The 288358-nt window shown below is 29.3% G+C and overlaps 7 protein-coding genes and 3 long non-coding RNA genes across 18 annotated transcripts; 6 read left to right on the top strand and 4 right to left on the bottom strand.

The window, feature by feature from the left end:
- Positions 1-13572: 13572 nt before the first annotated feature.
- Positions 13573-19885, top strand: LOC107455578 (uncharacterized). Of its 2 annotated transcripts, XM_087154347.1 has the most exons (3): positions 13573-14288; positions 17193-18348; positions 19514-19885. In XM_087154347.1, exons 1-2 carry the CDS (start codon positions 13733-13735, stop codon positions 18320-18322), a joined length of 1686 nt encoding a protein of 561 aa, XP_087010473.1. In that variant the 5' UTR covers positions 13573-13732; the 3' UTR covers positions 18323-18348; positions 19514-19885. The 2 variants fall into 2 exon arrangements, with proteins under 2 accessions (XP_087010473.1, XP_087010472.1); XM_087154346.1 differs by lacking the exon at positions 19514-19885 and having other exon boundaries at positions 13592-14288; positions 17193-18426.
- A 7010-nt stretch (positions 19886-26895) lies between these two features.
- LOC107455588 (uncharacterized) lies at positions 26896-37354 on the bottom strand. The gene is made up of 3 exons (XM_016073216.4): positions 37299-37354; positions 33269-33356; positions 26896-30112 (listed from the first exon to the last, which is right to left on the bottom strand). The coding sequence occupies exons 2-3, from the start codon at positions 33351-33353 to the stop codon at positions 27465-27467; spliced, it is 2733 nt and encodes a 910-aa protein (XP_015928702.2). The 5' UTR covers positions 33354-33356; positions 37299-37354; the 3' UTR covers positions 26896-27464.
- Positions 37355-50679: 13325 nt separating this feature from the next.
- LOC107455545 (uncharacterized) lies at positions 50680-58037 on the top strand. Its single transcript, XM_043050580.3, has 3 exons — positions 50680-50758; positions 54091-54159; positions 56367-58037. Exons 2-3 carry the CDS (start codon positions 54096-54098, stop codon positions 57854-57856), a joined length of 1554 nt encoding a protein of 517 aa, XP_042906514.2. The 5' UTR covers positions 50680-50758; positions 54091-54095; the 3' UTR covers positions 57857-58037.
- Positions 58038-65034: 6997 nt separating this feature from the next.
- Positions 65035-190529, bottom strand: LOC107452560 (protein-lysine N-trimethyltransferase SMYD5). 3 transcript variants are annotated; one of them, XM_043050579.3, is made up of 12 exons: positions 190307-190529; positions 175975-176223; positions 142715-142836; positions 136496-136565; positions 129213-129311; positions 126356-126418; positions 125079-125149; positions 123197-123303; positions 113017-113073; positions 110851-110945; positions 66664-66734; positions 65035-65217 (listed from the first exon to the last, which is right to left on the bottom strand). In XM_043050579.3, exons 1-12 carry the CDS (start codon positions 190355-190357, stop codon positions 65127-65129), a joined length of 1146 nt encoding a protein of 381 aa, XP_042906513.2. In that variant the 5' UTR covers positions 190358-190529; the 3' UTR covers positions 65035-65126. The 3 variants fall into 3 exon arrangements, with proteins under 3 accessions (XP_042906513.2, XP_087010921.1, XP_015924538.1); XM_087154795.1 differs by lacking the exons at positions 65035-65217; positions 66664-66734 and adding an exon at positions 66753-68549; XM_016069052.5 differs by lacking the exons at positions 65035-65217; positions 66664-66734 and adding an exon at positions 105487-110492.
- LOC122270994 (uncharacterized) lies at positions 69645-94850 on the bottom strand. 2 transcript variants are annotated; one of them, XR_015430350.1, is made up of 4 exons: positions 86957-94850; positions 85403-85459; positions 84653-84725; positions 69645-69759 (listed from the first exon to the last, which is right to left on the bottom strand). It is a non-coding gene; the product is annotated as an uncharacterized LOC122270994 (long non-coding RNA). The 2 variants fall into 2 exon arrangements; XR_015430351.1 differs by lacking the exon at positions 69645-69759 and adding an exon at positions 83111-83223.
- LOC147801180 (uncharacterized) lies at positions 113297-115706 on the top strand. The gene is made up of 2 exons (XM_087155090.1): positions 113297-115585; positions 115695-115706. The coding sequence occupies exons 1-2, from the start codon at positions 114548-114550 to the stop codon at positions 115704-115706; spliced, it is 1050 nt and encodes a 349-aa protein (XP_087011216.1). The 5' UTR covers positions 113297-114547.
- Positions 152980-158349, top strand: LOC122270995 (uncharacterized). Its single transcript, XR_006226095.3, has 4 exons — positions 152980-153045; positions 154238-154310; positions 155417-155506; positions 158228-158349. It is a non-coding gene; the product is annotated as an uncharacterized LOC122270995 (long non-coding RNA).
- A 129-nt stretch (positions 190530-190658) lies between the features above and the next one.
- Positions 190659-287233, top strand: Dus4 (Dihydrouridine synthase 4). Of its 5 annotated transcripts, XM_087154792.1 has the most exons (9): positions 190659-190676; positions 213712-213897; positions 213996-214093; positions 253226-253347; positions 269010-269085; positions 269206-269247; positions 282091-282231; positions 285394-285602; positions 286288-287233. In XM_087154792.1, the coding sequence occupies exons 3-9, from the start codon at positions 214002-214004 to the stop codon at positions 286536-286538; spliced, it is 933 nt and encodes a 310-aa protein (XP_087010918.1). In that variant the 5' UTR covers positions 190659-190676; positions 213712-213897; positions 213996-214001; the 3' UTR covers positions 286539-287233. The 5 variants fall into 5 exon arrangements, with proteins under 5 accessions (XP_087010918.1, XP_087010919.1, XP_087010917.1 ...); XM_087154793.1 differs by lacking the exon at positions 190659-190676 and having other exon boundaries at positions 213604-213717; XM_087154791.1 differs by lacking the exon at positions 190659-190676 and having other exon boundaries at positions 213674-213897.
- Positions 190795-194450, top strand: LOC147801179 (uncharacterized). The gene is made up of 3 exons (XR_015430349.1): positions 190795-191078; positions 191359-191564; positions 193620-194450. It is a non-coding gene; the product is annotated as an uncharacterized LOC147801179 (long non-coding RNA).
- On the bottom strand, positions 215479-229547 carry LOC107452559 (BEN domain-containing protein 5-like). The gene is made up of 8 exons (XM_087154745.1): positions 229431-229547; positions 227145-227415; positions 226683-226828; positions 225685-225790; positions 218816-219061; positions 217728-217765; positions 216508-216766; positions 215479-215615 (listed from the first exon to the last, which is right to left on the bottom strand). The coding sequence occupies exons 1-8, from the start codon at positions 229545-229547 to the stop codon at positions 215479-215481; spliced, it is 1320 nt and encodes a 439-aa protein (XP_087010871.1).
- Positions 287234-288358: the final 1125 nt, after the last annotated feature.

Raw genomic sequence — 288358 nt, 5'->3', positions numbered from 1 at the left:
TTAAATAAATCTTAATTTAATAATTTTATTTGTAAGTTTTAAATTTAAATTTGAATGACAAAACATGCTCATCGCCCCCTACCGCCCAAAACATACCCAACGCCCCCCTACTACCGAAAACAAGTTCACCGCCCCTCAGCATACTTCCAACGCCCCCGTTGAGAACCAATACACTAAATAATTACACATCCAAACCAATTTTTATTATCAGTGTCTTTTCGTTAAACTTAACCTCCTAACTCGAGCTTTAAATAATGGCAGAAATGCAATTTTTACTTACGTAGCCTAGAAAAAAGTTAACTTACAAGTGTGATAAAAAAATTTCTAAATAAATTTTAATTTTTTAAATTTGTTTTTTATTTTTTAATTATCTTTAATTATTGCATAAAAATTATCAATTTTAATTTTTGGCATTTTTGTTGCTTATTGTAGAGCATTTTTATAGTGCGTTTCTTCATATTTTGACCATGAAGCAAAACCCACTAGATTTAATTAAGAATATTTATATGCCATAAAACTGTCTAAAAGGATACTTGAATTAAATTTCTTATTTCTTTAAAATTTTTCTTTGTAATTAAGAACTCCGACCATCGAGGATAATTCCAATTCTAGACGATCGCTATAAAAAAAATATACAACAGAAAAAAAAAAAATTAAAATATTACTTTTTAAGGGATAAATATTGTCTTTTTAAGGGATGTTGTTGTACGAAATATCGGATGCAGGGCCTCAGAAGGTAAAGGGAGGTATCAACAACGTGTGTCCCATGAGCCACTAGTGCATTATCTCATTCAATTTAAAACGATAGTTCAACATGAAAATGAAAAAGGCCGTGTGAAGGCAGAACAAATTCATAACTTTCAATGAGATTATTCAATCAGTTTATAAAAAGATTGTTAAAATATATCGAAATTACAAAATATTAACGGACTAATTAAATCATAGAACACAAAATCGAAAACTTGTACATTTTTTAAGACTGGCACTAAACTAATACGGCCACGGAAGATGCCGAAAGTGTTGCTCATTAACCGTTACCCGATTGACACCCCGAGTTACGAAGGCGAATTACCCACACCTATTTATAGGGTGGCCACATTCACACGACAGATCACAAACAGAGAGAGGAGACATCCATGCCGCGAGCAGACCATTGACTTCGCAGTCGAGCAAACCATGACAGCTCGGAAACCCAGTGATGTTTCGAATCCCAGTGATGGCTAGTTGATATGAAATCCGCATCCGGGTCACACCGACCACCGTACTAACGAAAAATATCCTCAGTGGTAGACAGGAGACCCATTGCCGTCAGGCTAACCGGGGGAGGTTTTAGTGGCTTTCCTCTCCAATTGGTCTTCCTCCAAGGCAAATATTTCCCAATACTTGATCCAGGAGCTCCCTTGTCTTCTGAATTGGGTTTAAAATTACGAGGCTACGGAGTGGAACATTGGTAGTCGTCAACCCAAAATTGGGTTTGCTGTTCAACGATGGTTATTAAATGAACCTTTATAAAGACTATTTTCAATAATCTTTATCTACCCTGGCCTGCCGAAAGCTAATTGTCTTAAAAAATCTGGCTGATTAAGCTATGAATGATATATTTTCTAATTATCCTAAAGGAATATGTGTTCAGTGCAATAAACTCAAAATGTTTAGGCCTAGTTGGAAAATATTTGGGATAGATAGGGGAGAGTGGGGTCAATTGTAACAGGGTACGATTGTAACAGAGCAAAAATTTCGAGTGTCGGGTTCTAGATTTGATTCCTAGGTGGCGCACAAGGTGTATTTAATAAATCTACATGTACACACCTGCTGACAACCATTTTTATGTACTTTTGAAAGAGTTACATCACAAAAGATATTTTCACGCTACATAAGTTCTTTTTTTGGTATTAGAATATTATATTGTAACAAAGTAATTTTATTTAAACAAATGAAAATTATTAACCGAATATGTAAGTGAACACCTTAATTAACATTTCGATAAAAAAAAATTAGTTTTGTTATTTAACTAGCATTGTTTTTAACAAATGAAGCTGAAATGGCGTCATGGGGACGTTTGTAACAATAAGTAAAGGGGCGATTGTAACAGCTGAAAATAAATAATCTTATGTTTACAAACCATTACTTAACTCTTTAAGAACCACCAATAGTTTCCTATATCATTAATATTATGTTGCATGTGCATTATTTTATTTGTTCCCTTTCACAGCATAAATTAAAATTTTTAACCCCTTAAAGTTAAAAGTTTAACCCTTTAGGTCTCTGCTCATAATTATTTTTACTATTTTTCCTCCTAAAATATCACTGCTATTTTGATCAATAAAAAAATATATCACAACTATGATAATATGTATAATTGACTATGTTTTAGTTGAATTTATGAACTGTTACAATTGACCCCGTAAGTGGGGACAATTGTAACAACTGCACGACTGTCAAAAATTGTTAATAACTAATATAATAACATTTAAAATAGGGTATATATTTATTTTCTAGTAGAGGATAGTCTACTTTATTCGTCTGTCAATTAATACTAATAATATATTGGATTTTTTGTTAGTTAAAAATAGTTAAGTAAAAAATGTTACAATTGACCCCACTCTCCCCTACTAATACACTTTTTATTATTCGACGCTAATCGACTTTCTATATTATTATCAAGCATAACAAAATGATGATGGCTGTTTGCAAAGTGTCACGCGTTATCTATGTCGACAATTAGCCTATGGCATAGATAACACATGTAAACTTTTCGTTGAATTTTATGAGTTCATTTTGAGAAAATTTCTTTGCGCGATCTAAAATGTTTTTATTTCTTTTTCAGTCAAGATGTCTGAGAAAAAACGGAAAGATTCAAGCAAATGTGCGTGTTTCAAATGCAATATGAGCTTTGTTTCCATCAAAACTCTCTATTACCATATATCCTCAAAGCATGCTGAACGTTATTATGTGTGTCCACTCTGTCAACATACTTTCATCCACAGTTGGAGCGTTAATCGCCATATAACAAAAGTGCATAAGAAAACGAAAGAAGAAAGTTCTAAGTTAAAAATAAACATCACTTCCTCGTCAAAAGAAACTAAAAAAATGCAAATAAAATGGCAGTTTTCAGACTATAAAATACTAAAATGTTTGTACTGTGACAAAGATTTTTCAACTGTTGGTAATCTTCGTCGTCATACAGCTCGACATTTAGGCTTAATGCGTTTTTTATGTACTTTGTGTAATTACAGAACTTTTCATCGCTCTGAATGTGAACAGCATATTAAGAGAACTCATCCTAATAAGGATTTTAAAAAATATGTTACAAACATACCAGAAGACAATTTTTGTCATATTTAAAAAATAAAATGTATTTTATTGCTCATTGTTATGTTTTTTTTTTGTTGGTAAATATGCATGCTGATTCTGAATTCATTAATATTATTAGATGGGGATGTAGAATTATAAGCATAATTCATCGTAAGAATTTGAGAATTGCATGGCAACCCATGTCTGGAAATGTTAGTACAACTATGGCAACAACTGGCTGTTCATTTTAATTTGAAACGGTACTTTTATTTTTCAGCTTAATTTTATATTCTGAAGTAATTATTATCGATAAGTGCTAATAATGCTATAAGTATTTCTATTATGACTAGTAAATAAAATCTATATTTCATTTTCTAGTATTTGCTGTCGAATTAGACGCAGGAATGCTGACTAGTCGCAATTTATTAATTTATGGGTCAACTTGGTGAGTTGACAAGATAATCTCCACATCGCCAAATTATTACGATAAAATAGTTATTTCTTGGACTATTTGAATCCAATTTTTGACAATAATTACTAGAAAAAAAATTAAGATAAATTAGATAAATAAAAGTACCTTTTTAAATGTGCATGAACAGGCTGTGAGAGGGAAGTGACTCTAGCGGCTTACAGTGACAATTTCAGTCATGGGTTGCTATGTAATTCTGTATTCTTACAATGTTCCCTATCTCCTATCTAAGGTAATCGTTGTTCAGAATCATCATGTGTTTGTTATTGGTTAAATATATTAACCATTGCGTTTATAATCCCTTCTCTTTAGTACTTTTTTTAACTCACTAACATCGAGTAGAAAAAGAACTTTTCAAATTCTACAGACCTTAATATACAATTCGAATAAGCTTAGCTTACAGTTGCAGTTTGATAAGGCCATCAATGAAGCTTACAGTTTGATAAGACAGTTTCAATTTTTATCAAAAATTTAAAACATAAAATTTGTCTTTGTTTTTTTCAAATTAATAAAAACATGCTTTTCTTTCTTCAAAATTAGTATTTGAAACTTGTATATTTAAATTGCATGTATTAATAACGAAAATAACTTTAAAGGTATAATTAAACTATTGTTAAGCTATTATTTTCACTGCACAGTTTCATTTTTTAAAAAAGTAATTTGAAATTTTTGTGTGGCAAATTTTTACCATATAATAAGCCAAATACTGTTTGAGCTCTACAAAATTAATATATATGCACAAATCACATAAAATATGTTTTCTTTAAGTTAGAAAAAAATCATGTTTGAACATTTCTTCTACTTTTATATGGACACTTTTCAATAAGTGGGAACAAAAACGTAAACTAAAGCTAATTTTGAATTCTACTGAAACCTGTGTTCTATTTACTAAATATTCACCACTTATACCATATCTATTTACATTAAAAAAATTACACGCAAAATAATAGCTTTTTCTAAAAAATTTTTATCGAAATCAAATAATATGAAACAACAAATTTATGGAAAAACTATTGACGTTTCAATCGTTTCGTGATTTGGACTGTTTTCTATTTTTTTGTTTAAGAAAATGGTATTTTTTTGCTAAAAGATTTCATAAAAACAAAAGAAAATACTTAAAATTATTTTAAGGATAAATAAATTAGTTTAAAAAGTACTTACTTAATCTATTTTCTGGCGTTGCTTCGATAGTTACGTTAGGACATGCATCAAAACACTCGAATAATTTTCTGAAAATCAACTACACAGTAAAATACAGCATATGTAGTGCTCTTGTAAAGTACTCTGGTATAGTTCGTTCACCAGAAGTTGAGACTTGGCTCCACCTCCTGGGACGCAGAGTTCATTTCAGCGTGGGAGTTAGAAGAGAAACATCTCCGTTGTTAAAATTACGACAACCCTTAATTTGCGCCAAACACAAAAAGTGAATTCTTTTTCAGTCATTACTTTGCTTTATCATCTGCTATTATACCTTTTGTTACACTAGCTAATTAAATATAGTTTAAATTTAAAAACTGTTGTTCTCCCAGCGAAATGGCTCATAAAGAACAAACTATTCACTCAAAAGAAAGAAATATCATAAGAAATGGTGCAAAATATAATCAAATTTATGAAATATTTATTGTTAAAAAAATGCACATAAAGTTTGCGAAATAAATATTTTTGCCAAACGATCGCCAAATAGCAACATTGTTCAAGTTTGCTCACAACCTTCTCCCAAAAATAGCGAAATAGTATCGTCGCATACCACGTGATGAAGGCGGAGCCAAGTGCCAACTCCTGGTGAACGAGCTATACTTAACTTTTCCTAAAGTTTAAGGAAACGCTTTCTCATATGGTTAAATCCTCTGTTTTAACATCTTTCTCTTTTTTTTAAAAAATATCTAAGTGCTCTTTTTTTTGGATCGACAATTTATGCTTAACAAGAAATATAATCCTGGTGGCAAGCGTATAAGCTTGGCAAGCTTTTCAGTTGTAGTTTTGTTTCAAGATTTCGAATGTCTTTCTCAAGAGTTAGTTTATATTTTCTGGACTCTATAATGTGGCCAAGATAGGGCGACCGAGAAATTTTTGGAATTTAATGCCAATCCAAGTTTTTTCCACGGATGTAGTGGGGCCAGAACTCACCGGTACGACGTTCTGAGACTTTAAATCGTTTTCTTAAGAATGCTTGTCGAAAATGAAGTGAAAACAGAATATACATTAAGGATCGTAAAAAGTATTTAAGCGAGGAAAAACACTTAAAAACTTATTGAATTTTAACGAATCATTATTCGGGATTTAGAACAAACATTTCAGTTTTATTATTAGGAATTTTAAATGCGCTTTTAATAAACGCTGTTCAACTCTTTCTCTTCCTATATAGTGATTCATAGACTTTCGATTGCATTTGGAAATCCTCCCAGTTTATATTTTACTTTGAGACCCAAAATATGTTACTTAATTGTGTACAGGAATTCTAAAAGTACATGTTAAGGGTAGTCATTACCGAGCATCGTGAGCATCTGGTTTTGTGGAAATTTGTAAATTTATAATCCAGTTATAGATTTAATTGCTTTCTAGAGTTATCCTCAGTATTTGATAGAAAGCTAACAAGATTTAAACTTAAATTTATCTTTCGTCTGCTTCCATCGATTCCCGGTAAGATGCATTTTGGGAAAGAGTTTTTATCACTACAATACTGTCTTTTTCCAATTTGGCAAACGCTTTCTCTAGCTGTTGTTAGGAGATTGGAAAATCAAGAGAAAACACTGCATTATCAACGAGTTATGCCCTAGAAAATGTTTTCAATTTATTTAAGGCGTTATTCATTACTCATTGACAAAAAAGCGTTATTCATTATCTTAAAAATCTTTAAGTCGATTAAATCAGTAAGGCTTGAGTTTGAATCGGTATTGAACCTAAACCCAGATAGAAAAATAAGGTTTATTTTCAGCCGGAAAAAACCTTTCAATATAAACCTAAAAAGGTTTGTTTTGCGGTTTGCGTGTAAACCTTCCAACCTTAAAACGAGATATGTGACAATCTGCTCTATTCTACGCAGATTACCCTAATCCAAAACCTTGGAAAGCAATCTTCTATATAAGAACCTTAAATCGAGGTTGACATAGGGTTTTGAAGCGTGAAAAAATCCTTTAATAAAGCTAGTCTCAAGGTGAAAATAATGTTAAATCTAATTAATTAGATGGTTTCCCAAAGCCTTTTATGCTCAGCTAAAATCCACCTTGTCATGAAATTTTAATGGACAATGCAATTTGATCCTATTGCTAGTGTGACGTCAGCTTAAACGTCATTATGGACCTAAGTGACAATTCTTTTTAAAAGAGCAAAATAATTTTTAATCCTTTTAGGATTTTTGCTTTATTTGAAAAAAGGCTTTTAGTACAAACATTTTCGAGACAATAAAAAGAAAATTGCTTACTGGAAAAGCTTTTTGAATGATGTGTACTCTCTTCATGGGGATTAGCCATTTCAATTCTAGCAATGAGTGAAATGTGAACAAAAACGTTGAAGAGATAATGCCACCGAAGAACATGAATGAATGGCAGCAATTTTGTCCAAAAAAGACGAAACAAAATGGCACAGGTTTAATATGGGGTAAGACCCTTTTTTATTGCAATGCAAGTCTCACTAAAGAAGTTTATGAGGTTATTTAAAGGATATCTCAGTCTATTAATCTGAGAGAGGGTGTGGGTTTGCTGATGCTCGACCTTGAGCACCCCAGATATGATTCATAGTATTTAAGTCTAAAGAACCATCCTCCGGATATCTTTGGTTTTAAGGTAGTCATTGACAAACCTAGTCTTGGTGTTTTAAGAGTTGAATGTTGCGTGAGCACTTTTTGCAGATAATATGGGCTAATTTCGAAAACTTTATAAAGACAACAAAAAAGCATTCAGCTTATTTTTTAACCTTATATTTTACAAAAGTTTTTGTGAGAAATTTTTTTTTTTTTTACAAAATAAAGTACATGGATTATTAACACTAGATTGCCCAAGATTGTCATTTACACTAGATTGTCATTTTGACTGCTTTTCAACTGTTTTTTCATTTGCAAAAAATGTACAAATAATAATTCATAAATTATTTCTTTTTCAAATGAAGTAAATTTTTTTATTGTTAATATTTATTAATCACTTGTTATGTAACTGTAAATAATATAAAAATATTAAAAATTAATTAAACAAATTTCTTTACACATTAGTTATTCTTTCACAATGCATTCATTTTGACTGCTTTTGGGCGATGTAGGTATATACTAAGTTCCAGTCTTTTAGTGTTAAAAATATGCAGATAGTTAAAGAGTTATTAAAAGTGGGCTAAATACTTTTAGATTTTTTTCTATAATTTTAAGAAAACAAAGCAAAAAAACCTTCAGAAAATTGTTCGATTACTTTCAGAAAAGAATTTTCCTCATTGTAACACACAACAGATCGATGTATCATCAACAATTCAATGCAAGAGCAAATAATGAACCTAAAAATAAAATGAGAGCAGCACTTTTAATATTTTACATTTTGTTTGTTCGATAAAAAAAAATTTTATTAAAAAAAGAAGCTAATTGTTTGGAAAGAAAATTGTACGGTGCTTAAAATACAGGATGTTTCAAAAATTTTCTTAAAAAAAGATTGTTGGGAAATGCACTGTGCATTTGGATTGCTGATTTTGTGCGTCGAAGAACGTTTTGGTGGAGAACGGGAGTGACAGCAGATGGCGATTGATTTTTGGCGATTGCGATAAAAGCCAACAATTATTTCTAATAATTAATACAATTTAATTATAATTTCATTTAATAAATTCTTACAGACCTAATTAAAAATAAATGAATATTAGTTCCATTTCTAATTTGAACAATTTGCTAGTTTTAAAATTAATTTTTAAGAATGCAGTCATGTCTCGATATTGACATAATTGCTGAAAGTAATAAGTAAACCTAATCACGAGATGAGAAAACGAGTTTGCTTTGCATTGTCTTGGTGATTTAGATTGTTCCCTATCAGCAATTAATCTAACAAACTCTATGAAGATCTGTGGTCAGGTGGACCTTAGGAATTTTACTTCACACAGTTTGTGTCATATGTTGAAATAAATTTTTAAAAACTCATTTTCTATTAATTTTAATTATTTTCTTAAATTTAAATATTCCTCATAAAGGGTTTTTGTTTTCATAAATAGTTCAAACTGTGGCAATTATTGGGTAGGTACTTTATTTACGTCTAACTAGAGCCGCGGTGTCGTAGTTGTTTCATCCTCGGGTCCAGGTTTTCATTTTCCCTCCCCATCGACTCATAATAGCCTCTTATGATTCTACTGCTTAGCTCGTAAACTAGCTTGGCGCGATTATCGCCTCTTTTACACCAAATGTTTATTACCGATGAAGCTTATAGAGTAAAATATATAGCGAGGAATAGCGTGACGCTCTTCCTCATATTTGGGAGGTGCGCTTGTAACCTTTTCAGTAATTTCTTGGGGGGGGGGGAAAGATTACAAGATCATGTACTTTGTTTGAGACTGAAAGGGGAACTAACAGTATTATGCTTTCAACAATCAAGAAGTTAGAGACATGCTTCTTTAAATTTTATTTTTAAAAATAATACTCTTTAAAAATAAAAGCTCGTTTTTTAATAGGAATTTCTTGTTTTTAATAACATAAGCATTCTTATTTATGGAATTTTTAATTTTAATAACATTATTTTTAAGTTTCAGAATATTCTTATTTTCAAAAATCTAAATTTTTTAAAACTATTATTTATTTTATTATTGGTTGAAGGAAATTATTATATTTTTTTTAAATATTGCTTTTTTATTTAAAGAAGATCAAATTTTTATTATTTTTTATAAAAAAATTCTCATTTTGTTGAATATTATTTATTTTTAAAAAATATTCTTTGTTTTAAAAATATTTAATTGTTTTTTAAAAACGTTATTTCTATTTAAAAACATTATTTTCTATATTTAAATTTTTCGTAAAAGAATTTTTTCATTTTAAAATATAATTTATTTTTTAAAACTATTACTTGTTTGGAAATTATAATTACATGGTACATTTATCAGTAAAAATTTTTATTTTTTAAATCTTATTTTACTCTTCCTGTTAGCGATTTTTCAAGTAAATTTTATTCAAGCATTTATTATAGATTACCTCTTTTAATATTAATTAATATTTTATATTAATATTTTTGAAATATTAATATATATATATCTTAATATTTTTAAAAACTAATATCTTTATTTATATCGAAACATAGCTAAATTAAGTTACTAAATTTAAAAAAAATTGTGGTTAAATATTTAAACTTTTAATCAAATTAGACTTCGAGTTTTCTACACATGGGATGTCAAAAACTGTGCCGTGAATACCTCTTGATCTAAGGGTTATAAAAACATGGTTAAAATTGAAAATATTTTTCAAATTAAGTTAGTATCGTATAATAGTTATGATTGCGTGACTTGTTTCAGTAAGTTTTCAGAAAAGTAACTTTTTCAAACCTAGTTTTAATGCTTAAACCTAAAATTAGAAAAATGATCTTTACTTTTATACAATAGTCTGTAAAAAAAGTTTTTTTTTTTTAAAAAAAAGAGAGGGGAAAAGAAACTAGAGCCGCGGTGCTTTTGGTGAAGGTTTGGGAAACATCCCTGAGGATGATTTGAAGACATGTCATCAAAATATGTGAAGCCACTTCTTCAATTTAGACATATATCTGAAGGGGAAGGAAGTTTTATCCAGATCTTTGTACCCATGGTACTGCCCAGCTACCGACCACAAGACTTTCGATACTACAGATTTTACGAACACGTTCTCGGAAGTTCCTAGTGGAGTCGAGGATCAAATCCCGGCCCCTCCAGATACCGTAGTCCGATTCTATAACTTATGGGCTACCATGGCCCTTCCAATCATTGAGAAAGTTTAAAAGATGTCTCAAATCGGTTTGTATGCATGTTAAATCCATTCTTGAGTTCTAAGTTCAGAATCACAAGTTTTTGATTTTACAATCGAACGTTTACATGCTTTTCGCTTCTTAACTAATGCTCTTTCAGTAACTTCGATGTACGAACTTACAACCTTTTGTGTTATGGTCTAGTATTCAATAATAATTTGGTGAACTTCGTCTAACGTTAGAGTTCTACGATTGTGTGTTTAAAATGATTCAGTGACTTTGGCGCAAGAACTTATGGCATTTTCTAAAATATTTATAGTATCTGGGTTACACCGGCCACCTTGTTAAATTGTTCTATAACCCACTACTGCAGTCTTCGGTGCTCACTTGATCCGTTTTCATGAAGTCGCTATTTCATGACTATACGTTTACACTGGTCGATACGAGTTTCACATCCGGCTTTCACCGACCACAGTGCTGGCGTAAAATATCCTCAGTGCTGGACGAATCCTGGATCAGACTCCCTTTGCAGTTAGGCTAACCATGAAAGGTTTTCGTGAATTTCCTCCTTATGTAACGCAAATGCGGGTAAGTTCCATCAAAAAGTCCTCCATGAAGGCAAATTTCTCCCAATACTTAATCCAGGAGTTTTGTTATCTTCTGGATTGGATTCAAAATTACAAGGGCACGAACATTAGTGGTCGTAAACCCAAAAAATTGGGTTGGCTGCTCAACGATTTTTATAAAATAAAGTATACATTTACACTGTCTATGGAGTATTGTTTTTAGTGCTTTCTTATCTATATAAACTCGCGACTTTGCATTGATTTCATGCATGGATTAAGAAATATGTGCATCACGCTGTTGTAGTTGTTGTAGTTCAGTTACGATAGATCCATAGACATTATACTTCCACCAAACACTATGAAGCATGTAGGTAGGGGGAACCCCAACCTATCCTTAAGTTGGAGATTTTTTCTTTAACTTAAAAAGATCCACTCCTGGTATTGAAAATATCAATCTGCTTATGTATTTGTAATAATAAATAAAAGAAAGTAAACTCCATATTCATTTCCTCCAAACACTATGAAGCATGTAGGTAGGGGGAACCCCAAATTATCCTTAAGCTGGAGATTTTTTTCTTTAACTTAAAAAGGTCCACTCTTGGTACTGAAAATATCAATCTGCTTATGTATTTGCAATAATAAATAAAAGAAACTCCGTATTCATTATGTATATCTTTATAGATTCATATGTTAATATATATGCCTGTGAGCTCAAATAGCCTCGTCTAAATTTTATAAACACTAATAACACGATGCAAAACAACAAAAATTACAGAAAGGTATCGCCAAGAAATTATGAAAAAATATTTGCAGGGTTACGATGAGAATCGGTTTTTCTGCATTCCCTTTTCAGCAAAAAGCAATAGTCGTTGTTCATGGATGTCTAATTTCAAAATAATATTGGCAGTATTCAAAATACAGAGAGGTCGTAAGTTTGATTAGCGGTGGAATCTAGGATGCATTTTCTTTTTCCTTCTGTAACTTGTTGATCCTGTTCTTAGCTTTGACAAACACTTTCAGACATGCTTGCGTATTGATGTATAAATGTGATATTAGGGGCATTAATGTGTTATTTCTTTATGTATTCATTCACACACACATTAAATTGAATGCTTAACGGAAGGAAAGGCTTACAAATCCCGGCTAATTTGATCAACAAATAGTATAAATTAGTGAAAGACAGATCAAAGACACAACTAGGGTTACAGTGGGATTCGAACCCACTAACTACGAAGCTCCATAGAGTCAGAAAAATGTTAATAAATTTATTAATGTTGTTGTTGTTGTAGTTCATTTACGTCGCACTAGAGCTGCATAATGGGCTATTGGCGACGGTGTGGGAAACATCCCTGAGGATGATCCGAAGACATGCCATCACAATTTTAATCCTCTGCTTCGGTAGCCCGACGACCTACACGCGAAGTCGAGCACTTTACGGTAGAACAGTTTATTGAGAACCAATGCTGTACACTCTCGTTCCCTACGCAAACTGAACCACGTTGTCACCCACCCTCATACCGACCGCAGTCAGTGATGCTTGACCTCAATGATCTGCTGGGAACCATGTCTAAACGATCAGCCCGCTGCTGGACATAAATTTATCTATGTATTTTGTTGGTACATATATATATATATATATGCAGAATCAATTGCATAAGTACGGCATATAGTTTTTGTCCAGTAGAAAAACAGCACGAGGATAAATTCAAGGTAATGGCGGGATTTGAACCCTCTACCACCTCGCACCAAAGTATTTGTTGGACGATAACTGTCGGCTAGGGAATGGCCCCTAGTACTAAACTGCTATCTTTTCAAAGAAAAACTTGTCCCGCAGTGGATTGATCGTTAAGACACGGTTCCCAGCAGATCACCGAAGTCAAGCATCACTGGCTACGTTCAGTGTGCGGGTGGATGACCACTTGGATCAGCCTGCGTAGGAACCGAGGGTGTGCGGTATTGGTCCTCGTTAAACTGTTATACCGTAAAGTGCTCGACTTCACGTGCAGGTCGTCGGGCTACCGAAGTGGGGGTGCCATCCCCTCTGCAGAGGATCAAAATTGCGATGGCATGTCTTCGGATCATCCTCAGGGATGTTTTCCAGACCGTTGCCAAGAGCCCATTGTGCAGCTCTAGTGCGACGTAAATGAACAACAACAGCAACAACAAATCAAAGAAAAACTTTGGAGCCTCCATGGACGAGCGGCATCACTCGCCAAATGCTGTGCAAAGCGTGGAGGTAGTGGATTCGAATCCCACTCTGGAAGTATCTTCGTGCTGTCCTTCTTATTATGCTATCTGTCCTTCTATTTGACAAAGGTTTATAAGCCTAAATTGAGAGCACAAGCCTGCAAATGTAAGTAATTCCAATAAACCTAATAGATAAAAAAAAATTGTCGCCTCTTCTGTCCTTCTAACTAGTTTAACATATGGGAACATTAAGCAATACTGCACGTAGTTTTGTCAACGTAGACTTAGTTCAGTTTCGTTTAAATTTGCTTCAAAAAATTGAAATGATTTAAAGCTTTATGAAACTAACTTTTAAGATGAAAGTAAAATTAAGTATATTTGTAGCGTTTGCTTTTATAATTGCTTTGATTATTCATGAGGACCATGCGGGTGTTGTTTTAAAAAAATTTAAACCAAGTCGGACTTTATCAACGGAAACAAAACCTAAAGTAGATTCAACTAAAAAAGCTTCAAACCATCAAATAATGGATAAAGATCAGAAGAAAACCACGACAGAAGCAAATAGGGAGGTATCATCTATTAAAAATTCTACTAGTTTTAACAATGAAACAGTTGTGACATTGGAAACTATTAGTAAAGATAAACTCTTGAAGTCATCTGTTATTTATGAGATAACAGAAAACACAGTTTTAAATTCGAACACGTCTAAATCATCAAGGAGCTTGTCAGTCGAAAATGGTGTCAACAGAAATAACTCAAACTGTTCAAAATCTTTGCTTTCTTCAAGCGAAAAAGACCAGAATTGTTCAACTACACATTTCGCTTCAATTTCAAATATTTCTGCAGAGATAAATAAAACCAAAGAAAATTCAAATTCTGATACTCTTGTTTCCTGTAAGTATTTTAATAACATTTTAAATATTATTTGCCAATAATTTGAATTTAAATCAATAGCAGAGATTGCCAAAAACTCTGTACCAAAATTAACTAAAATCTGCTTTTTTTTTTTTTTAAGTATCACATTTGAATTTTTACTTGCTTCAACAATATTTCAATTTGAACTATTATCTCTTTAATTTTATTAAGTCCAGAAATCCACGGCTATGCATAACTTATTCCAACTGATAAAAATATTTAAAAATAAAAGTTTCGTCTGACTCTAGAACTAGTTGGCACTATAACTTTCTATCTCAGTAACAATTTGGAAATATGTGATTTTATTGGTACCGTTGTGAAAGGTTTTTAAAAACTTCTAACTTCCTGTGTAAAAAATAATACATTTCTAGAATACAATATTATTAGCACAACATTAAAATCATGAATCTATAAATAGCCGAAGTGGCAGATTCATGTTTTCTGCCAGCTATACGTAAACTTTATGTACAGTGCGCAAACTAAAAAAAAACGGACCACCCTTATAACTGCTGATCTAATGATCGGATCGTTCAAGAACTCAATTTCAATGGTTCAAGGGGGTGACCTGAAATATATTAATTAGTGCAGGCGATGTTTCAAATTACAAAATCAGACACAAAAACGTACTTTCTCTGAATAAACATATCTTTTTTTTTTCAGATTTCTGACTCCCAAAATATAGGGGCAGCCGCAATCTGGGAAAAACTGGTCAGGATCCAAAGTTTGGACCCTTTAATGTTAATTTTACTTATTTTGCCATATCTCAAATTTGTAAGCGAATTGAAAATTTTTTGCATGCAATTATGAAATTCGTTCATAATTCCATGCAAAATATAACTTTCAGTAAAATTATTTTTCATTATTATATTTGCCTAACAGTCTAAAACATTTTAAATTATAAGGTATACAATTTTTCGCATATTTTTTTTATAAAGAATACAATTTCAAATGGCAAAATACGAAATATGAGCGAAATCGGTCGAATAGTTTCTGAGAAATCAAATTTTGAAAAAGTCTTACTTTTAAAATTCAATTTTTGAGGAACTATTCGATCGAATTTGTTCAAATTTTGCACTTCGCCTTGTAAAAATACATTCCTTAAAATTATGTAAAAAATTGTATGAAATTCAAAATTTTTTGACTATTAATAAAATAAGTAATAAAATGAAGTTATGAAAAATAGTAAATACTCACAAAAATCTGCTTTTGCATGGAATTATCTTTAGCTTAATGAAATTTATAATTGTATGAAGAAAAAAAAAGTTTTTTAATTGACTTAAAAAATTTTCCGAGATATGGTGAAATACAACTAAGACTAAAATATAAGAGTCTAAACAATTTTCGTTTTAGGTGAGGCAAAAATGAAATTGATTCCTCCTTTTCTCAGTCCACTTGAAAAATGTGATTTTGAAAAAATTTCTTTAGTTCTGTGGTGGTAAATTTTGCTTGTAGGAATTAATAAAGGATTAAAACTTTGCTTCCTCCAAAGAAAAGCAACAATTAAAATATTCAAGCTAAGTGAAAAATATTCGAAATTTTGATTGCAAATTTTGTTTCTCTTGAACGAAATCGAGTTAGTAAAATGAAACTAAAAGAAAATTTTTTCAATTGTTTGGGCGCTTCAGGATGAGGAAAATAAAAATACAATTATCTTAAATAGCTATAGTTCCAAACATAAAAAAACTGCCAAAGATAACGTAATTTTTTTATTTTATTAAAGGTCAGAGAAATTTTAAATTGTAATGTATACAAATTAATACCATTTTAAGTATGTAATTTAAATGAACGAAATTTGAGGGAAAGGAGTTGAATAGTTTCTAAGTCATACAATTTCAAATCTAAGCATCTTTATTGTGCAGTGAGCAAAAAAATAAACGGACCACCCTGAATAACTCTTGATCTAATAATCGGATCTTCTCATACTAGGACTTAATATTTCGAGGAAGTGACCTCAAATGTGCTAATCAGTAAGTGCACACGATAGTTTAAGTTACCAAATCAGCCATATCATAGAGAGAAAGTACTTCTCTTAATAAACATACCTTTTTTTTCGAGGGATTCAGATTTGACCCCTGAAATATAGAGAGTAGCCTCAATTTTGGAAATATGGTCCTATTGTTTGCGTCAGGAGAGTGGACCAAAGTTTGACCCTCTAATGTTAATTTTACTTTAAGGTTTTAATTTAATTGAAAAAAATGTGTACAAAATTATAAAATTCGTTCATCCAAAGATAATTCCTTGCAAAATATTACTTATAATAATTATAAATTTTTATTATTTTATTATATAATAGTCGAAAAGTTTCAGATTGTAAGGTATTAAATTTTCAATACCCTTTCAAAGAATGTAATTATATAGGGCAAAATACAAAATTTGAGTGAAATCGGTCAAATAGTTCCTGAAAAATCGAATTTTAAAAATATGACTTTTTCGAAATTCAATTTCTCAAACTATTAGACTGATATCGCATTAAGTGGTTCAACATTAAAAGTAAAATTAACATTAAGGGATTCAAACTTGGGACCCCTCCTAACCAAACTATATGGATCATATTTCCCACACTGCGGCTACCCCCTATATTTTAGGGATCAGAAATTCAAATCTGCAGAATTTTTTTATTTATTCAGAGGTGGACACTTTATTTACGTCGCACTAGAGCTGCACAATAGGTTATTGGCTATGGCAACTATATATTTTTTTCTTCCTATCCAATATGTATTTCTTCAGATATTTGACCATTCTAAGATTTTTAAGATACCTTGTCCAGGTTTCAAGTATTTTGAAGCTAGAATTCTGTTGCTTAACAGCTTGGAATCTCATGATAAGTTACAAATTTTTAAGACATTGTGCTTCAATTTAATAAATTTAAACTTTCGTTTTCAGATGAGAAATTTTCAAGTGATTCTGCTGTGTCACAGAAAGAAAAAGGTCAACTTGAAACAGTTTCCGATAATCATCCGGCAGAATTGCCTAGAAAAGAAATTAAAATAAATATAGCATTGAAACAGCCGTCAAAGAATAACATTCAATCTCTTAATGCCTCTCAACCAACTGTTTCTGGTCATCTAAGCAACGCTAACTTACGAGACTTAGAAATTATCTCCAAAGATAGCTCTGCTATTCAATTAGTTACTGAATCGGAAACATTACAAAAAGAGGGTGATAATTCAGACTCTGAAAATATATTAATAAACGAAACTCTTAAGGTTCATAAATCTATTTCGGATGGGTTGGAGTTTTCGGCACATTCTGAAGTCACTAAAAATGATAGTTCTATCATGAAAATAAGTAATGAATCTGAACTATTACAAGAGAAGGATGATAGTTCTGACTCAGAAAATACGTTAGCAAACAAAACTCTTCTTAATCAAACTGGCCATGAATCTACTGCTTCTGTTGGTTTAGGTTTTTTGGCACATTCTGAAGTTTCAAGAAATGATAGTTCTGTTACGCAATTAGTTAATGAACCCAAAACATTGCAAAAAGATGATAATTCTGTTACGCAAATAGTTAATGAATCTGAAACATTGCAAAAAGATGATAGTTCTATATCTGAAAATGTATCAACAAACGAAACTCAAACTGGTCTTGAATCTATTGTTTCAGCTGGTTTAGATTTTTTGGCACAATCTGAAGTTGCAAAAAATGCCGCTGTAGCTATGGAAATTTTCAATCTTTCTGATTCTTCTCTAACAGATCACATAATTGATGACAGTGTGATCGATTTAGTGCTGTCAGCACAGAATAAGTTAGACGCAGAAACAGCATCCAGTGAGATAGAAGATATTAAAAATGATTTGATCCCCAACAATGAAATAAATGAATCTCATGTCAACACTGATGAAACAGAAAGTGATATAAATTTGCTTCCAATCGACAAAAAAAAGTGTCCCACTCCAGGAATCTGTGTTTTTTGGTTCATGGCTCGAAACGCCTGTACTAATGATGGCGAATGCTTGGGTTCGAAAATTTGTTGTAGAGTTAGGTGTTCCAAAAAGTGTATAGATGTTTAGAATACCTCTGTTTTGACTAAAAATGTGTAAGTTTAAAATTTTTAAATGTTATTTTTTGTGCATACGCTTTTTAAATGGAATTTAAATAAAGTTTATAGATTTCATTAATGTAATTTTTTCATAACTGATAGATCTTAAAAGATATGTTGCGCTTTCCATCTTATTTCTAATCACTAAAGAGTGTATAAAAAGATTCAATGCACTAAAATTCTATTGAAGTTAATTTGTTTAGTGCAACGTTTGAGAATCCTAAGTTTAACTCAATGCTTTAAAAATTGTTGTCTGACAGACTTGTCGAGATAGGAGTTTCAAAGATCTGAACAAAAATGTGCCTCAAGTGCTTTAGGATTATTTTCAACTGAAATATAAATTATGATCCATTTTATGAGCACTTTTCAGTTCAATACAAATTAGCTATTAGAGCACTAGTGTATTGCTGGTATGCGTTAGGGCCATCATTTCATGCGCACGATCTTTATAAGATATATCTTAACATACTTGCTGATAAAGTGCAGAGAACTAAATTAAAGATATTTCACCCTGAATAACTTTTGTTCTAATGACGGGATTTTTGCAGTGAAATAAACCTTTAATGGTTCAAAGGTTAAATTAAATATGATAATTTGTGCTGGTGATAATTTAAGATACGTAATCTGACACAAGAACTTACATTCTATTTCTAGTAATTGGATTTTCACGTGAAAAGTTCTAATCTTTATGGGAGATGTAAACTTTAGATATGCTAATTAGTAACTATTAAGTTTCAAATTCAGACACACAAAAATGTTTTCTCTCTGAATAAAGATACTGTTAATTTTTTCTGGCGGGTTCGGATTTTAGACCTTCAAAATATTGGCGTAACCACTAAATATGGTTTCAAGGGTTTAGTCAGGACGGTGATTGAAAGTTTGGACTTTTAATCTTTGTTTTTTCCCTCTTATTTTGCCATTTGGCATTTTTATTATGAGAATCGTGTGAGAAGTCTGCTCATAATTATGAAATTAGTTTACCCAAGGATTATTCAATGTAAGAAGCAATTTTAATAATTTTTTGTTTGCTTTTCTTACTGTAAATTGCTACTTATTTATCAAATTAATGAGAAATACTTTTAACAATAATAAATAATACCAAACTGTTATACTGTAAAGGATTGCTTTGAGGAAAATAATGAAGAGTTTGCTTTTATTTCAGCAATATTTAAATTTCATTGAATATTTGCGGGATAAAATTCCGTCATCAAGATTCAGTCAATCCTCTTTTTGAGCATGGTTTGAGATGCTACGAAAATGTGAAGAGAACCCAAAGACAGTGGCTAGACAAGATATTGAGGTCATAATAAAATTCCACTCTGTACATATGCGATAAATCCGATGATTTTGCATAAACAGCACTAAATTTAGCAAATGTGAGAATTTGGCTGATATGTGATAAATAGTAATTTTTTCAAATGTGATATTTTTACCACATTAAATTAGACTTTAAAAAATTTGTTTATTGACTTTTCTTTCAAATTTTGTATTCTATATTTGTTTATAACTTTTGAATAAACTCTTGTTGAAGAAACTTTTTTCAAACTGTCAAAGCGCAGTTTCCATTTTTTTTTCTTTTTTTGCTGAAACAGTTTTTTTTAAAGTAGACGTTGTTTCACTATAAGACATGGAAGGAGCTTCGTGCAACAACGTGCTAGCTACCAAATAAAACTGTCACGAAAAATTTCACCATAAGCAGGCACTCTTTCCATCTAGGTTGGCTCCACTCACTACAATGCCAAAGGTCCCCTAACGTGTTTAGTTAGTTTGTAACTAATTTCAAAGTGATGTGAACTAACAGTAAGTAATCAATCTTTAAACCAGGGCACAGCTCAAAATGCATATTTACGAAAATCGATCCAGATTAATGGGAAAACTCTTTTCTTCGTCTTAAACAAAAATTCGTGTTAAGCATTTTCGCCTTAAAAATGTTAAGATAAATACGTTTTCGCCTTAAAGATATGAAATATTATTTATTTTTCATTTTTTTTATCTATAACTCTACTTTCAATCTGTTTCGTATTCCTCATTTCTATCTGGTGAATCTTGAGTATGAGTGCCTATTCTTCAGCCCTCGAAGTATGTCTACGTTTTTCACTGTCTAATTTTTGAAGTAAATTAAGTTTTTAATTTTTCAAGTAATTATGAAAGTATTTATAAATTCCGTGAAAAGACGTTTGTTAGTCTCAAATTTTTTTTTATTTTTTAGATCTAAGTTTCATTTTAAAATTTTATGAAACGATTTTTATTCCGTTGTTTCATTCGAGCTTAGTTTCCCTTAGGAAAATTCGCCATAGGTTTGCCATAAAAAATGCCATAGGATATTCCTATGGGGTTTTGCCTATGGTAAAACTTTGCCATATACGTATGGCAAAATTTTGCCTTACATGCATGGCAAAATTTTGCCATAGGCAAAACCCCATAGGAATATCCTATGGCATTTTTTTATATGGCATATTTTTGCCATACATGTATGGCAAAATTTTGCCATACGTGTATCGCAAAATTTTACCATAGGCAAAACCCCATAGGAATATCCTATGGCATTTTTTTATATGGCAAATTTTTGCCATAAAACTAAGATGTGCCACATCTTATGAAGAAGCATTTTTCCAGGGGCTATGGTACACCTTTGCCATACAGCTATAGCAACATTTCTCGTTGATATTTTACCATACATCAAAAAATAATTACAAGAATCTTTCGCAATGGATGTTAAAAATGCAAAACTTAAAAATTGTAGAATAAATATATACACAGAAAGCTTTTTTTTAAAATTTCCTTGATAAGCTTCCCCTGTTTCACTTGCAGAATCCTTTCTGAATGCTGTTCTTATTCAAATAAATTTTAAACAGTAAATACGAACCGTTAGAAAATGGGTCCGGTGGTCGGAACGAGTGGGGAAAATATTGGTTATGTTGATTAGGAACAATATATATTGAGTACAATCAACCAATATTTGTTAAAGCTGTAAAAAACAAGAAAATAGAAAGTGGATCTGGAGGTCGGAGTGAGTATAAAAAACGTTAATTTAATTGATTGGTATCATAATTAGTTGGATAAGCGTCAGATATTAGAGGAACCTAAAAGAAAGCGAAGTAAAATAATGGTTCGATGGTCGGAGCGAGTACGAAAATTTTTTAAATTTTGATATGTGATACTAAGCAAACTCAGAAAATTTATGTTGTTGTATTAAGCACAGTTAGAAAAGAGAACGCAATATAGAAACATTGGTAAATACAAATCATGTTTAAGACATGATTAAAATTGGAAAAATTAATAATTGCTATTGACAAATTGACACTTGGTCAGGGATAGTAAATAAAAATTAATTGGATATAGGAAATCGCTATGACGAAAAAGTTGTACACTTAAGGAAAGATTAAATTGTTAAAAGCATTTTTGGTAACAGCTGCAGATGATATGGCCAGGGACTGTCCCATTGATGATATTGAAGCAAAATAATTGTCAACCAGTAATCCAGCAAATCTAGTTAAGTGATGACCCTAAGCTATGTATAAATATGAAACAGAACATTGTACCAGTATATGTGGATACTTTAGAAATATTAGTTGTAAGATAGTAAAACGCAGAGACATGATAAAGAACAATTTAATAGCAAGCAAAAATTAAACACAAAATAAAAATATAAAGCTCTAACATGTGTAAGATAATGTAAAAATGCATTGCAGGAAGCTAAGTGGAATTAAAATAAAAAACTAATGAGAATGTAAATACTGACTTTGATATTGATATATGAGATACCGATAATAAAAGTTCCAGACAGCCGGAAATTAAAAACTTAATAAATTCAGATAGATAATCGCATAGGCGTTTGCAATAAAATGTTTTTGACCAAGAATGAGATCGAAAAAATATTAAAATAAATAGCCTAAGTTAGCGAAAGATTCCACATGTAGTGGATGACACGTTAATATGGTGGTCTGATACTCTAAGCCTAAATCAATGGAACATCGGATTTCAAACACTCAAAAGTGGAAAAATTGGCCACCCGGAGGCCGGAAAAGACTCACCAGGAATGCCTTGTGGGATTACATGGTGAATTTAATTAACTTCGGGGTGAAAAAATGGATATTTCTTTCTTTTCGAAGATGTTTTTGAGGACTCCATAGGAGATGTTGTTTCGTTGGTGGGGATCTATATCAGCTTTTCCTTATGGTATACTGCCATACAAATCTTTATGGTTACCATTAGCCTATGGTATACTGCCATACAAATTTCTATGTTTGCCATAGGCCAATGGTACGTGCCATTAAAATCCTTATGGTTACCATTGGCCTATGGTATACAGCCATACAAATCTTTATGGTAACCATTGGCCTATGGTATACTGCCATACTAATTTTTATGGTTGCCATAGGAGAATAGTGACGTGCCATATAAATGCCATACAGGCCTCTATGGTTACCATTGGCCTATGGTACATTGCCATACAAATTTCTATGGTAGCCATAGGCTTATGGGGTTGTGCCATACAAATTTCTTTGGTAACCATAGGAGTATGGTATCTTGCCATACGAATTTCTATGGTAGCCATAGGCTTATGGGGCTGTGCCATACAAATCTCTATGGTAGCCATAGGCGTATGGTATCTTGCCATACAAATTTCTATGGTAGCCATAGGTTGCCATAGATTACCATAGGCTTCTCTATGGCAAATTTTCCTAAGGGTTGTAGCAGCATATCTTACTTAGACTTTATTTCTGAAATTTTTTTCTCAAAATTTACTAAAACAGTGAAGCGGGAGGTGGTGAACGAAAAAGTCTGTTATGTTATTGATTTTTTTCATATATGTTTCGTCTTCTCATACTTTATACAGGTGCTGGACAAAATAATGGAAACACATCTATGTTAATACATTTCTTTCTGTTTCTCAAGAAATACTTGAAGAATCCATTTGTAACTTCACTAGCGTTTACATCATGCGATTTCTCATGCATATTAATGAAGTTTAAAGCTCTTAGAAATTTGAGGGACCAACAATAAATTACAAGCAGAAAATAGTGCTTTTAGATATTCTAAGTCTCTAAGCTAAAACATGTAGCAATGAATTTGTAACTAGCAAAAATTATTTCGGTTATTACATGCAATTATGGAGCAAAATTTCGTTATCTTAGCTTAAATATTTATGGAGATAAGCACATTTTTATACGGAAAAAAAACTAATTTTTTTCTTAGGTTTTTTGCTGATATTCAATTAAACAATATTTACGGATCAATTTAAAAAAATTACAATGAAATATATAAGTAATTAGAATAGATTTTTCATATTGCGCATTCGCCAAAAAAATTTACCATTTTTTATCATAATTTTGTAGTGAATCGTATTTGGCACCTAATGAAAAAAGTCCGATTTGAATATCTAAAAAATTTAAAGAGTTCCAATAAATTTTCTAAATAGTTTTTGCACTTTTTAGAAGAAAGCTAAAAATGATACAAATTCTTCTACAAATATTATTTTGTATCACAAGACAAAATAAAATAATAAATTATAATACCTTACAATAAGCGCTCATACGCCTAAATATGATTGTATCAGGAAAAAAAGCAAGCGAAAAAGCATATACTTTTCTGTGGGATGATCCCCAACAGTGCCGGTTCATTGTTAATAAATCTTGCTTAATAGTGCAAAATAAAATTTGTAAAAAATCCCTTGTTATTTGAGCTTTCTTTTAAAAAGCGCGAAAACTACTTAGAAAATTGCTTTGAACTTTTTAAATTATTCAAATCGGACTTTTTTTATTAGTTGCCAAATACGATTCACTACATAATTAAGAAAAAAATTAGTTTTCATCACGCATGCGCAGTACAAAAGAATTACTTTAATTACTCCTATCTTGGACAGTTTTATAAAGATGTCCATATCTACACAAATATATAAGCTAGGCTTGCATAACTTTGTGAAATCATTGCATATAATAACCAAAATAATTGTTACAAGTTACAAATTTATAACTCCTTTCTTTCATAGGGTGCTCAAAAACACTTTTTACCGTTTGTAATTTATTGTCGATTCCTCAAACCTCTAAAAGCTTTAAACTTCTTTGGTATGCATGTATACAGAAATCGTGTGATCTAAACATTTCTAAAGTTATAAAATGATTCTTTAAGTATTTCTTGAGAAATATGAAAGTATAGAAGTGTTTCCATTATTTTGTCCACCCCCTGTACACGGTTGTCACATTGGTCGAACTTAATTTTCCTTCTTAGGAACATAACCTTCGGGATAATGGAGAAATATAATTATTTTATTTTTAAAAAGGAGAAACGTTGTTAACACAAATTGTAAAATATTTTATCTCCGAAAGCTATCGTCTTCAATAAACAGTCAATACTATAAGACCTTTTTTGTGGACATCAGACTGGAATGGTAAAAAAAGGGACGACAGCAAAGGAATGTCAAACTTACAGGGGATGCCTAAGTAGACGTGTTAATTTTTACGTGTGAGTAAGATGAATGAGATGTTTATAAGTATAAAACCAGTGTTTTGATATAAGAAAATGTTAGAACAGCAAATTGAAATTTATGGAAAAGTTTCAATGGATTGTTAATGGTTGCAGATGATATTATGTAATGCGCAATAATTTTTTTAAACTTTTGCACACTGGTTGAAATTTTTTAATTATCAATGAAGAGTTGAGTCGAACGATATACAAAGTTACCCTCTGAAAAGGCTCAAATTTTGTTTTTTCCAGATTCGCGCTGGTTGCAATCCGCTGTGATTTAATCATTTAACTTAATACCACCTTTAAAAAAGGCGCTTTTTAAAGGGCTTCCAGCTATTACTATACTTTCTGAAGCCCTGAAAAACTCCCTCATAGGTTACGAGTTTTCCAAAATCTTCCGATCCATCCAAAGGAGCATTAGAGGAGATCTTAAAATAAGATCTTTATTAGGAGAGAAGCTTTAATTTAACACTTTGTGCTTTTATTTTGTACTCAAAGAAAGAGCAGGCATATAATAGTATAGAGTTAAAACTTATAAAGCAACTTAGTCCACAGATCGTGGGTCATGTTTTACTTAAAACATGTCGAACGCAAATAGTTTTGGGGGACTGTCCTTCACCGTCGCTACGTGCTCTCACCTAGATTAATGCGTAGGGTTCAAAAATTGCTTAAAATTAAATATTAAATATAGAATTTTTAAAGTTGCAATGTAGTGAAAGAATATAGGTTTTTTCTCCACTTATTAGAGGAAAACCACAAGTCCTCCCTTGTATCATACAGTAACGGTTATTTATTAAATTACATAATACAACTTTGCACATTCCTTCTGATTATAATTAATAAAAAAATTATTAATGTAAACAAAGTATAAATTTTTTTTATTTGTAAAGAAAATTACATGGGTTATATTATTCTTTCTGATACGTTGTAAGGTAAATTGGTGAGGCTACTCAGTCTACGTGTTTGAAAAACACTGTTTTTGCAAAGGTAATTTTAAATTTTGGAATTAGTATGATCTATTTGTACGTTGGATACAAAATGTGTTTTCCTTTATTTCTGACATGCTTCGGGCCTAGTTTGATGCTTACATGTAAAAACAAAAGAAATTAAAATTTCCCAAATTTAAATTTAAATTATAATAATATTGATATTGGCAAGCGAGAGAACTTTTGGGAAGATAACTTCGGTCTTTTGTCCCGCAGTGGACAGATCGTTAAGACACTGTTCCCAGCAGATCACCGAAGTCAAGCATCACTGGCAGCAGTCAGTGTGCGGTTGGGTGACCACTTGGATCAGTCTGCGTAGGGACCGAGAGTGTGCGGTATTGGTCTTCGTTAAACTGTTCTACCGTAAAGTGCTCGACTTCGCGTGTAGGTCGTCGGGCTACCGAAGCAGAGGATTAAATTGTGATGGCATGTCTTCGGATCATCCTCAGGGATGTTTCCCAGACCGTCGCCAATAGCCCATTGTGCAGCTCTAGTGCGACGTAAATGAACTACGACAACGACTTCGGTCTTTCGTTATTTTCTATTTTTATTGTTCCTCTGTGTTATTGTTTGCATTCCCTGCCATTGGAAATAAAATTTAAAAAAATTAAAATCATGAAAATAAAATAAAATTCTTTTTAAAATTTCCCAGGGGTATTGCTCCTTAATTTTAAACTGCATTTTTTTAAATTAATAACAGGGCACGTTTTGAAAGGGGGTGGGGGACAATAATATTAATTGCAGCTAATTTTTATTTCTATTGATAATTATGTCATATGCATTAAATGTTCATTAAATAAGTAAGCAATTTTCTATTTAAGAAAGTTAAAAGCATAATAACTTTTCTTTTTGAATTTAAGGACATCATATTTTCTTCAAAAAATAACTTCTTCAAAAATTAATCCTAATTTTCATGTGTAACAAAATGGCTTCCTGTTCCAAAAATATTCTATAAAGTAAGAAATTAATTTAAATGTAAAAAAATTTATTTTGATAAGTTAAAAGTACTTACTCTATTTTCTGTAAAACTAATAACGCTGTTTTGATAACTGCATGCATCAATATATTAAATAACGTTTACAAAAAAATCTTTCACACAATAAAATATAATTTATTTAGTGCTGCCATTTGTTAAGGATATTATGAAATGATCAAACAATTAAAAATTTGTTCACTCATTTTAAAACATCTAAACTCTATTTATTGACTTATTTTGTGTTACATCGGCACAGTTAGCGTCATGACAGTCCAAAATTGGATCTTTGGATTAGAAAAAAAAAATTTCAAAATTTTTTGACATAAATTGTTGAAAAAATAAATTTAAAAACAATCGATGTAAATTCTTCTCACTAAAATGAATTATAAAGTTGTTATATTTTCTTGCCTCACTACATATCACCTAAATATTCTTATAAATAAATGAGCTGTAAAGTAAGAAACTATAATGTGACATGAGTAATCTTCTAATGAGGAGGAACTAGACAGTTAATATTTTCTTGTCGGTTCATCGATTAAATAAACAAGATTCTATTTGTTTCTTATTGCTTATTATTAAATAACAGACAATTATTTTTTAAAGTAAAAATGAGGTTTAAAGTTTATTTCAAAAATAATAAATATAGGACAAATACACATTTCTCTGATTCAAAACCTTTTTTGCTATCTAATTAACAAAGCATGCGCAGGAATAAATACTCCAGGAATTTCCGATTCTGTCATATTTCCCGAAATGTTTTTAGGTTTGTCAAATGATGGAAAATCAGGTTGATTAGGTAAACCAGGTATGCCAGGTATAGTCGGGTTATATCTCTCTGTGTTAGAAGAACTTTTAAGGGGCCTTAAGTCTCTCTTTCGAGGAATTGATGGTACACTAGGAATTGCTGGCCACGTTGGAAATTCGTCTGCACTTGGCATAGTTGGATTTTGTAACATCCCGCCTCCTGTTACATAACCGTTCATATCACTGGGAAAGGTGAACAATTCTCCGAATCCTGGAAACATAGTTGGAAATGTTATGCCAGTAGAAGGTTTAGGCGAGGGCTTATTTTCCTCTACACCAAGCAATCGACGGCCCCTTGACACTGAAGGCATGCTTGGTATGTTAGGCAGTTCTTTATTACCACCGTTAGGCATCGTTGGCATCCCTTCCATGTTCGGCATTGTTGGAATTCCTTCCATATTTGACCTTGTTGGCATACCTTCCATGTTTGGCATTGTAGGCATTCCTCCCATATCTGGCATTGTTGGCATTCCTTCCATATTTGGCCCTGTAGGCATACCTTCCATGTTTGGCATGGTTGGCATTCCTTCCATATTTGTGAACATATCATTCATTCCAGAAATGTTTGGATATGACGGATTCGATGGAATAGTTGGAATGTTAGGAATATTTGGCATCCCTCCTGTAGGAAGGCCTTCCATGCCACTAGGCAGGGTTGGAACTCCACCCATTCCTGGAAAAATGGGAGGATATGTAATACCTGCGGATGGCTTGGACGTGGATTGATTTTCTTCTATACTAAGTATTCGACGGCCCCTTGAAACTGAAGGCATGCTTGGAATTCCATTATTACCACCGCTGGGCATTGTTGGGATACCATTTACATTAGACATGTTACCCATACTTGGAAAAGTGGGCACTCCATTCATATTTGACATGTTACCAGCGCTGGGCATGGAGGGCATCCCTTCCATGTTTGGCATTGTTGGCATACCTTCCATGTTTGGCATTGTTGGCATTCCTTCCATATTTGGCATTGTTGGCATTCCTCCTATATTTGTGAACATATCATTCATTCCAGAAATATTAGGATATGATGGATTCGATGAAATAGTTGGCATGTTAGGAATATTTGGCATCCCTCCTGTAGGAAGGCCTTCCATGCCACTTGGTATGGTTGGAATTCCACCCATTCCTGGAAAAATGGGAGGATATGTAATACCAGCGGATGGTTTGGACGTAGATTGATTTTCTTCGACACTAAGTAATCGACGGCTCCTTGAAACTGAAGGCATGCTTGGCATTCCATTATTGCCACCGCTGGGCATTGTTGGGAAACCATTTACATTAGACATATTACCCATACTTGGAAAAGTGGGCACTCCATTCATATTTGACATGTTACCAGCGCTTGGCATTGTGGGCATCCCTTCCATGTTTGGCATTGTTGGCATTCCACCCATATTTGGTATTGTTGGCATCCCTTCCATGTTTTTCATTGTTGGCACTCCTTCCATGTTTTGCATTGTTGGAATACCGTTTACGTTAGACATATTACCCATACTGGGAAAAGTGGGCATGCCATTCATATTTGACATGTTACCAGCACTGGGCATAGTGGGCATCCCTTCCATGTTTGGCATTGTTGGCATACCTTCCACGTTTGGCATTGTTGGCACTCCTTCCATATTTGGCATTGTTGGCATTCCTCCCATATTTGTGAACATTCCAGAAATATTTGGATATGATGGATTCGATGAAATAGTTGGCATGTTAGGAATGTTTGGCATCCCTCCAGTAGGAAGGCCTTCATTGCCATTTGACATGGTTGGAATTCCACCCATTCCTGGAAAAATGGGAGGATATGTAATACCAGAGGATGGTTTGGACGTAGATTGATTTTCTTCGACACTAAGTAATCGACGGCCCCTTGAAACTGAAGGCATGCTTGGAATTCCATTATTGTCACCGCTGGGCATTGTCGGGAAACCATTTACATTAGACATATTACCCATACTTGGAAAAGTGGGCACTCCATTCATATTTGACATGTTACCAGCGCTTGGCATTGTGGGCATCCCTTCCATGTTTGGCATTGTTGGCATTCCACCCATATTTGGTATTGTTGGCATCCCTTCCATGTTTTGCATTGTTGGCATTCCTTCCATGTTTGGCATTGTTGGAATACCGTTTACGTTGGACATATTACCCATACTGGGAAAAGTGGGCATTCCATTTATATTTGACATGTTACTAGCACTGGGCATAGTGGGCATCCCTTCCATGCTTGGCATTGTTGGCATTCCTCCCATATTTGTGAACATATCATTCATTCCAGAAATATTTGGATATGACGGATTTGAGGAAATAGTTGGCATGTTAGGAATATTTGGCATCCCTCCAGTAGGAAGACCTTCCATGCCAGTAGGCAAGGTAATCCCACCCATTCCTGGAAAAAAGGGAGGATATGTCCTTCCAGCGGATGGTTTGGAAGTAGATTGATTTTCTTCTGCGCTGAGTAATCGACGACTCTTTGAAAAGGATCCCACGTCTCGAAATTCTTGCTTTCCAGACTCAATATTTGTTCCTAAAAATAAAATTAATTATGAAAGATATTTTTCGAAATTGTGTAAATATATAACAATAATGCTGAATGTTGTTCATTTAAATTGTTAATAATGGTGTGTTAAATAATGTTGTTTCTTTAAGTGGAAATAAAAACCCGAAAAAATATATATTAACATGGGAAGGCTTCTTGATAACTAAAATTCAAGCACAACCGTAAAGAATTTTCTTCATGTCCTCTTGGGAAACCAGAGTAGCTCAAATAAAATCGTGATTCTCTTCCAATGAGAGGACCCAGGCTTGATTCCCAGTGATAGCTTGTCTAAACGAATTTCTCTACAGACTCGTTCCGACCTCAGTGTTAATGAAAATAGTAAAATATCCTCAATGGTAAAAGAATAATGGGTTAAAATATCCTTTCCGTCGGGCTCGCAGTAAAAGGTTTTCGTAGTTTACCTCTCCTTAAAGCAAATGTGGACTCTAAATTACTTTGCTATGGAGTTATACATTGTTAATCGGAAATCTGAATTTTTTTTTTTTTTTTTTTTTTTTTTTTTTTTTTTTTTTTTTTTTTTTTTTGCATAATGGTCGTGCTCTCTCGTGCAATTGAAAAAACATCGTGCTTCATGATAAATTTCAAGAAAGAAGGTTTGAAAACTATTTTTCTTCTCTTGCTATCAACCCTAAGAATTTTTTTTCAGAAAACTGACAAAAAAAAAATAAACACTTTTTGTAACACGCAGCTTAATATACGATAAAGCCAAATAATAACAAAAATATCGATTTTAAATTTCTTGCTGCTTACGTTAATTTTTCTATTGAACGGCTGATAAAAAAATCTTACAAGAGAAAAAATTCTTTTAAACTACTGCACTGTATATTAAAGATATTTCTGATAATATATATACATATATAGAATATCTACTTTAATAATATATATGTTCTATTTTATATGAATAATTTACTTAAATAATTAATTAGCATTTAATTCTAAAAATAAATATTATTTAATGTAAAAAAATGCTCAAAGGTTCGATACCTTTTATACAGTGTTATTTGATAATATAGGATATCTGTATGAAATACCTGCAAATAATATATGTCTATATATTTTATAAAATATCTGTTACTGCATTTGAGGCTAGTGTATTTTGTTTCATGACCAAAATCTGAAGAAATACATTATAAAAAGATCCACTAATTTGCTGAAAATTGTTTGAATTAAAATTTGCTATTTTGTAATGTAATAGTTAAAAATAACTAAAAAAGTTAAATTTAGCTAGTTTAAAAGTTAAGTTAAGTTTAATTAATTGATCTCTTTAATTATTAATCTAATTTAATTAATTGATCTCTTTAATTAATTATTAATTTAATTAATCTCTTAATGCGTTTCTGAGTTCTGCATTTCTTCCATGCTACTTATTTCTAAGTAAAATTTGTATTTTCTTCCATTATTTAAAGCTCAGGACATTATAATCATTATAAAAATATTCTACGTTATGCAAAAAGTGATAAAAATCTAAATTTAAATTTTTTATGTGTTAATTTAAAAAAAAGTTAATTAATTTTCATTAATTTTTTATGTTAATTTATTTTCATTAAATTGGTGTTATTAATTTATTGTTCATTATGATTATTATTTTATTCATTTATTGTTATTATTTCATTAGTATTATTTTAATTATTTATTGTAATTTATTGTTATTTCAATTATTTTTTTTGTTTCTTAACACATTTAATAGTTTACTTTCACCTACGCTATATATTTCTAAGCATAAGTCACATTTTCTGCAATCATTTAAAGCTCGGGACTAAGAAGGTTAAATATATAGTAAGAATGAAAAGAAAAAGAAAAAAATTTCAACTGAAACAATTAAGGCAGTGACATACAGTAGGGGCTTAAAAATCAAGGAACGTAAGTAATTTTGACTTGTTGTAAATTAAGTTAAGTGATAATATATTAGAGCAAAAATCACAGAAGAACTTTTTTGCATTGCTATAGGCTTCATGTGATAATTCTTAACAATTGCGACACTGGAGACTGAGGCCATCATTAAGAGTTGAGACACTGGAGACTGGAGCCATCCTTAACAGTTGAGACACTGGAGACTAAAGCCATCCTTAACAGTTGAGACACTGGAGACTGAGTCCATCTATTATAGTCGAGACTGATACTTTCAGTGGTTCTGACTTAGCGCAATTCGTAGCAAAATAAACAGCTTTGGTCGCTTTCAATGTCGTCTTCATCTGATGGCCTGGAATCTGTTCTAATGCTTAATTTATTATTATTATTATAAATTTTGAGGGTATAATGACTGACACAATGGTTTTTGTATTGGTGTATTTCTTTAATTTTTTTTTTATCATCTGCTTTTTTTAAGCTGCTCTATTTTATTCAAAAATCAATAACTATGTTATTCTACATTATTTCTTGATATAATTATAACATTAAAACAGTTTCTTATAAATTAAACAAATCATTTTCGACACGTTTATAACATGTCATAAACAATTTAAGCCGGATAATAATATCATGCATTATCAGAATAAGTAAGACGGACTGTTTCATTTGAGAGTGTAGTTTAATAGAAAGGAGGAATTCAGGTTTTTTGAACCTGTTTTAATATTTTAAATAATACTCAACTAAACTAAATTTTCAGTCAATTATAAATTACACAGTTAACCGGTAGAATAAAAATTCCGAATAGAATTTTTCGAAAAAATTGACGTCAATAAATAAATATCCTAAGCTGTCTTTCATTCCTCTCCAGATATTATGACATCTGTAAAAAAAGCGAAATTACAGAGTCTTTGATGAATAATCTTAAGTTGAAAATTCCATATTGCAACTTCATTGTTTTTAATGTTATTGCGTATAAAATAAAAATTTCTAAGCAACCAAATAATATTTCTTAAAAATTTAAAAATTATACTAAAAGATCATGGCTTTTATTTCTTAAAACTTACTTTTGTAATCCTTAGTGAAAAAAAAATTGTACCAATGAGGAACGCAGACTTACCATTATGATCTTTACGGTTTGCATCATTCTTATAAAGGAAGTAGAAGACTTACCATTGTAATCTCTGATACTAACAGTGATGTAGAAATATGAGTACAAAGACTTACTTTTGCAATATCTAACATGCACGAATTGTAAATTAAGGATCACAAACTTACCATAGTAATTTGTATTGCAAACAACACTTGTAAAAATATTGAAAATCGCCGCAATCACAAAAGTATATTTTGATTTATACATCATATTCTGAAAAAAAAAAGAATTATTTATTGAAATGATCAATCTCTAATTTATTGTTTCAGTCTATAGTATAATGTCAAAATAACAAACACTGATAATAGCACTTGTAAAAGATAGTTAGAATCACAAAACCACACCCTGATACATTCATTATATTTTAAAGAGAATAAATGAAATTGAAATGGTAAACGACTATAATAGATTGATAATGAAGAACTTCATTAGCTTAAAAAATGTACCAATTTTTAAAAATAACTCATTATTTCCATTATTAATTATATTTTTCCGCTTCATTTTTTTGGCGTCAGATGATTTAAGTGTTTTAGTTAATATTTTTAGATAACAAATTATAATTTTGCCGTAATTATATTTATTAATTATGTTTATTTTCTTATTCAATGTCTTAAACTTCTCAAGATTTTTATATTAAAAACAATCACAAAAAACTATAACAAGTGTTTCTTTTAGAAAAAAAAATTAAGTTAAGAGAATATTTTAAGAAAAGAAGTTTGTTTTAGCCATTTTTCGATTAAAGGTATAACGAAATTTTCAAGTATAATGAAATTTTCAAGTGTAATAGGGAATGTAATGAATAGACAGCTATTTCATCTAACATTTTCAATGTTCTTTTATATAGATATGCAAAATTTTCGGTATCTACTTAAATTTTAATTTTTTTTTAAAAAGCAAGCATAGATTGCCTTCAAGTAGGCAATGACTAATTTATCTAGCTTTGTATTTTAATTTTATTCTTAAATTACGTTTAAATGGAAACACAACATTGGAGATGAGTGGGACACTTTAAAATGTTTTATTTGAACTCTTGCATCCATATTGTTAAGTGCTTTTTAGGGCAATTTACATTAAAAATGACAATATTACAAGTATAAACAGGTTAGTTTACAGAATCTAGAAACAAAATGAAATTTATGTTAATATAAGTGAGAGTTTTTTGTTTGCCATCAAAGTAGTAAAATTAAAATGAGACATGCTTCAAAAAATATTAATTTCTAAGTAATTGCCTAAAATTAGTTTTAAAACCTATTAGAACTAAATTTTGAAACTGGAGGACAATTTCATTTCCTTTTACGTCCATTCCAGTAAATTGAAATAGGCAAATGGCTTCAAAAAATGTGCGTAATTAATTAGTCTAAGAAGTATTTGACCTATGCAAAATAATAATAAAAATACACATTACAACAAAAAAAATAATAAAATTTACACTTTAATTGATATTTTAGGGACATTACTTAATCGTATATTCAAATGCTTTAAGAAGCTCGACATGCTTCGTAATCAACGCGCTCAAATAATTTTTTACAAATTTATCGTTAAAAATAAAAGAATACATTTATCAAAATCAGACAAGCTATTAATGAGAAAGATGATTGTGAAAACAAAACCTGTTTGATTTCTGAAGTAAGCTTAGAAGAGGAGAAAACTATTAGAAAATCCTTTCATTTTTATTGGGCAATAAACTGGTTTAAATGTTTATAATTCCACTTTACTCAACAGTGATTCATCATATTTTTTATTCATTTAATGTTAATTTGTCACTCAAAGTCTATGAACATTTCTGACAAGGATTTTGATATTAATTGTGATTTGACAGATTTCGATATCTCTTTTTCCCTCAATTACGTATTGATTTGTGACCCCCAATGCTCATTCATTATTGAATTTATTTTTTACAAGGATTCTAAACATATTGATTAAGACTAATCCTTACAGAACATTCTTTATATATTTTTATTAAGAATTTACAGTAAAGAAACTTCACAATGACTCACCTTTTAGTGTTGACAAGTATTGTTGAATCAAGCGTTTAATATCTCTTTTAGATAAATATTGAAACAGATTAGGAAGGAAAACAGCTTTACAGTGAAATTAAACAGTATCCAGGAGGTTTCTTCTCGATAAATATTGTAACGAATGTTATATATTAGGAATGAAAACAGCTTTACAGTGAAATTAAACAGTATCCAGGAGGTTTCTTTTCGATAAATATTGTAACAAATGTGATATATTAGGAATGAAAACAGCTTTACAGTGAAATTAAACAGTATCCAGGAGGTTTCTTTTAGATAAATATTGCAACGAATGTTATATATTAGGAATGAAAACAGCTTTACAGTGAAATTAAACAGTATCCAGGAGGTTTCTTTTCGATAAATATTGTAACGAATGTTATATATTAGGAATGAAAACAGCTTTACAGTGAAATTAAACAGTATCCAGGAGGTTTCTTTTAGATAAATATTGTAACGAATGTTATACATTAGGAATGAAAACAGCTTTACAGTGAAATTAAACAGTATCCAGGAGGTTTCTTTACAGATTTTCATTGAAAACAAATCCTTACTTCTTACACATTAGCATTAAAAACATAAAATATTCTTTAAACAATATAATACTATGTACTTATTAGTAGGGTAGTTAAGAGAAACTAATAAAAAATAAATTAGGAAATATTTTAGTAAGTGTTTGATTATTAATTTTTAAGCAACACTTCGATTGATTGAGATATTAATAAAGAATTAATTAGGAAATACTTAGATAAATGTTTGTTCATTAATTTTAACTCAATACATAGGAAATATTAATAAAAATTAATTAAGTGCTTGTCTATTAATTTAACACAATTCAAAGGATAAGTTAAGATTATTTAGAAAATAATTAAGTAAGTGTCTGTTTATTAATTTTTAATTTCCTGATCTAAAGAATTAGTTCTTTTTTCAAATGCGAATTATTCTATTTATTGTAAACAGGTTATTCAACTTGATGTTTTTTGAAACGAATTGTTTTTTAATATTACTCGTAAATCAGATTAGTTTTGTAAATTACATATAAACACAAATTATCTAGAGTGCCATTTTTGTGAAAGCTATTAGAGATAACATATTCGTACAATCCAGTCAAGTGAAGAACAAAATTAATTTTAAGGCAAATCTTATAAAAATGAGGTCTAAGATAAAGGACACCATAGCAAGGGAGATCATTGCAAATTCTCTTTCACCCTCATTATGCTATAGAAAATTTAAGAAAAACAAAAAGTGAGTTCAGGAAAACCTAGAGTAAGCCATGAAGTTTGAATTGGTAAAAAGAAAATATGAAAAAGCAGTCAAATTATTTACTGGAAGAGTTATTTACTCCACTGCTTAATCCTAAGTTATCATCGCTTCATTCTTTAAAAATTTCTTTTCAGTTCATGGCTTACTCTAAATTTGCTTCAACTCACTTTTTCTATACTTTAAATTAATTATGGAGGTGAAAGAGACGAAAGCCCTCTTAATCTAATAATTACTTCCCCATAGTCCCATATTTTTAAAAAAAATTTTGTAAAAAAAGTTAAAAATTTATATACGATGATCAAAGCACAGCAGCGAAAAATAGCTTATGTATTTAATTTTATGTGCTATTTTTTAATACTGCCATTTATGAGTGAATATGCAAAATTGAATGTTATAATTTGGTTTTAAAGAATGAAGGGTCAAAAATACTATCGCATCACTAGTAAGAAAGGTAAAATACAAGAATGAACGACAACATGATTGAGGAATAAAAATGAGAAATGCAGTTGCAATCATAAGAGTATTATTTTGGCATTTTCCATCCCTCCGTCATCAATTCACAAGATAGCAATTATACATTTTTTCATGCTTAAACTTTAATTGGCAATATGTTTTACGGATTCCTTTTTAATATAAATTTTAAAATGTTAAAAGTTAAGGGTGGTCATTACAGAGCACCCCGTAAACTAAAAATTGCTGTGCTCAATTTACATATATGCTTTTGGCATATAGATTTCAAAAATACTCCATCATTAAACTAAATATTGCTTGAATTCTCTAATATTTTACCAAAACTAGTTTTGTCATAGAAAATAAAAACAAAATGAAAGAAATTCAAATTTAAAAAATAAACCCAATATGAATTAAAATGACTTACTGAAGATGATTTAAGATGAAACTTGAATACTCCATCAAACAACTTACCTGATTTTATACTCTAAAAAATGGGACGTTTGTTATCATAAAATTTTATTTCTTAATTACTTCCGTAAACATGCCTTATCATCTTTATTTAATTTCCATTCTCTTGGAATTCTGTAATATAACACTCAAATAATTTATTTTCATTTAAAAACATCAAGCAAATAATAGGGTGGTATGGTACATGGGACTAATGTTCACAAACGGAATATTTTTATTACTTATCACTCAAAATTGTTCTGCAGATTTTAGTAGATTAACAAAACTGTGTTACATATGTAGCTGAATGATAACACGCTTAATTATTAAGTAGCAAATTAAAAAAGCAAAGTTTTTTATGGTTTAAAAGTAAATTATTAAATTCCTTTTAACTGCTACTTAATCGTTTTCATAAATGAATATGCTTATTACATATTTTAATAGTCACTTTTGATTTGCCTTTTTATTGCCATGATTGGTTATTTAAACCAATCATGAGTTTAGATGAACAAATTACTCCATGGGGCTTATGGGGATACATAGTTGTGGTCTATAGTTGTGACCTATTTATACGATACACATCTATACACAATTATGTGTCCCAGTATGACATGCATGATATCGATATGACATGACATGCATGATGGCAGTGACATATCAATATCAACAGGGCTCTCATCAATCTTAAGAAAATGTCACAGTAGAAGTAAATTAATGTTAGCAGGCATTTCTTTTTTTAAGACACTTACATGTATAGTTTCAAAAAGAAAAAATAATAACATCGAGTAGGGGATCACAAATGTATTGAAGATTCGAGGTTTGTCTCATTTTCGTTACCGATGTTGCAATTTTTAATTAAGACTCTTGCATGCATACCTTGACGCAATATTTATTTAAAGTTACTTGAATCAGAAGTTATCGGAAACTGTAGATTACTACAATATTTATCCCTATAATGTAGATATGATATATACTGGTGTCCTTTTCATATATTTTATTTCTGACTCTCCAATTACAAGCGAAAATATATTTTGGCATTTTTTAATTACAATAACAGTCTAATAGCTACTAAAAAATCTGTTAGATATTCGGAATTAGATTTGTACTAAAATATAAAATCCAAAAAAAAGTAGTTAAATTTTTTTTTCCATTTATATTCAAAAATTTATCACTAATTGATTTTGTAAATTAAAGAAGTTTCAATAATGAATAAATGTTTCTTTTGGATCTAAATAAATGCAAATAAGTGCAAAAATTATTGATTGGATGTTAGGAGGATTTCACCTTGACCGTATAAAAAGACACCGGTATTTCATGCTGTATTTCATAACCATAAATTATTAAAAATCATAAACAAAATATTTTTAATTTATTTTTACCTAAATTAATACAAAATAATGAGAAAATGGGAAAAATATGTTTAGTTAAAATTCTGCGTCAAAGGGTTACAGTTGCAGTGTAATAGCAAATGGATTAAACAGATCTAATTTAATTTTGCCAGCAATTGAAAATTTCCCCCCATGATTATCAGGTTTAATATATTAGTTTAAATTGTTTGCATGTTGTTGTTAAAATTATTGCAAATTTGCGAAAATAAAAATCTAATGGCGAAGTGTAGCATTTGCTACCCCACTTTAAATATTCTAGAAAAATCTCCCGTTAAAGTGAGAGAAGTTCGAATTTATGCAATTATCAAACAACAATTATTAAAATAAACATTGTTAAGATTATTACGCAAGGCTGCATGTTAAGATTAATTTTTTTTTCCATTTTAATTTTAATTGCTTTTTATTAGTAACAAAAGATTTAATAATTGATTAATTTCATGACTTGTATACATTGTCACTATACCGTGGGACTAGTATGAATGAAAATAACTTTTTTTTTAAAGTATTCATTCAAATCAGCTTATGTGTAATTCAAAAATGAATACAAACTTTCAAAATTTGTTTGAAAAAGAATACTAATATACGTTCAAATAATGATTAATAAGCTACTTTGTCAAATTTACAAAAAAATTTCACATTAGCTCCCCTTTCCACTATATAGTTAGGTCATTGTAAGTCAAATATTCCCTTACTTTCCCATTAATTACTCACGAACCTTGATCCTACCATGGGCTAAATGGTAATTTTAACATTAGCTGCCCTTTCCACTATATAGTTAGGTCATTGTAAATCAAATAATCCCTTATTATCCCATTAATTACTCTCGAGGCTTGATCCTACCATGGGCTAAATGGTAATTTTCACATCAGCTATCCTTTCCACTATATAGTTAGGCCATTGTAAGTCAAATAATCCCTTATTTTCCTATTAATTACTTGTGAGGCTTGACCCTACCAAGGGCTAAATGGTAAAAGATAAATAAGATAAGAAGTGTAGTTTTAGCATGGAAGCAAAATTCAACCGTTAGACAAAAATATAAAGAAACAAATACAAAGTGCGACTATTTATTTCCAGGGCTGATCTTGTAAATATTATTTGAATTAACTTTTGTTACTTTAGAATATTCTGATTTTCAAAATTATAGTTCTTATTATCGCACATTCAGCAAAAAAGAGGGGGAAAAAATACAAAACTAAAAATTAAATTTAACTGAATAAATGGTTCTTATGCCATGTACTAAGTTGTATGATAAAATTACTGAATTTTACCACAATTACCAAATTTTATTTCACGTAACAAAACCATATTTTATTGTTAGTTTTACTAAAATTAACAATTAAGTATTAATAATTTAACCTAGTTTTACTAAATTTTACAAAGCAGTTGTGTAAAAAATATCACATTTTTTGGTATTTCCATATAGGCAGAAACATAGTAAATTTTATAAAATTCCGGTAGTTTTGATTGTTTTTTTTTTACTGTGTACGTAGTTCTGTAACTATTCAAATATATGAGGATAGTGTTGTACCTAGAATCAATTTCACATTTTCTACAAAATGCAATGATTCAAATAATTTTGAAATCTTTGCAGAAAATGCAAGATTATTCCGAGATATCTTAACATGACTTTCATGTTTTTGTGGAGAATATCAGTTATTAAAAAACAAAAAAAAAGATTTAATATGCATTGAAAGTTTTGGCTTATTTGATGCACCATCTTTGAAAATTTCCACGGTTTGAGAAATACTAAATTGAAACTAGTTTTTTCGATAAAAATGACCTGAAAAATGTCGCGATTCTAGATACTTTATCACGTTCTTTATCATGCTGGTAATCCACACTAGGATCATAAATATTAGAACTTTTCTCGAAGATTTACGAATGATAAGAAAATAGGACGTTGTAACATTAAATTATGATTCAATCAACTTACATTATTATAAAACTAATTTTTAAAGGGCTCTTTTCTATTATAAAATACTAAATAAGTTTACAATTACTAATTGTAAGATGCAGAAATCGATTAAATCCACTTTTTGAAACAGCTTTGAATATAAATATCAAAACACTTGATTCAGTCATATGTTTTTATATTTATAATGAATTTCCTAAATAATAAGGACCCCTAAGCGAAAAAAAAATTGTATTAAAAGTCTTATTATGAAAGGCGGCGTTTATAAAAATAATGAAAATTATTTCATCACAAATCCACTGTTCTATTGAGATTTTGCGCAGTGATTGGTACAATAATGAGTGAGAATTCTTAAAATTCAAATCAAATGCACAGAACAAGATTATGTAATATATTTATGTTTTCTGAGACTTATTTTTGCAGAAATTCTGAAACATTCTTCCAAATTCTACCACACCCAACTGTATACTCAATTGTTCTCTATAGTTAATTTTAGATTAAAAATTTGCTTATTGCATAAACATTTTAATTTCTTCCTCGTAAAAAGTTTTTATGAATTAAGCAGTTTACTGCATAAATTGATTAAATTCATTAATGACAATTTGACAGTGACTAACGTTAACATTGATAAAATTTTTTGACATGTCTTTTAATTAATAAATAAAGGAAGAAAAATAATATCATCTCTTTCTTGAGTGCATATGATGCAAACAATGATTAGGTATCCAACTGAAACAAAACCGTGCCTGATTTTAGCTGTTATTATTAATAATTTTTCTGCAAAACTAATGTTGTGAAAAACATAACATTTTTGAAATCATGGTAGGTAACTTTATTTTAGTCAGTAGTATTTTGTATTGTCAGTAGTATTGATAAGTTTAGAGAATATATAATTTTATTAATGTCACAGTAAAGGTTGTATAATGTCACACAGTAATGGTTGTAAAAGCGTATCTGTATATTTTGAAACAAATTTTTTTGTTGTTGCCAAACTTGAACTTTTTAAAAGAAAACCTAGTGAAGACCAACGTAAAAAAAAAAAAAAATGTGAGTAATTGAATCATGACAATGATATAGTCGGACTTCTATTTAACGATCTTCCATTTTGTGAATTTCCCTATTCTGCGATTTTTTTTTTTTTTTTTTGAGGAACCAAGAACATTTTGGAAATTTCTTCGTAAAATAACTTCCAAATAGCGAAGAGAATTTTCTATTAACGAACTTTTCTTTGAGATCCACTTACCCTATTTCCCAAAATATTTTTCAGAACATTTCAAACTTGTTAACGCCTTTTATGGGAAAATCACCTTGAATTGATTTTCGCAGCCACTTAGCTTTTAGAGAAGGCAGTAAAATCCTTTTTTATCTGTATTTCATAAAGGAATCCATGCCGAAAATCAATTTGCGAGAAAGCATAACAGAAATTTCTAAAGCACGGAGCTGCGATGTTACAGATCGTACTATTCGTAACAGTTTTGCTCAAGTTGTATTCTTAGTCAGCGCGGAGAAATTAAAAAGTGTGGAGGATGCTTTAGAAAAACAAAAAAATGAGTTCAGCTAAGAGAGAACCATGAAATTAACGATGAGTAATGATTTTCTTTTTATTGATTTTGAGGCTGCAACCACAGAGACATTAACTGAATCGGATATTTCGGACAGAGGGAAGAATAAAAAGAATACAGCAATAAATTGTAATGAAGAAGATGAAGACAGACATGTTGAAGAAATCACCTTCATATATGATGAAATTTTTTTGAAATAATTTGATAGTAATTTACAAGATAAAGGTGTATCACTCGCTATTTTAATTATGTCTAGTGCTTATGAATTCAGAACCTGTTCATGTATTTCAAATGGTGATTTTCTATTTAACGAATTTTGTGTATAAGGAACTTCTTTATCGAGATTTAGCGACTTCGTTAAATAGATGTCCGACAGTATTTATTGTTATAGTTGAATATTTAAAATTGAAAAATATATCGATTTAGGGGATTAACTTTGTAATTTCTTCTTATTTGACACTTTAAATTCTTTGTATTTAAAACTTACTCGAATATTAAAAAATAAATGGAAAATGAGATTATTCCCGAAATAACATAATTTCGTCATCGCTTAGAAAGCATGCCCACGAATCCCAATAATACATTATGTTTGTTATTATTTTATAGACTTTATCAAAGTATTATATGGAAGTAATATACACTTTTTGCGAAACGTGGTTATAAATTAGAAAACAAAAGTGTAAATAAAGACTATTTTTTGATGATATCCCCCTCCTACGAAAACCATAGACCGAATTTACTTTAAAAAATGGTATCTCAAAATGGAACAAAAATGTGTCAATAAAATAGCTGAAAAGCAAATATAGTCGAAACCTCTATGTAATTAAAAATGAGTAAAATTACAACAACTCATTTTTAAGCAACTCAAAATAGGAGGGGGGAATGCGTGAGAGATATGTTCGTTTGCTGGGTTCGAACCTCGTAGTAGGATGCCACCATAGTTGTTCATCATAGTTCAGGCTTCATATAGTGTCGCCCAAATAACAAATCATCCAATTTTAATGTTACGAAAGGTTGCAATTTTAAAAATGTCGCCCTAGTACCTACATCTCAAAAACTTTCAAAGAAATGGGATGCGTTCCAAATTTTCCCTAACCGTGTACAACTATGGCGATCCTACTACGAATCTGGAGGTTCGAATTCTGCTGGAAGCCAGCCTCTTACACATATATTGCTCCCTCCACACCACTTATGAAACAAGGTCAAAAATGAGTATATGATGTTTCAGTTTTAAATATGTGGAGTTTTCAAATTCTGTTTCGGTGCTATTTTGACTCATTTTTGTTCATTTTAGAGAAACCCTTTTTTTACATTGGTTTAACAGTAAAAAAAAGCTGAATAAAATATTTTTTTGTGATTGTTGTCAGTCTTAAAAAAATAGAAAGAAATAGAACATATTATGATAGATAAAATTAAGGTGGAAATTATGCGAGAAAACTTTTCTAACAGTTTTAGAAGTTATCGGACCTTCAATAACTTCATTAGGCACAATGTGCAAGAAACCTGGTGGAGAGGTGCACATGCCTTTTCATTTTAAGAAATTATTGATTCAATTCTTTCAGTTAGACACTATACTATGCATTTTATTATACATATATTTTTTTAATCAAAAAACTTAATAAAGAGTACACAAAAAAGATATTCAAAATGTCTCTAGAATTTTCTATATTCTACAAAAAAGTATAATTCAAATCACATAAAATTTACTGCAACAACTGATTTAAAAATAAAAGAATATTAAACACCGATAATCTAACAGATTTTCTCCTAAAATATATGTTTCAAACAAATCAGGAAATATATTTCGATTTCACACCATACTATTAGATCTTTATACAATTTGCACTCTACGAAGCAAATTTAAATTAGTACTATACTAAAAAAAATTTGTAAAAAGTAGCTCTTAAATTTTTCTTTCACTGAAATGTTTTCATCCGAACTGTAACATTACACAATTTATAATGCATTTTATTTTTCCAAATCATATTATTTATTTATTTTATTACTATTTATTTTAATAAATTGCAATGTAAGCTTTTTATGTTTCGATAAATAAAAAGTAGCTTTATTACGGATTTAAAAAATGAAGCTACAAATAAAAATTCGGAAATTTCGAAAAATTATTTTATACGACGCGATTTTATCCTCTCTGTCTAACTTAAGATCTAAAATGTTAATGTTGTTTAAACAAATTTTTAAGAAAAGAATAATCTAGTCATTTTTTTAGGAATATGCATTTTTTGTGCATAAGATAAATGTTTTATGATTCTTAATCATAAACTTGGGAGATTTTGATGCGATTTTTAGGATATTTTCTTAGTATGTTGAAACAATTTACATTACATTATAATTTTTTTTAAATCTAAAATACAAATGAAAAAACCAATTTGACACATAATTTTACACTTTTTACCAAACATAACACATGATGCTTTATCTTAAGGCATAAATTACATAGAATTAGTTGTTACACATATGATAACTTTAAATCATTGCATTTTAACATTTCAAATCAAAAATGCTCAAATCTTGATAAATTTTGTCCCATTTTAAGATCTCTTGAGTACAGACACATCTCAACTAATGTGCAAAACTCATGATTTTTATTGATTTTGGTACAAAAATATTGGATTGCAATCCTTTACGAAAAAATCGAGGTATAAATGAGGTATGAACGAGGTATATTTTAAAGGTATAAAGGAGGTTGTTATTTAAATACGTTTTTTAGGTTGAAAAGGGTGCAAATAAATACCACAAATATACCTCCAGAGGTATATATGTTTCAACCTCAGGTATCTAATTTTATGCTTGTAGACGTATATATGTAGTTATCAACCTGTGGTGTGTCGTTTTCACTTCAGGTTGTTATAAATCAACCTCAGGTATCTAATTTTATGCTTATAGAGGTATATTCTTACCAACCTGTGGTGCGTCGTTTTACACTTCTGGTTGTTATAAATCAACCTCAGGTGTATTTTGTTCTACCTCAGGTGATTATTTTCAGCCTCAGGTATCTAATTTTATGCTTGTAGAGGTATATATTTTTCTACCTAAAGTGTGCCATTTTACACTTCTGGTTGTTATAAATCAACCTGAAGTGTATTTTCAACACTTGGAAAGGTTATTTTTTATTAACGTCATGTGTTCCATGTTCTACCTTAGGTTATTATTTCGTAACCTCAAGTATATATTTTTTGTATTTTTAGAAGTATTAATTTATCATTCAAGAGATGCGACATTTTACACTTCAGGCTTATGTAGCTCAACCTAAAGCTGTTTTTTTTTAGTACTTACGAAGGTGAGGTGTTATAAGGACCATCTAGTTTAGCTATAAAAAAAAGTTTCATGTGCATAATTCCTCTGTAATTTTAATAGATTGAATTGAATCATCTTAAAATAACACTTATACAAATTCTACAATTAGTAAAAATTATTTATGGGAACTCATATTTTTAGAAGATAGTTGTCTAAGGTGCTTGAATTTCTAAAGCCATAAAACTACAAATTTAAATAATTAGTCAGCTGAAATTCAAATTACTTTTATTTAAAACTAATATTTCATTTTTTTACAAACCAACAAAATTATTTTAAATACTGCTTCCGTCTACCTGTTGAAACTTGTAATTATTGGAACCTAGAAGACGAAAAAATGAATTAGTAAGAAAGTCATATTTACAATAATAGTGGCAGGTTTTAAAATATTAGAAATTTTTTTTATGATTTAAATTAACTGGATGAAATTAATTTTCTTTTTCAGATAAATAGTACTACTCTTCTGACATTTCTGTTCAATCCTCGTAGCTAAAAAGCATGACAGGTACCACAGCCACAAAATAAAATACGCAGAGAGTACTACCATTAACAACATTTACAGAAATTCAAATATATAATTCCAATCCTTTTATTCAATTTTAACGCTTTTTATTTTTCTATACATCTGGTATCATTATGGTACTTGTAAGTTTGATAATTAGATTTTCGTTCTTTTTTTCTTAGAAATCTTTAAACTCAATAAACCTAGTCTATATTTTTAAACTTTCTGTCATTTGACGCTGATTCTGAAAAGGACTTCAGTTATTCTCCATCACATCAGAGTTCCTTAAAAAATAGTTATTTTAATATTTTTAATCTACATAATCAAAAATCAACAATCGTTTAATAAATTAAAATTTTAAAGTTATGTGCCAATTTTTATTCTTTTTTTACACTCAATCGAATAGAACAAATTACAAGCTGATAAGGAGCATTTATTTTAAAGTTGTGAGTAATTTTATGTGAGGAAAATGTCTGAGAGAGAATGATTTGAAATAATACTTTTAAAATAAGTTGAGTACAATATCTCCTATATAACTTATAATACCGAGCAAAATAAAACTAATAGTTAGCTGTAACAAACATCTGTTTTATTATAAAAAATCATCCCATAGGATGAAATTTAAAAAAAATGTATATTACTTTCAACAATAAATGTTTATTATTTGCAATTGATTTTATTCCATTCAACCTTAAAATTGCATAAGAAACTATACTGACTTATTTCTAAAAAATTTAAGATTTCCGAAAGTCGCTAATTTTTGAAGTAGTGAACTATAAACAGCTGCATAAAAATGCTCATAACCTTGAAACAAATTGTCATATTAACTTGAAATCGGATTTAATTTAATTCTGCTCAGTATTCTAATAAGTAATAACAATCTACTTAGTAAATAACTAACGTGGGTAAATTGCGAAAAAATAACATGAAATGAAAATAGCAGTTTTATGATCAAACATGAAGAAGTGAGCTAGTACAGTTACTAGTTTTCAATTATCAAATATCTAACAAACTATTATTATCAACAATTACATAAATTCTGTAGTTTATTAGGTGAGATTTCTTTCTCTTTTTGGTATAAATTCAGAGCTATTTCCTAGGGGAAGGCTGTGCAGTAGCTTGCTAGTCACTTCTTCTTCGCTGCTGCACATGTGCTATTTACAGCCTCTAGGTCATCTCAGCAATATCAGGGAACTGTGGATAAGCAAGCTCTGTAAAAAAAAAAAAGAAAAAGAAAAAAAAATTTACTTTTACTGCTCCTTTACTAGTTTTTTCCTATTTTTAATAAAAAGATTTTGCTCCAGATGTTTTGCTGTTCTTAATTTTGCTTAATGTTTTAAAATACGTGCTGTATCCAGATTTTATACAAAGTTATGAAACATGTATTGCAATTTAAATTACTATTTTCTCTAAAAGGAGACTATTAAAAATGTTTTGTTAAGATTTTTAAAAAATACAAATATTTTATTTGAAAATAATTTAGATTATTTCATTTGCAATTTTAAATAAAATGGTGATATTAAAAAGGTTTACAACACAAAAATAAATTATTTTGGTTTGTAGGTTGCTCCGTAATCACCACCATTAATATATATATATATATATATATATATATATATATATATATATATATATATATATATATATATATATATATATATATATATATATATATATATATATATATATATATATATATATATATATATATATATATATATATATATATATATATATATATATATATACATATATTATTGGGTTGTTCGGAAAGTAATTTCGTTTTTTGGGGGGGAAATGAGAGACAATTTTCGTGTAATGAATAAATATTTTATTAAATTATTTATTGGTCATTCTGGTCCAACACCTTTCGCCATCTTTCTGGTAGTAGCATGATTCCACGCTCATAAAAGTTTTGGTCTTTGCTGGCAAAAAACTGATCTAGGTGATTTTTGACCTCTTCATTTGAAGTAAAGGTTTCGCAGTCCAAAAAATTTTGTAGTGACCGGAACAAATAATAATCGGAAGGTGCCAGATTTGGAGAATATGGTGGGTGTGGGAATGATATGGTGGCTTGAATGGGATATCCCATTCAAGCTGTAAAAGCTTTTAGCGAGTGACCAAACTTGTATGAGGTCTCGCATTATCTTGGTGGAACACTATACCTTTTCTTTTGATTAATTCTGGCCTTTTCTGTTCAAGAGCATCGTTCAGTTTGTCCAGCTAACGACAGTAGACTTCCGAATTAAGTGTTGTGTTATCCGGTAAAAAAAAAAAACTATTCCTTTAAAATCCCACCAACCAGACAGCATCACCTTTTTTTGATGGATATTGGCTTTCGAAATGCTTTGAGCCGGTTCATCTTTTCTGTTTCACGATTTCTTGAGTTTGACATTGTTATAGACAACCCATTTTTCGTCCCCAGTAATGATGCGCTCCAAAAATGGATCATTTTCATGACGTTTGAGAAGCGAATCACAGACGTCAACGCGACGACACAAATTTCTCTCCGTGAGAACATGGGGAACCCATATATCGAGCTTCGAGGTTAAACCCAGGCCTTTCAAGTTATCATAAACAGTTGAATTTAATAAATTTAACCTCTCACTGATCTCACGTGTTGTTATTCGCCGATTTGCATCAACTAATGCCTTTATCGTGTCTTTATCAGCTTTAGCGGGCCTTCCAGAAAGTGGTGCATCTTCGATTCTTCGACATCAAAATTGCCGGATCGAAATTTTGCAAATCAATTCTGGTACTGGCGTACTGTCAACACATCTTATTCATACACATCGGTAAATTTCTTTCTGGCATGAACAACGTTTTTACCTTTTCTATAGTAAAAAAGTGAAATATGACGAAAATTCTGTTTATTGCTTTCCATATTTAAAAGGGCACCACCCAAGAACTACAGCGTAGAATTAATTGAACTTTTTCACACACAAGCCTTGCTATATCAGCTCTCAAAAAATATAATGATAATGCTGCTTAAGTGTGAAGATGAGTACGAAAAAATACAATTAAATATTCTGTCGGAAAAACGAAATTACTTTCCGAACAACCCGATATATATATGTATTACAAAAAGAAATTGCATGCTAATCAGATTTAAAATGCAGTGTTATTATACATATTATCACTCATAAACAACAATATAAACTTTGAAACTGATATCCAAGCAAACGATAAGCATACAGCTATAGTAGAATTTCAAAGCAAAATTGCTATTTTAATTTTAAAAAATTTTCAATGATTTATTTATAAGAGAAATTATGAACATTTTACTCAATTAATCAGCTTGCATACTGCTACATTAAAACATATACATTTAAGAAAAATAAAAAGAATAGTTATATTTGAATAAATTACAAACAATAAAATATACTTTGCGTAACCTGCTGTAACGATTCACTAGTAGAGTTACCCTAAACAGCGATGAGAAATATTTCGATTGTTCTCGCTTATTGCTAAGCCTACACCAATAGCCTCTAAGAATATCCTCCAACTTAAATTATTTAAGATCAGGACGCGTTTTTAAAGCAAAAATTAAAAAATTTAAGTTCGAAAATTGAAGCATATTTGATTAAAAGTGGTAAAACTAAATTAATAAATGTCAAACACACTTACTGAATTGCGAATAAACTTTCAATTGTCAACACACACGCCATTTGCTGGCTCGTACGGAACTCTGGGAAGTGAGCTAGTTAATATGAAGTGTACTTTAAACAACTTAACATAAGTTTAGGTATAAATAAAATGACTTCATACACCTCAATAAATACCTCACTCTCTTTAGTAGAAAAAAGGTTTTTTTTTTAATACCTCGTAAATACCTCACTCTCGTTAGTTGAAATAAGGTTGATTTTTTTATTCCTCATAAATACCTCTTTTGTTACAAGTGTAAGAAAAGTGACAAGTGTAAGAAACTGGTATACCTTAGAAACTACCTCATCAGTGTGGTTGATATGAAGTGATTTTAAAACAACCTCAAAATAAGCTTAGGTATAAATAAAATGACTTCATATACCTTAATAAATACCTCACTCTCTTTAGTTGAAATAAGGTAAAAAATTTTATACCTAAAAAATACCTCTTTTGTTACAAGTATAAGAAAATCAACCTGGTATACCTTAAAAATCACCTTATCAGTCTGGTTGATTTAAAGTGAATTTTAAACAACCTCAAAACAAGCTGAATTGTATATAAAACAACCTCGTACACCTTAATTTCAACCTTTACGAGGTATAATTTTTACTGCTGATTTCTCAGCAACCTTAAATATACCGCAAAAAAACCTCGATACCTCAAAAATACCTCAAATCAACCTTAAATTTTTATAAGAGATGGTACTTTGCATAGCTGCAGAAGCTTATAAGTTGTTTCAAATTTTTACTATACTATATATCCGATTGTCTATATTATAAATATCCGATTTTAAAAATTCATTTTAAAAAATTCTCAAGTTTTAAAGGTAAGTGAACTCTTTTCAGTTCACATCCCTGATATTATATTAATCATCATAAATATTACATTAATTCCATAATATGTGTTAATAGCTGAAAAGCAGATGATAGTCTTCAAATATGTTTCTCAAATCTATGCTGGTAGCCGCCATTCTTTAACGGCTTCCTATTACCGAAATTAGATTTAGACCAAATTACAATTTAGTATAAATATGAGACCTTTCGCATTGGAATATCATCTCAAGGTATCAGCTCAGATTGGAATAACATCTGCTCAGATCGGAATATCCTGTACCAGGTAACTCTTTTCTGATTCAATTGCTTAGAACTCATTTGAGTGAGAATTATTTTATAAGCTTTCAAAAGAACAATTGATTTGTTTAGAACTATTTGCTTAAATATTTAGTACGTCCATAAACATTTTCTTTTTTTCCTCGTAGGTTCTTTCATGATTAAATTCAGTTTACATGTGTTAAAAAGAATTTATTTTACAAAACTGTTCATGTTAAACTTCTAGATTAATACGCAAAAAAATTTTAGATTATATTTTTGTATCAATAATAAGAGTTTAAAAAAAATACATAACTTAACAAATGTAATATCCCAATAATAAACTTAAACGTTTAGCAAACTTTATCATTTAATTTAACATAAAGTACTTTTTTTTAAAAAAATTTCTAATTATCTGCGATTTTTATTCTTTTAAAATTATCATTTACAGTTTACCATTTTTTATGCCCTTTAATCAAGCGTTGTGTCCCAATATTATTCTGGAAAGATATGGCACGTGATTAATTTAAAATAAATGCTAAGTAAACGTAATTTTTTTGAGGGTAGGTTTTTATGAAAACATACTTTACATTGATAGATTTTCCTTTGCATACTTTATCTTGTGTTTAAAATACGCTAAGAACTTCATGCGGTCCTTATTTCGCATTTTTTTGAAAAGAAGTATTTCCGGATTATCAGTTAGGAAACATTTGTAACTGAAACTTCTTTTAATGGTAGTCAAAAACTTTAAATCAAATTTATTAAACAGGAAAAAATATCACAGCATAAATTTGGCATATATATATAAACGCATTCATCAAATATTTTATTGAAACACGAAGTGCACTTACAAAGACATCGAATAGTATATAAAAAAACAACTGATAGTTTATTGCAGAAAAAGCATAAAAGTTGCCATGCAATTATACAAAAAAAAATTTCAAATATTGTTTAACAACGAAAAATTTTGTCATAAGCATTGTAAAGATAACAATGTTAGCTTTACTAGTTGAAACATTATTTCACTTACCGTTAACTTAACTCTAAACTGATAGGTACTCTTAACTACGGATACTCTTAACTACGATGTAATAAATTTTATATTATGATATATCGTCTGTTAGGCTTTCGGATATAGCGATATAACATATCTTCGAAAATTATCAACCAGAAATCTTTAAATCAATATCTATCCCATAAAAACTGGAAAAATAATAATTTTAGCATGAAAAATGTGTGGTCGATGTGACAAATAGTAAACGAGCTGTACGCTTTATGATGTTTAGAAATGCAAAAACTCTATTTGACCTTTTACATGCAATGTTCAAACCTGCTCTACATGCAATTAATTTTTTATTTATAATTCTTGGTTTGTTTTATTAATTTTTTCTTTCCTTTTTTATGTTTGGTCATGAAAATTTTCTGAGTTAGAAAATTACCTACAATTAATTAAGAAAAAGAATACAAAATATTTAAATCTATAATAACAGAACTTCCTTTGAAAGAAACGGGCAAAGCAGCTTTCATAAGAAAGAATAATTGAAGCAATAAAGAAAACAATGGAAATAAAAATACGGCTACCGAAACTGACTTCTTCAGGGGGTGGTACCAAAGGGCTGGTTCACTCCTTTGACGAAACTCTCGCCTCGCCAAACCTCCGATTTTCTCCAGTGACGTCACTGTGGACCGAAGCTCGCACTTTTACTTCAAGAACGAAGCCTTCGGTCTAACTTGCTCTAACTAATATTGGAGCATTCCTTTTTGTGACATATTCCAAGACATTTGTTGTTTTATAAAATGATTTTCCTCACTTTATTGCAGTGAATTTGCAAAAATTTAAAACTATTAATGAAATGCCAGTTTGCGCGATTGCAACTTGCAAAAATTCTGATAGAAACACAAAAGGAAAAAACATAATTTTCCACGTGTTCCCTAAAGTAAATGAGCAACTATGTAAAGAATGGATTCAACGAATTGCAAACGAAATGACACAGTTAATATAAAACAGCAATACGTTTATTCCATCAATAAGAACTTTTATAAAAATTCACCATCTAAATAGAAACCGCCTCGTTACTTCAAAAAGAAAAGCAGGCGAAAAAATTAAAAATGGATGAAGTCAAAGAAAATTAAAGCGTAAATAAAAAGTATAAATAAAATATATAGTATTTTGTTAAAATTTTCCTAATTTCATAACATATTTTTTAATGTAGTTATTCTAAATATTTATGTTTTTTTTTAAATTATATTCTCTTAAAATTAAATATCTATAAATAATAATATCTTAAATTTAAATATCTATAAGCAATTGCAAAATTTCAAATATCATTATGAACCTAAATTATTATTTTGTTTCAGTAATTAGCGCTTAAGGTTGATGTTTCTTAATGATTAAGTATGAACAAATTGCTATTAACGGAATATTTTAAAATCAGGATTCTAAATTTAACCCAAGTTATAGTTATCAAAGATTATGTAGATAAAAAAGTGTCGATAGATGTTTTTCTTAATAATTAAAGTTAAAACTGAACTTTTTAAAATAAAGTATTTATAGTGTCATTTTCGCCAACTGGTAAAATATTTTTATAAGTTTAAAATGGTATTTTTTTAATAAAATGGCCAAGAAAGTTTTTTTGAACTATGTTTATGAACGGAAAGAATGTGCTAATTATGTAATAACCAGAAAAAGTCTAACTTATTTTTAGAGAGATGCAAAGTTATCATAATAAGCGACACCATGAGGAGAGAAATCTGGGGCTCCGGAAGCCATAAAATCAAAACCGTTTCTATTGAGAGAGAGATGCCAAAAAATGCTCTCTCAGTACCCTGAAAGTTTTACAAAAGTCGGGGGAAAAAATACAAAAATGAGAATTTTGACAAACTTCATGGCTCAGTATTGCCCTCCCTTTCATTCTCATCTACGAATCTAATAGCAGCCACATAAGATAGCTACGCAATGCTAGTTCACTGCCTTAAACACTATGCCATAATGAGATGCGTATACAGACATTATTACAATACACGCTTTTAGTTTTAGAGAAATTATTTAAACCTACTTGTTCAAGTCTATAATTTATTTTAAAAAATATATTTTGTGCCAGGTTTAATGAAATTTCCATCCCTTGTAGTTCAGATTTCTAAGCGAAATAAACAAAAAGTGAGTATTTCTCTTTTACATAATAGTTCCCCCTAAGTGTTATATGAAAATAAAAGGTAAGTTTTATTTTAATTTAGTCGCTTCCAAACATTTACAATAAAGTTCCGAATTAGTAAGTAAAGCATTTTAATATGTATGTGTTTAAATAAATTAGCAAAAATATTTTTGCGAATTGGGTTGATAGATGCTAATTTTTTTTTCAGAAAAAATGAAGGAATCTTTATTTATATTAGTGTTGGGAATCAGCACAGTTCTGGCTGCGATATCAAAGGGTAAGGTTTTTTTCTCCTAATTGAAAAATAATTACATTTTTGTGAAACAAAATCAGTATTATTTGCAAAGTATATAAAGTTTGCCTTACAAAATTCACAGCATTTACGCAATTTCTTTATTTTTACACTACAAATGCTCCAAGAAAAGCACAAAATAACTACTAATTTTGAATACAAGAATTAAGTATGAATAATTTTGCAATTTTTAGAGGTTTTCTCGTTCAAAAGTTTCTTCAATTCGAGAGAATAGTCTTTTTTCACATAAATATGCATTAAGGAAAAAAAACACACACACATTTGCACCGTTTTGTTAAAACACTTTTTCACTACTTTCTTTTATGATGATTAATCCCAACAAAAAAACAACAAACGGCTTTTACATACGATTATCATTTCTTATTTTCTCAGCACCCTCGTCATGAGAGCAATGCATGCGTAAAATAAGATTTCGAAATGGAACTTTGATGCACAATGTTCCATGATCACCACCCTGAAAATATATGTTATCGGAATCCTTGTCAAAAATGAAGTAAAAGAAGTACTATTATTCAAGAGATGAAAAAAAAAATGTTAGCAAAATCTGACTAATCACTAGTGAAGAAAGCGGAGCGAAAACTAGCATGATTTCTTAATGAAACTAGAATGTGTTCCTAATAACTGGCTTTCAACTCCTATCTGTTTCTTCCTGCAATTAAGGAAGTTTTTAACCCTTCTTCGTAATAATTCCTTTGATTTTGATAGCGTTTTTGTTTTTTTATCGTTCAAACATTAATTTGAAAAGACGCACGAGCACGCTTTCTTAACGCATTTTTGGCAAGGATTCGAAAAATACATATGTAGGGTGATCATTACGAAACACACTGTCTAAGGTGCAAAAGATGTAACTCTTTCGTCCTATTTCAGCAATTAAATTTCATAGGATATTTTGTCAGACACAACAATGCAATTTGGTTTCGTCATCCCTGGATCGATATTTTTTTTTGTTACTATATCATACATATTTATGAATTTGAACCTTAAATATATATATAAAAATTACTCTAAAGTTCTTAAATTGTTCGTTTAGGTATATATTTTAATTAAGTTCTGCAGTTAACTTCTACTGTCTGCATTATTACTAATAAGAAATAAAGAAAAGGTCCCTCAAAAAATTCTTATACTTTTACCTAAATTTAGTGTAAAAAGTGACTGGAAATAAATAATAAAATGAGATTATTATTCATTTTTCATTAACTACAGCACGATTTATTATTGTTTTGTGCCAATTAATCATTAACGTTTTTTTTTTAATCTGAAAACTTCTAAAGTGCTATTAAATCTCCCCTTTTATCTCCATTTTATTTATTATCTCTACATTTATACTGCTTCAATCCCCCCCCAAAAAAAAAAAAAAATTATTGGAGAAAAAATTGGGATCAACTTACCTTCAAAGTGGTTTTACTGAATGAAACTAAGTTGTGTTTACGTTGCATAGAGGATAACAACAAGGCAAAGAAGAAAAATTCTCACTGTTAGCCTTACGAAAAAAGATTCTAACCCAATCGGATGGAAGTTATCATCCAAGTTAGTAAGAAATATACTTCTTAGAGTGAATGCTGTTTAAAGTGACTAAAAATTTAATTCTCCCATCTAACGCAGCTTCAACATTAATGTCAATCAGTTCATACTCTCAGCAAAATATTCTGAAATATTGATTTGTGCGACTATCATTACGTCTGATGGAATTAAATAAGAGAAATAAATCAAATGTGATAGATAAAGAAAAATACTAAGAATAAAGAACAATTTAAATTAAAAACAATGTAAATAAAAAACAATTGCAGGGGAAAAACCCGGCAATTTTAGTTATTCCTTAAAATTAGTTTTTAATTTATATAAAAAGTGCGAATCTATGAATTAATACTAATTCTTTAAAAAATGTCATCTATTTCTAGTGTGCCCAAAATATCATTTGAATGCTTTTAATCATGTTTTTTTTTTTCTCAACAATTTTTTAATGCTTTAAAATGTAATAAATATCGTTCTCGGTGGGAAAAGTTATTTCCTAGAAAAATGAAGGAATTAGAAACAAATGTCTGAAATTAAGTTAGATCTTATGATCTAGTTTTCCTTATCATTTTCTTCCTTAATAAAATTTAAGCATGCATATTGCACATGTTTACAAATTGTTTCGACAAAAATTATATAAATTTGCTTTCCATATATAGATGACAATCGAGAAAAGCGGCAAGGTATACCAGGCTTTCCAGAAATACCTGGAATGCCACAAATTCCGGGAATGCCAGAAATACCAGGAATGCCTCAAATCCCGGGAATGCCAGAATTACCAGGAATGCCTCAAATACCAGGTATGCCGGAATTTCCGGGAATGCCTCAAATACCAGGAATGCCTCAAATACCAGGAATGCCTCAAATACCAGGTTTGCCAGGAACTCCATCACAAAACAAGTCCGAAGGAGATAAACCACAAAAACGACAAATCCCTGGTTTTCCAGAAATTCCAGGAATGCCGCAGATTCCAGGAATGCCAGAGCTACCAGGAATGCCTCAAATTCCGGGAATGCCAGAATTACCAGGAATGCCAGAATTACCAGGAATGCCTCAAATTCCAGGAATGCCAGAACTCCCGGGAATGCCTCAAATACCAGGAATGCCTCAAATACCAGGAATGCCTCAAATACCAGGTTTGCCAGGAACTCCATCACAAAACAAGTCCGAAGGAGATAAACCACAAAAACGACAAATTCCTGGTTTTCCAGAAATTCCAGGAATGCCTCAAATCCCAGGAATGCCAGAGCTACCAGGAATGCCTCAAATCCCTGGAATGCCAGAATTACCAGGAATGCCTCAAATTCCAGGAATGCCAGAGCTCCCGGGAATGCCTCAAATCCCTGGAATGCCTCAAATACCAGGTTTGCCAGGAACTCCATCACAAAACAAGTCCGAAGGAGATAAACCACAAAAACGACAAATTCCTGGTTTTCCAGAAATTCCAGGAATGCCTCAAATCCCCGGAATGCCAGAGCTACCAGGAATGCCTCAAATCCCAGGAATGCCAGAATTACCAGGAATGCCAGAATTACCAGGAATGCCAGAGCTCCCGGGAATGCCTCAAATCCCTGGAATGCCTCAAATACCAGGAATGCCTCAAATACCAGGAATGCCTCAAATACCAGGTTTGCCAGGAACTCCATCACAAAACAAGTCCGAAGGAGATAAACCACAAAAACGACAAATTCCAGGATTTCCAGAAATTCCAGGAATGCCTCAAATCCCTGGAATGCCAGAACTACCGGGAATGCCCCAAATCCCAGGAATGCCAGAACTACCTGGAATGCCACAAATTCCAGGAATGCCAGAACTACCTGGGATGCCACAAATTCCAGGAATGCCACAAATCCCCGGATTTCCTGGAACTCCCTTTATATTCCATAAAAAATCAAGAAAAATGGAAAAACGACAAATTCCAGGATTTCCAGAAATTCCAGGTATGCCACAAATTCCCGGAATGCCAGAATTACCTGGAATGCCTCAAATTCCAGGAATGCCAGAATTACCCGGAATGCCTCAAATTCCAGGAATGCCAGAATTACCAGGAATGCCTCAAATTCCAGGAATGCCGGAATTACCGGGAATGCCTCAAGTTCCAGGAATGCCACAAATACCTGGTTTCCCCGGCTCTCCCAGTAAAGCGTGATATGTTTGCAAAACTGAGTGACTTTCCAAGCATTAGCAGCATGTTTTTTGTTCTTCTTTTAACTAAAAAATATTTCTCAGACAAATAAACATCTACAATTATAAACATATTTTAAATTAGATTCAACTTATAATTTAAAATTTCTTGATTTATTTCCAGTCTAGAAAATAAACATCTGTGTAAAAATAAAACTCATGGCTGTCAGTCATTGTGTCATAAATTTAATAAACATAAGCATTCTACAAAACTGTGCTTTTGTACAAATTTAATGAGCGTCATTTTTCCTTCGTTTAGTTGAATTTTTCTTCTGAAATTCGATCGATTCTTAACACATTTCCGGGAAAAACTTTTTCTCTTTTTTTCAAAATCTAAGTTTTCATGAAAAGCGACTTTTTTGAGCAAAAAAAAGTTTTTTTCTTCTTCTTCAACACGTTGCATCAATATTTTTTTCTTAACCCTATGATTCCGACAATATCGTTGTATTTGTGGCTTTCAATACGGGACTTTTCAGAAAGGCGTTTTTTAACTTGAACTCGCCCATAGTTAAGAGACAGGAAGAGGCAACTAAAGTCGTTCCCTTTAACTCTCAAAATCATTAGTTTGGGGAGAAGGAGCAACTTCAGACTTTTCAGGGAATCTTCAGAAAGGCGTTTTTTAATTTGAACTCGCCCATAGTTAAGAGACAGGAAGGGGCGACTAAAGTCGTTCCCTTTAACTCTCAAAATTATTAGTTTGGGGAGAAGGAGCAACAGGTGTTATCAAATTGCTGATTATCTCAAAACTGCATGTTTCCCAAGAAGGGAAGTTAAGCACTTTTGGCGAATAATAAACGAATTTTATTTTTTCCCTTCTTTTCAATGATATCGCAGAAGTGAAAATTCTCGTAAACTGTAATATTTCGGTTAAGCTTTAACATTAAAAAAATATTTCCATTGCCATAGTTTTGAAATCTTGTATTAGTAAATATTTTCATGACTTACAATTATTATTGATTTATCTTTTTTTAATTTTTTGTTCCGCATTACATTCTTTTTTTCAATCCCTCATTGCATCATTACTTCTCTTTAGTGAAGGAACTAATAACTTAAAAAGAACTAATGAAAGAATGAGTCTTTTTTGAAATATTGTTTTAGATCAAATATTACAAAATAGGAGTCAATATTTAAAAAAAAAAGGCTTTAAAGTGAAAATTTACCTTTGTTGCCGAGAATGATTCTTGTGATTGATTGTTGAATAATTTTTTTCTTGATAATTATTTGTTTCTTTTAATCCTTTTAAGGTTTCGAAGAAATATTGTGTGATTCAAATTTAAACATGTTTCACTCCTTTCAAATTTAAATTTTGGATCAAAAATACTCAAAATTTATGTTTACATTATACTTTTTGTGCCTTGAGTCAAGTATCTCAATGAGCAAATAAGATTATTTAGCATTATAAAAACAGCCTTTTTTCTAACATTGGTCATTATTTTGTGCTGCAATTTCTGTGCTACAAAGATTCAAATTCTATCCAAAGAATACATTTACGATTAAATAACTAGAAAAAAATTTCCAAAATAAAAGTTCATATGTTGGCTCGATTAAGAACAACGGGGACAAACTTTACAAAAACAAAACAACCAAAAAAGCGCAATGGAAAGCAAAACCAAAATGCCCTTCACAATGGGCTAAATAAAGACTTGTGCACACGTAATATATATATATATATATATATATATATATAATGTAAATTAGTAAAGCATCAATTAGCGTAATTATTTCAAACGGTACCATATGTTATAATCAGGTCGTGTAAATTTTACCCGGTGGCATTTTAGGTGATGAGCATAAGAAAACAGTCACTAAGATAGATTCTAGAAATTGTTGGAGGTAATTAATTGCTATATGAAATTTTCAATGGAAAAAAAACTTAAATCTTTCTACATAACAAATTTCCGTTGTTTTTGTATAGAATGTGTAATAATCATAGTAATATGTTCGCTAACACATAATGCGCTAGCTCATATTTTCACTAAAAATGCAGAAATATTTCTCTTTCTTTGATGCACAAAAGGGGGGGGGGGAGTTTAACTAGTTTAGTCATAAGTGTCAAGAGCTGTATTATGTTGTATATTATTACCCTTTCATGAACACAGCAGTACCCTTCTTGTAGAGGTTTTACAATATTGATTTACTTGTTGACAGCCTGTTTAAAAATAATGATTTCGGTGGAATACAATAATACGATACAGTAAATGCTTTCCTGTTATGGGGAATTTGTTACATTCTTCCATACGTGGACTTCGTCAAGCTTTTTCTTTCGCGCAATATTCTCTTGAAATACTTTCTACAAGAACTCAAGAATTGCAGATGATTTATTTTTAAATCTATTTACTAAATCAGTTTCAAATTCAGTAATACCTAGTTGTAAAAAATGTTTATTTTTACAAAAACAGGTAAAGTAAGATGGAACAAATAATTAACGAGTTTTGTTTTCAAAATATTTATTAAAAATTCTAAAATTGTTGAATTTATTCTTATGTTGGTTTTTCTTTGTCCTAAGGTATAAAATTTCATTAATTATAAAAAATATATATATATTTGTTTTTAAATATTACATTTACACCTAATAATATAAATAGTGAGGATAAATAATTAAGTAGAAACAGTTTATTTATCATAGTTTTCTGTTTTGATTTATTTCGTAATCGTTATAAATATTATGCTTTGACTGTGACAAAAAAGGTCCTATATTTATCTATCCATTTGTAACACCACTAATAGCTTACTTTATTGTCAGTTTTGGCGATTAGTGTAATTTGTTGTTAAAACCTATATTTCTAAAAAAAATATTTTAATCTATGTATTTAACTGTTGTTTTTACAATAAGAATTTAACTGTTTTCACAATTAGATATTTTTTCCAAATAAATTTAAAATAATAAGTAAATAAGTAATTAAAAAACAAAATGTATTAAATATATGTGTGACCTATGTTCTGATTTATTTTAAAAACTAATTTTAGAGATTATAAAATCTGCTAAGTTTATATTATGCTTATAATAAATTTTTGATGTAAATGTTCTGATTTGTTTTAAAAACTAATTTCAGAAATTATAAAATCTGCTAAGTTTATATTATACTTATAAAAAATTTTAAACTTTTTTCTTTTGATAGTACCGATGCAAATGAATATGCATTCAGTTTTTTAACAAAATAGAAATAATTCTAGAATAACATGGAAGTTAATGTTTCACTCTACGTGCAAAAATAGTAGTACTGTTGTAGCATAAATAGTACTATTATTGTTCTCGCAACAAAATATTTGTAGATCATGTCAAGAGATGCAATCATGTTTTTGTATACACTGAGTAGTAAAACTATTTATAATCGCGATAGTAGTTGATCATGAATTTGAATTCTCATTATGATTCCTGTGTATTCGGACAATTGATATATATTTCTCAAGAACTAAATAATTTTCATTGTGCATACAAAAGATGACAAATCAGGAATTCAAGCTGGAAGTAGGAAATTATCCAACTACTATTGCTATTTTTTGTTCTTTGGCAAAAAAAAGATTTTTTAAAATTTTTGTTGTTGTTTAGATTCGACAGTTTTAGAGCTAAAATAGCACAAAATATTGTAGTGAATGGAGCGTGCTTCAAACCATATGAGATTGCGTAGTAATCTTTTGGTAATAATGAACATTAGTGAGTATGAAGAGGAAATCCATGAGTGTATATAAGAAACTTCCATTCAGTGTATCGAGACATTTCATCTGTCCTAAATTTAATTTAATGATACTTATCCTTCTTTTTAAAAAAAGTGGCAGCAAAAATATAAGAAATATCATTATAGATATTATATATTAAACATTATATATAATATTTACTAAACTAACAACATTAAAAGATATCTACTAAAAGATAAAAAAAATATGCAAATAAACAATATCAAAGGATAGGATATCAATGAATTCTATCAATGAAGTGGAATCAACAGAGCTTAGTTAACATTTTATTCATAAACCTTCGTAACTACACCCTTTAGTGGCTATGAATGAATGTAAATTTTTCCAGTATCCGTTTTTCTTTTCTCTTTTTTTACCTATTTTTTAGTATCTTGTATTTCTTTCTGATTTTTTTACAATACTCCTTAATCTCTCTTCTAAGAATTATATTGAAATTTTTCTTTAATTAAAAATAACTATTCATTTATGTTCAAGCTGTATCATAACCATTCTATTTTTGAAATGAAAAATTATATGATCTTAGTAAAAAAATGATTCATCTGAGACTGATTTTTCTCAGTGTTGTATTACTCTTTTTCAAATCAATGATGGAAAAAAATTGCTTTGGATGTTTGATTTTTCTTTTTTCCTTCTGTGATTTAAAAGGTGTGCAATACTTCACAATGCAACTTTCATAAATATAATTCCCAGAGTAAAAAAGAAGAAAAAAAAGAACAAAAGTTGAAAAAAACCACTGTCTGGGGTAGCAAATGGTTAGTATAGATAGCCTGTGGTGAAACAAAGTCAAACAGCTTCTTAAAATATTTCTAAGCACAACAAATAGTGCCTAACCCTAATGTATTAATAATTTATCACAGCGTTCATTTGCAAACAATATCTTTTGAAGTTAGATTTTCTGTTTTTCCAACTCTGTATCATGAAAATTAGATATTCTTGAGTAATTCATATATTTATTATTTATTTTGGAAATAGAACACAGAATGCCTTAGATATAAAATGAATTCATTGATTTACACATTGTCAGTTACAACTAATAATAATATTTATCATTAAAAGCTAATAAAATATTTAAATTAATTGTTAGCACTTTGAATAACATTAAAATGGCTTGATCAATGAGAAGCTAACTTTGATTGCGAAAAGCACTGATAAGTATTATAATTGATTATTATAAAATGATAAAGTCTCTTCAAGTTTCAAAAATTTTGTTATTGTCTTTTTTTGTGAACTTTGAAAAAGAAACAGAAATAAAACTTACCTTATTTTCATTAGAATAAATTCTTAACTTTTGACTTATTTAATAAATATGTTAGGTAGGGTAGTTGTGAGATATTGTTGAGATGCATTTTGAGCGTATATTTTTTTCTGAGTTACTCTAAATAATATTTCGGCATAAATAATATTTTTTTAAAAAAAGAAGAGAATAGAAGTTACATTGTCAGTATGAAAAATTAATAAAAAGAATAAATACTAAGCACAATAAATCTCAAAACTAGAATTGTCCTTGGTAATAAAAAAACAATGCTATAACAAAATAATTTTATTATACGGTAATTGCAAATGTGATTTTTTTAAAGTGTTATTAACGTGACTGTATATGAAGAAAAAGATAAATATTTAAAGAAATGTACATTAAAAGTTGTTTCTTACTACCTAAAAAATTTTTAAGACTGACTGATGAAAATAAAACTGGTTTTTAAGCAAGATGTCTTAAAAAACTAAACTCAGTGGCACGACAGTTCACAGAGGGCCAAGGCCTACTGTGCCCATCTCAGTTTTCTTGACCTTGGGCTCTGGGGTGCAGGAGCAGATGTTCCGGTTGGTTGGTCAGTCGAATGCGGAACCCCCAGTGTTTAGTTCCCAAGCAGGTTTGGTACTCATTTATCGACCCACTGAAGGGATGAAAGGCTGAGTCAACCTTGTCCGGCCTGGGGATCAAACCCAGAACCAGTGGCACGGGAGTGCGAAGAGCTAGCTCTCAGTCACCGGGCGTTGTAAGATGTCTTAAGGTAATCTAAATTTTAAAATTTTTTGTAGACGTAGGAGTAATTGGAAATCTGACGATGCAATATGTAGCTAGTGAGGTGGGTGAAGCAGTACCTCCCACCCTAATTCCTTAATTTTCCTCAGGGTATCGTCATTCAGATCAGTAGAAACTTGAAATATTAATTTAGAAAAACAACCGAAATTTAATCATAATAATTATTATAATTTCAAATTTCAACCATATTTGAATTTAGAAAATCACTTTTGGCCTTCATGAATGTATAATGCACTTGCATGATTGTAAATATTTTTAGTAAAAACTATTTTATAATTACCCTAGTGAAATTCAAAAAATATACAATGTCAGACAAGTATCTCTTCTGGTATTTGACTGGTCATTTCAGAATAAATTTCAGAAAAAAATTCACTTTAATCATATAATGTCTTTGGCACCTCCAGATGAATATAAAAATGAGTAGAGAAAAATTAACTTTCTGGTGTTCCTACATAATCTGAAAGTTCTGAAAGTAATGCGCATTTTCAGGGAAAAATAGATTTATTCATCCTATGGGTACAAATGGTTAAAATTCTTCAAAATAGTTCCCTTGTGCATCAATACACTTGCGGAGACGATTCTGCCCCACCTGGAAGGCACTCTGGAACTCCTCGACAGGAATGCCTCTCAGGAACCTTGTAATATGAACTTGGATGTTCTCCACCGACTCCCAGTGCTTTCCCTTTAGCTCTCTTTTCAGTCGGGGGAACAAAAAAAAAAGTCACACGGCTATAGGGAGGCTGGGGCACCAAGGGGGCCTTACTTTGGATCAGGTAGTTTTTGCTCTTCCGTCAACACCTTCGGCATAAGCTTCGCACAGACCTTTCGTATTTGCAAATCCTTCGTCACAATCCTATGTACCGCACATTTTGACAAGTACAGGGTGTTAGCGATTGCCTGAATGCTTAACCGACGGTCTGACTTCAAAACTTCATGCACACGCTGGACGTTTTCATCGGTTCGAGCTGTTGTAGTGCGTTCAGAATGAGGCTCATCGGTGACCTTCTCCCGACCCTCTTTGAAGGCCTTGTGCCACATTCCACACTGAGATCTCGAAATGCATTTCACCTTAAAAGTTTTTTTAAACCTTGCGATGAGTTTTTGTAGCATTCTTTCCAAACCGCAAGCAAAACTGTATCCCGTACCGCTGTTCCAGCGAACACTCCATCACGGTGTGACTGGATCGAAAAAAGACTTTGCACAAAGACACGTCCTACCGCTCCTACTGATTGGAGCGATCAGAAACCAGGCGCGTTTGGAAGGACAAATCCCCCACCACATTTTTAGATCAATCTGAGTGCGCTGCGATCGATAGTCGCGTCGCAATAAAATCATGTGCATTACTTTCAGAACGCACCCTGTACAGACTGTATAAGTGAGCTTTTAATTAAAATATGACAAAAGAATAAAACAAAATTACTTTTATTGCTCTCAAACGATAGTCTACAAACTGTAATAACATTAGAATAAAAATTTGAAATATAATGAGAAGTTAGATTTATTGATCTCCATCACTTTCACTTGTAGTATCAGCATCTGAGATTTGGCTTTCACATTTCAAACAAGCACAAGTAAATAGATAATTCTCTCTGAAATAATTAATACAATGCATTAACACATGCACTAAAGGAAATATCTTTAAAAAATGTTAGAAGCCATACGAAATTTAATTGATGCAAAGTGTTTCCTAATAGCTTGATAAATGTATTCATTAATTTTGTGTATTCAAAGGTGGGATTTAAATTATTAGTCATTCTAAATTTTATAATTTCCTTCTTAATGGGCAATTCTTTTTCTTGGAGGATGAAATCAATAATTGTGATCTTTCCATTCATCAACCAAGTTGAATTTTTGTTTGTTTTTAAACAACAACAAAATTGTTATTATATCAATGAAATATTAAATCAACAAAAGAATTTATGGTTACAAAAGTCATTTTGATCTTAGGAACATTTTTATTTATAAGACTTAAATATCCAGATAATTTATTTCAAGATGTTAAATAGCAGACAGAACATAAAATCAATAAAAACAAGTTAAGTCTAATTTTTAATTTCTTTCTTCTTTTTTTCCCTAATTATTTCACCCTCTTCAAATCTGAATTATGTAATTTTGCATTTTAATCTTTATGTGAAATCAATATAATATTAATTTCCAAAACTGTATACATATGTGCATCTTTTTAAAAGTCTGTTTATATAAGTGAATAATATGGGCTATGTTATATTTAATCCAGAAATATTTTTATTCCCAAATTTAATTTTATTATTGGGGTATTATAGTAAGATTAGAATAATTTTTAAATAGGTATGATTATAATGAATTAATAACTGTAATTAATTAAAAATATGTATAGTGAAATTAATACTTTAATAAATAATATTTCATTATTAATATTCTTTCATTATAATTTATTATTAATTCATTAATAACAAATAAAAACAGCTCATTTATACCTTTTTTATATTTAGATAAATATGGATATTTTCTTTTTCTTACCTTGTCTTATTAAAGGTAAAATTACACTGTCATCCCATAATGTAAAAGAAAAATATTCTCGTGTATGTAAATGAATATATTGCTTAAAAGTGGTTCAAAGTTATCTCATAAAAGTGTTTTAAAAAGTATAACATGACACAATTAAAATGCAAATAGAAAGGAGTTGAAAATCTTGAATGGATTTGCCACTCTGCTGCTTTTTATTTTGACTTATGTTAGTTCTAAAGAAAAATTTCATAATTAAAAATCACAAAAAATAATAAATAAATAAAAGTAACTGGAATCAAAAAGACTTCAATTTAGAAGATAACAAATCTGCAATAAAAAAGAGACTCGATCTTATTTCAGATTTTGAAGTTACACCCGCCCTACTTTCAAGGGGTGAGGGTGGGGGTTCGAGTTTGGAAAGATTTAATGTAATTTTTGAAAATGTTTCACACGTGTATTCGTAGATTTTTAATAATCCTATGCACAAGATATTAGGGTATCCATACTTTTCAGATACTCTCTCTATATATTTATTTACAAAAATTTACCGTAATAGCTTGATACGACTATGTCTACTTCGGTTTCTGTGGCATTCATCAAGATAACAAACTATAATTTCCTGTAAAAAATAAAAATAAGATAATTAAATTTTTTGCAGAAATACAATATTTAGAAAAAAGGATTAACAGAGGCTATTTTTTTCTTTCAAATTTCGTTTTGAAATAAGATATTTCCTTCCTTTTTATAAAAAGTAAATAAATAAAAATAAACTTGTTTTAAATCACTACAATAATAAAAGAAAAGATATTCTTTACATTCACTGATTAAAAAGACAAATTACATAGTTTCAAGTTGACTTTTTTATCAGTGGTGTGGTTAGTAAATTGTTTATATATATAGCATAGCAATAGCATAAAAGATTTTAAAAGTTAAATTGATAAGAGAAATTTTAATTTTAAATTATCTTTACAAGTAAAAATCCTTAATATATTTAAAACATATTTTTGAAGTTCTGTGTTAACTCATGACATTGTCACTTTTAAATTTATAAGAGAAATTAAAGAAGGCAGTAATGTATACTGAAAAAAGTAATAACTACACATCAATATTAATATCTTAATTTGTTAATAGCAATTTAAGAATGGGTCATTATTTAATATTATTAAAATATTAATGTTAAACTTTTTGATAATATAAATGCAATATAATTGTTATTAATTATATGCAAAGATTTATACAAAATTATATTTTTCTAGTCGGAGAAGAAAAATTTAATTAAACAGTTTGAAACTATTCTGCAACACATAGTTTCATTATAATTGAAAAAATTTCGATTATAACATATTTCATGACTTATAAATTTTATATATATATATGTACAGTAAAACCTCCGCTAAACGGACATTCTTGGGACCGAAAAAATTGTCCGTTTATGAGAGTTGTCCGCCAACGGAAATGGTACCTTAATAACGAAGTTTAATACTGTAAATTGTATTTAGAATATTTTCGAAGATATAGAAATAATTAAATAATCTACAATAACTATCTACAAGGATATTTATTTAAACTTCAAGAAATATAAAAAAGTTTGATATAAATACATAATTCCAGATATAGCTACTGATAACTGAGTAGGAGCTTTCAGTCCTCAGTCGGTTTCAATTTTTAGGTTTACATCCCCTTACACCTACCTATCATTTGATGGGAAACGTGGTTAATACCTTCTTGAAAGTAAACCTCCCAGGATTCCCAGAAAAAAAAGCAATGTATACCTGTTAGCCATGAAGACATATGGAGTTGATTATTCACAATTGATCGGCTATAAAGTGTCTGAATTGATGTTTCATTTAAATGAACACATTAAAGATTATGCTTCTGTTCTCTTTTTTACCCCAGTAGTATTAAATACAGTCTTCAAATCGATAAGAAAATTAAAGAAATTATTAGTGGGAAGAAGCATTGAGAGCATTTAAGATGTCATTTCAACTTGAGGGGTCTCATAACCTGTGTGGTCCAGATGAAAAGATCAAAAGATGCCGCTGTCCAAATTATTTCAGGAGAGCATTATTATTTTGAAACAATGTTAGCTTTACTAGTTAAAATATTATTTCACTTACCGTTAACTTAACTATTAACTAGAATTGGGAGATGTAAGAAATTTTATATCATGATAAATCGTCTGTTAGATTTTGGGACATAGCGATATAACATACCCAACAAGCACACAAGTTTTGGGCTAGTAAAGGGACAATGTCGACTCACCAAAAGTGAAAAATTTCCGATACGGCAGGCTTTTCATTGCCGTATTGGTTCCGTTGATAAAGTGAAATCTGGCCCAAAATGAGGGCTAATGATGGCATTTCAAGCAAAACTTCTGGCAGTCGTTGAAGGACCGGAACTACTTTGCTGCCTTGGATTGCTTAGCCATTTTTGCCTGTGAAATACAGGAAAACTAATTTCATTTTACAGAAAAAAGAGAAAATTGCCATAAAGGCTTTTAGTGCTCCTTCATGATGTCTTTTTGCCTTTTTATCAAAGCTAAATACGCTCACTGGCACACACTGTTGCCTCGCTTGCCGTTAAACCACCTTAACTATAGGTTGATTAGAAAACGTCTATGCCGTCTTTGCCGCTATCGCACATTTATTTCAGGAGCTTAAGCGAATTTCTTTGCCTTATTTGCCGATATACTACCCTTAACTCACCTTACACTTGGTTCATTAGAAAACTTTAATGCCGCCCTTGCCGGTATCACATCTTTATTTTAGTTATCTCGGCGATTTTTTTTCACTAACTTGCCTTTATTAGAGCTCATTGTAGCTTTTAATTTCAAATGCTTTAACAAATTTACTGTATGTTGTTGATAACAATTTTTATTTAGAGAACATGTGTCATGAGCATTTGTGTTACTCTGCTGATATTAGCAATAGTAATTTCTTGTATTTTATCTACATATATTGTAATAAAACAATAACTATCATTTCATGCAAAAAAATTTATGATGATATAAAAAGCAAAATGATGGGTAAAAAGTTTAATTCATATTCAATTATCATCCAATGAATCTTCTTACGTAATAAAATAGATTTCTTTCATTTCATTTTAATCAATTATAAATGCAATAACTTAAAAGTAGAAGCATATAAAAACATTGTGTGTTTAATTGAGTGTTCACATTTTTTACACATTATGAAGTAAAATTAAATAAAATTTTTTATTCTAAGATAAAACATATTGCGACTTAATGTATAAGTTGTTTAAGTTATGAAAAAAATTGAAAATAATGCTTATATACATTAAACCTACAATTAGCTCTTCTTGGTAAAAACGAACCCACAACCCAGTCATTATTTTTCTATTCAATATTATTCATATTCAATAACAGATAAACAAGATGTATCATAAATATTTAAAAAAAAAAAAAAAAACTGGGTACATGAAAATAACACATCAATTTCTATAATTTTAAATAAATAAAGCAAGAATTTTAACAAGAATAAAATGCTTAAAATTTAAAATAAAACATGACTTTAAGAAAGAGTATTATTTTATTTCCGTAAAACAAATCAAAATACAAACAAATACATAAAAGCTGTACAATATCTTCTTCATAATCATCCAATTCCCGAATGAACCTAGTTTTCCTGCAAAAAATTAAGCAATTTATTTTACTATAGCTATATTAAATAATATGTACAGAAACAAAATATCTAATTAATTTCTGACTCATTTTAATTTTGGGTTAAGTTATACTATCAATTAATTCTAACTATTCAAAATACTTTCATTGATCCCAGAGAAATATTCCCAAAAAAATTCTATCCAATAATTATTAACAATTTATAGTTTTTCGTTTTTAAATATCCTACGTTATAGAATTTAATAAAGTTGCTCAAACCACCTGGATTTTTTATTTATTTATGTACTATCATGCATTGATTGTCACAAAAATAAATTTTATCTGATTGTAACAAAAGGTAATAATAGCACAAAATGAATATTCCAGTTTGCAATAAAACTAAGTATTAATTTTATAAAATTCCATAGTACTTTGTAATATCTATTGCAAATGTCTGAAATAGCGGATTTATTCGGATGGGAAAAATTGCAGCATCAAATATTAAAACAACTATGAATAATATCCTATGAATTAACGAAACTACCTGACTAAAACTTCTCTTTATAGTATTATGAAACAATTCATTAGTTTAAAAATAGAGAGAACTATGATTGACTTTAAAAAAGTTAAAAGTGGTGACCAAACTTCTTTACTTTAAACTTATCTCTTACAATCTATAAACTTTTAAAATGCTTCCATAAGTTAGAAAACTAACTGAAACGATACATATCACTTAGCGATGTTTATATATTGCATTTTGTAACTACAGATGAATCCATTTAATAATTGAACATACAAATGTATTTCAAATTAGAAAGAATACATTCTCACCAAAATAGTTTGTAGCTATTAATATGATATTTATTGTTAATATTTAAACAAAATTTAAAAATTTTCATGATTAAGAATTATGAATGAATTTTTTACTTTAAATTAATATGTGAAAATATTTCCAGCTTATATAAAATTAAATTATTTCATTAAAAGAAATTTTAACCTCAATGAAATAAACAAACTAAAGGTTTTTAAAAATGTATAAAAAACAATTTTAAGATAGTACTTTTAAAAATCTAAAAATATGTGATTTGTTTAAATTTCTATCAATTAAAAGAATATATGTTCCTTCAAAATTATACTCCGTTAAGTATTAATTACCTAAAGATGATATTATACAAATTTTCATAGAAGAAATTATTAAAATATGCAATAAAAAGGAATGATTTTCTAAATTTGTAATGAATTTACACAAAGGATTCCACTAACTAAAGAATATATTTTTATGCCATCAAGGTAGGTTGGTTTAAACTAAATGGTTTTTGAAAATATTTAATTTTTTTAATACATAAAAAGTTTTTATTTGAATAGAACCAGATGAAAAAAAAATAAAATTTTCTCATAAAATTTTTTTGTGAATGGGAAAGGTTAATGGGAATCGATTTTTTAAAAATAAATATATATGAATGATTTTTTAAATGTTAAATATCGTAACTTTTCTGCAAATATATCTATAAAAATAAATTTATGTGATGAAATGTTCTAAAAATGCTTAATATAACAAACAGTATCACCAAATTACTTTTCTAAAGATAAAATTACCCATGCAGCAGAGATAAGTATTAATTGCGGGGAAATAACGTTAAAATGCCACAAGGTTTAGAGCAAAAAAACGTTTCTTCAAAGCGTTTTACTTCCGTTTCAAGTGGTAGTTCAGAATTAGTTAAAAAAACGTTAATATTTGGGTTGTTTTTAACGTAAAAATTACGGATTTTTGCCTTTATTTTGACCAAGGTGAATTTTGTGACCAATTTTTCACTTGTTTTTAACCAAGCAGGTTTCCTTTTTAACGCATATTTTACGCTTTTTTCACCAACTATTTACGCTTATTTTTGGTTCAATAAATTCGTTTTTTAACCATGAATATTTACGTGTTTTTAACGCTTATTTTTATTAAAATAACGCACATTTAACGTTATTTTAACCAAAATACAAACGGATTTTATCCGTACTATTTACGTATTATTATCAATATTTTTAACGCTTATTTTGAGTTAGGTGAATTAATAAATTTTTCGCGTAAATTTAACTAAATTAATTTCAATTTTAACGTAATTTTAATTTTTTTTAACTAAGAAAAGAAGAAACCATTCCGTATTTTAATGTTTACGCTGCACTAATTACACTAAAAAATATAGCATTTATCTTTTATTTAAAAAAAAACTTTTAATTCTTATCAAACTAAAACTAAAATAACGCAAAACAACCGATATTAATGCTTTTTTTTTAAAAAATCCTAGAAAAAGCTTTTTGTTTTTAATCTCACACTTTTTGTAAATTTTTACAATTCAAATTATAACTCAATGAATATGGAATGCAAATCTTACTACCTCTTCACAGCAACATACTAGTTTATTTACTTTCATGTCTCTCAGGAATTTTTAAAATTTTTCATGCCTAAAAGTTTGTAATATAAAGAATTGGTAGGAGAAAAAATTACTCAATACTTACATGATTTTCCAAAACCCTATGGAAAAAATATTTTTTTTTTTTTAGTTCAAATTAATAATTAAGAAGTCTACTGCTCTCCTTAAATCCATGTTTCCAAATTGCTTGCCTGAAATTATCTACTCTTCTAGAATGCTTTTGGATTCATTATTTATTTTTTTTTTTTTCAAAATGCATATTTTTTAGTTTTTAGCTTGAAAAATTTAACTAAAATTTACTTTAACACACACACGAAGTAAAAAAAATATATATATTAACCAAATTTACCATTTGATTTGTTTACTTACAAAAATTACAATTTTTCTAAGTCGTATGTTTGTAAAATTACAATTTTTAATCCAGAAGAGCAGTTAACTTAATAATTTTAAATACAGAAAAAAACATTAAATCAAATTAGATTTATTAAGTTTTATTTATTTTACAACTATCATACAATATACAGATTTACAATTATAACACATCTGAAACATATCTATTCATAACTTCTTCCACCCCGCTGTTAGTATTACCTCTTCACTGCAATGTACCTGGAAAACAAATAACTATTTTAGCATATGAAAAAAAAATATGCTGGACAATAATATTAGAATGTTTCAACCAACAGTAGATTTCTAAAACGAAGCAATACTGACTAGATAAAATACAGAGTTAAATAAAATGTAAAAAAAAAAAAAATTAAAACTGTTTATTATTTTCATGGAATTTCTACTAAATATATATCGATTGAGTACATCCAAATATTTAGATATAAGAAAATCTATTTTACAAATTTTAGTCACATATTACACGACAAAATTACATACATATCCAGCACAAATCTGAATTAGAATAGTATTTCATAATTTTTTTTTATCCTAGCTCAATCTTACATTGAAGCCAGCAGTAAGTTATAAACAAAACATAAAATTATTTTTTGTGTGGCTCAGAGAACTCCTCCAGGCTTTTAGTCTGGTGTTGTCGGCTGCTATGGTAACAAGTAAGAGCACATTTCTAATGGTGGAACAATGGAGAAATAAAGGTGTCAATTGGTTTACCCCCGCTGATCTAAAATCAAGACAAAACTATTCACAAAACACCCCTATTTGAAATGACTTTTTCTCATAACCACAGTACTGGCCACGACATGCGCCTGTTGTCAGGTGAAGTTCTCCTAAAAGTTGCCCTATACTTACTGTTTATTTACTTATCATCAGAATTTTATTTTCCTCTCTCCTTTTTTTCTTGCTCCTTAGCTGCAATTTTCATTCCTGTTCCGAATATTTTGCAAGAACTTTGTAGTTCAGAAACACAATTCCATTTGTTTCAGTTACGTAATTTTTAATTTCTCATTTATTAAAACAGTAAAAATACTATGCCTTTTAACACGAACAGTATCTTTAATATACAAAAGGAGTAATTTTAACAAATTCAGTAATTTATTAAACTATATATTATTTAGTTCAAGTGAAGAATTACATTTTACAATTGCCTCTGTTAAAGCTTTTTTAAACAAAAAATGGTTAATTTGAAAGTTCTTTAATTTCTGGAAAATCACTGCTAAAACTTAACACTTTACTCCAAAATACATTAGAAAGCTGTTTGGAGATTTAGAAATTCATATCCACAATGGAATTCTTAGTAATGGTGGGGCATTAACTTCCAAGGTGGAAAAATAGGTTCTGTGTTCCTTGACCCTAGTGTGTTACTATCAGGTTGCTTGGGGGCAGTAAATACCTTATTTGTTTAAATCACTTTAAAAGGACTGGATAAAAAAAAAAACTTTACACACAAAACACAGTTTTTGGAGAAATATTTTAATAAATATTTCTTCAAAAAATGTGATAAAATGAAAGGAACACAATGGTGTTAGTTAATTGTAGCAACATGACAGAATGTTTGGAGTAATGCAGTATAGCAATTTTGGACTATAGAAACAATTCGGAGGAACAGCTTTAAACTGAAAATTGTTTAACAAAATAATAATTTTATTCTTGGAACTAATTAGAAATTATCGTTCTTAATGCTGCATATATTTATATGAGCAAAACAAAATTACCAACTTTCCACACCCTTGCAAAAAAATAAAAAAAAAATATTTTTTGAACAAGTATAGAGCAGATATATCAAAAAAAGTTTTAACTTATTTAAAGATGTGAAAGCAAATATATATTTTTTTGTCAAACTGTAATTCATATAGTTTGTAGTAGTGATAATTTCCATTGCATGAACTACTTAACTTACAAGATATATAAGTTTTCTGCAATATTAGACATTTAATGTAAATTTTACTTAATAGTTTTTGTTAAAATAAAAAGATTGAACATAAGTATGCTAAATGTATACAGTAAAATGCAAGAAAATATAATAAATTAATGAAAACTAGTCAGCCTAACTCTTTTAGAAAAAAGTAAGCATTTTTTGCAACCTTGACATACACAATGAATCCTGTTTTAAAACATTTTAATCATTAATACTTTAACACCAAATAATAAACACAAAAACATTCACTTGGTAAAAATAAGATATTTAGATAAAAGATGTTTTCAAACAGTATGAAATCAAAAAATTTTTCATTTAATGTAAGCATTATAATATAGTGCAGAAGTTATTGAAAAAAAAAACTTAATAAAAATAAAAGTGATAATATCATAGACAGATATATCATATAAATAGAAAATATCATAGGTATAGTCAAAGATATAAAATCATTGATTAAAGTTAACAATATTGAAAGTTCAATTTCTCATATGTGGAATTGTAGAAAACTGCAGATGTACACAAATAAATAAATAAATATAAACTTATATACAATTGGCTTTTTTTAAAATTAAAACAAGGATAATTTGAAATCTTGTGGCAGAATGTTTTTGAGCTATCTGCGACTAAACTCTCCAGCACTAATATCTAATACTAATTGCAAAATACATTTAATACAAACAAACACACATGTTGCTAATTTAAAATGGCTAATACGCTGTGTTAACAAAAAAAAAAAAAATAATATTGATTTTCTTAATTTAACGTGAAATATTTTTTTTTTATATTATGGGTGACACTCTCCTATTTTATTGGTGGGAAAACACACACTTTATTTGCTTCTTCGCATTTTGTAAATAATCATCATAATAAAAAAATATTAAATATCATGAAATCCATAGGAGTAATTGCCCCCCTCCCCCCCAAAATATGATGCAATTACGTAAATTGGACTGCTCAAAAGCGTGTTACACTTTGAAATTAGGTTGTAATAAATAATATCGTATAAAAAATATTAGATTTAAAAACTAAGGAGAAATCAACATCTATAACTTCCAAAAATTAGATAGAATTTCAAAAAAATAAATAGATAGCCTTAAAAAATAGATACTCAAATGCACGATTCGAGTTTTCCATATTGTTTAAATATATCAAGATGGTTAAGAACCAAATGAAAATCAATATCAATAACTGCCGAAAATATCATCGAAACGTTACGTCGATTTATGATACTATTGGTGAAAATTGAGCGTGCCAAAAACTGATTATCTAAATGCATGATTCAAATATTGCATGTTTAAATATTTCTGTAAAAAAGAAATGTAATATTTTCTTCTTTTCACGAGAAAAATCCATAGCTGCCAACCTCTAGTTATAAAAATGCAGATGATAGACAAGAAAAATGCAGAAGGTTCGCAACTGCCTACTAATAAATTTATTTTTTAAAAAATACTCCCCTTTTTTTTAAAACAAGGTAAAAAAAAATTTAAAAATTTTGACCAGCTACTTGAGGGTACTATATTCATTTATTAATTCTTGATTAAAGGGAAATATATAACATTTTAAGACTTATATTAAAATTAGTTTAATTACATTATAATAGTATGCACTATATATAAACTCAATGGAAATTATGGAGAAAGAATTACATCAAAAAAAATTTTTTTTGCGAAGATCCTTTAGTAGCACCTTTTGCTTTTACTAAAAATTCTTTCAAAACAATGTATTTCTTCTTTAGACTTAATTATTAAAAGTTTTTCGAGCAGACTGCTCATCAGACATTGATGAGCAGAATTGAGTCCTAGTTTTTTTACCACAGAAAACACCCTTTCGCATTCAGCATTGCTGTGGGGTATAGTCAATACAGTCTGACTTAAAGAAAATACTAGCTATCGGGCGACCAGGTAAAATGCAGAAGATCTTATCTTCGGAGAGTAAAAGCAGTAGCTAAAATAAGTAAATATGCGGATAGCTTCTGCAAAATTCAGAAGGGTTGGCAGCTATGAAAATCTCTCTGCAATAACTATGTAAAATTCTGCAACAATGTCGCCTTGTCGCTGCGATTCTGCCACGGAGATTTGAAGTACTGAGCAATTTTTATAAATCTTAATTCCCCGAGAATTTCCAATTGATGTTGTTTATTCCTTTTATAATTCATTTGAATGTTTGCCAAATGTTTGGTTTGAGTAGCCTCAGCCTTTAAGTGATCGCTGAAGAATTCATAAAAGCAAAATAGAAGTTTCAGAATTTGCTTAAACTTATCGAGGACTATGAATAAAAAGACTAATTTAATGCAGATAAAACACATATTTTTTAAGTGCTAGTGAAATAAAACATTGGAACAGCAAATATTGTAGAGGTAAAAACAGTAACAGTTTACCACTCTACTTGATACTAACGGTGAATCTTACACCAGAAACTTTAGTGCAAATGCTGATGATTGTGCATCAAATCATTATTTACATATATTTACAATATATGATAATTCATTTTAAGAGACAAGTTTTTGAGTACTTTTATTTGTTGTTATTGAAGCATGGGCAGCCTATGTAAACAATTTTTCATTACTATTTTTAATATCAGTAAAAGTTATTTGAAATAATTTTTAACAGTTGATTTGTTCATGTTAATAATTTCAAGAAATTTTTTTTACCCATTTTTAAGTACAAGAAAAAAGGAAACAATTCAAATACAGTTATTTCTTTAGACATACTTAATTCAGGAACCTTCAAATGAGACTTGATGGAGTTTCATACTCAAAGCCAGATCCTTTCCAAAGATCTTCCTCAGAAGTACATCAATAGATTATGAAAAAGAAAATTCATTCAGTTAATACGTTTAAAAACATAGAAATTATTCAAACATATTTTGTTTCGTTTATACGGGCACATTTATTATTCAGAACTAGAGAGGTAATAAGTAATGGTTTGGCAGAATGTTAGCTAAAAAAATGGTGAAATGCAGAATATATTTTTATAGCAATATTTTTTTTAAAAAAAATTCATTAATAAATATTTTTTACGAATAAATAAGTTTATTTATAATTGGAAATTACTCCATGCTTATCTATATTAGTGGAATGGGCTAAAGGGAAAACAAAAAATTAAACAAGAAATACTTATAAAAAAAAACTAGTTCTAAATAAAATAGAAAGAGAAAAAAAAATTATCATAATTGTTACAACAAAACTTCTATGCTAAGAATAATATTTTCTGCAAAGCAGTATCCATAAAGCAACATTAACTAAAATATAATCTATTAGAAATATGTTATTAAAATGCTGTGTTACTAACAAAAACAAAAGATTATATCCAAATGTAAAACAGAAAAATCTATTTTAATTCTCAAAATAAAATTTTAAACCTTTACATCTCAGCTTTCCAATTATCATATTTTCCAGATAAGAATAAAGTCAATAGAAACGTTCTTAATTACTGTGTCATACACTTAATAAAAACAAAATTTTTTAGAAATGTAAAAAGCTAGGTAAAAACCAAGACAAAAATTGTTTAAAAGAAAAATCTAGTGCAATTATTTTCCTTATTGTGTTAGCTGATAAATTTCAAAAACTGTTTAAAAAATAAGAAGAAAAATTTCCAGTAAATGTTTAACTGGGTGTTTTTTTTTTTTTTTTTTTAAAGATATCATGTTGCAAAATAAATAGTCAAAAGACTATTTTGTCCATGTGAGATTTTCTCTTGCAATAGCTTGTTAAGACGATACTTCTACGACATTTTGGCTGAAGAACCATCTGTTATAGACTCTTGTAAAATTTACACCAATCAAGCGTGTTTAACCCTCGGTTCTTTAAAAAGGTAAAGTTAAAAGAAACTGCCATGAATCACAACTGCTACTACTCAACTGTTTTAAAAATGCAACAACTAATAGTTTTTATACTTTATAAGACAATAGTAGGTAAGTAGATAAGACAGCTCAAATTAATAACAATATGACAGGACTGTTTCACACATAAAACTTGTCTCGTCTTATTTGCTAATAAAAATGCCATCTCGTACTGAGTAGGCAAAACAGAAAGAAAAATGCCCGTATCATGATCTGCCGGTGAATAATCACTATATCTTCTAAGCAACTTACATGCATCAACCAGGAGGAACTAAAAAAAATTAACGGACAGAGATCAACTTGAAGAGTATAACTCGTAGCTACATTTCGCACACCTTTACATATTCTTTTAAAAAGTTAGCAGTTGGCATAACTGCTCACAATACAGAAGTAACCCTAATAGGGAATTAAAAGTTTAATGAGTATTTCTATGTTGTTACCTATGGCTAAATATTCATAAACTTCCAGCGATCCACGAAAAATTAAATATCTCAGAATGGGAGTAACTCAAAGAATATAAGTCGTAGCAACCCTCATGAAAACTTCTACTACATACTTCTTTTTAAATTTTTGCAAAGTACAAAATCTTTTTTTTTTCTTTTTGCTTCAACATTTTTAGTTGGCACAAACTAGTTCAAATAGGGAAACATCCCCTTTTATTTGATTCATTAAATCAGGGGATAAATGAACAACGGCAGAATAATCAGCACGTGTTGGCAACTTCTGGTATCGGAGAAACTGAAAGAAAGAAAAAAAATCACAGAAAAGGACCAACTCGAAAGATATAACTTGTAACCATCTGGCAAACATTTATGCTTTTTTTTTTTTTTTTTTAATTTCAAGTTTACATCTATTTGGTAGCTTGGCTATTGTAGTAAGTGCGACAGATTAAGATACAGAAATATCCCCTAAAATTAGTGAAACAGAAAAATTTACATTATAAATCTAGCTAAAATTCTTTTCTACTCCGGAAAATTTGTTTATCATCACCTGTGGCAGAATAATCAACAAGTCTTGGTAACTTCCAGTGGCTATCATCACACTGAAAACAAAACATGGGTAGAAACTCAAAGGGTATATCTTGTAGCCACTACCCCCTGGCAAACCTCTACAGGTTTTCTTTTTTTAATGTATGCAAGTTTGAAATCCACAATAGTAGGTGCAAAAAATTACAGATGGAAAATATCCTCTCTACTCATATTTTGGTGTGTGAAGTCAACCATGATTAATAACATTTAAGTATTATCTTCAGAATAATGCTTATAATTGTTACTTTTTGTTAATTGTTATTTATTATAGCAACAAAATTTGCCAGGTGAATAAAATAATGCAGCATTAATTTAATAATTTTAATAATTAAAGCTTTAAAACGGAAATTTTCTTTACATAAGATCGCAACTAGTTTAACTTATTTCAGATTAATATTCCTTCATTAAGCTTAGGTGCCATCCGAATACTTTTAAAATATTCATGATTTTATTAAAAATATCTCAACTGCATAACAATCGTATATAAGGGTCTGTATTTCATCTCTTTACATTTTATGCTCAGCAAATGAGAATCAACAAATTCTCTTGCTCTTTTCCAAAATCGTTACGTTTTGTCATAGTTTGTTAAACTTCGCAAATGATAGGCTTAGAATATTTGTGTTTAGTTCAAGCAGAATTAACTACGATAATTATTTACTTTCTTTGATAGTGAAGCATTATAATGAATTAACATTCTAAATAGTAATAATTAAAGTAAGGAATAAAAGAGCTTACCATTGAATTCGGCATATGTGCAACAAATGTAAATAAGCGTCGTCTAGTGTAGGGGTAGCAGTCCTTGTGTAGAAATTGTGCCCACGGAAAAGGAGTGAAAAGTTGAAACTCAGTATCATTTAATGCATTTGTAAAACAAAAACTCAAATAACTGGAAGCAATGTGGAACATAACTTTTGAACCTATATTGTGAATCAATTTTTTTCTCATCTATTTTTGATTTTTCATCTTATTTTTCTTATTATTATTCTAATTAAACCTGGAATAAAATGCTACATTGTAGAATAACTTTCATATAATATTTTTAATACAGTTAAATAAAACTGTCCAGCATTTTTAAAAAATTATTACTATTTCACATTTTTAAAAAATTATTACTATTTGTTATGTAGTGTAATTTTCATTCCAGAGATATAATAGTATTTTATTTTAACTAGTATAATATTATTTGAATAGCTTGTACATAAAAAAAACCCCGATTTTAATGCTTTTTATAATTTTTATGAATTCATAAAAATTGCTGTTTTATGCTCTGGAAATGTAAAATTTTTATAACAATAATTTATTATTAAAAGAAAAACATGAATAAATATTATTAATTAAGATAACTGCTTCGGAAGACATACAAGATTATTTAAAATACGTGATTATTTATTTTAAAACTTTACACTTTTTTGCTTCTTCTAACCAGTAACTTCATTTCCAATCGAAGATTTGATAGTTAGAGGATCGTACTATAGTAATTTAACTAAATGAGACATTAACTATGTTATATTTTAAAACTGTAAAACTAACAATGTACATTGACTTTTTTGTGCATCAGATAGGCTGATCATTGAACCATAAATTGTAGGATTTCTATTTCATCTGAAATGAGAGTAAGAAAGATATTGTAGAATACATTCTACGTTAGGTCTTCCATCAAATCAAAAAGATTTAATCTAACTACATCCACCAATATAAAAGTTTTATCGAATAACATAATATGGGATCAACATGTACATTTATTTATCTCTGGTTAATTTTAATTATTATATCGTGATTACACGTTATTTCTGAAATTTCGTGCTTATTTTTTGTTTTTCTCGTCTGCGTGGGTAAAGATTTTGTATACATTAATTGGCATGCATAAATGCATGGTCTCATGATTTAGGTATCATTTTTAGTTGTTGGTGATGACCGTGTTAAAAATAATAGTTTGAAAAAACTCCTAAAATATTTATTACATAAAAAAATACACATTTAAATAAAAAGCACATTTTAAATCATGATTTCAATTGAATAAAAGAAAAAAAAGAGGTAATATAATGGATTTGAAAACTTTATTATAACAAAAAGGGTAAAAAAGGGCGTCGAGTTGTTAACATTCCCCGTGGATCAAGTTATTTTCATGTAATATATTAAAAATTTTACATTTAATTTTAGCTGGAAGGATCCATTTTCGTTGAACGTTCCGTTTCCCCTCTTCAGTGTTTTAGATTAAAAAAAAAAAGTAAATTTTTATGAATCTGTTTTTTCGCTTGCTGATATTTGCCTTCCTTTTAAAAGCAATGTATGTATATATTAAAAAGATTTTGTTGAAATTGTATTCCCAGATAACACAGTGCAAACAGATAATTTGTCAACGAACTAATGAAGGTAGGAGTTTTAGTTGCGTCACACTGAGCCATTTAGACTTAAATCTGAAGGGGTAGGAAATTTTCTCCAGATCCCTGTACATTTGGCACAGCAATGCGACCGACCACAGGCCTCTCGATTCCACAGATTTTAATAGCACATATATCGCATGTACTCGGTGGTGTCGAGGATCGAGCACCGCCCGCGTCAAGGACTAGAATGGCCCTTAAAACCCCTATTAAGTCGGAACTAAGTTTAAATGAAAAAATCTTGGTCAAAGAACATAGAAAAAAATTTTTCGCACTAATGCCAAAATGCAAAAAGACAAATATTTAAATCCTTTTTTTTTTTTTTTTTTAAAAAAAGGTGGGTTGTTTTTTTAGGGTCTATGTATTAGCATTGCAAAATGTAGGTCTCAACTACAATTTTTGAGGAACTTTCTCTTTCCCTAACTTAATTTTTTTTCTTTATATGATCTAAATAATTAAAAACAATTTATTTAACTGCATTAACTATTTGAAACCCTCCAAGCATTGTGTCCCTAAGTAAATTCCCTGTTATGTAACATTATTGCCTGATATGAAAAAAAAAAAAAAACAGGCTATTCAATGCAAGAAAGCCTAAAACTGACAGTTAGGAAAAAGAAACCGAACTAACGCTCAAACTATTTTTAAAAGTACTTTAATTTCACATACACAAAAACTCACTCATAAATAATATTTTGCGAAGAAATAAAGAATTATTACTTGCTCCGCTAAAAAAATAATTTTTCTGACATTACAACAAAACTTACAATTATTATTTATATTTTATGCTATTTTATATTATTTTTTATATTTTATAAATTTATATTATTTTTTACTATATATGATTTTCATAAATAATTTATTCATTGCAATTGAGATTTTATATTTAAATAATTTCTAGATTATAAAATTCAAGATTCAAAGCAAAATTCAATAAATTTGTAAAAATGTTGTTGCGTGTAAAAACGTTTTTTAATAACAACAAATATTTTAAAACTTCCTACACTAAATTTTATTACGAAAACTAATTATGAGAATTCCTTTTTATCTGTCTTTTGATACATATGCTTTTTTTCTCTTTCAGTAATGAACATATATACTACTTTAAGGAAACAAGATTGATACATTTTTCAAAATACTTTAATTTTATTTTTTTTTATTTATGAAGTTTTTGTAAGAAAAAAACATTAAATCATTATTTTAAAATAAAGTAAATGCTTCTTTCATAGCAATAAGAACATGGAATTTAAAAGTAGACAAATTTTTTTGTAATTATTATAATTATTTTTTAATACTCATATGGAGAGCGATAATTTCAATATAAAAAAATGAATTAATTTTTACATAATTAAAAAAATATATAGTTTTTTAATTTATGATCTTTGAATAAAAAAATTGCAAGATCCGGAAATCAACATTCCACCGAAGTTCCGAGTAGGACCGAACCTAGGACAACGTACCTTTGAGGCGAACGCTCTAACCACTACACCACGACTCTTGTACCTGACAAAGAAGATTTAAATTTAAATCATGTGTTTTTACGTTATTATGTTCGTTACATGACAAGTTGTAACAAATTTTTACTTTATTCAGTATTTTGGAAATTCTTTAATTTCACATCTTAGTTTAGTTTCATAAGAATTAAAACTCATAGTTTCCTTGTCAGTTATTGACAATGAGCAAACTCAATATTATCAACAAACAAATATTTATCTCCAGTTTAAATAAACAAAAATAATTATAAGTATTTAAAAATAGAATACAAATTGTAATAAAAATCTACACTGTTCAGTTTATTCAAATTTAAGAGAGACGTAAAATAATATCCTTCTTGGGCACTCACATCCTTTTTTAGAAACATTTTTACCATTGAATTTACGTTTATAATCCCAAAAAATTAACGTAAACATAACTATGCAACAAAGCATCACTTTTTCGTTAATAAAACGTTTTTAAAAATCGGTAAAAAAATGAGTAAAATGTACGCGTTAATATAACGTATTTCTAGTACTCATTTTTAACGAAATATTTAAAGGGAAAATTGATAGCGTTAAAATAACGTCATTTTAACGCATACGTTTTAACGAATGAAGAAACGGTGAAAATCATCACGTGAAATTGACGTAATTTTAACGTTAAGTCCAAAACCTTATACCGAACGAACATATTTTTAACGTTTATTTGCCCCTTCATGCTGCATGGGTAGTTAAATAATGTGATTATTGAACAAAATAAAAAAAAAGTCACAGCAACATTTTATCTTGCTAAAAAAACATGAGACTTGTTGCAATCAAAAGCAAAAGCATAAATAGAAATAAAGTTCTTGTCTAAAATTTATCAGTGTAAACTAATTTGCATTTTATTATGATTTTACTCATTTTTTTAAAATATTTTCAAAATAATATATATAATACATATATATTATAACAGAACATAGCACTTAATAACAACTATGTAATAATTTTTAAATTCACATTTGAATATTATGAAAAGAAATTTACTTTAAAATAACATATAAGCTATGATAAAATCAAATCATTTGACTAAAAAATTTCTTTCCCTCTAACAAGTAATTCTATAGGCCTAATTTTTAAAAAAACATAAAAAGCTAAAATTTTAGGAAAGTACTCTTGAAAATCAAAAACAGGTATTTTGATTTAAAAATTTTTAGATTAAAAAAAATATATATATTCCCTTCATTTCCTTATAAAAATTTTCCTTTAAAATTATAAACAATTATTTATTAATAATCTTAAAATATTATTTCAATGATACAAATTATTGTAGAAGAAATTATTAAAAATACAGTTCTACATATAGAATATAAAGTAAATTTTCTAATTTCGCTATGAATTTATAAAATGGATTCCACAAATTATAGAATATAAAATGGATGCTGCTGAGTTAAAATGTAGTTTTAACATGTTCGTACCTTCTTTTCTGTTGATGGCTATTCTAGTTCTTCCAACAGTTTTCATTCACACTCTCCAGTCAGAATTTCCAGACTTTTCATGAAAGGAAGAAAAATAATTAGAATATGAACATGGAAAAAACTGTTAAAAATCAACAAAATAAAGGCATTAAATTGAAAAAAAAATTGCTTTGAACTCATTTCTATACAATCTATCTAACAATAAGTTTAATGGTTACCAGCTATCTTGTACATGCACAAGGCTTATCGTAAATTATAATTAACTACTGAAGATCTTGCTTCTAAAATAATTACCATAGGCAAATATTATAAAATATAGTTCGGAATTGAAATGAGAAATTTAGATTAATTAATTTAGAATTAGATAAAATTAGATAAGTTATGATGAAATTAAATCATTTGACTAAAAAAATGTTTTCTCCCTAACAAATATAAATAATTCTAGTATGTTTAAAATTTTTAATATTAGTCTAGTATGTGTATAATATGTTTGTTAGTCTAGTGCGTGGTCAATTTTTAAAAAAGTCAAAAATAAACTAGCAAATTTTTTAGGAAAGTACTTTTGATAATCAAAAATAAGTATTCTGATTAAAAAATTTTAATGATTTAAAAAAATATTTTCTTTAAAATTATAAACAATTATTTACTAATAATCATAAAATATTTCGATAATACAAAGAATACCACAAGTTATAGAATATAAAATGGATGATGCCACTAAGTTAAAATGCAGTTTTAACATGTTCTTACCTTCTTTTCTTTTTCTGTTGATGGCTATTTTCAGTCTCTCCAGTCAGAATCTCCAGACTTTTCATGAAAGAAAAAAAATATTTAGAATATGACCATAGAAAAAACAGTTAAAAATCAACAAAGTAAAAACAATGAATTGAAAAAAAAAACTGCTTCTAACTATTTTCTATACAATATATCTGACAATAAGTTTGTTTACTATCTATCTTGTATATGCTCAATGCTTATCGTAAATTAGTATTAACTACTGATGATCTTGCTTTTAAAATAATTACACTAGGCAAATGCTATAAAATATAGTTCAGAATTGAAAGGGTTAATTTCTAGGACAAGTTTACATCTTAAGTAAAGAATAGAATTTTAAGTCTTAACTTATTATGCATCTTTTTCTAAAATGGGGTAACATGTGTGTTTAGATAAATGCTTCCTAATATGTATAATAAAATTACATTATCAAATCAATCAAATATTATAAATGACAATTATTAAGAAATTATAAGTTATAATTCTTTTATAACATGATGTAGTATTAAAGTGAAAAATTTTCTTTTTTAAATTTTGTTTTCTAATTCAAATTTAGAAAAAGAATAAGATATGAATAAAAAAAATCAGGCATAACAGACATAGAAGTCTATTCGAATTACAGATACTAAAATAGTCCAATATTACTTTTGTCCGGGTTACCCTTAATTTAAGAAATAAAATTCCTTGACTTTTCCATTATAATTTCAAAAAATATTTAGATTAATTTTTTGCACTACATAGTAATCATCAGAAATATATATACATACATTCAACAGTCAATTAAAGTTACTTTTTTTTACGGAAAATATATCAAGTATAATGCTATTTTAAAAATAAAATTTCAATGGGTGAAGGTTCAACAGGAAGAGATTTGAAATAAACAACCCTATAAATCTTAAGACAGAGAACGAAATAATATATTAAGAAAAAGATAAATAAGATTAGATAAATAGTAAAATTAGCACAAAAACTGGAAAAAAAATTTTTAAAGTAGTCAGTCATCAGATTTTATCTGTTATTAAGAAAATGTTATTATTTAATACAGAAAACTTAATCCCATGAAGAAAAAAAAATTATGCTGCAAATATCTCTATACGTAAAAAGAACTTTGAATGTATTTCCACAAAAAATAATCTTATATTAAATAATTTTAAAAAATGCAAATATGTTACAGTAGATTTCTTTCATGGGATAATAAAGTAGATGTTTATCTTAATTATTTTTAACTTCATTGGCTACCTAGTGCTAACGTGAATTTTGGAATGAATTATATTTCAGGTTTATTGTCTGTTTACCTAAAATCAAATTTCCTGACAATTTTGTACACAAAGATATGGGCCAATTTTTTTTTTACCATTCGTTATAAATGTACTTATTAGCTAGCAAACCAAAAAAAAAGGTTTTTCAAAAAAAAAAAAATTAAAAAATTTTTAAAAAATATATTTTTTTAACAGTAAAGTAATAATCTAATTTTATGAAAAATTTAATCTTAAATTTTGCTCTTAATATAAAGATTTGAGATGTTCTTACCTTTTATCTTGACCTTTCTTCCAAAAGATTTTTTCTTCCAGCATTTCCTTCCATGCAAAAAAATAAAATATAACATTAATAAAAAACAATTACAAAGCAACAAAAGCAAACTTAGAAATACTGTTTTCCCAGTTAATTGACTTTAAAAATGTTCGAAAAAATTTAGAAGTTAAAGCAAATGTGAGAAGATTTTTAGATTGTTAACCGTTTTTAATTTAAAAAACTCTAATCAGAAAATTACTAAAATTAAATTGTATGATAAATGAAAAATTATAAAATTTTAATACCATTTATTATTTTTTTAGTGGTCAGAAAAATATTTGAAGAAAACCTCTTAGGTCTGATCAGAAGTTTTATTTGAAACAGCAGGTGAAACGCGCCGTCAATACATAGTCCTGGTAAAAATGACTACCGATTTTTCTAATAAATTAAATATAGTAATTAAACTAAGTAAATTAATTTAAATAATTATTAAATTAATAACTTTTTAAAAAAATAAAGAAGCATTTGATTTAAATAGCTAAAAAATCATTTTTCTATAGTTAGGATTAATGGAACTTGCAATTCATTTTAAAACTAAAATGGTAACTTACATGCTAATCATACGAAGAAACATTCTTGCAGAATATAACTATTATGAAATATAATTGCTAAAAACTAAATAAAGATAATAAAAACAAACTACTAGTGAAAAGCTATTTAATGAATAAATAAAAGTGTACTGAAATATAACATGAGCTATAGAATAAAAGATTGTTACTTACTTGTCCTTGCAATAAAACAGAAATGAGACCCCTTTTGAAGTTGGGGACCATTTTCATCATTTATCCCCTTTTTTTCAAATTTCTTGGCGACCATTGATTCTTTTGGCCCGTGGCATAACTGCAATGACCACCTGGTTGAAAGAATATTTCTTAGAATGGGGAGGGGGGTTTAAAGTGCTAAGCGTTCGCTATCCCCTCTCTTTTTCCCTTAACTTGAGGGAATCGAAACAAGGTCACTTAAATGATTCTTTTTAAAAATGCGAGACAGTAAGATGTCTTCAAATTAAGATCAATATATATTTTAAAATTATTAAAAACAATTTCTGGTGTTATAAAGGAAAAATAAATTAAATAACCAAAACTTTTAGTTAACTGCCGACAATAAACGAACTCACGGAATTAAATAATTGCATTAAGTCAAAACTTATTTGTGTTCTTTTTTTAAGAATAACTTTTATACTTATACACTTGGAAATAATGCTTACATGAATGTTTTGATTTGCTGCGCAGAAAAATAAAATCCTTTTTCTCTATAAGATTAATATGTATTATTAATATATATTATTAACTCTTTCTGTTGAGGAATTGTTCCATACGAAAATTAAAAAAAGAAAACAGGGAGTGTCTGCCTCCCCCCGCTTCCGATCCCCTAACCACGTAATTGTTTCTCTTAAATCCTTGTTTTATTTTTCTTCCCTTAAAAAGCAATATTTTAAACTGAAACACAGAACATTTTGCTTTTAAAATGTACAAGTGTAGTACCACCTCAACTTGAAAATAATCATCAGCACTTTAAAGAAAATTTAATCTAAGGAATACAGATTGTGCATCACAACAATAAAACAAGAAAAATTGCAGAGAAATTATTTTATTTGCTGACGAGAATTTTAACAATTCAAACTGAGAACACTTTTTATCGTTAAGTTTATTTATTTTTAAAAATGTCAATATAACTGTTGATATTTATATCTTGCAATATGAAAATTCCTCTCTCTCTCTCTTTCGCTACTCTGAATGGAAAACTTATTCAGTTCAGTCTGAGTTTACAAAATTAAAAAATAAAGAACTCCTGACGAAAATATAAATTTTCTACAAAAATGAATAAACTGTCAGTATTTAAAATACAGTCGAATCCCGTTTTTGCAAAATTCGAAATTTCAAAGTAACTAATATTTTCCGAATCCCCAAATGTATTTCCATGTGAACAATGTATAAAAAATACCGGTATTACGAAATCAATTATCCGATTTAGCGAAGGCGAAAATGAACACCAGGTCTTATTTTCTTTGATGAACAAGTCACATTTCTTCAAAAATATTCTCAGAAATGAAATGTTTTATCACCCTTAAAATACTAATAAGTTTCAAATGTGAAAAACCTGTCAAAAAAAGAAGAATCACTGGAAAGAGACCACCCTGAGTTGACCCTTGCATTGATTCATTCATGTTTTAAGAAGTCAAAATACACATGCTTTAAAAGAGGGAATTCTATTCAATAGAAAGGGCTTGTCAAGAATGATAGATTAGAAGTGACCACCCTTAGCAGAACAATTCCTTCCTTGAATTACAACAGACTAAATAGGGGGGGAGAGCTGTTCTAAGAGCTCAAGGTGTAAAAGGGGTGTAAACAAGTTTCAGAAAATTACCAGAGTGGTGTGCAACTTCAATAGGAGAAGGTTAGTTAAATCGGTTTGTCTGCTTTCAACGTTTGCAAGCATTTTTTTTCCTTCTTAAGCATAATGAGTGGTCAAAAGCGTAAACAATTTTCCATTAAGGAAAAACTGGAAATTATTTCAGAAGTTGATCATGGGATAAAAAAAGCTGACGTTGCGACAAAGTATGGACTATACCCATCTACTTTTTTAAAAAATCGAACGAAGTTGGAACAGCAAGTGCAATCAGCATTGATCGGATTACATAGAAAAAAGATACGACTTTCAAATTTTCAAGATGTAGATGCAGCTGTTTTTACATGGTTCCAGGATATTCGCTCTCGAAACATTCCAATTTCCGGGCCCTTCATTCGTGAAAAGGCATTAGAATTTGCACGAACTTTTGGAAACGAAAATTTTCAAGCAAGTTTTGGTTGGTTGAATCGATTCAAGGAACGTTATGGTATTGTTGCAAAGCAAATTTGTGGTGAAGCTAACTCTGTTGATTTAAAAGCTGTGAATGACTGGAAATCAGAAAAAATATCGGATGCAATTAGGTCTTATGATCCTTCTGATGTTTTCAACGCAGACGAAGCGGGAATTTTTTTCCAGTTGTTACCAAACAAAACCTTGGCGTTTAAAAAGGATAAATGCATTGGAGGCAAAATTTCAAAACTGCGTTTAACTGCTTTGTTTTGCTGCAATATGTCAGGCACTGAAAAGAGAAAAGTTATGGTTATCGGCAAATCTGCCAAACCTAGGTGCCTAAAAAATGTAAATTCACTACCTTATGATTATAGATCTAGCCGCAAAGCGTAGATGACGACTGGAATATTTAATGAGTGGCTGGTTAAGTTTGATGAAGATATGAAATGCAGACGTGCCAGCCAACCTAGCAAAATTAACATTCAGGAGTTTCCCTAACAAGAATTCAGGAGATTTCAGGAGGGGTAAAAAAAGGTGCATGGTATGCAACATTTGGCACTTCTAAGGAATTTTAAGTAAAAAATTTATTAAATATAAGAATGCAAGAAATTTTACACACTAATAGAGCAATAATTGTTTAAAAATATTAAATGGAAATAAAATAATTAAACACAGATTTAGCAACACAAAACTATATTAGGTAGATACTCTTTAAATAAATACCATTTCCTTAATAAAACATTATTCAAAAACCCGACACTGTAATAAAAATACACAAAAACTTTTAAAAAATAAACAAATTGAATAAGTATTTTATTTTAAAAAACCAATTCAATACTAATGTCTGTACAATAAAGAACCAATTATCCGGGATGCTCGGGACCATCGCTATCCCGGATGTCTTAATTTCCCGGTTTCCTGGATCGACAAAAAAGTGTCGTTAATCGATGTTTTATCAAACCCAAATTACAAGGAAAAAATGTAAACACATTTTAAAGTAAGAGAAAAAAGAAAAGCACTCCTAAATCTAAAAAGGAAAAAAATTGTAGAAAAATAAAATTTAAAAGAATAAAAAAATTTGCAAGTTTAGACAAGAAAAACAAGTTTAAAAAATAATTACGATTCCTAAATCAACTAATAAACAAAACCAATGATTAAATAACGCAATATATTTCATGGGGGGGGCGAAAATAAAAGGAAAACCTATTAATCTAAATAAAAACAACACTTGAAAATTATCGAACCGAAACGATAGTTAAAAAACGGCACTAGCATAAATATTAAAACCTAGAACAAGGCAAGATCAACGGACTTTAAAAAAAAAAAAAAAAAAAAAACTAATGAAAAAATTTTGTAATACAAATAATTTTATTAAGTGCAAAATTTATCATGAAAAAGAAAAAAAAACTTAGTGGAATCAGAAAAACGAAACTGCAATCTGCTTCATAAAATAATTGTATGCTTAAATTAATAAACAATTCTCCTTTTTTTTTTTTTATAAAAACGCGATTTTTAATTAAAGCAGGTGTGATTCCACATCAAGAAAAACTTGCGAATGATACCGCACTTCCAAAGAATCAGAATTTATTCAAAAGAAAAACATTTTATTTTTATTAATCGATGTCAAATAGATAAATATATTTTTCTCTTTCATCTTCTGTTCACTGATATGCATGTGCAATGCATTTTCCCCACCCCCTCGTAAATCAAACTAGCAAACGAAATCATCATGCCACTCCTTTGAGTTTAACGACCTAAAAGAGAATAAAGATCTAAAATCTTCAAGGTCGCGAAAGAAATGACGTTTCTCTGGGTAAACGGGGAAAAAAATTCTTCCCTTCCTCACATTTTCCTCTACTCAACTTCAAGGATTAGTCCAGTTTCCGCTTTTTTTTTCATATCGTTTTAGTTCAAAATGGCGGGAGAACCGAGCAAATTTTTTTTCCGGATTATCTGGATACCAGATAAATGGTTCTCTACTGTATGCATGAAAAAAAGAGTTGCAGACTTAGCTCTCCGCAATTAAGTCTTGCTAAAGTCATTGGTACATGATTTGTTGAAATTGATCCATACTTCCGTTTCGACTTAAGACATCCTTGAATTTTTTTTTTTTTTAAATATACGAAGACTAAACGAATAATTGATATCACATTGCTAGTTTACGAGCTTGTTGCCAACCGTGGAAAAATACGCATTAAAAACTATAAAAACAGCAAGATACAATATCAATTCCAACTATCGAGAGTACGAGTTTCCCCACTCCTGAACGGACGTCACTCGATAACGACATGTGACGTCATTGCATTCAACTCCACACGAAAGAAGAGGAAGATTTCACCCGCCTCCAGTGTAAGGGGGCGGGTGAAATAGGAGTGTTTTTAGAGGTAACGTTGAAGAGGGGGGGAAATAAAGCATGTTCAGCTACGCTTCAGGCAGATGGTAGTTTGATAAGAGGGGATGGAATTCAAGCTGAAAGAAAAACTTACCTTCGTACTCGCGGAAAAATTAGGTAATTTTGAGTTTGGCCGTCGATCGCAGTAAAATTCGGGAGTTTTTCAAATCAATTCCGGAGGGCGGGAGAATAACTCAAAATTCGGGAGACTCCCGCAAAATGCGGGAGAGTTGGCACGTCTGGAAATGTAAGAAAAGAAAAATTCTGCTTCTTATTGATAATTGTTCACCCCACAATGAGCCACCAAAATTGGAATGTATTCACATCGAATACTTTCCTCCTAATTGTACGTCAATTTTACAACCTCTTGACCAGTGTATAATTAAAGTGGTAAAGGGAAAATATCGAACACAACTTCTGAGGCGTATGCTTGTGCAAATAGGAAACAAAGAAGCAATTACGAAACCAGATGTAAAGCAAGCAATGGATTGCTGGAGCATGGATATGATTGCTGGAGCATGGAAAGACATTAGCCAAAAAGTCATCTGTAATGGACGGAAGAAAGCAAATTTAATTTCGGCAATTGACAATGAAACAGTCAATGAAATTAATGATGTTATCATCGATTTTCAGCCTTTATGGGTACATGTGACAAAAGAAACATCAGTGCCAAACGAAGTCAGTCTTGACGATTTTCTGACTGCAGATGATGATGCTAGAACATGCGAAGCATCGACAGTGAATGATATTCTACATATGATTCAAGAAAACAAACAAAAATCACTTTTGGACAGCAGCGATGATGAAGAATGTCCAGAAGAAAACAATGTACCTACAGCTTCACAAGCCTTGGCCAATTTGGAAGCTGTAAAGAGATATTTATCGGCACAAAAAAACTTTTCAGATACTTTGTTTAAACATGTGCATAATTTGGAAAATTTTTTAATTTCTACTGGTTCTAAATCATTTGTTCAGAAAAAAATTACTGATTATGTATCTGCCTAATTAGTAAGTGTTAATAAATTCATTGCTTACATTAGTTTTGTGCGCTCTTTTAATATTACATTGATATTTTCCCAAATCTAGATTAAAAATATAATATCAAAACTGTAAATTGATTTTTCATACGAATAGTAATCCCAATGTAACGAAATAATATTTGTTAATGTTCAAAATTCGTAATACGGTATAACGAATTTTCATTATTGCGTAGAAATAGCTTCGGTCCCATGGAATTCGCTAAAACGGGATCCGACTGTATACTTGAAAAAAAATCACGAATGAACACTTAAATTTGCAATAACTTTCAAACAAATTAGAATTCAAAAGAAAATTCGTTTTAGGTTTACATATAAAAATGGCTTTTTCAGCTCATTATTTTCATTATTGCGTAGAAATAGCTTCGGTCCCATGGAATTCGCTAAAACGGGATCCGACTGTATACTTGAAAAAAAATCACAAATGAACACTTAAATTTGCAATAACTTTCAAACAAATTAGAATTCAAAAGAAAATTCGTTTTAGGTTTACATATAAAAATGGCTTTTTCAGCTCATCGAATTTTAACTGTTAATTACATTTAAGTGGACAATACGAAGAAAAAAATTGGGTAAAATTACAGAACTGTATAGTATTGACATTTCTGGTTAAAAAAAAATAATTTGATAAATTTTCTATTCAAATTGTAAGGGTTTACCAGAAATTCTGGTTTTCACAAATATTGTTCTTATTACCACACATTTAGTAAAAAATACAAAACTAAACAGTTAATTTTACTGAATAAAGGCTTATAAAAAGGAAATGCTCTTAGCTAACATGATTATTTACCATATTTTACCAAAATTTAACTAACATTATAAAATTTTATTTTATTGTTAACTTAAAACAGTACCAAAACACATTGGTAAAAATTATTGAGTTTTTTGGTGTTTCCATAGAGCAAGAATTATGGTAAACTTAGCAATATTTTGGTAGTTTCGATCATACTTTTTCTCAGCTTACAGATCATCCAAATATAGTATTTTTTCTTACAAGTAAAAGAATTAATAATACTCATTATCGAATGTTAAATTTTCTCTGTATTTTTTTCTCTATAAACCATAGTAATTTCAAATCTTGTTGTTTTTGCTCAGTAAAACAAAATTTCAATTCTGTAGAGGAATTTTTGTGTCCATCAGAGTGGCTCATACGATATTTTTTAACACCAAGTGTAAAAGTTAATAATTCTCTAACAAATTATCGATTAAACATTTGCTTTATTCCATCGTAATCCTTGCACATTTCTATACAGCCCTTTGTAATTTGATGTTTCTAAATCTTATAGTTTTTGCTCTACAAAACAAAATACAGATAATAAAACATAGATTGAAGTTGGCAATGGTGCATACGGTCTTAATTTAGACACCTAAAATAGAGGCGTTTTCCACGCCCTTAGGATTTTTTAATTTAGAGAGAAACATATGGTATTGCTACGTATTATTATTTATTTACTCAAAGAATTAAGGAGTTTTCCTCCCTAAACATTGCCCGTTTATAAATTTTTCTATATAAATTAAAAATTAAACAAAAACAGAGTACATTAATTATTTTTTCATTCTGAACATTTTTGCTAATTTAAAAAATGAAATACATTTAGAAGTTTCTGAGTTAACTCATAAAAATTAAGACACTAAAAAATTTAAATGCTTGAATTACAAACAATCTAACTTTTAATGCATTTGTGTCCAGATGAGAGAAGAATTGAATTTCACTAATTTATGAAGATGCAAAATAAGAAGATTTAACAATTTCATTACCGTTAATTTTTCTTTTATAGTTTTCTTTTTATACTTTAGCTTTCATCATTATTGCACGAACACGAAATATAGTTAATTAAGTAAGCTACAAATTTATTAGATCAGTTGTTAAAATAAAGGATGGTTAAAACTGATTTCTCGCCTTATAATGTTTTTTTTCCTACACCAACTGCTTATTATTATGATTTAAAACACATGAATGAGAATGAATTTGATTTATTGGAATAATTTACAAACTCTTGACAGTTCAGATACAAAGAGTTTAAAAATCCAAAAAAGTGCAAAAAATTATGCTTTGTTGTACCTATAAAGCATAAAAAGCGAGACTCCCTCCATTTTTAACAAGTTATATTACTAATCAAATAAGACCTTAAAATTAAATCAAAAAATGTTTTTTAAAAATTAGAGTTTATTTATGTATTTATTTTTTATTTACTTTTGTAATTTCCCACATCCGGTTGAAAGATTTTTGTTAGATACATTAGAAATAGAATTTTGATCTGTAAAAGATTTTTACCATGTATTCTCTTTCGCAATCTACGAAATATGAGAATTTTGCATTTTTCTGTTACATTTTTGCTTATTTATTTCAGAAAAAAAAAATAAACAGTTCAATGAAAAGCTTATTACAAACAATTGAAAACAAAATTGGTTTTATGAAAATGCCAAATAATAATAATCATCAGCAATGTAAGGAAAGAAATAAAAACTGAAATTGATGTTAGTGGAGATCGATTCAAAAAAAAAAGAAACAAAATGTTGGAAAAGTCTAAAGTTCCTCAAGAACTCTGACCCCCAACAGGGTGGGATGAGAAATGCATAACCAGACATCGCTAACTTTTCAATTAACCATACACTAACAAAGAGAGGAAAAGGATCTTTTTTTGAAACAGCTACATTTCATCACCTACTCATCCCCCTTAAAGCAAACTGTAACTTCTTAATTCTAAAATAAAGGTCTTTACTTCTTTTAGTAACAAATATTTAAATATCATGAAGGGCACACAAATACACTTACAAACTCCTTTTTATTCCTAAATTCTATTGCATAAAATTGACAATTAAAATTCTTGTGATTCTCTTTTTGATATTGACTTTACATTTAATATATGCAGTAAAAAATCGCTAGTTCTTAAAACGCACAAAAGTGTTTGCATTACAAGCTACTAATTTTAGCGCAATCAGTCATAATAATAATTCAAATTATTATAATTTTAACGAAAACTATTAAAAACAGCACTAATTCGAGGAATTAATTATTATGATGGGTCGCTCCTGGAAGAGCAATCCCCCTGTGTAAAGAAGGGACAGTGAGTAAACTTTGTTTCTGTTTTTACGAAAATAATATTTTCATTTAAGGTTTGTACAGTAGTGTAAAGATTAAAGTGTTAAAATTCTGAGTAGGAAACTTAATTCCTTTAATTTTCTATTAAGATATGTTTATTGGAGTGTTCAAAATTGATTATACGGGGAAATTTATTTGAGCTAAGTCAAATAAAGAATTAATATGTCAATAAGGCAAAAGAATTACTTAGCGTAAATTACTCAACGTAATGTTGAATTACAAGTTCTTCAAAATAAATATTCTACAAAAAATATATGCATCAAAACATTTTTATTTTTTTCTTACTAAATAAAGAGTAAATATTAAAGTTAACTTTGTCGTACTAGTTAAACTTCTTCATTCCAACTATAATTAAGAAATTTATTATATTTAACTGTAAATAAACTAAGAATATATTACTAGATATCAGATATTATTTATATAAAATTTCATTGAAAGGTTGATTTGAACTGTTTTCTAAAAACAGAATTAATCAACAAAAAAAAAATTATTAGAATAAAAAATTTAAAAAAAGTATGTGTTACTAAGAGAAAAAAAATATACTATACAATTACAGTTTTGTTGGTTAATAAGAAGATTAATGAAAGTTGAAGACGATTAAAACTACACTCTGGTGAAAAGAAAAAGAAAGAACTCAGTCTGTAAAACAATGAATTCCAAAAATTATCTTCTCTATTTTTTATTATATCATTTCGAGATGCTTTTTTATTACCGCTTATGTTATGTTTTTTTCATGACTCTTAGAATTCTTTACTTAAGATAATAGTTTTGAAGTTAATATAATCGATTAAGTTGGTCTAATTGAAAAGTGTGAACGTATGAAAACCTAGAATACAAGGGGAGATGAGAGGAGGAGATATGAGAGGGCTCCTTCCCCTCAATTGGTGACCCGGACGTGATATGAACACGCAACCTTCTGATCTGGAGTCAGAAGGTGGCGCCAGGCATGGTGCGTAGTCGCCAAAGGAATCAGCTTGATGATGTACATAGGATCGGCAACCTTGTATCCTTCCCCAGTATTTAAGAAGCTTCGAACTTTACTCTGTGCACACTCATACTTAATTTAACTTTTCTGTCTTTATCTTGTTATGTTTCAGTTAATAATAAATGTTGTTTGATTTTTGTCATAGTTGTCTTCAACTTAATATGAGAGGGTTCCTCCCTCTCAATTGGTGACCCTTGTGTTTATTATGTTTTTGAATACGCTATTATCCATTGTTTTACAATTTGGAATAACTACTTGAATTTCGTAATGTACAATTTCCTCTCTTATTTAGTCAACTGCTTTGCTTGCACTACTTAAAATTTAAACTTAATGTATAGTAATATCTTTTGTATTGTATAATGCTAGACAGAAATTTTTAAACATTATTGTAAGAGACTTTAACTAGTAGTCATTGAATTTGAATATACGGACTTTAAATGCTGTTGTATTTATTTCTTGGAATAATTTTTATAGTTCTGAAACATTCTTAGTTATGTAAATATTTATTTTTACTGCGAATATTTCCAGATATTCTCTAGTTTTTGGATTGTTCTAATATATATATATATAACTAGTTTAGTTTGTAAATTTTCATAAGTGAATCATTAACTAGTTGCTTAGTTGGTGCTACAATGACTGATAAAGATAAAACAGGAACTGAAATTCATAAAATTGGCGTTTGCTTACCTGGATTTTGGATTGATAATCCAAATCTATATTTTACGCAGATTGAGGCTAATTTTAAATTATCAGGGATTACTTCTGAATCTACTATGTATTGCTGCTTAATTTCAGTTCTTGATCAGCATATTATGCAAGTAATTGCAGACTTGGTTAGATACCCAAATTTGGAAAAGCCTTACACGGCCGTTAAGGATAGACTTATTGCAGAATTTTCCTTGTCCGAGAGTAAAAGAATTCAACTTCAGGACCTTGCACTGGGGGATTCTAAGCCGTCTGCCTTGTTGCGACATATGCGAGAATTGGCAGGATCTAATTTTTAAAATGAGGTTATTAAATCTATTTGGCTATCTCAATTACCCTCATCTATTCAGTCTATTTTAAGTGTTAGTACGGAATGTTTGCACATTTGATCAATTTTGGCCGATAAGGTTTCTGAGGTAACTAGTTTTTCTGCAACTTCAAGTTGTAAGTAGAGATTCATTTATAGAAAAAATAGCTCAAATATCTACGGATTTGGCAGAGTTGAAGAACGAAATAAAATCTATGCTTAGATATCGAAGTTTATCCCGTAGTGGTTTGCGTTCCAATTCAAATGTTTCGAAAAATTTCAAGTCTCGCACTTTGAAAGGTGAAGCAGAGAGCCAAACTGGCATAACGAAAATTTGTTGGTATCATAGGAAGTATGCCGAAAAAGCACACAAATGCATTGAGCCTTGCAATTTTAATTTAAACTGATGAGCTTTACTATTAGTGCGGTGGTGAATAGTAGTGAGAATTTAAAATTTAGCCACCGACTTTTTGTTACTGATCGCAAAACTAGGTTACTGTTCTTGGTCGATAGCGGATCTGATGTAAGCTTATTGCCTATAACATTTAAAGGTTGCAGGCCAACATCAAATTATGTGTTACATGCTGCTAACGGCACTGCTATTAAAACATTTGGTGTTAAACTTATGTCGAAAATCTGATTTTACATTTATAATTGCGAATGTTTCAAAACCAATTTTAGGCGCAGATTTCGGACGACATTTTGAATTGTTAATCGATCTTAAAAATAAAAAATTAATTGATACGAAAACGTCTTTCGCTCATCAAGGTAAAATCTTTCCTTCCTCAATCCAAAGTGTTAAAACAATTTTTGGCAATACTAAATATCATGACTTAATTCAGGAATTTTCTGAAATTACTAGAGTTAGGCCTAATTATCTCAAAATCAAGCACGATACAGTGCATTATATTAACACGATTGGTCCTTCGGTCACTTCAAAAGTTCGCAGATTGAATTCTGTTAAACTTCAAGCTGCCAAATCTGAATTTAATTTCATGCTGCAACACAGTATTTGTAGGCCATCCAAAAGTCCTTGGGCCAGTGCCCTACACATGGTTCCAAAAAGTAACTCTGATTGGCGACCTACCGGCGATTACAGAGCTTTAAATGCCTGTACTCGGCCTGATAAATATCCTTTACCAAATTTGCAGGATTTTTCTCAAAATTTGCTTGGTAAGAAAGTATTTAGCATTATAGACTTTGTTAAAGCATATAACCAAATCCCCGTAGCAGAAAAAGACATTGAGAAAACTGCAGTAATAGCACCTTTTGGGCTATTTGAATTTTTGTATCTGCCTTACGGGTTGTGTAATGCACCTCAAACCTTCCAACGCTTTATTAACTAAGTTTTATATGGTTTAGATTTTGTATTTGCATACATTGATGACATTCTCGTGGCAAGTGCAAACGAGACTGAACATTTGTATCACTTACATTTAATATTTGAACGTTTAAAACAGTATGGTTTAACTATTAATGCTTCTAAGTGTATTTTTGGATCTTTTGAAGTACCCATCCATGGACATTTAGTGAATGAGCATGGTGTTAAACCTTTACCACATAAAGTAGAGGCAATTGTTAATTATTCTAAACTCAAAACTCTAAAAGATTTACGCAGGTTTCTTGGGTGTTTAAATTTCTATAGGAGATTTATTCCCAAAGCGGCAGAATTGCATGCCCGTTAAACTCTTTACTTGGGGGTAGTAAAAAAGGCGATAGTAAAACTATTAACTGGACTGCAGAGTTAAAAAATTCGTTCGAAAAATGCAAAGAAAGTATCGTAAACATTACTCAGCTATCTCACCCGGCATCGGATTGCCATTGCCAGTTAGTGCTGTTTACGGACGCTAGTGACATTGCAGTAGCTGGCACTTTACATGAAAAAACTGCATCTGGTTATATACCTTTATCCTTTTTCTCCAAAAAGTTGAATAATGCCCGAGTTAAATATTCTGTGTATGACAAAGAACTTTTAACGATTTATTTGTCAATAATTCATTTTCGTTACATGTTGGAAGGAAGGGTATTTCATGTTATAACTTATCATAAACCTTTGACACACGCCTTTGCCCAAAGTTTTGAAAAGTGCTCTCCTAGACGTTTATGACAACTAGAATTTATATCACCGTTTACTTGTGACTTACGATATTTAGCAGGCACATAAAACTTAGTGGCAGACGCTTTGTCAAGGGTAGAAGAAATTGCTTTTCCTGACAAAATTGATTATGTGCCAGTTGCAGCTTAGCAGTTGACTGATGAGGAATTGCAGGTATATTTAAAAAATCCAGATGTTACTAATCTTAAATTTAAATTGCTCTCTTCTGCTGAGTTAGTCTATGGGCAAACATTGAGAGTTCCTTACTAACTCGGGAAATGACATCTCGCAGTCTGAATTGATTTCTCAGTTGCGTAAAGCATTTAGTGAGGTCAAGCCTGTAGCTTCTGTTTGGCATGACAAACGGGTCGTTTATGTGCCTAAAGATCTTCAGACTTGTATGCATGTGTTTGTGCGACATGGCGCCGTACGGAGACCATTACAACCTCCATATGATGGTTCATATTCAGTTCTTAAGAGAAAATCCAAAATTTATCTTTTACAGATCGCCACGAGGAAAAAGTGGATTTCCATTGACAGGTTGAAACCAGCGTACTTGCCAGTGGACGAGCCCCATACTTTAATCCACGGTGATTCTCCTGACCATTCTTCAACTACAACTTCCGAGTCTCCTTTGGCAGAAAAGGTACCGGACCCAAAGAAGTACGTTACTCCGTATGGAAGAAGAGTTCGTTTCAGAATCTGATGACTATGAAACTCCGGTGGGGAGTGACGTGGCGCCAGGCATTGTGCGTAGTTGCCAAAGGAATCAGCTGGATGACGTACACAGGATCGGCAACCTTGTATCTTTCCCCAGTAGTTAAGAAGCTTCGAACTTTACTCTGTGCACACTCATACTAAATTTAACTTTTCTGTTTTTATCTTGTTATGTTTCAGTTAGTAATAACTGTTGTTTGATTTTTGTCATAGTTGTCTTCAACTTAATATGAGAGGGTTCCTCCCCCTCAATAACATTACCACTGACCAATCCTAAAAATGTCCTTTTATATGAAGTTCGAAAAATGAACTGCATTGTTAAATTAACGTGAAACGAGCAAATATTAATAAATTTCCTTCTCTGTCAGAAAATTGAGAGGGTCACTGACGCCGCCACTGTTTTGGGGTTTTCAACTTAACGTTACATTTTGTCAAACACTGTAAGATTTAGAAACTTCAAATTACGAAGATATGTAGGAAATTGAATGGAGATTACAATGGAATAAAAAAATAATTCGATAGTTAATTCAAGATTTTTTTTACTCTTAAACTTGTTGGAAAAACTTGAACTTGTTCTTAAACTTGTCTCTATGGCCGCAAGAATTCAGCTGCTGAAGTTAAATTTGGTATGCTGAAAGAGCCAAATTTCTTTATAAACGTAACATAGTCTTTTTTTCCTTTTGGAAATTCTTATTTGTTTGAATGTTACTACAATTGAAAACGTTCTTTTTAATTTTTTCTTTAACTAATAAATATTTATCGATTGTTGTAGAAGAATTTATCATTTACGTGATTTTCAGAATATCCCTCTTGACTTAATATCAAAAATAAAGAAAAAAAGATTATATAAAAAAAGATTAGGTGCTGTCAAATATAAAACTTCGACATTTGAAAATATATGTAGAATATAGAGAAATAAGAATTGCTTTCAATATGATCCATTAACAAGAAAAAATTACTTCAAATTTATTCATTCTTCTTATTGTGTCACACATTCTGTCTTTCTAAATGTAATTTTTTTTAAGCACTGTTATTTATTATTCAAATCCAGCTATTCTTTTTATTTCGTTACAATTAACAAATTAATATAACGTACTGAAATAAAAGTATAATAATCGACTTTTCAGGGAAAACCTTTTTTTTTAAGAACAATGTGGAAGAACGGTTTGTGCCCACTGCCACTAGTTCTGAGAACAAAAAAACGAATTTGAGCACGGGCGTAAACTACTTTTTCCACAGAGCATCTTCAATGCCTAATAACTCGCAGCGAGGACTGTTTTTCATTTGTCAAAACTTAGTAATCCTTAAAAGGCAACTGCTGGCAATCCAATTGTAATTTTTATTTTTAAAAAAATGGAAGAAAACAATTCTTACTTGATCTTCACTGATGAATGAGAAGCAACTACAAGGATTGTTGAGCATAGCGAACAGGTAGCCTCCATGCAGGAAACAAGGATACATAAAAATATATTGTGTTGAACAACTACTATCTGTAAGCGTATGATGCATATTTAGAATAGTCTCTAAAAAGGGACTGTAGAAGTTGATCAATTGATAAAAATTAATCTGCTGCAGTCAAGGCATAAATTATCGATACTATCTAAAAAACATTTAATATATTTAAATATTTGTATGTCTGCGAACTATGGCGGGTTTTTGAATATTTTTTTTTAATTAACATTTAACTTTAACCGGATATCAATAAATTAATTCTAAAAGAACTGCACTCATTAAAAAGGAGGTATGAAAATGATTCATTGGATTCTTTTTGTACTATGAAAATTGCAATGTTATCGGTGGCATGAAATACTATTTCATTTTTCACCTGTTCATAGTTAAAAGAGCTCCACTAAGTTCCAATTACAAAATCATTCTATTTCGTCTAAATAGTTAAGCCTTTTCTAAAAGATTGATTTGCAAATTTACTGTAAATTTAAAACTATACCAACAGTTTAATTGGGCAAACAGATAAAATTTCGGTACTCTTACCGTTATTTTCATATTTCAGTGATTATTTCCTAAGATTTAAAACGAAGCACAATTTTAAAAGTTGTAAACCCAAAAACCTTTGTGAGAAAAAAAAATGTTTTTAATACATGTATAGGAAACATTTTTGAAAATGACCTTTGAAAATGATTAAATGTGTGTTTATTATTTTGTATTGCTATGTTTCTTTCATTTTTCTACAAGGGAACATTACTAAGGAACGAGTAATTCTTCACGAAATGTATTTTTATTTGAATATTATATCGACTTCGTAGAAGAAAAAATTAGTAACTTTTTTTAAATCATGTTGTAACTTTTGTATTTTTCCCAGCTTCAAATACGATGTTATCTTTAATAACATTCGAATTGAAGTATATGATGAATTTAAGTATAAAGAAAGATTTGAAACAGAGAAATTTAATGTTTAATTTTGTCTGATTTGTAATAAAAAGAATAGACTTTTAAAATAAAACTTTTTCAAATGAAGCAATTCTGGTTTCAAATAACTATTTTGTTCTTTAATTGGTTAAGGTAATATGCAGTAGCACATTTTTGTATTGATGACACATTTTATGCTAAAATAAATAGTGCAGACCCTTGCCACACATGAATGATAGATTTCTCTACTGCTGGACTATAGTGAACAGAAACTTTGGTTGGAGGGTTGTGTCTAGGGGGAGGGTATTGCCTACCAGATTGAAATAATGATACTCCCCACAGTGTTCTCGACTCATTCTCTGGACATACGCCGTACCGACTGTCATTCTGCGTAAATTGGCGTGATTCTAAAAAAATTAAAAATAAAGCAACCCTACAATAGTCTTCACTTTATATTTTCTGCCATCTATCAGAAGGACTCGAAAACACGTCTAAAATAAAAAATAAAGCAGCGCCCTCTATGTATTGCACTCAAAACAGTTTTTTTTTTCTTAATCTATATAAACTATTTTAAAAATAAATATAATGCTGCATGAAAAAAATATTTTTGTTATGCAAATATAAAATAAATATATTGAACATTTGGAAAGTATAATTTTTATTTTTATTCTGTATTATAAGTTTTAATATTTTGAAGATTAATTAATAAAAATATCCAAATGTATTTTTATAATCTAAAATCGTATTTTTAAGAATAAAATTTCTTAAACAATTATTACTTTCAAATATTTTAAAAGTTTAGAAATTTTTTTTTAAACTTTAGATTAGACATTTCTATAATCAATCGGAAAATTTAAACACAATGTTTTTAAAATTCTTAAAACCATTTAAACTATTTTGAATCCTGTTTTTAAGAAGTAAGTGATTAAACTAAGATATTACGTTTAAAATGAACATTAAAATAAGTAAGCAATTTATATAAATAAAAAGTTTACTATTTTAAATGGTATACATTCATTGTTACAAAATACTTAAATTGTAATAAAAGTTTGCAATTAATGTAATAAAAAAGCATATTTCATTAAAAATCGTTGCTCTAAATTCAAGATATTTATAATTTCAAGGAGGATTTAAGCAATTTACAATAATTTTTTTCCTTTTATTTTCTATAAATAATTTTATTTCTATGACTTTTGAACTTACCCATTCATTTTTGTTTTAAAGGTTTAAAAAAGGAATCATAGTCTGGAAAAAAATTTACGTTGATTTCATTCAGGGCTTACAGTAATACTTTTTAAGCGACCAAAACATAACCGATGGGAAAAGTTTACATATTACTTCTTTCTAAAATGACGAAATACAAACAATAACGGACCTTTAGCTTTTTACTGCTCTCATATAAAATTACTAATAGATTATTTTTTTTAACATTAATTATAAAAATGATAGATTTTTTGTGGAATCCTTTAATGTTAAAAATAAATGCATCCCTTATTCAATAAAAAAAAATAATAATAAGTCTTCAATAAAAAAAAAGTCTTCAATAAGTATTCAATTCAGTAAGTCTCTCTTTTTAAGTACATGTTTAATACAATAAATTTAACAGTATTTTATAATAAGCAATCGAAAAAAATAAAAACTTTTTTTCAATGAACAAAGGAATTGATCTAGCTATAAGTATTAATATTTATTCTTATTTTTATGGGAATATATATTAAATTTTTCTAGAAAGTAAGAATATATTATATTTCGTGAAAAATTATACTTCAGAAAATGATTTCAAAAAGAAAATAATGATATATATTTATTTAAAAATTGTAATAAAATTAAAATGATTATTTTTTAATAAAATTATTTTTTTTATAAATTTAATAGGTAAATTCCATAAAGTATAATTAAACTATAGTAAAAAAATAAAATTCTAATTTTTTAATATTGTATGAAAAAAATCACCAGTTTTCAAAAAATAATAAAAGTTGTTTTTTTACCTCTCAAAAAATATGGTTAATATTAATTTTATTCCTTTCTCTCCTGATTTTTTTCAAATTTTTGAGTCAAAAGCACATTTTCTACAAACTCTGCATTTATTCATTATTAATCTATAGTAACCTTACAATTAATTTACGGTATACAATGAAGGTCCTGTAACTAATTAAGTGTAAAAGGCCAAACTACCGTTTTATTTTTCGGGCTTGTATAGGTGAAGAGTTATTCCGCCTCTTCCTGAAATGCCTCAAAACAAACGATAAAGGACCCCATTGTACTTGCCTTTTGCCGTTATCCTACCTAGAATGCCAGCTTACGGCCTTACCTTTGCCGCAAGGTGTGTGTTTACTGGGTATATTCAAAAATAATCAATCAGAAATCTTTAAATGAATCAAAAATGAATAAATCTAAAACAAAACAAAGGGTTAATTATAAAACATGCTTCTATAGCATTGATTAATTTTTTCAATTAAAATAATAAAGATGGATTGACTTAAGACCAATGGCTTAAAGTAAAAACAAACACAAGCTTTATTTTAATTTCTGTTAAAAAATTTAAAATGACGATGATTTATTAAAAACTCCATTTTTTCTCTCTTCTTAAGAGTCTCAATTTTTTAAAAAAAATTCAAGGACTCTTCAATGACTTTCAAGGACCTAAAATCAAATTTTTCAAGGACCTATTCAGTATTATTGTTATATGCTAAAGTACATGTCAACCAGATTTAACAATTACATAGAAGCAGAAATCACAATGCTTATTTGACAACAACAAAAAAATTATTTATTACATTTATCCGCCGATAATACAAATGGTTGATAATTACATTGGTGTTCCAAATCCCTTAGAAAAATTCCAATTGACAAAAAAAAAAAAAAAAAAAACTCCAATTAACGTAGAATACTAGCCAACATTTAAAAACTAGCATCAGTGAAACTTTTCATGAAAAATTTAATAATGAAGTGAATTAGAATTAATGAAACTGATTGAATGTATAATGCATATTACACAGGTTGCGTAGCCAAATAATTTAACAAAAAATAAGCACCTTTTAAGCACTCAAAAATATTTTTAAGCACTTTAAAAAAATATCAAAATTAGGCAGGGTCGGAAAGATTTTGGCAATCGATGGTTTTATCTTGTTTTAACCGTCATGTCAAAAAAAAAAAAAAAAAACCTTTCGGCATTGTTTTTGACAATTGTCAAAAATCATGAAATTTTGAATTATTTAACGAATGGCGTTTTCAAACGCTACGGACTAACTATAAGCCGAAATAAATTGGGGAAATTATGAAAACGTTGAATAGAAAGAACAATGTTAACTGTGTCTTTTTGCATGATTCGAAGCGAAAATCAACATAGTAAAGGAAAAATCTCTTTTTGAAAAAGGGATAATTAAGCACTTTTTAAAAACACCCAATGAAAAAAGCACCTTAAAGGGCTTTTAAACAACGAAAATAAGCACTTTAAAGCACTTTTTAAAAACGCTACGCACCCTGTTACATTAAACAAGCATAGTAAATAATTGATAAAGCTTGTGTAATTGCATGGTTATTAAAATATAAATACTCATTTTTAATATGTTAGATCAAATTTTAGATTACAGGAAATGTAATAATTATAGAATCTATAATTATCTATAACATAGATAAATTATCAAAATATATGTTTCAATTTTAATATCAAATTTTCTATTTTGTTACTTCAGAATATCAGTAATGTATTTCGAACATAATAAAATTTATTGTAAAACAGCATTTCACAGATAACTAACTAAGACTTACCGAGCTTTATTTTCCTTAAAATAAATCCATAAAATGCGAAGCGTGATTTTCAAAATTTTGTGAATGCGTAATTTTTAAATTGCATTTATACGAATCTAGATATACTATATGTAAATCAAAATCATAAGAAAGTTGAAGTAAGTCTTGAAGATTGCATAAATCCCGTATTACAATGTGTGATTTGTAAATTTAAATTTAATTGCGGTGTATGTTTCTTAAACCGGAATCATATGAATAGCTAATGATACAAAACACACGAACTAACAAGACATAAACCACAATGTGAGATACATAAATCACTTTAATGTGAATTCTGTTGGATGATTAGCTAATTGTTTTCATGTGAATAGTGATCATTATGATGCAAATTGCAATTTGTGATTCAAAAGTTGCTTGATATAGAACAGCTATGTATGATTCTTAAATCATTTTGATGAGAATTGTGAGTGGTAATTCTTAAATCTCTCTTTTGTGAATCACAATGCGTGATTTGTAAATAACTAGAATGGGAATTGTGAGGCATGATTCTGAAATTACTTAAATACGTTATATGATTTAGAAATAACTTTAATTGATATCATGATGTGTGATTGATAAATCACTTAATGTGAATCATGATGTGTGATTGATAAATCACTTAATGTGAACCATGATGTGTGATTTATAAAATACCTTAATATGAATTCTGATGAGTAATTTGCAAATCACTTTAAAGTAATATTTGATATGTGATTCATTAATCACTTTCAGTTAAACCACAAGTCGTAGAACATTTTATCAGTTTAATGTGAATCACGATGTTTATTCATATTCAATGAAACCTTTAAACTACATTTTATTTATTAGCAGTAAAAATTTGATTAAAAATGGTAAAAAATTAATTATTCTTCGTGCATAAATTAAGAGAACAAATAGGATAACAATAACAACCTGTCCTAATAATAGAGTTAACACATCGAACATATTTTTAAATCAATTAAACACTATATATCATTAGAAAACTATGACTATAAAACCTAAAATTTGCTACAAATTTCAGCTTTCAAAACATCAGAGAGATGAACAATAATCTGGTCTGAAAAATCTAGGAGAGAAACGTTTTGCATCTTCTTTAACCCCTTTCCACTTCAAGCATTAAAAATTGCTTTAATCAGAATTTCTATAATTTTCCTTTGAATTTATTATTTTTTTACTACTTTTTTGGTAAGAAGTAGTATTTTAATTCCTAAAAGTTCGTAGTATTTTAATTCCTAAAAAATCAAGTACCTTTCAAGTACCCTATGGCAGAATTCAAGGATTTTTCAGGGCCCCGATTTTTTTCAACCAAATTCAAGGACTTTCAAGGTTTTTCAAGTACTGTGGAAAGCCTGATAACAGTAGGACTACTAAAAATAATTGACAAGAAAGGCTAAATCCCAACAGACAAAAAAAAAGTGATGAAATTATGCACAACAATCACTAAGTAGCAGAAGTCTCACCGAAAACAAGAATATTTGATTAAATTTTGAATATTAAAATTTGAATACAGTGTAACGTCCCTTTCCCGGAAGGGTCGATTTCCCGGACACTTTTTAACAATCAAAATAAACAAACATCTCTCCATTTTCCCCTTTCCTTTAAAAAAAAGGTCTTTTGACACATTTTCTCCTTTTCCAGCTTGCACTGAACCTCTGATTTATGTATCGAACCCATAAATCACCAGAAAGAGGAAGTGAAGATCTACCAAGACCATTGAGTGACGCTCCTCCCTTGGAATGTAGGAAAATGAGGGAGATTTGTTTTCAAAAGACTGCAACTGAGTCCCCTCCCCCCCCCCCTCCTTTCCCATGCAGGTGGCTAGTAAAAGAGGCATTTCCTGGAACCTTTTTATTGAAAGAAGAAATACTGTGGAAAAGGGTAAACGGGGCAACCGTTAAGGTGGAGGGGGAGTCAAAATGGAAAATTTGAATAGGTCTAAAAGGATACACGTCCTTGAGAAACAAAACATTCGTTCCTCCCCATACCATGTAATATTTAGGAGGCGGGGGAAAAAGGGGGTAACATTCTTTCTTTAGCAGATTCTTTCAGTCATAGAAGAAAAAATAAAGAGAACCCGATCAGCGTGCCCCGCCTTTATGCTTGATTGATAGCCAATGAATGGAGAGAAAACAATAATTTGTTACTTCCCCACTCTCAACTTAAATGATCTCCTCTTTACACTTATTTTCTTTCACAAATAAGGAGGAAATGAATTTTTCTCCTCCACCTACCCACCTTAATAAATGACGGGAATTTCCCTTTCTTGCTTGAATCATTCTAGTTAAAAATGGCGGATCATTATTTTCATATGTCAATTTTTTTTCGTTTTCTATATTTTAAGCAATAATATTTTTTTTCTAATATTTCATATTTTATTGATTAGATAGTCTAATACTAAAACATTATTCCCCTTAAAAATAATGTTTATTTATTTTTTGCTTCTTAGATTTAGATCATTTTAAGCTTTGTTCCAGAATGACATGAATTTCCCCTTCCTGCTTGAATCGTTCTAGTTCAAAATGGCGGATTAATATTTTCATAACTGTTAAATTTTTTTCGTTTTCCATATTTTTAGCAATAATATTTTTTTTCTAATATCTTATATTTGATTAAGTAGATATTCTAATGCTAAAACATTATTCCCCTTAAAAATAATGTTTATTTATTTTTTGCTTCTTAGATTCAGATCGTTTATTAAATCATTTTAAGCTCTGTTTACCTTGGGGGTCTATTATAAGGAAAAATCTATTATACGGACTTCTGGAAGTCCCACCGATTCCGGATACCCGACTTTACACTGTATTACTAATTTACAAGAAAAGTTAAAAACCAATTAAATAAACGCACAGCGATTGCAAAATAATGAAAGTTCCCCTGAAAAAAATCTTCAAACAAATGTGAAAACCCAAAGGAAAAAAAGGGTGCATAAATAAGCGATGCAGTACATTGCATATTTCAACGCTGATCCTCGCACGAAACCGCGACTTCTGGTTTAATTCGCTCTTGGTCATTCAGCATCATGAAACGAACATCATCTTCATAGCTAGACGAAATCAACATCCTTGAAGCTAGACAAAATCAAAATCATCTTCATCAGCATGGTAGCAGCGTTAGTGTAGGCAAGGATCCCTGCATGTCAAATCGTTATATTGCGAGGCTCGTCTTATATCGACAGCTTAAATCAGATTTCTGATGCATTGCCTGAAACAAAGGTCATTATATCAGCCTGCTGATATACGTGTTAAATCGATATTTCGTGATATATCGATTTCTTACCCAGTCCTACTCTCAACTTAAATTGAATAACATCCACTGAAAAATGGGCAAATTGTCCCATAGTAATACGCCAGAGAAACTTTAGATGCATTATGTTAGAAATATCTTCTTAGTTTAAGAAAAATCTTCTCAGAAATAAAAGCTTACAAATATTTTATAAGAATATATTTGCGTTACATCTGAATTTGTGGAAGAAGTTGAATTAATAAATGATCAAAGGGGGGGGTCATATAATGGCCCATTGCAAGAAGAAATTGATTATTCCTCAAAAATAAACACTTACTTCACCAGGTAAAATTTCTTTTATTGCTTCCATAACAAGAGTAAAATTGTTATAGGGAAAAGTAGCTTCAGCATTTGGCACACAGCTATGATTGCCTAAAACACAGTAATAGTATTAAAATCAAAACACAGTTGTCTCCCGGGCAACAGAGTTTCTTTAGTCAAACTGGAGTGCTATCCTAATTTGTTCACAACCCCATGAGAAACAGTTAGGAACTAATATTGTAAAACTTAGTCATAATCTAACAAATAGTTGTAAAAAAAATAGATAAAAATTATAATCAAAAATTTCTTTTGTTTAAATTTAAATTAAATGTTATATAATATTATATTTAAAAAAAGGATCGAATCCATATTCAGTTAAATCCTTTCAAAAAATAACTAGAATCCTCAGAAATTAGTTTTAAAAAAAAATAACTTTGATTTACATAATATTGATGAGAACAATAAAAATCTAAGAACAAATATATTTTTCATCTAGTAAAAGCAGGATTCTCCAACATTTTGTACTTTCTTTAAATAAACATACATTCTTGAGAAATTTCGATTCTTGAACCTCTAAAAATATGGTTTAGCTATAATCAGGAAATTATTATCCCAATACTTTAGCCAAGACTTACTTATCCCAAAACTTTTAAAGCTCTTTAAAGATAATTTTTCTCTATATATATTTCGACATATTTATAAAACCATTTAGATAAACCAAAACATTTTTGCACGCAATTGTAAAATTTATTTATTAAAAGATGTCTCTGCATAAAAAATGCTTGATAATTGATATTTTTTTTTGATTATTTCAGTTGATAAAATTTTTTTAATATAAAGACATAAATTTCCCCCCTAATTTTAAAGTAAATGATTTTGAATGAAAAAGTTCACAATTTAAAGAGTTAATTGAATAGTCTGTTGATAAATTTCCCATCCTATATTTTGTCTTTTAAAACTCCATGCTTTAAAGAATTTCATGCCTTTTTAAACAATATCAATTAAATTAAGTAATAAAAATATTAAAGTTGACACTCAATTAAACAATCCCCATTCTCCAAAGAGTGCACAAATAACAAAATATTTACGCATAGCAAAAAAATACTAATTCGGACAAAAAGTGCTATGCATTAATTAGAATTAGTAAACTAACAGAAAAATTTATAACACCAACTTGTTTTTTAATGTTGACATATATTAAAATACCGTTAAAAATAATCCTACAAAATGCATTTAAAGAGCTATAAGAAAATACCAAGAAAGTGAAATTAATATTAAAGGGCATAAATTTTTGAATCAAAGAATTACTTTCCTGAAACGAATGGGACCATAATTTCCAGATAGCAGCTAGCCCCTATATTTTAAGGGTCAAAATCCAAGTCTGTCAAGAAAAATGTATGTTTATTAAGAGAAAAAATAGTTTCGCAGATAGATTTGGAAAATAAAATAACTTCTGCATAAGTTAGTTAGCATATTTGAGGAAAGACCCTCAAACCATTATGATTGTATCGTAGTACATGAAAATCCAACCCATAGATTAAAAGTCATTAATTTTTTTCATTTTGTGCATTGTACTTAAATATATTTTTTCCTCCTAAATTTCCTGATTTCATATTTTCATAAAAATGTTCACATTTTAATAGTAACTAAAACTAGATTCTAGAGCATTTTTTGATAGATTTGAGAGTGATACCAGAAACCGGTAAATGCTAAAATATTAAACAGATATTACAATTTTTTTTAAAAATATTAAAAATCAAAATGATAAATGTCTGAAAAATTTGTCATAAAGACAATCACTTTGCTATATGAAAAACATGTTGAATGTTACTTCACACTGCGATAAAAAGTTTCGTTATAAAGTGGAATTTGCTGAAGGAAGACTTATGCTCTAGGTCTAATAAAGAAATATTCCTTTTCAAGCAGGAGTTCGCTTTTCGTTGATTGTGAAAAGTGAATGCTCATGGTGCTTTTAAAAAATTCAACAGCTCTAGAAGATTTAAATTTTGAATACAAAATTATAATTCTTATTTTTTTCAAATTCTGAAGAAATTGAAAGATAGCAGAGACATTAAGAACAGAAAAAAGACAGACAAGCAAGTAATATGAAATGATTACAAAATTTAATCTTTACTATCATAAATCAAAAAGTTAAAAAAATGTGACATAAAAAAAGACTTACATGCACTTTGTAAAGGATAAAGACCCGATCCTTCATTATTTAGGAATGGTCCAGTTTCTGAAAAAAGGAAATTAAATTATCAAAGAATAAGCAGTCAACCATTAAATGTATTCATAGGTATAATAAAGTGGGTAAACAAAATACGTTGGTACCCAGTTGAGCTTGATTAGCATCTTTACCATTTCCTTTCCTAGTACTCACCAGAACGATACCCATTTTTTCATCCCACATAGTCCCTTTGTTCTAAACTATGTTTCAAAAGTAAAGTAAAAATTTTGGTCTAAAAGTGTTATCAATTGTAATGGCATATTATGTAAATACGAAATATTTCCCATATAATTGAATATCAATATAGAAATAGGTTTAAAAAATACTGCATTGAAGTAAAAATATTTTGCAAAGAAATAGATAAAAAAGAAAGAACAAAACTGGCGTTTTTACAATTTTAAAGCATCCATTACAATTATTTAAAGAACCTGATCATGCTTTATCTGTTTACTGCCTGTTATAGTAGTTTCTCAAATACCTTGCAAGGCTCACACACAAAAAGAAAACATTAAGAACTGAACTAATTAATCTAGTACATGTCAACTATGTTTTTGCCAATTTAATTTTCCTAATAAAAATTCAGCATACAGGCAAAAGCAATGAATAAATAAAATAATTAAAAAAAATGGCAGAACACTCGTTAAAAAGGTTGTTTATTTAATATTTAAAATTTTGTATAAGGCATATTGAAATGAACAAATTAATTGAAAAAATAACAAATTGACATTTCTGCACACAAATCGTGTCTATCTGTATCACGGAACACTGTCATTAAGCAATTAGGATGTTTTAGCCAATCTCAACCACTTGTTTTCAGTTTATCAATGTAAAAAAGAATTTAAAACCACTTAAAACAATTTAAAAACATTATTAATAAACTGATAAAGCTATTCTTCGAAGAGCTATATTTTTTCTAAAGCTATAGTAAGAAAAACTGCTAAAGCTAAAATTTAAAACGAAATGTGTTGTGATGTCAACCAACGTCACCTTCCGTCATCACTACGAGTCAACGACGACAGCCTGTAGTTTCTGAATAGCGGCGCTGCCTTACCTTTCTAGAGAGTATATATACCCATTCCTAATAGATGTTCATCGCTAACCTTGTTACGTGCTGTAGCATGTTATTGTTATGTTATGTTTTATAGTTTTATTAAACTTATACCTTTGCTATCATGTGTCTTGATTGGATACCACCAAGAATATCTCACAACACAATACGTGGCGACGAGAAGGGATCGTATTCCACTGATCCTATTTCACGAAAATTGGAATTCGACCACACGGCATGACGAAATTCAACTGCAATTGGATTTTTTGTGAAGATGCAATTGGATATCAACTGGATTTCTGTGGAGAAGATTGCCCGCCATGAGTTGTTCAGGAGATTCAATACCGGTATTATTTAATACTTCCGGTAGGTGTTTTAAATGCGTTTTTCTATTTGCTATATTTTCGTCTGGCTTAAGTTAAATTTCATACTAAGATGGCGACGGTAGGCTCTATTCAGGAATTTGACACTTCAAAACCAAATTCATTCGAGTTATATGCTGATCAAATTACTTACTTCTTGGAGGCTAATTCTATCGAAGATGATAGTAAAAAGCGTGTGACTCTTTTAGCTGTTTGTGGAATTAAAACTTTGTCTATAATTCGGACTTTAGTTTCGCCTAAAGAAGTTACAGAATTTAAATTTCAAGAATTAATTAAACTTTTAAAAGAACATTTTTGTCCTAAATCTTCAGAAATATTTCGACGTTTCAAGTTTCATAAAAGATTTCAATCAAAGTTAGAATCTGTGAATGCTTACGTTACTGAGTTAAGAAAGCTGGCCGAAGATTGTAATTTCGGAGAAACTTTGTCAGAACGTTTACGAGATCAATTAGTCTGCGGTATTCGTGATGAAGAGATTCAAAGAAAATTGTTGGCTGAATCCAAATTAACTCTTGAAAATGCTATTTCTGTTGCAGTAGCATCTGAGGTTGCTGCTTCCCAATCAAAGCATATTCATACCCAAAATTCTTCTTATTCTGAGAATTCGGATGTAGTTGATTTTGTACGTGGTAGGAACAAAAGAAATAATGCGCGATTTAGTAAACAAAATTCTAATGTTTCAGGTAGTAGCAAATCGCAAATCCAAAATTCTAAAGTGTGTTTCGGTTGCGGAGGTAAACATGAACGTTCAACGTGCAAATTCAAAAATGCAATATGCCATTCTTGTGGTCTTAAGGGTCACATTGTAAAAGTTTGTCGGAAGAAAAATAAATTTGAAAAACAGCGTGCAAATGAAATTGAAGTTCAACCGGAATATTTGAATGTTTTAAGTTCTCAATCTCCGTTTAAGAAAAACGTTATTGTTGAGGTTGATAAGGAAAAATTAGAAATGGAAATTGATTCGGGTTCATATTATCCGATTATTTCTTTGCAAACGTTGAATAAAGTTTTCCGTTCTAAGAAACCCGCGATCGAAAAAACTTTAATTAAACTGCGCGACTTTTCTAAAAATGGGATTTCACTAGCTGGCGTATGTAAGGTTCAAGTTGTGCATAACCTTTTCAAATCTAAGTTAGAATTGTTAATTTCAAGTAATCCCTGTACGAATATTTTGGGGTATTCTTGGTTTGAACCTTTAGGAATTTCAATAACAGGAGTAAACGAAATTAGAACTGGAATTATCGAAAAAGTTCTTAAAAATTACGATGATATTTTTTATAACAAATTGGGTTCGTATACGGGTAATCCAGTATCGCTTCCTATAAATTCTGATATGGTGCCTGTTAGATGTAAAGCAAGAAGCGTGCCTTTGGCAATGAGGCCCAAAATTGAAGCGGCCCTAGCAAAACTTCAAAGTGATGGAGTAATTGAGGAAATTTCAAATCCAAAATGGTCAACACCGGTTGTTCCAGTGATTAAACCGTCAGGTGAAGTACGTTTGTGCGGTGATTATAAAATCACGTTAAACAAAGCAATGAACGCACATCCTTATCCAATTCCCGCGGTAAATCATCTTCTTTCTAATCTTAAAGGAGGAGGTTATTATGCTAAGATAGATTTGGCTCAAGCATATTTACAATTACCAGTTGATGATGCTTCCGCTGAAGCTCAGACTATCATCACGCATAAGGGTGCGTATAAGGTAAAAAGACTTCAATTCGGAATTAACGTAGCCCCAGGAATATTTCAAAATTTAATCGAAGATTTGTTTCGAAATTTAGAAGGGGTTGTTCCATATTTTGATGATGTACTCGTCAGAGGAAGTTCGGAAGAAGAGTTAGCCGCTCGTTTGGAACAAGTACTAGATCGTTTGAGAAAAGCGGGACTTAAAGCAAACGGGAACAAATGCTTATTTGGGGTAACGGAAGTAGATTTTTTGGGCTACCGTATCGATGCGAAGGGTATCCACCCCTCCAAAAGTAAAGTAGAAGCGATTCATGCTTTTCCGGTACCTAAAAATAAAGTTCAGTTACAAGCGTTTTTGGGTTTGATAAACTTTTATAATAGTTTTCTAAAAGGCAAAGCTACTAAAGCTGAAGTATTACATAGGCTTCTAGATAGGGATTCAGTGTGGAAATGGTCTAAAGTCCACGATGAAGCTTTTCGATATTTGAAAGAATTGTTAAGTTCCGAAGCGGTTTTGGTTCCGTTCGATGAAAAATTGCCGATAACTTTAGTTTGCGATGCATCTCCGTTTGGCGTAGGAGCTGTCTTAAGTCATGTTCTTGAAAATGGTTGCGAAGCACCAATAGCTTTCGCATCGCGTACGCTCACGTCGACAGAAAGAAATTACGCGCAAATCGACAAAGAGGCGTTGGCAATTGTGTTCGGTATAAAAAAATTTCATCATTTTGTTTATGGACATAAATTCACTCTTATAACTGATCATCAGCCTCTGCTAGGAATTTTTTCAAAAAATAAGCCTACTAAAGAAATTTTGTCTCCGCGTATGCTGAGATGGTCTTTAATACTTAATGCATATGAGTATACTCTAATTCATAGACCAGGGAAAAAGATTCAAAATGCAGATTCTTTAAGTAGACTCCCAAAAGAGACTGATAAATTTGAGGTTCCCGCTCCTTTAGAGGTATTGTTTACCGAGGACTTACAAGATCATCCGCTTCAGGCAGCAGAAATAGCAAAATCAACATTGCGTGATCCAATTTTGTCAAGAGTACTAAATTGGGTTTTGAGAGGATGGCCAAATGAAAAACCAGATAAAAAATTTCAGACTTTTTTTTCGAAACGTAACAAACTTTCAACCCATCGAAATTGCTTGTTATGGGGTAATAGAGTAGTTATTCCAGTGTGTGGAAAATCACGTGTTCTCCAGGCTCTACATCTGGGACACCCAGGGATCGAAAGAATGAAAGCTCTCGCACGTTCATACGTGAGGTGGCCAGGCATGGATCACAACATAGAAGTGCATGTTCAAAGATGCCAGGAATGTCAACAGACACGCCATGCCCCTCCTAAAGCTCCAGTGCATCCATGGGAGATTCCAGAGAAACCTTGGTCCCGTCTTCATATAGATTTTGCAGGTCCATTCCAGGGTCAAGAATTTCTCATCATAGTAGATGCTATGTCAAAGTGGATAGAAGTGCGTCATATGACTTCCACGTCTGCTTCTGCAACAGTCGACGTCCTACGAGAAATCTTTGCTACCCATGGGATACCTGAAGTCATCGTTTCCGATAACGGAGGTCAGTTTCGAGCATCGGAGTACCAGATTTTCTTAGAGAGGAATCTCGTCCGAAGGGTCATGATAGCACCAAGACGTCCGTCCGGAATTGGTCAGGCTGAAAGAACAGTCCAGACCGTCAAAGATGCCCTAAGACACATTGTGAAGGGAAATTGGAGGAAGAGGCTTGCCAAGTTCCTTCTTCAACAACATTGTATTCCCACCACCACAACAGGTGCTAGTCCTGCGGAACTGTTGATGGGGAGGAAGCTAAGAACCGTCTTAGATAGACTCCATCCAGATCTGACGGCTGAGAGGAAGTTGAGACAGGAGCAAGATGCGTATAGAAAAAATGGTAGTTCTCTTCCAAGATCGTTCAGTGCCGACGATCCAGTCTTTGTGAGAAACTATGGACAGGGTCCAAAGTGGTCTTCAGCAACGATAATTAAACCTACAGGTCCAGTTTCCTACCAGGCTGTGACTACAGAAGGCGAGGTAGTTAAACGTCATGTGGATCAAATGCGGAAACGTATTCCTGATCCGTTGACTGTTTCGTCCGACCCTAGTATATCATCTCCACCAGCAACGAGTGTTCCAGACTTCCAGAAACTTGAGGCCCAGACATACCATCGTCAGGCCAACCAGGTTCAAAGCCTTTGTTCTATCCTAGGGCAAAGGGGTGTTGTGATGTCAACCGACGTCACCTTCCGTCATCACTACGAGTCAACGACGACAGCCTGTAGTTTCTGAATAGCGGCGCTGCCTTACCTTTCCAGAGAGTATATATACCCATTCCTAATAGATGTTCATCGCTAACCTTGTTACGTGCTGTAAGCATGTTATTGTTATGCTATGTATTTATTGTTATGTTATGTTATTGTTTATTGTTATGCTATGTATTTATTAAACTTATACCTTTGTTATCATGTGTCTTGATTGGATACCACCAAGAATATCTCACAACACAACACTTGTTTTCAGTTTATCAATGTAAAAAAGAATTTAAAACCACTTAAAACAATTTAAAAACATTATTAATAAACTGATAAAGCTATTCTTCGAAGAGCTATATTTTTTCTAAAGCTATAGTAAGAAAAACTGCTAAAGCTAAAATTTAAAACGAAATGATATTCTTGTAACGGTATTTTTGAATTTCTAAAAACTGAGAAGTAATACATAATATAAATGTATTCTTAGGAGAGAAAAATATGGTAATTGTTCATAGTCCTTTAAAAATAATAAAAAGGTAGAGGAAACAACCAAAAACGGCTGCAACTAAAAGACAGAAAATATCTCCCATGCATAAAAATTATGCTAGATGAATGAAAATTGTAGCACACAATGCACTGTGTAATAAACTGATACACGAAACATAAAACAGAGGGTGCTATAGTTACATTAAAAAATATATTTAAATGTTTATTGAAAAAATGTATAATTTACCTACAAGAAATGCATAGTACACAATAACAGAAAGTGACATATTTTCTATTCTAATCCAATAATTTCAATTAAAATTTGAAAAAATGTTTCTTTTTAAATCAGATCATCAATATGAAGCTCGGAAATACTAAATCATGTTTATGGTTACAATTATTTTCTGCTCAATGCTTACAGTCAAGATGTTTGAAGCTATGCTATAAATCAATTCGGTTCAATTTTCTTCATGGAAGTGAAAATAATGTTTAATATTCAATACTATCAAGAAAAATAAACTAAAAAAAATTCGTTAAACATTCAACTGCACAAAAGCAAATAAAAAGTAAGTTATTTTTGCAAAATATTAAAATGATCATCAAGTATCCAATAAATACATAAAAATTAAATTTTAGTAATATGCAGAAAAAGCTGGGAAATTAAACTTATTAAGGTACTTAGGGTCTTTTTAACCAAACAGTAAGTAAAATTGCATAATCTATTTTTATAACAATTTATGAAGGTTAAGATGATTTCTTATTACACTTAATTTAATGAAAACTGCTATAATTAAAAATAAATGAAAGGTCAATTTTAGTATTATTAATTAAAAAAACATATAATAAACAAATTTGGAAAAGCATAAAGATGCATATTCCTTTTCAACCCACATAAATGAGCCCTAGTTTGAATAACAAATTTTTTGAGGGATTTTACAGTTCCATTTTAATTTTAAACAATAATAAATATTAATAAAAATATAATCTAACTATTATCTGAATTTCATTTTATAAGAAATATGAAAATGCAGAAATAGTACATTTCAAAATATTCCAAAATGATAAATGCCATGTTTCCTGATGCAAAGATCAACAAAGCAACACACAAATTTATAAAAATCCTTAAAATATATAACAAAACAGATTGAATCTTTGCCTCATCATTGAATTGGGTATGGTTCCTAAACTGGAATTCAAATACATAGTTGAATATGAAAAGAATAAAAAAAACAATGCCTACTTTTATGAAATGATTGGTTGGAAATAAACTTACGGTTGAAGTAAAACTATCTGAAAAATTTGGTTAACTACATAAGCGTAAGGCTTGTATATAACAGGAGTTGTTTTTCTATTTATTACAAGGCTTATTTTAGCTAAATTAGTCATAATTTCTTTATTATATTTCCTGAAATAAGAGAGGAAACTATGACTAACTGGGTTCTAAAATCAAAGTAAAACTAACGATTATTATTTTCTTTAACATTATATTTAAAATTCACAAATTCAAAGCTTGCCAATATTTTTTTCAAGTTTTATAGTCTGAGCGCTGTTTAACAGCATCTGTGAGATAACAAATAAACAATCTTGTGCTGTTAAGGATCTCTGTACTGATCAACATAAGTGAAACATTCATGCATATGCTTATACATGCTTACCTGTTTTTCGAAATTTTCTTAAGACTTAATCATAAAAAACTACTATCTTACAAAGAATGAAACTGAAATAACAGAAAAAAAACTTATAAGAATGAATATAAAAATAATAAGTAAAGCAATATGTGCAATAAAAAGACAAAGTGCATTTTACTAACACATTCAATAAGTGTTAGTAAAATTGTAATAGAAACATAAAATAATAAACTAAACACATATAAGAGCATGCATATAAAACTATTATCAATCATAAAGCAATGCAAAAGTAAGAATTAATTTACACTTTGCTAAATATAGTAGAACTTTTGACACATGCACATTGCAATAAATATTTATAAATTAAAAAAAATAATATAAAATATCCTTGAATACTGTCATTGAAATTAAAACTTCACAAGAAATAGAAGAATTGTTATGTGTTCTTTTCCAGTATATTTCTGCTTAGATTAATTCAGCTGAAAACAATATTTTTTATAACATTATTAAACTCTACTGACATAAAAAAAAAAGAAGAAATTACTGTATATCCTATAAGTTGGCTTCCTATTTTTTTGTATGTTGGGTGTGTATGTTTACTGCTAAAAAAATATGAAATTATAAAAGTAAAAAAATTATTAAGTCAATAAAATTTTCTTATGTCACATTGTTCTCACTGGATATGATGCGTTTGCCTTCAAATAAAGACGCCATAAGGCACCAAGTCAAATTTAGATGCATTATTAAATGCTTTAAGGTTGCCAGTTAATCAAGAGAAAAATACTTAAAAAAAAGAGGAAATATTCGCACTGCTCCAATAAACACCATGCGTCAAATGATACATAAAGGGTGGCAAAAATGTGGATTCAAATCTTATTGCAAAATCTTTTAAAAAGGGTGGAATCTTAAATTCACTAGTAGATGAAGCTGAAGGCAATTTTTTGTGGGACCCAGTAGATGAGGATGATGCTGAATATATTTGAGAATAAGATCTGTATGATGATACTGCTAACATTATTGAATCTAACAGAGATGATGTTCAGGAATTTTTAAATCTATAGCTTTAAGGTACGTTTTAAAATTTTTCATAGTGTAGTATTTTTTGACACACTCTTGAAAAATTATCTTAACTTTTTTTTTTCTTTCTGAATGTAATTTAAAGTATTGCTTCTAAAAAAACCTTTATATGTAAAGAAAATATGGCAAGAGACAATGCAAAATTAGTTGTATATAGCACAGTAAAAATAGTTTTTGAAATGTGCAAATTGATATAGAGTTATTTATATCTATCTCGATGTTCACAATGCATCAGTATTTCATGATCAACAAAACTCTGACCTTATTATTGTTGTATAAGCTGACCCTCAAATTTTCGTTAAGTTTCAGTGGTTTGAAAAGTAAACTTACACATCAGGATATACAATATAAATTATTTTACAACATACTTGCTTTCTGAAAGTCAAAAATTAAAACTTTTAAGTATTTATTTACAATTTCAAAGCAAACTGTCTAAACTAAACTGCTGAATTATAGCAAAATTTTATAATATGCGAATAAATCAACAAACAATTATTTTTAATCAACCTCTATTTTTATTTATAATTAGTTTCAAAAAACTTATAAATGCATCATGTTCCCCTTTTAATATTATTTTTTAATGATTATTACTTTCATACTAACTTAAAATTTGATAGAATTAAAAGGAATGATGTAATTCAATATCTTTTAATAAACATGACAAGAAAAAACTTAAGCATTAACTAAATTTTCACAAGTAAAATGTGTTTATAGAACATTAGCTTATGTTGTAATACAGCAGAGAAACAATTATCTAAAACATTCGGTAATTACTGCTAGCTGATTCCAAGAACCATCCAGATAGCTAATATTTCTGGTTTTTTGGTTTGCATCAGCCAAAAAATAAAAAATACCTGCATGTCTATCATAAGAAACATTGTGATGCTGTGATTTGTGACTATTCTGAAATATAAAAAAAAATTGAAATAATGAAAAAAATATTATTAACAATTAGTATTTTCTTTTATGTAAGATTTAAAAAAACAATTTTTTTCAATAAAATTAACTTAGAGGTATGAAATACATCTCAATTAAATAATTTTTATAAAAAGAAGTTTTATTATTTCATTTGTTATATTTAAGCAAAACTTCAGTTTTCAGATACTTTTTTGAATGAAGATCAGAATTTATGCTTTTAAAAAATTTATACTAAAAGCACATAAAATTAACAAAGTGCCATAATTGTTTACAATTTCTAAATAATTGGAAAAGAACTTTGAACTCCCATAATTATATTAAAGGGATATTTTTGCTACTTTGTAAAGTGTTTCAAAGGAAAATCAACAATATAATACAATATAAATGTTTCAAAAAGTAAAATTCTGAAATTTGAAAAAAGTATTTGAAATTAGTTATAAAAAAATTAAGCAAAACTACTAAAACTTATGGTTGGCTTGCATCAGTTTAGATCAAGTCATTTTTTTAGATATTTAATAATTCAGATATAAGACACAATGAGTTAAATATGTGAAAGCCCCAATTCATAAAAAAATATTTTAAACAAACCATTTATATAAATAATGATAGTGAAATTATAAAAAATAATAATTGTAAAATACCATTTTCTATTTTCTTATAAAGATCATGGATAAATGAATTTAATTTTTCTTTTTCATCTTGAGCTAAATCTAAAGCATCACAATTCTTCACCCATACACCAAATGCACTAAAATAAAGAATAAAATTGTAAATATACAACTTTAGAGAATACAGTACTAAATACTGAATCATTATTCAGAGGTGTAGCTAGAGGAAAGAAACTGGGCATCTTTTTCCAGATGCAACATCAAGAGAGATTGAATTACATATTCTCTATAAATTACAAAATAAAATGTTTTGCCTTCTTAAAGTACCAATGATATTTTCCTTAGTACACACTTTGAATAAAACTATTTAAAACTATCCTAATACTTAATGAAAATTAAAATAGAATTTTAATTATCTATTTTCATAATATTCATGTTATTTTTATTTTCATAAATATTGTATAGAAATTCAGCTGATACTATATTAATTCAGTTGATACTATATAATTAATTCAGTTGATACTATATTAAGTGGATATCACCGTATTTTAATTTAAAATAATAATTAAAAAAAACACAATAACAAGTAACACGATAAATAAATTTTTGCAAAAAAAAATATTTTTGATTAATCGAGTTTTAAAAATGAAGGCAAAACTTTTTTGAATTGTTAAATTAAGTTTAGAGATACAGTATAACCTGACAAGCTCACTATCTTTGTAACTTAACCACCTGTCTAAGTTGACCTCTATTATTAAGAACCAAATTAATTCTATACGGTAAAAGAGATTAAATTTTTGTTACCTGACCACCTGTCTATCTTGCATGTTAACACTAAAATAAGTTACATTTGTCTAGGGGGCTAATGAATACAATTCTAAACCATTCATAAGTGGACCAGACACAGAACTTTTTTAAAATATTTTCTAAACCATTATATTTAGTGTTAAAATTTCACTGAATTAGTCAAATAGCGAGTGAACCTAAAGACTGTCAGAAAGCAAACCTAAACCTCTATGTGAGTTCACCATACATTTAACTACAGAGGGATTTTGCAACAAACAGTTTATTAAAAATGATGAAATAAATTTTAAAATGCTGAAACAAGTACAGGTTCAGTATCAGTTTTCGAATAGATATATGTACTTCATTGATATTTTAAGAAATTATTTATAATAAATAACTAAAAGAGTATGCATATTTGCTTCTTTTTTAAATTTTATTTGAACTAATGAGTTTAATATGACGTTTAACAAATTGTAGTTCATTTTGTAATTAATCCTATTTCATAATATACATTGGGTATTTGTTAAATTAAAATTTTAAAGTCTGAAAATTCAATTACATTTATCCTAATTTTGATAGTGGTTCATAAACAGTGCATTATGCATTTGGCATAACAAAAAACACAAATCATATAGCATAAGGTTTAGGGGTCTTGGAGGCCATGTGGTGATAAATCATTTGCCATTCATACAACCAACAAACTGCTTATAAACCCCAGATGACAAATTACGCAGCAAGAACTTAGAGAAAGCATTTAGAAGCCAGTAACAGCGTGCAACTAAATTTAGTTACAAATAAATTTTTATCGCTAACGACATTCATAGAGTTGAAGTTTTTTTTCTAAATTAACAAAAGAATATAAAACTTTAAATTAAAAAAAAAATAAAGTTAAAAATAAATTTTGTGTTTATTTTAACAGCCTAAACATTTAATATAATAAACATAATGAAAGAAATTTTAATCAAGTTTTTTATTGAATGCATTGAATTAATTATAATTAAAATTGACAAAACGTAACTTCAACAAAATATAGTTAAGTTAAATTAAACATAAACTTTATCAGTGGGTGCTAGTTTTAAATCTAAACATTTTAAAACACAGAGGAATAATCAAAACATAAAAAGCATACCTAGTCCCTATACCTTGTCCATTGGTACCAACTAAAGCAATTAATGATCTAAAGCCATCAATGGTAAACCACTGAAAATATATATTAAATACGAAAGAATTGACATCAAATTTTAAATAAAATTTCAGACATTTAAAATCAGATTTATTCATAATGAAAAGGTTTAAAAAAACAAGACAAACTGCCACAAATATAAATCACAAAATCTTTATTTTAAAAACTATTTTCAATCAGTTAATAAAATTTCTTACCAAGTCTTTAAATAATGTGCAATTTTTAGTGGGTAGAGTATGTACAGTGTATAAAAAAAAAGTGAACATCCAAAATATCTTTTGATTTAATGAATGAAGAGTTAGGGCCAAATTTCAAAAATGATAACAAATTAGAGTTGATGATAGTTATGAAATCAGACAAAAGCAGACTTTCTTTGATTACACCTTTTTTTACTGAAAGATTTAGATTTTTGACCTTCAAAATGTGAAAGGCAGCCACAATCTAGAAAAAATGGTCTCTAAAAGTTATGTAGATGAGCATTCAAAAGTCTGGACCCTTAATATTAATTTTACTTTTTGTGTATTTCTCCATATCTTGAGAATTTTTATAAGATTCCAAAAATAATTCCGTAAAAAAAGTTTTTCATATTATTTATTACTGTCTTATGTAACAGTCAAAAAAATCTTTAGTTACAGGGTACAAAAATTTTAATATTTTAAAATGCCGAAAAACAAAATTTGAAAAAAAAATCAGTTGAATAGCTCTCAAACAATTTAAATTTAACATATACCACTTTTTAAAATGGGATAACTCAGAAACTAAACAATTGATTTTTCTCAAATTTTGTATTTTGTCATATAAAATTGCTTTTAAAATGATGCAAAAACCTTGTACCTCACAATTAATATTTTTTGACTATTATTAAATAAATAATTGAAATGTAATAAATAATTATTAAAAATTATTTTTAAATGAAATTAATATTTGGTTAAACAAATTCCATAACTGCCTGGAAATATTTTTCGACTTGCTAAAAAGTTCTCAAGACATGGCAAAATTCACTAAAAATGAAATTATCTAAGTGATAATAATAAGAGGTCGGAAATTTGACAGCTAGCCAGCTTAAGCTATTGGAACTATATTTTATGGATTGTGGCTACTCTTTATTTTTGTTCAATTGTAGTGGATTTGTAGTAACTTTCTAAACATTATCAAAGGTAAAATATGTAAGAGTAAATAAATATATATTTTTGTGCCAATGAGTTTTAATTAAAAAATTCGACCTGTAGTAAATCTTCATCTTGCAATCCTTTAATCATAAGTTGTCTCAAATGTTCAATCTGATTCTGTACAAAAAAAAAAAGATAGGTACATTTCAAGAAAGAAATGAAGTTGCTATCAGTGAGTTATTATTTCATGTTATGAGATAAAAATTTAATAAAAAATAAATATTTACCAGTTTAAAATAAATCATAGAAAATAGTAATAATATTATTAAAACATTATTTTAGATAAATCCATGAGGCAATTTCTGTTCAGGACCAAATCTAGGTAATAATGCTATTTATATAAATTTACACTACACATTTTGACGAATGCACATAAAGCACTACATATAAAGACAAATTCCACCAAGAAAGTTGAAAGTAATTTTCCCCAATTTAATCTCGAAAGAAAGAGTAAATAACAACCTATACAGGCTTTGGGTTGCTTTGTTGCTTGTGTCAGTGATGAAATACAGCTCAATGAACAGAAATGACATAGAAATCAATTAAAAAAAAATTACAAATATTTATAGAGTTACACATAAAATGTTATGAGTCAAATTCAAGATTCATCATGTATCTGGCAGAATTTTAATGGATGACAATATAAACAATGATGAAAAGTTTTTTGCTCAGTGTCAAGTCAAATAAAAATTTTAATGCCTAGACCAAGAAGAAAACGTTTATTGCCTGGGTGCAGATAAGATGGATAACCTTGATTTATAAGTACAGTACAGAACCCGTTATCCAGAATTCAGAAAACCGGAAAACCAAAAAAGCGGAACGAACTTCGATAAATTTTCCCGCCGTTTTTTTTCCTCATAAAATTTTAGGATTTTTCTTTCTTTTTTGAAAGATGTTTACTTTACAGTCATTTTGGAAATAATCATTAGTGTATTACTTCCTCGTTTTTTCTTATTTTTAAGATTATTACCAAATATTTTTTTAGATGGGTTTAACAATAAAAAAAACGGCTTTTTGTAGCGATTCAGAAAACTGGAAAAATCAGTTATCCGGAATGGATATGGTCCCGATCGTTCCGGATAATCGGTTCCCTACTGTAGTAACATTTTTCAATATTGACAGTTGAACTTGTTTATTGTGAGACATGATTTAAGAAGATCCTGGGTAAAAAGAAAATACTTTTTAAAAAATAGTGGGTTTAACGTTACTCAACAACTGCTAAGCCAAAACATAACCTCATAATTTTTATTTTGTTAAGCTATTTTGGGTGGATAGAGCATTTAAAATATTTGCATCTGTGAATGACAATTTTCAGCTCCCTCACTGCATGAAATATTTTATAAAAATTAACATTCCAGAAACCTGAACAGAGATTTCCTTTCAGGCATTTTATGTTAAGATTAACTTACTTGCTATTATTAAATTGTTTACGGCAATGTTTCGTACTTGTAAACTGAAGAATTTCTGGTAATAAAATTTGAAATAGAAAGATTTGGATAAGATGTGGATCAAGATACTTTGTTTTCAAAAAGAGTAATAATTTTTTGTTTGTCCTTATGAAACTTACATGTAATTTAAATAATAGATTTTTAACTTTTTCAGTTTACTCTAACAAGCGAACAAGTTTAATGCAGCCTTTACTAAATCATTAATTTTTGTCAGCATTTTGTTTCTTCCTTAATTTGAAAGCTGTAATGTGTATACTCTTTCTACCTAATTTTTAACAAGGATTTCAAAAATATATATTAAATTGGTCACAATGAAATATTCTGCATACACTTTATATTGAGTTCTAAAACTATGCTTATTGTTATTTCGTAGCTAAAAAGTATTTCAAACAATTATTCAATAAATTTATTAATTAATACAGCAAATTTCATAAAAAATCAAAACCTCCATAAAATTGCAAAAACTCTTTTTTAATTTTGCACAAATCAACAGTACACTATTTAGGAAAATTTAATAGTATTTTTTAGAAAAAGCTGATTCACATTTCTACTGAACTGAAAAATACAGGAATAAAATTATCCATTGCTCTTTCTCAAAAAGGGGTGTTTTTTGTTTGTTGGCTCAATAAGCTTTATTTTCATCCAATTGGGTTCCTCCACCCTCAAGATAGCCGAAGGGACATTTAAATATCTAACATTAAATGAAAGTCTATATAAGATTAAAGATATTTTTTACGAGCATAAGAGATTTTAATATTCAGAGGTTAGGTTCAAAATGACATAGCTACTGAGATATTCATAGTGGAAAATCCACAAGGCTGTACAATGCTTGTCATAAAACAAAATCTCTATCCCACTACTGATATATTTAAGGGTTTGTACTAATTCAATGTCCATTGTATACAAATTATATTAAAAAAACTAAGAAATAAACCTTGTTAGTTAAAATATTTTCATTCAATAATTGGTCATTTTATTAAAAATATTTTCAAAAAATTCAACACTTAACAGAAATTATATTAAAACTGCTATTAAAGTTTTAAGTAAATTAGACAAAAATGAATAACTTATAAAAGTACAATAAAAAGAAACTGCCTTAGGGAAATCAATCAATCTTATATCAATCACACATGTGGAAAGTTTCTCATAATTTGTTTTTTAAATATATTTAAAAGAAATTACAATTGCTCAAAAATATTAAAATAAATAAGACATATTTTTATAACTTAGAGCTATAAAATAAAATAAAAATGATGCATAAATAAATTAATAAAAATTTTCGCTATTTAAAAAAAATAAATTATAAACACTTTGCTAAAGTACTTTCATAGAAATATATTTCTTCACGTTTTTAAGGGCAGACCAATTAAATAATCCAGGCAAATACACCAAAATGATTAAAAAAAACAAAACAGATTGGTTTTCTAGAATTCAGCATTAAATGCTTATTCTTTAGAACATACCTGAAAATGACGTCCAAGAAGCTTATGAGCAATATCACCATTACGAGTTTTATGACAGAACTGAGAAAATAAATGTGCAGCCCCAGCTTTATCTTTTGCCTAGAAATATAAATACTTCATAAAATAAATTATGTAAATTAGATATACGTACATATAAGAACAATCTTTTGCATACGGTTAGATAGATTAATCTGTCCACTTTATTAATATTTCTATAACAGTAGCTTTAATTGAACATTTAGGTTCCCTCCTTCCCAATTAAACAAGCTCAACCACTAAAAATTTTTCAGTTTTTTAAAATATATCTGGAAATTTTTTTTTCTTCTTGAGAATGGTTAGAATATTATTTTTGAATTTATAACAAATTAAAAAGTACAAGAAGTACTCATATCAAGATGTCTGTTAATTGTGAGAGGAATTGCGAACCAATCACTGGCTATTCTTTATTATTAATGATATCAACAATGATTAATGACTATGATGACAACCATGACCATGATTGATGATTTACTGTTGAAAGAAAAAAAAATTATTCAGATTTTGTCCAAATATATGCTTATGTATACACGGTTTCAAAGGTGGGCAGAAAGCATGTTCCTTTTTGGATAAAATAGGAAGGATATATATATAGAGAGAGAGTTCAAAATCAACAGTGGTCCATTGGCCTAAAATTTGACTCGGACCAAAGTGATTATTAATGGTCCATTAGATCAAAAATCTATGTAAAAGGATGGTATGCAGTATTTTTGGTTTTTAGTTTTGGTCTGTGTTATATATATGGGTCATTCTCACAAAAACTCATTTTTCAGTTCATAAAATCCCAAAAAAGTAAAGTGAATAAAAAACTCTGAAACTTTTTATATGAATAGAAATATGTAATGGCATTATAAAGAAAATATATATCCCTTAAATTACACTTAATATTTAAATAAATAAATTAATTTCACAATTTAAAAAGTGAGGGAATGACACTAATAGTGTGGGAATGATATTTTATTTTAATACATGTTTTTTTCTAAGTTTTCTCTACTTCTACCTCAAGTTTGAATATGATAATATACTAAGTATATCTAATATTTATTATAATTTAGTTTTATACATTTAATAGTTTTTACAGGTTTAAAAAATAAAATTGGCTGACACGATTGTCACATGGAATGGGTGGTAGAATTCTTCTTTTGATGTCTGTTTTTGTGTATTTATGTATGTCTTTTAGATAGGGCCATTTGTATTTTCCTCCATTTGTGGGAACCATTACATCAATTGTTAAATTTTTTGAATGTAAGATCTTTACTTCTCCAGGGTATAAAATTTTTTCATACTCAACTAGCACCCGATCTCCCATTTTGGTCTTTAATAAAAGGTCTCCAAGGAGTACTTGGAACTACTTAAATTTCCGAATTAGTCCTTAGAAACTCCTTCGGTTATTGTGTTGCATAGATGAACGTACTAAGTCAGCTGATGAATTTGCTGTCCAAGCAGGGGAATGAAATGATATGACTCAGCAGTCAAAATCTAATAGTTTAAGAAAAACTTTCAAAGAAAAAAAATTGAATTGCAAGAGTTAGAAGAAAAAAATAACAGCAAATAATTTTAATTTTACATGTTACAAGCAAATTTAATTAATGATTTACTGTTTTTTTCTCTTTGCATAAAATGCCTTAGATTTTATGTATTCAAATTTAAAAATATAAGATTGGTAGGTTTTTATGTTAATCTTTAACATCTGTACTATGTACTTTAACAAGATTTATTAAAATATTTGAAGCTGGAAAACATATTTATGTGTGAAAGTGATAACTTATTTTTCTTAATGAAGCTTGACGAAGTCAAAATTTATTTCAAAAGGGCTAGAAAAAAATATCTTATGCAAAATATACATTTTTGAAAGATCTGTATAGTTACAGCTTTTTGATTTAAAAAAAAAACTGCCTGGTTATCTTTTACGAAAAGTTTTTAAATTTTGGACTCCTTGGATTTCTTCTTCTGATCTCTGTTTGAACCCTGCCTATTTTGTAAGTTCCCAAATTATAATGTTCTCACAAAATTGATGCATCACATGCAAAACACGAAAGAGAGCGAAAATTCAATATGTTATTCCTTGAACTGTATGCAACTTGATGAACTTTCATAGTGCCAGTGAATGGTTATATTTCTCCCTCAATTAATTCATCACATTTTCTTTTGTCTTCATTTGTAACTTCAAATAAAGTTACTGAGCAATTTTCTTTTAATACAGAAACAAGTGTTTCGTAATTATGCACATCTTTTCCTTCTGTCACTCTCCGATCTGCTGTTCTTTTCATAACAGCTCCAATTCCGTCGGGAGCTCCTTTTCCATGTCCGGATTCATTATAGTTCCAAGTAAAGTTTAGAATACCAGGAGTAAGCTGTTTTAAGTGTTGGGATATCAGATGAAACATTTTTCTGTTTCTATATTGGGCTGATGGCCCATCACTTAGCATATGAACATGTTTTACTTCACTTGTACTCAAAATCCACTTAAAAATTGGTTTGAGATGAGCCCATATTGCTGTTGCATCATGTCGAAGTGAGGGACTTATTGTAGCAAAAGAGTTGGAAACTACTTTATTGCCTTCTTTTTTGTAATTAACTCCTGTATGTATAATTAATTACCTGTTGCCTACCACTTCCAAAATGCACTGACTGAATCTCTTCACTATATTTGCAACTATAATTTTCGCTAAAATCAATGTGTACTAGTATTGAATCTGTTGATAATTGTTTTTTCAGTTCATTCATAGTTTTATACTGATGAACTATATTTGTAATATGGACCATATATTTCGGTAAGTTGCCCTCTAGCTCATTAATTAAATTGGATGTACTAACTTTATATTCTATCTTAATTGGTTTATTAGAAATCTTTTCTTGATTTTTAACAATACATCTATTTTTTTCTAATACCCACTTTTTGTACTTGATTACTACCTTATCATTAAACTCTTTATAAAATGGCATTTTATCATTACAATTAGGACATTTTCTGAACAAACAATTTTCACAGCTGGAATCACAAGTTATTGCTTTTATTAAACACGCTGATGATTTATATTCAGTAATATTAATCTCATAAAGTTTTGAGATAATCATTTCCATATTAGCATGTACTATACATTTACATGTATCTCTATCGTTAATTGTTGGTTGCTTTACCCAAAATGGACGCATTCGACAAAAAGTAGGATAACTGATTCGACGATTTGGGTTTTCACTTAAATATTTTTTATGTAGATTTCTTAGTATATCAAGAAGCACTCTCTTTTGCTTCTTTATCTTTTTTCTTGTGATGCATTCCTTTTTACCTGAACACAATCTGGATACATCATCAGATTAAAAAAAAGCAACAAAGCTTTCTGAGGTTTCATAAGATATGTAATTTTTATTAAATTTTGATTTTACCGATTCTTTATGTTTTCTATATTTCAGAAATCGCTTTGAAAAGCACAATGCTCTGTACTTTTTCAGAATTTCTCCACTTAAAAGTTTATGAAATAACTTTTTTTCTCTGTGAGTCTTTGCTAAAGTTTTAAAATTAGTTCCTACTTGCAAACATAGTGCTTCACTAAAAACCTACTGCTGGTGATACTCTTTCCTTGCCCAGATGTTTATTTACGCGACTTCTTGGTGTCATTCTGTTTTGGTCTTGATTCTTAATTCTATATAATTGCTTTTTGTAACGTTCAGCTCGAGTTTTTTCAACAGATACTTCATGTTCAAGTTTATTTATCTGTTTTTTCAAATTTGCTCTATTTCTTGCACGTAACTTTATAAATCTAACTTTTCTTGAACTTAGATTATTATGCTCAGAAATTCTTAATGTGTTTTGTTCACTGGAAGGTCCCGGAACATTGTTATTCAATGAAGGCACATTCACATTTATACTGGATTCTGTTAGAGCTTGTTTTCTCAATCTGTAGTTACAGGAGTTTTTCTTCCATTGTTTCCTTTTCACCCTTAAATTAGGACTAGTCATTTGGGAGGCAGATTTCACTTGTCCTTTTCCCCTTTTTTTCAGGTATTTAATTCGTTCTTTCTGTTTTAAAATTAAAGAGGAATCTGGATTTGACTTCATTCGTTCTCTTCTTTTTCGATCATATTTTTTTTTCTTTAAACGAGCTTCTTCTTTAGTCTTTCCCATAGTTAAGCTATCTGGAAAATAGATTCTAATATTTCTTAGATTTTTCTTAAAACAGGCATTCTTATTTATTAAAATGCCTAAACTAATTAATTCAAGATCATAATTATATTATAACTGCTGTCTTGTTTCATACTATGCAGAATTCACAAATAAATTTAAATTTGGCATTTAAATAAAGTTCATCAAATTATAAAATTAATATTGTAAGTAATAATGTATTGTAAGTAATAATGTATTGAAAGAAATATTTTATTGTAAGTAATAATGTATTGTAAGAAATATTGTATTGTAAGCTATAACATATAATTTGAATAGAAATTAATCAGGTTAATTAATTTTTTCATTCAAAAATATTTTTAGGAATATGACTTCAGGTAATATTATATTTTAAATAAAGTTAAATTAGACTTAATACAATATATTCCGTAATTTTTAATTCTATTTTTATTGAAAAATGAAAAACCAAGAGCAAACAAAAAAAATTAACAATATACTCATCCTGAATCATTCCCTCACTTTAGCATCATTCCCTCACTTTATACATTAGTGATAGAATGAAAAATTTAATAAAATTTAAAAATTCCAGTTAGGCCTAATTGCTTTCTGAAATCAATCACATACAGTTATATTCATACAAGAAAGCAAAATATAATTATCAACTTTCTCGATGAAGTTGTATTCTATTTTATTTTAAAAAACGACATGAGGGAATGACAAATGTAAAATTTTTTACCTGGTTTGATTCATTCAAATTTATTCCACAGCAAAGTTTCTTTAAGTTGAAGATGGAAACATACTGCAATTTTGTTCTATGATGCCAGTTATTAACTGCTAAAGTTTTTATTAAAATATTTTAATTCTAAGAAGATTGCAGACGATTAAAACATTGTTGTGAGGGAATGATGCGAAACGCTAGAGACAAAGTTTAAAATAGTGCTGTGGTAATATTTTTATCAGAAATTGAATTTAAAATTTATTTTCTGAATTCTATATTTCACTATTCTGAAATAAAAAACACAAATTTGTAAATTTATTTTTTTATTTTAGAAACAATTTTCTTCTTCATTTAAATCAACAGTGGGGACAAGTGAGGGAATGACATATTGGTATATTTTAATTACCTAAAATAAATAAAAAATAAAAATTGATAATTTTATTCTTATTCTTTAGTTAGCCTGTATTCTGAAAGACACTTTCCCTGAATTTTTTTTGGTCATAAGTTGTAAAACAAACATAAAATATACTGGGGACATGAAAATGACTGTTTTTGTGAGAATGACCCATATATATATGGGCGAATCTCAGGAATCATTAACCTATATGTCTTCAAACTTTTCTTATAAATATATAACATAATAAGAGAAAATTAATTCGAATAAAATTACAGGAATAACTATGCATTACTAACTTTAAGATATGTACAGTTTTGATCGCGAGTAACTTGCTTTTGGCTTTCATTTCTTACTTCAATGACAACTTTTCATGAGTGTCGCTTAGAGTGTTTAACATACTTTTTATTTTTATTTTTCAATATGTATTCTGTTAAAACTGAAAATCACTAAAAACATAATTTAGTAGCTCAGCTATACTATCATATTTTCTTGAATGATATTTTTTGTGAATATTGACGTTTGCAAACACTTAAAGTTTGTCTCCAAATTTTGGCACGTCAAACCGTAACCAGCGAAAATTGAAAAAAAAAGGTATACAATCCAATTCTGCGAGTTTTATGTTAGTGATATTCCAAAAGCTTATTTAAATTAAAGTAGAACAAACTTGTATCATTATTATAGATAAATATTTATATTTGCAGTAATTATAAATTAATTGAATTTATCACAAACTGTCATTCGGTGAGGTAACAGTAATGATGTCAAGACCATAACTAGACGCAGATCTAAAAAGTAAATGTCAAAATCAATCAAAATTTTGATCACACGTTTGTCATTGCCTAATTTATTATCTGTGTTGTGTGCATTGCATTGCGTTGCATCTGAGTAAAATTTTCGATCTATTCCCTAGGTTGTAAAGACCGTAACCCTGTCAAACCGTAACCTCAGGATTAATTAATTGAATTTAACATATCAGAAATTACTTTTTTCCCTATGTTTTACTAACTGAAGATATTTTTTGACTGAAAATAATTAAAGTAAGCCTTTTTATACATTTTATAACAATTTAACTTAACATTAAAATTTTTCAATTCATTTATGATATTTTTGATGAAAAATAAAGGGTAAATATGGAAAATTCAAAAATTTTAATTTTTTTTGTTTATACTTATAAAGGCATCAAAATTTTCGATGTTCACAATTATTTTCTGACATTTTATACATTTTCAAACAATTCTGGAGGTGTAAAAAGAGTGTGCCTATTATTTTTTTTTTATCAAAAGTTAAAGGTTCTAGAGATCTGCCCATATATATATATAAATATATATATATATATATATATATATATATATATATATATATATATATATATATATATATATATATATATATATATATATATATATATATATATATAGTAGAATAATGCAAACCTTGAAACGTGGAGCTTCAAGTGGAATTTTGTGTTTTACCTATTATCTCACTTATCTTTAAACTTACATACTAAATATGGCAATATTTAATTGGAACAGATTAATCTTAAAATGCTTTATAAAAATTTTTTAGAAACAAATACTTAAAAACACAACATATGCACTCAAGTATTTATTATTTACAGAAAAATTTTTTAACTTTTTGCAGCATTAGAATACAACAAACAAATTGATCAATTTTGATTTGCTTAGCCTTTGAAATTATAACCTCTTCGCAAATAATGTAATAAGTTTATAATTCTTGCTTAGTTATAAAAATTTCTCAACTGCAAAAATTATTGTTTACACCCAAAAAACTAGTGTGGTTTATGGAGAACTCGGCCTATAGAATTGCCTTATATAGATCTTCTACTGCATATATATAAACACACTCACCACTATATGATAAGGACATTTCTAAATAGATATTTTTAATACAGATAAATTCTTGTAACAAAAATATAATGTTTATTATTCACCACACATATCACATTGCGCTGATAATAACTATGTTTTTAAAACAAGTACTTGTCTTACTTGTTTAACAGTTGCAATCATTCTTGCTATGAGCATAATACTTGCAGTTTCAGGTGGATAGTGCATTTCTCTACAAAAATGAACAAAATTAAAAACATAGTACACCAAAAATTACATTATCATAAAACTTTTCTTTAATTTGAAATAAAATACTTTTGATATTTTCTCACGATAGCAGAATGACCACAAATATTCAGAAATTTTTTTTCCCTGATTTTCCAAATTGATTTTATCAAATTTTCTTGATTTTTGCACCTGGTGGCACAAATCTTCTTTTTATTTTCATTAATTATGCCTCATTCTGAAACATGAAAAAGCATTACAAAATATTTATAAGTGCCAGTAGAGTTAAACTAAAGAAATTGTTACGAGAGATAATTTTTTTAGAAAAAACATTTGCTCAACATAAATGATTCATTTTCTTGATCTAATTCCTCTGATCTGTAGCCACGCTGTTTGAATTTTAAATTATACTGTTATAGATTAGGTCAAACAACATTTGTTTTTCATTCAAATACAAACTTCAATGTTATTAGCTGCAAAGAAAAAACTAGAAATTTTGCAATTTTAAAAAACAAATATTCTAACAATTAAGTTACAAAAATAAACCAATTCAAATTTTAGAAGTAGTAAAATTTGTATTTGCTTTAACATTTATTCCAAGTAACATTTCTATCTTCGCTTTTTCGTTTTATTTTACGTTTTGCTGAAGTTCTTGAAAAAACAATTGGAATTCAAAAAACATATTTTAATTTTTCAGAAATTAGGAATAAAAAGTTTTGTGATCAAAAATATTTCACAGAATCGAGGGTCACCAAAAATGTATCCAGTAAGAAGAGTTTTGTCTATCAATAACATAGCAAACATGTAAGGAATTCAAATTTTTTGTAACATCACAAAAATTTAGGTTATTGAAGTTTGCGATATCATGGTTTGACTCTATATGTATGTTATGACAAAAATAATAAAGAGTAAAAGACATAAAAACCCTTAACCACTGCAGATAATATTAGCACTTCTAAGTAAAAAAAATTAACTTTGACTTGAATTGTGTTACTCTGGTTCTGTCTAAATACAAAAATGCAAATTGAAATACACTTGACAAAATTATTTTTTGTTTCTGTGAGGTGACTTAAAATTGATTTATAGTGAAGATATTGCTAAAATATTTGGCAAAGTCCAAAAACATTTTCAACAATCTAAATACTAGACAATGGAGTTGTGTGGTCTATATTAATTTAATATTTTAGCACAGAAAATTATGGGTATTAATACATAGTTTTCCATAAATGGCAGTAAATTTCTTAATTTTTTTTTTTTAAAAAAAGAACGTAACATCTTTCTAGAAGAGAGGTGCACATCCTTTTTGAGTGAAGGGCCACAGGCACACCAGATTGACCAACCAAAGGCAGCATGCCAAATTATTTAGACAGACAAGTTGACAGTAATTGTAGATAGTAATTGTTATCTAAACATCATTGTTCTCTTTTTATCAGTCAACTTTTTAACATGTTTGCAAAAAATTAAATACTTTTAAATGATTAAAATTAGAAACTGTATAACTGATTACTTAGATAATAAAACAGAATCAATTTATCAGGGAAAAAAATACAGATAAATTAAAATAGTTAAAAACTAGGGGAAAATTCAAGCTTTTTTTATCACATTACATAACAGCAAAGTCCATTTAAACATAAATTTTAGCATTAAAATATTAGTTCATAGAATTGAATTTAAAATTTTTCTCTAGTAATTAAAATAAATGCAAGTTGAATACTTTGATTTAGAGAAAGTTTATAGGGAGAAAAATGATTAAAATTAAAACAAAACCCTTTCAGCTAAAAATAAGATTCAACATTTAGTAAGGAATATACTTCAACTTTAAAAAATTTATTTTAAAATAAATTAAAAGAGGCAGGGGCTGAGAGAGGAAAAAAAAAAAGAAAGAAAGAAAACATTAATTTTGAAGGAACTATTTTCTTTAATAATAAAAACTATTAAGATATTTGTTTACAACTCTTTATGACCAATACTTTTTTAACACTACACTTACTATTTATAAGTAATACACATATATATTAACAATAAATTGAAATTTATATTACTTTATAATACTTCCCTTGATTACATTTTTTTACAGTTAAAATTTAATAATATACGAAATCATTTCCAAGCATATGACCATAAATTATATAAAATGGTCCACATAGGTAGAAAATGGTTTAAAAAATTTCTTAATTGTTCTCCTGCAATTTGAAACATTTCCGAATATTGTGATAATTTTATCTACTTGATTATGTGGGAGCTATATCAGGCCATTAAATGAAAATTTATTGATTTTGTTTGGGAAACAGTCTTTTGACAAAAGTTATTGTTGTGGGCAGTATTAAATTTAGGGCAAATAATTTAATCATTTTGTCCCAGATGGTGCTCTTCCTTTCTTGAATTGAAAATCGAGTGAATACAAATACTGATGCATTATTTTTTAATGGCTTAAGTACAATTGCCAGGTGTGATTTTTAAAACGTGTGCACATGAATTGAGATATGTGGTTTTAAAAGATTTAAGATTTTCTTGATCAACAATATCAAAGTTTCGTTTTCAAACTCAATAATTTAAAAAATAATTTTAAATATACGCAGAAATGAAACAATAGAGCCAAAAATAATTGGATGACTAGTAATATCTTGATTTTAATTTGAAGAAAGGAAAAACTATTAAAAAAAAAACTAGAAAATATCCATGGGATATTATTATACAACACTATAGTTTCTGAGCTTAAGAACTTAATTAAAACAGCAAAATCAGAATACTTCAAAAACAAATTTTTGAATTGTGATTCAAATGAACAAAAATGGGATCTTGTAAATATTATTGGTAATCAGAGCAAATCACCTACTTTACCTGATATTTTAAACGACTATGAATCTTCTGATCAATTTAATAAATCATTTGCAGATGCTATCAGTCCCTCAAACCCAAATTCAAACAGTTTTCAAATCTATATTTCACCAAGTTTAACCTCGTTTATTTTCTTAGAATTGAATGATTGTGATGTACTTTACTTCATAAAGTCTCTTTCTAATAGAAACTCCTTTGACTATGATGGTATTAATGTAAAATTAATTAAACTATTTGCTCTCAGAAATGTAAATTTTATAACTAATTTCGTCAATACCTCAATCAAGTCATCCATTTTTCCAACTTCTTTAGAAAGAGCAACCATAACTCCTATTTTTAAAACCGGCGATAAAAATTGCTTATCAAACTATAGATCAATTTCAATATTACCTGTTTTTTCCAAAATCATTGAAAAAGCTCTAACTGATAAAATGTACAATTATTTACAACATACAAATTTTTCCTCTAAAAATCAATATGGATTTATTAAAGGCAAAAGTACAGAAAAAGCTCTTTTGGAATTCTCAAAATTTATTCATAATAGTATTGCTGAAAATAAGATAACAGTAGCTATATTTCTTGATATATCAAAAGCTTTTGATAATGTCAATCACAATCTTTTAATAAAAAAATTAGAATTTGCTGGTTTCAGAGGAATTATTTTAAATTGGTTTATTTCATATCTTTCAAACAGAGAACATAGAGTTAAAATCTGAAGTAATTTTAGTAATTATATTTTTCAAACCCTGGTGTTCCTCAAGGATCTATTCTAGGACCCTTATTGTTTATTATATTCATCAATGACTTTTGTCAACTTAAACTTTTTGGTAAGATAATAACATATGCTGATGACTCCGTAATTTTACATTCTTGCACTGATTTAAATCAACTAATTTTTCAAATTGAATCTGATTTACACGTAATTTCAAAATGGTTTACAGTAAATGATTTAAATTTAAATAAAACTAAATATATTTATTTCAGTTTAAGAAAATCAGAATTTAACTTAAATTTAAAATTTCACTGTCTCTCCTGTAAAAGTACTAATGAAAATTGTCAATGCTACATTCTACAATCTGTAAATAATATCAAATATTTAGGACTATATATCGATTCTAATTTGAAATGAAAAACACATATTAACAATTTAGTTAAAAAATTGCGTTTTGTTTTAGTTAAATTTTATCATCTTAAGAATAAAATTCATTTTAATTTTGTAAAAGCACTCTATTACTCCTGGTTTTATTCTTTAATTAATTATGGCGCAATAATATATGGTAGCGAATATGAAACTAATTTACTTCCTTTAATCTCAGTTCAGAATAAATGCTTCAAGATTATTAATTCTCTAAATATAAATAATTCAAGTATTACTACTACCAATATATATACAAGAATTAACCTATTACCATTTCGCCATAATGTATTTTTTCGTATTTTACTTTATTTACACAACAATAAATTAATATGCAAATTAAAAACTAATGCATCTGAAAGGAGACCAACTGAAATACATGAGATTCCCCACTTTACAAAAGAAATTTCACGAAAACAGTTTTTTTACTTAGCACCTAAATTATATAATAAATTACCATTTCAGTTGCAAAATATCCAAACATATTCTTCTTTTAAGCGTGCTTTATTTCAATTTGTGATGAACATTGACGATTTAGTTTCCTATTTTACACTTTAAAGGATGCATTTGATTTTTTATACCAGTCTTGTGCCAATCCAAATGAATTTCTTATGTTACCTTTGTTTTTTTTTAATATGGTTTCATGTATTTTTTTTTTTAATTTCTATTTTAAATTTATTGTATTACCTTTCTTTGTTGCCTGGACAGGATTTTCCTCTTGGTGATGAATATATATTCTTTGTATTTATGTGTTTGTTTTTGTTCCCAATAAAGTTCTGTTTGTTAAAAAAAAAAACATGTGAACATGAATTGCAGTCCATGATTTTCTAATTGGGAGAAAAGTAACAACATATAATTTTTTAAAAGCTAAAATATGAAAAGCAATTTGTGATTTTAAATATTATGAATACGAATCATGATAGATGTTTCTTATGTCTCATTAATGTTAATACAAAATGCGATTTTTAGATCATGTGAATATGGATTATGATGTGACTTTTAAATTGTGAGAAGAATCCAAAAATATGATTTTTAAAACGCGTAAAATACGAATCACGATATGTGATTTTTAACTGTTACAACGAAAAAGAATAGGTTCAGTATGCGTTGTTAAACTTGCACATGTTCATGGGGCTAAAGAAATATGCATATGTATTGAATTATTTTTCTGCAGTACTTAATATAAATTTACACATATTGTTTTTTTATTCTCTCTTGGAAGGTGTCGATTTTATGAAGATACATATTTACTTTTTAAGTTACAAAAAAAAATTTAAAACAGAATCGAATTTCACGAGTTGTAATATTGTGCTAAAATATCAGGATATTCAAAATGCAGTAAATATTGGGATTTTCAAAACTATGCAAAAATCCGTAGCGCTAACAATTGAAACAAAAGCAATCGAAAAACTACATTGATTGAGATTGGATGCATCAAAAAATTAAATTTTAATTTTTAAAAATTAAAATTTTTTTTCTCATTTTGTTCAGGTTGGTGCAGCGGGTTGCAGGTTGTGCACCCCTATTCCATAATATCTAGAAATTATTTCAAATACCCAAGGAAGCAGAATTTTTTCCTTAAATTAATGATACAATGTCCCTTTTAATAATACAATGCCTCCAACTTAAATGCATCTTTATCCATAATTCTCATAAAAATGCATATTTTTATGTGTCTGAGAATTTTAGAGTTGTAAAAATACTAGTAAAATGCAATATTAAACATACATTTTTTTAAAATCAAGAATTCATTCATTCATTTAAGTAAAAAAAAAAATTATATTTTTTTCTTGAAAGAATCATTCTTGACATGAAGAACTTTGTGAAAGGATGATCATTTTTGAAGTTTAGAGCTTTTTGAAAGTTCCATTGAAAATGTTTAGAATTTTATGGAAGCTCTTTTTTTAAGGCATAAAGTACAGTAATAAATAAATAAATGCTCAACATACTTGGAAGTGGGCACAAGCCTGAGTAAAACAGAATTTTTAGCACAACTTAATTGTTTCTTCAGAAGAGACTTTCTAAATTTTTATATTACAATGAAATATTAATTGCTCAGATAAAAAAATGATGAGTTCAAGTAATTACAATAAAATAAATTTTCACAATCAAATGATACAATTTTATAATTGAAATATTAACTTCAACAGACTTGACAAAATTTTTGTAATTTTTTTTTTTACCTCCAAGCATTTTGAAGTTGATCCAAAGGATGCTGAGTATTACCAAGGTAAGATGATGTACATAGTACTTGATGATATTGCTCCCAAGCTTGTTCTCTGCAGTGAACATTGCAATAACTAACCTTCACAATAAAAAAATAAACATTATATATTTTTTCTAAAGCAAAAAACAATATAAATAAAGCACAAAAGGTAAAGAAAGTGCTTTGTTCACTTCTTTTCCTGAATTAAACATTTACATATGCACATTATGCTTTTTAATTCTATAGTGGAAAGTCGCGTACCCGGAATCGGCGGGACTTCCGGAAGTCCGGATATTAGATTTTTCCATATAATAGATCCCCAAGGTAAACAAAGCTTAAAACGATCTGAATCAAGAGGCAAAAAATAAATAAACATTATTTTTCGGGCAATAATGTTTTAGTATTACAATGTTATCTAATCAATCAAAAACAAAATATTAGAAAAAAAATAATTATTGCTTAAAATATAGAAAACAAAAAAAAAATTGACAATTTTGAAAATATTAAATGCTCTCTCCGGCATTTTGAACTAGAACAATTCAAGCAAGAAGGGGAAACTCCCGTCATTCATTAAGGTGGGTAGGTGGAAGAGAAAAATTTATTTCCTCCTTATTTTTCATTCAAGTTGAGGACGGGGAAGTGACAAATTCTTATTTTCTCTCCCATCATTGGCTATCAATCAAGCATAAAGGTGCGTCATGCTGATTGGGTTCTCTTTATTTTTTTCTTGTGTGACTGAAAGTGACTTCCCCTCCCCTCGTTTGCTGTGTTTACATTTAACTGCATTAACATTACATTATTAAATAAAAAGGTTCCAGGAAATGCCTCTTTTACTAGCCAGCTGCATAGGAAAAAAAGGGGGAGGGGACTCAGTTGTGCTCTTTTGAAAACAAATCTTCCTCCTTTCCTGCATTCCAGAGGAGGAGCGCCACTAAGGGTCACTGGGCAGTCTTGGTAGACCTTCTCTTCCCCTTTCTGTTGATTTATGGGTTCAATGCATAAATCACTAGAAGCTAGAAAAGGAAAAAACATGTCAAAAGACCTCTTTTTTTAAGAGAGGGGAAGATGAATAGATGTTTGTTTATTTTGATTGTTAAAGAGTGTCCGGGAAATCGACCCTTCCGAAAAAGGGACATCCAGATATGGGACGTTACGCTGTATTAACAACCCATATAGCACTTACCTTCCGAAACCATTCCCTAGGACCACCAAAATGCGCGGATAAATAGGGGAACGCCGAGGGAAATTCCATTCTAACATTCCTACGGATAACGATACGAAGGAAGTCCTTCAGAAACATCGCCTACGGATATTCCCCCACCGGTCATCCGTTAGAAATCTATCCAATGAATTTTCCTCCCTTGTTATTCCATAGGAGCATCATAATTGGTCTCATTTTTGCCCATGCGCTCTCGTACACTCACTCCGCACTTACGATTACTGGATGCTACGCTACTTATTTGAAGTGAGTTTGAGTTTCAATTGTTCAACATTGCTGGAGTTTCATGAGCAAATAAGTAAATATTAATTCTTACCTTTTTAATATGATGAGATAAATTTTTAAATTCTTTGTAAAAACAGCAACGTCTTTTAATTAAACATATTGAGAAATTGCTGTTTATATGCGTTACTGAAAATACACGAACATGTTTCATTGCTCAATCACTAAGCCTACTAACTGTGATTCTGAAGTAAAGAAACGTTTATAAATAAGTTTTCTTAGATGATCCTATTATGGTAGGTAGTAACTTATATTAAATTTGGTTTTTCTGATAATTTCTGGCTAAAATTTCCATCAAATGATTTAAATCTGCCACAAGTGCACTTAAATACTTTACACCTGAAGTTCTTATAGAAATAATAAAATTATTCTGAGAACTATAATTGGCTAAGTATTCTAATGAAAAATATTTTTAAATATCTCTAAGTATTGTTTAAGTTTAGTTGTTTTGTTTTAAGCATCATTTGTTAATTCAGTTGTTTTGTTTTAAGTATTGTTTTTTTTAAAGTATAATTTTGATCAACTTAATGAATTCTTTAAATGAAATAATATGAAACATACTCCAAAACTTATGAAAACTAAGCTTGCTATTTATAGATTGAATCCAAATAAGTTAAATGTATTCAACTGTTTTTAATATCAATTTCAGAAATATATAAACTTTTTGCTTCTTTATATCAGAACCTACCATTATTCTTCCCGGTAGCGCTTCGCGCTGTCGTGCCACAGTTCCCTGGTTCGATCCTCGGGCCGGGCAGGGTTGACTCAGCCTTTCATCCCTTCAGTGGGTCGATAAATGAGTACCAAGCATGCTTGGGAACTAAACACTGGGGGTTCCGCGTTCGGCAGACCACCTGACCGGAACATCTGCTTCTGCACCCCAGAGCCCAAGGTCAAGAAAACTGAGATGGGCACAGTAGGCCTTGGCCCTCTATGGGCTGTCGCGCCACTGAGTTTAGTTTAGTTACCATTATTCTTCCACTATTCCCAAAATAATAAATTCTTATCTATAGAGAGAGGGTTTAAAATTTATATTATCCTGATACAAATTCTTTCTTGAATATGCATATTAATGTTCATTCAAACATAAATTGAAATTTTATTTTTGTGATTATAAGCCTTATTAGGAGAAATTTTATCTTGTGTAAGATATATGTAATATGAGTATAATTATAAGTAGAATTATTATGCTAGTTGAACTTTAACTGTTCTATAATTTTTATAAGTATGAAATTATAGGCAAAATTTAAAAAATTTTAAAAAAATGTTATTTTAAAAATAATAATTTTTTTTTTCTTTATCAAAATTAAGCGACTGGCCATTTCACTTGCTATGCAACATCTTGTTGTTGCTGCGGAATCTAGATTTTTGATTATTTTACTTTAATAGATATATTTTCCAGAGTAATTATTTCTATTTTTTTGTTTTTGAATTGAAAAATGTTTTTAAAGAAGCGCAAACTTTACACTTTTAAATGTAAACTTAAATAAAAAAGAAAATTTTTAATATTTCTGTGGTAGAGCATACTTTAAGTTTCGGTTTAAATAAAATGTCGTATGTGTTAAAATTAATGGTTATTTGAAATATCTGTTTTATTTCATTAAAATATTTTTCCCTGTATGACTGACTCACAATGTACATTATTGTTTTTTTTAGATACTTATGAAAAAGGTCATCAGTTATTGGTTAGAGCAGAATATTAGTCAGATATTGAGAACAGTACTGATGCAGAAAACAGGTCTAAAAGAAAAAGGAAAGAATATGACGAGAAAGAAATCCGCTACATTAGTAGGCATGCTCTACCAAAGCAGCCTTTGAAAGAACAATGTATAAATAGTGTCGAAAAGTTGAGTATCAAAAAGTTCAGCCACGATGTAGATGTTCAACCACAGCCACATTCAAGTACCTATAAATTATTCTATATTAGTTTTCAACTGAATAATTGTTCATAATATTTCTTTAGAGCAAATATAATAAATTAAGTGGAGTACCAGGGCTTTAGCCAGAATTGTTTTTCGGGGGGTGATGCAAATATATATGTATTCATTATTGTGTTGATTAATAATAATTTATGATATAAAAAAATATGTATTTGTAACATGTATAATGCATGGAGAATTTATACAACAAGATTAAAAGTAGTGATCGAAAAATTTTAAAAATTGCTTTTTTAAAAATTAATTGCTTCAATTCTAATCAGATTATAATTCATCCTTCTGCAAAGTTTAACATAAAAATTTACATTATATTAATACAAAATTATGCATTAAATAAAAATAAGGAAATTTTTAAGAAAAATAATTGTTATTAACCAATAACGCTGAATTATTACAAAATAAAGTTTATTTAAATGCTTAATCTATTAATATTGATATTTGCTATAAATTTGAAGAACTTGCCGTTTTTTTTTTTTTTGCTTTTTCACCTTTTGAATATAAATAACATTCTTCAGTGTGACTTTAAGATTTGTAGATCAGTACAGCACTTCGAGTAAAAAAAAATTTCTCTCTATAATATAAAAGGATAATGGCAAACAGCTAGCCAATAAGAATATTCCTTTTGTATGACATCATGGATGTTTGAATGTAAAACCTTTTTCATTCAAGATACATAAGTATGCATGTAAAATTAGTAGAAACTGGAGTTATGGTTATTGTTATTGATGTTTTTAAGTTCTTAAAATGTCGTGGTTGCACACTTGCTTTTAAATTTCAAGAAATTAAAATGCAAATAATAGCAGAAATTTTGGAGCAAACTTATGATTATATTGGCCAGTTTATTAATCAGAGCAATTTTTGGATAGATGTCATGTTGTTTTACAAATTCTTGTTTAAAAATTAAAATTGTAGGTGATAAAACTGAGGACGAAAAGCAGATAATCAGTAGCATTGTTAATTAAAAAAAGTTCTTTAAGTTTTTTTTTCTCTTCCCAAATTTCATAATTTTTTTTACCTCTTTTGTATGTATGTAAAGTAAATAATAGCTAATGTTTGTTTAATTTGACCATTGTTTTGCAAGTTTCCAGTCTACCATTTAAGGTCTTATAAATGATATGCAAATTTATATGGGTTGATAAAAATGGGTTTGGATTATATTTTGATTTATTTATTTAATGAAAGCATTACACATGCTGCCAACGTCAAAGGATTTATTAATTTAGCAGCAAAACAAGCTCAGGTCGCAAAGTGATCTGGAGAGAACTGCGTATCTGTTTTGGGGTTGGTAAGCGTTTGCGAGCAGGGGCAGGGGTTCCTAGTAAAATTAAACAATGAATTGGTTTAAAGGCTATATAATCTTCTCTTATTTTAGTATTGACTGGAAATATATTGTGTGGTATTCAGGGGTGATTGTGAGGCCAAGTCAAAATTCCAGAAAATTTCTTGAGTTAAAAAAAAAAGTTTAAAATGAAAAATTAGAAAAAAATTTAAACAAGGTTTTTTTTTCCTTTTTTTCAATATTTCTTAGTTTACTTAAAAGAGTTTTAAAATTTTACACATACCTATACCATTTACACATATCTATGATGACCTGGAGAAGTAATTAAAATTTACAAATATGTCTTTCCTTCTTGAGTTTATGATTATAACAAATATTTACTGATAAAAAATGAATATTAATCATGAATATAAGCTTATCAAGTATATCTCTGACTCTCCCTTACAAACAAATAAAATAAACTGTGTTTTTGAGTTCCACCTTTGAAAATTTGATTTCCGGAAACTTCTGTGATCAATGATTTTTTTAAACGTCTTGACCTTCGATCTCCGGAAACTTCCAGATCACTGTTAGCGAAAAGCCCAGAAATCCGGATTTTTTCCGGAGCACAATCAGCCCTGGGTATTGCTATTCATGAAACAAAAAAAAATATTTTTGTTTAAAAAAAGATAAGTTACATAATTTATATTCAGCAAAATTTGTTTATTAGGATAAAATACATTTCTCACGTGGAATATTTGAAATTTTCATTTTAGGTTTGCAGTCTAAAAAATATGCGAGCTAACCACGTCAAAATTCATGCTGGTACCAGCAACAAAAATATGCTAGTTTTTGCTATGTATTGCGAGGTCTGCTAGATTTTCATGCTAGCATATGCTTTTTAATGCTTGCCAGCATCTCATGCTAGATAACTAGCATACATCGTACTAGCATGATAAGCTATGTACAAGCATCTCATGCTTATTAGCTGTTTAAGCTGGCTCCCTAGCATGGTAAGGTAGGTACCATAGCAAGCTACTATATGCTTTTTTATGCTTGCCAGCATCACATGCTAGATACCTAGCATACATCGTCCTAGCATGATAAGCTATGTACAAGCATCTCATGCTTATTAGCTGTTTAAGCTGGCTCCCAAGCATGGTAAGGTAGGTACCTTAGCAAGCTATTATATGCTTTTTTTTGCTTGCCAGCATCACATGCCAGATACCTAGCATTCATCGTAATAGCATGATAAGCTATGTGCAAGCATCTCATGCTTATTAGCTGTTTAAGCTGACTCCCAAGCATGGAAAGGTAGATATACCTTAACAATCTATTACATGCTTTTTCATATTTGCCAGCTTAATATGCTCTACAGACAGCTTAAGCGAAAATAGCATTTTTTATTTTTATCAAATCCTTAGACCTTGTTATATTTATTTAAAGCAGGTCCCTAGAACTTATTTAAATTTTATTATGAAGATTATAAAATTGTTATTATGGAGAGTAAATAAATATAAAATTTGTAAAATGTAAGAATAAAAAATGCAAAACAGTTTGCTTCTTCATAAGGTCTCTTCCAGATGGTTATGTGTTAAAAGTAAAAACCTAACAGACTTTATCTTTAGTTGGAAAAAGCGGTAAAAACTGTTCCACCTTGTTGTTATCATTCCAAAAATATTGTTTGTGTATTTATTAAGTCTCATATAAGGCAAAATTCATGCATGCTCATCAAAATTCAGACTGGTACCAGCAACAAAAATATGCCGATTTCAAACTCATGCTGGAACAGCAAAAATTCCTAGCAACGGATGGTAGAATTCTCTTGCTGGAATAGCAAAAATTCCTAGCAACCGATGGTAGAATTCTCATGCTGGAATAGCAGAGAAAACTAGCAAGTGATGGTCGTGATTGTTGCTAGACTAGCAAGATATTCCAGCAACACAAGCTGGTATCTGTATGCTAGACAAGCAAATAAAGTGTACCAATACATACCATGACATGCTAGTAATTTTGCTGGTACCAGCAAATATTTTTGCTAGATCATGCTGGTTTTTTTTCTTTCTTTTTTTGCTGGTATATTGCACTTCAAGCTTGTCTAGCAAATAAATAGCAAAACTTTTAACCTGAATCTAACTTTAATACAAGTTCATTATCGCTGAAGTACATAACATATTTAAATTTGCTTCATTTAGAAATATTTTTGGGATTGCATTCAAATTAAATATTGCATTCGTTATAATTTAACCAAAACATATTATTAACAAGGTTTTATGGAAACATGAGGATGTTTAAGAACATAATAATGATATGGAATTTTTTTAAAAAATTAATTTAGGTTTTCTAACCGAAATAGCCAGCATTTTCATATATTTGAGAAATTCTAACAGAGATTTAAATCAATCAGCAAAATATATAGCTTGACATTTATAGCCAAATGAATCTCTTAGGCAGCAACAGAACAAGACCCCTGACTTTTTACATTACATAGAATATCACGTTAAAAAATATTTAGTCAATATTGCAGAAAAATATATTCCCTTAAAATTTTTTCATTCAAATTTATGTCTGACTTTCATTTGAAGTGATGTTTCTGAATTGAATAGCAAAAGTTCTTAGCAACCGATGGTAGAATTCTCGTGCTGGAATAACGAAAATTCCTAGCAACCGATGGTTGAATTCTCTTGCTGGAATAGCAAAAATTCCTAGCAACCGATGGTAGAATTTTCATGCTGGAATAGCACAGAAAACTAGCAAGTGATGGTCGTGATTGTTGCTAGACTAGCAAGATATTCCAGCAACACAAGCTGGTATCTGTATGCTAGACAAGCAAATAACGCCTGCCAATACATACCATGACATGCTAGTAATTTTGCTGGTACCAGCAAATATTTTTGCTAGATCATGCTGGTTTTTTTTTGCTGGTATATTGCATTTCAAGTTTGTTTAAAAAAATTTTTAACCTGAATCTAGCTTTAATACTAGCTCATTATCGCTGGTATACATAATGTATTTAAATTTGCTTCATTTAGAAATATTTTTGGGATTACATTCAAATTAAATATTGCATTCGCTATAATGTAACCAAAACATATTATTAACAAGGTTTTCCGGAAACATGAGGATGCTTAAGAACATAATAATGATTTTTTTCTATTAATTTAGGTTTTCTAACCCAAATAGCCAGCATTTTCATATAGTTCTATTTGAGAAATTCTAACAGAGATTTAAATCAATACTATTATACATTTATAACTGAGTCATAAAAAATAATCAGCAAAATATATAGCTTGACATTTATAGCCAAATGAATTTCTTAGGCAGCAACAGAACAAGGCCCGTGACGTTTTACTTTACATAGAATATCACGTTAAAAAAAATTTAGTCAATATTGCAGAAAAATATATTCCCTTAAGATTCTTTCATTCAAATTTATGTCCGACTTTAATTTGAAGTGATGTTTCTGAGGTACAGATAAAAATTAAATTAACCTATTTTTAACTTGTAACGAGAAAAATAAAAACATAGTCCATCTTTATTACATATTGAAAAAATATTCATTTGCATATAGTGATGCTATGCACGTGGTTTTTCTTGCTTGGTCAATAGAGCTATTCATGCTGCATGCGAAAAAACAACATTTGCCAATTTGATGGAAATTCAAACAAAACCTTGTTAGTAAATTCTCCGTCAGAAAATATATTTCACTAATCAGTTTCTTATTCTCATATCCAAAAACCATAAAAGAAAATATTTTTTATACAGTAGGAATGGTTTGTGAGATTTTCCACCTGTGTCAGGCATATAGTTGAGATAGTATTTCAACTCTATGGTGTTCCGCAGTTACTCTAAAATGAATATTGTGCTTTTTCGATTATTAAACTAGTTAATGTTTAAGGAATTTTGCAATTGAAAATAAAATCTAAAAAACTAAATGAAAAACAATAAAAAACTTTCTCTCTCATCCTTTGGGATGTTTCCCAAACAGTCGTCAATAGCCCGGGGAGCAACTCTGGTGCTACAACTCTGCCTGAATCATATTTTTATTTCCCATTTAGTTCTTTTCAAACTAGTTAATATAACTGTTGTGTTAACTTCATAACGAAAATAATGTTTGATAGTTCACGTTTTCACTATTAAACATTTAAACTATTTTAACCAAAATGAAAATGCCCTCTGGGGTCAATTCCAAAGATGTGGTAAAGAATGAGTGCTTGTTTGAATTGCCATTGTGTCGTAAGAAACAGGGGTGTCTTAACAGTTGGGTAAACAGGACAATGCCCAGGGGATCCCAAAATACTTTTTCAATAAAAAGATACTTCATTACCTGTTAAAAGTATTTGGTATCCAGAGATTGAGGGGGCTCCACGTGTTGGCTCCACCTAATGTGTTTGCCCTGGGTGCCCCAAAAGTAGCTACGCTACTATTTAGAAATCCATAAAAATCACCCACAGCTCTCGTACAGCTTTAGAAATCAAATGCTCAATATCTTGAATTATGTAACGTTTAAAATAAATTTGAAAGACCTGTTCATAATGAGCGTAGGTTGCTTCTCCTGCAAATCACACCGTAACATAAGAAAATTTTTGTGAAAAAATTAGTAAAAGTACTTACATTTTTATTAAAAATATGTTCTTTATTGCTCAATTTAATTAATTTTTGAGATCTTTGCAGTATCCAGTGTTATAACTTAAAGTTTGATCACTGTGATTTTAAGAGTTTCATTTCGTCAATAAGCTTTAATAAAATCTTCATATTCGCCAGCATTTAATTAATGTGCAAGTACATAAAAAAAGAGAGAAAGAAAAACTGTTGGAACAATGTTGTCCTTATTTATTTATTTTTTTTCATAATTGTTGTCATTGTCACAATTCTGTCATTATTTTCGAAAGCAAATATCAAAATCTGTTTTTTTTTTTTTTTTTACTGAATGTAAAGTTAAGAAATACAGTACATTTTTGCGATAAGTAGATAAAAAAAATATATATTTATTTATTATCTATATGCATTTTATTAAATATGTTTATATAGAGATATTAAATATGTAGATTTATTTCAAAATATTTATTTATTATTACAAGGAACATAGAACCCTTAATTATATATAAATAACTGACAGAAAACAACTCGGAAATTAATACGAGATAGTTTAAAAAAAGAAAATAAATAAAAAAATTGATGTTTTTTTTATTTTTAATAAACTAAATAAATAACTGAATGTCATAATAGATTTGTTTCTTAATAAAATAAATAATTAAAAAGTTGAAAATTTTATTTAATAAAACTATTTTTCATCGATTATATTTAGTTAATTTGCTTGTTTTTTCTATTTGTTGCTTTTCTCATAAATATTTATATGCAATATTAAAAGCGCATTCTTAAATAACATTAAAAAAAAGGAAAAAATGTACATTTTAATAAAATTCTATTAAAATGCACTCTCTGGGACTAAGTAGACTCAACGTTCTTTTACTCCCTTCAATTAGTGAATTTTCACTGAACTTTTTCAACTTTTGATCCGTAAAACTGGTGCGCTTTCTTGGTGACTAAACTCGTTTGCACCTTGCTCCAATTGTTTACACACATAGCGGCGGCAGATTCTTATGAATGAGGTGAGTTTTCTTTATGTTATTTATTATTAGCACTTTTATTAAATGTACTTTATCTTTATTAATAGTTGACTTGAGTTCCATTTAAATAATGCGTGCGCATTTATTATCTATATTATAATGTTGTTATTAGCATTGAATTGTAATCAAGTTAGGCTTAGCAGTCTATTTACATTTTGAATTCTTTTAAGAAAGATTCTGTTTAAGTGTTTATTTTAGTTTACAGTAAAAATGTTGCGTCTTAAATATTTATATTACCGTCCTAATTTTTTTTTGTCGAAATTAGCTTTTAAATCATATATAATTTCTCTAATTGTTTACGTCATGTAGTATAATAGTTTAGCATTTGAAGATAATGTTAATGTAACGTTTGTATAATTTCTATTAAAATAATTTTTTTATTTTAAAATTTAGTTATTCGCAGTTATGATTAAAATTATGCCTTGCTGTTATCCTATTCTATTGAAATGTAATGTTAAAATAAATGTGTTTTGTAAAAAAGAAAAGAAGAAAAAAATTAACTGTTTTATTTTATTTAAGATAATATTTTCTAATAGAAATATTAAGTAAACAAAACTTGTGAGTTTTTAATTTCAGAGTATTTAATAATGAACAATATATTTACTAATTTTCTAATTTGTGATTTAGAATTACCAAAAATATATTACAAATTAGAGTCTATAAATGTCTATCAATTATTTCAAATATTTATTTTTAATCTAACTATTTTCATTTGAATCTTTTCGAAAAACCTGCTTGATTTGTCAATGGCATTTGCATAATTTTAAATAAGTAAATATTTTAAATAATTAAAAAAAATATTTTTAATAAATATGTAAGAACTGAAGCGTTTTAAAAATCATTAATTTTGTTGAGCATTGTTATATCAATGTAATCAATATTTTTTTTTTATTTTGTTACCGCTAACATTAGAAATGTTTAAATTGATTTATAATAAATTCAAGAATTCACAGCAGGGATTTAAAAAATTATTTTGCAAAGTAAACAAAAAGAAAATGTAGGAAATTTTAAAAAATTTAAGTTGGTTACTTAAAATTAAATGGCTATAACAAAAGGCGTTTCGAATTTATCCTCAGCTTTTTCATCTATAATTAGATTTCTTTTTATTAGTGTAGGTATCTATTTCTATTTATTTTAATGCTGTATGTTTTGCTCTATATTTGAAATATTATAGTGTTGCACAGCCCGCGACTAGTGAGCCAGATGTAGCCTGCTGACATGCAACAAGGGAAAGTTTCTAATCACAAGTAAATCTATGTTGTTTCTAAATTGCTTTTTCCATTGTTGTTGCTCTGGAATTTCAAATGGTTTTAAAGAAAGCAAATATTTTTATTGTGTTATTATGCAAATTTCAGTGATTATGCTTAGTTTTACCTTATTTTCTCTGATTTTTTAAAAATTCAAATGGGGTTTTGACTGCTTTTAGACAGTTAAAACTACTATCGCCATGTGGTTATTAAAATCCTGATTACATTTAATACGATATTCAGACTCTTGAATTGTGCTTTTAGTTATAATAACCACTTCTTGATGCTCTTTATTTTGTGTCTAACAATTAAAAGTATTTGATTTTCTGAAAACATATTATCAAGTTTACTGATAAAAACTCGCAGAACATAAAATTAACATATATGCTGTCTACATGAGCAAATACATGTGTGGCTCTTAGTTAATCTACCTGCTGTATTTTCACTTAAAAAGGTGACATTCCTACATTATAATGAAAATATGGTGTATAAGGATTGTATTTTATAAGAATTAGTTGAAATGATTTTTGAAAAATAAATCCATTCTCTTTTAAATAATACGGCTTTCTGTAATGAAGACGTAAATGAAGGATAAAAAAAAAGCAACATATTTTTACCTTGTTCGTAGTTGTAAAAAAAATTTTCCTATTAAACTGTTATTTAGAAAATGCTATAATTTATTGCCGTCCGAGTATTAATGCAATTTTGCTTTATTAACACAGCGATATATTAACAAAAATTTTAAAGCTATGAATATCGGTGGATATTTGGAAAAACTTGTATTTGAATGCTTTATGAATTTTGAAATTGCTGATTTCTCAAAATTTTTTTTATTTAAGTTGAGACTTCAACCAATGAACAATACTTTTAAATTTTAACACTTATTCTTTATGTGTTCATTTGCTCTAATCGTGACTTAACTTAGAGTAACTAACTTATGTTTTCTACTTAGCATTTCAGTTAGAAATATATATATTTTCTCACAATGTACAATTCATATTAAGTTTGGTTTATCACCCATTTTCCAATAACTATTTATAAAACTTATTTTTTTATGAATATTTATAACTTTAAATTTATAATGTGAATGTTTTATTTTGATTTAGTAAATCCATTGAAGAGGACATTACAGGAGCTAATAAACTGACAGCATGGACAGAAGGGCGTGAGAATTATGGTGTTAGAATTAGCAGGAAGTAAGTAAAGTATTTAACTACCTTAAGAATTTAGTTTAAAATTATGTGTTAATCAAGGTTTTGATCACGCCATCTAGTGTTTGTGTTGGAGGGATGATTGTTTTTAATGAGGGGTTGCTTTGCTTAAGGAAACTTTAAACAAAATTATGTTGTGGAAAAAGAAAATTCTAAGATTTGTTTCTCTCGTTTTTTTTTCTTTCTGTGATTGATAGCAATAGGTCCTTTTCATTTAGACATTTTTTACATAGTTTAAAATATATTTTTACAAAAGATTCATATTAGAGATAATATGACTATAAAAAGTTAATTTAACAATAAAAATATAAATATGTGAAAAATACTAAATTAAAAAAAAAATTTTTTTTAAATATTTGGAGAGGCAAAATACATTTAATCTATGCCTTACAACTTTGAAATATGGGAATTGTGATGGAACTCTCCTTCCACGTGAATCTTTCCAAGCCAAATTAATTAATCTTGAGTCTCAATATTGATGTTTTTAGATCGTTAAATGGTTATATGTATACTATATGCATATAACGATTGGGAAATGGTACTAGTTTTTTTTATTTAAGTTTCCTCTCTCTCTCTCTGTTTTTTTTTTTTTTTTTTTGACTTCCCACACTGGTGAGTAGTTATTTTTCAGGTCTAGTAATGGAATTGAAACAAAATTTGTGATGAAAAGTTACTCCCATGGTATGACATCCTCTTAAAAACACAATGTAGCATTAGATTAAATATAAAATGGAAAGACAAATAAATTTTAAATATTTTTTGTTAAATTATCTTAATGTAAAAAAAAAAATCATTTTGAAAATATTAAAATAATTTAAAACATAATGTTTGTATGACTTTGTAATTAAAAAAATTAAAATATCTAATTTAAACCAACAAACCTTAGTATATACTAAATCAAGTAATATTTATTTTTCTTTAAATTTTACTTTTATTTTGACAGTTTATTACTCAATCCATTTTACAGAAAATCTTTTAGAAAAAAAAGGAATTATAAAACAATTGTATTAAAATTAGAGAGCAGTACTGTGCAGCATAATCATTGCAGATTAAATCAGTACTGATGTTCATAATGTTATATATCAATGAAATGATCTTTGCTACCTGCAAATAATTATTAAAGAATTTTCTTAAAAATAAAAAAAAATTTAAGCATATTTCTGTGAGTCCTGTGTCACAATTCTTACTTTTTTTTTACACAACTGTATATTCCAGCAGTTCCTGATTTTTTTTTTTAATAATATGGAACCCTAAAAGATCAACCATCTCTCGGCGGTACCTGAACAATTTTAAATAAAGTTTATAAAAACATCTGTAAATGTATTTACCAATAAAAAAATATTAAATTAAACTCTTAAAAGATTTTCCAAGAGGAATGAAAATTTTTTCATCATTTATCTTCTTCATAATAATCTTTAATCAGGTATTATGTCAGACAGTTGAATTCATGGTCTTGGAGCTGCATTTAGTCTAGCTATGAATTTTTTTTTTGTTAAAAACTTAGAAATAAAATAAGCCAAATTGTGTTTTTTATTGAAATGAAAACAAAAGGAACTGCTATAAATGTTTTTAAAAAAAAGAGTCTCAAGGATGGGTCTTTTTATTAGTGAATCTAGTTATTTCATTTTAATTTGAAAAGCGCAATGGGAAATAATACTACAATTTTTTACAGATGCGTAGGATTTTCAATTTAATATATTAGAAAAATTATTTTTAAAAATGTCTTTTCTTTTTTATTGGCATTAAACTTTAAATAATTGAAAAAAAGCATCTGCACTATTTAGTAATCGATTATTGTTGGGCCTAAATATAATAGCAGGTGTTAAAAATGTTTTTTATTTTTAGACTGCTCAAATTCCTATCACTTGGATGTCTTTCATTCTTCTAGGGTTCTGCAGAACAATGTTTAGGAACTGCTGGTATTTTTAATAAGAACAAGTTAATTATCAATTCTGATAAATAATTTGTTAGATAAATTTTGGTGAATGAAAGTGGCAAATCACTGAATAATCGCTTTCCCCAAAAAATACCACTTTTTTGTAAAAAAGAAATTCTACTGCAATATTTATAACAAATTTGTTTTGTTTTCCTAATCATAACATATTTTTAATACAGTTCTTTTAATAATGTTGGCAACAGGGCAAATTGTTAGGAATGAGCATGTTATGGAATGGTAAGTAGTATAGTAGTTTTCTGCGTTTGTGCTAAATTTGCTATATTGAGTACCAACTTCTATTTTTTAGTCAGTCAGGTGCCTGGGAAATTGTATACCCTTACTTGCTACTCCTAGATTATATGCGTTTAGTTTAAATCTTTTTTTTTTTAATCTTTATCAAAATCAAGATAATAATGTTAATAAGAAAAGTCAAACATTACATGCAAATTCCTTTGCAGCATATTTTATGCAGCAGCCTCTTTTGCTAACATTTTAGATTTTCTATGATGGTATATAAAATCATGTCTTTGTTCAATTCATGTCCTTTCTTACCAATACAAATGCATAAAAATGTAACAAGACAATCAGGTTTGCTTAATATGTAAGGAAATATATGATGCTATCTTATAATAAATATTACTTTGATTTAATTTTGTGCAAAACAAGCAAATATATTCAAATTTATTTTAAAAAAAGTAATAAGTTTAATTCTGCAGTCTTATATGATTTTGTGATTTAATATTGCTTAAATTTTATTATTTTTTTTAAAGGTGCAGCAAAGCTTTATTATAAGGAGGCCATAGCAGCGGAAATGTAGATATTGAAAATGAGGAAGAAAAAATATTGTATTATTAGTTGCATTGAATTTTTCTAAATAAATGTCTTTTTTTTATCTTTGTATTTTTATTTTTAAATAAATATTTTACATTTTGTTTAGGAAAAGCAACAACAGAAGGACCTTTAATTAATAAGCTTGGCATTTAAAATTAGTTGGTTTACAGTTACAATATTTAGTTGTAAAATTGTCCAATTTAAATTTTTGTTTTAAATTTGAAATTCCATTTTCTTATTTCCTCCCGTTTTATGTAGCATTATACCAAACGCAAGCTTTACCCCTTTATGTGAAATTAGACTTTAAGTAAAACTATAATGATAACCAATAAATTATATTGCATCATAATGGACTTATTTTTTGTTAGCCCATTTTAAAAATCCATCATACTATATTGAATATGCTATGTTGGCCCAACATGAAAAAGTGCCAATTCCTAACTTTGGATGTTGGGCCCAACATAAAGCATGATGGTTTGTGATGGAAAATTATAATGGTAACCTGTAAATCATATTGGATCATAATAAAAATCCATCATACTACTTTGTCGGGTATTCTATGCTAACCCAACATAAAATTCCATTATGCTATTTTGGCCCTACTTAAAAGGTGTGAATTCCTAAATGTGATGTAGGGAATTTATGATGGTCTCATCAAGCTATATGTTGGTCTTTGATGAGAATTCAAGATGGTAATTATCAAATTTATGCTGGTCCATCAAGGTTTTTTTGCCTTGGAATGGTGGTAAAGAAATAATCTAAAAATAGCAAAATTTAAAAGCAACTGATGGTAATATTCTTATGCTAGAATAGTAAAAATTAAAAGCAACGGGAGGTAGAATTTTAGCAACTGAAAAGCATAATTTAAAAACAACTGTTAGAATTCATGCTGGAATAGCAGAAATTCCTAGCAACCGATGGTAGAATTATCATGCTGGAATAGTAAAAATTCCTAGCAACCGATGCTAGAATTCTCTTGCTGGAAAAGCAAAAATTCCTAGCAACCGATGCTAGAATTCTCTTGCTGGAAAAGCAAAAATTCCTAGCAACCGATGCTAGAATTCTCTTGCTGGAAAAGCAAAAATTCCTAGCAACCGATGCTAGAATTCACTTGCTGTAAAAGCAAAAATTCCTAGCAACCGATGCTAGAATTCTCTTGCTGGAAAAGCAAAAATTCCTAGCAACCGATGCTAGAATTCTCTTGCTGGAAAAGCAAAAATTCCTAACAACCGATGCTAGAATTCACTTGCTGGAAAAGCAGAAATTCCTAGCAACCGATGCTAGAATTCACTTGCTGTAAAATCAAAAATTCCTAGCAACCGATGCTAGAATTCACTTGCTGGAAAAGCAAGAATTCCTAGCAACCGATGGTCGTGATTGTTGCTAGACTAGCAAGATAATCCAGCAACACAAGCTGGTATCTGTATGCTGGACAAGCAACAAAGTATGCCAATACGCGGTATGGCAAGCTAGTTTTTTTGCTGGTACCAGCAAACATTTTTGCTAGTTCAAGCTGGTTTTTTTGCTAGTACATAGCATCTCATGCTTGTCTAGCAAACAAATACCAGCAAAAATTTTAACCTGGGTATGCAGATTTTTGCAAGTTACAATTGCAAGTGGAAATGTTATATGAAAGACAGGGAGAAATGATAAACATTTTGAAAAGAATTGCGTCGCATCTGGGAGACTCTGAGCCCTCGCCCTCACCTGAGAAAATCTTGCCTAAATTTCCTATTTGTACAACTGAGTGAAATTGAAAATAAATTAAAAGAAACAAAGTTTAGGAAACAGTTGGTAAGTAATATGTTTTTTCCTGTGCAAAATTTTTGAAATATCGCACTTAAATACTGTATATCAAGGTTGGCAAAAAACCAAGTTTTTTTTGTTTAAACCGGTTTTTTCATAATCCTTTTCTAATTAATATGTATTTAATGAAATTTGATTTCTATAATAATTAACGTATAAATAACCTTTAATATTCTCTTTGAAAAGAGTTTAAACTTGGTAAATAAACAACTGTTGAAGTAATAAAATTTATATACACATTCAAATCCTATTATACTTTATTTAGAGATACTGTTATTTTTAAAAAATTCAATAAATACAGATACAATAGTTCGGTTTTTTACTACTCTCTATTAAGAAATAATGTATATACTCTGCTCTTTATCACATTTTGAATTTTAATCGTATTTTGTAATTACAGTAGCTATTAAAAATGTATAGAAAATCTTTTTGCACAGATATTAAATAATTTTATCTTTAATAATGTGTAATTTCATTTTGTTTTCCAGATATCTGAACTGCGAAAAATAGGAGGAAATTCTGTGCCAAATATAATATATTATCTCATCGAACATATAATTACCCCACAGCTAGCTGCTAATTTCAGTTATTTTGGCACCAATAAAAAACGACCATTTGTTGCATTGGAAATATGCAGTGTTTTAGCAGGTATTTAATTCTAATGTAGTATTTCGTTTTAATACCTTTAAAATATAATTATTTATAGTTTTATTCATTTTTCTAATTTTCTGTTGTTTTAACTATCAATAAGAGGCAGTTTTATTGAGAAAAAAGCTGTAAAAATACTACAAACTGGTTAGCTAGCCAGTGAAAGGGATGTATGTTTTTAAACCTTCCTTGAAATGTTTTATTTAAAAACCTTTCTTGTTAATATTTACAATGTAAATACAAAAAAGTATTAAGAATTCTGAAAAATTAAATATAAAAAATTCATCTTGACGATGTATCTTATCACCCTTATTAAATTAATAATAAAAAGATAAAACCTCTTGTCTTTTAAATTTACACTTTCCTATGATTTTAAGAATGGTGTCTAAATCTTATGTTTTTAAGTATTAGAAAAAATCTTTAAAACCATATGAGCTGCTTCTCACATCTCAAGCTTGTTTTTCCTAATAGCTTACAGTAGCTATATATTTCATCAAAATATTCATTTGAAAGTTCCATCAGGCTTCCCACGCCCTTTAAAAAGACCTTATTTGAAGGAGAAAAAATTAAAGGCCCATAAAAATGTCTTATTTTTACATAGAAGCCTTATGAAGGCCTCATGCTTATTTTTTAAATTCTTAAATTATAACTGCATTTCTTTACAAACGTCAAAAAAAAAAAAAATGCTGAAAATCACATCGCTGAAAGTTAGTAAACATTTCTAGTTTGAGCATGGGGCAAAACATTCTTTCTATGGGGTGGCGACTGAACCTGGAAATCAGTGAAGAGTCAGGAAATTTTATCAGCCATTGAAAAGTCAGAGAAATTTGTGAAAATATCAGAATAACCTGGAAATGTCTTCGTAAAACCTGGAAATTTGCAAAAACCTTATCGAAATCGGGAACTTCTCGATTCTTGTGGGACAACATAAGAGAAGAAAGTTTGACTGCCAGAAGAATTGTATTTGACAGTCTAACTGTTCAAGGTAAGCGAGTGACTTCATAATCAGCAAGCAGTTAATTCTGAGTATCCGAAATTCCCTTGGGAGGAATGTGGAATATAAGGAAAAAAGGCACCAACAGGAGAAAGAAGACTGCGGCAAAAGAAAAAGGGAACTGAAAGCCAACTGGAAGAACTGAATGCAAAAAAAATAAATATTTTAGATGAAGCTCAGGAGGAGTCTCTGAAAATAGATGAAGAAAATACAAGCTTCAGTCTATTAAACACAAAACTACAAACTTTCACCTGTGAGATCTCAAGCTTCCAAAATTTTAGGAATTTTTAGTTATTTTTCTTTTTCTAATCAAGGAGGGGTATTCTAAAGGAAAGGTATTACTTTATTGTGAATTCTTGTACCCAGACTTTTTTTTAAATCTTGTTTTATATTTATGTGCAATTGCCAAGTATATTTATCTCAATAATCAGAAAAATAATAATTTTTTTTTAAAATTTCTCTGAGAGAGTGAAATTTTTACAAAACAATTATTAGGGAAATTTTAAAAAATATCAGGGGAATTCAAAAGAAAATTATCAGGGAAATTTGGTACTGAAAATCAGTAGCCACCCTGATTCTATGCACAAAATAGTGCTGTTTTGTTTCATTTATTGAATGGCTTGATGTTATTCCATAGATGATAAATAGTGTTAATAATTTTTCCTTTTAAAATGTTTTCTATTAATTTTTTTTTCCTTCTAATCGCGTATTATCTGAATTATTTGGTATGTTTCGAAGAAAGTTTGAAAAGCTTTGAAGAAAATAATTTTTTTTCTTCATAAACATAACAAAATTATATAGTTACTTACAATAAGATATACTTCTCATATACTGTAAAATCCTGAAAGTAAGCCCCTTCATTTTGAAAAGCAAAACAGGTTAATTTTAGATGGAGGGGTTATAATAGAGTTTGAAAAATAATATAATTAGTTTTCACTTTCAGCAATATCAGGGGGGGTTATATTCAAGGGAGGGGTTACTTTCCGGATTTGACGGTAGTTGAAATAAATTATAATTTGCTAAAGTTTTCTTTTTTTAACTTTTGGAAAAAAAATGAGTTTTCTGCTATTTTAAATTAATTGAATGATCCCAATGCTTATTCTCCACGCTTTACTTTTATGGTCGTTTAAAGTGTTGAATTCTTTTTCTCTTATTGCTGACATTTTTATATATTAAGTAGTGTTGCATATGTTGAAAAACCTTTACTCAGATTTCAATTCAAAAGCGGGGAGCTTTAATTAGTTTATTATGGTGACTGAGTATGGGTATTAATATACCATTAAAATAATGTTAACTTCTATTATTGATAACTATCTGGTATTGTACTTTTTAAATTTATCTGAGGTGTTCACTTAGTAACATGTGGATGATGTGAAAAAGAAGTAATTTTCAAAATTGATATTGCATTAGCTGATTTTTTTTAAAATTAAGTTTATATTAAAATTTCATTGGTTTTTAATATTCATTAAGCATTAAGTCATCATAAAATAGAATTGCAATTTATAATTCTTTTAGCGAAAGTTATTAGTATTGCCTTAAAAATGTTGTTAAATAGCCTTAAAATGTCCTTAAAGAGGCCTTATTGCTATTGGAAAGTAAAGAGTGGGAAACCTGTCCATTAACTAATAAAATCAGTTGTGCTATGCATTATTTTTTGGGAAATATATGGGCAGTGCTTCGTATATTACTGAATTAAATTATGAATTGTAATATAAAGGTTTGCAACTTTTCAATTGGAAAACATGGCTGTGAACAAAGTTAATACTAGGGTTTTTGTATTTTCTTCCAGTTTAGGGGTCATTCACAATAATTTATCCTATTATAGGAGCTACATTTTTCTATGATTTTAAGAATGACTTCTCAATCATGTTTTTAAATAATTGGAAAGCATCTTAAAATTCCTTAGAATAGAAAGGAGTAAGGAATAAACTGTTGTAAAGTATTTGCTTACTTTAAATAAATTCGGCAGAATCTATCTGTGGCCCATGAACAAAACTTTTATTTTATTTCACATGCAAATAAATTAAAGTGAGCAGTTATTACTCATAATGTATGTTTGATTGGTGATGAAAAATTCTAAAAAGTCATTTTGTTACCAGGCAGTGTTTGAAAATAACGTAAAATTTTTTAAAGTTTTCATTATGGTAGTTTCTAGTACAGTAAATAGTGGTGCATAATGTATGGAGAATATTATTCTATTTTAGTGAAAATAATCAAAAATGTTTAATAATATTTTAGCAACCTAATATTCCTTTTTAATTTAGGAAACTTTTTTTTTTCATATTTGTTGCATCTAAAGCAATTATTTTTGTAGTCTTCCCCATTGGCAGGCCAGTCATTGCAGTGTCATGGATGTATGTGGGTGCATGTATAAAGGTTCAATTATTTATGCCTAACCCTTTTTTAAAAATAGTATAGTTTGAAATATGTTTGTGAAAGGCCCTTTTCAACTTTGATGACTATAGTGCAGATATAAAGACTAAAAGTACACGAATAAATTGCCAGAAACACTTCAGAATTGCTTTTTTGGTGTATATTCTCTGATAAAAAGAAAGGATTTATTTTGTTCTTCATGAATATACTTTAAAATATCCATATGAATATACTCATCAAAATACAATTAAAGAAAATTTTTATGAATTTTTGCAATAAATATTGAATTTACACAAAACTAAAAATTAAGCTTAAATTTGTTAGTTTCTATGGATGATTTTTCAGGATATAAGCCTCAGTACATAAAATTTCAAAATATAATAAAAACAATATGAAAAAAAGTCTTTTGAAAAAGCATTAAATGCAAAAATTTCAAATGAAATTCAGCACTTAATATGCGGCTTCAATACCATTAGAAATTAATAAAAAAAATACATATAAATTTTACCAGTGCATAAAAAACATATATAAAGTTTTTATTCTACCCCTCAGTTGTGTATTTATTTTTTCCTTTCAATTGTAATTAAAATATAAAATTTCTGTTTTTATATTTTAGATGTTGTACGAATTCATCATAGCGATGTTACAAATGCAAATATAAAGGAACCCATCCAGAGTTGGCTGCGCCATTGCAAAGAAAAATGTAGTAAACTGTAAAATTTTTAAAAAAAAAAACAGTTTCTTATTTGTAATAAATTTAAAAAAATATTTCTTATTAACATTTTTTTTTTCCAATTTCAGCTTTTTTTACTTTTTATCCTAGAGTAAACGTTAATACAATGTTTACTGTGATATCTAAGATGTTAAGTTTATCTTTAAAAAGTAACATATTGGTGAAGTAGTGTTTCATATTCTAAAAAATTATCAATTGACAATAAATGCTTTCAATTGGAAAACAGGACTTTGAAGTGATTACTGGTATGATTTTATTCCTCTTTGAACTTTTTCATATTTTTAATCCTAGAGAAAATTAAAGAACATTTTAGATATTAAACATTACTTACTTACTTATCCTCTACGTGCCTTTGGGCACTTAAGGCCTCTAGCATATCCCTCCAACGCCTCTTGTCTCCAGCAATAGATCTTGCTTCCTCCCAGCCAGATATTCCACATTCTTTTAATTCGCCCAAAAACATGCGCTGGATGGTAAGTCTGGGTCTTCCTCTTGTTCTCTTACCATCAGGGGCCCATGTAAGAGCAACAGATATAATTTTTTTCTTTGGGCATTTTAAGGATATGTCCAAGCCAGCTCCATCTTCGTTTTTAATTTCATCTTCTATTGTTTTTATTTTAGCTTTCTTTAATAGATTTTGATTTGATACTTTGTAAGGCCAGAAAATTTTAAAAATAAATCTTAAACATTTGTTTTGAAAGGTTTCTAATTTTTGTATTTCGATCTTAGTCTGTTTCCAGGTTTCTGCGCCATATAATAGTACTGCTCTAACAATAGCTTTGTAAACAACTATTTTTGTCTTTATTTCAATATTTGACTCTCTCCAAAATCTATGTAATCCCTTAAAACATGTTCTTGCTTTGATTATTCTCTGTCTAATATCTTCACTACTTCCACCTTTTTTTATCTACAATACAACCTAAATAGCCAAATGACTATCTCATCTATTTCGTGATTTTCGATTTTAATTTTGTCATTTTTCTTTTGATTTATTCTCATTACTTTAGTTTCCTTCTTGTTTATGAATAAACCTACACTATTTGAATATTTGTTGAATTTGTCTATTTTAAGCAGAAGGTCTGTACATTTGGATGAAATAAGTACGATGTCATCAGCAAAATCAAGGTCTTCTAAAGTAGTTGTGAAATTCCACCTTATTCCTCTTTTTTCATCTTTCAAGCTGTTTCGCATAATCCAGTCTATTACCAGTATAAATAAAAATTCTGATAAAACACATCCCTGTCTCACGCCAGTTTTTACCAAAAAAGAATTCAGTTAATTCTCCATTTACTTCAATACATGCTTTGCTGTTATCATACATATCTTTGATTATGTTAATATATTTCTCTGGTATATTATAAAGTGATAAAATTTCCCATAATTTCTCTCTCTTAACTGAATCAAAAGCTTTACTGAAATCAATAAAGTTTAAATATAAAGAGGTGTTAAATTCTAAGCTTTGCTCAATGATATTTCTAAGTGTGAAAATTTGCTGCATTGTTCCATTTCCCCTGCGGAAACCTGCCTGTTCTTCTCTTAAAATTCCATAAATTTCATGCTTCAGTCTATTCAAAATTATCCTTCCAAATACTTTTCCCGGTATGGAAAGTAGGCAGTACACATTACGTTAAGTTTAATTTTTGAAAAGTGACAATTAGTTAAAATGAATAACATACGTCATAAGTGACAATAAATGTCACTTTTGTATATTAAACAATTTTTTAAGCAATATGTGCGAAATTTTTTTATTTATTTATTTTTTTTTTTCACTGTCAGCAGTTCTATATTAAACGCAATATTCTTCATTTGAAATTTCTGTTAACTAATAAAATAAGTTGCAATGCCCATTGTTTTTATTAAATATGTTATAGGCAGTGTTTTTTATGCTAATGAATTAAGTTTTCAACTGAGAAACATTGCTTTTAGTAGAAGTTTACTGATACAATTTTTGTAGCAGTAATTTTCAAGTTTTTTGTTGCTTTTTTTCAATTTAAAAATCTATTTTCAAATAAAATATTTAAAGACAATAAAACTAAGGAGGTATGAAATGAAAATAATCAAACATACCTCCTTCTATATTATCTACACAATCTATATTATTTCACATGAGCATCAGTGTTACATACGGGCTATAATTTGAAACACTGATAAATGATCCAAAGAGTAATTTATAATTGATTTATCTTATTGAAAGTAGAAATTATATAAATTTATCAAAAGAAATATAACCAAAAAGCTATATTAACTTGTATAGCCGGAGTACGGATTTACTAAAAATTTTGCCCTGTAACATAGGGATTAATTTTTACAAAATCCGTTTTAAGGCCTAAGGGAAAGCCATAAGATTCAAATCTACCTCAGCACTTCCTAAAGAGAGTACCCGAGGAAAGTATGCGACCTTGAATCTTCCTTAGGAGACTGCCCGGGGAAAGCATGTGACCCTGAAACTCCCTCACCGTTCCTCCTCGGCTCCGTCTATGGAGTGACTTTCGGGAAGCCCGCCGGAGGGACTGAGAAATTGAAAGGTGTGGACATTTTACATTACTGAGGAGCTCCGGAGGAGGTTGAGCGATTCCTCCGTGGGAGCTACTACGGAAGAATTTTTGCTACATGGGAATGTTATTCAAGGAAGGAAATATCGAAATGAAATGTACTGCTTAAAATACTTTTTAAAATGCAGAAATAAAAATAGATTTTTTTAAAACTTTTTCTAATTATTTTTATTTTCATAACTCTTTTTGCAAGATGATTGCAAAGAAAAAAATATAAAATAATTAACTAAGCAAATTATGATTTTCTCTCTCTTTAATGTTAGAAGACTATTATAGTTAGAGGTATACAATAAGCAGACTAAGAGCCAAATACAGCCCTTGAATGATCAATTAGCCCTCTGCCGATAAAAATTAATTAGAAAAAATTACACAGCCAGCAAAAACAATTTTATAACTGTCTACAAACTTATTTTTAATAGACTTTGAGATTTCACCAAAATTATAACATTAAAATTCCAAAGTTAGTAATTAAAGGCATCAAAAGAAGCATATCATTCACCATAGCAACTCTTTTGGAAAAATTTTCACAAACCAAACTATGTACAAAATATAGTTCAAGAATTATTTTAAAAACTAAGTATGTAAAAGTTTAGAGGGGAAAAAAAAATTTTGTTCTCCAGAAAAATATTAAAATGTGCTGTACAGTCCGCAAAAAAAAAAGATATCACCCTGAATAACTTTCGTTCTAATCATCGGATTTTCACAAACTAAGTATCAATCTTAATGGTTCCTGGGGGTGACCTCAAATATGCTAATTAATTAGTGCTAACTATTAATTAAGTTACGAAGTCAGACACAAAAACGTACTTTCTCTGAATAAACATATATTTTTTTTTACATATTTGGAATCTAGACACTTGAATTAGAGGGGGTAGACAAAATTTTTAAAAAATTGGGTGGTAAATTGGGTAGCAATAAAGGTTTATATATTTGGCGATAGTCCAGAAAACCGCCAAAAAAAGTCGCCTGCGCAAATGAATATTTTAAGATAACCCATTGACTAATTCAAAAGAGGAATGCTTAATTTTACTAGGTTGCTAAGCAACCAAAATCTGACCGTAAAAAAATTTAAATAAAGTTCTGTGATTGCTTTAAGAGGTTTTATTAATTATTAATAGAAAATATCTCGAAGTTTCTAAGCAATAGACAATTTTTTAGCTGATTTCTGTCCAAAAAGCAAAAAAAAAAATAATAATAATTTTTTTTAATCCCCTTTGAAAAGAAAATTTGAATCGATTTATAAATTTTTTATTACGTTCTGAGTTTTTAGTATTTAAACACATGAACTTTTCATCTGATATTATTTAGATTATGTTGTTTTTGCTATATTTATTCGAGGATTTCATACTAAAATCAAATTAACATAACTTATTATAGCTATATACAAAATTTTAGGGATTATCATTTTTGAAGGGAAAAAAAGTGCTTGAAAAATAAAATGTAGATTGTATAGTAATTCTAATGCACATTCACAGAGTTTTCTATAATTTACGATATTTCTTTTTTCTATAACTCAAGGAATTGCTGAATGTTTAGTGGCAGTTTAAAAACATTGAAATATGTTATGTTTAAGAATAAGATATTGAAATAATATGTTGCATATTGTATGATTAATTGTTTAAAAAATCACTTCATTCTGCTAGATATTTAGGTTACATGGTTTTCTTTGGAAAAAGATGATTAGAAAATAGCATCCTCATGTTTCGATACATTCTGAAACTTACGTTCTCAAATTCACCATTAAGTGTCGAACAGCATATTCTTCAATTACGATAAGCTACATTTACCACCAAATACTGCTCCTATGATTATTTTTGTTTCCCTTATGTATATCTGATACTCTCTTTCTAAACAGAGCTTGTAAGATATTTAAGATACTGAAATAGGGTCACAAAAACTTAAAAGATAAAATATTTAATTTCATTAACTGAAAATATCTGGTCACAAAATTTTAATTTTTAAGTTAAATATAACTTTTACAATATTGATGCTCTTACGTTTTTAAAGACCACATGAATCCTGTTAAAATATTAAAATGCATATGTTTACTTTAACGAGTGTAAAATCCTTATCAAAATAATGATCAAGACTCAACTGTAAAACAGTATAATTGACAATAAAAAGTCAACTGGCTTCAAAACATATGAAGAGAGTACTAAAAGTCGACAATTTTCGAGCGTTCAAATATAATCGCCCATTCTCAAGACATGTCAGGTTTGAATAACTTGTGACTTTTATTATTCTACGCTCAAAACATGTATATTTTTACTATTATCTATTATTTTTTTAAATCAATGAAGTTTTTATATTTTCGATTCAGTTTCTTGGGATTATCCATTTAGTTACACAACATATTAAATTATTTCACTCGATATTAAAATAAGTTTTACATAAGTTAGAGGCACAGGTTCTTAGATTGAAAAAATTAATAATTCACTGCTTTGTGAAAAAATCAATGCAGTAAAATTTTTTTTTGCTGCAAACCTTAACATTTTAATTCAAGGACACAAAAAAATTCCGTTTACAATTGAAATTTCAAAAGTCGAATGTGAAAATGGAATGTCCCCTAGCACCAGGAATCGAAATTAAATAGTTACAAGGACAACTATTTAAAACAAGTTAGCGTTCCTGTGCTACTCGAAGTTGTTTGAAAAGGTATTTTTTATATATCGATTTCAAAGTTTATTCTACATATATTTTAGGGTATACATTCAGAATATTTCGATCGAGTTTCTTTTTACACCTTTATTTGCTTAAAATTATTAAATAATTTGCTTGAAATAAATTATTCAAGCTACATGATTTAATGCATTAATAGTATAATAGTAAATGGGGCTTCCATCGCATATCCTTAACCTTAATACCGTTATAAATGGAATAAGCTTAGATAAATAAAAAAAGTTAATTTTCAAGGAATAATATGTTTCAATCAAACAGATTTCATTCTGGAAATAGTGAAATTATTGAGTAGATCCCTTGGAACAATATAAGTCTTTAAAAAAAAACTTGACTATAATTTTTGAAAGGAACTTTACTTTAAAGAAAACCTAAATTAAAGTACTAAAAAAATTGATCAGTATATTAATGAGGAAATAATAAACTTAAAAGGGTAAAGAATAAGATCTTTAAAAATGTTAAACTTTAATTAAATAGTTGGTAAAATAGTTCTGCGAAACACTTCCGGAAATTTCTTTTAAGATTAAGACGATATAGGGTAAACCAGCAAGTGAAGGAACACACCCCAGTGAAGGAACATTTCATAGATATTTTTTAAAAATACGATTTTAATCGTTTTGATTTCGATTGATTGGTAACAGTAGCTTACTACCTAACAATGCACTGAGTTACCTGGTCTAAGAGTCTTCTCTGGAAAAAATCTTGAATTTGTTAGTATCTGTTCAACGCCTTGTTTCTTTGACAAATTATAAGGTCAGGGTTTGTAGTTATCCGTTTAAAGTACAATTAATTGCATATAATAATGTTTTTTTTCTCATTGTGAAAAAGAGAATTCAAAATATGGTTATTGAAGTTACGTTTTATTTATTTTAAGCATCATAACATAAGCAAGTACTGAGATTAGGGGGTGTTTATTAACTGGATTACCAAACGATGAAAAACCAATGAATAAACAAGTGTTCCTTAACTGGGATTTTTTCAAGTTAATGAAAATAAAAGAAAAATTTTAATTTTCTTGTACCTTTAGTCATATTATACATCAAAATTATGTTAAAAATACAAAAATCAACTTCTAACCAGTGAAGGAACATACATGTTCCTTCACTGGGAATAGATTTCCCAGTGAATGAACAGTATGTGTGAAATATGATTTTACATGGATAATAAGTAGCTTTGAGGTATAGAGGACATCCAAAATTCAGTTAAATGTTGTATGAATAGTTCCTATAACAATTTCATTTCAAAATGCAAATTTAATTACTAAATTTATTTAAAGAATTATAATAATAATTTATTTATTATTTATCTTTATAAATGTAGTGATTAGTTATTACATCATACCTTAGACACCTTGATAAACTATGTTTACTGACTAAATATAACAAATAAATATAATAATAAAAGCTTGAATCGAAAATTTCTTTGCAGGTTTTTGTGCCAATAATTAGCTAAATTATTATCTTATTGCGGTCCTTAATGTCCAGACGGGAACTGGTAGGAAAAATCCATTTAAAGACAATCATCCAGGTGAAAAATGAGTGAAGTTTTTTCTAAGGTGACATCCACCGATAACTCAGTGCAATGCGAAGATAATTTCAAAAGGCAAAACTTCCCTTAGAGAATAATATTCGAAATACTGGTTTTAAGAACTTTAGAAGAATCTTTAGGAGGGAAGTAGCCCTGGCACCCTTTTAGAAAGTGATTGCATTTACAATGCGAACGAGACAAGAGTTGAATACTGCCCTTAAACGGGAAAAATCTTTGACCCAAAAAATTATAAGGATTTATATTCTAAAGTACCTAGGAAAGAAAAAAGTAACTCCATTGGTAGTTTTTCCTTACTGAAGAATTCTTTGAGATATTACAGAATCAGTCACTACTATATATTTCATTGGAAAAAGCTATTCATGAAATGAAACGATGACCGCAGCAACATTTTACAAATATATTGCAGATGTTTCTACCCATGGCTAATTAAAAATGTTATCAAATTCCCAATTTTGCTTCTTCTGGATAGATATAAATCTCATATCAATTTGAAACTGAGCAAGTTTTGTTCATCAAAACAAATTTTCTGGTTTAGTACCTAATTCATGGAACTCTCCCGTTAGATCTTGAAAACAAAAGAATTGTAAAACATATGCCGGGAAAATTTTACATCAATTTTTAAATAAGATTTTAAGGCATCAACTGATGAAGTTAAAATGCTTTTATGAAATGCGATATTTTTCCATTCGATGTAGAAAACGTTTACTTTAACAAATGCATGTGAGACAGACACCAAGAGTTAATGAGCAAGACAGCTTATTAACAAAACACATGCTTCGAGAGTAACGATGCTCTATTTCTTCAGAAGCTTGAGAAGGAAATCTCACAAGTTATGTTACAAATTTTTCAAGGAACATTGACAGAAAAGTTTAATATCCCAAATATCCAATAGCCTGTGCTTTTCTCAATATTGAAGAATTTATTTCAAAAAGAAAATTTGGTTAATCAAATTTTGGCACTGAAGCTGATACAACTAACATTGATAATGAAAGTATCTTGAAAACTGATTTTGAGATAAGCCCTCTTGAGGCATTGTTAGTTGCAAAAAAAATTGGTTCCATAAGTAAATGGTAAGTACTGCTGAAGATCCACTAGATATAGGTGAATGGGAGATGGAGTTTACTCAAATTTCGAAACTCCTTTTTCTCATTTATTATCCAGTGAGTAATTCTAGAAATGGTACTGGAAAAATCAAAAGAAATTTCGAAGATACATTTACATTGGCCAAAAATTTTGAAAAAAGAGGAAGGTTAAATCAAAAGAAAAAGAAATAAATTACTTTTTTGCATTAACTTCAGAAAAAGAACGAAAATTTAAAGAGATGGAAAGAGCTGGAAAAAAAAGTTAAAGCAGAAAGTATGACGAAGAGAAGAAAAATACTTAAAAAGATTTTAAAAAAAGCTTAAAAAATATAGGGAAAAGAGTAAACAAAAAAGTGATCTAATTATAATAATAATAAAAACATCACCGGATTACACAATGATAAACGCTCATAATTTAGAACGGACTACTAAACTGTGAGAGAAAAAAATGAAAAACATTTTTTTTAAATTATGTATTCAAACATATTTTACTTTCCATTCATGCCTGAAAAAAGTAACACTTTCCACGTTAACTGTGGTTATATGTTGTAATTCCAAGAAAAATCTTGTTTTTAGGCATTTGTGTGGCCTATGGATTCCTAACAAGCATCAAACATTCTCAAAATTAAGTGTTCATTCACTGGAAAATTTAGTGTTTATTCACTGGTAAGAACTGTTCCTTCACTTGGTTATCTTACTACTTATTATTTAAGCCACCAAAAGCTTAAAACAATATTATGTAAGTTATCTAAATTTTTTTAACATAATTTGCATTTAATAACAAATACGTCGACACTATCATTTAGCTAAAATTACAAATTTTGAGAATTTTATGATTTTTTTTTAAGGGCAAGCTAAGCTTAAGTGTTCATTCACTGGTTAGTTTACCCTATAAGATGTTGAGAAATTTGCGATGTTGTGAGAGATGCTTAAAAATGTTGACTACACATTTTTATTGATATTTATAAAATATATATTCAAGAAATTGATAAATATTTTATTCCAAATTTATTCATACGTATGTATATTATTGCAATTGTATCAGTTATTGAGTAAAAAAAACTGAAAAATAAAAAGTAATCACATTAAAGAAGCACAATCTGTTGTATAATCATATTCTATCAGAAGCATGCTTTTATAAAACTCGACATTCGTTGAATAAAATGTTTTTTATTCAATAAAATGTTTTATTCAAATTTCTTTACTAAATTGCAAATCGATTTTTAGAAGACTACAAAAGAAACATTGTATTTTATAGTTTAGAAAAAATAAAAATAAAAAGATTAGCAAACGATTATTAGCGAAAAAAATATGAATGAAATTTTACGCGACGCGCGCGAAGTCAAGTTCTCGCAAGTTTATCACATTTTAATATTAATCGCCCTATTTAATCATTTCTTTATTGTCGCCAAATTAATTTTTTTTAAATAATTAATTTTAATTTTTCTCAGCTTCTAATAAATAAAAACAGTTGAAACCTTAGATTTTTCAATTGAAAAATATGTAGATTAATATGGTATAAAAAAATTCATACATTATAATTCAAAATTTTTTCCTTTTCAATTTAATTAAATAATAAAAAATAAATAATTATTATTAAAAATTATTTTTTTCATGAAATTATGTTTGGGTAAGTGATTTTTATGACTGGGTGAAATTTTCTTTGAATTGCTTTATTAGTTTTAAAAATATTACTAAAAACGTAAAAAGTGAAATTAACATTAAGGGGTACGAACTTTGGATCGCTCTCCTGACCAAACTATGGGGACCATATTTCCCAGATTGCGGCTACCCCCTATATTTTGAAGGTTAAAAATCCAAATATGTAAAAAAAATTATATGTTTATTCAGAGAAAGTACGTTTTTGTGTCTGATTTTGTAACTTAATTAATAGTTAGCACTAATTAATTAGCATATTTGAGGTCACCCCCAGGAACCATTAAGATTGACACTTAGTTCCTGAAAATCCGATCATTAGAATGAAAGTTATTCAGGGTGATATCTTTTTTTTTTTTTGCGGACTGTACATGTGCTGTTATATATGATTTTTTCACATAGATATATCGAAATAAAAGTAGAAAATAGTGCAGCCACTATTTTTTTCAAACAATTGAACTCGCTAAGATATTTACAGAGGTGATTGTGAGCCCAAGTCAAAATTCCGGAAAATTTCTTGAGTTACACATACCTATACCATTTACACATACCTATGATGACCTGGAGAAGTAATTAAAATTTACAAATATGTCTTTCTTACTTGAGTTTATGATTATAATAACTATTTACTGATAAAAAAATAAATATTAATCAGGAATATAAGCTTATAAAGTATCTGTCTCTCCCTTACAAACAAATAAACTGTGTTTTTAAGTTCCACCTTTGAAAATTTGATTTCCGGAAATTATGTGAATAATAATTTTTTGAAAAGTCTGGACCTTTGATCTCCGGAAACTTCCGGATCACTGTTAGCGAAAAATCCGGAAAACCAGATTTTTTTTCCGGAGCACAATCAGCCCTGCATTTAGCAATTTCAAGTAACTGTTGATTTATCTTTAGAATTATATCCCTGATTTTTCCTAAATTTTGCCCTCCATATTCTGAAGATGTCAGCGCAATAAGTTTAACTTTCAAATAAACTTCTATGCACTCAAAAACTGACAAATCAAATAGGATCCTTAATAAGATAATTTTTCATTAAGTGCTTTAAAGAATACCTGAAGTTGGTGCACCTGCGAGCACCTTAGCAAGTTGGGAAATATTTGTATGCACTTACTAGTAAGAATATCATGGGAAAATATATCTAATTTTATAGTGAAGCCCTACCAATATTCAAAGCATTTAGTGTTTAGCCCTTTCGTTGCGATCTTAAGTTCAGTTAATTGATATGTTTAGTAACATCGCAAAACAGTCTGAAACACCAATTTGCATAAAGTTTTTTTAAATTGGTTAATTGGTTTTAAATTAGGAGAAAAGTAGCTTCTTTTCGTTTAAAAAAAAAAAACTTTAATGTTCATAAGATTTGCTTGAGAAATAGTGCATGATTCATACAACATGGTTACTTTCTGTTAGTACTTTACTAGAGGAAGAGAAAAGTGAATGAAAAGAAAATTTTGGATAGTTGAAGAAAAAAAAAGAAACATTTCAAATAGAAAGTAAAGTTTTATGCTTCAACTAATAGGGCAGAAATATTTTCTTAACCTAATTTGATAAAAATTCTTGACCAAAGTGTAAAAAATATTTTAAAAAGTATATACATAATTTATTAATAACTTACTTCACAATAAGAACATTCTATATAATCATCCTTTTTAGTATTACAACATTCAGGATAAGGAAGATGAAGATCAGGTATACCAGTTAATCTTCTAACATTTTCTTCAGCAGTTTCAAGTGGTCTCATGCAATAATCACAGGCAAGGTACCCATAAGCTTGATTCCATAGAAACTGAGCACACACCAATGGCCTTTCTTCAAAAATGACATCACCAGGATTAAACTTGCGTAATGCAAACAGTCCTTTACCCTGAGAATTTCCAAATTATGAATGACATTTAACATATAATCACAATTAAAAATGAAAATTATTCTTAAATTTTCTAGCTCACTTTTATTCCTTAATTTAAATTAGGATAACAATATAAAGGGGAAAATATCTTTATGCAAATTGAGTGTCTGCTCATGGTACCCACTATTTCACATTTTGCTAAAAATAAACAGATTTATAGAATATTTGCTGCTACTTTAAAAAGTATCATTAACCTCAAAATTAATAAAAAAAATTTAAAATTCTGAAATTTTTACAAGGATAGAAATTAAGAATATATTACACTAATGCGTATAAAAGATAAATTAGATATAATGCGTATAAAAGATAATAAGACATATTACACTAACGCCAATAAAAGATTACACTAACACGTACCATACACTCTTTCCGTGGTGCGTTCAAGCACCTCTATTAGAGAACCAATAAAAGATTACACTAGCTCACACCACACACTTTCACAGGTCTGTTCAAGCACCTCTATCAGTTTTTCTTTTTAAAAATATTCAAAAAAATTATAAAACAAATAAATTTAACAATACGATTTTTTAATTTTTTTTTAAATTAATAAAAATTTCAATACAATTAAAACTACAATTATACAATTCAATTTTATCATCGTATTTCAATAAGTAGGTTACAAACAGGTCTTTTTTAAATAATTTTAATTTACAAATTTATAATAAGCGGATCATTATATTGAAAGTAAAAAAAGTTATTAAAGCAAAATTAGATTAAAAATTTACAGAGAGGATGTGAACTATTCAGAAATATGACAAACTAACCTATTTTGCAATAGACTTACCACAAAACCAAAAAATAAATCAGATAAATTCACTAAAAACTAAATTCATTTGAGATTGATGGTAATCAATGGCTGGTGGGTCAGTGTGACAATTATTTCATTATAGTCAGTCTGATTTTAGTGGTCCTAGATCATTGTTTCTCAACGGGGGCGTTGGGAGTATGCTAAGGGGCGGTGGACTTGTTTTAGGCGTTAGGGGGGCGTATGTTTTGGGCGGTAGGGGGGCGATGAGCATGTTTTTTCATTCAAATTTAATTATAATACTCCCAAATAAAAGTATTAAATTAAGAATCATTTAGTAAATAAAATTAATCTAAAATTAATGTTAAAGAAAAAAAGATTAAATTAATATAATAAATTAAGATTATCTGATACAACATTAGTACCAGCAGTAAAACGAACTTATGCAACACATATTCTCCGATCCGAATCAGCACAGTGCATGAGTCAGTAGTTTTTGCCTCTGACTCAATCAAGCCATTTGGTGAGAATTAAAGTGCATGCGCTTTTAGAAAAATGTTCGATTTGACCAGTGTTTCTTATGATGGTTTAGTTCGCTTCCTAGCAGTTTTTTACCCAGTTTCAATTCAATTTCATTGTTTATTTGGCCAGGTATGTTTGTGAATTAGTTCTTAATCGTAAATTATTTATTAATTTGAAAAAACAGTTGAATTTCTTTCATTCGTATTTTGCTGCCACCAACAATGTCAATTAACATAAATAAGTGTCTTCAATACACTGTCATGTACTTAAAGTTCAGATTTGTTCAATTGCTGTCGAACTCTCAACAACCCATGAATTTATTTTATAACAAAGATTAATATGATGAGACAATGGAGCTTTTCTGTTAGCAGAAGCATTTGCAAAATATTCATCCTCTCAAACAAAATAAAGATTTGTCATTTTTCACGAACAGAAACAAGTTTCTGAAGGCACCTTTGGCCTCAGGCTTACTAACAACCTCATCACAAAAATGCGATGATGGTTTGATAAGTTCTTATAATCTATCAAAATTAATTGCTAAATCTGGGAAAGGTCATACCATCGGCAAAGAATTGATACTGCCGGCTGTCAAGGAAATTTTAGGAACAGTTTTACACTATCCAGCCTCATCCGATTTAATCAAAAATATCCCTTGCAATAGAGGGTCGACATGGTGGGTTTTCCTCCGTTTTGAAGAGGGTGATACCAGATATTTTAGCAGTTCATTGCGAGATTCACAGACAGTATTTAATAAGAAAAAATCTCAGCGACCGTTTGCATCAGTCATTTCAATATGTCATATCATCTGCGAACAAAATTCGCAGCAATGTTCTCAACGATTGATTACTCAGACAGCTGTTTAAGAAAAACTAGAAGAATATCGCTTGCTACTACAAGTTTTCCAAAGGAGCCTGTCTCAATAGGTTTTTGAATCTTTTTGACTCTGTGCTCGAGTTCCTCAAAGACAGAATGTAGCTCTGAGAGATAGATTGCTAGAATTTAAGATAGACGTTGGTGGATTTATTCGCAAAATTTAATAGCGTTAATTTACAACTTCCAGGTGACAAACTCAATTTGATACCTACAAAATCAGTTATTTCTACATTTTTAAAAAAACTTATTTTGTGGAAGCAGAAATTTGGTAGGAATGAGTTCAACTAATTTCATATCTTATCGTATTTTGAAAAGAATGGCGAAATTTCCTCTGATGATACACAAGAATATAGTTAAAACCATTACTCTTTGCACATGGACTTACCGTTATAAATATGTTTTGTTCTGGAAGTCCTTCAATGGGTTATGAACCCTTTTTTGAATATTGAAACAGAAGAGGTTCAGATTCAGGAGGAATCGGTCAAACTCTCAACTGATGAAGCTTTGAGATGGTGATAGCTCACAGAATTTTGACTTCAAGGTAACATCAGTCGCCTCTACTCTGGACTGTCAAAATTCTTTTGTCAAAGTTCATTCTTATTGTCAAAATTATTTTTAATTTCCTTCCCTTTCTCCTACCCTCGTCGAACGTGGATTCAGTGCTGTTATGGATCTAGCCACAAAAAAGAGAAATAGTTTCGAAATCATGCAACGAGGGGACTTGCGTCTTCACCTCACTAAAAATATTGAACCGAACGTTAAGAAATTGGCGATGAACCATCAAGTACAATCATTTCACTCACATAGTAACTTGATTATTTTATTGATACTACTTTTATTTTGGGATGTTTTTTTAATTATCTAACTAAGAACAAGTGACTCTTTTTAAGCATAGTTTTCTTTGTTGCACTTTTTTTTCATAACCATATTTATTTTTGTTATGGCAAATAGACTGCGATTACCTGCAGGGAGAAAATTATCGAGTTAACATTCACTTTATTTTTTTTAAAGAAAGCAAACAAAATTTAATGCTTAAAAAATTGCCTAAAAATTTATCTCATAATTCAGCACACCCCCTCCGTCCCCATGCTCTAAATCAGGGGTCTCCAAACTACGGCCCGAGGGCTACATCCGGCCCGCGGAGAGCTAGCATACTTGAAAACTCCTTTTAGAGAACATATTTTTTATAGCAAATTAAATTTAGTTTACTGAAGTGTTCTAATTTTATGTTGAATAATTATTAATATGACATCTACATTGATATGGTCATGGGCTAACTACTCATAACATTGTTGTAGGCTTATTGTTATTGTTTTTGTGATAAGTTGGATAAAGAAACACAGAATTGTAATGAGTAAAGACATGTATAATATGCAGAAAATTTAACTTCAGTATATAATAACTAACAAATTATTGAAATGAATCCAACAAACATTTTATACATTTTAAATAAAAACATAACTTATAACAAGCATAATGACATATGAAATACTAATGAGATTTATGTAATTGAGATTTTCCACTGACAATAGTTTGTAGTTGTGGACTAATTTTACTTGTACCAATTTAAGATGCTCATCAGTTTTACTTGTACCAAAAGAGATTTAAGATCAGGGTTCGTGATTTTTTTGATTTTTTTAAAAAAAATCAAAAGAATCAGATTTTTTGATTTAAATCGGATTTTTTTTATTTAAATCAGATTTTTTTGATTTTTATTCAAATACACTGTAAGAACTTTAATTTATGATTAAAAAAAGTTATAAGTGTTTAATCAAATTAACTTAATATTAAAACTACGTTTAACAATATTTCAGAAGCTCTAACTAAAATAATTTTTCATAATTATACATGGCTTTGAATGCATAGCAACTGTTTTGAAAGAAATGCATGATTAAAATTTAAAGACTAGATTAAATAGAGAATTTAAAGAATACTTCAGGGGTCTGTCTGGGTTTTTCTGAGAGGTACCTATTTTGTGAAAATTAAAAATTATATTAAAAAATCAGCACAAATATAGTAAAAATATGGATTTATCGTTTCTTACGAGACACAAAAATAAAATTTTAAGAAAAAGTATTTTGTGTGATTATTCTATCATTTTTTCTAAAGTTGAATTTGTAAAAGTACCGTTAAACGGTAGTAAATTTGCCTTGGACAGACCCCTGCACTTTAACTATTAAAACAAAGTTTCAGTTAGCAAACCATAACTTTAATTTAAAATTGTGATTTCTTTTTTTTCCTCTTGATTTTTAAAATGACAAAATAAATGCAGCAGACTGTGTTTATAAATGTAGTCATTCATCAAATAATAAATAAATATTTAATCTATATATTTTTATATTAAAATATTCACTTTTAATTCTATATCAAAATAGATAAGTTAAGCTAAAAAAAAAAAAAAGTTAGAAAATCTATCTACTACTCATTGGAATTTTTTTTCACAAAATTTCTTTACAGAAAATCTGATAATGTCAAAGATACTGTAAACAAATTATGAGAAAAAATACCAGTTAATAACCCTACTGCATCAAATAGACTTTGAAAGAGTTTGAAAGGGAAGAATGACGCTATATTTGGAAAAATACATCTGAATTCATCAGCCCTCTTTTTTTCTTTTTCTGTTGTTGGCATATTAGGGTAATTTCTTTTTAACATAACCTCAAGCTTCAGAAATACACATTTTTCACCAATAAAATATGATGTAGATTTTAATTCACGCTTTTTCATTCAAAAGGTAGAATTTTAATTAACATTATTTGTATTATTTTTTGAAAAATATTCATGTTTATTAATTACTTTCTACAGCTATGCAAGTCTATATTAAGACAGCATTAAATGTTTACTTTAATCTTTACTTTCAATCTCAAGAATCAAAACATTTTTAAAAATGTAATTTCAAATGTGTTGGAATTTAACACACACCAAAAAAGTAATTTCATTAACTAAAATTAATTAATGCAGCAATTTATTTAAATTAAATTTTAATACTAAGAAAAGAAAATAATAAAAGTATCCAAAATTTAAAACACTGTTTTTTGACTTTTAAAATCAATATATATAGATAAAATTCTTCTTTTGATTTAAATCAATGATTTTTTTAAAAAAATCATTTGATTTAAATCCTGATTTAAATCGTGATTTAAATCAAGCTGATTTAAATCAACAAACCCTGTTTAAGATGCTCATCAGTTAATTTAGATCTGTAAACATTTTTTGTGTACTTCATTTTGGAGAAGGTCTTCTCACACAAATAAGTAGTACCAAAAATAGAAAACAGCCCACGAGCAAATTTATGCAAGTTATCAAATTGTGTCAGTGGAAGACTCTTATAAAATTCCAACAAAGATGAGTTTTGATATTTGTTCTTAATTATATCACTGCACTGTAGATCAATCATTTCCATTTGAAGTTCTGGGGCTAGGGTTTCAAAGTCAGTATCAAAAGGATTCTGAAAAATCTTAATTTGATTCGCACTGACATCAAAGTCCGAGAAACGAGTATCAAAATTTATTTTCAAAGCACTCAAAGTTTCGATTGCAAAATCGATAGGAAACTCAGTCTCAGTGGTGTGGCTGAATATTTCACATGTTTTAAAATGTGAAAAACATTTACTTCATAGTTGTGATTGAAACAGTATCAATTTCTTCCGGAATGATTTGATATTAGTGTATAAACCAGGAAGATGCTGGTTTTCTCCTTGCAATCTCAAATTCAGTTCGTTCACATGTTTTGTCAAATCAACATAGAATGCTAACTTCCACAGCCATGCGTTGTTTTGTAATTCAGTAAGAGGGCGATGCTTTTCATTCAAAAAAATTTTGATCACTGCTCGAAGTTCAAAAAAGCGCTGAAGGACTTTCCCACAATTAAGCCAACGTACGGCAGTATGATAAGGTAAGTCATTTTCTCCAATCTCTGCAATAAATTGTCGGTGATTCAGCCCAAAAGATCTGATAAAATTAACAGTTGATATGACTGGTTTCAGAACTTTAGACATATCCAAACATTTTCCGCACAAAGACTGTTGATGAATGATACAATGTAAGACTAATGGTTTTGAACCACCGTCATTTTCTACAGCCTTTGACACAAGAGCGACCACTCCTTTATCTTTCCCACTCACGTTTTTGCCTCCATCAGTTGTAATACATTTCAAGTTTTTCCATTGAAGGTTCTTTTGATTAATGGCCATTTCAACTCCTTTAAAAATATCTGTACCAGTAGTTGTGCCATGAATACTATACACATCAAGAAGTTCTTCATGCACTTCATAGCTTTTATCTACTCCTCGAATATAAATCAACACCTGAGCAGTATCTGACACATCCGTTGACTCATCCAAGGCCGAAGAAAACCACTCAACATGTCCATTTTTGTCGAACAGTTGAGAGGATATATTTTCAGCGATGTTTTCTACCCTTCGAGCCACAGTGTTTGCTGACTAAATCAAAGCTAGCACGAGTTGCAGCCTCTTGTTCAGTTTTGTAAATAAAGATTGCTACGATTTCAATCCGCGCTTCATAGCTTCGAATTTTTCTGTCCGCAAACTTCCTGTATATTTTGAGTAATTTTGAAAATTTTTTGTTTCATAATGACGTTTAATGTTATATTCTTTGAGAACGGCTATGCTTTCATTTCAAATCAAACATAGCGCCTTGTTACTGGACTCAATTACGAAATACTGAATGTTCCACTGATCTTTGAATTTTCTGCATTCACTATCAATTTTTCGCTTCTTTTCCATACAACTAAATCACACACAAAAGCAACAATTCAAATCAAAATACTGCTACAAAGATGTCTTAAACTTAAACATGCACAAACACGTTTCAAGGAGGTACGCACTATTTTATTTCACAACAGTGTCATAGGAACTGACTTGTGGTTGCGCCAGACACCAGACACCAGAAGTGGAAGACACCAGAACTTTCTCGAACCAACGAGATTATTTTGTACGTGCTATTAGCGTCATCTGTTAGCGATAGAAGGTACTACCTATTTCCGCTTGTGTCCACCAGATGTCGTGTCACGTTACTCCTCATGGCTCGGACTCTACGACTAATCTAGAAATTACAGATAATGACAGGAAAATTAATAATATGCAGTGTTGCTGTTTTGCGGACTTTAGTCCGATTTGCAGCCTTTTTTAAACGTTGCATAATTTTTTTTTCATCAGTGGACTATTTCACTTTTTACCACCGGCAACAATGATAATATGGTTTTGGCCCTCGGAACTTACTGGAGTAATCAGTATGGCCCTAAGGCTGGAAAGTTTGGACACCCCTGCTCTAAATAACTGGATTATCACAAAGGGGGCGTTGATATGTTTTTTGCTTCTTAAGGGGTCAGCAACGTTAAAAAGGTTGAGAATCTATGTCCTAGATCAACAAACCACCATTAATTTGGAACCCTGTTTTGAAAATAATAAACCTAAAAATCAATAATTTTTCAGTATCACAATAATTTTATAATTCTCTATGCACCCGTTATGCTGATAATAGAAAAAATAAAAAACTTAAAAATGTTTCATACTTAATTTCTGAAGAAACTAAAATGCTTTCAAGCATAATTTTGTAGACTATTTCCTGAAGTCCTAATAAGTAAGAGATTGCATAACATTTAAAAATGTTGGATGAATCATCCATTCCTAAAAAAGATGTGAGTATAGAGATGAAAAGCCACTCATTAGATTTGAAAGAACTTGCTAATTTAATGAATCCAAAAGAAATTTATACTCCTGAGGGCATAGTTACCAAAGACAATCATGCATTGGATGGTGATTAGGAAGAGGAAGATAATGAAACAGAATAATTTTAGCAAAACTTTAAAGCAAATAAAGAACAAATTATATCAACACTATTAGAAGTAAAGAGTGGAGCAAGATAGTGATTTCCTTTGACTTAGAAACTACAAGAGTGATTAAATTTCAAAGTGGCGGGATCATGCTATTGGTCAAAAAGGACACCACTATATGCGGTAAGGAAGATGATGTCTGTTGGGCATTTGCGTTATTTCGGCTACAGATTTCGTTTTCATACTTAACAAGTTAGATATTAATTTTCTTTTTATATCTTTTTTATAAATTTATTATTTCTATTTTATAAATTTATTATTTTTATAAATTTATTATCATTATTACTGTAGTCATACATCAAGATGTATTACTACATTAATTTTCAAATAAGTTTATTAGCGTAATATTCTAAAAATTGAAATAAAAGAAATGGTTGTTTAATAGAAAACAATAATGCAGTATATTGAATGTTAAAAACACTGATGGCAAGAAAATTAGCAATAATGCTATTAAGGTTAAGTTTTTATAAGCTATCATAGGTTATTTAAATATTGTGACAGTAGGCAGTATTTTGTTTTGTTTGTCACAAATGTTTATAATGTACACAATATACAACTAAACAAATATTTGTTTAAACACTTAAAATTGTAATTGTAATAAAAACTCTATTTTTTTAGTATTTTCTATTAAATAAAGTCGTAAAAATCAAACTTAATACTGATATTACATAAACATTTACAATAATTAAGTGAATCCAAAACACATGTGAAAACTAGTGAAAATGAAATCTGTCACCAAAGCCATGTAAATGCCAACCCCTAAGCCAGTGTTTCCCAAACTTATGACTTTTGAGTACCCTTTCTAAATTTTTTGTAAAGCTGTGTACCACAAGTAAAAGAATGAATGTATTTTTTTTAAAAATATGTTTGCTTTTCTTTTTTGGTACAAAGTTTTTTGCAAAAATTCTTAAATTTTGGAAAAAAATTCTATGTTAAGGATAAAAATTATATTTTATTGAAATAATCAAAATAAGTAGAATTTTTTTTCAAACCTTTACTATAAAAAAAATTGCACAAAAGTTAAGAATCACAAATGACTGTTGACACCACTAATTATTAACTGTCAACTCTGCAAAAAATAGCAAAAAAATACATTATCGTAAATTTTCATTGCTGGCTTTAAAATTTTTTAAATTTTTGTTAGTTGCAAGATATTTCGCATAAGAATGCGTACCCCCGCTAAACTGTTCCCGTACCCCTGAGGGTACGGGCGCACCACACTTTGGGAAACACTGCCCTAAGCCAATACAGATAATCTCCCTTCACATTAGTGATGTCATTTTTGACCAATAGTGTGATGCGGACACTTTGAAATTTAATCGCTCATCATTTTTCTCTCTAAATGAACCATCTTATCTGCTGCTTAACAAAATTTCATGGTTTCTTTATTTGTGCCAAAGTATTATTCGTTAAATAATTCTTGTTTAACCATTTTTAAAAAGTTTCTATCCTCCCCCCCCCAAAAAAAAACTATTTCACAAATCTTAGAAATAAAGAGCAAGACTAGGAAAAATCTACCTGGTACAGGTAAATTCATCAGTGGTCATTTTTTGCTGTCCACTGGCCACTTTTTCCATTAAAAGTACCTAAATAATGATTTTGCCTCAAAATTGATATAAAAATAAATTTATTTTTCTTAGCTTAAAAAATGTTATTAATATTATAAGATATAATTATATATTATATACATTACATATTATATACATTGTTATTATAACATATCATGTTTTGAGGAAAAATACTAATAAAAATAATATATATTAGGTTCAATTTTAAACCTGTTTTTGTCATAATTAGACAGCGGATTATATGCACTAAAAAACGGACAAAATATGTATGCAAATATGCACTAAAAAACTTGAATACATGCTCTTAAAACTAGAAATATGCATTTAAAATAGAAATTAAAAGTTCAACTTATTTAAATACTACTACTTACTTTTTCCAACAAACACAGCTAAAACATTTTTTTGTTAAAAGGAAGAAAATCAGAATATTTCTTACTTGAATCTACACATTTCTGAAGAAAAAACTGAAGTATGATAAATGAGAAAAGAAAAATCATCGCATTTTCCGGAAAGACTTTATTAAACTGAATAATTTTTGTTGCAATACACAACTAAGTGTTTTTCCAAATTTTCAAGGGTGAATTGATGTCGTCGGTCATCAAAGATCATTTTGAAAGCAGAAAATGACCTCTCCACGTCAACCGATGTTATTGGACAAAACTTGTACAATTTCGTACTCATTGGTTTTACTTTCTCTGGAAGTTCAGTTCCGTTTCCATTAATAAAATCATTTATCTTCTTCACTACTGCAAAACCTGAATTTTTGTTTTGAATGAAACACCATTTTTCTTTTACTTTCTTCCCAACTGAGTCTGGAAGAGCACTGATGCACTGTTGAATTTTTTCAATTTCGGATATGGCCTCAGCCAGGGGAAGATCTCGTGTTTCGAGCTTTGTTATTGCTCCACTTAAGAAAGAAAAGTGAGTGCCAATTATAGCCAAGTCCTTCTGCAAAGAGATATCCTGAGAGATATCCTTTTGTGACATAAACTGAAGAAGCACAGGAACTGTCAATTGCATCTACAACTGACTTTATTGCATCAAAATTATTAGCGTAAAAACATGCAGCTTCAATCCATGTACCCCACCTAGTTATCACAGGCTGTGGAGGTAAGGGCAAATCAGGATACATTTCTTTATACAATTTTATGCGCAGAGGTGCCTTGAGAAAAACTTTCTTGATACTAGAAATTAAATCATTCACAGAGGAGAATACTTCTCGAACAGTCTCAGCCAGTCTGTGAACAGCATGAGCCAAACATGCAATATGAAGCATTCTGGGAAAAAAAATTTCCAGTGCTGCTGCAGATTTGACCGTATACGGAGCGGCATCACTGACAAAAATCAAAACATCTTCAGAACCATCTCTATCAGGCCATAATAATCTGATAGAATCATTGACAAACCTTGCTATGGTTGAATGATTGACTTTTTCAAGGGCTTTGCTTGCTAGAAGATGTGGTCGAGTAGGAATACTATTCCTTTTTCCACAAATAAAATGAGCAATATAGCGATCGCACTTATCTGCCGTCTCATCGACTTCAATCCATAGGGCCATCTCCAATACCTCGTCGAATATCATCCAGTACTTCGTTATATATCGGTTGAAGGTAGTTTTTTCTTAAAGTCGATTCATCGAGAATGATCTGATTGGTACAATATTCTTTTTAAAAACTGTCTTAAGTTTGGATTATTTAACTTTTTTAAAGGAATATTGCTGCTTACTAAGGCTTTGCATTAATCACTAGAAAAATCACTTTCCTTTTTAGCTGCTTGAACAGTAATAGTTAATAAACTTTGAACAAATCCTTTTGTATTCTGCCTTTTCTTCGCGGAGTGAGCATTAGTCTTTATATGTTGATCGATTTGGTACTTTTTTTCACAGGAAATGTGCTTTTGACAAATCACACAAAATACTATTTCCCCATCGGTCGTAAAGTCCTTCCCGTAGTACAAAATCCATGTCTTCATTAAATTTGATTTAGTCAACTTAATTTTTGGCATATTATAAAATTCAGCAGTCAAAAATCACGTTCGAAGCTTCACTAACTACGTATTCAACTGATGGATGTCGAAACTATCTATCTATCGGATGGACTATCGAAATATGTTAGAATAGCAGCTCTCTCCGAAAATGTATTCACTCCACCTTTTAACTAATCAATCACAGGAAAGGGAGGTCATTTTCTACCTACCACAGAAGCCTTATTTTTCCCACACAGACTGACAATTATTTATTCCAGGAAAAGACATCCCTTCATAGAATATCTGACCATCCCTTTCTGAGGTTTCTATGACGAATGTCTGTTTGGGTGGGCCCTTTGTACCCCCCTTCCCGACACGCACCTTATTTCTACATCTTTTTCACGTGATTGCAATCACCCCCAGCAACATCAACCCAGCTGACCCTTTCAGGTGATAAAGAACGACGAAACAAAATTTAAAGCGCTCCTTATGCTAACATAAAAAGAATAGTGATATGGTTTTAGGAGGGAAAAGCCATAAAATGCTGAAAATATGCATTTATAAGAGCAAATATACCTTTTTATGCATTTATATGCACAAATGGTCATAATCAATTTTAAACTTCAGTATCAGAATGAAATATAATAACTCTGGAAAATTAAGCCTTTTAAATTAAACATAAAATATTAAGGTAAGAATTTTTGCAACTGCTGCTCTCAGTTTTATTTTTCTCTGCATTCTTTCATTATTCCTTCTTTCTTTAATATATTTCTTTTTATCTTTTTCATTTGATTTGCCTTTTTTAATTTCTATTTATTTAGATAAATCTTATCCCTCAATTATTAACACTTTTTCTTCCATTATTGCTAAAAAAATTTTTTTGTAATATTACTTTTAGGGGTTTAATTGCTATTTTTTGCTATTCCTCTTCCCATCTCATTGCCATTTAGTAAAGCTGCCCCAAAAACAAAATACTGCATCTGCCTTTTTATTCCCATTTCATCTTTTAACAAAGAAACAAAATGAAATATCAGCCTACTCCTTCAGAAGTTTCTTTCTGACAATGATTAATTCTACTACTTTATGGCCTCAATAAAAACAAAGTTAGCCATATCTGAAAATATGTTTAAACAAATTGTCAATAAAAAAAGGAGAAAAAATCATTAAAAAATATCAAATGATAATGAAGAAATAAAATCCTTTCCTTTCCATAGATAGGAAATAAAGTTAGGATTAAATTTTATTGTGCTTAAATTTAGTCCATTCAAAGATTTCTTACAAAGAATTCATTACTATATAATCAGTCAAACATTTAACTAAAATATAAATAGAAATTATTAAAAATTAATGTTTTCATGCACATTAAAGCATTATGCACACATGCGCATTATGCATTTCCAGGAACTAAAGAGTGGTGAGGAATGAGAAAGAGTGAAAAAAAAAAAAAAGAGGCAGTGGCGATTGATGGTAATTTTTTTGCTGGCCACTTTATTTTATTCAGTCGCCACATGGCAAGTGACAACCGTTAATCTTCCCTTTGACTCAGAAGTGACTTGAAATTATTCCTGATCAACAAAAAACTTAAAAAGCTTTAAATTGTATTTTAATTTTTAAGGACTCATCTTCACAAAATGGATGTTTGCATTTTTTGATCAAGAACTACCTCAGGTTACTCTACTTTCTAAATAATTTTAGTGTTCAGTCACTCAAGAAATAATAATAATAAGTAGAAATCATCATTATGAGTCAAATTTAATGATAATCAATCTCAAAAAAGATTTGATTCATATGAAACTATTTCATGATATTAAGAAACGCAATAGATAATCTGTGTAATAGACTCAATTAAAATATACTTAATTTATGATAGCCATTAGTCTTCATATCTGAGGAATGTGATGTGCAATATCTACTTTTGAGATCACTGTAAAATAAAATTTTGGCTGAAAATACTATATAAAAAGCTTTTTTTTTTATTTAATAAAATAATTGATAAATAGAAAATAAAGAAAAATTAAGGACAGAAAATAATGATATATTTTGAATAATGTAGAATTAAATGCCTTTTCTTTAACATTTGATCACAGTCTAAAAAATTTGATAAAAACTAATATAAAATCTTCTGATAAAATAATTTAATGGTTTCAGGGCAAATGTAGGGCATTTTCTGAATTTTAGAAAATAGGAAATTTAGAACCTTTAGAATTGGGTATGTAAATTTTTTTTCTTCCTTATTCTCTTGTAGATAGCCTGTTTTTCGATAACCTGAATTTTTTCATCACTCCTTTCAAGTTTGAAATATCGAGATTTAATTATATTATTTTGCAAAGGATTATTGAAAAAAAAATTGGATGAAATAAAAGCTTTATCTTATCTAATATAATTGCAGAATAAAATTTACAGTATTTCTTAACAGTTTTGGGAAGACAAAAACATTGATATTCTAATCAAACAGCAGAACAAGCGACCATTTAAAAGAATCAGTCTGAACAAGACCCCATAAAAAATTACTTACTTTTTCATCATCTATTACTCGAACCTCAACACGGGGAAGATAATCCTCCATCTAATCCTGTTTTGCGACAGGAAAAAAAATGCAATTACCAGCTACAGTTCATTTTACATCTGTGATGTTGCAGAAAAAATGTTACACCATATACGCCAGAAAATGTAAAAATTTTAAAACACTGCGCGCAGCAGCACAAATGTTTGTTTATTAATTTATCCCTCAACGTTTCCAGCCATCTATTTCGGTAAAGCTGCGGAGAGATTTTTTATTTAAAAACCTCTTCAATTAGTCATCAGAAGCCTAGTAAAGCTCTAAGCTCATTCTATAATAAGGAAGTAAAAATCACATCGTAATATTTGTATCAACAAAGAGAAATGTAAACGGAGTGTCTATTGCACCGATTATCGGCGCAGTAAAATTCATTTTGCTATCATACCGATCAAATTTTCAACCAATCATAAAGCATATCTGTCCAAGTGACTCTCCGATTTTTTTTTCAAAAATAATTTAACTCTGTTTATCATAGTCAAAGGGGCTACAGCTTTTGTAGCATTTTGATTTTCTTCATATAAAGAATAACAAATAGCCATTCGTGAATTTGAAGGGGTCCCAATTTGAAAAAGAAAAAAGGACGATCTTCTGGAAGAGAGAAGCGAAAACTTTACAAAATGCGTCAAAGAAATTTAAAAAATTTGATAAGGCTCCGCTGGAATTGAAATACACATGGTGGAAGAATTCATTAAAAAAAAAAATGTACAGATAACAGTCGCAAATTTAAGTAAGTAAATTTTGTATTGTTTAATTAATTTTTAAAATGTGTTATTTAAAATGAATTATTTAAAATGTGTTTGATTAGCAACATCGTTCCTGATTGCACCATGTCAATAGTCACTATAATTACCTTGTAAAGAACATTTTTTAAATAAATTTAACACTCTTGTTTTATATGTTCTCTGACCTGCTATCTCTATTATTTTATATTGTGTCTGCAAGCCCATATAGAGTTTAGTTTATGCATTTTTTATACGTAGTTTGTTTAAAAAAATTTTATTTTCCAGAACCTTTACTCAAAATTGTCCAGCTGCTGTCTCCAGATAAACAATTTTTGGAGATAAAATCAATGAATGAGGATCATGACCATGTCCTCTCCGAATCTTTGTTCCATTCTTCGCCTAAAGAAAGCCTGATACCTGTTGAGCACCAAGAGAAAGTTCAAAAATATGTGAATCTCCAAGTATCTATATTTCTGTTCCATTTCATATAGGTAAAAAATTTTCCTACATTTACTCTAATTATCTCCATTTTCTATCATAATATTGTTTGTATAGTTAAGAAATTATTTTGTTACTCAGAGTGATTTACACTGACTTACGTGTGAATATTATAATATCTATTTGAACTTATTGTTGTTGCTCAAACTGTTGTTAATGGAGATTTCTGTATCGTGATCTGCGGCAGAATAATCGCAAAGTACAGGAAACTTCCGGGCAGTGGCCCGCGAGAAACTAAAAGAAATGTCATAGAAAGGGACTGACTCGTAAGGTATAACTTGTAGTTACCCTTAGGCAATTATCTACATATATTTTTTAAAAAATTTGCAAGTTTAAAATCTATTTGGCACCTTGGCAATTGTAGTTGCTTCGCCAGATCACATTACGAAATATCCCCTGTTTTTTTACCTTGACATAATGTCAAATGTATTTTAGTTATATATAAGAGCATAGTAAATTTTCATATGCAGTCCTTGCTTTAAATTTTATGTATCCATAAAATATGGTTAGAAGCAGAGACACGTAGAAAATTCAAATTCTGAATTTGTTTTTGGCCAAGTAAAATAAGTTTTGAGGCAAATTTAATGTTTGTGTTCTAAAAATAAATTCAATGAAATAGTACTTGTAAGTAAAGCAAATACATTGACTTTAGTTATGCAAACTGTTATAACAATATAATTTTTTTAATAATTTAATGCATGACCCTTATAATAGTATTATATTAGTGCATATAACAAATTTATATGCATATAACAAAATTAAAAGGAGTTTAAATACCGCATCGTCACCAACTCACTAATACATATACAGTGATACCTCGAGATACGAGTTTAATTCGTTCCGTAACCTTGCTCGTATCTCAAAGCAATTTTGCCCATTGAAATGCCATTAATCCTTTCCGTCCCCAAAAATGCTACCCTCAATTGTTTTTGTTGTGTGTTTTTGAATAAGAAAAATGTATTTATAAATGACAAATACTATATAAAAACATAATAAAAGAGAATGTAAAGCAGAAAAAACTCCTTTTATAAAGTGTACATGCATATTTGTATTTTGGTTACTTAAATGCAACTTACACACAACTTTAATGCTACTATATGCTTAATTTTAGTCACTGTTTTTCTCTTCACTAGTCTTTGCTTTTTTAGCCAGATTTAAAAAGAACTGTCCAAGGAGGTTTGTTTCTTCCTTTTCAGAATGCTGCAGAAATGACTTAGGCAAGTCTCATTAAATAGCTCCGATGTACGACCAGTTTCAACTTTTTCAGGGTGTTTCTTTTTCACGAACTGTGAAATTCTCTTCCACAATCCCAAGAATTCTTTTATCTGATTTGTAGAGATAACCTCCTCCACCTCTGGTTCTTCCTCGAAACCAATTTCTTGCAGTACGCCCGAATGCTCACCCATCACCAGGTCCATGGATTTTCTCAGAGGCACAATCTCCTCCGCTGGCACTTCGAGTTCGAATCCTTCAAAGCTACTGACTTAGCCGACAGTACAATTTTCGGCTATAGACTTCAAGGTTCGGTGGGTGAACGGGAGCATTGTTGAGGACGAGAAGGGCTTGCAAGGCCATTCCTCGTATCTCAAATAACTCGTATGTAAGGGCATTCGTATCTCAAGGTACCACTGTATTTGGATCTTTTTTAAAGACACAATTTTTAACTCTAACATTATAAAATGTAAATGCAACAATAATGTGAAAGAAACAAGTATATTAATCTTGCATTAAAACAATTTCAATTTGGTCAGATTTATCATTTTCCCTTCCTTAGCTTTTCTAACTGCACAATTTAGCAAATGAGATTACAATACACAATTTAGCAATTCTTTCTAAAATTAAAAAAAATTTCCTTTTTTTTTGTTTTGTTTTGCATATTTGAAAAAAAAATCACTCATTAAATGGCCCAAAAATTAATTCTATTATTTATGCCGGGTTCCCATCGTCCTTAAAAACTGCTTTATTTTTATTTTCGCAATTTTTATCTTCTGCAATGATTTCTACTATCTGGATTTTTTTTTCTTTCTTGAAATATTTTATATTTTTAGGTTTAACGACAACAGTTGTTGGTTTGAAGAGGAAGAAAGGTAATAGGCCCACTCCTTTTCCAAGAAAAGCAGTTTTGGAGGGAAAAAAATATGCTTATGAACTGCTTTGTAGATAAAGAGGCATTTTCGAAGACCATAAATAAAGGCATTTTGAAGAAGAAGCTGCTATAGAATGTGGTATAGAGAAGGTTTCTTCTTGTATGGAATCATGTGTTGAAATTAATGAAGTGAAGCTGTTCTTTACTTCTGATGGGTGGCTATTGGTTAAAAATGTGATTTTACAAAATCGAGAATGATGACATGAGAATGTTATTCATGCAAACAAGATTGCGGTATGGTGATACTATTTTGTGCGACTCTTATTCGCAGTGATATCACTATTCCTGTGTCGGCCCTCTGCAGCCTCCAGAACAAAAGTAGGTATTGTTAAAAATCTAAACTTTTTAGACCTTTAGACTTTTTTTTAGCTTATTTTGATTTTCTTCCTGTGAGATATATTTTGAATAGATATTTGTCATGTGTAAGCCAACTTTTTATTTTTTTTTAATTCTTTACTTTCAATAAATTTGCGTTCAGTATGTTCCTTTTAACTGTAATTTATGTAGTATATGTTTCTTTAAACTTTGTGATTGCTTGCTTCTAATCCTAATTGTGTAAATTTATATTTAGTTTTTTAAATCTGCTACATTTTTGTCCAATAAAAGTTTAGTTTCTTCCTGCTTTTGTGTTTAATGAAATTTTGATAATATACAAGACAGAGCTCACTAAATGTAAATTAGTAGGTTTTTTTGTATTTATAGAAATGTTTCGAGAATAAATTTTTAAAAAATCTGCTCCTTTCTTTCCTACACTTAATCTTCAAATATTGATTATAAAATTCCTATTTATCAACTTCCTCTGTTTTATGAAGATTTTACTTTGAAAATTTTCTTTTATATTTGATTCTTAATTTAAATAAGTGGAACTTAAAAAATTTTAACCTCCACAACATATGTATAATATCAAACATATATAGTACCAAACATGGTATTACTTTGATACAGGCACTGAAAAAATTAAATCGTATTTCATTAATTTTAAATCTTAAATGACGATACAAATGAATCCGAGTTACTTACGATTCCAGCAGTTTATCTTCACACAATCTTATTTTTGTGTCTACTCCAGGTTAGTGAAAGGACATTTTATACTATGTCCCAGGTTCAAAAAACAAGTGCTTTAAATTTCTCAAGAAATACTTAAAGGATTATTTTGTAACTTTGAAGATGTTTAGTTTTTTGCGCATCAGACACAGATATATAGCAATTCAGTTGAGATTTGAGACTTCTACCCGTAAGGCAGAAAAAATTCTAATTTTATTTACAATGACGGATTTAGCTTTGACAGTAAAATGACAAATTTAGCTTTCAGTGGTCCAAAAGTAATCGTAACTTGTTTTGTCAATAGGCAGGGCTGATTACGCTCTGGAAAAATCCCGGATTTTTCGCTAACAGTGATCCTAAGATCGAAGGTTCAGACGTTTCAAAAAATCATTGATCACAGAAGTTTCTGGAAATCAAATTTTCAAAGGCGAAACTTAAAAACACAGTTTATTTTATTTGTTTGTAAGGGAGAGCCAGATACTTTATAAGCTTATATTCCTGATAAATATTTTTTATTAGTAAATGGTTATTATAATCATAAACTCAAGAAAAACATACAGTAAAACCTTTTTTTGTGCGTTGGATAGGGACCGCATAAAAGAAATCATACAAAAAAAAAATTATAAGTTATTACGTATAATAAACAACTTTGTACGATATACTACCTAAAAAAAATTTTTATGCAGTGGTAAGGAACGCATAAAAAAAAGTTGGACTTGAAAAAAATACATCAATGATTTATGGAGAATGCTTTCAATTAAATTAGACCTAAAAAAATTTTAAAAATAATTAATTCTTCATGTACTTGGAGAAGTTTTCAAATTATGCGTTAAATAGTTTGCTGCTACTCGTCGTAAGCCAAAACGCGCATCTTCTGAAATAGTTAACAATAGCTTGAAGATAGGATTTAAATTGATTTGTTTCTTGGTACCATAAAATCGGTGATCAATTTTATGACGACGGTCGACTGGTCAGTTGCTTGTAAACCTCATGAAGTGTAACTTTAAACACCAAATTGTATCTCAAAAATTTCAGAGTGACCCTCGTATGTACGTAACTGACTCTGCCTTATCAGGAGATTGTTTAAAATAAATGAACAGAGCATCGCGAAGTCCAGATACATCGCTGTCAAGGAGAGACCACGTAATCAGAGTTCGTCCACAACATGTATATGTACATTGATAGGAAAAATTAAACTGCCCCTAAGATTCATATACCGCATAAAAATAAATCACACAAAACCAAAATCGCATAAAAAAGGACCGCACAGAAACAGGATTTACTGTACAGTCACTCGAAAAAATGACTGTATTTGTAAATTTTAATTACTTCACCTGGTCATCATAGGTATGTATAAAATTTTAAATATATTCTAAGTAAACTAAGAAATATTAAAAAAAAAGGAAAAATCTGAAATAGACTAAAATTATGGAAGAAAAAAAACGTAACGCTTTTTTTTTATTTTTTTTTTTTTTTTTGCATCCGGACTGAATTAGGAAGTAATATGACCCTTCATCCATTAGTTACATCTGTAGTTTTAGTTTAACACAAAAGAAAAATTCTTGGAAATTGATCATGATCCGATCTAACTGTACAACCAAGTACGCTTTTAAAACATTGCCCCTGTCCCTGAAACTGATATGCCTTCAACCATCAAGATTAGAAGCAAAGCTATTTTAAACTGAAAATATTTTGCCATAGTAAAAACGAATTGACTATCCTTTAATGGCAGAAAGGGATGTTTGTCCTGAAATGTATCGTAACTAGGACTGGGCGATATTAGAAATTATATATCGTCAGTTTTGCATCGCGATATAGCGATGTATCGCGATATAGTATTTTTGAATTTCATTTACTTTAAGGCACAGAAAGTCAGATTTCTATCAAGACTTCATACGCATATTGATTTAAATCAATTTATAAATTTGAAAATATATATGTTTTGCTAAAGAAAGATATTAAATAAATTGACTAAGATGTACAAATCTTACTTAAAATATTTATTGAAAAAATTTGTGTAGATACAGAATGAAATATTTGCACTTCTTTATCGTTTATAAGGTATAAGCAGTCTTAATTTAAGTTAACCCCTAAAACACCTTTAATGAAAAAAAATATTGTTATTAAACAAAAGCTGATTTTAAAATTTCAAAATATATTTTAATTAAAATAAAAGTTAGATTGACTAAAAGCCGAAGTTTAAAATTAAAAATGTTCGAATTTTAAACTAAAAAGTAAACATAAGATTTGTAATAATTTCTTAAAATTTTCGTTCTCTGAAAGATTTCTCAGTTTAAAAATAAAAAGGGAATTTTATAAAGATATCTAGCTGAAATTATTGAAAGAAAATTTAAAAAATTAAAAAAAAAGCTTGTTAAGAAATTCATTATACACTTAAAACAAAGTGTTAAAAATATTTTTTTTTTTTTTAAAAAAAGAAACTTTTTTTAACAAATCAATATTTGCTTGTACTATTATGCGTAAATAATTACAGAATTATTAAGTTCGATCGTAATGTTCAAATTCTTAATGAAGAAGTAAACACAAGTTTTGTTATATTTTCTAAAAATGATCACGCAAATAACAAAAGATTTCTTAGTTTAAAAATAAAAAAATAAATAAAAGTGAAATTTACCTAACAGCATAGGAACAAAATTTAAAAAATAAGTTCGTTAAAAAATTATTTGTATGCTTAAAACAAAGAGCTAAATAAATTTTAGAAAAAGAAATGCTTCTTAAACACTATTTTTATTATTATTTCATATAAATAATTAAATTAAATTAAATAATGACCGAATTATGAACGAAAAACAAAGTAAGGCAAAGTTTCTTAATTAAATTCTTAAAAATAAAAACAAAAGAATTGTGATATTCGGTAATATATTTAGCTAATTAACTAATAATATAAAACGAAAATTAAAAAAAAATAATGATTTTACTCTCTAATAAAACGAAGTAGTAATTGATTAAAAAAAAAAAAAAAAGAAATGAATAAAATTCGCAAACTTTTCAAATTCTTTTGAACAAATAAAGCTTATTGACTAATGTCCAAAAAATAAGTTTTGTTTTAACTTAATTTCTAAAAATAAAAACAACTCAAGATTTATAAATTTAAAATCAGTAATAGAAGCCCATTAAATTATTAGAAGTTTTATCCGAAAGGTTTTTAATAAATTAAAAGAAAGTAAAAAAATAACCTAACAAATTTATTTACTTTGTAATTTAATTCCTTATGGGTGCCTTAAATTAGATTTCCGATAATTTTCACATTTAAAAATATAAAAAAAGTTTTGTCAGAAAATAAATAAAAAACTTACCTAATTAATGAAGAAACTTTTCTTTATAAATTCTTTTCAATAATAGATTGCGTTCAGAACAAGGTTACGACGGCGATCACGAAGTTAATCCCATTGAAAATAATCTACAAGAAACGATTTCAAATCGCGAAGTTGCGAAAACGAACATGTGATATAACGATATAAGGTCTCAAAAGTGATTCTGATTCTACCGCTCATCAGTCAAGGCCGTCTCAACATAACGAAACAATATCGTCTTCCACAGCGCGAGTTGGCATCGGAACGTAAGAGAAAGTCCTTGCGTGTATCGCTATATCGTTATATCGTCTTCTTCACTCGACTTCTTCACTTAAATCAAATATCTGATGCATCGCTTGGAATGTAAGTCGCTGTATCGGTTTGCCGATATAGGCGTTAAATCGATATGTCGCGATATATCGATTTATAGCCCAGTCCTAATCGTAACATACATTCCATTTGTTTTTCAGCCTGGAATGTACAATGCGCAACAAAAGGAAAAAAACAACGAACTGGACCACCCTGAATAACTTTTGATTTGATGATAAGATGTCTAGGACTTGCAAGTCTGTACTAAAATTAGCACATTTGAGGTCACCATGGTGACCTCAAATGTGCTAATTTTAGTACAGACGATATTTTAAGTGTCAAAATTAAATAGAAATCGCACTTTCTTCCAATAAGCATACCATTTTTGACGGATTTGGATTTCTAAACCCCAAAATATACGGGTAGCAGCAGTCCATGAAATATGGCGGTCAAGAAAGTGCTCCAAAGTTTGAACCTCTTAATGTTAATTTTACTTTACGCATTGTCTTACATCAAAATTTTCTAAGCGAATCGAAGAAAATTTTCACACACTTATAAAATTCATTTATCCAAAAATAATTCTCCGTAAAAAATAATTTTTAGTAAACTTTCATTATTTATTATTATTTTATTCAATTTTGGTAAAAAAAACTTTTGAAAAGTTATCAAGTTTTTTTGCATCAGTTTTTAAATAATATAATTTTACATGGCAAAATACAAAATTTGAGCGAAATCAGTCGAATAGTCTCTTAGAAATTGAATTTCAAAAAGGCTAGATATTTAAACTTCGATCTCTCAGGAACTATTGGATCGATTTCGCTCAAATTTTGTCTTGTAAAATTATAATTTTTAAAATGGGTGCAAACAATTGTATACCTACTTTCAAAAAGTTTTTCAACCATTATTGAATAAAATAATGAAAGTTCACTAAAAATTAATTTTTTGCATATGAATTATCTAATTTGCTTTAAAAGTTCTCGAGATGTAGCGAAATACACAAAATAGTAAAATTTACATTAACTTCTCCTGGCTATAAATTGTTGCCGCTTCCACCTATATTTAGGGGGTTCGTAAATCTGTCTGTTGCCTTCCAAAAATGGTATATGTTTATTCAGAGAAAGTACTTTTTTTTTGTCTGACTTCTTCGTAACTTAAAATATCGTCGGCTCTTATTAATTAGCATATTTGTGGTCACCCATCTCTTGAATCATTAAAATTTTGAGCCCTAAGCGTGAAGGTCTCTAATCATTAGATCAAAAGTTATTTAGAGTGCCCTTAAGGATAAATCGAGGTATTTTTCAAAGGTAAAAATGAAGTTAATATTTAAATATGTCATTAGGTTGAAAGGGGTCCAAATGAATATCTCAAAATTTACCTCAAATATACCTCCAGAGGTATATGTAACAACCTGAGGTGTTTCATCTTACATTTGAGGAGAGGTAGATATTTACTACTTTAAGGTGTTTCTTTTTCAACCTTAGGTTATTACTTATCAACCTGAAATATAATTCTTTACACCTATGGAACTATTTGTTCAACAACCTTAGGTGCTTCATTTTAACACTTCAAGTTATTCTGGATCTGCCTAAAGTGTATTTTTTGACAATTGTAAAGGTAATATTTCATTAACGTGAAGTGTTCGCTGCTCTACTCATTACAGATATATAACAAGAAAACTGACTAGAGCCAAAAATAGCTATTTTTAACGCAAGTAAGTAAGAATGTTGGGCCCAAGCATTATAAATGTGAGTGCACACTTTAAATATTGCCGATGATTTCCCCATCATTTTAAATTTAAAAACATTAATCTGAAGACAAAATGTTGAGTGTAGATATAGATTCCTAAAACACGGTTTCAAAGTATCTGTCTTTGGAGCTCCCACTCTGCATTTTTGCATTATAAAACCCATCCCTTCCGCAGAGGATCAAAATTGTGATGGCATGTCTTCGGATCATCCTCCGGGATGTTTCCCAGACCGTCGCCAATAGCCCATTGTGCAGCTCTAGTGCGACGTAAAGTAACAACAACAACAACAGCATTATAAAACCAAGTGAGAGGTTTTCTTGGACGATGGGATGGATTTTGTCATTGGAATCCGTCATTCACTAAGAATTTTGGAATTAAATGACTAAGCAAAATTAATTACTTTTGATAGTTAAATAAGACAAAAATTAAATTTTTTTGCCATTAAATCCTCGTTATTGGATACATAATTTATTGAAAAAAGTTATTTAATCTTCATTTAATTTATAAGTCAACTACAATTACATAAAATATATTTGATCAATATGAACTTAATAACATTAATAATTTATAAGGCAAAATGTTTTCTCTCGCAGTCCCAACAATTCTCTACAAAAATAAATAACTATATTAATATTAATATATTATGTTCAAATGCTAGATGTATTATAAAAAGCTGTATCGCAAAACATATTTTCATATATATTAATGGTATACCATTAATTCCTCTGTCACTTTATGTAGTGTATTATTATTATTATAAAAACAGTTGAATTTAAATTATAATTATTAAATATTATTGTTAAAAAATATTTTTCAACCAGACAATTAAGTTTAATATAATAACCGTAATTTATCATAACTACGGCAAGTTGGCGAAGAGTCGCCGAGGAAGGAAGATAACGTTTCTGGCGGAGGGAACCAGTTTTCCTCGAATCATGACGTTTACGCCTCTTCCTTCTCATTGGCTCAAATTCCCTGACTACTCCTTAGAACTTATCGGTTAAGATATATCAGTTATTAAGTAACCGGTTCCGATTTCTTGTTCTTAAATAACGTGTACAAAATATTAGTTCTTGAATAACGTACTCACAGTGTCAGTTCCTGAAGATAAAACACACGTTTTGCAAACGTCTAATCTAAAGTTATTAATCCTTTTATTCTTTTTTTAAAAAAAATCTGTTTGACTCAAAATTAATGAGATTACATTTGAATAATAATTTTAAAAAGTCTTATAATGCACCACAGTTTCTTTTCTTTGTTTCTGAAATATAATTCATATTTGATTTAAACATTTTATTCATTTTTCAATAGGATGAAGATTTAAATGAACTATGCATTTTTCAATACAAAATGCATTTAAGATGGATCTGAGGAAAACGTTTCTAAGAAAGCTTAGACATTTAAATGTTTTACTTTAACCTTATTTTTATTATTTTTTAATTAGGATGAAGATCTTATGGCAATTACCTTAAAAGTTTGCAATTTCAAATGTAACGAAATTTTATAAGGTATTTTTATTGCAATACATTACTTATTGCTTTTATCGCTAAATTCACCATTTCAGATGCGTAATTAGGACGAAAAGAATAGATTAAATTTTCTTATTCCAAATGCATACTAAAAATTCTTCACAATGAAATACGCTATGATTCAATGAATACGCTAAATTCAATGAATATTACGCTAATAATGAACTATGATAGATTTGAGAAATGAGTTAGGGAAGCACTTTATACATTCAAAAAAAAATTTGCCTCGCTTGTTTGCTTTTTCAGATATATGATATTTTATTAAATCGTTTTTCGTCAAATTAAACATTTAATCAGAAAAAGGTGATAATTTTCAATTGGAAATATATATAAGAAATTATTCACAAAGGAATCGATACTTTTACGCAAATAATAAATTACAATAGATCTCAAAGAATAGACCTGAGAAAGCAATTAATACATTTAAAGTGCTTTACTTTAACCTTATTATTTTATTCATTTGTTTGCAGTTTCAAAAGTTATAAAAGTTTTTAGAAAATATTTATATATATTTCATTATCATACGCAGTAACTTTACTTTAACATTGTCTTATTCAAATGCAATTTCAAAAGTGATAAAGTACAAGAACCAAGTCTTATTTCATAATTATACGACTAAAAAAGAGAGCAATTTCTTATAACATTACTAAATAAGATATTATATAATAGTATAAGAAAAAAAGGAATGGTAGATTCAAAATAAATAATAAGAAAATCTTCACAGAAAAATCAATATTTTTACATAAAAAATAATTAATTGGGGAATATCCTAATAAATGGATCTACAAAAGCAAATTATACATTTAAAATAATTTATCCTTAGAAGGCAACAGTGAACTATTTTGTAATTAAGAAATATATTTCAGATATTTTTGTATATAGTTTTAAAAACTTAAATAAATATGTATTATAAAATTAGTTACAGTGTCTTTACTTAAGTCAATACAGTGTTTCTTTGTTTCTTCAGTTTGATTATACCAACCTGCACTTTAGTATATATATATAAAAGTAAAATATAATTTACATTTTAGGGCTCTAGGAGAACTTTTGCTGCTTTTATTTGTTCTTTAGCATTTATGCTATTTTTAACCTAATTGATTTGTTTTATCCATCATGATTGCTTGCATCTTAAAAAATATCTGTAGTTGATTTATAGAGAAAAGTACAATGTCAACTTTCATCATAATAAACAACACTTAAACTTGAAAGAAAGTTGTTCGCAAGTATAATACTAGTTTCCATTGCACGTATTTCAATTATAAATTTGGAGTTTAATTAAAAAAAAACTATAACTTTAAACGCGATTAGAAGATTTTGTTAAAATTTAAATCAAATCAGTAAAAAAAATATTTCATTTATCTATTTAATTATTATTTTTTTTTTTTACTGAGAAATTGAAAATAAAAAACATTTCTGAGAGAACTCCAAACAAGTCAGTACAATCAATGCATCAGAATACGACATCAGGTCAATGCTCTTCACAGTCTTAAAATTTTAAAATTAAATTCCAGCTTAGAGTTTAAGATTAGAACTAAAATTGAAAGATTTAATTAAAATTATTACTAAATATTGCAAAGAGAATTTTGTGTTTTTATATTTGTGTTACATAATCTTATAAAAGCACAAAACACATGATCTTATGAAAATTCTAACACATGATCTTATGAAAATTTGCAAAAAATTCCCCGAATCTTTTAATGAATATTTTCAATTCTGAAACTGTCGCAATATTTAAAATAAATAAATAAATAAAAATAAAAAAACGCATTGAGTTCTATGTTTCGTTTTAAATGTAACCAAGTCGCTAAAATGGTAATTATCATTGTTCCTGACATATATAACAGAAATTATTACTATCTCAAATTTTTTTTTTCATTTTCATAAGATCATGTGTTAGAGGCGACGAGTATCATGCGTTACACCACGTTCCGTAAAAACGAATGAGCTTTCTTTCCAATAATGTTAAAAATCATATTTTAAACATCTCGTAACATTAAAGATTTTTTAACAAAATAAAATAAATTAGTATCCCACTTTTGTGAGACATATTCCAATAATCAAAAACTTCAAACAATAATATTTAATGACATATTAATCTTTTCTTTAAGAGACGAGTTTCATAAGAAACATTTCATTCACTTGTGTAACTTCTTTTAAATTCCTCTTGACCTTACATTTCTTTAAAGGAAATTTTAAGATGTTTTTTTCGTTAAAATAAATAAATAAATAAAATCTTCATAGTCAGCCACTATTTTATAATAGAGAGGGGGGAGAAGCAGTTTTTTTCCCCATTTTTAGACAATGACAAAGGAGAGAGGAAGGTAAGTTTATTTATTTTTATAAAGCATTTTTTATTTACCCATTTCTTAGACAGATATTTGTTTATTATGATATTAAATATGTATTTAAGATTTCTATTCCCTGATGTATTTTTAACGTAACTTTTCCTTTTCTGCATTTTTAGAAATCTTATATTGGGTAAAATAATGTGTTAAAATGATTTTTCCATATTCGAAGCTATGAAGTTCAATGAGTTCGAATTTATTATTATTTTATTACATAGAAGCAAACTGAAAATTGCTTGAACAGTATCTGATGTATCAAAGGCTCTAGGATGGAAATTATGTCTGACGATTCACATGCATGAAGGGCTGTTGCGCTCCTGAAGAAGAAGATTCGCATGCATTGCGTATCCACTGTAGCTTGTATTTTTAAAACAGCCCTTTTCAAAAATCAATATAATTTATTATTTTACACGTAATAAGCTTTCCAAAAAGAGTGGACAAAAAAATCTGAGAAAATTGTGCAGTACTTTCCCAAAAACCAGGCAAATTTTAATTCAAAAAGAGAAGTCCGAATATATTCATTAACAAAGATATCAATACAAGAATGAGTCTTTTTATTTAGTATTTATGGCTCAACATCTTTATCAATAACACTGTTAGAAATGTTTTGTTATTCGTCTCAAGCTATAAAGTCAAAAATCTGAGGGAATGTTTAGTAAGAAAAAAGAGTATGATTTTGCGTTTTAAATCGTGTATTAAATTATTTGCACCTGCAGTGATTAAATTGCATATCTTACATGTGCCTCTCAAAACACGGAAACTGCATCTTAGTACGAGTAATATTTTGTCCTACTAGTTTTTATTAATGAAATATATCTTTGCTGTTATAAACTTTCAATTAAAATGAACAATGATGTGATAATAAACATTAAAAATGTATGGATAAGCTATCTTATTAAATATACAATATAGTAAGTAAAAATCCAATTTAATATGTATAAAAAAATTATTTAATTAATTGTGTATCAGGAAATTAAGCTTGTTTTTCTCTTGTTTTAATCTAGCCATACAGTGTTATTGTAAGTTCCAAAAATCACAATCATATGTGATGCCTTCAACTAGCAAGCAACATTATTTATAACAGAAGATTTTCGATTGCAATTGCTAAGAATACAAAAGAGGATCAATTTCTTGATTTAAGAGTTGTAAGAAAATGTAGCTGCACCACAACTAATTGCTAATTTTCTACAGAATTTTTTAACTTCTTAATTGAAATATTCTCGAGCAGCATGACAAATAAAAAATTTTGTTTTATTCCACTTACGAGTAGTGTCTTATTTTCCACCCCTATTCTTATTATCAGGGGTGATTGTGAGCCCAATTAAAAAGTCCTGAAAATTTCCTGAGAAAATCATTAATGACGCATTTCAAAAAATTTATATCTTTATAAATTTAAATCATTGATATTTTCACAACGAGAAAGTCTACATAAATTATATGCAGCATAATTTAAATTAATAATTATGTATTTAGTTTACTTTTATCTCTAATCACATTTATTATTTTACCAGAAAAAATATTTACGAATGAAAGAGATGCCAAGAATAAATTCTAGTTCTAATATTTTTAAATAAAATATACAATAGTTTTTATACATAAATGTGATCGATGATTTCTGTAAACTTCTGAACTGTGGATTTCCTGATCGCGGATAGCGAAACATCTGGAAACCCGGATTTTTTCCGGAGCACATTCATCTCTGTATTATTTTCAATTTAAAAATGGAAAGAGAGGGAGGGGGGTTTAATTTAAATAGTTTGTAAAGAGAGGCTTGAACTAAGCAAAATATAATAAACAATAAGAGAAATTATGCTATGTTTGCAAATAATTCGAATAGTCGAAAATAGTATTTTTTATTATTAAATAAAATGCAACTTGCAATTTATTTAAATCAGTAATTTTGACATGAAACTCAGGTTATATATCTTAATGATTATAATTTAGCTCATCTCATTTGTAATCTTATATAATAATTATAAATTTAATTTTTAACAACCTACATTGAACTTTTAGTAATCTATTATCAACCAACAACCATAAATTCCAAGGTCAGGGCTTTATTGCTCACATCCGCTGTAGCATTTTCGTCATGGTGCGGGGATTAGGTTCCCAAGTACCATATGATTAATGGATGGGAGGCCTTCTTGTGTCTTCATTGATAAGATTTGGTTTCGAAATAGTCAAATACTATATAAATATAATACACCATTTCTTACAATATATTTAATAATTCCTTTAAAATGTCCATTATAAATGGCAAAATTTCCTATAATTTACATAGATTTAGCAAATTTTTTTTCTCCATAAATGCTTATAAAAAGTAATGCTTGCATTAAGCTTTCATTTTTATTTAAAAATTCTATCATAAATTTTTTATTTCAAACTTTCTTCATAACCACTTATCATCCCACTAAAAATTAAGCAAGCCTAATAATATTGCGATCCAGTTGCAGATAATAGATTCAGACTAAAGGCATTTGATTTATATGTAAGCATAAGTAACTTGAAATGTTAATATTAGACAGTTATGGGTGATTCTTTGGAAACATGACAATTGGAAAGAAAAAAAAAAAATTTCAAATTTAAAATCTTCAAAATAATCATTTTTTTTTTTTTTTTTTTGTATATTTATTTAGTTACATTTATTAATATCTTACAGACCGCAGTGTAGTTTATTGAAATTTGTTTAAGGAAAAATATTTAATTGGTGTAATCAATTAAATCTTCAAATCGAGCAAAATTAGTTGCAAAAATTAAAAAAATAAAAAGCTTTTCTTAAAATTTATAAATACAAAAATCAAATAAGAGCTGGGTCGTAGAGAGAATTTGTAATCTGACTCAACTAAAAATAAATAACCTTTTCCTAACTTTTCAATAAATTCTGCATTCAAAATAATCATGTCTATAAATCGGAATTGTAAAAAAATTAGCCCAACTCCGATTATGAAAATGATTTAGACAAATGTTTATAATCATGAGGATAGAAATATTACTTTTATTAATCTTACTACAATCGTTTAAATTATTACTTATTACAAAATTAATTTATAATCTTTAAACGTTTTTGAGCCTATTTTTTTTTTTTTTACTAAAATATTAAAAAAGTACACATAAAGCTATTGAGACTGAGGGACAATCTGGCTATTGATTTTCTGGAAACGGCAAAACGTTATGATTAAATGAAAATAAATAATATTAATTGCGAAAATATAAATCACCATTGAGATAATAAAAAAAAAGGGGGGGGGAGGGAACTTAAATAGAAAGAAAATTGTAAAGAGGAACGAAATGTTTCTGTTACTTTAATTATTCTTTGTAATTAATTCTATTTTCACCTTCAAGGCGATCTTTCAAAACTATTTCGTATTTTTAGAAACTTTAATTCCTGATTTGGATTATTTTAAAATTAATATTGTCTATGGAGCTGTAATTATTTCTAAAAGCATAAATACATTACAAATAATAAAGTTAACGAATATCTTTTAGATTGATAGGTTCATATCATTGACGCATAATTAAACATATTTTTTTTGTAAAATTACTTACTTTTTAAATAATTACATCCTAATACACTTTTATAATTAAAAATGTATTTATAATTATGATTTTATGTCAATCCATGTTAACATTGCAACAATTTTTATAGCAAATAATACATATTTATAAATTACTTTATTGAATATTTAACAAATAAGGTATCCTTCAGCTCATAAAATTCCTAAGTCAAATTTATTAAGCTAAGTTCTAAAGGTAAAAATTAAATTTAATGTATCATGGTTAGTTTCCTTCAATATTTATTAAAGAATCAGCTTGGGTTAAGACATTTATTTGTTATGCGTGATTGTGCATTAATATTTTTTACAAATGCATGTCTTGAATCTAAGATTAAATGAAAGTTTCAATGATCGGTCGGTGATTGGCTTTCTGAAAAATTTGGAGTCGAAAATTTCAACTATCAACTCTACAACTATGGTTCGAAAAATATGAAAAACTGTTTTAAAGATAAACTAAATATATAAAACGATTAATTGTAAAAAAATGTATTAAAAATTCCTACATGGGTTTTTTAATTTTATTTTTGGAAAAAGCATAAATTATTAATAGAATAAACTTTATATTGTGAAGAAAGAAGAGTTAAAATATCTAAAAAATATAATTGATAAAAAAATCGACTTTTTTATACTAAGAAATTTATTTGTAGTATACTCTATTAAGACGGTCAACTGTAATAGCATTTTTTCCCAATTTTTTTTATTATTAAAATCTTTCACACATTTATCTCTCATTTCCTTTATGTTAGTCAATAACTATTTTAAAGTTGCTTAAAGTTAAAAAATTAAAAAGTTGAAAAAAACGCATAAAATTTTATTTTACTTGCTGCAGGGTTCCCACGATCTGGAAAATTTTTCAAAGTGGTCGCAAATGTGAGATAAAACTGGATATTTTAAGCAATTAAAAAATATTTAATTTAAAGGAAATATATATTGGTGGAGAAAATAACTCAAGAATCGAATTTACGAATGAAAGATAAATTTAAGCATTTTTCAGTAGTCTTGAAAAATTTTAGCTATCACTCATTTATTTTTTCCAGTTTTTTTGTTTGTTTTTTAAAGGCGTTTTATTTTGTATGTTTCTGGCACAATTTTTTTTTCTTATGTCGAGGATGAGTTCAAGGTGCATAAATCCCCATGGCAGAAGTACCTTGAAATCTTGAATAATCTAATATCTCACATTGTAGGAGTTTCATTTAATATAAAATTTAATAATAATCATTTAATCGAAAATTCTTAGTTGTATGGTGGAAATAATAATAATAAAAATAAGGTTGAAAAAATATAAATAATAGAAGAAATAATGATAAAAGAAATAAGAATAAAATATAATAAAACAAAGAGTTAGAAATAATAATAAAAGAAATAAGGCTTTTCATACCTTCAAAATTTGACGTAAATCAGGCACTTATGCACCAGTAATAAAGTCGGACATTCGTTGATCACGAAATATCCATGCATTTCACTCAATGAGACAGATATGAATAACTCTGTATCAATTTGCCCTTTACAAACACTATTCTTAATATGCTTGCAATAAATTTTACTTACAAAGTTTTTTTTTTCTTCAAAAACCGTACTTTAAATTACTTTCAGATAGAAAAATTTAAATAAGAGAAGTTATTTCAAAAAATATAACACAATGAAAAACTTTTAAAAAAATACCATAAAGCTTCAAATTTAAACTACTGAGTTCCACACAGAATTTTCTCCACCCTCATCAAAAGAATTCGAAATTTCACATTTTTTATTAGATTTTACAATAATTACAAAGCATTTTATGTAACATAAATGCGAGTGAGTACAATGTGGAATATTTTTAACTAAAGAAAATTTTGCAGATACTAGACTTAATAGTTTTTTTTTCTAGACTTAATAGTCTTTATAGACTTAATAATTTTTTTTCATGTTTTTTCGTTTTAAAAATTTTCATATTTGGTTCTTTCAGCAGTCAACTTATACACCTGACATACCAAAAATTACAAGCGCGCAATCAAAAATATAGCGGGTCGACTTATATACCGGTTTATACAATATACAGAATTTTATATTTTTACAATTGGGTAAATTATGTTATAAATCTTCATTGTAGTCATTAAACTTATGGTTATAAAAATAACACTTGCTAAGATTAATTTAAATCATAAATGTATAGTTTAATATCGTAAAAACAGAAGTTTCGAAATAGGCTATCTTTCAGTGCGTGTAGATACGTTGATCGAAAAATGACGTTAATAAAGTGTGACAAAATAAAAATAATAAAGATTACAAGTGAAGCAGGATGTAATGAAAACTATTTAAATATTTTTATCTAAGAAAATCAACTTCTGGAGTCGACTTGCTAAGAAAAGAATTATTTACTGATTTGAAAACAATAAAAAATACGGTATTTTGATCTGTCCCGCAAATAACCAAACAATTTGTCGATTCGGGAAAATCTATTCAGCTTCAGTATTTTTCATTTTGGAAAAACAAAGAGTTTTGGAATTATTGGCTACATCTGAAGTTTAAGCACATCATAAATAAATGCTAATAATTAGGCTAATATTATGATAATAATTAAATGCTAATAATACGTAGCGGGTCCTAAAATTTTGCTGGGTCCAGTTATTCAAAACTAAACAGAAAAAGAAAAAAAAATCTAGGTGTATATATCTATAAACTACTGACGTAACTTATGGACGATGTGAGCTACCTAAGGCATTTGCAGCTGTTAATGTTAAACCTTGTAATTTTCAACTACACCTAGAAGATAAGAGGATTCCTAAGTTAAGCCCAGCAACCTTATCAAGTCGACCAAATTCGATTTCGTGAAGAATTTTGTAGTTAAACCTAACGCTTATTCGTGGGAGAAGAGAAAAACCGTCCATTGTTAGCCTGACGGTAAGGGAACTCAACCGGAGAGAAATTGAACATATTGCATCGTTACCAATAGATAATTTTATTCCGTTATGCTTCAGTTTTATGTAAGCACGACTAATAAAATTTCTCGAAATAAGTTTATTATGTCAAAAATTAATTTTTTTTTAATATTATTTTATGGATGCGTCCTTCTTCTCAATCTTAAAGTAACTTTCTGTATTATTAATTTTATTATTCGAATTCTTCAAAATAGAAAATTCGAAAGACTTCAATCTTCAAAGAAAGACAACCAGAAAATAAATAACTTATCAAATGCGAAAAACAAGAAGATTTTCACCGACATCAGAATTTTTCAATTGAAATTGTGGGATTGATGAGAAAAATTTAGAGGAATCGTATTTCACCACTCTTAATGACTTTTTTTATCATTTATTTCTTTTATATTACATGCATAAAAGTAACAATTTAAAATTTCTTAAACTAAGAAACCTTATTCGAAAGTGAATAATAAAAAATAAATTTTTTTAATTTTATTTTTCAGTTTCAGTTAATATGTAATAAAAATGGGTTAACGTCCACTGCAGATTGGTAAGCAACTATATCAATCTTCAACGACGATTAAGTGCACTATTTCCATCTTTTTTGATAAAAACCTTTAAGGTCGTAGCTATATGGAATTAATAAATGAGAAGTCATAGAAGGGGAGAGGCGAATTCGTGAAAGCAGGACTTTAAAACTAGTTTATTATATGAACCTTATTGACCCTACCCAATATTTATTTCTGAGATCAATTTTTGAACTCAGAAATAAATATTAGGTTGGGTCAATTTTATTGAAGGCAAATGGATATAATTGATTTATTACATGGCAGTTTCTTCCTGGCATCCCCCCCCCCCACCCGAGGCTGAAGTATTAATAAAATATCAGAATCTAGATTTCTGAAAAACCATGAAAAAAAAGATTAAATGATTGAACCCATTAACCCTTTTCTATTGACACTAGATAAAACTTCTTTTTAATAATTAATTGAAGACTATAAGTGTTATTTATAGAATTCGAAACAGAAGTTAATACCGAGAAATTATTTGAGCGAAAAATATGTTGAAATGTTAATTATTAGGAGTCAATAATTTTTAAACTATTTAATGCCTCTGAAAATTAGTTCGTGGATATCAATGCATTAAATGTTTACATAAGGCGCTTTAAATTGTTACATGCGTAAAATTCTTACATTTACAAAATCGGGGTTCCGTCGAAAGAAGTTGGATCATTTAGGGTTTCTTAATCGAAAAAAATTTGGGAATCGCTGTCGTAATACATACTTTTTTACTTGATGGAATGTTCTTATTATAAAAAAATGTAATTTATTTTGAATTTTATTTACCCTAATTATTGATGGAAGTTACTATTACGAAATAATTTAAGTTATAAAAAATTTAGTTGATAAGGAATATTTTTTCAGTCATGAAAGCATAACTTCAGTATTGCAATGGTAATAAATTTCCTTTCCTCGAAGTCCCATTGAAGGCGGCGTGATAATTTCACGGTCCTTTCTGGAAGATGAACTTTGACCTTGATGAATTTTTTCCCCAGAGCAGCTGTGGGAGGAATGCGTTCTAAGAAAAAGATCACGTGATGCTTTGGCAAGTTTCCCGCCTAACACGCCAAACTAACGTTTTGATTGGTTCGATAATGGCGGAGTGGAAAGTTTTGCAAACTGTATTTTTTTGTAAGAGTTTTTATTTGAATTAATAATTTATTAAAATTGTCTAATTCGTAATAAATATAATTTTATTTTCTAATTTCAAATTCCTTTTTTTTGTTAATTTAAGATTTGCTTAATAATAGATTTGCTAATAAACAGTAACTTTTTAAGTTACTGTTTATTTTCCCCCTTTCTCTTTCGACTCGATGTTTATTCGTAAATGAAGTAAGTTTTTTTCCCTGTATTTTAGAAATTTTATAGTGTATAATTTAGACGTAATGCATCTTTATTTTTTACTAATTATTGTTTTTTTTTAAAAAGTAAATATAAATTTAAAGTTAGTATGATTTTGCTTAAAATTTATGTTTAAAAAAAAACACCATTTACTTTGCTTAATTTGTTTAAATAAGATCAAAATTGTATAGAGTATTATAATGTTTAAATACTGGAAGAAAAAATATTATGTATTCAGTTTTAATATAATAATAATTTTTTTTTTGGAAATCGATAACCATAAATTGAAGTTTAATTAGAAATTTCTCCGAGAAAGTTTAATTCAATTAGTTATTTAAAGAAAAGAATAGTTTTGTTTTATTAAAAACGTTACCTTAAAAGCATAGTATTTAATATGCAATAAATATAAAAATTATTACGTTTGCCAAACTTTCCATTTCGAATTAACAGTTAAAACTTAACAATTTTAAAATGGATTAGCCTACTTGAATAGAGTTTCCATAAGTAAGTGTTTATTTATGTTTATCTTTGATTTTCTATTTCGTTATCCTTGTTTCTTTAAAACCCAGATTTTTCACTCTTGAACTAAGCTTACATTTTGCATGCGATTTTTTTTCCATCTTCTGTACCTGTTATTTCAATTTCCTCCCCGTTCCTGATATCACGACGGTAACACCGTTCTTTTTTGGTCCTCTCCTCTTAGAGAGCGCCTTTTCTTTCCCCTATCTTTCCCCTTTCCGTCGTGATGTCATGATCGGGTTTCTCTTTTTCCTCCTACCCCTTGGCGACCTATCTGAATAGGTCGCCAAAAAATTGGCGGGACTTGGCCTTGCCGTAGTTATGATAATGATCCCAACTGTCTCAAAAAATTTACAAATTAAAAGAAAAATAATAATTTCGAAAATTTTGGTACCCTTTGAAATAAATGATAAATAAAAAATAGATATATTTCACCAGAAAAAAAAGTAGGAAAAGACACCTTTATTTGTACTTTATTAAAAACTTTATTTAAATTATTAATTAAAATGAGTCGAAAGAAACAATTAATATATTTAAATAAATCCAATATAATGTTAATAAATAATTTAGTTTTTAAAAATTCTGTGAAAAATTTTGAATGACAACCCATTACCAATTTCACATACACAGGTAGAAAAGCGTAACTTATAGCTATTGTACCGATCTTGGCCACCAAATCGCGTGGCCACCGATCTTGGCAAACAAAGATTATAAATAAGTTTATATTCTGGTGGCCAAGGTACCGATGAATTAGTTTCTGTAAAGTGGCGCTGTTGTTAACGTCGGCGCGATAGCTCTGAGGCTATCTTACCGATAGTCGGTGCAATAGACACAGCCAAATGTAAATACACTTTGACAAACAATTCATTTCTTCTCTTTTTTTTCATTATTTTTAATAAGGTTATTCGTGATTTGTATTTCCCCCTTTCCGAGTGCAAAAGAAATAGGATTATAAAGAAAAAATGCCTACACTGAATGAATATATTTAAATATCTTGTTCCTAGGAACTGAAGCTTCCTACGTAATTCAAATTGTAACTTTAAATATAAACAGATGTACCGAAGAGGTTTGTTTGAAAGTATATCAAAATTTTATATTTGATAATTCTCTCCTTTTCAGTTAAGTATGGATTTCGAGTCAAACCAAAAAAATATTTTAGAGCTTTTTGAATCGAAGCCGTGTGTTACAATGTGTGCTCCTATGGTCCGATATTCAAAGTAAGTTGTACAAAGTTTTTTTTTCTATATTTATTTTTAATTTCTAGATATAAAAAAAATAAAACTTTCAAACTAAAGTGAAAGTATCCACTTTTTCATAAATAATATACAAATTAGAAACAAGAAGCTGTGTTTGGGCAATATTCTCGTATCTACCTACGCCTAAATGATCGTAAACTTGGTAATTTCCAGACAGGGTTACCTGAAAAAACAAAAAATAACAGAAGAGAGCTAATGCAAAGGGGATAATTCTTAGCCACCCTTCATATATATATATATGTATGTCTCTCTATATATAGATATATATATATATATTAGGGGATATCGAAATCTCTCTGATCTTTTTGCGGTAGTGAGGAAAAGATGTGAATTCCTATTATTAAAAAATGAGATGAATCTTAAAACTCTGGGTTGATATCTTCTGTTGCCTCAGTGGGTCGAAAGTTCCAAAAATTGGACTAAAAATTATTAAAATGCAGAAATTAATACATAACCACAGATTTAGTTGATCGGTTTGAGGTAGCACTTAAAAGTTGCAATGTTTTAAGAACATTAACTATAATTTTTTTTAGAATTACAGATTAATATCTTCTGCCGCCTCATCGGCATCTAATTTTGGAAATTTCGACGCATTTTGGTACTTTTCTGTATAAATGTTTACTGCTTGCACAATCGAGGCAGACTGGATTTTGCGCTCTGCCAAAAAAAAAGTAGAGCAACCTTATTTTGAACCCAAGAAACAAATCGGAGCGACCTGTAAATCACGTGACCACTCTCTTTCTTCTGACTTATCGCAGTAGTCCTGCGCCACAAGCATCTGCGAGTCGCAACTGGTTTTAACTCGTTTAAAGCAGTATCCGTTCAATTAGTTTGCAGTCTTTACGCTTGCACTGCAGTCGTTTTTTAAGGAATTTCTCTTGTGGTTTTGTGTATTTCGTCGCAATTTTCTAATAAGAGGAGATATTGGTAAATATTAGAAATACCAAAATCGTCACAGTCAAGTTGTTTACTATACTAAAAAAAAGTTATTTCATTCATTTGACATTTATATCACTTTAAAAAAGCCTGTTATAAAATAATTCTAAATGAATAATCTGTACAATTTGCGTATCTAACAGCAGTTTGGTTCAGAAAAAGATGTTTGTTGTCATATCAGCTTTAAGATGAAAATTGTTACTTAAGAGTTGCATATTCCTCCAATTCTTTCTTCGACATAATTAAGAAATCATTAACTTGAAAGATTATTGAATGAACGGTTTTGTTAGTTTAATAAGAGGTAATTATTTCAACTGATTTAATACCTACAACTTAAATATAGGTATTGATTCAATTTACAAAATATTTATTGCAATAAATCAACAAAATAATTAATTAAAATAATTTATTTACAAAATGTTTGCAACACGCTTAGGTTTATTAAGATCACATATTTTTTCTGTTAGGAATCGGTTCCGTTTCTTCAAATTTTCTTGAATCTCATTCAGGCTCATGGATTTTGATTCCATATATAATCTCATTTGAGCTGTAAGGAGAAAAAAAATTAGTATTAGTGTTTAAAATTATACATGTCAGCAAATCATTTTTCCACTGGTAACTGCATTAAATAGTACAACTATATACATATATACCACAACACCACTGTCAGCAATTAGTCGAAACTAAAATTAAGTTTTTCGAAATTCATTATTATTATTATTTAATCAACAGTAACATTCTATCTCCAGCAAATAATTCTGTAATCAAATGCTAATGCTAAAAATAGATAAATAAAAACATTTTATCTGCTATAAACAAAAACAATAGTTAGCAAAAATTGAATTTGTATTCAGTTTCTATAAAGAATCAATATTGTAGGTGAACTCGAAATTTTTCTAAATATTAAGTAAATTTTTGAATTACTAATTAATTATTACTAAAATTCAATGAAAAATATTTTTATTTCCAACAATTATTCAATACTTTTATTTCACACATGAATCAAGGGAATCGCCCCCTCCCATTTACGGTTACTCAAATCTGGAAATCTTCCTTACAAATACTGAAAAAAAATCAAAATTCAAAATAATTAAAACATAGTAACAAAAAAGAACAGAAATATAAAAAAAGCCAGCGAGAAAAATGCAGTAAATATACAAATACTTGTTTACTGCACACGCATGGTGACTCTGACCTGGAATATCTTCAGGTTAAAAATTACTTAACTCTAACCTGCAGTTACACATATGGTGGAATGAGATTTTTAACTCTAACCTGGAGTTACCCTCACAAAACCTGTTTTAAACTCTGACCAAGGGCTAGGGTCAATGGTGAATACGGGCGTTAGACAAATTATGTACTTGCTTTTAAACAATAGAATGTATAATTAGTAAATACAACTATTTCACATGAAAAAACAGAAAAATATAATAACTCACAATCAATTACTGCCAATTTCTCAGGAGGTAATGGTGGTTTCGCAGCTCTTTGAATAGGCATGCTTGCCTCCCCATCCACTTTTCTTTTGCAGCCCCTGGGGTTACGACAATCCTGCCCCTTGATGGATCGTTCTTTCAGAGTGTCGGTCCCCCAGATGGCCACACCAAGGCTCTTTGTAAACCTACTTATGTTGCTTTCTCCTCTTACAGCCTCAAAAACTTTTCTTTTCAGGAAAACCCCATTTCCCAAGTCAATGTTCTAAAATACAATTTTACATATTTAAAAATTATGTTACATTATCTTAATTAAAAAAGTTTTTTTTTTTAACAATTCTAATTTAAAAAAGTTAAATACACTATTGAATACTTATTTAAATAACAAGGTTGCTACTTAAATAGATGTACCAAATTCAAAGACTTTTCCAAACCAACTTTTAAAAAATCACAGTAATAATATACTGACAGTTCCATGGTCAAAATGTACAGTATATTTCAAAAATTAATAATAGAATTGTATGCATTACATTGTATAGATCAAAAAACCAAGGCTCCATCTCTCTGAAACAATATGGTTTTAAAATGCATTTCAAGTACTATCTAGTTTTATTATCGGTGCCTATTTTGTAAAAATTTAGACATGTGAAAATAAAAATTATATTTAAAAAATCAATTAAAAAAAATAGGTTAAAAATATAGATGCATTGTTTCTTGTGGGATACAAATATGAAATTTGAAGAATTAGTACTTGTCAACTTGATGGTTTTTTTAAAATTGAACTTGTGAAGGTACTGCTAAACAGCAAATTTGGCATAGATAAACCCCTGCATTCTATGGAAAATCTTAGAGCAAATATTACAGATTTAATGCTCCTTCAATCGAATTTTGTAAATTCCCTGATTTTACTGAGTTTTTGATAATTTTCAGGTCACGTAGAAAGCTTTCTTTTTTATTTTAAAAATTGCACAAAAAGTTTAAGAAAAACCGTAAATAAAATACTAAAAGCTACTTTAAATGTTTATGGGCTTTTACTGCCTTGGCCAACACTTATATTTCCTTTAAGTTCATAAAATCCTAAAATTACAAGAAACAGCATTAGAATTAGAAACTACAGTTCTATTTTAGATTAGCAATTATCAATTACCAAAAAAAAAAAAAAAGAAAAAAAAAAAAGAAAAACATGCATAAGAATTGATAATAACCAAAAGGAATACAAATTGTACCTCTGGCAATTCTGTCTGTGGCATGGGTGGCAAATTTCCTGAAAGAAAAATGAGCTAAATTAAAATTAAATTGCGTCAAATGTTTAAAAAAAACCTTTGAGAAGAGAATAAAAGTTATTTGTCTTTACTGATTTACTTCTTTACAGGGATGAAATTGTCTAAAAGGCAAAAAAGCTAATATTTTATGCAAGTAACTTTCCACGGGTGAACCGGGGCAGATGCAGAAATTTTTCAGGTCAGATTCAGATTCCCCCTTTCCACAGTTAAAAAAAAAATTTCAGAAAAAAATTGGGCTAGCCTTCTGACTTATTTTTCTTTCATTACGAATAATAGAATACATAAATAATTCAAGTATTCAACATTTTTAAATAATAAATGTAAGGTATGTTTTAGAAACTTGGGCAAATCTGTCACCGTCTTTTTAACATCCAAATCAATTTCTCAATGAATGTTTAATAATGCAAGTCTACTTAATTGTTCTTGAGTTGCTCTAAGCCATGTTTTGAGAAGTCAAACAGTTTAAAAAGAAGGAAACTATGGTGAATTTTGTTTAAATCTGATGGATTATGATTCTTGAAACAGTGAAGAACATATTAGCTTTGAAAAAACAGGATTTTTCTGACTTACCTAGATGTATCTGCCCCTTAAAATAATTTTTTGTAAACTACTAAAAAAAAAATTTTTTTTTTCTTCAATTTGGGGGAATGATGACTATTTTTTAAAATAAAAATTAAAAACCTTTCTAAGTAATAAGGAAAAATTTTTTCACAAAGTTTTTTTATTCAATTATTTAGATATCTATTTAGATCCATATTATTGAAATGGTTTACAAAAACAAGCTTATTTTAAAATATATGAAAACTGGGATAGAGAGATTTTTTTCGAGCTGGATTAACCTGTAGAGATACAATCAAGTGCTGCTGCTGTATTTTTATGTAATTAGCTTCTTTCCTAACAGTTGATTGATATGTGAATTTCACTAAAAATCACCCTGCTGTACTACAAACTATGATGGAATTGTGACATTCACAATTTTTTTAAAAATAATGAACATAAGTTATAATCTTTTATAAAAGCATTAAATTTACCATGAGCCATTTTTTCAAGAACTTCAAGCTGTAACTTTCTATTTATATTTCTCAGCTCTTTTAACTCTTCAAGTTCTAAATCTTTTTTTGCATGAAGGCTGGCGCACTCTTTCTCAAGTTCTGAAACTCTTTGTTGAGACCTACTCGCTATTTTTCGGGCTTCATCCCTCTCTTTTCTAGCTTGAATATACTCGGCCTCTAATTTGTGTATGAGTGCCTGCTGTAATTTATCCTTGTCCAAAGTACCTATTAAAAATTAAAATCAAATACAAAAAAAAAATTGCACATTTTAAAATTAAAACTTATTCTGAAGTAAGGCATAAGCATTTTTTAAAATTTTTTTAAGGATTTAGAAGCTATTAACAAAATATTCAACTGTGGTAATAATTGCAGTTTTATAAAATATAAGTCAATTTTACTATTACAGTACAGAACCCGTTATCCGGAAATCAGAAAACCGGAAAACCAAAAAACCGGAACGAAATTCGATAAATTTTCTCGCAAGTTTTTAAAAAAAAATTTTTTTTTCCTCATAAGATTTTACGATTTTTCTTTCTTTTTTTAACGATGTTTACCTTACCATCATTTGGAAATAATCATTAGTGTATTACTTTTAGTTTTACACTAATGATTGTTAGTGTACAGCGTTTTTTCTTATTTTTAAGATTATTTCCAATTTTTTTTTTTTTAGTTGGGTTTAACAATAAAAAAACGGCTTTTTGTAGCGATTCAGAAAACCGGAAAAATCAGTTATCCGGAATAGCGATGGTCCCGACCGTTCCGGATAATCGGTTCCCTACTGTATTAATTATTTTAGCACCACTTTTTAATAAAAAATATCAGTATGATTAATTGAAAACAATTTTAGTAGCATTTAGTCATAGTCAAACATATACTAATACAGGGTACGTAGCAAAATTTTTCAACAAAAAATAAGCACTTTTCAAGCATTTAAACAATATTTTTAAGCACTATAAAAAATAACGTATTTCGGCACGGTCAGCAGTTTTTGACAGTTGAAGATCCCTTTTGACATAGTTTATGACAATAGTAAAAAACACAAAATTTTGGCTTAAGGATAATTACTAGCTGTAATACCTATATAGCATCTTAAAATTAGCATACACACAAGAGTGGCGCTAGACTTAGCCCGACAGGGGGTCAGCAATGCCCCGACAGGGGGGCTAAGATAATTTTGAAAATAAGCAATAATTTTTAACATACGAAAAATAATTAATATGACATAGACATATTTGTTCTGATAAAAAATTTATCATGATTCAAATATTAACGAAGAAAAAATATAAAAGTGATATCTGAATAAATAAACAATATATGCACATCCATCATAAGATTCTACAGTGTTCTCAATTAAATATTCTACTCAAACAATGCAACTCAAACAATAAAAAATTTATGCACAACTAGAAAAAATTCCAAAAATTCGAGCTTACTACTACTAATGTTTAATTCCGTAGCCTTGTAATTTTGCACCTAATGCAGCAGACAAGAGAACTCCAGGATCAAGTAGTGGAAGAAATTTTTGCATTCGTGGAGGACGTTTTGATATCCCGCATTTGAGTTACATGGAGAGGAAAACCACGAAATCCTCCTACTGTTAGTCTGATACCAAGGGAACTCTAAGAAATGATCCGCTTACCACTGAGGATATTTCACGTCAGCACTGTGGTCGGTAAAAGCCGGGTGTGGAATTCATATCACTCAGCCATCACTGGGATTCGAACTCGGTGCACCTCATTCGGAGGAGAATGCTCTATCCCTTGAGTCCAACTTTATTGAGTAATAACTCTGCGGCAGGTACCAATTTTCCAATTTTATTGATTGGTACCAATTTTATTGATTTACTTAAATTTAGTCACCTTCAAAATGTAAATGGTAATTCAATCGTAATTTTTGTAGAAAAAAAGGGAAATAAACCGTTTTTCCTCTAAACCTGCAATGAATGCAGAAGCAACCACGAGGGTTAGTGAGCAAAATGAACAGGTAGCGGAGCCTTCCAGTTTTTTAAATAATTGTTAAATTACTAGTTATTAACATGCATACTTAAAAAAATACAAAAAACATTTTTCAGTAATTAAGAAATAATCATTAAAAACTGCCATCAGCTGGAATAGAGCCCCCGATCTCACAGTTTTGTGTTAGATTTCTTAATCATCAGCCCCAAATATACAAACCTGCCTTGCGGATATTTTTTAAATTTTTTTTTAAATTCAATAAATTAAGTCATTTGGATACTTAACATTCTTGAAAAATGCTTTCCAAATTGATCAGTTCATTTAGAAGTAAACCATAATTCGGCTTATCTTATTCATTTTCAGCTTATGTATATATATACACCAAAAATTATTCAGAACTAGATTAGATATAACTCAAGGACTGCAAACTTAACTGTTGGATATAAAACCTTATTTAAGATTGAAAATGGTAAAACGAGGAAAAATCTACATTCCTCGAATTAAATATTTTAAAAATAGTCTGTTTTTAGGTTATAATATTCATAATTACCTTAATAAACTTTAATCGTAATGTCGGGGTTCCGCCGATGGAAGACATTTAATATATACACACTAACGCTTTATATCAATTAGTTTTAGAATTACAATTATAGAATAATTATTATAAGATTATTATAGAATTAATATAGAATTAATAATTATTATAGAGTGAAAGGTTTTAAAAGACAAATATTTGTTAATGTTTAATATTTAATCTATGAAAAAACATAACACATATTGAAATCTAACGAATAGCCCCTGATAAATTTCGTGACAAAAAAAAAAAAAATATTTGAAGCTTGATTGATTTCCGGATTTTAGAAACAACTTCTAGTTTTACTATTCAATCAAATTGGTTTCGATGTCGTTCATCCCACCTGTCTCACTAGTGATTCAGCATATATTGATATCATTTTTGTTTCGTTTTTACTTAATATTAATTTGCTTGCGACAATTATTTTTTTACGTATTAATTGTTTAAATATTAATTGATTTTTGAATTGACAATTTCAATCATCTCTTAGGTATTTAAAACTGCAGCATATCACATGAAAATATTAAGTATATATCATTTTTACAATAAAGTAAAATGAAAAAGAATTCTGATCCTTAGGAACAGATATTAAATAGTCTCATGATCGAATGATGGAGCATAATTACCTTTTAAACAAATCAAAATTTTTTTTTACCTTTTAAACTAAAAATTTGCTTATTTTTATATAACTTATTAATACTCAAATTATTCAAAAGATGATATGACAACGAAGTTTTTTTTTTTTTTATTCAGTCATTTATTTACATTTTTTCCACTTCTTTATTTATTTTTATTTCATTAAATTAAATGCACACGGTTAAAATAAAAACAAAGCTGTCAAATTTTTATATATAGTTTCGATTTATAACTTTAAGAAATTGCATCGACTTTGATTAGGAAATTTAAAAGCCTTATTAATGAAAAAATTGAGAAGCCTTATTAACTTTAAACGCATAATAACAACAAAGAGGAGTTAAAAATAGAATGATCAATAAACAATAAAATCGTAAGCTAACTAAATTAATTAATTTCGTGTACGAACTATAATATTACAAATTAAACATATTTCATATTTAGGGGAAACATGGAAAATTTGATCATACAGGAGTTTTAGACAATTTTTTTCTCATGTTGTAACATTTTTTTAGCTGATGATCATTTGATTTCAATGCTTTATTAAACAAAATCATATGTTGTTTCTGTCTATTAGCAGTAAGTAAAATTAAAATTAAATTACATTTGTTATATCAATTTTATCCGGAACAGACCAAATCAAGAGTTTTGGCAAACAGGCCAGTCAAAGAGGGAATTGAATAGTGGCCCGCCATTTAAATAAATAAACAAAACAAAAAAATCTCAATGTATATATAAAAAACTGCTCAAATCTTTCAAGTTTTGATTGATTTACCAAAATTGATTTAATAGAAACATTTGCTTACCTCCATGTGAAAGATTTATGTCTTCTTAATATCCTACAAAAAGTTGGTATAGAAATTCCTATTTCATTCTCTTACGATTGATTTGAAAAATAACAGAATTAAATCAACTACAATAATTAAATAAAGTAAACAATTATGCTAGTTGAAACATTTAGGATGATTAAAGGAAAGAAAAGCTTTTATAATAAATTAGAAAAAATATCTTCTAAATTTTGTAAGAGAGAAAAATTCGAATTGAACGAGTCCCAATTTAAGGACAGTATGGAAATCTCAAGACAGATTCTAACAAGACCCTCCCCCTATCTACAGCCCTAGAAATGTTTTCTTCTTAGAAATTTATGACCAGAAATCAAACAAAAGGGTGTTTCTGTGGATATCTGATATTTCCGAAGTTAGGAGAAAAGAGCCCCTAGGCAATATCAAGAAGCTAAAAACATATTCTCGCAGTGTAAAGTGAGGAGGCTATTTAACAACTCTGTGGGTGGTAGCTACGAAAGTGGGGATATTTTCATCAGTAGAAAAAGCGTTTTATTGCTCTTTTGGTTAGAAAAGTGAAGAATAACAATTATTTTATGTTTGTAAGCACTTCGATTAGATTTTGAAAAGCATCCAACTATGTAAAAAAGAAAAAATAATCTGAATAAATCTCTGAATAAAACTTTAAAAAAAGAAGAAAAAAGTGGGATCTGGTGGCCCTCTTGAGTTATAAATAATAAATGAGTTAGAATTTAAAAAAAAAACAATTAATGCAATGAGATTTTAGACTTTTCGGGGGCCCCATCAGAACTCGGGGCCTTGGGCCAGGGCCCAATGAGCCCATCCTTAAAAATGGCTCTGGTTCAAAATTACAAGGCTACGGAGTTAAACTTTAGTAGTCGTAAACCCGAAAATTAGGTCAGCTGTTCAACAACGGATAGAATAAAATAAAATAGCAAGATATACAAATTTTTATATTTTGTGGAAGGTAATTTTAAATTGTAAAATACAAAATTTGAATAAAATTGATTGAATAATTAAAGATAAATGAAATTTAAACAAACCGACGTTTTTAAAATTTGAACTCAGAAACTAATCGATCGATTGCTCTGAAAGTTTGTGTTTTGAAATTAAAAGGATGTAAAAATATGTAGAACATGCAATTCAATATATTTTATTATTATTTAATAAACTAGTAAAAAATAACAAATAATTATTTAAAATTATTTTTGCTTAAAAATGTGTGCATAATTTTTTTTCTTCTTTTTTTTGTAATTTAATGTATACATTTTTCAATACACTCAAGAAGTTCTCGAGATAATGCCCAATAATCGAAGTATGAAGTTAAAATTAAAGGACCCAAACTTTCCATCTCTCTTTTTGCCATAACTTTGGACACTATCATCTTCCAGATTGCGGCTGTTTCCGCATTTTGAAAATTAAAAACCTAAAACTAAACTTTTGACAAACTTGCATGTTTATCCTGAACAAAATGCACTTTAGTGCTCTTTTTCGTAAAAATATGGTATTGATTCTTTATACGTGAATATACGATTAAATCAAAAGCTAATCAAGGTGTTCCCTTTTTCCATTTCATACACTGTACATAAAATAAGTCAATGAGAATCTATTATGTTGATTAATATATATTTTAAGATATTGAATACGGACAGTTTAATTGTTTCTCTGAATCAATCAACAATCTTTTTACTACTAAGAAAATGATAAAAAAAAAAATAATAAATTAAATCTGCCAAAAAAATTAAAATAAATTACAAATATTTTGTTAATGTTTGTTTTTATTTTTTTTCCCGACTGCTTATTTAATGCGTTGATTAAAATATAAACCTTGAATCCGAATAAGTAAATGATTTTCCTCATTTAAAAGTATTAAAAAAATGAAAAAATTAAAACTGAATTTTTTTATTTTATTCTTTTACTTTCATTTTGCTTGAAAATTTCACAAAGCAATTATGTGATCCTATAAACCATTAATAAACATGTTACATAAAAAAGAATTTGTAAAGAGGACCTGCCTCTCTCTCTCTGTCCCTCAGGCTTTTGTCAGTTATTCTCCCAGTAAAGAGGGGTGATTATCTATCCCCTCCTCAGTTCTAGAGAAAAAAGAATAGCAGTTTGAAAGATAAGTTTCCAAGAAAATCAAGATGTGTTTGAGGGGAGGGGAAAGGATTTCTATGGGTCTTCGAAAAGTCTTCAATTTCAACCATGTCTAATCGCATCCGGACTCTAGTTTAACAATGTATGAGCAAAGTTAGGAGTAGTGCAGTGAAACTACAATTACATAGAATTTACTATATATTTTACTAAATTTTGTTACTAATTCTTAAAAATAAATAAATAAAAAGTCAACTACAAAAATTTTTATTAGGCATTTGTAAATGAATTTTTGACATTTTTTAGAAAAAAAAATGTGACCAGACTATTTTCCCGACGAGACTTTAAAATTTTTCCCGATGGGGGGGCTGGCCATGCCCGACGGGGGTGCTCCAGCCCTGCCTGACCCCCTACTGGCGCCGCCCTTGTATACACAGGGGTCTGTCCAGGCCGAATTTACTACCGTTTAGCGGTACCTTCACAAATTCAACTTTAGGAAAAACGGTAGTTTCACAAAATACTTTTTCTTAAAATTTTATTTTTGTATCCCTTAAGAAACTATAAGTCCATATTTTTGTGTTGATTTTTTAACTTAATATTTAATTTTTCACAAATGATATCTAAATTTTCACAAAATAGGTACCTCTCAGAAAACCCTAAACAGACCCCTGATACATATTTAACCATTATCTAAAAGTTATAGAGGGTAATTTTTAGACTTAATTTATTTACAAAAGCATAATCATCAAATTATCAACAAGATTAATGAAGAAGTGAATATAATATTACCATCTTCACAATCAGAGTTCTGTGGCTGTGCGAACAATTCTTGTCTATCTGCTATAGCTTTATCCAACAATGTTTTCATCCTCTGTTTAGAAAAATCTTTATTTTCCTGGAATTTATAAAAATAAAATAAATTTTTGATCTTGTGGCGCATAATTTCAAGCTACTTGAGAGAAGCATCAATAGTAATTTAGTTACAATAATATTTGCTCAATATTTCTGTTTTTTTTTTCATACAGTTGTGTATACATTATAAGTGCATATACAGCAGAAAGTAAAACACCTGTCCTTTGCTTTCAAGGGGGAAGAAAAAAAAAACGGTAGTTCCTCTTCGTAAATGGAGCTGCTTTCTATCTTTTTTTTTTTAAATATATGTATAATTGTTCTACTTCAAAATTGCAGGAAAACCAAGAAAAATCCTTAAAAAGTAATAAAATAGCTAAAAAAATGCAAGAGCAAGTAATTTCTTTTTCTTATTTTGCAGAATTATATTCTAAAAATACTTTTCTTGTTCATCGGAAAGGTATGCTCCTGATTTTTCTGCTCTCATTTCAGAATAAAAAAATTCCTTAATTAAGAACTTGCTTCAGCTAGAATTTTAAATTGGTATAATAAAAAAATTAACAATAATAAAAATTCTGTAATCACAGAAGTTTGAAAGATGATTTATTCTAGAAATGCTTTTTTTTTCTTCCATTTTTTAAAAGAACATAATTATTAAAGAACGTGATAAGAGCATTCCATATTTTAATAAAATAGGACTATGAGTGGAGAGTTAGTTTCAAATTCAGATAGTCAGAAAACTGAGAAATTGGTGTTCTGGGATTTTAAATTCCATTTTAAAAATTAGTTTAATTGGTGACCAAAATTCATGACTATTCATGATTTTTTTACAAAAAATAGTTAAAATCATGACAAATTTTGCTTAATACCCAAATTCATGACTTTCCAGGCTCGCGGAAACCCTGCAATTAGAAATATGAATCTGAGGAAATACTAACATGGGTTTTGCTCCCTTTATTTTTCTTTTTTTCTTTTTCTTCTTCAGTTGAGGATGAAGAGCCATCTTTGTTAGTAGCTTGAAAGTGTGTAGGAGGGATTGATGGTCTTTTTTCAGTAACACTGCTCATCAAGTCCTCAAGAGTAGCTTAAAAAAATATTTAATAAAAATAGATCATTTAGCATTTCTTAAAATGACAAGTTAGCAAGGTTAATTATACATTACACCTCTGGCTAAAGTACAATGATTAAAAAATTTAATTATCTTAATTATATAGTTATTAATTTAACTATCCAATTAAAATGTAAACAATGCATGATGTAAAATTTGGATTTAAAATTTATTTTGAAGCTAACATTTTTAGGCACACGTTTGACTTCTATAAAAAAAAATAACTCGATTCCTCATTTAATTTTGAGTCAATTCATTGACAATTTAATAAAAAGAAGAAAGACGAACTTACCTCCTAGACGCAATACAAAGGCACTGTAATAAGATGTCCCTTTAAGTTTGTCCCATGAGACTTTAGGTGGTACTATCATTCTCTTCAGTTTTTCGACGTTCTGTTGATTATTACTGACATCAGGACACCAGAAAACTCTGTACGTTTTACCTTTCTCGAAATCTTTTGTTGATTGGGGAAAGAAGCTTTTAACAAAATTTATAGGGACGGAATAAGTTTTCCCTGGCTGATCGTGGTAGTTAACGCAAGCAAACATTGAAAATAAATTAAGCTAACAATAAAATTTAATATAGTAATAAAATTTAATATAGATATAATATAATACTTTTAATATATGCTAAAATTGAATACAGATATGTGAACAACGATACAAAATTTCCCGTATGCAAATGGTTTGCGCGCCTATTTAATTTTTGTTAGGTATTGCCAGATCTTAGAATTAAAAAGTGGCGAATGAGAAAAGAGGTAGCAAATTTGTGGGGCCTCTCTAGCCAAGCGGCATGCACTATGCACGTTGTTGTTCAAAGCATTGGGGTAGCGGGCTGAAATCCCACAATCATCCTGGATGTATTTTAGATCTGTCTTTCAACTTCAATGGTTTATACCATTGGCGTAGTTTTGGGGACAAACCCCATCCGAAATTAATGATACAGTGGTACTTCGAGATACGGACTAATGGGATTTCAATTAATTTCAATGGGGAAAATTGCTTTGAGATACGAGCAAGGTTACGGAATGAATTAAACTTGAATCTCGAGGTATCACTATACTGCATTACTTGAGTGAAATTTTGGATATCGATAAAGGGATAACCCCCCCCTCGAACATGCATTAAAACTACGCCACTGGTTTATACGATAAATAAACACCCTTAATGATGATCCAAAGATATGCCATCACGAATTCGATCCTCTGCAGAGATAATGGCACGCCCGCATCGGTAATCCAACAACCTCTGAACGAAGTTGAGCACTCGACGATAGAACAGTACAACGAGGCGCACCCTTGTCAGATTGTTATATACCCAACACCGTATACTCTCTGCTTCTATGCAAGCTGATAAAAGTGATCACCCACTGACACACTAAGCATAGTCAGTGATGCTTGACTTCGTATTTTATATTAAAGAAATATCAATATAGAAGAGCAAACAAAAACAGTATTTTAGAGAAATTTGATATATTTTGTTAGATATTTTTTTTTTATAACGCAAAATAATTGTTGAACACATTGAATTGAAAAAAAAATTTAAATCATCAATAACAGTTCTGTCACAGGATGAAAAAAAATATTTCAAATACAGTGGAACCTGTCTAAAGTGACCACCCTCGGGACCAAGTCAAATGGTCACTATATAGAGGTGGTCACTTTATGAAGACTCTTAGAAAATAGAATGAAGGAAATAAAGCTTATAGAAAATGGTCACCTTATTCAGGTGTTGATTTTACCCAGGTGGAGAATTCTACTCTAAAACGCCCTCATCATCTTAGGACTATTCCCAACCAATAAAACTACGATGTTAAATGCATTAAAATAAACTCTTCTTTCTCCAAGGGATACTGGGATACGAGAACATAAACGGCGTTTGGGAACTTCGAAAAATTAACATTATTTGGAAATTTTGCTTAGCCGTACGGAATATTAACAAAAAATTTATCTTCTTTAATGAACAAGAGTCCGTGTAAATATTGTATCAGATAACTACTTTTCAAGTCGTTTATAAATAAAAACAAGTCAGGTCCTTGTTGTTGTTGTTAATTTACGTCGCACTAGAGCTGCACAATGGGCTATTGGCGACGGTCTGGGAAACATTCCGGAGGATGATCCGAAGACATGCCGTCACGATTTTGATCCTCTGCGGAGGGGATGGCACCCCCGCTTCGGTAGCCCGACGACCTGCGCGCGAAGTTGAGCACTTTACGGTAGCACAGTTTAACGAGGACCAATACCGCACACCCTCGGTCCCTACGCAGACTGATCCAAGTGGTCACCCACCCGCACACTGACCGCAGCCAGTGATGCTTGACTTCGGTGATCTGCTGGGAACCGTGTCTTAACGATCAGTCCACTGCGGGACCAGGTCCTTCAGAAATTGAGATATATAGGATGAAAATTAATAAATATTCAAAAACTTTCTTTCTTTTCTTTTATGATATGAAATATTTGATATACAGTGGAACCTGTGAAAGTGACCACCTGGGTAAAGTAAACGCCTGAGTAAGGTGACCATTTTCTACAAGTTTTATTTCAAGAGTCCTTTTTAAAGAGTCTTCGTAAAGTGACCACCTCTATATAGTGACCATTTGACTTGGTCCCGAGGGTGGTCAATTTAGACAGGTTCCACTGTATATTGTTTTCAACGCTTGTATCATCATTTCTTTTATCGATCAAATGAAGTGTCATGCTTGATGTCAGACCAAATGTTAAATTATTTTTCACTTACCCATTAATATATTTGCTGCCAATCATAATGTTTTGTAAAAATATTAGCAAGAAATCAAGCTTTTTTTTGATTGAAACAAATCAAATCCACTCTTACTTATGATTTTATCTAATTAGGAATCTCATTCTCAAAATGAGAATTTTACCCCACCCAAAAGTAATTAGTTCGCATCGACCCTGCCTCCTACCAGTAACTTATTGCTCTCGTGTCTTGTTAATAAAATTCAAATACACGTACCCGTACCCCTCTTTTTCAAATGGTTGTTGAAGCGCGCTTTGTCTAACTCATGCTAAGACATCATTAAGCATTTTTTTAGGCTTGCAAATTTGAATTTTATTTTCCCATTTAAATCTCAGGAAAAAAAAGTTCTTTTCAGAACTACATTGCTATTTTTTTTTTTTACGTTTTAATTTTGTTACATTAAGTTAAATATTCTGTTTTTCAATTATTTTGTTTTGTTATTTCTTGTTTCGTTTTGTTCGAAGTTTTTTATTTCGTTGTTTCTTTGTTTTATTCCGTTACATTTGATTAACCAGTGCATTTCAGTAATGGAAAAAAAAAGACTAGATGGATATAAACGTTATTTAGATAAAACTTCTGAAGAATCAGTTCCAAAGCGAACGTTGATTCGGCGTAAGAAGACACATTTGTCACAACGTGGAGTCAAAAGTTTTACTATCAGTCGAATTGATTCAGATTCTGATAGCGAGATAAATTTTAATTCCTTGAAAAATCAACATGATGCTGCTGATTCTATCATTGTTGATCAACATTCTGATGATGAAGTCTCAAGGTAAGTTAAATGGGCTATTTATATATTTATAAGTATTGTTATAACGAAGCTATGAATGAACTTAATTTATTTATATTTTAATCTTAGAACTGATAATGGAGCTGTTCACAATATAATATCAAGTAGCTCATCAGAAATTGACAGTGACTGTTATGATGAACTTCCCACCCCATCTGATTTTGAGGTTGAAGAACAAATGTATTCGGTAAGTTATGTCATTTATTTAATTCCTTTTAATACCAATATTACTATTGAAACAGGAGAGGACTTGCATTTTTCTAAACATGCTCCTAATTCAACTCTTTTTTAACAATGTTGAAGATTTAAAATGATATTCATAGGGAATTAAGAAAACAAAATTCTAGTTTTAGAGCAGATTTAACAAATTCATTATGTCACCGTTAAACTTAATATCAAAAATAATTTTACAAGTAAAAGCTAATTTATTTACTATGAAGTAGAACACAATCACAAAAGGAAATAGAAATCTCACTCATCTTGTTGTAAAATAAACCATGTGTTGCTTTTCTATGATAATTTTCCTCAGTCTTTTTTAAATAAATTACAAAAAATTAAAATTATTCAGGAAATACTATTTGTGCAGTTGCAACTTGCAAATCTTCTGATAGAAACACAAAAGGAAAAAAAAAATTTCCTAGTGTTCCCTAAAGTAAATGAACAACCCCATAAGCAGAATATTTTCAAATGTTCTGCAACGGGACTTATTAATTTATACAAATTTTCTGCAAGAATTTCCCAGCGAAACAAAGTCAACTTTACGTTAAATACTATATTTTCATTTATTAAAATACAGGATTACACACAGATACAATACCATATTTTTAAACCAAGGCAAACATTTTTGATTTGTTACTTTTTCAATCACTCTTGAAGCACAAAATTTTGTTAATGACGATGATGAGAATGAATTGTTAATAAAATGCATATGATATGAAGGTCCGAACATTAAAATAAGGGCTGCCTTAAAAATCTTTCGAAGGGACAAGTGCCCAGATGGTGCACCATTTGCAAACACAAACATTCGTTGGTCTGTTTTTCCAACAACTTCTTCATCTCCATCGAAAGCATTTGGTCTTTCACAAACAATTCTGTTAATCGTGGATCCCAACGATTCACAAATTGCTTCTGAAATGGGAATGGAAAATATAAAAGTCATAAACTTTACGAAATTGGAAATCTCTGAATTTAATTCTTTTACGGCTTGCTTTAGAAGCTCTCTTGATAAAAATGGTGATCGATTTCTCCTGCTGTATGCTTAAAACTGATACACCCATATTATAAAGAAGTTATGTCCATAACCTAATTCAATAATTTCCTCCTCAGAATGGCAAAAATATGGAAGAGGGAGATTACTGATAAATGTGCTGAAATTTGTGTCTCTTATTCAAGATACAAATTGTCCTGCAGGACTTCGTTTGTTCTGCGACGTACGTCACAGTTTTAGGCACTTTCTGTTTCTGGGTGAACAACTATGTAAAGAATCGATTCAATGTTTCAAACTAAATAACTCAGTTAATGTAAAATATGCACTCATTTGCAGTAAGCATTTCTTGAAAGAAGGTTATGAAGATATGAGAAATCGTTTGCTTGGATTGCCGCCATGTAAACAGAAACCAATCCGTTACTTCAAAAAGAAAGGCAGGTGAAAAAATTCAAAAATAGATTAAGTCAAAGAAAATAAAAACTTGAAAATGAAAAGTATAAATAACCTTGTTAAAATTCATCTAATTTCCTAGCATAGTTTTTAATGTAGTTATTCAAAATATTTATGATTTTTTAAATTATATTCTTTCAAAGTTAAATATCAATAAGCAATTGAAAATTTTCCAATATTATTATGAAAATAAATTATTATTTTGTTTCAGTAATTAGCTTTTAAAGTTGTAGTTTACTAATAATAAAGTATAAACAAATTGCCATTAATAGCATATTTTAAAATCATGATTCTAAATTTAATCCAACTTTACAAAATATTGTTATCGAACAGTAAATAGTTAAAGAAATATCATATTATGGTTTATTTTTTTCAACAATAAGGTTAAAACTGAAAATTTTAAAATAAAATATTTATAGTTTCATTTACGACATCCAGTAAAATATTTTTATTAGTTTAAAATGATTGGGTATTTTGATAATATGGCCCAGAAACTTTTTTTAACTGTGTTTTTTGAATGGAAATACTGTGTTAAAGTTTGAAAGACAGAAAAAGTTATTTTTGCTGAGAGAATCATAATATTTTTCCTTGCGATTTCTGAGGTCTGTGTACAACATGACGTCATCGTAGCTTCAGCTCAAAGAGCAGAATGAACTAGCCCTTATATACTCTTTAGCCCTGATATGTTGCAATGTTTTTTTCTTTTTTTTTTCATTTTACATTGACTTTTGATTTCTTTTTAATTATATATAACACAATTTACCTACAATTACTTACTTATTTTTGTAAAGGGTATTCATGATATGTTTATGTTTTAGGCTGCCAATGATCCTGAACCTGTTGTTAAGGATTCTGATTGCTTAAAAAAATTACACTTCTTGGAAAATATTGAATCCCATATAAAAATATCAAAAGGTGAATTAGTTGTTATGATATTGAACTTCGCGTTTCGACATCAGCTCTCTGATGTTGGAATAGTTGATTTGGTGGAATTAATAAATATCATTATTGGCGACAAACTTCCCAAATCTCTGTATAGTTTAAAAAATATTTTTGGAGCCAAGTGCTTAAAATCAATTAAGCATCACTTTTTTTGTAGCAATTGCTCCAACTGTGTGAATGATGCTTCAGGCAGAGAGAAAACTGTTCTTTGCCAATATTGTGAGGCTGAGGTGAATGTGGTTAATTCACAAAAAAACTCTTTTATCAGTATTGATTTAGAGAATCAATTTTCACAAATTGTCAAAAATAATGATAGTCTACAAAGCAAACTTGCTTTGGAGCCTGTTGTTAAAAATTCAGAGTTCATCACAGACATAACCGATGGAAGATTATATAAAAAGTTGAAACTTCTAAATGAAGGGCATATTCTGACATATAATTTTTGCCTCGACGGCATGGCAATGCACACGAATTCAAAAGGCTCGGTGTGGCCAATATTTGCTACCATCAATGAGCTACCGATTGAACAACGGAATGATGTTGTATTGCTCGCAGGCTTGTGGTTTTGGAAGAAAGAACCAGTATTTGATGTTTTTTTAAAACCATTTACAGAACAGGCTTCCCGTCTTGCAACGAAAGGGCTGAATATTCATGTAAAAGGAAAGTGGCATGGCAATGCACGGCATGGCAATGCACACGAATTCAAAAGGCTCGGTGTGGCCAATATTTGCTACCATCAATGAGCTACCGATTGAACAACGGAATGATGTTGTATTGCTCGCAGGCTTGTGGTTTTGGAAGAAAGAACCAGTATTTGATGTTTTTTTAAAACCATTTACAGAACAGGCTTCCCGTCTTGCAACGAAAGGGCTGAATATTCATGTAAAAGGAAAGTTAATTAACGTCAAAGTGCTTCCAGCTTGTTGCTGTGCAGATTCTGATGCACGGCCATGCTTACAGAACAGTACGCAATATAATGGCTTCTATGGCTGCTCCTGGTGCATCCACCCAGGCTTTACTGTTGATGGCACAGTCAAGTACTGCATCAGGAATACACTGTTATATAAAGAACGTACTGAGCTGGACACTGCTGAGCTGGTTGTTGAGGCCATAAAATCAGGGAAAAGCAAGTTCGGCATTAAAGGTCCTTCTCCATTAGTAACAATTCCGCACTTCAATGTTGTTCAAGGATTTTCCTTGGACAGCATGCACAGCATTTTTCTTGGTGTTACCAAGAAAATTGTGTGTCTGTGGTTTGATACTACAAACAGTGGGACGGATTATTACCTAGGTAGCCCAAAAAGTGTACATGAAGTCAATGAAAGGATGTCTTCCATAATAATGCCTCAGTGTGTGGAACGCGTTCCCAGATTAATTTTTGAAAGAAAATTATATAAAGCCAGTGAATGGCGTAATTTTCTTCTGTATGTTGTCTTCCAGTACTGACAGATCTTTTGCCGAAGAAATATTCTGAACATATTAGTTGTTTAATTGGAGGAGTATTTTTGCTGTTAAAGAAATCATTAAGTATGCAGGAACTGCAGAAAGTGGACAAGTTTTTTTTTAAAATTTGTGGTTGAAGCGCAGGATTTATATGGGGAACATTTCATGGCGTTTAATGTTCATTCCCTGTTACATGTAACCCAGAGTGTCTTGGACTGGGGCCCTTTATGGATACGCTCCATGTTTGTTTATGAAGGACGTAATTCAGTTTTGAGGAAGTTTAGCCAAGGGCCCACTGGCATTGCCAGCCAAATAGCTACACGGTATCTGCTGGATACTGAATTGTATTCCAAGGAGACACTTGATCTCTTAAGTCCTAAAGCTTTGGGTTATGTGAAGGGATTACGGAAGCATTGCAAGCACCAAAAAGACATTAATGTGGGAGATATTACTTTGGTTGGCAAATCATGTGCAAAACCTGTTACACTATTAAACAGTGAATATTGTAATGCTAGTTTGTTGCCTAACGTATTATTTTTTTCCAAGTTTATTTTTAGAATTCAAATTTATGGTGTTTCGAAGTCTGAGTCACTAATATTTACTTCAAATAATAAGTTTGGCAAAATAAATGCTATTGCTGCTAATTTAAGCTCCAATGAAGTTTTTGTTTATTTTGAAGAGTACATTATTTCAAGACCTCTGTCTGAAAATGTGTGTTCTTCATTTATTTGTAATGGCTCAACTTCTAAATATCTAATTAATGTGCTTGATATATATGGCAAGTGTGTGGAAGTAAATTTTAATCGTAACATAATTTTAACTAAAGTTATCAATAATTTTGAATGTAAAACTTAATTTCTCCAATTATATAAAAATAGCCTCCCATCATCTATATATATATTTCTCTTACACAGCACCAAATGTTTTTATGTATAGCCAAATCTATAATTGTGTTTTCAAAGAAATTCTAAATGCTTAGTGTTAATTGCCTAGATCTTTGCAGAAAAAAATGTTTTTTGGAAAAAATTTAATTGAAACTTTTATTGGCAGTAGGCAAGGGGACCTGCCAAAATCAAAACTCCCCGATGAGAAATGCAGCATGGCGACCTCCACGTCGGTATTTCTCGGGTAATGCTAACAGCCATGCATTTTAATTTATTGTATGTAAAGCATCCTTATTTTGTTCTAAAATGTTATCTACTTTATCACAAATGTTAACTGATATAGAAATTGATTGCAATAATGCTGATCACCAAAATATATTTCATTAGGCGATAAAACAAATTTTTGTGTTCTTGAAAATGAAAGACTTTTTGAGGGTTATTATCTCACAAGGAAAAGTTAGGGTTTAAAGTTTCTATTTTTAAATAATAAAATTTTTTTCTAAAAGTTTCAGAATTTCTAGCATTAACTAATTTATTATACACATTTAGTTGAATTTAGGTGAGTAACTGCAATATGGGATAATTTATTTTGCTAATATGTTTCTCATTTAGCTATTGTTTTGATTTTTTCACCATTTACAATCTAACTAGCTAACATACTTTCTTAAAAGCCAATAAGAACATTGATAGAATTCTTCTACATAAGTACAATACTATGTCTTTGATGATAATATACTATGTCTTTGTGCTAGAACATTGTGTTCCTTGGCGAGCGAGCGCAGCGAGCCATGGAAACGAACATAACAGCGTGAACCACATAGGATTGCATAGCAATTCTCTGCAAGCGTTAGCGAGCAGGGGGCAGAGCCTCCTAATATTCTATAATTTGCCTCCATTTTTATATTAAATTAACTCCTTATTAATGAAATATTTAACTAATAATTATTCTTTTTCCTTATTTTTTCCCTTCAAAAATGCAATGTTCAATAGAAAAATAAGGTTTTCATACTATCTGTAAAAGTCTTGGAATTAATAATTTTTGAGCCATTGAGTAGCATTTTAAAGAGTTTTGAATGTACAAAAAGAGTTAAGAAAAAGCAACAAGATAATTCATATTTTAGTTAGAAAATTATTATTTTTAGGTGATAATGAGATTAAAATGTAATGAACTACTGTTGAAATCATGATGATAGTATATTTTTACTTTTGTGAGATTATTTATATTTTTAAAATGATTTTTCATAAAAAGTATCTGTATTTATCAGAGATGTGAATACATTTATTAACAACGAAAGAAATTTATGCCATTTTTATTATCAAATCTGGAAAAAGCTCTGATTAATTAAGTTTTTTTTAAAAATTTAATTTGAAAAGCATATCAATATTAAAAGCAACTTAATCTTTGATAATAATGTATTATAATTCATTAATAATTTTATCTTTTTAGTACATGTAGAAAAATAGCACTCAATTTTAATTTACATAGTAATTTAATATTTTTCTAAAAATCACTTTTTATTTTTGCTCAATGCAGATGCAATGAATAATGCATGCCTTTTTAGTATAGTTATAGAAAAATGAGAGTTTGTCTGTTGTAGAAAAATGAGAGTTTGTCTGTTGTCTTAGTAATATAATTATAGTTTTCAGACGTACCAATCCTCTGGTTTCTTACAACTTACTTTCTCCTCCGGGGTTTTCTCGAATATCTCCGTTTTTTTTTCTCACTTATTTTAATCTTGAACAAACTTTTCGTGAATTACAGTCACAATTGCGTCACAGCTGGGGTTGACCTGAGTGGTGGCGTTTATCTTTCGCCTCTCCTTTCTGATATTAATTATTTTGAAATAAATCAATTTAACTTAAAAAGAGTTACAAACAACTATTTAAAATGATCAAATATTTTAAATGAATGATAGTGATTGCTGTCTGGTATTCCTAGGTATGATAAAATCATATATTCCAGTATTTAAAAATAAATTTACAAAATCTTTAAAAAAATGGTTTAAAATTGTTAAATTGCATAAAAAAAAACTCAGGTTTCTTTATGTGTTTTATTATTTATTTACTAGCATTTAAATTTTGTGGAATGCATATAGAAGATAAGCTTTTCAATTGAGCAGATAATTATTTCTTGTGAAATAATCAGCTATGTAATTTTGTTGTAATTATTTATTACGTGTATTATTATATTTCCCATGTATATATTATTTTTGTAAATGTAACTAATGTCCAGTGGCAACACATAGTTTATCTGTGTGCTTTGGCCACAGTATTGCTTTGTTGTCGTTCTTTTTAGTTTGAAATATCGATAAAATGTATCGCTGTGTGTAGTGTGTAATTTCTTTATTTTTCTTTTCCTTAATATATTATTTAGCCAAGATGGATTATTTGTACAGCTTCATTTATCCACTAAATCTTAAATAACAATTTTTACAAAAGAATTGTTCTTGTTTATATAAATATTTTTTTCTTCAGCTTTTATTTTTATTCTCAAAAACCTCTCTTTGCTGGGCGATTGTTATGAAAAGTATGTCTAGTTTAATTTATGCAATCAGACTGTCAGACTGTTTCATCAGACTGTTTCACTGTCAAAATAGTTTTAAGAATAAAAATATATATATAAATGTTAATTTATAAAATTTTGCAGAAATAAAATTAACTTGAAATGTTGAAATGCTAGATTTCCCTCATGAACTCTTTCTTGTTCTGTAGAATAAAAATTTATTTTGTGGTTATGTCTGTGCGTTTATTTTCTTTACAATGTGCATATTATACATTACAGAAGTTAATGTCAGCACCATATGCAATGTAAACTGTAATGTAATACTGATAAATTATTACATTGACTAAATTACTAATTGATTGTGCATGTAATATTCAAAGTGACACATGCCTGTTTGTACATAAGGTTATAAAGTATGCAGCAGTCAAATTTGCTTAACAGAAACAAACATAACTTGCTAGCTGACCATCAAAGTACAACAGCATAGTTGGAAAAGCTATGGTGACAAATCTGTCCAACAACCCGAGCTAGGAATTTTCCTGTTTTGCCAGCATAGCATAGTCAACATAGTGTGGCAAATTTTTATAATTGGTACCCAATAAAACATAATGGTTTCTTTTAATGGGCCAACATAGAATGATGCAGACCTGCCAACTTGTACGGTTTCGCCGTACAGTGTACGGTATTTTACTCGATCGTACGGTTGTACGGACAAGCATTAAAATCGTACGGTTGCGTAATCATTTATAGTTCGTTTTTTTTTAAAAAAATAAAGAAAATAAAATTAACAGCATGCTTAAAGTCACAAATTCAAAGGTTTACAAGATTTTAAATACTAGTTAGGAAACTCATCACAAAATAACGAAACCCTGACATGTTTTAATCTGGTTGGTATTGAGAGCCGATCACGTGACGCTAAAACAATCGTTAGCCAATGAGAGTGAGTATGCGCCTCGTCGAAATGAGCCAGTGGGAACGCTGATGTAGGAGATCACATGGCCGGTAATCACGGACTAAATTAAGAGCGCTTTTTGGCAACGGTAATGTTTTTGTTTACAATTTGTTGCTGATGGATTGCAGCGTGATTTTGTTTTATTTGTAAAAATGCCACCTAAAGTTTACAATCAGATTTTTTTAGAATCTTATTCTAAAAGCTTTCCTTGTATAATTAAGTCTAACAAATCGCAGCACTATGCCTTTTGTAATGTTTGTGGACTAGATTTCAAAATAGCACATGGCGGTAAAAGCGATATTAATGATCATATACGCACAAAGAGACACAAGGATTTAGCGGAATGTGTTAATAAAAATGAAAACATCAGTAAGTATTTTGCGTCTGGAAGTGATGACGATGTAATACGGGCTGAAGTGTATTTTACGTCTTTCATTGTCGAGCACAATCTACCTATTAGTGTCGCAGATCATGCAGGTCCATTATTTAGGAAAATGTTCCCTAAAAGCGATGTTGCTAAGAAGTATGGTGCAGGACGAACAAAAACTGCTGCTATTATTTCAAAAATAGCTGATGTGAAGAAAGCTTCAATTGTTGAATCTCTTCAAAAGCAAATGTTTGCTGTTGCTACTGATGGTAGCAACGATACAGATGCGCAACTTTATCCCATCGTTGTATCTTACTTCGACGCAAATGCCGGTGAAGTCAAGGTATCGTTGCTTGCCGTGCCGACTTTAGATTTAAGCTCTACAGGACAGAACATAGGTAATTTAGTGTTAAAAACTTTGAAATTAAAAAATATTCCTTTGGAAAATTGTTTAGCACTTAGCTGTGATAATGCTCCAGTGATGGTTGGCTCAAAGAATGGTGTTGCCGCTGTGATTAAAACAGCAAATCCAGAAATTTTTGTTGTTGGCTGTCCATGCCATTTAGTACACATTGCTGCTGAAAGAGGAGCTGCTGCTTTACCTATATCAATTAGTGATGTTTTGGTTGATATTTTTTTTTACTTAGAGAAGAGTTCTAAAAAGAAACTTGAACTTAAAGCTTTGCAAATTTTACATGACGTTGATACACATAAAATTTTGAAACATACTTGCACAAGATGGCTCTCTTTGGGTAGATGCTTAATGAGACTTCTGGAACAATGGGATCCTCTGTGTAGCTTTTACAAGGATCAAATAAATCGAAAGAGCAAATGCCATAGTCTTAATGACTATTCCATACCATTAAAAATATCTGCAAATGACAACAAAGTGGAGAATGCACATATTAAAAAGAAAAGGCCTTTAGAAATAGAAAAATCTGTGAAGAAATTGAAGGTAGGTAATTTCTCTAATAGTTCATTAAAAACTTCTGAACAAAAATCAGAAATGGGAAATCCTGCAAAGAAATTAAAAGCTGGTAATTGTTCTAAAAATTCTTCACCGAAATCTTCTAAACAGGAATCTGTTTTGACTAGGGAAGAACAAATGCTTCTATTTCTTTCATCAGATATCTGTAAAGCTTATTGTTTGTTTCTAAATTATATCATCCCAGTTTTTGAAAGAAGCTTAATTACCTTACAATCTAATGAGCCAAAAATTCATATTTTGAATTCTTTATTATTAGATTTATTAAAAGATTTTGTCTCAAAATTTATAAGAGCAGACATTATTAAAGGTTCTTCCCTGATGGACATTAACTTAGTGTCAGAGAAGAATCATAAATTGGATGATGATATTATAATTGGTAGTGCTGCTTCCAAGTTAATATCAGTCTTAAAAATGGAAGATAAGCAACTCTTCTATAGTAATATAAAAAATTATTATATTGCTGTCTGCAACTATATACGGCAGAAATTTCCCTTGAATAGTGAGTTTTTATTATCCGCTGAAGTTGCAGATGTTGATAAATTACCTTCAAAAAGATTCAAGGATGTTGATTTCTTCTTGAAAAAATTTCCATCGATGTGGATTAATGACAATGTTGAAGAAACTGAAGATATGAAAAGAGATAAACTTTTAGAGGAATTTAGTGATTTGCAGATTACTGATTTACCTTCTGTGATTAAACAGGAAACAAGGATGGACAAAAAATGGGATGCAATTTCTAAAATAACATCCAATGATGGATGTTTCAAGAAGTACAGTAGAATAGCAAAAATCATGGTAGCTATATTAAGCATACCTCACAGTAATGCAGAATGTGAAAGGGTATTTAGCATAGTAAAAAAAAATAGAACACAGTTCAGAAATTCTTTGTCTGATAAATCTCTAGAGGACATTCTGATTGCCAAAACCACGCAAACTGGATGTTGTTATGAGCAGACCTTCGATAAAGGATTCTTAAAAGCAGCTAAGTCTGCTACATATGAACATTTAAAGCAATAATTGTTTTTAATTGAGTCTATTTAATTTTTTTCCTTTTTGTATTAATCTAGAAATTTAATTTTTAAATTTTGATTAAGTGTAAATATGTGTTTAAACAATTGTATAATAAAATACTCAAGATTTAAAAAATGTTTTTGTTATTGTTTTCACAATGAATTTTTAAAAAAAATAATTTATTCAAAATTGACAAGTGTATTTAGTAACAGATCTTAATTTTGTGTAAAAAGGTCCTATAATAACACTTTCTGTATAACACTATGTCGAGTAAAACACTAACTCAGAATTGTAAGGTCATGCAGATTACAATGTTGGCAGGTCTGATGATGGTTTTTAATTAGGGCCAACATATAACTTCCAATAATAGTATATAATCCAACATAATATGATGGTTTTTTTTAATGGGCCAGCATAGAATACCCAACATAGTATGTTTTTTTATAATGGGCCATCATAGATTACCCAACTTACTATGATGGTTATGATAGAAGTATTATTTAAGTTTTGTTTTCACTTATTAAAAAGCTACTTAATGGTGTTTCTAGATAGAACATCAAGATTATTTTCCATTGATTTAGCAACATAAACATGATGGCTAATAACTTGAATTTCCATCAAAAACCATCATACAACTTGATGGGACCATTAAACCTTACCAACATCCCAAGATAGGAATTCGCGACTTTTCAAGTTGGCATTCCCATCATGGATTTTTATGATGGGCCAGTATAGTATTCCCATCAGGTCGTGATGGACTTTTATGATGGGCCAGTGCAGATATTCCCATCATGGAAAGATGGATTTTTATGATGGGCAAACATAGCATTCTCATCATAGTATGGTGGATTTTTATAATGGGCCAACATAACATATCCAATATGGTATGATCGACTGTTATGTTGGGCCAACAAAGCATACCCAACACATAGTGATGGATTTTTATAATGTGCCAACATAGCAAACCAAACATATTATGATGGATTTTTGTAATGGCTTTTAATAATGGGCAAACAAACAAAAAAAAATCTATCCTGATCCAATATAATTTAATTGTTAACATTATTTTTTCCACCGCAAACCATCATACACACAAACGGAACACTAAATCAGCACAAAAGTTAGGGATTTACCCCTTTTATTGTTGGGACAATGTAGCATACCAACATAAGTATGATGTATTTTTAAAATGGGTCAACGAACGAAATCCATCATATAATTTATTGGTTACCATTATAATTCTACATAAAGGTGTAAAGCTTAGTTTTGGTATATATTCTGTGTGATGGGGAAAATGTAGTAAATAAAAAAAATTGAATTTAAAATTAAAATATTACTTCATAGACAATTCTGCAGCTAAATTTTTATTTGCAAGCTTATATTTGCTAATTTTAAAAAGCTTATTCGAGAAAGTTTTTTTGTTGTTGTAGCTTTCCTGAACAATAAGTGTTACATACTTATTTAAAATCAAAAATAAGACATTTATTTATAAAATACATCACACCTGACCAACATCCCAAAAGGTAGGAATCGGCACCTTTTTAACATGGTACTCCCATCATACCATGATGGATTTTTATGATGGGCATATATAGCATTCCCATCATGGCATGATGGATTATTATGATAGGCCAACATGAAATACCCAACATCGTATGATGGTTTTTTAGAATGGGGGCCAACAAAAAAAATCCATTCTGTTACATTAAATTGTTCTGATTATAGTTTTGTCCATTATAATTAACCATCAAAAGCCTTTTCTTTTCGCTGGTACCATCAAGACTGCACAACACGCCAAGATATTGGAAAACGCATAGCGATTTAAACGAATAAACGAGGGCTTAACTGTGCGCAATTTTAAACAGCGAAACATGATTGCAAGTTATGATTAAAAAGAACATATGTCATTTTTTTGTGATATTATTTATATTTACATTTATTTTTAAATTTTAAACTAAAGAATTTTATGCCTGATTGTGAACTATTGACAATTTAAATATTCAAAAACAATATTTTTAAGATTGATAAAATGATCAGATGTAAAATTTGAAAGATTGAAAAACATAATTTTCCATCATGAAGTGATGGAAATTGTTGGCCCAAAATTTTCCAACATTACATGTTGGTGGACCATCATATCGTCAAATATCATCTTCCAACATGAAATGATGGAAGTTTGTTGGCCCATCAAATTCCATTATGACATGATGGGAATAGTTGGATGTTGGTTACCATCATGTAGAGTTGGGCCAACATGAAACCAACATAAACCAACAAAAAATCTTGTTGGTCCCATCAAGAATTTTGTCTTGGGGAAATAGGTGATAAAATTTTAGAAACTTGCGGCAGGTACCAGTGCCTTGGTGAATTTTCTGCCAATAGAAATCCAGAAGCGACTACATCAGAAAGTCTGAATTTATCAACAATATTAGGCAAAATTAATGAACTTTCTAAAGTAGTTAGTGAGCTGCGAAGATCACGCAGTGCCTCTAGAAATTGGAATAGTTTTAATCGCCAAAGTTCCAATTATATGAACCGATCAAATTCAAGAGAAGGTATTTGTTGGTACCATCGTCGTTTTGGTAAAAAGTCAACCAGATGCACTAAACCCTGTTCATTTGTTGCTGCTTTCAAAAAATCGGAAAACTAATTAGGCCATCCTTGGCGACGCAAGACGATGGTAGCCAGAATTCAAGTCGCCTTTTTATTTATGATCACTCTAGTAAACGAAGTTTTCTTATCGATACTGGAGCTGATGTGTCTGTTTTACCCATTTCTTCAAAACAGAGAAAAATTCCTGTTCCAAAATTTTACTTGTATGCTGCTAACGCTTCGCAAGTGCACACGTTTGGGACACAGCGAGTTTTCCTTGATCTGGGCTTATGAAGAACATTTTTTTTGGACCTTTATTGTTCCTGATGTTTCTAAACCAATAATAGGTGCTGATTTTCTTAAGGAATACCGTTTTGTAGTTGATATTAAAAAAAGAAAGTTAATAGATCCTACTACATCTTTAAAATCCTTTGGTCGACTTGCCCATGTTCCGTCAACTAATTTGACTACTGTGTCGTCTAAAACTACTGATCCTAGAATTTACCAACTGTTGAACAAATTCAAAGATATAATAATAGAACAACATTAAAATGCAATTCTAAAAAGTAAGAATTAAAGTTGTAGTAACAACAAACTTAAAGTTCATAAACAATTATAAAAACAATGCAGAATATGATGAGTGATCTAACGTCGCTTCATTATATAAGTATATAACTGTAGAACATTCGACAGTTAAAGAGATCAAACATGATGTCACCTATCATACTATAACAACTGGTCCCCCAGTTTTTTCAAAACCTAGACGTTTGGCACCCGATAGATTAAAAATTGCATGAAAAGAATTTGAGTACATGATTGAGCAAGGAATCTGTTGGCCATCAAAGAGCGCTTGGGCCTGTCCTTTACACATGGTACCAAAGAAAAATGGAAGCTACAGACCATGCGGTGATTATCGAAATTTAAATGCTGTCACTATATCTGATCGATATACATTGCCACATATTCAAGACTTCAACAATCAGTTACATGGTTGTGAAATATTTTCGACATTGGACTTAGTCAGAGCTTATCACCAGATTCCGGTCGAACCTAATGACGTTGAGAAAACAGCAATCTGTACCCCATTTGGTTCCTTTGAATTCATAAGAATGAGTTTCGGGTTATGTAATGCCGCACAAACCTTCCAAAGATTCAGCCATACCGTACTTCGCGGATTAGATTTCTGCTTTGCCTACCTTGATGATGTACTTGTGGCTTCTAGAACCGATGACGAACATATTTCACATCTAAGACAAGTGTTCCATCGATTTCAAGAAACTGGTTTGGTCATCAATTTAGAAAAGTGCGTCTTTTTAAAAGCAAACATTAATTTTTTGGGACATTATATTTCAGAAAAAGGCCTCAAACCAACTGATGACCAGATCAAAATTATTGCTGAATATAATAGGCCAAATAATATCAAAGAACTGTGTCGTTACCTTGGTATTATAAATTTTTACCATTGATTTATACCGAATGCTGCTGCGAAATTGGCGACACTTAACAGTTTTCTCAAAGGAAAGAAGAAAAATGATAAATCAATAATAAATTGGACGGAAGAAACTATTCAAGCCTTCGAAAATATTAAGAAAGAACTATGCTCTGCCACATTATTAACGCATCCAGATAAAAAAGCGAAATTAGCTTTAATGGTTGATGCATCTGATCATGCGATTGGTGGTGTGGTGCAACAAAATATTTCAGGTGTCTGGGAACCACTGAGTTTTTTCTTCAAGAAGTTGACAGACACTCAAACACGCTATAGCACTTATGACAGAGAGCTACTAGCAGCCTATTCTGCTGTAAAGCATTTCAAGTATTTCTTAGAAGGACATAATTTTACCATTTACACTGACCACCATCCTCTAATTTATGCATTTCTGCAGAAAGGTGATAAAGCATCACCGCGACAAATGAGGCATCTGGATTTTATCAGCCAATTTACAACTGATATACAGCACATTTCTGGTGTAGATAATGAAGTAGCTGACGCACTATCAAGAGATAAGATTGAAAAATTACTATCAAGATCACTATCAAGATTGATAAATTACCCATTTTTGGAACCGATAAAGACATATATTGTGATATTTCTACCGAAAAACCACGACCTTATGTGACAAAGGCATTTCGAAAAGTAATATTTTCGTCAATCCACGACCTATGTTATCCAGGAGCTCGAGCTACAGCACATCTAGTGACAAAAAAGTTTGTATGACCTTCAATGAGCAAGGATGTCAAAGATCCAAGATACAGCGACATGTGCATAAACCGGTTGGAGAGTATGTACCAACTTCAAAAAGATTCGACGAAATTCATCTGGACATAATTGGGCCTTTGATAACTTCCGAAGGACAAAGATGTTGTGTAAACCTAATAGACAGGTTTACGCGCTGACCAGAAGCCATACCGGTGCCTGATATTAAAGCTAACACTGTTGCAGAAGCAATTTATAGTGGTTGGATTTCTCGCTTTGGAACACCGTCAATAATAATTACAGATCGAGTCGTCTCTTTTCACCGAACTTGCCTATCTCTTGGGAATCAAGCGAAGGCGAACCACATCTTACAATCCTGCTTGCAATGGGTTTATAGAGCGATGGCATCAAACTCTGAAAAATATCATCATGTGCTATAATAATCCTCAGTGGACGAAAGTTCTACCTACTGTACTACTAGGGCTACGCTCCACTTTCAGAGAAGAATTCCAAACAACTCCATCGGAATTGGTTTATGGCTCAAATATAAGATTACCTAGTGATTTTCTCCATGAAACACAAGCATCTACTGACATTTCTACTTTCGCTGGTCAACTGAAGAAATATTTCTCTCAAGTTAGGCCTGCTCCACCTTAATGACATGGAAAATCTCCCATTTTTGTGACGAAAGATCTTAACACTACTTCTCATGTATTCGTACGAACTGACACCGTGCGTCCACCACTTCAACCCCCATATGAAGGACCTTTTAAAGTGTTTTCTAGAAATAAAGATGACTACACACTATCAATAAAGGAAAAATCCAGAAATATCTGCATTAATCGTTTAAGACCCTGCTTCATAGAGCAGTCTGCAGACTTGAAGAACAACGCCTCTTCACACCTTCAGTCCTTCCAAAAATTGCTGCGTCAAATATCAAGAAGAAAAGGGTTACATTTTCTGACGAACCACCTAAAAAGTCTTTTTTTAACAAGACATAGCGCGTTGGGAGACCTATTAAAGTTCCATCTAAATTTCTCGATTCGTTCGAATGAGGTTCTCACTGGAAGGGGAGTAATGAAGCGACGTTACATCACTCATCATATTCTGCATTGTTTTTATAATTATTTATGAACTTTAAGTTTGTTGTTACTACAACTTTAATTCTTACTTTTTAGAATTGCATTTTAATGTAGTTCTATTATTATATCTTTGCTTATTTGCATCTTAAATATTTGATACTGCATTTAAACTAAACTTGTCATGTATAAATTGTAAATAAATGTAAATAGTAATTATTTAATGTGTTTATTCTTCAAACCATTCATTACGCTTCAGTTGCGAAACTGGTGGAAATAAAGAACCACGCTTTTCAGTTATTGCAGAAACTGTGGCTTTGAAGATTGAACAGGATACAATCAGCAAAACACGCGTCTCTTGCTTCTGCGTCAAGCTATTCAGTGCAGAATGAAAAGAAAAATAAAATAGAATATGCAATGGAGATAGTGACGGAGGAAGACAAGGTTAGCGCCAAACGCGCGTCTTACACTGTCTCTCTTCAGCAGCCCACAAGGAGTAATAAAATGCGTTTAAAACTAGATAACACAGTTCTTGTCAGTCAAAGATATGGTGTGTACATATCGAGTGTTATGAAAGATTTGGGTTTAATATCGGAATCAGATACCAGCCTCGTTACAGACAAAAATGAAATATGGAGGGAAAAATCGAGAATTTACAAAGAAATAGTCTCAAAATCAAATGAAAATCGTTCCACTATATATGGCCTTTATTTTGATGGACGACATGCAGGGTTTGAAAAAACCCAACTCGCCTGGGTTTTGTTGAAAAAACTGGGGAAAATTGGGTTTTATTTGAAAAAACCCGCGGAAAAGTGGGTTTTTTCATTTAGTGCTCATAAATTTTACTGTTAAAATATTTTTATTTATTAAATAGTGTTGTATAAGTAAGCACTAAAATTTCATCTGACTTTTACCTGTAATAAAATTAAACTGGAATAAATATTTAATGGTCTTCCATGTTTTTACAATACGATTAATGGAAAGTGAAATTAAAATTATGTATAATTATAAAGAGTATGAGTTACTTGTCCCTTTTTTCAAATATTTAGATAAATATATGAATTTTTTGATACATTTTTACTTTATAGTTTCAAAAAACAAATTAATCTTAAAATTATAAAAAAGCATAGATAATAAGTTATAGTTTATTTTTTTGAAATCAGAAAATAAATTTAAACTTAAATTGAAATAAATATTTAATGGTCTTCCATGTTTTTACAATACGATTAATGGAAAGTGAAATTAAAATTATGTATAATTATAAAGAGTATCAGTTACTTGTCTCTTTTTTCAAATATTTAGATAAATATATGCATTTTTGGATACATTTTAACTTTATAGTTTCAAAAAACAAAGTAATCTTAAAATTATAAAAAGCATAGATAATAAGTTATAGTTTATTTTTTTTAAAATCAGAAAATAAAACTTTAAATTTGTTTATTGTTGTTTAATGTATCACTTAATAGAAATTTTTTTTTGTTTGCTTTCAATATTTTTAAACATGATTAAAAGAAACAAAATAAATTGTATTCAAATGAAATCTTAAAAATAATATTTAAAAAATCTTAAAAGTAATATTTAAATTTTTAATTGTGATAAACTTTCTCCAAATAGTTAAAAATTGTCAGCAGATGTTAGGAGTTAACTTAAAAAAAGGTCCATTTTTTCCTTTATTATTATTATCATACAACAGATTCAAAGTGTCTACATTTCTCTCTTAGATGGTGATACACTTTTATGAGTTTTGTAATTTTATCTATTCCTAATCTATTTCGAAGTTTACTCTGCACCAAACCGAAAGTTGAAAAGTGTCTTTCGATAGAGACAGAGGATGCTGGTGTTGAGTGCGAAAAAAAGAATTGACAGAAATTTTGTGGAAGCTAGGAATTTTATTTATTTACTTATTTATTTTTTTTGCCGTAATTTTCCACTATTTTTTGATGAAAACTGTTGAATAACAGTGTCAAGCATCATTGATTTTGGAAAGTATTCAGGATCGGAAATTTTGAATGCCATAACACGTGGCAGAATTTTTGGATGGTGCTTAGAAAGACTGTTTCCTGCTCATCATTTAAAAATTGTCCCCTTGTTTTGGGATCCAGGATGCATATGCTAATAAATGATGTGGCTGAACAGCCTGATTGAATCTTTTTACAAAATGTTTATGGGGTTCTAATTCATCACACGATAGTAAGTTAATTCATATTTCAACAGCTTCTGAAATTGAAATGTTTTCTGATTGAAGCTTTTTTAAAGCTTCAGAAACAATTGATATCTGTTTTTCTCAATTGATAGTTTATTGGTAAAGCCCAACATTATTTGATATTTTTGACATATTATTATTAGATTCATTTTGATGTTCAAGAACAATCTCTTCATATTTATGGTAATTATTGGCAAAAGTTTTTACGTGCTTACAATATGAATTCCACCTAGTATCATTGGGTCATCAAGCAGTTTTTTTCATTTGCCCATCCATGTGCTTGATGCACATTTCTAAAATATTTGTTAACTTCAATGATGTGTCCAATGATAGCATTAGGAAATACTTCTTTTTGAACCAAATTTTAAAAAAAACAATTTGTGAAAAAAACCACCAAGTGGGTTTTTTCAAAGTGGGCCCACTTGGGGAACCCTGGTTATATGTATTTTATATTAAGTTTAAATAATGCATTATGACTATTATCACGTATTTGAATCTTCTTTATTGTTAAGTACATTATGTTTCATAATTTTTTAACTCAAGAATTATAAAATATAAATGCAATAATATAAAAGAAACAAGTTTATTAATCTTTTTGTTTTCACACACATTTATTTACTATATTTGTTAAACATATGGATATTACCTGTTATAAAATTAGAATCTGTAAATATTTATAATCAGTAAAAACTAAAATTTCATCTGACTTGAGTTAAATAAAAAACTGAAATAAATATTTAATGGTCTTACATGTTTTTATAATAAGATTAATAGAAAGTGAAATTAAAACTATGTATAATTATAAATAGTATCAGTTACTTGTCCCATTTGTTTTCAAAGAATTAACCCTAAGAAAATGATTTCATTTTTAAATAAATAATTTTCAAAAATTCTCTTATAAAAAGTTTTAGCTTCTTTTTTTTTTAAAAGCCAGAAAATAAAACTGTTTAAATTTGTTAATGTATCACTTGGTAAAAAAAGAAAAAAATAGTTTCTTTTCAATTTTTTCAAACATATGAATTAATAATAATAACTTGTTTATTAATATATAAAGCATGCAACTATATTCGAAAAATTGATCTTTTCAGACTATATTATTTAAATTATTATTTTATTTAATATCATTAAAATATTACTTTTTGAAAAAACCCACTTAAAGTTTTCAATAGTACCTACTATAAAATTATATGAAGATTCGAGTTTCTTTTACTTTACTAATATTAAAAACTTAATCACATAAATCATGCAACTCTATTTGACAAATTTATGCTGCACAATAAATTATATAAAAGTAAATGCAAAACAATAAGTTTTAGTAAAAAAAAAAAATTTTTTTTTGAAAAAACCCACTTATCGTTCCAAGTGGGTTTTTTCAAGGTGGGCCCACCCAATAAAACCCGGGCGGGTTTTTTCAAAGTGGACCCACTTGGCGAACCGTGACGGCATGGCAAAACTTTAACATCAGAAACACATGAGGGCAAACAGTTCCAAAGAACAATTATAGAAGCTCATTACTGTATTCTATCGGAGCCTGATTCTACACACATGGGACATGTTACGCCTGTAAGTGGATCTAGTCTTCATATATCTAATAGCATTTACGAATATGTAACAGGTGATTTATTGGATGATTTTAGTAACCTTTTTGTTCTCGGGTCTGATGGTACTGTAGTAAACACAGGAGTGTTTAATGGTGTAATTCGCAGGCTTGAATTGAAACTTCAGAGACCAGTACAATGGATTATTTGCTTAATTCATTTCAATGAGTTGTCATTACGACACCTATTTGAGTCCATTGATGGCAAGTTATCTGGCCCCACATCTTACACCGGAGAAATTGGACGGAACCTCAAAGGATGCGAAAAGCTTTCAATTGTTGCTTTTAATAGCATTGAATGCGAGATGTCTGATATTGATCCCACCACTCTCAGTTCAGATCAGAAATACTTATTAAACATTTGCACTGCATTAGTTCTGGTGTTTGTTGTTCAGATCTAGCTAACTGGGAACCAAGAACATTGAATTTGGCTTGCTGGCTAACAACTGCTAATCGAATACTGAGGTTATATATATCTACATTAGACCCATCCAATGAGTAGCTAACTTTAGTTGTATTCATTTTAAGAGTCTACGCACCCTCATGGTTCCGAATAAGGATTCATCATTCCATAAAAGACAGTACTAGACACCTGTGGCACGTCATCAATTCCTCTCGCTACTTGCCTAAAAAGTATCGTGACGTAATTGAACCAATTATTTCTCGCAATGCTTACTTTGCAGCTCCAGAAAACATGCTTTTGGCCATGTTAACGGATGAGAGGTGCCATATTAGGACCCTTGCAGCTCGGCTGATTATTATTTCAAGGGAAGTTAGCCCAGAATGAAATTGTGTTAGCAGATTTGTTATTCCTGCTCTTAATTTTGAAGCAGCAGACTATGTAGATCTCATTGACTGGCAAGCTTGTTATGTGACATCGCCTCCCGTTCTCAGAGAGATCAGTTCTCACGAACTTCTGAAGATGATAAAGGACGGTATGCCAATGGACTGCTGGGACTTTATTAAATTTCCTTCACAAGTAGTGGAGCGGATTGTGAAACTAGTTACTGCAGCTTCGGGGAAAACAGTTGGGCCGCTGAACAGGGATAGATTTATTAGAGCGGCACTAGAATCCAGAAAGCATATGTCAAAATTTGAGACAAAAAATGATTACAAACAGTAATGCTTTTGTCATTTGTATGTTTGAAAGGTAAAATAAAGTATCTCTTCCCATTAAAATGAGGTAAGTGTGAAGTTTATTTACTTAAAATTTTGCCTTCATTTTCCAAAATTTCGTGGCAATGAGGTGGCAGAAGATATTAAAATATAATTCTAAAATTTTTTATGGTTGTATTTGTTATAGAATGGCAACTTTTAAACACTACCCCAAACCGATAAACGAAATAAGGGTTTGTTTATTTTTATTTTAATGATTTTTAGTTCAATTTTCAGAACTTTCGGCCCACAGAGGCAACAGAAGATATTGACCCAGAGTTTTGATATTCCGCACAATTTTTAATGATGGGTGTTCACGTCTTTTCCGCACTACTGCAAAAAGATCTAAGAAATTTTGATTTTGATTTTTTCTATACGCCCTAATATATATATATATATATATATATATATATATATTTATAATATATATATATGTATATAAATATTTAATGTTTGTAAGTTCAGAAACACTCTGGTGCCATAGCAACTGTAGTTGGTGCAAACAGATACATATATAAAATATCTCCTGTCTATGAACATTAAAAGCTCAAATACCTGCATCAAACAAGAGACAACAATGTTATTGCATATTCAAGATTTTCATTCTTTTGCATTTAATACTGGAGGTCGGGAACTCATAAAGTTAGAGAGTTAATTTAGTCTGTCAGGCAAAGATTAATCTGTGGCACCCTTTATAGTGCCATGCTATTTATGTTATAAGGGTCTCAAATTTTTATTTTGCATTTATAATTCGTATTTTATAGATGAAAACTAGTGTGTCTTAGGAGTTGTGTTCATTTTTTTTTTGTATCTTGTTTATGTGTTTTGTTATGCAAAATCACTTAAGTCTAAGAGCTAATTATTCTTTATTAAAATGCTCATACCAGAAGGAAACCACTTACATGGGATAATTAAAAGATTGATTTATTGATAAATACATAAAAGGTAAAAGATTACTCTACCATAGTAAAAGTTAAATACAATATGAACCTTGATTTCATATTTTGTTTTCAAACCTCTTACATGCCAAATTTATAAATTATCTATTGCTCAGTATTAAATATCTATTTTGAATTATCTATTTTCATTATTAATTATCTATTGTTCATTAAAAAAAGGTTATCATTGTTAAGCAAAGTTTGTTTTATTCTATGAACTTAATTGAGTTAATTTTATTTATATCACAATTTTTTCCCTTAATTTTGAAACCTGATGCACTTTTTGTTGTTGTTGTTATTAAATTCTCTGTCTTTTAAGGTTGCCTTTCCGTATGCTTGTTAGAAGATATTGCTGTGATGTTGCTTTTACACCTATGATGATAAGCCATTCATTTCTTGAGTCAGCAAATGCTAGAGACAGTGACTTCACAACTTCCTATGGTAGTTATCCATATTTTTCTAAAAAATTAAATGAACAATATTGATGCATGTTAGTTATTCTTTATTCCTCAATTAATTTAGGTACACATTTCAAAGTTTTTTCTATTTTTTACCAAATTCTGTGGGGTGTTTTTTTTTTTTTTTTTTTTTTTTTTTTTTGTGCATATAAGTGGGTAATTTTCATAAATTAATTTCAATCAGTAATTAAAGTAAACAAATATTTTTACATGAGAATATATATTTTTTAAAAATATTTAAATACATATAGTTCTTTTTAAAAATTATTTAAATGTTTTCACATGTGCTTATTATTATTTCTTTTAAATTATTTTTAGTTTATAATTTGTTAACCAGATAACATTGAAAATTATCATGTCTTTTACTAGAAGCCACCCTTCTATCCACCCGTTTTAGCATATTCAAGGTAAAAATACTTCATCTGTAGCTTAATTACTAATAATATGTAAAATTAAACTTTAAAAAAAAAACTTGTTAAGTAATGTCATGTCTGTTACCAAGTTTGTTGTATCTGTTACAGCAGTGTTTCCCAAACTTATGACTTTTGTGTACCCTTTCTAAATTTTTCATAGCGCTGCGTACCACTAATAAAGAAAATTAATGTATTTTTTACTCTAAAATAATTGCATTAAAGTTAAAAATCACAACTAGCTGTTGATACCATTATTTATTAACTGTTAACTCTGCAAAAAATAGCCAATAGAAAAATACGTAATCGTAATTTTTCATAGCTAGCTTTGTTCTTAAATAAAATGTTTTGAAATTTTCGTTGGTTGCAAGATATTTCGCGTACCCCTGCTAAACTGTTCTCGTACCCCTGGGGGTACGCGTACCACACTTTGGGAAACACTGTGTTACAGAATCAGGTGACAGTTATGGCTTTTTTTAAAGATCAATAATTTAGAAGACTAATTCATTCTAAATATATATATATATATATTGAAATTCAATTATTATCCAATTGAATAAATATATTAATATTTTTATACAGTTAATTAGGGTAATAAGCATGACATATTAGTGTAAATTATAGTTGTGTAGAGACGGAATTTTTTAAAGTGTTACTGAATATACTGTACAAAAATATTTAAAGGTACATTTAATGTTTTTTTTTTATTATTTCATTACTGAAATCTAATTATTTCATTAAATTTTGAAATTGCAAAAATATGGATTTGGAGATTAACTACTAATCAATGTTCTATAAAATGTATCCAAAAATTTTCATTTTATAATTTCGAGTTTCAATACGAATCAAACTCTATAACTCACTAAATAATGAAACTAACTAACTGAGACATTCACGATTTCTACTTCAAAAAGAGAAAAAAAAGTTCATATTATTATTAAAAGGTTTATTTTAATATTATTTAGTTATCATCCATCTGTCTTGTCTTTTGAGGCAATCCAAGTTAAGAGCCAATTTTCGATTTCTGCGAAAGAAGTGAACTGGTTACCTGCCAAATCGTGCTGCATTCGTCAGAACAACCCGCAATCAGAAGGAGCAATGTCCAGCGAATACAGCGAGTGCGGTAAAATACCCCACTTCCAAAAATTTTTTCGCGATATCAGGCCTACCGTTATTATGAAGAAGAATAACTTTGTCATGTCTTTGCTCGTATTCCAGCCTTTTTTCTCTTAATGCACGGCACAAACGAATCAATTGTAGCCTATACCGATCGCTCGTAATGGAATCACCAGGTTGTAGCAGCTCTTAGTATACAACACTATTCACCATTCTTGAAACGTCCAAACCATTCCCTACATGATTTATCAGTTGGAGCATTGTCACCATTAACTTCTACAACCATTCAATAGCGCTTCATCTGCACTTTTCTTCCAATTAAAGCAGAAACATAAAACCTCCTGCAAATGGTGGTTAGTTACCACAAAATTTTACATATTCAACATAGTAAAAATCCGGGTTTTTGTATGAAACTCAAAGCGATATAAACTGAATATTATTGATGTCTAACCTCTCTGAAGCCACCGAAACCAGCTGTCACTATGAAACATTCATAACAGCAGAGCCATCTCTTAAAAACGGACGGAACTAATTTGTACTCCCAATAGATCGATTATTATATATTTACTTATAAATAATCATGCTTTTATTACTTAATTATATTTATAGTTTTTTTTCCACCAATATAAAAGAAAGATGTTTTAGTTTCTATAATTTTTTTTATACAAAAAAAAAGAAAGCCACATATTCTATTCTTCTTAAATTGATAAACCTTGAAAAAAGTATTACAAATCTATATTTGAAAGATTTTTTTTTAATGTAATTATTAATATTGTTTTCCCTAGGTTTTAAGATTGTGGCAGAGAATTTGTCACACATGTTTTTTGAAGCTTTCAGTTGTTAACTTTTTGTTTACTTTAGTCAATTTTTCAAAAAATAATTCTAAAAAATTTCCAAAGTAGACTCAGTATTTTCTGAAAACTGGATATCAAAGTTAACTATTTTAATATAACATGGATAGAATATCCAATCTTCCTTTACCCTGAAGTATGTGAATTTTTATTATTAATGAATAATGTTTGAAATTAACTGGAAATAGAAAAAATTGAAAATGAAAAAGAACTATATATATATATATATATATACAAATTGTACCTACTGTGGGGACAATCAGACAATCGAACACTTGATCTTGAACTGCCCACACTTCCAGACACTCCGTGGAAACCATTTTGCAGGACAAAATTTGCACCAATGCTTTGCTAAGTTGGTCTGTAGAAACATAGTTAAACAAATTATAAAGGTAACGTTGGAGGACACTCTGAACCACATTTAACTATGCTCGGAGCCTGCGAACACTATTGCTGGTGTCTTGTGTATCTATCTAATTTCATTTTAAATTTCTCTACATTTTAACCTGTATTGTTTTTATAAATTTTTAATTTAACAAGCATTGTTTTTATCAACTTTTAACTGATTGTTTTGATTCTTAACATGTTCTGCCTTTTAACCTCTTTATCGAATTTTAACTTCTATATTTTATCACTGTTTTGCATGTTCCTGCAAAGTTTTAACATTTATTGGTTTTTGGGTGATTTTGTATGTTTTTTTTTTTTTTTATTTAACCTTTTTACTACTTTATTATTTTATTTGGTTTTAACTTGTTTTATAGAATTGTACTGAACATTATTTTAGATATTCAGATTTTTATATTCACTGTTGATGTAACTTTTAGAGATTTACCTATTTTTAATGTATCATTTGTGTATGTATCAACTCTCGTATGCCCTAAAATAGGGCGGGGCGAGATAAGAATAAACTATATATATATATATACATATATATATATATACAGGGTGGCCACAGGCTACTAAAATGCAACTATTTGCTACTATTTTCGGCCTTTGGCGACTATGGCAACTTTTTTTGCCTGAAAAGGCTAAAAAAGCAACTATTTTCAGGAATAGGCGACTATTAGAAGACTTTTTTTACTCTTGGCGAAGTTTTTTCGCAAAAATGAACGTTACTTTTCAGAATGTTAATAAAAGAAAGCAAACTTTAAAAGCAAAAAAAGCAACTATTTCAGGAATAGGCATCTATTAGGAGATTTTTTGTACTCTTTGCGAAGTTTTTTCGCAAAAATGAACGCTACTTTTCAGAACGTTAATGAAAGCTAACTTTTATACAATCATTTATGTCCAAGGAGCCAAAAAATTTAAATTTCCATTGGATTTAATAAAGTACTTGTTATATGTTCTCTCTGAGGGGCAGTTTTGTTATTTTTAATTGTTTTTTCCTTCTATTAACATTCATATTTTATTGTAATTCGACTTTTATTTAGGTACCTATTTTCTAATATGTATACCTTTTACATTTGTCCCAGACTTTTTTTTAATTGGAGCATAGTTAGGACTGGGCGATAAATTGATGTGTTACGGTTAAAGTATGAAATCCGTTATTTTGTAGAATACCTAGTTATTCCATGAAATAACTGATCGTTCCGTTAAAGTGTAAAACTCTCTTGTATTTCATGGTTTAACTAGTTATTTCATAGAATAACAATATGCAGCCTGTTAAACTGTGAAATAAGATGAAGTTGAGCAAAAAATCTGCAAATTGTGTTTTAATGAACTTAATGTTTAAAGAGAAGGAGAAAAGTCCAAAAAATGTTTAGAAATTCAAGCGAAGAAGATGAAATTAATGTCGGATAAATCTCATTGTGAAGCCTCTGTGGGGTTTACCGTCCGTATCCCAGTGCCTGAAGTTGACAGAGGAAAAGGTGATGCCAAATCTATTTTAGCTATCATCATACAAATGACCGAAGAGGGATTTTTCCAATTGGGCACAAGAAACGGCAGCATAAAACAATCATACTCCCCATCCCAGTTCAGTGTCTGGGAACAAAAATTAATTAAAATCGAAGAAGTACCGGATGCAGAAATATCGCTCCGGTCGGTTGCTACAGCTCAAAGTTTAGGTACAGGTCAGGGATTTAAAAAATGTTCGTGTAAAACCCAGTGTGTCAACAAATTTTTTTTTGTTTTAGAAATAATGTTCTTTGTAATTCCAAGTGTCATTTTAGTAATCCTTGTTGTAACAAATGATTTTATGGTACGTTTCCATAAATACCATTTATACGCTGCATAAATTAGATAAATTGCTTCTTTTTCATTTTAATTGTCTATTTTTAGTTTATTTATGGAATACCTAGTTATTTCATTTTAGATAAATTGTTTATTTTATACTTTAACTGTCTCTCATTAGTTAATTTATAGAATACCTAGTTATTTCATAGAATAACTAGTTCAAGTGTCAAATTAATAAAATATTACACACTTTAACGAACACGATCAGTTATTTCATGGAATAACTAGGTATTCTATGAACTAACTGCATTATCTACTTTAACGGTAACAGATGTATCGCGAAAAATCGATTTAATGCATTTATCAGTAGGCCGATGTAGTGACTTTCGTTTTAGGCGATGCATCAGAAATCTGATTTAAGCCGCCGTAATTATATTACAATCACAGTTTAATGATTTAATATGCAAGGATCCTTGACTAGGCTAACGCTGTTACCGCACTAACTAAGACTATTTTGATTTCGTCTAGCTGCAGAGATGTAGATAGCGTTTTGCTATTAAGATGTTAGTTTTGTGATGTTGAATGACGAAGAGCGAATCAGAACTCCCGGTTTCGTGCGAGGATCAGCATTGTAATATAGAATGCATTACATAGTTTCTTTATGTCCATTTTTGTCTTTGGAATTTTGCATTTTTTGAAGATTATTTTCAATGGGACTTAAATCATTTTGCGATCGTTGTGTATTTTATTTCGTCGGAAATAATTGTCGGGTTTCTTGTAAATTATCTTCAGTGAGACTTTTGCAGCGATCGTTTCGTTCTGCATTATTTCATACCATTTTTTTTCTGTCTTGATTTACCGATTCTTGTCAATTATTTTTAGTAGACCTACTGTTACTTTGCGATTGCTGCACAATCGCTGCTATCTTAAATTTTTGTTCTGAACTCAATAGATCAAATCATTGATTTTTTTCAATTATTGTTTTTTATTTTAAGCGATACAATTTAATAGGGATATTTTGTATTTAACTTTGTCATAAAAAGTTAGTTTTTTTAAATTTATTAAATGTAGTTAAGTATAATAATTTGACTGTTTTTCAACCAATAAATGCTCAGTCGTTTTCAATTATAAAAAAATTAAACAAAGCTTACCTTTATTTAATTTGCTTTTATTATTGAGAAAATAAAAACAAAGTTTTAAAAAAAAATTGGCTATTAGTTGAAACAAAAATTTTTTTTAATTAAATAAAAAGTTTAGTAATGTTTTGACGTTTTTAATAATTTAAAATTAGTACTTAAAGTATTTTTTTAAAAATTTTTTATTAAAATTCTTTCAATACTTGTTTGTTTTATAATTTGTTCGATAGTCATTATCATTTTTAAACAAATAAATCTTTAGTTGATTTTGTTTTCAAAAATGAAAATAATAATAAATAAGTTGAAATATTTTTACATTCATTAAGTACAGAATTTGACCATTAGTTAATACTACTTTTTATTATTTTAAATAAGTAATTAAAAAAGCGTCTAATGATGTTTCAAAAGCATGTTTTTTTTCAACAAATAGTAAAAAAAAAACATTTTTTTCTAAACTGAACATTTCTTTGATTTGTTTTCCACTTTCGTTTTTTTCTTCTTTTAATTTTTAATGCATGTATGTAAAATAATTTGTTACAGTATTATTATTTTTAAACCAATAAATCTTAAATCATTTTTAATTTAAGAAAAAGGAAATAAAGCTTGGGTTTGCTTTTACTTTGACTTCTTTATTAGTTTAATTGAAAAAATTAAGCAATGATATTGATGTCATAGTAGAATATGTTTAGAATTAATATTTTCTTTTGTGCTAGATTTATTCCTTTTTATTTATTTTTGATTGATTTAAAGATTTCCCATAGGTAATTTGTGAACATATGCTGAATTGCGATACATCACTATATCATGATGTCTAACTGACAATGTATCACGATTTAAAATTTCTGAAGTCACCCAGTCCTAATAATAGTATTTGACAATTAAGCTATAATTTTAGTTATTTGGCTACTGTTTTTGATGTTAAATTTTTGTTCCTGTTCAGGCAACTATTTTCATGCTTGAGGCTACTAAAAGCAACTATTTTTGTTCATTTTTTACTGTGGCAACCCTGTATATACATATATATATATATATATAGTTATATATATATATAGTTATATATATATATAGTTATATATATATAGTTATATATATATATAGTTATATATATATATAGTTATATATATATATAGTTATATATATATATATATATATATATATATATATATATATTTTTTTTTTTATTATTTTTTTTATTTTATTTTTTTTTTAATTTTTTTTCTTCTTCTTCTTCGATCAAATGTTTTTTTAATTTTATTATATTCGATTCAAGCTATAAGCAATATTTTACATCTTCGCGATTTTTGTTAACTGTTTTATTATTGTACTTTTAAACCTAAACCGCGTTTTAATTCACGCCGGTAAGTTTGATTTCCTTTTACATTTTGCTTTTATTTCATGATTTTTTTCAAAATAAGGTTTTTTGCGATATCGACACATATAAAGAATAATTTTTATCTTAGGATAATTATTCTTTATTCAGAAATATCGCATTATTTATGGCAATTAGATGTGTCTTGACAACGACTATTTGCTTATACCATTCTTGTTTCTCTACCATTTAGTTTTTTATTTTTATTTTATTCATGTTTTTCATGTTAATTTGTGTATATATATATATATACACTACCGGTCAAAAGTTTGCGAAAATTTTGAAATCTGCAAAGAAAAGGTCTAAATTCAAATGTTCATAGAACTGCGAAAAATCATTCAAATAGCATGAAAATTTGATATGATCTAAAGTGAACCCTTTACTGTTAGTTACATATGATCAAATTGCAATACTTTGTTTTTTGCGAACTGAATCCAGCTTTTCATCACGGATTGTTCTTATGGTGAAAAAAGTTGTTAAGTTTGAACACTTGCCAAACTTGCAAAACATATTTTTTGTACTTTCTATTAATAGAAAATAGTTATTTGAACAGTTCTATGTAAGCCCTCAAAATTTCAAATCGATTCGATTTTTTTTGACGAAGTTATAGAATTTTGAAAAACATGTGTACTTCTCTTGATTTTTGAGCATTCCACATATGCAGTCTTCTGGTCTATACATCTTCTATCAAAGAACTTCTTAAGTTTTATGTTTTCTATATTTTCAAATAATTAATATTTATTATAAAACAAATACTCTTATTCATTATTGTAATTATTATTGTTTATATTTATTGTTTATATTTATTGCTTACATGTATTAGTTTTGTTGTGATATTTTTACTTTATATTAAATTAAAATAAAAAGTTATAACAATAATTACATAAATAATTCTAAAAAAATAATAACAATAGTATAAAAAATTTGCATTTTTATTAAACTATTTTATTTACAACATTTCAAATATTTAAAATATTTTTATTCGTATTTTGTAATTAAATAAATTAACATTTAAATCTTAGATTCCTCGAACCATCCACATTTTGCTTTTATTATAGCCTTACATATGCATAGCACTCGTTCTAATAAACCATTAATCACTTCAAGTGATATAGAGTTCCATTCCTGTTGTAAATTGTCCCATAACTGACTTCGATTCAAATATCAGAGCATCGTTTGCAAGAACAAACAAATTTTCAATGAAATGTGACATCTATCAGATATTGTTTTAATTATATTCATAATAAATTCTTTGTAGTAACAATAATTACAATAATAAATAAGAATATTTGTTTTATAATCAATATTAAATATTTGAAAATATAGAAAACATTAAAATTAAAAAGTTCTTTGGTCGAAGATGTATAGACCAAAGGACCGCAAATGTGGAATGCTTAAAAATCGAGAAAAGTACACATGTTTTTCAAAATTCTATAACTTCGTCAAAAAAAATCAAATAGATTTGAAATTTTGAGGGCCTCCATAGAACTGTTCAAATAACTATTTTCTATTAACAGAAAGTACAAAAAATTTTTATTGCAAGTTTGGCAAGTGTTCAAACTTGACAACTTTTTTCAACATAGAAACAACTCATGATGAAAAGCTGGATTCAGTTCGCAAAAAACAAATTATTGCAATTTGATCATATGCAATTAACTTTAAAGGGTTCACCTTAGAACATATCAAATTTTCATGCAATTTGAATGATTTTTCTCAGTTCTATGAACATTTGAATTTAGAACTTTTTTTTGTAGATTTCAAAATTTTCGCAAACTTTTGACCGGTAGTGTATATATATATATATATAGTTATATATATATATATAAAGTGAGATTCTGAGAGGGCGTGGTTGCAAGTATCTTCTTATCTGAATGAAACGTCATTCAATTTATAAAATTTAGAGGTTTTGATTCGCTAAAAGTATCTCGCCACTCTGACGGTGGGAACTTTCTGGGACTATCTTCATTGATGAATTATTGTCCATTAACTTCAGAAAATAATCTTTTATCTGGCCTTATCTGGTTCATCTTGACTTTTTATGGCTCTTTGTGAGAGACCGACTTCTACATCTTAAACTTGATAAGAAACATATGTTTTAAGCTTACCAGTTAATATAGAAAGACTCAAATAAGAAATTCTATATTACATCCCCCCTCTCCGAAAAAATTTCATTTACTATTAAATTTAGAATTTAGGGTAAAATTATGGTTAATTACTTGCAACCCCTTCCATCAGAATTTTCCATAAAGTTATAGCAAAATACACATTAAATTATCAAATAAAAATCTTCAAGCAAGACAAAAATAACAAATCTAAAGTAAGAGCTGTGCACAAGAAAACATGCATAGCTATTAAGTATAACATTATGTAATGTTTACATCAAATTATCTTCTATAGGTAATGTATCAAAATTTATGCACACATAAACATATAGCAAAAACATAAACAAAAAGATTTAGAGTCTCTATTCTTATTAAAAAAAAATTTCTTCGAAAAATTCTGTTTAATAACACCATAAAATGATATAAAGGAAGTTTTTTTTTTCTTTTTTAAGTAAATATAAAGAAAACAAATTAGAAATAATAAACTTAAAAACACATAAACAGAATTTCATTATTCACATATATTTTTAAAGTGAATGAAAGAAATAAGAAAAGGACACAAATGTGTCGTTTCTCTAGAATATAATATTCTAGTATCGTTAAGGGCTTCTTACTGGATACAAAATTGTAGTTCCCCAAAAGGAGAACAATCCTGTATCTCAGCAATATTGATACGGAAGATCCTATCTCAAAATACGCAACAATAATAAAATATTATTTGTTTTTGGTTAGATCATATGAGAAATTTCGTTTCATATTTATTTTGAAAATTCGGGTAAACACTCCCTCTGTAGAAATTTTGAGGGGTCTGATCTTCCCTCAAGAAAGGGGTCACATGTTCAAACGAACCATGTACCTAATAATTTCATATCAAATTTGTATACTGCAAAACAAATCATATATTTGTTTTTCACTTTAATATTTACATTTTCTATTTAATAAATTTTATTCATGATTAAGCTTTAATTTCTCTGGTACATAATATTTTCTTAGTTTAGAAACATGTACAATTTCTGTTTTTTCTTTAGTATGACTATTCTTTTTGTTTATTTCATAATTTACATCAGACATCTTTTGAATGATGATATAAGGACCACTAAAAGTTGGAGAGAGTTTCCTAGTGTTAGGATATTTAAATTCTTCATACATGACTGTGTCACCTGGTGAAAAGTCTATATCTACAAATTTTCCAGTTAAATTGTTAGTTTTTTGAGCCTCTATTATTTCATTTAATTGCAAAAGATGTGATACTTGACTTCCCTGATTGTTTACATTTACATTTGAATCTGGTATTTCTCTCGAAAGCATATCTGCTTCTATATTTGTACTACATTTTGTATATTTTACAACGTAATCATACATACTAAGGTGTAAGGACCAACGAAATAATCTCCATTTAAGATTTTTAACATTTTTAAGCCAAAGAAGGGCTGCATGGTCCGTATGTATAGTAAATTTCTTTCCGAAAAGGTAGTGATGAAATTTATTTAAAGTGTCCACAATAGCGAGACATTCCAGCTCAGTGATAAAATAGTTCTTTTCATAATCTTTTAATGAGCGGGAGTGGAACGCTACGGGATACAGAACACCAGATTCATCACATTGTTTAAGTACAGCACCAATACCATTTGTACTGGCATCAACAAAAATATGACAATCATGAGAAGGATTAAATATTTTTAATATTGGTTTAATAGTTAAAGCTGATTTAAGAGATTCAAAAGATTTCTGACATTCATCTGTCCATATCCATTTAGTATCCTTTTTTAACAAACTATTTAGTGGAGCTCGAATAGCTGCATATTTATCTATAAATTTATTATAAACATTAATGGATCCTAGAAATCTTTGCAAGGATTTTACATTTGTAGGAGGTTTTAATTTTTTAATAGCTTCAATATTACTATTATTTGGTGTAACAGTGCCGTTTGTTATCTCATACCCCAAAAAGTCAATTTTTTGTTTTAGAAAGGAACATTTAGAAAATTTTAATTTAATATTTTCTTGTCTACATATCTCAAAAATTTGTTTAATATGATCTAAATGTTCAGAATAGCTGTTTGAAAAAATAATTATATCGTCAAAATAATTTGCAGCGAATTTAATTTTATGTTTAGTAAGAATTCTACGAATAGTTCTCTGAAAAATGCTTGGGGCGTTTTTCCAACCAAAAGGTAAACGTAACCATTCATATAACCCATTGTGTGTTGCAAATGCTAATTTTTCTGTGTCTTCTGAGTGGATTTGTAAATGCCAATAACCACTAATGAGGTCTATAGAAGAATAATAAGAAATTTGAGCTAATTTATCAATTAGAGATTCCATGAGAGGTAACGGTTCAGCATCCGACTTTGTCACCTGATTTAATTTTCTGAAATCTACACATAAACGCGTTTTTTTATTTTCCTCCTTTTTAAATACTAATGTTACTGGTGCAGAATATGGAGAAGAACTTTCTTTTATAATATTATGTTTTAATAACTCCTGAATTTGGTTATCGATTTCTTCCTGTTGTTTCGGAGATGTTTTATATGGCCTTAAAGAGATCGGTAAATCCGAAGTCAACCTCACCCGTTGTGGTTCTATTCTAACTTTGCCTACATCATATTTATTCTTAGCAAATATATCCTCATATTCCCTTAGAATTCTGAGTAAATCAGAATTTTTCACACTTTCTATCGATTCAGTTGTTTCGTGAATGACGTTCTGATAATTTGTGTCTCCATTACCAGAATTTATCTCAGAAACATTCGAATTCTTTAGATCTTTTTTAACTTTTTCTTTTATCTTTTCCGTACAACGATTATTTTCGTTTACGTTATTTGTCATATTTATTTTTGAAATTGATTGTTTAATGTTCCCTTTCTCAGTTTCATCCTCTTTTTGTTTACTATTACTAACACTTATTTGCATTGGATTTTCAGTTATTATTTGTAAAGTTAAGTCGCGATTTTCCAGAGGTGAGAAAGTGATCAGTTTTCTGTTTCTCTGGGTAACAATTTGCTTTACACAATTTATAACGATGTGAAAATCACATCAAGATTGTACCCCTAATATGGCATAGTTTAGATCGTTGTTAAGTACTAGAAACTCAGTCGATCTAACCATATTACCAATTTTTAAATTAAGAGTACACTTTTTTGCAAGTGTTAATTTTCCTTTTGTTTGGATAACATTTATCCCTGTACAACTTCTAACGGGAACATTCAATTTCTTAACAATATGCTCGGGTATCAAATTTATCGTTGATCCCGTATCCAAGTTTAACATTAATTTTTGCATGCAACTCGAGTTATCTTTCTTTTCTTTTTTATCCTTTTGTACGGATTGTTCACTTTCTATGTATCCTGACACAAGTAATTGATACTTTTTAGTCTTTGATTTTCCAACTTAATTTTAACTTATAGCCGGATTATTTGAACAGAATTGCCCCCAGTGATATGCTTTTCGTATGCCTATTTTTTCGCAAAATTTACACGGTCTGGGCGGCAAATCTCGCATCTCATGTATCGCCTGATTTTCATCATTTTTATAATCATTTAAATGCAGTTTAACCTCCTTTTGTAATTTAGGAGTATTGTAACGAATGCCATTATTATGTATTTTATTTTTTTCTCTATCTATGCACATTTGGTCATATATTCTTAGTTTATTTTTAAACTCATTTAGATTATTTGACCCATATAATATAGCTTTATTATCTACGGTATCGGGTATGCCATTAATACAATATTTTAAAGATTGGTCATCAATTCTATTTTGAATTGCAATTTCTTTTAATTTTAAAAAATATTCTTGCACTGATTCGTGCGTATGCTTTTTCCTATTTCTTAATATTTCATGAATTTCAGCTGAGTTATATGTAACAAGAAATTCATCGATTAATAATTCCTTCAATTGAGAAAACGAATTAATATTAGGATGGCTACGAAGAAGTATCAACGCATTTTCGCGTAAACACCTTTTTGCATATACAAATTTATGTAAAGGAGATAAATTAAAAAATTTAGCCTGATCTTCAAATACTTCGAACCACCAATTAACATTTTCGTGTTTTTTGCCTTTAAAAAGTGGAACAACTGTTTCAAAATCTAAAAAATCTATCCTAAATTCAATATTTACATTTTGAGTTACATTTGAATTATTTTTTTCTACATTGGCACAAATTTCAGTATTTTTAAAATTATTAGAAGTTTGTATACTTTTAGAATTAACCGAATTCGGCTCCCTATATATTCCACAATTACTTTTAATATTTTCATGATTATCATTGATATTACACTCATTAATTATTTTTTCTTTCTTATTTTCATATGTAAACTTTTTGAAAAATTTCGTAAACAATAAGAGAATATTAACATAATATACCTCAATATTTTGAACAATTTTAGCTCATTATGTTTTAGAATTTTCATTTCTTACAATTTATCAAAATTTTTTTTTTCTTTCTCCTTTAAAATTAACTTTAATGAAGAGCATAATTTCACGAAATACTTATACATAATATTCAATTAAATAATAGGAAACAAATGTACTTCCTTTTAAAACTAAATGAAAATCCCTATAGAAATTGAATATTTTTTATAAAAATAACTTACCCATTTAGAAGAATGACGTGTTTAGTTGTCATTGCAAATTTATACTTATATATTAAAACGTTTGACTTAAACATTTTATGTGAAGATACGCGGAATACTTTTACTACTTCTAGAGTTTTGAAGATAATGTTTATATTTGATTCTGAGCCGTTGTAAGTCCAGATCCTCCTTCCAGATGTTTTCCATGATTTCGATGCAAGTGTTCTTTTAGATGTCGTCACCTAGAGGAAGAATGCCGCTTCACTTTGAACTGTAAAAAGATGTAATATCATTTCTTTTCTTGGGGGGTTGGGGATTCTACTGAGTTGAAATTCTCCATATGGCTTTTGATGATTCTTTGACTGATCCAGATGCGGTGGTGAACTTTAGAATGAATAATTATTCTGACATAATCTTTTTCCATGGTTGTATCTCGACTTCAGCAGACGATAAAGTTTTTTTTATTGTTGATTTGACGATCCACTTGCACATTTTTCTATTTATTTTTTGTGGTGGGAACTATACGGAATTCAGCTTTTTCACCCCATGCATCGGAACTTGTTGACATATTTGTTGTTTCTTTTCATCTTCTTTTTCGGAAGGTAATATATATTTCTCTAATCTTTTCGTTGAAGGGCAACGATGAGTATGTTCTTTGCTGTTTATTTCTGGGGCCATTATTCCCAAACAAATTACTTTCGACTGCCGGCTTGTCATGTTATGTCTTTAAAGGCTAGATAATTGAAGATACTGAGGCGGCTTCTGTTAAAAAGGCATTTTATTTCGTTAGATGGAGTATTGCAAACATTATGCGTGGGATATTTACATCAGGTTTCCCCCTTTGCAGGGATTGTTTGGGATTTGGCCCAGCTTTATCTAGCCATTGAAAATATGAAAAAGACACGCAATTTTGCCTGTCCTGAGTTTTTAAAGTGAGATTCTGAGAGGGCGTGGTTGCAAGTATCTTCTTATCTGAATGAAATGTCATTCAATTTATAAAATTTAGAGGTTTTGATTCGCTAAAAGTATCTCGCCACTCTGACGGTGGGAACTTTCTGGGACTATCTTCATTGATGAATTATTGTCCATTAACTTCAGAAAATAATCTTTTATCTGGCCTTATCTGGTTCATCTTGACTTTTTATGGCTCTTTGTGAGAGACCGACTTCTACATCTTAAACTTGATAAGAAACATATGTTTTAAGCTTACCAGTTAATATAGAAAGACTCAAATGAGAAATTCTACATTACATATATATATATATATATATATAATATATATATATATAAAATATGTATATATATATGTATTAATTTTTAAAAAAACATATCGTTGTAACTCTACATCATCATAAACTATCTATAAGTATACTGTATACAATATTATAATGTTTCAAACATAAATTTTTATTATAAATGATAGTTTTCAAGCATAATTATTTTCTTATATAGATAGTCATAATTCTTAACATTTGCCAAAATGAAATTGTAATGTCAAAAGTTCCAGTTGCATTCAGAAGTGATAACATAGTTTTGATAAAATTAAAATAAATAAAAAAAAAAACTATGCAAAGGTTGCTACATAAAGAGGTATGAGGTTTTAAACATATGATGCAGATCCAATCACTATACATTTAAGGGCTAAGCTTTGATAAATCCGTTTTAAATATTTTAATTTATATTACTTTAGCAAATTCTGCTGTTATTTTTTAAACTAGATGTTCTGCTTGCATATCTCCTAAAACTCATGTAAATTGATTTAACATGTTATTATGTCTCTTCTATAAATTTTGTGGTGTGCTAAAAAGTCCTCGTTTGTTATCCTCTGATAATTCTTACAAATCCTGCAGTGTTTTTTACTAAATAATATTTATTATTAAAATCCTTTTTGCCTTGTACTTATTTTCAGAGGACAGACCCTTGGTAGCACAATTTGCTGCAAAGAATGCTGTTGAGCTATCTGAGTGTGCTGAACTTATATATTCGTAAGACTTACAAATGTTTGTACTATTTTGAACATGAATTTCATTGTTCATTACAACTTAATGCATTTAGTAATAATAATAAGAAGAATTTTTAAAAAAATATATTTATTTTTTAAATAGGCAAACAGATGGCATTGATTTGAATTGTGGATGTCCCCAGAGGTAGTGTATAATGATATAGTTGAATCATGTTTTTCAAAATTAACGAGACACCAGTAATTGATAATGCTCTGTTTCAATTCTACTATTTAACAGTATACTATTTGTGAAGTGTGTCTTGCTCAAATAAAGCCACCTTGAATTTGGGCCAGACAAAAAAAAAAAAAAAAACAGTCAGAATAAAACGTGTATACAGTAGAGAAATTACCCGGTATGCCCAGAACCATCGCAATCCCGGATGTCTGAATTTTCTGGTTTTCTGGATCGGCCAAGAAATTATGTTATTCAATGTTATATCAAACACAAATTACAATGAAAAAGAGTAAGACATTTTAAAATAAGAAGAAAAAAAAAGAAAAGCTCTCCTAAATTTTGTAAGAAATGTTAGAAAAATAAAATTTAAAAGAATAGAAACATTTACAAGTTTAGACAAGAAAAATGAATATTAAAACCCTGGACAAGGCTATGATCAGCTAAATTAAAAAAAAAAAAAAAACTTTATCTTAAAAGTTATGAATAAAACGAACTGATTGAGTACGAAATTTATTGTGAACGATGGGGAAAAAAACATAGTGGAATCAGATTTGTAATGCTTCATAAAACAATCATCTCCTGTTAGTAATAAATAATTGTATGCTTGGATTAATAAATAATATTCTATTTTATTTTTTACAAAAGAAGACTATTTGTAATGATTGCAGATGTGATTCCACATCAAGAAAAACTAGAAAAATACTGCTTTGTTTATCGTAATAATAATGTATTTTCCGAAAATTATAAAACAACTTGACATAATAAATCAAGGATAACAAAACTGAGTAACTAAAGTAGATTTAAAAAAATTCTAACATGCCAATACTCTTGAGGCATAAGTTTCAAGTTCCTTAACTCGGATATCCAATTGACAACACACAGAAATGATTAAGAATAAATAATAGAAGAATCTTGAAGATGCACCAAATGATGGTTGGTTCGGGAAAAAAATCATATTTTTTTAAATCCCCAATTGCTCAAATTACGATATTACGAAAAAAGGAAGAGTGAAATTCAACAATTTGATTCAGTGTTGTCTTTGATTGAATTGATTCAATGACAATGATAATTTCCGAATTTAGGGTAAAATTGCGTTTTCCCCTGACACTTCTCAGGGCTTACAAATCCATCATTTTACTTTTAGACCATATCATTGTTCAATTTCCGAATTTTCACTCCAGATTTTAAATTCACCAGGATCCGAGTTTAGAAAAAGAATCATACTTATTTTTTTAATGTCGTTTTTATTTTTAAAACATCGTGTTCTTATAAGGCGTGGCAAAACTTTGTTGCGTTTTTAATTAAATGTTGCGATTTTATAATTTTATTTAATCCGCTTTTTTAAATAATGCGTTAAAAAAATGAACTACTCATATTTGGATTCTAACAAATGTTTTATAAATCTCTTTGGAATCATTTAATTGTACCAATAATAAAAGTTTATTCATATTTATTTGGATGAATTATGAATTTTAGTAGTAGTAGTCTGGACAAAGCTTGATGATTTTTGTATTTTTCCCTCCCACTAGCACAGTCATTTATGTTTATAATTTAAAAAATTCTTCTGATTAGTTTTTAATTGATTAAATTAAATTTTACTATATTGCTACTTTATAATTGAATAAAAAATAGCCGTATTTTAATTGTTTGCATATTTCCATTTCACTTTTTTTACTTTTTATTAGTAAAGTACAAAGATATATTTTTCTTTTTATTCCCCTTTTACTGATACGCACCTGCAATGCATATCTCCCACCTCCTCATAAATCAAAGAGAAAACGCAATCAGCATGCCACTCCTTTATGTTTAATCAGGGTGGCCACCCACCTGGAATTATCAGGGAATTTTTTTGTATTGGAAAAAACTTGGAATAATCAGGGAAATTTGGATAAAAACCTGGAAAAATCAGGGAATTTTAAAAATAAGCTGGAAATTTTTTTAAAAATAATTTTACTATCCCTTATACCCACTTTATTTAGACGGAAATTTATCGTCAAAAAATTTAAATATTATCAACTTAACTTTGTTTTTATTAAAATTTACTTTGTACTTTGTTTTATTGTAATTTGTACTTTTGTTTACTTATGTACTTTGTTTTTATTAAAATTCTCTCCATTATCACCCTGCTAAACTAGAATGCCATATGAAACTCTCCCGTGGTTGCTAAATGAATGGAGAAACCCTTGACCTCTGGAAATTATGGGACTATACAGTTTAGGAAAGGTAAAGATTGTGGGGGAGGTGGAGGAAAGGGTTAGGATATTTGCTTCTATTAATAAAAGTTTTTTTTCATCTTCATCTAGTCCGTGGGCCTTTATCGTTCAAGTTTGTTCAGATGCTTTGCGGGCAATTTTTCTTTTAACAAAATGTTTTTGTATTTTTAACTTTATAAAATTCTCCAAAGAATAATTGGTTATAATTTAATAATAGACTTCATCATGTAATTTTTTCTTAAAGCTTTTGTATTATTTTTTGTTTGCAATGAATTATTTTTTCCTCAGCCAAGCCAACCAATCACCCCTTACAACAAAATCATTACAATTGTTGCATTGATGTTAATTTTCTGGATTTTATTTTAACCTTTAATAACAAATTTAATTTTAGAAAAAGGTTCTTTTACAAATCACTATTTAAATGTTAACATTTAATTTTACGTTTTGTTGGTTAATATTTGATTTATGATTTGAATTTTGCATTAATCAGAATGTTGAAAGTTAGTAAATATTGCTAACATTTCAGAGATGATATTTGCAAAACTATTTCTCCTTTTACTCTGAAAGCTGGCAGAGACAAGGAATCTATAGGAAACATGTTAAATGTTGTACAAACTTAGTATATACATAGAAAAAATATTTACATGTGTTTATTAGAAAAAAAATAAATATGTTTTTTTTTTTTTTTTTTTTTTTTTTTTTTTTTTTTTTTTTACTGCACAAGTACAGGTTTCAAGTTGGGCAACAAGATGACCAAAATTTTAAACTTAATATTAAGTAAACAAGGTATCATTTCCAAAGTAAAAAATTGAAGAGTTAGAAATACTGACTTATAAATATCAGTTTTCAATAAGTTATAGGCTGTTAAATGAAGGGCTACATCATTTGAATTTTTTAACCGTGGTAAGAGAATCTCTAGCAAAGTACTTTTTAAAATTAAAAGAAAATTCACACTAATAATAGAAAAGGGAAAAAATAATAATTAAAGTAAACTGTAACGAAACAGGTTATCTTGCACAAATGTTTAGAAACATTTCGTATTCTGATTTAAAAAAAAAAAAAAAAAATTAAGATAATTTTTGGGTATTTTATGTGCGACACCAAATATATTTATAAATCAATACTTTAATTATATATTTGTAATTGTACTGTGCCACTAGGATATAACGTAATTAAATTATATTTTTTGTTCAAAGCAAGATTTTAATATAATAATATTTTTATTGTAAATTTCTAATTAATTATTTTTGCGTTAGACACCATTGCTTTTCTTTTCATTATATTTGCTTTTATTTCTATCTCTTATTTTGCTTTTTCTTTATAAAATATAGTGAAATATGAATGGAAACAATTGAAATATTCTTTTAGATTAATTTACAATAATGTATATCCCCACCTTTACCTATTATAATTTGTTTAACAACCTTTCCCCTTAGAACACATACCAAATTTCAAATTAATTATATATCATGTTTTGCAAGTTGAGAACTGCATTAAATTTTTTATTCAAATGTCAGCTTCAGAATTCAGTCAAGTTTACATTTCAATTACAAACAAATTCACATAGTTTAGACAATTTGTAAATGAGTAATCATTTTTTGCTTTCATGTGATTTACCACCAACTCCAATAATTTAATCAATTTAATTTGCACATATTATGATCAGTTTTTATAAAACAAATTGTTTTTCGATAGGTTATGATATTTTATGGAAATTTATGTTCCTTTTTTTTACGTCTGACACCATGTAATTGCCTATTTGTAAAACACAATTAACTAATCTAAACTGAGAAGCCATGTAGTTAGATTGGAATTTTTTAAATATTCTAATTTCAAATAAGAAAAAAAAGAATATAATTTAAATAATTTTATCTAGTTTTTTCTATAGAATATAGAACAAGAAATTTGACAATTTTGCATTTGCGAATACTGAATAGCTCTTAAAATAATAGTGCTAATTCAAAACAAACAACATTATTTGAACATTCACTTTAGATATGGGTTTAAAGAAAATTATATCAATGAATTTTATGAAGAGCACTGTTTGGATTAAATGCAATATAAAATGGCTTCATATTGAAATGTAAATAAATATAAAAATTTATTAATGTATAATTGCTTGGAATTATTTTCTTTTGCAAACAAATACCTGGAAATTTTAAGATTTTTACTGGAAAACCTGGCAAAATCAGGGAAATTCGAAACCTGATTTGAGTGGCCATCCTGTTTATTGACAGCAGCTTATATCAGAAAAACAATGATTCTTTCGGACACACATTAGAAAATAAAACATTTGTCCCTTTCCTGCCCCCTCTCAATCTAAAGATCTTTAAGGTCATGGATATTGAAATTTTCTCTTGATAAACAGGGAGAAAAATACCCCCTCCCTACACTCTTCTCTAATCAATTTCAAGGATGAGTCAAACTTCTGCTTTTCTCTTCGATCGTTCTAGTGCAAAATGGCAGGAAAACCAAGCAAAATTTCCCCCCATTTTCTGGATACCGGATAATGGTTCTATACTGTATTCAGGAAGTGTAGAGACAAATACATCTCTATCAGAAGTAACTCAATATCAGTTTCACCTAGACTTCTCTAAATAAAGCCACTTGTATTAATGGCCAATGTACCTACCATTTTTATAAATGATTTGTTGCTACATTGTTACATAACTTGGAGGATAGTAGAATTAATATTATCTCTGGTTGCAATGATAGTAGCCTAATTCTGTCACTGACTGAAACTTAGTCTTGCATACTCTCTTGGGGATTGAAATTATGGGAAAAACCTGTTAATCCCATGGAATGATTAGGCCATTTCATGAAATGGCCCTATTGTCCCTTACCACACGAGTAATTAGCCTCGACATTATTGTGTAATAGAGAGAAATACTTTTTTTCTCATGTCATGCTAATAGAATGCAAAATCTTTTTCTCGCTTGTGAATTGCTTTCAACATGTGCTATGGTTTACTGTATATTATGGTGTGTAAGTCGATTTTTTAAACTCCCAAAATTTTACAAAAAGCAATGAGTCAACTTGCACACTGGATATTTAATAAATATGGATATTTGTTGATCATGATATATCAATACATTGATGATGAGATAGATATGAATAATTCTGTATAAATTTACCACTCTCAAAAATTATTTTTAAATATGTATAATTAATTAGTCATTTTCTTTCACCATATTTTCTTTAGGTTTAAAGGCTTTTTTAGAAACAATACTTTAAATTACATTCAGAAAAAAGAATAAAGAAAATTAAGATAATTTATTTAAGAGGGTTTCAAAAAATATAACACAAAGGAAACTTTTAAAATATTCTATAAAGCTACGCATTATTGAATCCACCACAGATGTTTCAAAACATCTGTGGTGGATTCAATAATGTTGTGCATCGTTATTTAGAGTAAATGTATTACATCCAGAGAGAATAATGTGATATATTTTAAGCTTGAGAAAATTTTGTAGACTTAATAATTTTTATTTAATCTTTATTTTCATATTTGACTTTATAGCAGTTGATACAAGACATGCAAGAAACTTGGTATCTCATAATCAAAAATAGAGGGCCAACTTATACACCGTTAAAATCAGTAATTATTTTATTTTCTGAATTATTTGTACAATATAAAAGTACTATAGAGGAGGAAAAAAGAGGACATTTAGTCCAATAGTTAGCTCCATATGTGAAGACTCATTGATGGTGTGAGAAGGCTTTGGCTGTGGTGATAAACTTAACCTAGCTTTACCCCAGGTTGCATGGAAACTCTCAGGCACCAAAAAAATGCTAGAAGCCTGTTTACTGCCATTTGCAGAGATAGCTGGTGATGCATGTTGGATTTTCTAACAAAACAATTCCTGAATTCACATTGCACTATCTTAATGAGGATGGTTTTCTTTCTTAATATACATATGACATTCTCATTGACTTTATGCCCAGCACAAATTCAAGGTGGCTTTATTTCAATTGGACTCATCTTAGCCAAATATTTTTCTGTTGTTCATGTCCCATTTTTATGTTATAAGTATAAAATAACATACTATGTATTTGTTGAATATTTTGATTGACAAACAAAATGTAGAAAATAGTTTTTAATTGTGAATTTAAATATTCTACGTTTTACATGTAAAAGAAAGAGTGCTGGTTTCAAATACAACTAATAAACAAGCTGTTGAGTTGACAGAAATATTAGTAAAATTATTAAAAAGATGTTACCAAAAAATCTTATTCTAAAAGTGTGTTTCTAATATAAAAGCTAAATATAAGGGAAAAAATCTTATTCTCTATTTAATCATTTTTTTTGTTGTTCATTTTAAATTACTAAGTAATGTGTCTCGTATATGCAGTAGGAATCTGTCTATTTCTTTTTATGTTCATTTCATGCGAAATTTGTTTTTTAACCAATAAAAATTAAAGTTTCATCAGAATTTTAACTATTAACCTTTTCTGTGCAACATTATTGATCCTTTATTCTACTAAAATATGTACATTTCAGCAACCATGTAAATGTTCAATAGGTTAAGTTTGTTCGTATCAATCAAAAGCACTCTTAAGTTTGTGTGGAAATTAATCATTATTTCGTTACAAATTAAGTTTTGTGCAGATATGTATTTTCACCCATCATGAAAGCTTCGTTGATTAGCCAAAAGGAAATGCAGTCATAGTAATACATAAAAGTGTTTGCTAAGAAACATAAAAGTGTAAAAAGTCAGTGTTTAAAGAGGTTAAATTAAATGTGGCAGAAAAAGATATTGAAACAATAGAAATTGAAGCCAATTCCGTAATTGCTAGCAAACCTTGAGAAAAATATTGAGGATGGGTTACGCAGGAAAGTATATCTACAATAAAAAGAAGTTCAATATTGTTAGCAAAAGCAAAATGAATTGCTTGACATTTGACCATTTCCTTTCTTCAGTATCTTTTTAGAAATAGACTAGTAAAACTTGTCTTGTAAATAAAGCTTTAAATCTGAAAGAAAAAAAATATATATTTCTTTATTATTTCACTGTGTTGTGTACTTAATTTATATTTTACTTAAAAAGTTCAATGTATAAAAAAGGTTTTGTAAAGATACAGTGTCTTATTAATTGTGTACAATTTCATACGTTTTACAAATCTGAAATTATTGACTCTATTTAATTATTTAAAATAAACAATTTTGTTAATTTCGCTGAATTGTTCTAAAACATGATAGTTTTTCTTCTTCTTCTTCTTCTTGCTTGAGCTTGTCAGATATGTGGCACCTCTGCACATGTTGCATTTTGTACCATGCTCCAAGCCCAATTTTTTCCTAGTTCCATTGTCTTGGGTCGCCTACTTTATTTATATAGTCTGACAGTCCCTTAATGGAATTAAGGTGAAGCTCTTTAGGATATGGATTGCTTAAGGTAGTGAGGCGCGTAAGGGCGAGGGCATCACATTCGTATAGGATGTGATGTGCTGATTCTACCGCTTCACGACATTTCCGACATATTGGTTCTTGTTCAAAAAGTCCCAATCTATGTAGATGTTTCCTGAAATGATAATGCCCAGTGATGAAGCCTACAATTGTTTGAATCTTCAATCTTGGGAGCCTAAGAATTTCAGAAGCAATTTTTGCAGAAGGGCTGCTGATCATGCTTTTAGCATGTTTTTGTCCAGGAGAATTGCGCCAAACTTTGTTCATCTCCTGTTTTTCCCATTTTAGGACGGCCTTCTTTGTAATCTTCATATTGATTCCACAGAAGGGTTCCGTTCCTATTGGATTGAAAGAGGATCCCTGTTTTGCGAGTTCATCAGCTCTTTCATTACCATCAATTCCCATATGCCCTGGTACCCAAATAAGAATGATTTTATTCCTTTTTGCCAGTTCTATTAGGAGATTCTTGCATTCCATAAAAATTTTTGATTTAACTTGAAATGAGTAAAGAGCCATCAAGGCTGCTTGACTGTCGCTGAAAATAAGAATCCGCTTACCATGGTAGCCTTTCTTAATATTTATCTGCAGACAGTTTACGATAGCAAGTACCTCCGCCTGAAAGACAGTAGCATACTCCCCAAGACCTTCAAAAAGGTTGAATCTTGGTGACAAGCCACAGACACCCAGTCCTGAGAGGTTACCTTTCTTTGATCCATTGGTATACCAGATTAAATCATCATTTTTTGTATCGATCGTGTTGTTATCCCATTCTTCTCTGGTAGGAAAAACTACTTCAAATGGTCTTTCAAACACGTACTTTCTCTCCATGCAGTCAGAAGGCATAAGGAGAGTTGGATGATAAATTTTCTTAGTAATACTGGTATGACCTCCAGAAGAGGGCCTGTCATACCATTGATATTGCAATTTCATTCTATATGCAGTCATTCTGGCAGAGCTGCACATGAAGATATCTAAAGGAGTCAGGTCCAGAATTGCCTCAAGTGCTCTGGTAGGGGCCGTGGACATTGCACCTGTGATACACAAGCAGGCCAGTCTTTGCAGACTTCCCAGCTTGTCCTTCACAGTTTTCTGTTCCACTTTACACCACCATATCACTGAAGCATATGTGAAAGCAGGCCTGACATCCATATGGCCTGACATAAGTATTTTAATCAAATTTTAGGAAAGCTGTGTACATCCAAAACATCATTTTTGGTTGTAAACCCCAGTTTTTACCAAGCATGCGTCTGCACATCATTATGCATTTTTTTGCTTGATTGATTTTGTAATCAACATGTTTATTCCAGGTGAGTTTTTGGTCAAGAATTAAGCCTAAAAATTACACCTCAGAGGCAATATTGATTTCAACGTTAAAAAGTTTTGGGATAAAAAAGCCTTCCCTTTTTATTTTACGAGTGAATGGTACTAGATTGGTCTTCTGTGGATTTATGTCCAGATTCCTCTCCCTGCACCATTTGCTTACATAACTTAGAGCGTTTTGCATAAGTTGGCAAGTTATGTGAAAATCTTTGCCAAGGATGAGTATGACAATGTCATCCGCATATCCCTGGGTATAGTAGCCTATATTATTTAGATGTTTTATTAGGCTATTTACAACCAGATTCCAAAGTAATGGTGATAGTACACCTCCTTGTGGACAGCCTCTGGTTGTTTTCTTTTCTAATGTCTCGTTGAAGATATTCATTTGAATGGCTCTATCCATAAGTAGGGACTTAATCCATAAACATAAAGTTTGGTCTATCCCTGTTTCCCTTAAGGCATTAAGGATGGATGGGTGAGAGGTATTATCAAAAGCACCCTGAATATCTAGGAAGGTGGCCAATGCAATTTCCTTTCTCTTCAGGGTGTCTTCAATCTTAGATACTAGCTTGTGTAAGGCTGTCTCTGTAGATTTACCAGGTTGGTAGGCAAGCTGTAGATTATGCAAGGGGTTATTGCTACCCAGGTAATCCCTAATATGCCTATCAATAATTTTCTCCATAATTTTGAGAAAGAATGAAGATAAGCTAATTGGTCTGAAAGACTTAGCCTGGTCATAGTTACTTTTGCCAGGTTTAGGAATGTAAACAATCCTGGTCTTTTGCCATAGCTTTGGAATATGTCCCAGTGCCAGACTGGCTCTGTAAATTCTGGTTAACACAGGGATGATAGGATCTCCTGCCTTTTGGATCATTACAGGAATGATTCCATCAGGTCCAGGGCTTTTAAATGGTTTGAAGGTAGAGATAGCCCACCTGACATTGTTTTGATTGATAACGTTCTTAGCATAGGTCCATTGATTTCTTTGTATTCTTTTTACAGATCCAATGAAATGCTGTCCTTCATTGCTATCCATATCAATGGCTCCTGGAAAGTGAGTTTTGGCCATAACTTCCATTATCTCTTTTCCAGTGGTAGCAAAGTTGCCATCCTCATCCTTTAAGGTGCCAACCATTATGGGTTCATCCCTTCTAAGGATTCTCTGGAGTCTAGCTCCTTCAGAGATAGAATTTACCTCTTCACAGAACTTTCTCCAGGATTCTTGTTTGCTTTTTCTAACATTTTTGTTATAGTTGGTGAGGGCTCTTTTATAGTTGTCCCACTCACCATGTTTCTTTGCTTTATTAAAGAGTTTTCTAACATTTGCCCTTTCAGTTTCCAAGGAGTTGTTCCACCAAGGACATTGGGGCTTTGCTCTTTTGGTACGTATTGGGCAATTTTTATTGTATGAACCTAGAATTTCGTTCTGCAGAGTTTCTGCTGCAATTTCTAGATCATAATTATCTCTAATATAATTTTCTCCCAGTTGCGTCAGTCCCATGATATCGTCTTGGAATTTCTTCCAATTTGTTCTCATTGGGTCTCTGAAGCAGCGGTCAATATTTATATTGGAGTTTATTTCAAAATGGATGTTTTGATGGTCGGAACCTGATGGTCTCCCATCTACTTTCCATTTCGTGATATTTTTACTAATAGCTGGTGTTGCTATAGTAATGTCAATTACTTCAGAACGATTAGAAGTTATGAAGGTAGGGTCATTGCCTTTGTTCAAAATATCTAAATTGTAATTAAGAATAAATTCTAAAAGACACTAACCTCTTTTATTTGTGTCTGTGCTGCCCCATACAGTATGGTGAGCATTGCAGTCCAGCCCTAGGACTACCTGCAAGCTGTTTTCTGCACAAAACTGCAGGAGTTTGTGTAGTGTTTGATCAGGTGGAGCCTTCTCTTCATAGGGTAGGTAGACTGAGCAAAAAACAATTTCTCGGTCTCTTCCCTCTATGTTGAGTCTGACTTTCACTTCTGTTAAATCCCTATGAATAAAATCTGTTAGAGGTAGAACCTTAATATCTTTATCTATTAGGATACATGTTCTAGCTTCACTATTAAGATTATAAATGAGCTTACCTTTTGTTCCTTTGAGGCCACTGACAAGCCAAGCTTCTTGGATCAGGGCCAGGTGAAAATCCTCATCAGGAAATTTCTTGGTGAGGTTTGTGGTGCCACTTCTACTGTGGTGGATGTTGGCTTGAAGAACCTTCACCCCCATTGTTTTTGGAAGGTTTGTCTAGGACTTTGGCTTGAACTTGGTGAAGTCCGATATAAAATTTATATCCCCTTTTACCAAGTGTTGCCGCGTCCAGTTCAGGCACGCTAAGGACGATGGTCTGTCCTGATGGTTCATTCTTCCGATGAAGTATGTTCCATTCGGTTGGAGTAAGCCCACCATTTTGTGCCTCAATCTTTCTCAGAACCTCTGGGCTCCAGTTTACTACAGACTTTCGGCAGTTTAGCAATGATCTTAGTAGTTCTGACAAGTTTCCTTGCCTCTCCTACCAAGAGAGTTTGCTCCTGCCATGGGTTTAACTCAACTACAGTCTGTTCCAGCCACTTAGAGCTCCCCAGATCTGCACAGTTGATGATAAGTGCCCCATTTTCTAGTCTGCAAGAAAGAAAAGTGGGGACAAAACCCTCTTCATTTCTAGAAATTTTTTCAGTTATCAAGAACTCAAGGTCTAGGGCCTGTTCTTCGGATAAGCGCTCAAGAGGATGCCCTTCAAGAATCACAGCCATTTTGACTGCCGTTAGAGCTTCCTTAAAGGTTATACCTTCAGGTCCTTCTTTCCTGGCAGCCTTTGGGGCTACATCTTGTTCCATCCTTTGGCTTTATCTTTTCTCGCCTCTCTGCTTTGGTTTGGGGTTTTCTACCCAGGTACCTTCAGCCATCTTCTTTTCTCGGGCAAGTTTCTTTTTCTGTGTACCAGATAGTCTTTTTTTAAGTTTGATCCCATCCATGGAGGCAGTCATGCTATTAATAGCTTCCTGCCCCACTTGAGATGTTGATTGGGTAGAGGTCATTTCTACCTCTTTTGATGAAGGGTTCATTTTTTCTCCTTCAGTTGGTTTTTCCCTAGTTTCCTTTTCTTTTGCAGAAAGGTCTACTTTGGGATTTTCACCTGCAAATGCAGTAATTTGAGTTGTATTTTTGTCATTTTCAGCCATAAATTACCTCAAATAAAAAGCTCAGGTAAAGAAAGTCAGCCCAGCATTGCCTGAGTTACTGGGTAAGGCAATTACTCTAGATGTTCGCCAGTCAAACTAGAGGCTCCGTTAAGACACTATAACCGCAGTGCCATTTCCCCAAGGCACGGGTCGCGTACGGGAGAAGTTATGAATTACGGGATGGGTTACGGGAGTTGGTTTGCGACCTCCTATTTGTTATTCAGAGGCTATCCTGTCAGTGCTACAGGACATTCGGCTATCCACCACCTGCCGTCGCGCCTGGTAGCCGCTCAAGCCCCAGGTAGCCGCTCAAGCCCCAGGTTGATAGTTTTTACATTCTTATTTCAGAATCTGTGTTTTGTTTTAATGAATTTACTTTTGATAATTTTAATTCCCATCACTTATTATTGAAACTGAATCAAATATATATAATATAAAATATTAGACTTTTAAGAGTTGAAGAACAATTATTTCTCTATGGTATTGTTTTAAGTCACTATACAATGTTTTTCACAGAATAATACACACATTCCTTTTCACTTAAGTGTAACCATGTTTCGCAATTTCGTAAGTTATGTGCTATTTATTTTTTGAATTTGTGTATAATTTTCCTGTAATCAAATGAAGTATATCATTGTTTGTGTTTCACCTGTTTAAGCGTACCACTAAATAGATTTATTCTCCATTCAATAGATGGGCAATGTCTGATGGATATGGAGCCTGTCTTTTAGAGAAGCCTGAAATAGTACAAGATATGATTCATCAAGTAAGAAACAGAATTTCAGATTCAAGATATACTGTTTCATTAAAAATAAGAGTACATGACGACCTTAGGTAAAAATAAAGCTTTATTTATTCTTCTTTTAGCTAGATTGAAATAAATAAGTTAATTTTTTCTACAGATGTTTTTATGATATTTATGTAGAGAAGAATTATGTTATGAATGAAACCTGTGTAAAGTTTTTGTCGATGACTGAAATGAAATTATTAAATAGTATTTTATTCTTAACCATATACTATATCTACTAGTATAAATTAATTATCATAGGAACTTTTTTTTAAATAAAAGCGATGTCAGTTTATGCATGATTACTCTAAATAAAAAATACCCAAGTAGTCCTGCAAGAGAAACTATTAAGCTTGAAATTTGACTAAATAACAATAGTTGTAATATCTACACATTTTTTTCAATTTCTTAGTGAAATAAAAAAATACACAAATTTTCATAAAATATGTTGATATTTTTGTCACAGATGTATTTTAGGGTACCAGTAGCAAATTTAATAATAAAGAGACTGTTAAAATCAATCAGTATCAAAGATAGCTATACAAACCTAAATTTACATTTAATTACAATACATTTACTTTTATCACTATGGAAAATAAATACCTTCTAGACTCATTTAAAAGCCCCTCATTTCTTTTCTAAATGTTTGTTTTTTCCCTTTATTTTCCTTTAAAAAAAAACATTTTCTATTGATTTCAGGATACTTTTTTAAAAATTTTCTCTGACTTAGAAATCCAAATTAATTAAAAATTCTATATAACAAATAAAAGTTTAAGGGAAACTGATGTTTTAGTTAACCATGTTTGTACTATGAAGAATTTTTTTTAAATTAAGTTTTAAATGAGTACATTGATTATTTAATAAAATTTTCACTTTTGAAAGCAATGAAATTAAACTATGCATAAACAAAATCACTTACATATTTTTCATACATTTTTAGCTTGCCAATTGTAACATAATTTGTTTAACTCAGGTTAACTAAAAATACTGATTAACCACTACCCAAATGTTGATGAAGTAAAAAGAGATAAACAGTAGCAAGAGGAAAATGCAAATTTTTTATGAAAATCAAACATACCTAATAAAGCGGAAATGCTACTCTATTTAATTTAGCATGAAACAAATAAAAGTAAAATTAAGTAATACTCACAATAATAATACTGACCTTTCACCTCTACTCTTGTTTATTAAATTACAATTGTATAGTCAAAACCAATTAACATAAATTCAAAAAATTTTAAATTAAAAATTCTTTTAAAAAAATAAGCACAAATAAGGAAAGATTTAATTTAAATATATTTATTTATAACCGTTTCTAATTGAAATCAGAAAATCCTTCAAATGATGCGTCTGAAATCGCGTGAATATGAATCCCTATGTTTGATTTTAAAATCATTGGAATACAAATCACGACGTTTGATTTTTAAAGTCGTGTGAATGTAATCTTAAAGCTCGATTTTAAAATCGTGCGTATGCAAATGGAGATATTGAATTTTAAAGATGCCGGAGTAAAAATCACACCATTTAGTTTTTAAATTACATGTACCGTGGTATGCAATTTTTAAATCGTTTGAAAACAAATCCCTGTGCATAACTTTTAAATCATGTAAACTGATATTTCTTATTAATATAATGTAATTGTGGGAATATGAATCACGATATTATTTTGGATTTTTAAATTTTTTTAATCTAAATCGCGGTATGGGATTGAATCATTTGAATACAAATTGCGATAAGTGATTATTTATTTGTGTGAACATGCGTCACGATGTTTTATTCGTAAATCATTCGGATTTTAATCTCAATGTTTCATTTTAAATGGCAGGGATTCCGATAATGTTCTTTGATTTTTTGAAATTCTGCAGTCACTCCTGTTAATTTTAAAAAGGTATCTGCAAAATTTAAGGATTATCGTTTGTGTATCCATTCATGATGTACGCCTGGATGAGGAGAATAGATGAGGGTTTATGGTCGTGATCGCTGGTCAATATTTGTATGAAACTATAGGGGGGGGGGCTTGTTTTAATATTTTATGGTATAATTTATGTAAGAATAAAGATTTAAAAAGATTATGCACGATTCAAGGTAATGTTCTTTAATTCTCTTAAATAAGACGAAAGATTTTCTTTTTTAAAATATTAGGTTAGTTAGTCACAGAATCACATAAACTTTAAAATTCTCAAGTCAAACAGACATGTCAACTTTTCTGTCCTAAGCAAAGATATTTATTTTTTAAAATCTTACATCCCATTCTTTGTTTTTCTCACACAAACTGATGCAAAATGAAAATTCCAGTACTGTATTTGTATTTTTATGTTAAGGTGGCAGAGCATAACTGTTTGAATGATCCTTATTGGTGTATTCTTTGTTGTGGTTAATACTTTTGCTTAAGGTTCATTTGAAAAAGTGAACCTTGTTGAATAAAGTTAAAACATTGAGTTTTAAACTTTCTGATTTCATTTTAATATATAATAACTTTTTATTACAAAAAGTTTTATAAACTAAAATGTCTATTAAATGTTTCTTTTAACTTCTCATTGATGATATACTTGAGTGGTGGTGATAATTATTAAATTGGTGTTTTATCTGTTTGAAAATATAAAAAAAAGATATAATTTTACTTTTTGATCTGTCTTTTGTAAAGCTTTTTTCTCAAAATATTTTTTGATTATTCTATGTTGATAAAACGAATAAATATAAAGACAATCTTAACAATAAACTGGAACTAATTTTATCAGAATGTCAGTTCAAAAATATTAAATTAAATTATTAGTAAAGAATGAACTCATTGCATATCTTTGTTCTAAAGAAATTGTGTATAAAATTCTCAAATATGCAACCGGAAAAAATATAATGAAAACTTTCAATTTTAGATTTTTAAATACCCATCTTTGCAACTCTAAAGGAATTAATGATTGACATAAAACGTGTGGAAAAAGAATTATTTTTCGAAAAATAAGATAAGATTTTGTAAAATAAATTTTCTGCATTTTCACTGGGTAAATATATCTGAAATCTCCAAAAAATAGATATGCTCATGAAATGTGTCAATTGTAGATGGTTTCTTTTTTTTGTCACCAGTCTAATATTATATGTGTACTAAAAAGCTATGAAAATCATGTAAATTTCAAGCTCTAGTCATGAGTACATTTCAAGAATTGGCAATATGGAATTTATCTTTCAATTTTTAAATGGCATATCCCTTACAGAAAAACAGTAGAATACTGCAAAAGAGCGGAGCAAGCTGGTGTATCTTTTATTAGTGTTCATGGTCGAACAAAGTCACAAAGAAATGAGCCAATCAATGTAGATGCTATAAAATTAGTAAAAGAAAATGTATCCATACCTGTTGTTGGAAATGGCGATGTATTTCACTTAGATGATATTGTCACGCTTCAAGAGGCCACTGGTGTCAATGGTGAGAATATTGCCATCTTTATTATTTTAGTATATTCTGAATGCTACTATGGTCAACCAAGGATACTGCTAAAATTAATGGAAAATTTCATTAGCTTCAACTTATGTATTTTTATTTTGTAGGGTGTTACACTTAGGAGATACTAAAATTTACATAGAAATACCCTATTTTTTAAAAAACTTTTTTGCATAGTTGCTAATGTTCATCTTGCCTGACAGGGAAAACTTAGGTTATATATTGAGACATTATAAGAAATATAGTGATAAAATGAACACCTTTTTTCAGAATTGAAACCAACTATCCTAATTACCATGTTTAAAAACTTATTTTTCAATAAGCTTTGTCTTTTGCATGCCAATTTTGACTTTTTCCAAGGATGATCATTTCAGTGGTATTGAAATGACAATAGATTTATAGTTCCATACAGAATTGTTTTTTTGCTGGATCGTAAATAAACTAATACACTCTTATATATAATTATTATGCAATTTACGTGTGATGGTCATAATAATTTTAAAGATTTAAAAATCACGAAATTAAATAGATAAGCATAAATTTTATCATTACTTTAAATATAAAAATCGAATCTAATGAAAAATTTAAAAAACACTGACAGCTATGAAAAACTGAAAGTGAAAAATTTAGCTTATTTTATTTAAGTCTCATGATTATTGTATCTTTTTAGGTGTTATGTGTGCCCGAGGTCTTCTCCAAAATCCAACTCTTTTTACTGGAACTGACAGAACACCTTCAAATTGCGTTACTGATTGGATTGATACTGCTGTTTCATTTGGAGCTACTTTTACGAGTCTGCATCACCATTTAATTTTCATGCTAGAAAAAATTATGCCAAAAGCAGAGAGAAAACTTTTCAATACCTACTCTTCATTTGCATGTGTATTAGATCATTTAGAATGCTATAATTTGTCTTCCTGATGGTTGGATTAGGCTGAAAATGTTGCAGAAAATAAGAGAAATGAATAATGAAATATATTTTACAGTAATTCTGATATTCACTGGAAGATACATTTGTAGACCTAGAAACTGTCATATTTCTATTAAAGTTTTGTAGTAATGCCTTAAAATGTCTTATATTTTAAATACCTTTCATTTTTCCGATTTTTTTTTCTTTGAAGTTTAAGATTTTAGTATTTTCAATTCAAGATCCATTCAAAACTCAAAGCTTTTTTTATTGAATTTCCATTTATCGACAATTATAAATAATTGAAATAGGATGCTTTTACTTATAAATTTTTATCAGACAATTTTTTTACAATATTATAGTTAATATTGTAAGTAATATTGCTTTCTAAAATATTCAAAACAAAAATCATAATTTTCATTTTTTACTTTTTCACTTTTTACCACCAAAGACATCTTTTAAAGAATAAATTTTATATTTTTCTCAGAAATTTATTCCAGTGTTCCAATTTACATTCAAAATATTAGATTTTTTTGCTTATGTTTTTTTATTATTGTCTGACTTTTAGTCATTTATTTTTTTAATTACGATTATTATTACCATTTCTACATGCAAAGTGGAAATTACAATATGAAAGTACTGTAAAACATTGAAAGTTGTGTTTTCATGAAAAAGCTCATAGTTTAATAAAATATATTGTATATAATAACTTGGTTTCTATTGATTCATTTGTATGACTTTTAAAAGGTCCTATATTTTTGATTAAAATATTTTACTGTGTCTTTGCTGTTACGGCTGAGACATTAGATTGTCTTCATGCATATTTAAATTTAAGAATTTAATTCTAAACATAAAATTTTCTAATATTTGAAAAATCAGAAATTATTAAACCTATTGTGCTCGAATTTTGTATTTTGCGATTTAAAATAATGTAAAAAGTTATATGTCTTACCATACAATACTGTTCTAACTATTACTAAATAAAGTAATAAATAATTGTTAAAAAATATTTTTTGCATGGAATTATCTTTGGATAAAAAAATTATATACCTGTGTGCAAATTTTTTGCCTCCCTGAAAAATTTCTCAAGATATGTCGAAATTGGCAAAAAGTAAAATTAACATTAAGGGTTGAAAATTTCGACCGCTGTCCAGACCAGACTATTGGAACCTTATTTTCCCGATTGTAGCTATCCCCCATATTTTGAGGGTCAAAAATCTGAAACTGTCAAAAATAATGTATATGTATTCAAAGAAAGTACGTTTTTGTGCCTGATATTGTAACTTAATATATCACCTGCTCTGTCATTTAAAAAATAAAAAGAGTGGGGGTATCTCTACACATGCTTATTTACATTAGTTAAAGTTATAATCTCAGCTATATTTAAAAAAGGAATAAATTAGACTTTTAGGAAAAAATATTAAATTTAAAAAAATATGACAGGAGTAAATATGGCTAAAACATACCTAAAAATTAAGTTGACCATGTTAATCAAGAAATACAATTACATTTGTGCCACAGCAGTTTTTTGTTGTAAATTTATCTTTTTAAAAACCATGTGAACAATATACAACTTGTACTTAAATTTTGCTGAGGGTACTAAAAGAATTTTAAATACAAGGCCTGAAGGATGAAGGAAAATCATGTAATAATTGTTTTTTATTGATTTTGGTGGATAACTTTAGAGTGGACATTTATACTAGTTGGTGAAGAGGTGAAGGCGCAAAGGAGTCATCATGGGAGGGAGGCATTTTTATTCATGCAACTGGATGAGATTCTTGACAAAAAGCAAATGAAATGACAAAAAGCAATGTCTCGCAGTGGTTACCTGCAC

The sequence above is a fragment of the Parasteatoda tepidariorum genome, chromosome 11 (genome assembly GCF_982258835.1).
Source record: "Parasteatoda tepidariorum strain Cologne lab strain chromosome 11, Ptep-v5.0, whole genome shotgun sequence".
Classification (NCBI taxonomy): Eukaryota; Metazoa; Arthropoda; class Arachnida; order Araneae; family Theridiidae; genus Parasteatoda; species Parasteatoda tepidariorum.
The sequence above is the reverse complement of the archived record's forward strand: the minus strand, read 5'-3'. Positions and strand labels throughout refer to the sequence as shown.

Excerpts from the sequence above, each read along its gene's own strand:
- LOC107452560 (XM_043050579.3), bottom strand. The coding sequence starts at position 190,357 with ATGGAGGATTATCTTCCCCGTGTTGAGGTTCGAGTAATAGATGATGAA. Across the intron at positions 136,566-142,714 it reads CAACTTCAAAATGCTTGGAG|AGAAATGCACTATCCACCTG; the intron begins GTAAAAAAAAAA and ends TCATTTTTGTAG. Across the intron at positions 126,419-129,212 it reads TTCTTGGACGTCATTTTCAG|AATCAGATTGAACATTTGAG; the intron begins GTATGTTCTAAA and ends TTTTTTGTACAG.
- LOC107455545 (XM_043050580.3), top strand. The coding sequence starts at position 54,096 with ATGAAGGAATCTTTATTTATATTAGTGTTGGGAATCAGCACAGTTCTG. Across the intron at positions 54,160-56,366 it reads TCTGGCTGCGATATCAAAGG|ATGACAATCGAGAAAAGCGG; the intron begins GTAAGGTTTTTT and ends TTCCATATATAG.
- LOC107452559 (XM_087154745.1), bottom strand. The coding sequence starts at position 229,547 with ATGACACTTCATTTGATCGATAAAAGAAATGATGATACAAGCGTTGAA. Across the intron at positions 226,829-227,144 it reads CTTTGTATTGCGTCTAGGAG|CTACTCTTGAGGACTTGATG; the intron begins GTAAGTTCGTCT and ends TATTTTTTTAAG. Across the intron at positions 217,766-218,815 it reads TCTTGAAAAAATGGCTCATG|GAAATTTGCCACCCATGCCA; the intron begins GTAAATTTAATG and ends TTTTTCTTTCAG.
- Dus4 (XM_087154790.1), top strand. The coding sequence starts at position 230,136 with ATGGAAAAAAAAAGACTAGATGGATATAAACGTTATTTAGATAAAACT. Across the intron at positions 230,381-230,467 it reads TCTGATGATGAAGTCTCAAG|AACTGATAATGGAGCTGTTC; the intron begins GTAAGTTAAATG and ends TTTTAATCTTAG. Across the intron at positions 230,586-232,873 it reads TTGAAGAACAAATGTATTCG|GCTGCCAATGATCCTGAACC; the intron begins GTAAGTTATGTC and ends TTTATGTTTTAG.
- LOC107455588 (XM_016073216.4), bottom strand. The coding sequence starts at position 33,353 with ATGATGTATAAATCAAAATATACTTTTGTGATTGCGGCGATTTTCAAT. Across the intron at positions 30,113-33,268 it reads TTGCAATACAAATTACTATG|GAACAAATATTGAGTCTGGA; the intron begins GTAAGTTTGTGA and ends TTTTATTTTTAG.
- LOC147801180 (XM_087155090.1), top strand. The coding sequence starts at position 114,548 with ATGGCGACGGTAGGCTCTATTCAGGAATTTGACACTTCAAAACCAAAT.
- LOC107455578 (XM_087154347.1), top strand. The coding sequence starts at position 13,733 with ATGAAACTAACTTTTAAGATGAAAGTAAAATTAAGTATATTTGTAGCG. Across the intron at positions 14,289-17,192 it reads TTCTGATACTCTTGTTTCCT|ATGAGAAATTTTCAAGTGAT; the intron begins GTAAGTATTTTA and ends TTTCGTTTTCAG.